Source organism: Acipenser ruthenus, chromosome 9 (genome assembly GCF_902713425.1).
Source record: "Acipenser ruthenus chromosome 9, fAciRut3.2 maternal haplotype, whole genome shotgun sequence".
NCBI classification, from domain to species: Eukaryota; Metazoa; Chordata; class Actinopteri; order Acipenseriformes; family Acipenseridae; genus Acipenser; species Acipenser ruthenus.
In genome coordinates this window covers 42,231,148-42,512,480 of record NC_081197.1, presented here as the reverse complement: position 1 = coordinate 42,512,480, position 281,333 = coordinate 42,231,148, and the positions used below count along the sequence as shown (strand labels likewise).

At 37.9% G+C, this 281,333-nt stretch overlaps 5 protein-coding genes across 6 annotated transcripts; 1 reads left to right on the top strand and 4 right to left on the bottom strand.

Moving 5' to 3' along the window:
- Positions 1-50,426: 50,426 nt before the first annotated feature.
- Positions 50,427-61,118, bottom strand: LOC117405804 (acetylserotonin O-methyltransferase-like). Its single transcript, XM_059030396.1, is given in 8 exon segments — positions 50,427-50,755; positions 50,757-50,854; positions 52,916-53,038; positions 54,332-54,478; positions 57,860-57,973; positions 58,609-58,613; positions 59,989-60,089; positions 61,047-61,118. Coding segments are annotated over 8 exon segments (777 nt in total). The 3' UTR covers positions 50,427-50,638.
- A 2,894-nt stretch (positions 61,119-64,012) lies between these two features.
- LOC117405390 (A-kinase anchor protein 17A-like) lies at positions 64,013-73,195 on the bottom strand. 2 transcript variants are annotated; one of them, XM_034923433.2, is made up of 5 exons: positions 72,898-73,195; positions 71,099-71,882; positions 70,093-70,241; positions 67,262-67,502; positions 64,013-65,112 (listed from the first exon to the last, which is right to left on the bottom strand). In XM_034923433.2, exons 2-5 carry the CDS (start codon positions 71,855-71,857, stop codon positions 64,345-64,347), a joined length of 1,917 nt encoding a protein of 638 aa, XP_034779324.1. In that variant the 5' UTR covers positions 71,858-71,882; positions 72,898-73,195; the 3' UTR covers positions 64,013-64,344. The 2 variants fall into 2 exon arrangements, with proteins under 2 accessions (XP_034779324.1, XP_033864305.1); XM_034008414.3 differs by having other exon boundaries at positions 71,099-71,879.
- Positions 73,196-89,280: 16,085 nt separating this feature from the next.
- On the bottom strand, positions 89,281-95,999 carry LOC117405646 (ankyrin repeat domain-containing protein SOWAHC-like). The gene has a single exon (XM_034008857.3). It carries the CDS (start codon positions 95,765-95,767, stop codon positions 93,632-93,634), a length of 2,136 nt encoding a protein of 711 aa, XP_033864748.3. The 5' UTR covers positions 95,768-95,999; the 3' UTR covers positions 89,281-93,631.
- A 382-nt stretch (positions 96,000-96,381) lies between these two features.
- Positions 96,382-116,884, top strand: LOC117405647 (septin-10-like). Its single transcript, XM_034008858.3, has 10 exons — positions 96,382-96,531; positions 98,961-99,075; positions 99,816-100,011; positions 101,309-101,495; positions 107,556-107,717; positions 107,951-108,047; positions 108,190-108,358; positions 113,247-113,379; positions 113,753-113,937; positions 115,813-116,884. The coding sequence occupies exons 1-10, from the start codon at positions 96,502-96,504 to the stop codon at positions 115,826-115,828; spliced, it is 1,290 nt and encodes a 429-aa protein (XP_033864749.1). The 5' UTR covers positions 96,382-96,501; the 3' UTR covers positions 115,829-116,884.
- Positions 116,885-134,439: 17,555 nt separating this feature from the next.
- On the bottom strand, positions 134,440-264,587 carry LOC117405327 (E3 ubiquitin-protein ligase SH3RF3-like). Its single transcript, XM_034008291.3, has 11 exons — positions 264,457-264,587; positions 263,041-264,027; positions 180,892-181,167; positions 176,027-176,122; positions 161,328-161,669; positions 156,998-157,107; positions 156,045-156,215; positions 151,318-151,571; positions 148,586-148,926; positions 144,507-144,850; positions 134,440-137,725 (listed from the first exon to the last, which is right to left on the bottom strand). The coding sequence occupies exons 2-11, from the start codon at positions 263,401-263,403 to the stop codon at positions 137,557-137,559; spliced, it is 2,466 nt and encodes an 821-aa protein (XP_033864182.3). The 5' UTR covers positions 263,404-264,027; positions 264,457-264,587; the 3' UTR covers positions 134,440-137,556.
- Positions 264,588-281,333: the final 16,746 nt, after the last annotated feature.

Here is a 281,333-nt window from a genome sequence, read left to right as displayed (position 1 = left end):
AAAAGACAAATACATCTCAATATTTGAAGAATATATATGAAATATTTTTGATGACTCTTTATATAAACTGAAAAAGACAAACTGTACAAACAACAGTGAGATTCCAGGCGATTTGCTTCTTCCTGAGGGTAGGCTTGTTATAAAGCTTTGTTAATTCACTGTGGCCAAGTGTCATTGAAGACTACCAGAGCTGGAAATCCCAGGCCAATTGTTGTAGTAACAGGATTGTAGAATCTGTTACTATACCATTGCCTCATAAGCCCATATTTTTGCATGTTTTGGAGGAAATTATGGTAGCTTGATTTTCAGCACTGACATACATTGCTCCCAGCATACATTGCTTAACCAAAAGGCTTTTTTTTTTTTTTTTTTTTTTTTTTTGCACATGAATAATTTTTAGAATGCCAAATAGTGTGACTTAGGACTATAACTATCATTTTATATGAAGTCAATGGATTTAGATGGCCAATCAGGTTAGGTTAGAATGTACTGTAGGTACATGACAAGGCAGTAAAGTAGCAAGCTTTGGGCTAATTTTTTCTTCATTGCTCATATGAATTTAAATATAATACCATAACCCCTGCTAAATAATAGAGAGACATGTGTACTGCAGAAGGATACAGAGCTGCAAATTTCTACATGCTACAAATTGTGCTGTGACAAACCAGCAACCAGTTGTGCGGTATATAAAAACCACTTGAGAACCTGCTGCAAGGTTAATATAATGTTCAAATAGGAAACACCAAGAACATGAAAATGCAAAGATATTATATAATCATAGGCGGTGCGTGAGTCTTTCATTTGGGGAGGCTATCTTGTACTTTTGCCCTGTATTTACTAAACCGAACGACATACAGTAAGATTAAGCCCTCCAAAGTGTAAAAAAAATTTGGTTTTGGCCTCTACCAATGGATGAACTTCTTTATATTCTGATAGATGGCATCAGCATCTCCTCGCTCAGAGCAGTCAACAAATCCTAGAAATCGTTACTGTCATTTCTTCTTGTCTGAAACTACGTGCTTCGTCAACGAGAACAGTAAAAAGGCCATTATCTTGAACTTTCTGAATTATATTATTTCTGACAACATCAGCAGCAATTTGTAAGAGCTTGTTTTGAGTTGTGTGGCTTGTGAGACCACACAAGATCCCCTAATTTTCGTTGCGAATGCTTCATCATACTTCGAAAACAAATTGCATAATTCCAAAAAGTTTCCAAGGCTCGATGACTCTTCCCTCTCATTGTGGTTGCTTACCAAAAACAGCTTTCGGATACTCTGGTAATTGAGGCTGAGACGGCCCTGTTGCGGTAGTGCTAAGGTCAGAAAGAGAGGAATTAGAGGGTTGTTGGTGTCAATTGAAAGCACACTGTGAGCCTCATCTGACGAGCGTTCTTCCCACCGATCAGGGCCCAGCACACTGCAACCAAAGTCTCAGAATCCTGCTCACTCGTTTCCTTGACTGGAATGTCTTCCTTGCAATGCCCGCTGCAGACATGGTTTTTACAAGCAGCTTTTTCCGAACCAGACTTTTTAGAGCTTGGCCCACTTGGGCCAAAAAAATGGTGAATATCCATATTCTCGATTCTCAACTCTGCAAGTGACACGCACTGTACTACGTCAAGTCTGTTTGAATTGTTCGACGTACATGCACAGTTAAGTTGGCAGACAGCTACGGTATATCATATACTATATGCGCAGTCAGGTAGGCTTGTTGAAATTTACGAAAGGGAAACATTTTACTAATGAAATAGGCTACTTCATTAGACATTGTTTGTGATGGTTCGGGCAAATTATTTTGGGGAGGCTTAGCCTCCCCACGCCTCTTATATGCGCCTCTTATAAACTTTTTGTATAATTTACAATAAAGAATATAAATAAATATAAATATAAATATAGCAACAACAAGGAAAATAGACCTACTTAATAAAAACATGACCAAAAATGAATAAAGAAATAGCTGCTGAGCATTACATACAATAGTTAATTTAATTTCGCACAAACTATTCTGTGTTAAAACAAAACTCCCAATCTGGGATTGATTGAATTTGCCTTGATGATATATTAACTGGAGCAGAAATCACATTAATTTATTCTGGATCTAAGTTTTACTCCCTACAGGCGTTTTTTTAATATATATTTTTAATTAATTAATTAATTAATTAATTAATTAATGCCAGGATTCGCATGCTATAAATGGTATGTAAAGTTTGTTTTTATTTTTATAAGGTCAAGAACTCTCCAGTTGTTTTGTTTTTGACAAGCTTGAAAGCTGCTGTGAGGCAAATGTATTGGAGCATTGCCTGGTCTGTGTGTGTGTGTTGCACTGCTGTTATGGAACCAAAACCCTGGAGGAGGGATGAGGCTACAAGCCTGTCGCTTTTGTACAGGTGGTTGAAAACCTTGCTTGGGGAGTGTGTGGCTTCTGGTTCGTACCTGGAGCATCTCAGATCTAATATGGTAACAAAGTGAATACTGGATGGGATTCTCAAACTAGAGTGCAGTCTTCATAGAAGTCAATATTAATCAGAATAGACTAGACAGTGGATGAATAATGATTTGAAAGCAATATGAGCAAACTTTATAACAAACATACAATATGCCATTTTACACAAAACCTGAAACAAACATCGCTGTCTACAAAGGTTTTTACAAGGCTTTAAAATATTTTTCTCTGGTTTTTACATTGATGTTGTACATGACTACAGTATTGTAGTAGTAGAATATTTAAGAACTGCACATGTTCCAGACACAGAGCACGATGGCACAGCACCTATTTGACCTCCCTTATGATCTTTTAGAGATGCCTTCTTTGTGTCTTGTCCCTGCTAAGGTGCTTTGGCAGACAGCCATTCGGTGAGATGAACAAGAATTGTGGTACATTTTTAATCTCATGTCAAGGGTAACCATTGACTTTATCACCCAGTCTAAATCATCTTGGCTTTTTAAGACCACCTCCTCATAAAGACTGCCTTCCATAGAGTACTTTGCATAAAAGCAATATATAAAATATAAATCAAATTGAATCGCAGACATTTTGTCTATAAAAAAAAAATCTTTATTATCCCATTCTTCGTTTCATTAACTATCATTCTATTTCAGCTGCAAAATTATCGTCACACATAGTACTTCTTGCATTAATTAAATTATTCCATAAATCATACCTGTAATACAACACCTTTGTCTATTTGGGTCTCACATATTCTGCTTTGAAAAAAATATGAATATTTTAAACTGCTATGGAATGGTAGCCACTTATTTTAATGCCTAGGATCATTGGATATAAGGCATTTAGATTGGGAAGCGTCTCAGGGTCTTACCCACAAATCTACCTCCATACTAAGTAAACAGTTTATAAATATATATATATATATATATATATATATATATATATATATATATATATATATATATATATATAAATCATTGATTTTTTTTTTTTTAATAAATAAGTCATGAGGTTAAGGACTTCCTCAGTTGTGTCTAGCAAGGGTTCAAATCCCACCTCAGCCACTGACTCACTGTGTGACCCTGAGCAAGTCACTTAACCTCCCTGTGCTCCGTCTTTCGGGTGAGACGTAATTGTAAGTGACTCTGCAGCTGATGCATAGTTCACACACCCTAGTCTCTGTAAGTCGCCTTGGATAAAGGCGTCTGCTAAATAAACAAATAATAAATAAAACAAGCAGCCTTTTTGATTCTCCAACAAAGGGTGCACATTTAAAATAATCGCTTTATACTGTAAACATAGCCTTCAGTGGCTGGCTGTAAAGCATGTCACTGGCTGCCTCAGGATCCAGTACACAATAACCTCAGGAACTACATGGAATGCAGATGTACTTAAATGAGCTTTTGTCAACTTCAATCTGTGCATTATGTACAGTAAGGCTGTACATTATGTACATTATGGCTAAGCAATGTGTCATCCTACTTGTCAGAAGGGAGCTACCCCTTCCGGAAGTTTCTGTTCTGAGTGTTCTGTTGATTTTTATCGATAGTAATGTGTTTTTCATTGTAGATTTCTTAATGATTGTTGTTTAGAACAGACACTATAGCATGCCACACTAGCTAAATCTGCACTGTTTAAATCTAACACAATCCTATTTTGCATGGAGTCTTATCACTGTTCTGAAAAAAATCACAGTAGTCCTGGGCAAATTTTACATAATAAAATATCTACTTTGATATTCATATTTCTTATAGAAAAAACGGAGGCCCATTTTAATTAAATTTGATCTGGGAAAGGCATTTTAGGAAAATATAAATTCATGGAGAATTCATGCAGAGTATGCGCCTTATGTTTATTTCATATATTTGTGTTTTACCAACAGTCTTGTCCCAGCTAAAAGATAAATGAATATGTTTGAGGGCATGTCTTGGACGATACAGTGTCTCTAAGAAGATATATTCTCTTTTTAAACGGTTGAAGCATACAGTATGAGGAGAGTGCCTGCTTCAGAACCCAGTTTCCCACCACCATGAAATGAGCACTTAAAATGCCTGACCTTGATCTAGCAACAGTAACCAACCCCCTGCAATACATAGCATGAGGAGAACAGAAACTGGTCACGTTGTCTACTAACAACGTGCCTTGGTTGGCTAATTTAAAAATGACAATTTGCAGGCTAGGAAGTCTGCACTGGCTCTTGTCATTCCTGATGAACTGAGAAATAAAAAAAGAAAATGAATGACCAACCAGCTGACAGGTAAAAAATGGCAGAAATGGGAAATCACAAGCAAAATAAGGATATAATATAAAGGGCTACCAGCGCAGCAGGTAAGGGTGCAAAGCTGCCTAAGATCAGACTCACATTACTTCCAAGCTGCTGCGTCTCAAAGATAAGACTTAATTCAGCTTTGACTTGACTTGCTAATCACAACATGATAGGCACATCCTGATCAAAATGGCTATGACATCCCTGAGGCTTTCAACGTTGCAGGATAAACATTTTGCTGTATAATATACTTACTGAAAGTATTTAGCAACTTCAGATTATACTAGCGTTTAGTGGTAAGTGGAAAATCCAAGTTTACTTTGGTTTAAAACGGTGTGATGCATTTCCAATAGAGGAAGCAAAGAGATTGCAGAATGGTACCGCAGATGGCTCAATACCAAACCAAACAATATCAGAATAAGAAAGTCCTCAAAATGCCCCTATCATAGATGCTTATCAGGATTTGAAAATAAATTTAGCATAGTGATATGGGTTCAAACTTTTTTCATCACTACATGCTTTGTGACCCCCCACTCACCTTATGTTACTGAGGACATAGAAGCTGGCTATTACAGCTCATTGCATGCAGCTCATTTTACAAACCTACTGACTCTGGTACTACAATGGGAATGCATAATCAGCAAGAGATGATGAGATCAAAAGTGCAATGATGTATGTACTGAGCCACTGATAAAATGGTACCACAGCGGTACTGTAATATTTGGGTATGTTTCCATTGATAATGGTATGAACCCATCAAGGATTCATTTCAGTACCATCGTGCTACCATATTTTCTTCCCCATCCATTGTGTTGCCATTGTTGGCAATGCTTTGGTCTGCTAATTGTTGTAAGAGTTTCTTCAGGATAACACACTGATTTTATAATTATAACCGAAAGCTTTCATTTTCACCGCAAATGTTTGAATTGAGCTGGAGTAACTACTGTTGTTATTTCAAATAATAAACTAGTTAATCAATTCTGACTTGGTACTACATATAATAAAAGCTTTCCCGTTGTCCATGTGGAAGACATATTATGGTCTATGCTGGAGAACTCCCTGTTCAAAAATTGGCAGAGACAGATCAAAATAACTATATTTTTCATATCAGGTTCAGACTCCCTCCTATGAAAGTCAGAACCTCTGTATAAACAGTCAGGCTTGTTTGGTACCGTAATTATTAGAATATAACATGTCCCCTTTTTTGGGCGAATTTCTGCATGTTATAACAAGTTGCACAGTATATGCAACTTGCACATTATACTCAGGTTATAGTATTCCATATACTATTGTGTTTTTCACAGTTTATCGGAAGTCATGAGAATACATCTATGTTTGTTGATTATCTACAACCATAAAGGAGATTCGTGGTAGTGTCAAATTCATTCTTAGATCCAGCTGGTGTAGCCAATTCCTCTATTACATGAAACAACAGATGCACTGACCGCACAAGCACTGACTTCCTACAGTGTGCTACCTGGAACAAAAACTGGGGTTCTCTAAAAACAGTGTTGATGCACAGAAGCATTTTCCCCTGTACATATTGTCAAGGTTTAAAGCAATAATGAAATCCTGCATGCTGATTTACTCCATTACTAATGGCTTTTCAAATGTGAAGACTTCCACTCTCCTCTCTTTCCATATGAAAATATACCAACAGTTCAATATAGTCAAGGCCAGTCTACTACATAATACTTAAATGTCAAATCTTTGCTTTTGAAGTCCTCATAACTCTCCCTTCTGTATCACCAGATACTGCAAGCGCCCAACTGTGTTTTTCTGCATTTTTTTTTTTTTTTTGCCACTAGCAAAAATGTTGCAGTCACCAGCAATTAGTTGAATGGGCTCTAGTTAATTTTAGAACCTTAAACAGACGGCTGCCAGGTCTGATAAATGTGCTTCTCCTGCCCATGCTGTCTGGTCCTTGACAGGGCCCGGCTACAAAGGGGTGGCATTAGCAGCCCATTAACGATCAATGCGAGTAGAACTGTGAGGCTGATGAATATCGACCACTGGTTCCACAGGGGAAGCCCGTTTATCAGATGATGCTGAGTGACTCTGACACTGGTTTGTTCTGTGGGCAACCTTTATCTCTGTTGTGATAGAGCTTGGCTTTTCTCAAGGTGACCAAAGGAAAAGGGAAACAAAAAAGAAGGTCTATCGCTCTTCATAGAACTCTTCGACAGACTGGCGCATTGCAGAGGGAGGTCTGTGTCTGGACAACTTGAATATTGCATTTCTAATTTATATGTATGTATAAAAAGTACTTAATAAACAGATTAACCTGTTTTGAGATTATTCAGAGAGGTCTGTTGTGAAATTACTAACAATGTACTTTCACAATCATGGGGAAGCCCTGATGTAGCTCTGCGCCCTTTTTAATACTGAGTTTCATTGGCCCTTGAGTTATTTGTTTATCAGCATTTGGAGTGTGATTATATTTTCTGTTTTTGTTTTGTGTTTTTATTTTATTTTTTTCTTGTATTGTTTGGTGTTGTTTTTATAGGCCTTTTTACTTATTTGACTGTTAAGTGCTTTGGGAGGGCTCGCCATGAAAAGCACATATAATACTAATTTGATTGATTGAGAGATTGATTTGTTCAGAAGTGCTTTAAACATTTCTTGACTTGTACTGGGATTACAGGAGATAAGGAAGTGTATTTCTATCTCAGTAAGATGACGATTCTTAAATGTGTCCCTTTATTTCTGATGTATTTTGATATATATATATATATATATATACACTATTCTTTCAGAAATGGGAGTTTTCACAGGGAACTCTACACGGTAATGGGTTAATTTCATGGAAATCATGAAATCCGTGAGAAAAATACAGCCTTACCTATAACTAGTTTACCTGTACTTGCAAATTCTCAGAAATAAGTAAGTAAAAATTCACTAAATGGTGGGCATTATCTATAACATGGCTGATAGCCTGGGCTGCAAAAGGAAGATCAGAAAATGTAATTATATTAGCAGTACACATTATTAATATGTGTCTAGTTGGAATCGATTACTAAAACTGCTATCAGGTTAACCCTACTGTTTCCATCATGAATGAGCATAGCTGCCTCCAATAATACAATGACATGTACAGTTGTGTTATAGTTCTGCCAAACTAGCTGATACATTCACAGAAGTCAAAATACACTTATTAAATCTATATTCAGTAGAATATGCAGAATTATATATCAATTGAATTTTCAGCTGACAAACGAGAAAAATATGCAAAGCTTTTCTTGTTCGCTTCACTCTGCTTTACATAATTTCCAAGTTCCAAGGAAACATATTTTCTTGTATTTTTTCTTGATAACTTGCTGGAGTATTTTTTTTTCCCAATGCCAAACTAAGTCATACAACTCATTTAAAACTGAACCCTATGGCAGGAAAGTTAGACAGTCCAGCAACAATAGGACTTTATCATACAGGAACCTTATAATGTCATGTGTGTGTGTGTTTCATCTTGATAAGTCACTGTTACGTAACTTGGAGGATCAAAAGATCTGACATCTACTGACTGGTCACCTGCTATCTTCTGATCAAACATCCCTCACAGGAATACTTATTGTGAAAGGTCATTTGTTTGATAGCATTCCTTTTGTAGCATTGCCACTATGGTTCCTGCAAACAAGAGTTAAAAACAACACTTACCTGTGATTAAATATAAAGAAAAATAGCTTGATCATGTTTATAAGTGTAGCGGATACAGTTGACAGCTCGGTATTGTAAACCCCCTTGTTTTGTTGTTTATGTTAGTAGCTTCAAACTCTCCAAGATCTACATATTCTATATAAAGAGCGTGTAGGTAGGGCTGGCAGAGTTAAAGGTCAAGTTAAAATAATAATTATAATAATTATCAACCAGTGAAATGTAACAGTCAAAAAAGCCAATTTTGTAGAAAACTGTTGGTATATATAAAAGAAAAAATGTAAAAGTCAGTAACTAAGTCTCAGGCACAAAGCGGGGATGTTGAACGGGGGTCCATGGTCGATGAACTTGCAGCTTCTCTAAACTTTTTAAAATAAGAATGCATTCATTTATCTTTATTTTGAAATGCTTGTGGAAAAGGAAATGTACTCTGAAAATGTTCACCAGTAAAACATTGCACTAAGCGGCAGGCTTTTTCAGTCTGGCAGGAGTGTGCATAATGTTAGTCTATGTAGGGGAGGAAGGAAGGGTGAATGGAGAAAATGGTTATTTTTATTTCCTAAAGTACCTCATCCATAGTGACTCAGATATATAGCTTACTAATATGACTATCTTGATGTATTATTACTATTTGTATACTGGATTGAATTATGATTGTAAATAGTTTTATGTATTTATACTGGTATATTCCAGGAGGGGGACTAGGAATTCTGCACTATAAAATTCCTGTCCTGAGCTCCAGTTGAGGCAGAATATCGTGAGACTTGAACACACGTTCTGTTTGTTTGATGTGGAACAGGAACAGGTTTTAACCTTTTCAGCTAAATCAGTTTGTTCGATTTTTCAGTTTTTAAAGACGAAATCTCCCGTTTCAAAATTTCCAGTGCTATATAGTACAGACCATCATAAAATCAATGCTGCGTTTATTGTATTTTGCCTGTATTGTAAGTACAGTTGGTGATTTTTATCTCATCTTAAATGATGGAATGAGCAGTACATGCCGCCATGTTTCACCATGTGGAACTGCTCACAGAGCAGACCGGGCTGTTTGACTGAACAAGCGGAACACGCTCCACGGCAGGAAGCTGGAACGGTTTTGCCAAATCAGATTGTCCAATTCTGTTCTCACGAAATTCCGCGTTGAGCCCAGAATTCCTATAGAGATAGAGAAAGAAAAGTGAGAGCTTGTGTTGTACTGGGGTGTCTGGACCTGTATAAAACCAGCTGTATTTATCTGTAGCAGTCCCCAGCTACTCTATTTAATACTGTTTCATTGTATGTTTTATTTGGCATAACACTGTAAATAGTTAATCCATTGTTCCTGCCTGCTCCTGTTTGTTTGTGAAAATAGACACCAGCCATTTTGTTTGCAATACTCCCGTGCCATTGCCTTCTCCTTGCGACGCAACATCCAGCTCATCAGTCACTTAAAAATCTCCTTCATAATCTTATGTCTGGGTTTTTGCTGCAAACCGTACCATGATTACTGGTTGAAAGTATTGCTTCTGACATTTTAATCAGTTTTCAAACTTCAAGTCATGATGTTTTCTGTACCAGTAATATATTTTTTTAATCTTCAGGAGGCTTAGTCACCTGGAAGCTAGGAGATTTAATCTGAGGCCTTTTACATACAGCAAGTTTGTTCATGCAGGTTAGGAAAACACTTCTTGTTCAATGTTCCCACTTGCTTAAATTATTTTTAGTTATTTTATTTATTTATTAAAACTCTTTGTTTCAGTCAGGGTAGTGTTGAAACCTTTGTCTTAAAACTTTATTTTAGTATTTCTAAGTTCAGCACTATTGAGTGTTTAATAGTCATGGATGACCAGGGTAGTTTTACCATTAATACCACAGTAAACTTCTATAAGGACAGAGGTGATCAGATACTTTTCCTGGTACATCGTGTCCTATTAAAAAAAAAGAACAAAGAGTTCCTGAAAGCTGATTGGTCAGCACCTGGCCTATTAAGAGCACACACACTAATTTGAAGAAGATTTTTTTGTTATACAGTGCTCCCCCTTTATAAGGCAGTCCTTTCTAACACAGAAACCGTTATAAGGGGACATACCTATGGATCCTGACTAGAGTGTTTAAGAGCACTGTTATGCTTACTTGCTTTCTGTGTCTGAACAGCTGTCATCCACAACAATGCCACCAATTTATATAGAAAAGGATGACTTGCATAATCATCCTTAACTACAAATGTCCTATGGAACCTGCACAGGTATGAGAATGTGACCCAAAACTCATTTGAGACTCGAGTGAGACTGATAGTTGAACTGAGATCGTCAGATTACAGTGAACAGGCTCACCACCAACATATCAATTGGCCTGATGAAAAACTGATTGTTGAAATGCCAGTTTTAGAAAATGAACTTGAACTTTGATAATGATGTGCCCCTAAAGGACTGAAATAAAAAGTAATACAAATATTTAGCATCAACCAAGAATTTTAAACAGACTCAGCTGCCCAAAAATAGCTTTAATATTACTCACCCATTTGCAAATAGCATTAATGCATAGCATGCTGAATTGATTGGCTTATACAAGGTAGATTTAGCCAGTAGATGAGTAGAAAAGGACAACATATGAATAGCTTATTAAGGTAGACCCTCTTTCACTTCCTCGCCTGGAGATGTTTGGGCAAGGAATCAATAGGAGGCTGTGTGGTTAAAGAACGGGGCTTGTAACCAGAAGGTCCCTGGTTTAAATCCCAGCTCAGCCACTGACTCATTGTGTGACCCTGAGCAAATCACTTAACCTCCTTGTGCTCCGTCTTTCGGGTGAGATGTAATTGTAAGTGACTCTGCAGCTGATGCATAGTTCACACACCCTAGTCTTTGTAAGTCGCCTTGGATAAAGGCGTCTGCTAAATAAACAAATAATAATAAGATGACCCTGCCTTGGCAATCTGCAGGAATTGGAAGGTGTTTTCCTGAACATCTGGCATAACTTGGACCAAGCTGTGATGCAGACCCTCATCAAATCCTTGCCCACGTATCTTTATGCACTAGTATAGTGACTATGGCACCATAAAGGTATAAACTAACATAAACTATTAACTATACAAGGAAACCTAATGATAATCACATTTGTGACCCATCCCTAGCACTCAACTAAATGGCCTTAGTCAGAAAAGTGAATTAAGAAAGCAGTACCAGTTATTTTTCAATGCCATTTTGTTATACAACACAGACCTATTATGTTCAATAGATGGCAAACCAAGTCTACCACTCCACAGTATCCCCCTCATTAGTATCTTCCTAATTGTGGTGATTATGAAGGGTTAAATAGTGTCTCATCACCATTGTCTACACTCGTGGAAATATAGTATTTAATTCAGAACCAAAAGCATGACATTTGATAGAACTTCATAACTCATGACTGAAATGAATACATTTTTAACATTTTAACAGAAATCGGTTTATTATCAGATGCACAAAAGCAACTGAACAATGTAGGTAAACTTTGAAAAATCTTTTTACAGAAGCGCAGCATCACAACAAGTTATAGAAAAAAAGTCACATTTATTTATTTTCTTCTGCTTTTTTTGGCCTTTCTGCACAGGGCACAGCTGTCCAAAGTTTTATTTTTATTGCACTTGCCAACCTGGCATTGGCGTTTCTTGCGGCTCTCAGCGGGGTTGCCAGCTTCAGCTGTGGGTACACGCTTGGCTGTTTCTCTCTGTTCCAAATGCTTCTTGCCAAGTTCTTGTGCTAACTGTAAAATATATTCTCTCCTTGGCAAATTCTTCTCCGTGCATTCTTTGTAAAGTACCCAGTAGTTGATGGCTGCTAGGTCCAATACATTTGTAAAACACCTGAAAAGGCCACCGTCGAGAGCCAGCTTTCACAGAATACTTCCATGCCATCTGATCCAAACATCAACTTATAATATTTTGTTGCGTTGTAAAACTCCACGGTCTCTGGTATTTTTTTTTCACTAAGCCTGATGGTAATTGACTGATCAAAAAAGAGCTCCTGGCAAGCAGGCACCAGCCTATGAAACAGCTGATTGAAAAACAATAGACTGTCAGTCATTCACTCAGGCAGAGAGTAGAGACTAATCTAATTACAGCTAAACACATTGACTGGTAAATAAAAATAATAAAGTTGAATACCGTTCTGTATAATCAAAATACAGTTGTTTTCTGTGTGGCTGTCAATGTGACTGCTCCCGGGGCTTTTAGGTATATCGTAATATAGCTCCTTTATTTCTGCACTCCCGCGTTTCATGCTTTGTGAGAATATTTAATACATACGAACAAAAAGGTGGGTGAACGCATAGCCCCATATGTGTTACACGACTGGAGAAAATTACATTTTAAAACCAAAAACCGCCAAAATAACTACCGCGGGGCTTCTGGTGTTAATAGAATAGGTGTGTTTCCTATTCCTATACAGATGCTCCCAATCTGCTGGAGGGTGTCATGTTCGTGCCTCATAATGGAAGCCACAGGATGGGCATTTATCCTGGTGGGTTAGTGGATTATATATTTGTGCTCTAGGCTTGAGTGAAATGAATTTAAGCAACCCAATAAACCTTTTAAGAGGAACAAAAAAAGAAAAAAGAAAAAACAGTCACAACACTATAATAGGATAACATCTCTTTCGGAGAGACCTTGTTTATTAAGACTACACACTCTCTTTGTTAAGAATACACACTCTCAATTTCTAGTTTAAAACATGATCCTATCTTTCAAGAGCAAAATCCTATTTTAAAAGCTTGTAATTGTAAGAGGAGAGCAATTTCCCTTGGAGAGACCATGTTTATCAAGAGTCCAAGTCCTCAATTTAAAAAAAAGTTTAAAACATAATCCTATCTTTCAGGAGAGCAATTCTATTAAAAGCTTAGTACTATGTTATTCGGACATACAAAACAATCTTATTCACCCATCTAAAACTAACAGTATTAGCATATTCTACTTATATAAGACATCTATTTTTCAGGCAGATAATTTTTGCTTGCCCTCTTCTTTTGAAAAGTTATTATTTCAGAGCAGGCCGGTGATGTCAAGTAGGTGAGAGTTTTCAGACTCTCTTATTCAGGATTCAGAACTGCAAAGGCTGGGTTCAGCAACACACAAGCTCAGGTTGAGATCTAAGATTAAGAACAATTTTGTGGCAATTGACTCTGATAAGTATTTCTGTCTGACAGCTGCCAACTTACTCTAATTGATGTCACTGAATTTGTTTATGCTCTGTGGTTACACTGTGCTAAAAAATACTTATAATGCATTTAGTTAAAATGCATTTAGTAAATGCGTTAAGTAAAAATGTATATAATGCATTAGCTTGGTTTATATGAATAATATGCCTTTTCAACATTTTAACAAGAATAATAATTTTAGCAAGCTAACATTTCACAACATCCATCTCTCCAACCCCAGCCACTCTGCTGGATTCCTCCCTCTCCTTCACTCCTTCGACTTCTGTCTCTCTCCGTCCCCTCCTACCCACAAAGCTGGCCGTCAACTGGACCTCACCTTCTCCAGGGCCTGCTGCCCCTCCAACCTCTCTGTCACCCCCCTGGACCTCTCTGATCACTATTTCATCTCTTTTTCTCTGTCTCTCCCCCCTCTCCCTGCTCCTCCTACCCCCACTGTCACCTCTCGCCGTAACCTCCGCTCTCTCTCCCCCTCTGTCCTTGCCTCCACTGCTCTCTCTCACCTCCCTCCTATCGACTCCTTTTCACAACTCTCCGTAGACTCTGCTACCTCCACCCTCTTCTCCTCACTCACCTCCTCCCTCGACTCCCTCTGTCCCCTCACCTCCCGACCTGCTCGCCCCTCCCCTCCCCATCCCTGGCTCTCCTCTGTGCTCCGCTCGGCAAGAATCACACTGCGATCTGCTGAAAAGAAATGGAAGAGAACCAAACTCCCTGCTGCCCTAGACCTTTACCGCACTCTCCTCTCCTCCTTCTCCTCTACTCTCTCCTCTGCTAAATGTGCTTATTTCCAATCTGTAATCCAAGCCTCCACTAACAACCCACGTAAACTATTCTCTACCTTCTCCTCCCTCCTAAACCCTCCCCCCCCTCCTCCTCCCTCCTCTATCTCCCCTGACGACTTTGCCTCCTTCTTCTCTTCTAAAATCTCAGATATCCGCAAACTCTTTAACACCTCTCCCTCCCCCGCACCCCCTCCTGCTCCAACCCCTACACCCACTACATCCCCTACTAACTCGCCCTCCCTCTCCACCTTCTTGCCCCTCTCAGACTCTGACCTCTACTCCCTGCTCCAGGGTCACAAACCCACCACGTGTGCCTTGGACCCCCTCCCCACTCACCTCTTTCAAGCTGCTGCTCCTGCTCTACTCCCCTTCATCTCCTCCCTCCTCAACACCTCTCTACTTTCTGGCATCTTCCCCTCTGCCTTCAAAAAAGCCTCTATCACTCCCCTCCTCAAAAAACCTACCCTCGACCCCACCTCCCTCCAGAGCTACCGTCCTGTCTCCCTCCTACCCTTCCTCTCCAAAACCCTCGAGCGGACTGTACACCGCCAGCTCTCTGCTTTCCTGTCCAACCACTCTCTGCTTGACCCTCTCCAATCTGGCTTCCGCTCTGCTCACTCCACTGAAACCGCCCTCCTGTCTGTCACCAACTCACTTAAGTGTGCCCGAGCTGCCTCTCTCTCCTCTGTCCTAATTCTCCTCGACCTCTCTGCTGCCTTTGACACTGTTGATCACTCTATTCTACTATCATCTCTTGCTGACCTGGGGATCTCTGGCACTGCTCTGGCCTGGTTCTCCTCCTACCTCTCCAACCGCACTTACCAGGTAACCTGGCGTGGAGCAACCTCCACACCTCACCCTCTCTTAACTGGAGTCCCCCAAGGGTCAGTCTTGGGTCCTCTCCTGTTCTCTCTCTACACCCGCTCCCTGGGCCCCCTCATCGCATCCTATGGTTTCTCATACCATTTCTATGCTGATGATGCTCAGATTTTCCTCTCCTTCCCCACCTCTGACTCCACCATCTCCTCCCGTATCTCTACCTGTCTGTCTGCTATTTCCTCCTGGATGCACTCGCATCACCTCAAACTCAACCTCTCTAAATCTGACCTCCTTTTCTTTCCCTCCTCCTCCCCCTCCTCTGATCTCTCTATCTCTGTTCCTCTGGAATCTACCACACTCTCTCCCTCTTCCTCAGCTAAGAACCTTGGAGTCACCCTGGACCCCTGCCTCTCTTATTCCCAGCACATCTCCACTCTGGCACGCACTTGCAGATTCTTCCTGAGCAACATCCGAAGAATCCGACCCTTCCTCACCAACTATGCTACCCAGCTCCTGGTCCAGGCCCTGGTACTCTCCCGCCTAGACTACTGCAACTCCCTCCTGGCTGGCCTCCCTGCGTCCGCCACCCGTCCGCTCCAGCTCATCCAGAACTCTGCTGCTCGCCTGGTGTTCTCTCTACCTCGCTTCGCCCACGCTACTCCACTACTCCGCTCGCTCCACTGGCTCCCGATCACCGCTCGCATCCAGTTCAAGACTCTTGTACTAGCCTACAGATGCCTTGATCAGACTGCACCCAGCTACCTCCAGACCCTCATCTCTCCCTACACCCCCACTCGACCTCTCCGCTCCGCCTGCACTAGAAGACTGGCTCCACCTCCGCTACGCTCCCCTGCCTCCCGAGCCCGCTCCTTCTCCACCCTTGCTCCGCAGTGGTGGAACGACCTTCCTACAGATGTCAGGACTGCCCAGTCCCTGACCACATTCCGGCGCCTCCTTAAGACTCACCTCTTCAAACAGCACCTGTAGAACTCCTCTGTTGTATCCTGGGACACTATCACCCTTCATTTAAATATGCTTTATTTTGCTCTTATCTGCCCCCTATTTTACTGCATTTAATCCTGTACCTCAGAATACTGTAATCTGCCAAGTGTTTAATCTGTAGTATTTTGTACTTAATCATATCCTGATGTAACTATCACTATTTAATCATATCCTGATGTAACTTTCACTATTATCTGCTGTATTATTGAATTGTGGTTTGTCACACTTGAGAATTATTGTATTTCTTGTTCTTATTGTATGACTTATATTGTAACACTTGAATGTATTTGTATTTGCTTGCGATTGTAAGTCGCCCTGGATAAGGGCGTCTGCTAAGAAATAAATAATAATAATAATAATAATAATAATAGTTAAACATCATGACCTGACCTTGCACTAGATCGTTCAGCAAACATCCACTTTGTGAACATCACCAGACCTCGTGATACTGCAGTTCCAAGCAACACCATGGTTTTCAGTTCACAAAAAGTTCAATGTGTGGTTAGTCTCATAAAAAGCTCTTACTTTGAAAGCATGCAGGCTCTTCTCTTCTGTCAAGATGGGCTCCATCTGCTTCTGTTTTCTTTGACTGAGAACTCCATCTTGTTTATTCAGTTGAGGTGAAAGTCTTCTGATCCCTTGTTTTCCAAGGCAGGCAGGAGGACTGGCTCGGGTCTCCAGTATTTAGCATTGCATGTATGCTGAATCAGTTCTGGCTGGCCCCTGTAATGTATTGAAATTTCCTCTGTATTCTCCCTACACTTTATACATTCTGGACTTTCAGCTACTGCCCATTCTACGTGATGTTTGCACTTAAGACAAGTTGCCCTAACTATTTCATTTCCGTCAGGAATATGGATCGGTTCTCCTGAGCTAATTCTGGTATAAGCATGGTACCGTCTAGGAAAACAATCTCCCTTCTCAACTGTGCCCTTTCTTTTCTGACATCTGTCACAATCACGATCTTAATCTTTTTATCTCTGAGAGGGCTGCATCTTTCTAGAATATATTATTCTGAATCTCCCGCAGGACAGATATGAAAAGTCCTGTACTTATCCAATCTGTTCACACAAGTATATCATTATAGGTACTTGTGACAAAGTGGCTGAGTGGATACAGGTGCAGGAGTGATCCAGTGCATCAATGAAGCAGACAGAGATAATTGTAATCCAGTTTGGAAAGGATTTTATTGATAGATTCCAGGTCTGGCGACCAAACAATAATCCCCTGGCAATACACAGCAATGTGTTCTGCACAGGATAAATAACAACGGGATTGCAGTCCCAAATAATAAACAATAATATCTGCCCCACAATAATACGTACACAGTCACCAGTCCTGGGTGCGTGCAGTAGTACTCGTGGTGGGTGATACAAGTTTATTTTGTGACAGTGGTGCAGTGTTGTTCCGGCTTTGTGCTGTCCCAAGGCGACAGCTCCGGAAACGTGTTTAGCCGTCTGCAATTTACAACAAGACAAATTACTAACAGACAAAAACAAACAAAACACTCACAAAACTGTTACATTCTTTGGGGTCTCTCACAGTCCTTCTAGGTTATAACACAAACCAAAGCGAAGGAACAGATTGCGATTTTCCATCCCCTTTTATGCTGTCACACAGGACCCCTTGGTAAACAAATGCAACTGCCTCTCCAATCTGCGGTTGCCACGTTGTTTCCCTTCTGGGTCAATGCGTTATTGCAATGGAGTCTCGCCCCCTTCCTGGCTGACTTCCCTTGAACCCTGGGAAAGAACTGTCAGGCCAGCCCGTCCAAGGAACTCTGTCTTGCTGCAATCACAGCTGCCATGGTTAGGGGATACTGCCTACTGCCTTTAAAGGTTTGCTAATTGCGATTGTTAAAACGTGCTTACAAAAGTTGTTAACAAATTGATGCAATTGTAAGTGTCGCAATTGCCAGCAGCTTTAGTACATCTCATAATACAATTGGAGAATCCTAATTTCCACCCCATTTTTGAAAATTAATGCAGTAACACCCATAATGACATATTCATGTAAGGCTGAACTGCAAAGAAAAACTACTACGCTTGTTTAGTACATTTCACCCTAGACTTCCGACTCGTCTGCAACTGGTTTCTGACTATTGCAACAGCCGCAGCTCTTTAGTATATCTACCCATGAGTATCAAAAAGCACTTACTGTATTGAATTACAAAGGGGACTTTTTCCAAAAGCAGACACAAAAGTGATTTAATGAGGCCTTGACTATCTCAATTAAAATGTAATTTAGTGGTTGAATGGTTTCCTAAAGCTGTGTTAAAATGTAAAAACGCACTTCTGTAGTGCAGAGTGACATGAATTGAATTGATATGTATTGAGATATTCAGACATTGATTTGTGCACTACGATCTGTCAGTGGCATCAAATACAGCTGTCAGCAGCATTAAAAAAAGGAAGCTTGGTTTTCTGTGCTTTAGGAAACTGCCCTCTGGTTGTGGAGACTGAATTGCAGCATCAACAGAGAGCAACATATTGATGGCAAGTTAGTATTGTGCAGTGTCCAGACACTTGGTTCTTAGTGCTGATTGTTTCAGTTCTAATACAGTGTACCACTCAAAATGAACCATATTCAATAAACATGATGGTTTTTTCATTCACTTATGAATTCCTGGTTTGTGCAGTTATGAGAGAATCACAAAATCACGTGGGACACATCGACTGGAAGGGAGTTTAGTCTCTGTGTCTCCTGTGAGTCACAAGATTACTGGCATTGCGTCTGCTTAGGACTCAAGAGTAAACATTCCAAACACTAATTGCACATGAACTCATTCACATCACACCTCAGCACACCTGTAACCTCCCAGGAGTAACCTTTTCCCATCTTGAGTGTATCCAGATTACAAAGACACTCAATTATTCCCCTGGAGAACGCTTGGAGGATTACATCTGCCTGTATTAGACTGAAGCTCAACTACTTGAACTATTCAAAGCCAGGGATGAACATAATAAAGACACTAACTGCAGTTGTACAGTGTTGCTGTGCTCGGATGCATTCTTATTGGGCATGGTGCATGTGAGCCTATAAAGAACAATAATCTTTTCCACTGACAGGAAGACGCAGACTCAAACTGAAACCTGTGTTGAGATTTGGAAATGACTGGTATGCGTGTTCAAATATATATTATTATTATTATTATTATTATTATTATTATTATTATTATTATTATTATTATTATTATTATATTGTTTTATTTACTGGCAGGTGCTACCCCTCCGCTCCCAATTAAGTTTCCACTAAACCCAAAAATATCCAGTCCACTATGGTTTATTAAACCTTGAAAGACAGCTTTATTTCCATTCGGTTTCTGGGCATTCAGATCTTGAGGCTCGTATTTCTCCACCACTTATAATTCTGATAAGGATGGTGATGCATTTTTTATCACAACTTTCATGTTTATAGCGTCTTTTTCAAAAATATCCCCATCTTCAGAAAACTGAGGAAAACGCATATTTTTCTTTATGATGTGAAAGGTGAGTATATCAGTCTGTCAGAGAGGTTGCTATGATCATTTGTACCATTGCCAGGGAAAAATTAGCTGCTGCACTCATTGAATTCCCTTTCAAAACTTGAAAATGCCTGAGCTTGTCGCAAGCCTGACCATAACAACACTATATTTTATCTCAATCATAAGAACATAAGAACATAAGAAAGTTTCCAAACGAGAGGAGGCCATTTGGCCCATCTTGCTCTTCTGGTTATTAGTAGCTTTTTGATCCCAGAATCTCATCAAGCAGCTTCTTGAAGGATCCCAGGGTGTCAGCTTCAACAACATTACTGGGGAGTTGGTTCCAGACCCTCACAATTCTCTGTGTAAAAAAGTGCCTCCTATTTTCTGTTCTGAATGCCCCTTTATCTAATCTCCATTTGTGACCCCTGGTCCTTGTTTCTTTTTTCAGGTCAAAAAAGTCCCTTGGGTCGACATTGTCAATACCTTTTAGAATTTTGAATGCTTGAATCAGATCACCGTGTAGTCCTCTTTGTTCAAGACTGAATAGATTCAATTCTTTAAGCCTGTCTGCATATGATATGCCTTTTAAACCCTGAATAATTCTGGTCGCACTTCTTTGCACTCTTTCTAGAGCAGCAATATCCTTTTTGTAGTGAGGTGACCAGAACTGAACACAATATTCTAGATGAGGTCTTACTAATGCAATGTAAAGTTTTAACATTACTTCCCTTGATTTAAATTCAACACTTTTCACTATATATCCGAGCATCTTGTTGGCCTTTTTTATAGCTTCCCCAAATTTTCTAGATGAAGACATTTCTGAGTCAACATAAACTGCTGTCTTTTTCATAGATTCCTTCTTCAATTTCAGTATCTCCCATATGATATTTGTAATGCACATTTTTATTGCCTGCGTGCAGTACCTTACTTCTCTATAAATGTAATTTGCCATGTGTCTGCCCAGTTCTGAATGCTGTCTAGATCATTTTGAATGACCTTTGCTGCTGCAACAGTGTTTGCCACTCCTCCTATTTTTGTGGCCTCTGCAAATTTAACAAGTTTGCTTACTATACCAGAATCTAAGTCATTAATGTAGATTAGGAATAGCAGAGGACCTAATACTGATCCCTGTGGTACTCCACTGATTACCTCGCTCCATTTTGAGGTTCCTCCTCTAATCAGTACTTTCTGTTTTCTACACGTTAACCACTCCCTAATCCATGTGCATGCATTTCCTTGAATCCCTACAATATAAATTGAGCTGACCTAGAGAATTGAAGAGTTATCCGGCATACTTCAGTCAGTAACGCTATGGATTGTGATAATTATCTCTATAGCCTGGTTGGACGGATATAAATCTATGATCGACTATCTATATTTTCTTGTTGTTTTGGGAATTAATAGAAATTAATAATATGGATTTAATTTTAAATATTCTTATCAGTACACTGAATCACAGCTTGTACTGTAGGATACAGTGCCTTGCGAAAGTATTCGGCCCCCTTGAACTTTGCGACCTTTTGCCACATTTCAGGCTTCAAACATAAAGATATGAAACTGTAATTTTTTGTGAAGAATCAACAACAAGTGGGACACAATCATGAAGTGGAACGAAATTTATTGGATATTTCAAACTTTTTTAACAAATAAAAAACTGAAAAATTGGGCGTGCAAAATTATTCAGCCCCTTTACTTTCAGTGCAGCAAACTCTCTCCAGAAGTTCAGTGAGGATCTCTGAATGATCCAATGTTGACCTAAATGACTAATGATGATAAATAGAATCCACCTGTGTTTAATCAAGTCTCCGTATAAATGCACCTGCACTGTGATAGTCTCAGAGGTCTGTTTAAAGCGCAGAGAGCATCATGAAGAACAAGGAACACACCAGGCAGGTCCGAGATACTGTTGTGGAGAAGTTTAAAGCCGGATTTGGATACAAAAAGATTTCCCAAGCTTTAAACATCCCAAGGAGCACTGTGCAAGCGATAATATTGAAATGGAAGGAGTATCAGACCACTGCAAATCTACCAAGACCTGGCCGTCCCTCTAAACTTTCAGCTCATACAAGGAGAAGACTGATCAGAGATGCAGCCAAGAGGCCCATGATCACTCTGGATGAACTGCAGAGATCTACAGCTGAGGTGGGAGACTCTGTCCATAGGACAACAATCAGTCGTATACTGCACAAATCTGGCCTTTATGGAAGAGTGGCAAGAAGAAAGCCATTTCTTAAAGATATCCATAAAAAGTGTCGTTTACAGTTTGCCACAAGCCACCTGGGAGACACACCAAACATGTGGAAGAAGGTGCTCTGGTCAGATGAAACCAAAATCGAACTTTTTGGCAACAATGCAAAACGTTATGTTTGGCGTAAAAGCAACACAGCTCATCACCCTGAACACACCATCCCCACTGTCAAACATGGTGGTGGCAGCATCATGGTTTGGGCCTGCTTTTCTTCAGCAGGGACAGGGAAGATGGTTAAAATTGATGGGAAGATGGATGGAGCCAAATACAGGACCATTCTGGAAGAAAACCTGATGGAGTCTGCAAAAGACCTGAGACTGGGACGGAGATTTGTCTTCCAACAAGACAATGATCCAAAACTTAAAGCAAAATCTACAATGGAATGGTTCACAAATAAACATATCCAGGTGTTAGAATGGCCAAGTCAAAGTCCAGACCTGAATCCAATCGAGAATCTGTGGAAAGAACTGAAAACTGCTGTTCACAAATGCTCTCCATCCAACCTCACTGAGCTCGAGCTGTTTTGCAAGGAGGAATGGGCAAAAATTTCAGTCTCTCGATGTGCAAAACTGATAGAGACATACCCCAAGCGACTTACAGCTGTAATCGCAGCAAAAGGTGGTGCTACAAAGTATTAACTTAAGGGGGCTGAATAATTTTGCACGCCCAATTTTTCAGTTTTTTATTTGTTAAAAAAGTTTGAAATATCCAATAAATTTCGTTCCACTTCATGATTGTGTCCCACTTGTTGTTGATTCTTCACAAAAAATTACAGTTTCATATCTTTATGTTTGAAGCCTGAAATGTGGCAAAAGGTCGCAAAGTTCAAGGGGGCCGAATACTTTCGCAAGGCACTGTATATAATATGTATGTAGGATGTAATATATAAGAACAGAATGTAGTTATTTAGATGTATATGCTCTTTGTCAGCCACTTAGTGCAGGTAATATTTAAAAATTCAATCTACAGCAATGAAAAAAAATGGTTTATCCAACGGATACTTATACAATAAAACAATGCATACATTATGTATCATGATAGTTAATCTTCCCTTTTCTGATACATTTGTCATCTTTCACTTGAGATTTAGCTGCCCTTTTTTTAACAGGATTGACCTTGATTAAACCAGGCTCCATAACAATAAAGGTTTAGCAATAAAAGCAATTTGTACATAAACAAGAAAATATCTTGGACATTCAGGCTTTGTATATTAAAACCAGTATATATTTGATAAACATCTTTATTATATATAAAACTGTACATCCTAGCAATGATATTGGTGGATTCCAACTTTTAAACAACATGCTGGGAATACGTGGGGCTGATACAGGTAATAAAACCTCAGGCAATTCTATTAAATCATAAATGACCTACCTTCTAGAGGTCAAATGTAGACATTTGTTTGAATGGACAGTAAAGGTTTGACATTAATAGTCTCTGTGCCTGGTAGCACAATAATTAATGTTTATTCATAATGTCTCTCTTCCAAAGCGCTCCAAGCTTAAGGTTTTGTAGGCATGTACTTTTTTTTTAAATGTTTTATTTTTTATCTGGTGCTAAATGATTCACAAAAAATATTGATCCTGCATCAACCAATATTTTGTGGAGTACTTCTAGAATACATTAGTACTTCCAAATGTATATCATATAAAGAACTGTATTAGAACTAAGACAACGCAGTTAATCATAACGAAAACATAGAGTGGATCAAAACTGCCAAAGAAAAGGAAGTTCAACAATAAGAAAAATGTAACATTACAGCAGAAATAATCAAGACAGGACTGAAGAGGACCAAGAACTGGAAAGCACCAGGGCCAGATGGCAGCCATGGTTTCTAGCTCAAATATTTTACATCTTTACACCCGAGACTACAACTACACATTCAGGCAGTTCTCTCAGGAGAACTCCCTGAATGGGTAACACATGGAAGAACAGTGCTAATAATGAAAAACAAAAATGTGGGTCATCAGGTTATTCCTAACTACCGGCCAATCACATGTCTCCCAACCATATGGAAACTGTTAATCTCCATAATAGCAGATTATATCTATGATCTAGATTGACATGGATAGCTCACATGGGAGCAAAAAGGATGCCAACAAAATGCAAGAGGCACCAAAGACCAGCTACTGATTGACAAGTTAATTATAAAGATTGCCAAGTCCAAGCAAATAAACCCTAGAGTAGTATGGATACACTGCAAGAAGGTCTATGATTCAGTTCTGCATTCATGGATAGAAAAGACACTGAAGAAGTATGGCATTGCAAATAACATCATCAATTTCTTAGAAGTAGCCATGAATAGGTGGAAGACAGACCTCATCACACAAGGTCATACCCTAGGCACTGTCTAGGGAATCTTCCAAGGTGATGCTTTGTCACCCATGCTCTTCCTCATTTGCCTCCTACCTCTGACTATCTGTGGCAGGGCGAAACCCCTAAAATGTAAATAGGCTGTAAAAAATGTAAGGTTGGCAGGGATGGTGCTGTGAGTTGTGAACTGTTTTGTTTAGGCTAGTGAAGGTGAATCCCCACGCTACTGATTACTCTTTTGTTAACCCTTTTATTTTGGCCCTTGTGCCCTGTTTATCTGGTTTCTGTCTGTGTAATAAATGTGCGCTTTAGTGCTTGAACTGCAGCTTCTGTCTCAGAGTCTCTAATTCCTGTCGGTAACATCTTGGGCCACAGAGCTATCCTGTCATACCACCCTTGTGAAGAAAAGTGGACTGGGCTTCATTATTCATAATGTTAGCGTCAGCCACCTCCCCTGCAGTCAGACAAAGACATTTTAGCCCGGACAAAAATTGTTAAAACCTTCTCAGATGACGTCTATATGCAGTTTGTACTGGACAAATGTGCCACTGTGACCATCAGCAGGGGCCGAGTGGTAAGAGGAGAAGACCTCATATTGCCACCTGATGAGGTCATGGGCCCATTGCCATTTGAAGAAAGCTACAAGTACCTTGGCATTCTACAACATGGCTCCATCAACAGCGTTGATGTAAAAAAGAAAGCTGTGTGGTCCAGTGGTTAAAGAAAAGAAAAGGGCTTGTAACCACGAGGTCCCCGGTTCAAATCCCATCTCAGCCACTGACTCATTGTGTGACCCTGAGCAAGCCACTTAACCTCCTTGTGCTCCGTCTTTCAGGTGAGACATAATTGTAAGTGACTCTGCAGCTGATGCATAGTTCACACACCCTAGTCTCTGTAAGTCGCCTTGGATAAAGGCGTCTGCTAAATAAACAAATAATAATAATAATAATAATAATAATATAAGAACAGTCTATGCCAACTCCTGAAATTCAAGCTCAGTGGTAGCAAGGTATTCCTGGAAATCAATCCCTATGCCATACCAGTCATGTCATACACTGCTGGTATAGTACACTGGACTCTGGATGAACTGAAACAGGATCACCAGAAAACAGCTCAGCATACATGGATCTCTCCACCCAAAAGCTAACATGGACAGACTCTATGCACCTAGAAAAGGAAAGATGGAGAGTGTTATCGAGTATTGAAGCACAACACCTGCTTTGAAATTAGTGAGCAAAGGAAAAATAGTGGAGAAAGCCATGAGGGAAAATTAAATAGATCATGAAGACCATCTCATGAAGTGGGGGGCAAAGGTCCTTCATTGAAAATGGACAAAGCTTTTCAAAATTGTTGATGAAGATTCTTCAGTGGCTAATAACATTTCACTTAAAACCTCCTACTGAAGCCGCCATCACAGCTGCTCCAGGCTCTACTTACCAACTGTCAGGGGTACCATTTCTTCCGTTTTCCACCTGCTGTGGCAAACATATCCGACATTTCCATTTGACGCATCATGATATCAATAATATTATATTATTATAGAAATAATAGTTGTCGATATAATCAATGGAAAACAATTAATGAATTCACAATGCCTTGAGTGTGAGCAATTACGTCACATAGCAACCATCACCGACTTCATTCTGGATCCGGGTTAGATTAGAAAAGAATGTTTGACAAACTTATTTTATTTGTTTGTGAAGAAAACTTTACATTATGTGTCTGGGGGGGTCAAAAAGTGGAAGTTAATGCCATATATAACTGCCCCCCTGACCCATAGAAAATGATGCCCTTGGGGTACTGCAATAAATGTGGCCAACACTGTAAGCAAGCAAACAAAGAAATAAATAAATGTATTTCATGCATATAAACATAATATACTGTGTGTTTCCTTACAATAATGTTGCATTATGAAGAGAAAATTATAGAATTCAATATAATAATGAACAGCAAATGAACAATAACAAAAAAAAAGTCTATAGAAAAAATGATTATATGGTTATCAGAAAGCAGTAATCATAAAAATAATGGGGTGGTGCAATAAATGTGGCCACCACTGTAAACAAATAAACAAAGAAACCAACAAATAAATAAATAATATGTGGTGTAGTGTGGTGTATGTACAGTCTTGTAGTACAAGACTCCTCTCAATCTAATTTTTTTACTTCAAAATATGCACTTCAAAAAATGGCATGCAGGGATGCACATTTTGTGCTCCTAGTGCCTAGCCTGATTCAATGACAAGGTTCAGAAAGACTGATTTGACTGCCTCACGGCTTACTATTGACGTGAGACATCCCGGAAGAGAGATTGTGTTGTTGGGTCTTAGGCACTGAAATTAGAGCGGTCCGGAACGGAGGGGTTAATGAAGCGGAAGCTGAACTTCTCTTCACCGGAGCGATTAAATCCTATTTTCGGCAAATATGTCACATGACAGAGAGGGGACTGAGCAATCACAGTTCTCCATCCAAGCACTGAGTTCTACCAGGAAATAATAGAAAGAAATGTATTACAAAAAATTCTCTGCGATATACTGGTAAAAAGCTTTAAAATTACTAGTATGTTTTTTTTTTTGTTTTTTTTTTTATCACAGATATTATTTTATTTTAGTTTTTACTGTGATTGACTATGAATAATCATTTAAAAAAAAGTCTGTTTGCAAACAAAACCAGAAAGTGACAACTGAAGACTGCTCATTTAAAGATCTCAATTTGAATGACAGGGAGCCAAGCATGGCTAACTACAGCAATGTGGTATGATTTCATAATTAATAATCATCACCAAGTCACACTACACTAAAAATCCACACAAATCCATATTTCGACATGCCTTTTTTCACTTTATATGTATGATGTGTTAGCATCTAACTGTTTTGTTTTTTTTTCCAGAAAAGGACATTAAAAACATGAAATGTTCAGTCTTTACAAATTACCTGACATTTAAAATCCACTGCAATCTATCTGGTCCTACATCTGTGGTCTGCAGACTTGTTTAATATTCAGTCTTAACCTTTTTTTTTTTTTAATAAGAAGGAGATACAGACAGGGTCTTAAGTATCATAGTCCTATCTATTATACAATAGCATTTACAGATTTAATTAGATTTTTTACAAGTATTATAACAGGTGCTCAGTGAGCACTATGTAAATAGTGCTTTAATAAAATCAATATCAAGATAATGCACCTTTTTTTTTTTCACTAAAGGACTGTGATTGGGACACTCTCACAAATGTATCTATATATATTAGTTAAGTAGAGGCTATAGCAGCCACAATAACACCGCCACACAGACTAATTTACACTCCAGTAATGGCTATGTTTTTGTGGAGGGCCTGGCCACCCTCATCACCCGAAGCAACCCCACATACAAGATGAGATTATGCAGAAGGGTTTCGCTGAGGTGTACCTCTCCTATCTGTCTGTTCACAGACTAGAGAGCCATGCCATGCACATACAGCAGGTGACCAACTTTCTAAAAAAATATTGCCCTTAGGTTTAGAGAAAGGGTGGTTATATTAAAAAAAAAATCAAATTAGAGGTCAAAGTTAAGAATTCAGCAGCTACTTTGAAAAGGTTTTCACTGACTAAAATCAAGGCCTTAGGTTAAGAGAAAGCGGATAGTGACAAGCTGAGGGAATATCTGACAAACTATTCCAATTTAGGGGTAGGGGTAAAATTAGGATACAGTGTTATCAGTATGTTTGTAATTGACAACTAAGTGAGTAACAGCTTTCTGACCTGATATAACAAGCTTGTAAAGTTACTCAGATTTATTTTAAATCCTTTTACGTCCAGACAAAACACGTGGCCGAGTTGGAATCACTTGTCTACAGCCAGCAGCATAAACATTGCCTTTCACACAGCCTGACTCAAGCTCCTGCCATCACGTCATTAACATAATAGAACCTCTTTAGTCCTGACATCACCTCCCTTACCTCAACAGTCCAAGCACCATGAACACATGTCACCCTTCACATAACCTCTGCTTTAATGGAAGTATATTGGGAAATGTGTCAAAGTCAAAAACCGTAAAGCGATCAAGGATTCATTTCATTAAGTTACTAATGAGATAGTATATGCTTAATTAAGCAATGGCCCAAATTGACAACCAACTTGTGGCTTCAAGAAATGCTATTACTGCTTTCTGTTTTAAAGCTGCAGTATGCAACAGTCATTATTCCATGTGCATATATATATATATATATATATATATATATATATATATATATATATATATATATATATATATATATATATACACACACACACAGTGGTTTGCAGAAGTATTCACCCCCCTGTAAAGTTTTCACATTTTGTTGGCACCTGAGCATACTCCACGACGCTTTAAAATTAGACTTTACATGTAGAATCTACACAAACTACTCCACATTGATAAAGTTAAAAAATGCATATAGAACATAAATAAGTAAGATTTACAGAGAAAAACAGATTAATCTCAGTTGCATAAGTATTCAACCTCTTTGCTACTGCAGGCCTAAATCAGCTCGGGTGCAAATGTTTTGTTTGAAAGGTCACAAAATTAGTGAAATGGTTTCAGCCTGTGTGTACTCAAAGTGTACTCAAAGACCTATCCAAAAAGACAGTAATTGCTGCAAAAGCTGCTTCTACCAAGTACTAACTTAAGGGGCTGAATACTTATGCAACAGTAAATTTCATTTTGTACATTTTCTTTGCAGGCTTTACTGACATTTAACCTTCTCCTCATATAACAGTGTTCAGTTTAACCACTACAGCTTTGAATAAAAAAAGTTTGTTTGAAAAACTGCAAAAATTATTTGTAATTCAACAAAATGTGACATTATTGGTAGCGGGTGAATACTTCTGCAAACCACTGTGTGTGTATATATATATGGCTCTGGACTCTTGACCGGAGGGTCATGGGTTCAATCCCAAGTGGAGGGCACTGCTGCTGTACCCTTGAGCAAGGTGCTTTATCTAGATTGCTCCAGTAAAAACCCAACTGTATAAATGGGTAACTGTATGTACAAATGTGTAAAAAATAATGTAATTGTATGTAAATATAATGTGATATCTTGTAACAATTGTAAGTCGCCCTGCTAAGAAATAAATAATAATAAAATAATAATAATAATAATATGTATTTAATTAAACTATATTGGAGAAGTTTTTTATATAATTCAATCCATTCTTCAAAAGAGCTAAACCAATAGAAACAGCAGTTGTAACTGCTTTGACTGAACGCTGTGTCTTGCCTATTTCTTCACACCAAACCCATATACAGCTGGCCGCTACAATATCTTCATTGTAAACATGTCAGTTTAAGGAGAAATGTTATGTTTTAAAATATATAGGTACTGGTTTTCAAGTAGGTGGCTTATTGAGGATATTAAAGAAAAAATAAATATTTGTTATGCCAAGACCACAAGATAAATTTTCAGGATCTCGACATTTCAAACTGCCATTATCACATGGCGTGTCTCAGATCAGGGCCAGTTAACTACCTTACTGGAGTCTATAAACTAGGATGACCGATATTGCCCATTGCCAGACACACATTATTTTTATTTCACTTTTATAAAATTAGAACAATTACCTTTTTTTACTGTAACAAATGACTGTAATATATAACTATTTCCATGTCAAACTGATTTCCAGGTGCACAAAGCGTATCAAGGTTTATGGCTGGCTAAGCAGCAATAGCTTGCTAAATAAGTGAAACTGAACGAGAGCTCATTTGCAGAGGATACTACTTTGTTAATTAGTGTTTCAGGTGACATGGCTAGGAATTAGGTAATGTGTCTCTCATTGTAATTCAAAGAACGGATATTGGAGTCTCCACTCAGGGCTGGCATCATAAATATCCTTTTCATTCTGAAAGATTATTTTGTATCGCGCATGAAAAAGCATTTACCCTCCTATAACTAAGACATAAGATAGATTGTCTTACAGCTTATTAATCTAATGTTTCCTCATGGGAAAAAGTTTTGCTGTCTGCTTGTGCAATTATTTACTCATCTCAGAGCTTTGTTGCTGTTGATGTCTGAAACTCAGAAGAAGCATTTGACCTTGAAAGTAAAGGCGCACTCCTGATGAAGAGAATTTATGTTTCTTCTTGGTCCTGAAACTTTGTTGTCATGTCATTTGAATGTCATTTAACAATGGATTCACAAAGTGACTGCTGATTTTTATCTATTACAAACCTCTTTCAAATGCAAATTAGCATGCATTTGTGATAAAGGAATTAACATATATTAGTGGATTGATGTGAAACTCACTAATGCTTTGTCTGAGATGTATGCTTAGACTAGTGGTAACAGAGGGAATTGGGTGTGTGTCGTGGTAATACTAAAATAAACTTATTCTAATTATTTGACAACTGTTTTGACTAGAAGTCTTTCTCAATGTTCCTTTCTCTTGTAGAGTCTATAGATTAGTGCCTGTATTTCTGGATATGGTAGTGTCTAATAAAGGTTGTTGTGTTAGGGTGTATTGTGAATACCCTCTTACTTTGACAAGGCTGTAAAAAAGGTCTCTCCTATATTTTGTCTAGACTGCAGGTTGAGAACAGAACACCTGATTATTGTCACTAGAGTAGCATGGGGGGTTGTAGGAACTTGTATTTTGGGCCTCTGGAGGCTAGGGGAAGTTTGGGAAGGACACGATTAGTGTATAACTTCAGGCCTGCTACCCACATTTGGGGAGGGGGTTGTTATTTTGATGCCTAATAACCAAGAATGTTTAGTGGTCCTTATGAGGTGGGGGAACGACTGAAAGTGACCTTTGTGAGACCTGGGAGTAGCGGTTGACTATTCTAGGAAGCACGAGATGTTGTGAGTAACCCAATTTGGATATATCTTTGTTAACTCTTTGTGGCAATGTGCCCCGCCCTTGTGTGCATATTATGTGTTGTATGTTGCGTGCGTGTGTTAATGTTGGTGTATAGAGATTGGTACACGGGATATAAACGGGTCTGTGTTTCACGTGTATTTAAAAATGTAGATTTGTATTTAGGCACGAGGAGGGCACAAATCACTTCACGTGCTGGTTAAAGGTAGTATGTGAGCACGGGGTTGCACAGAATTAATTCACGTGCTGGGATTCAAGTGAATAATTAATTAGTAATTGAATCCCAGCACAACAGTATATATAGATGCACGTTTCTTTCACTCGGGGTTGGGTGTTCGGTGAGTGGAGAACGGGATTGGAGACGGAGGTAATTGTGGAAAGTAATAATAGTTAAATCTGCTCACCGTGTTTTGTTCGTCTGTCTGTGCACTGTTTAGTTCGTTTTGTTTGTCTTTTTATTTTGGCGTATAGTGCCATGTCCTGTGTTTTGTTACAAACCTTTTATTTTCTGTGCTGTTTATTAAATGCTGAGCGAAACCATTCGCTCAGCTTCACCAAACCACACCTCTCTGTCGTTTGTGTTCTTGTTTCTGGTCTGACGCCACCCACTCCGGCCATCTTTGTGACACTCTTCTTTTTAGCTACAGCCACATCTGTCTGCCTGAGTAAATCCCTAAGGGAAGTGACTAGTGAAACGTACTGTTTGACTGTTTGTGAAGATTTAGTTTCTGCCCTTTGTCACTCAGTTTATTTTATTTGGGACCCCATAACTGCAGAACCACTCTTTCACCAACACTCAAGCAACTGTAGTAGCCCGCTGGTCTTTGGTAGGTATGACACAAGTGAATTCTGAAAACTCATTTGTCATCACAGCCCATTCTAGAACAGTGAAATCTATAGCTAAAACTTCAATGGCTTTTAAAGCAAGAAGTTTTCTTATCGGAGCTCTTTCCCCAGCTCACAGCGCTGGCACCTTCATTCCAGGCCAAATATATCTGGCTTGAATCAAGTGTAGTGGTGTATTCAACACCTCAATGACCCATCTAATCATGTACTTGACAAAGCACCTCTTCTTTCAGATTGGTGGGCAAAATCAGCTGCCTTTTCTGTTCCTCTTGATTATCTAGTATCATGCATTACAGAACACAGTTGATCTGCTGCATCCTTCTCCTCTGTTTGCACATTTGTTTTACTAACTTGGGCTCATCTTGTCGTGATTGAGCATTAAAACCTGACCCAAACTTTTACGATATATTGAATTTGTAATACAGCCAGATTGACCCTATTATAAGTATGCATAGCTTATCAAAATATTAGCTTATGTAGCACCTAGGTAAACATGTTGCTACATAAGCAAACATTTTGATAAGCGACATAATACTTTATACTTTAGTGTGGTAAACTTCTCTAGAAGGTCTTTATGATAAATTATACACTGATTCAAAGTGACCTCCTATTGTGGTGTAAACTGTTTTTCTTCTGGGTGCCCTACTTCTGCTTCCTTTGTGTAAAGTGATGGGCTGGCAAGCTGAAGGAGGCATGCTTCAAAGTCACAGCAATGAAAACTATCTATTAGCATCAGTCTCACAAATGTCTGTTTCTTTCCGCTCTTTCTAATGACAAATACATGAATTAGAAATCCACAATGACACGTCTGACAAGACTACAAACCAGCCTGTAATTAAAACTTGTGCTTGATCTAAAAAGCTGTTTCAAAAGACAGTTTCTAATGGTATTATTATGCTGTTGGGTCTTGGGAGAGATTTGGTTCAGGTTACAGCATTTTAGTTAACAGAAATTACCACAAAATACAATGGTTTGATGGGTCTGAAGATAAAGCAGATTCCCCAATAGCCAAAGGGAGGGTTCCAGCTTGGCTTAAAACTGAAACTGAAACTGAAACTGCCAAGACTGCATCTGCAGTTTTCTGCACAAACAGAAGCAAAGCAGATTGTTTAAACCAATTAATCATAATATTCATGAAATGTCATTTAAGTTCAAATGTTACTAGATCAGTCAAGGAAAGGTGGTTTATTACATGTTTCTTATTGAGTGTAATATGAGAATACTGCTATTGTTATGTATTAATTTATTTTTACTAAATGTTATGCATTGCTTCTGAAATTTAAATAAGGTTAAATACACTTATCACATTGTATAAACGTGCTTTCAAAGCCACACATTCATATGCATCAATTGCATATCCAAGTAAGTTCTGTTAAAGGGAAACAGACTTAGCATTAGGGGCTCCAGCTGTCAGAAGAGAATTCATTATCATTGCAGAATTGCCACCGCTCACAATGTCACACAAAGCATTCCACAGTTAATATTCTCTATAGTATTATTTTAATCTTAAATAAAAATATAATTCATACTAATTGTACAGTGTTCAAACAGTCACTTGTGATTCCCTCCAGAACCCTGAACAAGCGTGTCTCTGCATGGTTTATAATTTGAATCCCTCCGGGTCGATGCGGTGAGGTGTGTTGTAATTGAAAAAATGCAGATGAGCCTGGCAACAATTGGCAGGCCAAGCACTGTCATCTGCAGTACATGTTACCAAGGAACGAATGCAATGACATTAAAAACGGATTGAGCTCATAACACTCCTTGCAGACTCATCTGAGTAATCCCTTTTCTCAGTGCCTTGCAGTTTAATCACTTTTTGGCTATGTCAAGACATCCCTGGTGGTAATCCAGTAGACAACAGAATTCATGAAAAGGCCAAACTGCTATTTTGTTGACATCAGATGTGATAATTATCATCAGTTGATTTAGTATGTGGCCACCCTGCTGACGCTTATGGTGGAGGTTCACAAAGGACACTTTATTTCTTAGTCACCTACAGTATCACGTTGCATATCATCACTGCCTTGGGATTTAAAGGCCCTTGGATCAGTGTCAGACTCTGGGTGATACTGCAAAACCTTTGCTTAGTCAGACATGCAGTCTGTCATACAAATAGTGCAAGAGAACCTTGATTAGATGTAGAAACCAAACTCTTATAAACATATTTTGAGTCATGAAATATAAATAAAAAACCTGATATTAACGTACTTAATCTGTTTATGCTTTCTCAGAGATATTCTGAGTGTGAGATCTACACTCTCCGCAAAATTACAAGTATAGTTGCTGTTATTAGGTTTCAATGGGAATGTGATTTATGATATACAGCATATTATTGTAGATCCTACCAAAGTTTTCGTATTTTTGCATGTGCTCCATGCGCTACCATTGCTGGTAGTGTCACAAGAGCTGTTCAGTGTGTTGATATGTAAATAAATCCTGTTCGCCTGCGGGATGGATCAACTTCAACCTCCTTCTCGATCTGCCTGTCACTCACCAGCGAATGCACGCACCCACACGGCAGACGGCTACTCTGTCACAAGCATTAATACCCTGTATCTTTCTAAAAAAGGAGTTTAGGGGAGCTCCCTAACAAAAGCTGAATCTCAAAACAGTAATTATGTGAATATAGTAATTGCTACAGCTGTGTATAATGGTATTTAAAACAGGATTCATTTATCCGCCTGTCACACGGCTGGCTGAGTGGTGCCGTCAGATCCAGGAAATGAATAACACAGACAGATGAAATGAAATGATATGATGAAGGGCTTTGCTTGCGCCAGTTTATTGTAAAATAAAAAGGTTTTAACAAAACACAGGACATGGCACTTTAGCCAAAATAAACAGACAAACAAAACGAACAGACACTGACACACAGGGCCGAACACTAAACAAACACGTCCCGTGCTGCTCCTCCAGCTCCTCTCTCTCTCCCGTTCCTTCGCCCTGAACACGCCACCCCGAGTCAGTAAAACGTGCGTCTATATATACTATATATTACTAATTAATTATTCACTTGAATCCCAGCACGTGACTTAATTATGTGCAACCTCGTGCTCACATATTATATACTTTAAATGCACGTGAAGTGATGTGCCATCCTCGTGCCTAAATACAATTCTACATCTTAAATAACTCGTGCTGCACACACCCATTTATATCCCGTGCAGCCATCTCTATACACCAACATTAACACACCACACGCAACATACAACACAGAAATGCACACAGGGGCGGGGCACATTGCCACACCTTTTTACATATCTGCCCTTACTCTGGTCCCACCACAGTCGGATATGCTATTTAGAATGATACCTCAGCCTAGTGAGAGCCCTGGGTTGTGCTGTGACAATAGTGTCATCACTGGAGACTCCCCCCCTATTAGATTAGATGTCCGTAGTGTTTATAGACTCTGTTAGATGAAGAATAACCTGATTTCTTAAATGCTTATTTTAAAAATATTATTTTTAGAAAAATTTCAGTTTTAGAAATGCACTCAAACAATCCCAATACCTGTCTCCTGGATCTGTTCCAAGGGAAATTAGACTGTGTCAATGCACTGATTTCTTCAGGGAAAACATGTGCTACAATGATATTGTCGTGGACTGGTAGTGTAATTATTTTCTGGGGATATACACACACAGGAGGCTGTGTGGTCCAGTGGTTAAAGAAAAGGGCTTGTAACCAGGAGATCCCCGATTCAAATCCCACCTCAGCCACTGACTCATTGTGTGACTATAAGCAAGTCACTTAACCTCCTTGTGCTCCGTCTTTCGGGTGAGACGTAGTTGTAAGTGACTCTGCAGCTGATGCATAGTTGACACACCCTAGTCTCTATAAGTCGTCTTGGATAAAGGCATCTGCTAAATAAACAAATAATAAAAACTCTGTACTGTGTTTGCCTGAGAGTGATCTGTTTCTACCTGGTAAACCATCAATGCCATCTACAATGATTAAAGCAGAGTAGTTTCACACAACCTCCTCGCTTTCCTTACACCACAGCTTTTCTCTGCCAATCTGTGTTGATGGAATATGGGCTTCATGTCAGGTACCTGGAATGAATATATAAAAAATAAATCATTTAAAATGTCCATGATCATAACTTCTGGAGGTCTGGTTGTGCTGTAGCAATTTTACAGAATGGGCCTTTTCACAAAGCTTTCACTCATCAGTCTACAACACTCGTGAATAGCAAACTGTATTCAGTATTTTGATATTCATGGCATGCAGCATACATGCCAACAGTCCCTTACACATTTGTCGCGTGAATCTACTAATATAATTTCCAGTCGGACCTTGACGCATTTAAACTCCTTGGTTAGAGCAGAGACTGGTACCTGCAGTATTCCTTTACCATAAAGTCCCACTCTGCTGAGGCAGTGTGGAACTCCCAACCATTTCCTGACGTATGAACTGATTAAAACTTCCAGCTTCTCAACTGTTGTCAAAGAAACCTCGTACACAGTCAGTGGCCACAGCAGCCTTGGCAGTAGACCAAACTGAAAGCACCAGAGTTTCAGTTTGCCCAGTAAAGCGCTGCTGTCTATGCTCTTCAGCCCTTCCACTGCTTGTTGTCTAACCTCCCATACAAACTGTGTCCTTTAGATCCCTGTCATACTATTTCCCAAGACTTTTCACTGGCTTCTCAGACACTGTTGGTACTGCCTCACCATTAATGTTGAACCTTTTGTCTACTACTTTACCTTAAATTATAGATATGCTCCTTGATTTAGTGGGCTTGAATTCCATTCGTGCCCATTCGATGTTATTGGTTAATTTGCCCAATAACCGATTAGTGCAGGCTACTGTTGTAGTCATGGTTGTCATGTCATCCATGTATTCTCGAATTGGTGGTAGTCGCATTCCAGAAGCCAAGCGCTCTCCTCCCACTACCCATTTTGATGCCCTAATAATTACTTCCATTTCCATGGCAAAAGCCAGTGGAGTGGCCAAAACAAATAGACAAACAAACGGTGGACGAACCCCAAAACAAGTATCGTGCGAGTCCTCCCGCACAAGTAGCATTTGTTATTTTTTTTAAAGTTCACTCCCTACTTTCTCTCTCCCGTTCTCCACTCTCGAACACACAACCCGAGTGAGTGAAACGTGCACCTATATATACAATTGGGCCGGGATTCAATTACTAATTAATTATTCACTTGAATCCCAGGACGTGAACTAATCTGTGCACTCCCCGTGCTCACATACTAATACACATTTTATCTGCACGTAAAGTGTGCAATCCCTGTGCCTAAATACAACTATATAATTTAAAACACTTGTGCTACAAAACCCCACATTATATCCAGTGCACTTATACATACACCAGCAATAACACACTGCATACAACAGATAAACATAAAATACACAGGGGCTGTGCACACTGCCACACCTTCTCATACTGCTTCCACTCCCCATTGTAATGTCAAGCCACCAGCTTTTCCCAACTCCAATCCAAGGCTCTTGTATCTATTCTGTAGTCACACACTGCAATGCAACTACAGATAACCAAAGCTACTTTTCCATTGCCACATACCCCGTTCTGAACACCATTCTCGATGAACATGCTGAATCAATAACTTCCATCCCTTCCTTTACAGCAAGTTATTCTCATGGCAGGCTGAGTGGGCCCACTTTAAATTCTATGCCCAGGTTTCAGGTATAATGAAACACAGAAACGATGACTAGGCTCAAAAGCACAGTGCTCAGAAACAGCGCATCTCATCATGCACCTGATAATGGCAAAATTAAGCAGAGGAAACGTAGCACAACTAAACTGACACACTGGGACTTTATTGGTAGGGGTAGATTGATAGCTACTGTGGCAAAGATAATGAAACAAGTAAAATGAAACACGCTCAAAGATGAGAATCGGTGATGACATTAGCCTCCTAGTAAAATCAATCTTGATAAAGGTTAACTGCAAAGACATGTTAATCACAACATTTCAGTTAATGCAAATAACCTGAAAGCGGGTTTTTTCCCCAAAGGCCAGCTGCTATAGTGAGTATAATCTCACTGTAATTTCCCTTTAGCCTTTACAGTAATGATGATGAGTATCTCTTCTTGTAAATACTACAATAACATCTGATTAAAAATAAATACAAAAACTGCTGTTTATTTCAGCATCATAAAGGCAGTAATTTTGTTTGAGGTAAAGCAGAACCTGTCTACCTGGCGCCAGGACCAAAATACCGTTTTGGATTAGCCGGTTCACAACATTCTAGTGTATTGACCTTTTAAAATCTCTCTTACTTTATGATTGCATTTCTGGAAATGTGAACACAGGCTTCCCAGACATAATTACAAACATATATGACAGCAATACATTTCTTTCTGTATTTGTATGATCCTTGTGAGGTATTGCAACTCAAGGGGCTATCCATGCATGAACACCTTAAATAAAAAAAAAAAAGAGATCACTCAATTATCGATAAATTCTTTGTTTAATTTCATGTGTTCCAGCTGATTGGTTATTTATTTTTATACAACCCACATGGGCTTTAGAGCTTATTGCTTGTGCTACACTGATTAGGGCATCATTAAATGCATGCGGCAGGTTTGATTTACAGTTTCGCTTAAACCTCCATGCTTAGCAGAGCCCAGATTCGGAATATATATTCAAAGCATGTTTTTTTTTTTTTAATAATCAACTGTCAACTCCAAATGAAACTGTAATCTGAACCTGGGTTCTGGTGTCTATGAGAATAAGTTTACAGCAATGTAGCACAGCACACTTGATGCTAAATCTAATAAAAATGAATTCTAAATCGACAGCACAGACAGCACATGCAATGGATAATGATGGGAAAGTGGGTACAGTTGATGACGGGCAGTACTATGGTTTAATGGTACAGTGCTAAACAACCCAAAATGCTTGAATACTGGCAATCAGCTGTAATGGCAGCTTAAGAGTTTAAAAAAAAATCCTGCATTTGCCACCAGATGTTGGATCTAGCTGCTAGTATCTGGAGGTGAATTTCCTGGCTGAAATGAGGAGTACCAGTCAAACATCTGCTTACAATGTGTAGCCTGGCTAAATAAAGCCACTGCTCCAGATTCAGAGGCACCCAGCAGGATCTTCATTGGGGACCACAGGTGAAGACCAGATGTCAGACTATAACAGCAGAAATTAAATAGATACACATGCCAATACAATACTATTGTTGATTATGCAAGCAATTGTACATGCCCCTGTGGAAGGGTGGTGGGCAATTCACTGACACACAAGGGAAACAGAAGTTTTATTTGAAAACACCGCACTGGTGCCCAGTTTAATTATTTTGTATATTTTCTTTTAGCCCGCAGAGGGCGCTGTTGTCCGCGGCCTGAGTACTTGCAACGGTAAACAGGACCACAGAAATACCAATACTGGTAAACAGTTAAATGCTGGCACACTCACAGGTGCTCTGAAATAATAAATAACAAAAGGCGAAAGAAAAGGGAAAATAAAACACAGTAATAAAAATACAAAATAAAGGTGCTGCTTACGCAGTACCCCCACTGCCGCTAAGCCGGTCAGCTCAGGGCTCCGTCCTACACTGTTATGCACTGTACACTGGGGTGGCCAAGGTTCCCCTTCTACTCATACACGTTCCCTTGGATACGTAACAATTTATTTTCTATATTATTTTCTTTGTCTAGGCTGGCTGTCTTCCTCAGCCGTGCTTGCCTATTTTGGTCGCTCGCTCCAACCACTGGCATTCCTGCCTGGTCTATGTTTACACTGTCCTTCTCAGCCAGCGTCTCTGTGTATTCCCAATCACGGCCACCTGAATGCATAAACAAGCGCAGTACTTATGCGCCGAGCAATCCCCCAAGGCCTGCCTCTCAGCCACTCAGAGAGAGGGAAAGCCAACACACTCTCTCCCCACCTCTCCGTTTCATCACCATGACTGACAGGCGGATCTTACGAGGCTGCTGCCCCCTTCCTGCAGTACCACGCATGCGCCAGATAGTCAGCACAGATCTCTCTCCCCCTCCCTGTTACAGCCCCATATTCAAACTGGGTAACATACATAAATGTATACTTAATTGGCATACATTCTGTAAGTTTAGTAATAGGATCATCTTATGAGCACACAATGAATATGTCTGGCTTGATAATTGTGTGGTGAGAAAATCTGCTCAATAAACACATTAAAAAATCCCATTCTAGGAGGTCCACATACTTTAGTAGATGACAGTTGTCCAGGAGAAACACAATAACTTGACTGCATTAGAATAAATTTAAAAAAAGCAGGCTGCATTATGATGTATTATCATCATTTAGGGATTCAATTTAAAATATGTACTGTAATTTTGGAAGATGTGAGCAAAGGTATAGTTGTTATGTGCATCTCAATCCTTTCTATTAACAATAAGATAATATGACAATGATTTCATTCAATTGGCACTAATTTTGTTTATCAACTGCTCATAACTAGGTAATCAATATGTTATTATCAATTCAAGTGCAGGACCCAACTTGATGTTTTTATTAACTTTTTCAAACCACATACTTTTTCATAGTTTATAAAAGGTTGGTATATATTTGCTAACCATCAAGACAACATGTTAGTAAGCTAGTTGTTAACAGTGAATAAACAAAAAAATGGGTGTTAAGATGAAGATCGACATAGTACTTTCACCTAAGCCTTCTTTTGTGACAGCTGTACTCTCTGTATTCCTTAAAGCTAACATCATGCAGACTGTATTGTTTTTAGTACTACTACTGCTATTATTTTACTCTTGTGACATGAAATTACAGCACAGGAATGGTTTTGTAATTGAGGAGCCACAAACTGTTTGTTTTTCCTCAGATCAGGCATTTCATGCATTTTATGTTTTTCACACAAAACCAGCACTGACATCACATCAAATTAAACACAAACGTACACCACCACCATTAACATTGGTTTTATTTATTTTGGGGATTGCCATATCTGCATCTTCAGGAAGAAGATGGTTTGCTTATTTTATCAACTGTGGGGGCTGTGTATCTCTACAATGTGACAAACGTACAGACGTGCTCAAATTTGTTGGTACCCCTGTTGGTCTGCACCTGTTAACAGGTAGTTTGGCCCACTCTTCCTGAGCAAACTGCTCCAGCTGTCTCAGGTTTGATGGGTGCCTTCTCCAGACTGCAAGTTTCAGCTCTTTCCATAGATGTTCGATAGGATTCAGATCAGGACTCATAGAAGGCTACTTCAGAATAGTCCAATGTTTTGTTCTTATCCATTCTTGGGTGCTTTTAGCTGTGTGTTTTGGGTCATTATCCTGTTGGAGGACCCATGACCTGCGACTGAGACAGAGCTTTCTGACACTGGGCAGTACGTTTCGCTCCAGAATGCCTTGATAGTCTTGAGATTTCATTGTGCCCTGCACAGATTCAAGGCACCCTGTGCCAGGCGCAGCAAAGCAGCCCCAAAACATAACCGAGCCTCCTCCATGTTTCACTGTAGGTATGGTGTTCTTTTCTTTGAAAGCTTCATTTTTTCGTCTGTGAACATAGAGCTGATGTGACTTGCCAAAAAGCTCCAGTTTTGACTCATCTGACCAAAGAACATTCTCCCAGAAGGATTGTGGCTTGTCAATATGCATTTTAGCAAATTCCAGTCTGGCTTTTTTATGTTTTTCTTTCAAAAGTGGAGTCCTCCTGGGTCTTCATCCATGGAGCCCACTTTCGCTCAAAAAGCGACGGATAGTGCGATCAGAAACTGACGTACCTTCACCTTGGAGTTCAGCTTGTATCTCTTTGGCAGTTATCCTTGGTTCTTTTTCTACCATTCGCACTATCCTTCTGTTCAATCTGTCGATTTTCCTCTTGCGGCCGCGCCCAGGGAGGTTGGCTACAGTTCCATGGACCTTAAACTTCTTAATAATATTTGCAACTGTTGTCACAGGAACATCAAGCTGCTTGGAGATGGTCTTGTAGCCTTTACCTTTACCATGCTTGTCTATTATTTTCTTTCTGATCTCCTCAGACAACTCTCTCCTTTGCTTTCTCTGGTCCATGTTCAGTGTGGTACACACAATGATACCAAACAGCACAGTGACTACTTTTCTCCATTTAAATAGGCTGAATGACTGATTACAAGATTGGAGACATGTGTGATACTAATTAAAGAAACTAATTAGTTTGAAATATCACTATAATCCAATTATTTATTATCTTTTCTAAGGGGTACCAACAAATGTGTCCAGGCCATTTTAGAATATCTTTGTAGAATAAGCAATAATTCATCTCTTTTCACAGCTTCTTTGCTTTATTCTATGACATACCAAAGGCATGCAAGTATACATGATAAAATAGCTTTTAATTTCATCACTTTTCAGGAGGAATGAAGCATTATTTCAATGAGCTGTAAGGGTACCAACAAATTTGAGCACGTCTGTATATGAAGAATACATCTTAGAAACAGGCAGCATCAGTTTTTTATGAAAGTATTCATTTACATTTGTTACCATCATATTTTGAATGTAGGTCATAGTACACCCAGCTTGAACGCAAGCTTGTTAAATGAAGGCTATACTGTATCTTGGTACATTTTTCTATGAAGTTCATTTTGAGAAGAATACAGACAACTATGAAAACGGTATAATTTCTTTTCAAGTATGATAATTAAATGACATCCCAGAGGGATGAGAATCGAAAGTTTCACAGCAGTAAAACAGGCCAATTCAATCAGTTAGTTCTTGCAATGGTCTGTATACGATAGCCCAATTACTGTATCATTGACAGTGTGGCATTGTAAGTGACAGACGTGTAAGGATGAAGAAATGCTAATTAGCACAATAGAAATACTCTTTAAATACTCTCTCTGTCAGCTTTGTTTCTTTTATACTTTTAAATTTTGAAAGAGAAATGCAAATGTAATTTCATTCTAAAATGTAATTTATGATAAATACATTCAGTCTGAAGATCCTGCTTCTGGCTGCAAAATGGCTAAATCATGTGATTGGAGTACTTATTGAGGACTATTGAATACAGGATTTACAGTATATTGCTACATCTGAGAAATAGGCTGGGCAGCTGAGAATATTGGTAGCATCTCTAGTCAATGACAAAGGCAAGTTTCTGTAAAGTACAACAGTGGCACCTTGGGCCCTTTCACTCCAGGTCTTCACATGTACCTGCATGGACCTCTCATAACTACATTTCCCATCATCCTGCTGCTCACATATGTAACTGAGATGGATTTACCAGTGAGCAGGAGGATTATGGGAAATGTAATTCTGAGAGGTCCATGCAGTTACATGTGAAGCCATCTTGAGGCAAGGAAATAGGGAATGCAATTTAAAAGTTTTAAAAAAGTGGTCAAAATGTAAAAAAGATAAAAATAAAACAATACACACACCTTACGTAAACAGTTGTAGCAACACATGGGAACATGTAACACAATAAAATAAAAAGGTCCTTATGTACCCTTTAAGATGCCTTTGAATAGAGACCTGTACAGATCAAATAAAGTTGAACTGCATTCATTGAATGATGATGAAGCTACTTCTGTGAATAATTTAGCATTTGCGAAATAGCAAAAGCATTGTTGAGGTGTAGCGGTGCCAGATTGTATTTGCTGTCTGAATAATGTATAAAGTGGTTTGCTGCACACAGTAGCAGGGTCCTGCAGCACGAAATGCAAAGTCTTCTTTTTCAAATTGTTTTCCTTCTAACATGAGCTTTGATATTGTGTGAACATGCATTGAAATTAATCCTCGCCATTGAATGGTTTAATTTTTTTTTTTAATTTTTAATGCTTATGTGGTACTGATGCGGTGCAATGATAACTGCAACCAGGTTGAATCTGTTTAATATTTTAAATATAGAACCTATTTTAGAACTGGTATTATTGAACTAAACTCCTGCTAAACCCACTCCTGTTGAGTTCAATATCAGCCATTAATATACACAGGTATCCTCTTGGTCTTAAGGTAGCTTGCAAAATCATATTAAATCTGGGGCTTTGAGCCTAATTTGTTACCAGTATTTTAGGGTTCTAAATCAATCATTTATCTCTGTCTGAGTTTTTTTTATTTGCTTTCTTGAAGAAAATAATGTATGAGAAGGAGCTTCTGTGGTCAAAAAAAAAGATTGCACTGCTGAAAAATAAGAATTTGTTATCCTCTATAAATAAAATATAATTAATTCCATTCATTTTTGCCCTCAATACTCAGTGGTAGAGTGAGTAGCATTAACAACTGTCAGAACAGTTTCACGAGATATCAAAATGTATGTATTTATTCATTTTTGGTTGTTATATATATATCATGTGATAGACTTGTCCAGAGAATCACAGCAAATGTAAAATGTCCAGGTGCTCTAAGAACACATAAAAAAACCTCAACACTAAGAAGTCCCTTTTCTCATATCATACCAGCAGATACTACTCATCCTTGATGATTGATTCCTACAAACACATACAAAATAATACTGTGTTTATTATATTAGTCTTCAGTGGAAGACCTGAGTCAGAATATTATTCCCTAATGACAAAGATATCATGCAACATTACTGTTGTGAGCCAGACACCTTCATATATTGAATATATTGAAGTTTTAGTCTTTTTGGTATATGACCCCATAACCTATACCCAGGAAATTCACCTGGATTGAATTACCCACTTATTTTAGGTATCACGGGATAACCACAGGTAGGTGGTTGAGGAAATCCTGTATGATTCCTCACTTCTGTAAAATGTTCTAAAAAATGACTGTGGCTTATCACAATGGGGGTTAGGTTGCTCCAATTAAGTTGTCAAAGTTTAAGATACTGCCTTCATAAGTTTATCAGTTTTACCTTGGTTTTGGTTTAGGGCAGCAGTGTGGAGTAGTGGTTAGGGCTCTGGACTCTTGACCGGAGAGTCGTGGGTTCAGTCCCAGGTGGGGGACACTGCTGCTGTACCCTTGAGCAAAGTACTTTACCTACATTGCTCCAGTAAAAACCCAACTGTATAAATGGGTAATTGTGTGTAAAAAATAATGTAATTGTATGTAAAAATAATGTGATATCTTGTAACAATTGCAAGTCGCCCTGGATAAGAGTATCTGCTAAGAAATAAATAATAATAAATGACCTTCAACAGTGGAACAACCACAACAAATTCCCCATAAACAAAAGTTCAACTAGAAAGCAACACAAACACATCTATCACACCACTCAATGATCTTTCAAATGTGACATTTCCACAAGGCACATGGAAGCCTGCGTGCATGTATTGTTTTTGTCTCTTTCCTTGAGATCTCCTCCAATAAAGAATCTAGGGATGAGTCAATGAATTCCACCATGGGCGTTCTATAAAAATATATATATATATGCTTAAGGAATTTATTTTAAGTTTGTTGACAAAAATGAACTTGACAAGACAGCCAGACAAAACAGGCCTGCACTGATACATGCTTTTTGTGTCAGTTTGCTTCCATTGGGATTTGATTAGCAATGGAGCAATAGTCCCTGAAGGGAAATTAAGTAAAAAAGAACAGTATGGTCAAGCAATGCCCAACTGGATTAGCATCACTTTATCCAGTAAGCACCCCCCTCCCTTCATCACAGTATATAAAGAAACATTTCTATCTGAATTTGTACACTTGTTGTATAACTTGGCAGTAGTTAGGAGATAATGTATCTTCAAATGTCATTTTTTAATAGTGAGTCTTAACCCTTTCACTGCCACACAAACCTTCCATTAATGAATGATATTTGTGAATGTGAGATGACTGCTTTTGCAGTCTTTGAGGTTTGCAATTAAACAATTTATATTACTAACATTGGCCTTCACAAAATGTGAGTGTGCATGTGTGTCAGTTTGAATGTTGTCTCAGCACCGTAACTCCCCTACCGATCAGAAGGACTGAAGACCAGACGGCCTCTGTTCCTGCTGTCAAACCCCTAAAACCACAAATCTACTGAACACTCTGCTTGGATTGTCGAATGCCCAATAGGTCTCTGCTGTCGAATGCCCAATAGGTCTCTGCTGCGTGATGAGGTGAACCATCCTAATATTTCTCCCTAACCCTCAAAGTAGCGTGGACAGGATTCTATAATAGTGCTGCAAGATTTATACTGAATGCAGATTACAACGAGCACCACTGTACTCTCTATGAAACTTTAGGGTGGCTCAGTCAGGAGAATAAAAGGCTCTCTCATGGTTTGCGTTTTGTTTATAAGGTGTAAACTGGAAATGCTTGCATCTCTGTTGGAGACATGTAACTCTACCTAGACACTCAAATTAAATGCTATGCCTTGTTTCAAAATCCCTAAATTGAGATGTAATATGGGCCAACGCACCTTTGTATATCAGACATCTCATTTTTGGGATTCATTGCCTTCAGGCATAAAAACGGCCTCTTCACAATGCCTTTTTAATCACTCATAAATATTTATTTTAAATCTAACTAGGGTTTGCTCGTGGTCTAAATCCAAACTACTGGTCATTTTTACACATAGACACATACAGTATACTTCAACATTAAAACATGCATTACTGAAAAAAACGGGTTGGCATCACTATTAAATACAATGGTCATGGGCATGGCCACCTCCATTATAAATCCTAGTAGACACACCACGTTAATGCAGTTGGTGCTGTTTCAGACCATTGACGATGTGATTTTACACAGACAGAAGTGTGTGTGTGTGTGTGTGTGTGTGTGTGTGTGTGTGTGTGTGTGTGTGTGTGTGTGTGTGTGTGTGTGTGTGTAAGCAGGGGTTTATCACATTTAAATTAATCTTTTACTGGATAATTGGGTTTCTTTTTATTAATCATCCAATAATTGTAGTTTCTCATTTAAAAAGCATTGTTCATTCTTTTGTGCATTTGCATTTTTTTTCTTTCTTGTCTCACGGTTAGTTGTTGTAGTAAAATAAATAACAATAAATAAATGCAATAAAAAAACCTTTCTGGCTCTCCACATTATTCTAATTGATACATTAGTACAGTGTCTTAGGTGCCTGCTGTTCAGAATCTTTGTTAAATTACATTTCTTGCACAAGTCACCTTACAGTGGCAAATAAAATAATCAACAGCCTTTGTTTTTTTGTAGTAACCTGACAGACTTGCATTGCTGAAAGCATTACCTGTGGTGGTATAGATAATGCATGATTATTACAGTGCAGTTTCACATACAAGGGAGCTTCTGAAAAAAAAACTGGGTCAACTAAAAAAAAAAGGCTGAAAAGAGGGATTGGTTAAAAACAGCATTTCTGTTTTCCTAAATATCTGTAAAATGGAAGAGGAATAATTCATTTCTGGGACATGTTAACTTCCCTGAAATGTCAACAGCTGAAATGGAAATCAATTCACACTGTAAACCACAACCATTTTTGACATGTATGTCCAGAGCAAAGCAACAGCCAAGATTCATGACACTGAGGAATACACTGCACTTATCCCTAATACACTGTTTCCAGAAACATGGAAAAGCACGCAGACAGGCAAACAAATATGTTAGCTGTAAGTACTTTACATAAACAAGATATACATAATGAATCTATAATTAATCTATAAAACTGTATTAAAACGTAAGAAAATAAATCAGATTCTGAAACCCTCTTTAACTTATACTAAAGAATGTCCTTATTAAGGTTCATTTCTAATCGACCTCTAGATATATGTACAAATGTAAATCTAACTTACATACAGACACACTGTCTGTTGCCAGGAATAAGCATCTGGTAGACATACAAGTGTTTTAACTTATGCTGTCATGTGTGTTAAGCATCCATGTCACTTTCAGGAATTCAAAAATGTATGTAAAAACATTTAATAAAGCTTCAATGTCTCACCACCATGTTCAACATTATACTGTAATATGACACTATATATAATGTGACTTCACTAAATTTTCAGATCGATTACTCTATTACTATGCTGAAGTAGAAGGTTGCAAAGCTATGTTGTAAATCAGGAATCACTCAAGATTCAGGATGCAAAAAACAAATTACCAAGGGGGGCAACTTATTCATATTGTGGTAACACATTATATTAGGTCTCTAACTACACTGTAGTGTAATTGCATGTGTGGTGACATAGTAATTGTATCACAAAAGCTTGTGTAACTACAGTGTAATTACAAAATGCTAGCAACTGAAAACATTTTTCATTTTGTATTAAAGCATGTTGTTGCTTTGTAACTGCACATCCATGTGTGTAATTAATGTTATTGCAATGCAATTTAATACACTTAATATAAAGTGTTGCCAATATTTTAATTATAATGATAGCATTTTACAGGAAGCACCTGTACATATGTAAAGACTAGTTGTAAGCGGTATAGTACTGGGCACTACACCTTTCAATGGGTACAACCTTTTAAATTCCAACCCAGTATGGAATTTAGCAGTGTGCCACTTATAGAAAGACAACAGCTATCTAGGCAGCAACCCAATACGATGAAACTCAGTTTAAAATGATTTATGTGTAATCTAGCCTGCAGCTATGCTTTCATGATTTCCATTACACAAGAGTAGATGTTAAAACTTCATGCTGATTTGAACTCGGCTCTCGCCAAGACATGCACCAACTAAGATGTAGCTTTACAGAGAACTAATGTGATCCATATGTGTCTCCATCCATTTACGTTTCCTTCCATATGATGATGTAGATATCCTTCTGTCTGGTGTTAATGGCTGAAGTGTAATGCTGACTCCAGGGATCAGCTTATTTTGCCTCCCTGGCGCATCAGCACACACAAAAGAATAATCATGAATAATTCAGAATAATCATGATGATGCCCCCTTGTGCAGAGGTGGGTTATCATGTCCTTTGTGAATTTGAACCAACTGCATATGTGTCCACATTTCCCCATAGGATATTTCTTATGCATACCCACCAAACATAGCCAAGCATTGCACATGAGTACAGATGGTTTTCATAATCTCTCTCTATGAACTCTTTTGTCTTCTGAACATTCAATTTATTTTGACCATGTATTGCACATTACAGTACATACTTGTTTGTTTTTTTAACCCTGTAGCAGGGTAGAGTTGCAGTCAGGGCTGGTCAACGGCAGGAAAGCAAGTCAGAGTCAGAAGCTGCACTTTTAAAGTGCTGGTCGAGCACTTTTATTAAACAATAACAAAACACAATTTAAATAAAACACACTACACACTATTTACACAGGCAGAGTTTCTGTCCTGTCACAAACCTTTAGAACACAAGCTACTGTATCAAACCAAATAGCAACTAGACGCAGGAAAATAAAATCATTAAAAGACACTTTCTCACTTTTCAACCAGAAAGTGGTGAAAACATAAGCCTCTTCATTGCCAGTCTTTCAACAAAGATCACAAAATAAAAACATCTATCTGTAGTTATTGCAACCCCCCCCTCCAAAAAACCAAACAGGTTTGGTCGAACTGTATCATTTGCCTATGGATTTGAAGCCCTGCTGGAATGAATAAAAATCTGAATGAAAGTCCTTGAAAGCAAACTAAGAGATTAAAAGCTCAAGCATACTGGAGACAAGAAGAATTGTTTAATCTATGAAATGTTGATGAATGTCATCCTTGTTTACGTGAGTAATAACTCAAACGTTCCATTTCTAATTTGCAGTGGTGTGCGAGTCATTCGTAGCCTGTTGTTCCAATCATAACTATATGCCGTCCGATGATTGCAACAAAGGTATGAATCTTCCCACTGAGCAGAAACCACAAATGTGTCTCTAAAACGCTGTTATTTCAAACAGCGATAGCGATGAAATACTTTTATTTCACATAGCAATCAAAACTTGTCTTCCCGTATGAGCCATACAGAAGTGGTGTGTAGTATTTAATTTGCTGCAAAGAATTCCTAAAGTTGAACTTTCAGCCATTGCCTCGCCACTTTGTTAGGACCTGCAACCAATATTGGGATGGGCCACTGTTTATCCTGATCACAGCCATGACAAGACGTGCCATAAACTCCAGAAGGAAGGTGTTTTATAGGATGATATTTAATTCATTCATTTAATATTTCAGGCTTGTCAAGTAGCTTCTCTAACCATCTTTTCCATCTGTCCGTCGCCATCTGTTTGTGGCCACGGCTGTCTCTCTTTGTGATTACTGTCCCGTTAGTTTGCTATTGTTGATCTGATGACTGAAGTCTTGGAGCAGCCTACTAACATGACTGACCTTGATACTGAAGCAGCTGCTGATCTGGTCCTGTGTGTTATAATTGTGTGCATCCCCTTAAACTGTTTAGTGTGGTAACAGGGTTTGGAGGTAAATATAAATGAATGCAATACATGGACTGAATGCAGCAACATTTACTGTATTTCTGTTTCGATTAAGGTTAATATCACAGATTCATGAGGGTGATTTTTCCCCCTATAATGTAATTCATATTGCGATCTTGACATAACAATGAAACATCGAAATCCTGAGATCTTTTATCTTGTGATCTCAGCATAACAATTTTGATTGTTGAAATTCTGAGATCATTCCTTTTGTGATATCGAAATAGCAATTTGAAATGTCTAGAATAGATCCTGCGATAACATATCAATTTATTTTCCCCCATGTCATTATTTACAATTATGTGTTGTCAGCACAAATACATATTATCCCACATTCACTCGGGTCATTTCATGAGTTTACTGTACGCTCCAAAAAAAAGCCTTCCTAATCTTCTAAATCCTAAAACGAAAGTGAAAACGCTTTTTTCAAAGTAAATTAAAAATGGTCTTGATATATGGCAGTCCATAAAAAGGAGAGATTTTCAATGTCAAAAACTACACCTAATGGTGAGTAGATGATAATGGGAGATACAGTAATTTAATTTAGGCCCAAAACACATAAACAGAGAGTAAGTTAGTGAACCATGGCAGTCTAAAAGCAATTAAAAGGCCAGTTTACTTTCTTCCCAAAACAGCATCATACAGTTTTCCAGTCCACTTGACCTGAATGTCTGTAAATCCTGCTGCTTCCATGAGGTGGATGTACTCTGAGGGAGACCTTTCTCACCCCTAACTTAATATGCACCAGCATATTAAGTGAGTAGAGTTGGGTTGTTAGAGGACCGCTCTTGTCTTCACTCAATAAGGCTTCAATCAGCAGCAACCCACCTCCTAATTATTCCAAGAAAGCAAGAAAATGTTTTGAGCATTGAGGATTTGATTATAATCTACTACAATCAGCTTATTTTACCTCACAAGACCCTGAATGTCTATTAGCTGTATTATTCACACAGATAAGTGCATACCACAACAGTGCTTGTTCGTTCTCACATCATTTTCAGCACGACCTCCAATAATACCCCAAGGTCAGTCACGCTGGGCCTATGACAAGAGTCTCCTCTTCTGCTGTCTGGAGATGTGTCTCAGCTCAGCATAATAAACCTTTTACTGTTAGGCTTGGATTTAAAGAAAAAAGCATTTTTTTTTGCTATTGAGAATGACTTAAATCAGTGGTCCATTAATAGATCTTTGAACATAGGTAAAACTAAGAAAGTCTCAGTCTCTTTATGTCTCAATACCACTTTTCTTTACAAAACAGTATCCACTTATAAAAGGTAACGTGGTAAAAGCACAAAGAAGTGTAGTAATTCATAATAAAAAACATTTTAAAGCATGGTAAGACACTGGGAAATACAGTAAAAAAAAAAGGTAAAAAAAAAAAAAAAAGACCAAGAAAAAGAGCACCATATATATAGTTTAAGCATGGTCAAATATACAGCACAATGTTAAAATTTGAAAAGGCCCTTTTACAAGACAACGACAATACTGAGCCTTTTTGTTTAACCACAAAGCAAAGCTGGCTGCTCAAACTGTGCAAAATAATTGCTGTTATACTAAGAGACACCCTAAATAATGTATTAACTTATTGCACTGGAGTTTTGACAAATCCATTACAGGGATTGGTTGATTTCTCATTTGTGATTTACAATTACATTATCAAGGTGTTTCATTCATCCATAGTTTATGCTACTATAAATGATGTGTTTGAATGCTTACAAAATGTGTACAGATTCAACAAGCAAGGTCAAGTGCAATCAGTTTTTGCACCATCGTATCGGTTGTCTTACTATTTCCCCACACCCGTTGCTAAATCCTCATGTAGCCCATGTTTTACGTAAAGGGGAAGGAGAATACAAAATCATAGCCCTTACCGGCACGGTTCAAACAGCCCTGTAATTAGCCGCTGGATGTGGATGTGTTTATTGAAAGATTACTGGTTTTTCTATTCCTGTAATCGTGAATCAGTATCTGGGAGACTTATGTTCTCAACATTTGCGTGTTCAGGAGACAAGTTACCCTAAAGCATGTCTGGCACAACAGAACCAGGATATAACCCACAGCAACACTTTAAAGAATGTGTTAGTGGTGACAGCAAATGATATATTGCTGTTATTATACTGCTGTAGTGTTGTTTGGTGATATTTTCAGGACGTAATGCATGTGTACAAGGAGGCTGTGTGGTCCAGTGGTTAAAGAAAAGGGCTTGTAACCAGGAGATCCCCGGTTCAAATCCCATCTCAGCCAGACTCATTGTGTGACCCTGAGCAAGTCACTTAACCTCCTTGTGCTCCGTCTTTCGGGTGAGACGTAGTTGTAAGTGACTCTGCAGCTGATGCATAGTTCACACACCCTAGTCTCTGTAAGTCGCCTTGGATAAAGGCGTCTGCTAAATAAACAAATGATAATAATAATATAATTTTATTGGGACTTGATAAAAACAACCCACATGTACCTTTTTAATTTAGAATTTTAAAATAAAATGGTTTCTTTTTTTTCCCCATTCAACTTCATATCATCTACATAGCACATGTGTTAAAAAGGTTATATTCTCTCCTGCCTGGAACTTCACGGGTATAAGGCAACTACATCCACTGCTCCACTAAACTGGGCTGCATGGTTCACAGCTGGATTTGTTCCGATAGTGTGCAAATATACAGTGCAGGTTAATGCATGCAGTGGGAAAGCAGTTTGTAGTTGCCCTCTACCTGTGTAGCTTTTAACTAGTTTTAGAGATAGACTGTGTATGGATTTTTATACACAGTCTGAGATGGACTAATGTTAGCATTAAATGAATAAAGGAATATAGACAACACAAAGTAAACAGTTACAAAGTGGCATTGAGGAGGAAGGTTTGTCGTTTTCATAACTCACAAACAGATTGCAATGGAATACCTGGTTTACACGCCTTGTTCACTTTGATGAGCAGCTCCAGACATTTCTCGTCTGTCCAGTCGTGAAGAATCCGAGCCAGGATATAGAGGTCAGAGGCAGTAATGGGATCTCTAAAGAAGTCTCCTACAACATAAAAGTGTCTCTTCCCCTGTTAACCTGACTTACAGCACATGCTTTATATACTGTAGTATATAATAGAGTACAGTAAATCACTATTGGGTATTAATGTGTTACAGACCAAAATTACTGATCTGTACACCTGTTCCTTATTTGGTTTTTGGTATGTGTACTCTTGTACAGATCAGATGGAATCCAATGCACTTTCTAATACAGCAGTCGGTGAGTAAGCACATTCTATGTTACTGAGCTGATAGTTTTGGACATGTTCCCCTTTCATGAAGGAGAGATTGCATTTTCATTAGTCAATAAGTGCATACAGAATTACAACTTCAGGAGAAAAGGGGTATTGTGTGTGAAAACAGTACTCGATAAAAAAAAAAAATGGAAAACCTAAAAATCAACAGGACAAAGTCATTCATTCCTAGAAAAGATTGGCAATTGATGTGGTTCAATACCCCTGACTTAAAAGACCTCGCCCTACTCTTTGGGCTAAGGCCTCTCCTGAACAGAAAGAGATTGTGCTGGCTAAAGACAATGACTGAAGTCTGCCTTGTGCACCTCGAATCAATGATGAACAAACTGCTGTTGTGGATTTTGAGCTGTTGGTATGATGCAGTTAACAGCTGTATAGCAACACATATAGACAAGCCTTTCTCTTTGCATAGATGCTTGTTTATGGTGTGTGTGAGTGGTTGCGAGTTGATGCCTAGCCTCTGTTCTCTTGCAGCCTGACAATAAAGTACAGGGTGATTAGAAAGTAAGTTTACCACATCAATGATATGGCGCGTTGATGTGGTAAACTTGCTTTCTAATCACCCTATATAATGTTCAGATACAAAAGGGATGTCTATTTTACATATCAAATATGGGATGAGTACAATACAAATTAGGGGTGGCGGTTCTAAATAATTGAGTGTAATCCAATTCTTCAGCAACACCCGTTGATATTCACACCAATAATGACTAACAACAGTCTTACTTATGACTCTGTCTTTACACAGCTCAACAAAGCCAGCTATGCTAGAAAGATGAGATTCTGAATGTTTCTTTCTGTACAATCATATCATATCTGATAACTGCTATTTCTAAACACATTATGAAGGTTCACTTCTGTGGTACATCACTCTCATACAGAAAAAAAAAACACATTGAACAGGTAATGTTCCACTAAAACATTACAGTAAGTGATAACCCATGTTGATGAAACTAGCCGGAGATTTACACTCCACTAATTTCTCCTGCAATAAGGTATTGATCTCTTGGCATCTTTCGCAGCATGAATTCCTGTGAGAATACCTTCATGGAATGAAATTCTCCTCTCATCCAATGACACAAAGTGCTCCTTTGCCATTTGTACAACCTTAGGGAGATCGAAGATTGTCACCATGGATTCTGGGTATGCAAACACACACTGTTTGCACACCCAGGTTGCACCACTGCAACCTTCACTGCAACCTTCAAAAAGAACAGAAGAGGTCACAATGAATTGCATCACTTGACAATAATAAAAACGACTAATAACTGTAGTAGCTAATTTATATTGTAACGAACAGTGATGATAAGACTCCACAGACCGTAATACAGTTCACAAATTCTCAGTTTATTATAGCAAATTACAGTAGCGACAGATAGCTCTCACTTTTTCAACCCCCGCATTCCCACAGACACTAATATTTATACTCCCATACAAGTACAACAGCACAAACAATCATAAAGCATTGCCCTTTACGGTAAATACAAAGTATTACATTAAACATATCCCACCCAATCACAACCAGTTCCCTGCATTGCCGGGTGCACTCTGTTACATACTGCACATGAACTAAGGGAGCCTGGTGTGTGACTGTAGCGCCAACAGTCCAGCAGTACTCCTGGCCACAAATAATGATGCTGCCCACACTGAGTTACAAAATTATTTTATAGATATTAAGTCAACCTTTTCCCCAAAATACTAGTGAAGTACCCTTATATTGTGCTGATATAGGCACTGGATATGGCACTGCAACACTACCAGTATATATTGATTACTATCATCGTGAAACCATAATATTCATATCACTCTGTAGTATTTTACCAATGGTTTGCACTGTGCTACAATAAGCCCCTAGTAGAGGACCCTTGCATTGCTATTATAGTGACACAAAGTAGAATTGGAACATCATCAGTATTGAAATTGTTAACATAGTGATTTGTTTCCCAGCCTAAAAAAATAAATGCATATACAAAGAATGAACAGAAGCTGGCAAGCAAAGTAGAACACAGGAAGCTTTTGTAAGAGATTGTTCTGATGTAACAAGAGTATTGATTGAAAAAACATTTTGCACACATTGTTTATTCCTTTATTTCACAGTGGTACTGTATTGTAGATGTTTTCAGGATTGCAAATTTCACAAGCTGCCATTTTTTGGATTGTGATAGATGTTTCCATTAAAATAAAAGTCAGACTCCAATACTGTCATTACAAAGTACAATATACTAAGCATTAGACACACATGATAATTATAGTGTCAACTGAAAATGTCTTTGAGGGAAACGAGAAAAATATTTAAAAAATAAATAACTTCAAAATGAGACGGTAAGAAAAATAAATAATTTATGTTTTCATCAACCGTGTTTTATTGAAACCTCACATTTACATTAGCATTATAGGGATGGAAATAAGACATCTACTGCATAGTAGTTTCAACCATTCTAGGTTTCACTGTGAGATTGATTAGCAACAGCGTATCGGTAACAAGCTCAGGTGTGTTCTGTTAAACTCATAGTAAAACCAGGAATGGATCAAACTGCTATGAAATGGGAGTCTTATTTCCTTCCCTGAACTAGCAACCTACAGTAACCCCCTATAGTGAGTGTATTATCCCAATTCATACTCTCCTACACTTCTCTGGGTTTCTATTGAGTCCCCTTGACCATTTCTCTTGAATAAATCATGTTCACTATCTCTAATTTCTTCCAATTTATTATATTTGTTACAAATGCTTTTACAGTTTTCCAAGTCATACTTCTCTGTTCCTAAGTTTGGTTTTGGTACACTTTGTTATCCTGCGACCACGATACAGTACAGTACATTTAAATGTAAACACATATTTGCTGCCCTTGTGAACTACATTATAATTAAAAGCATTTATCTCTGCTGTTGGTGTTTTGCTGCTCCTTCTTGTATACCTTAATTGCTTCTGTTTCATCTCTGTCAGCAGCTTTTACATACCTTCCTCAATACATATTTTTTTCTAATCTCACTTTCATCATCTTACAAAATATTCCAGTCCCTTATCCAAGCCTGGTTTGTTTATAACTGGCTTGAAAGTGAGAAATGTCATTGGTTAAAACTTGAGAGAGAACTCATTAGGTTAAAAAAAAAACTTGTAATTACCCACCACCCCACCAGCAGAATAGCACAAAACCAAGTGTAACCCGCAACAAAAATAACACACATTATTATTATGATTTTACATCTAAAAACAGGGTTTCGTGTCCATGCTGGCAAGATGTTGGCACCTCTCTAAAATGCCAAGTGGCACCACTGCTTACAGTGCTCAAACAACCATGATGACATGTGATATGTTCTACTGGTTGCCAATGTAGATCACATCTCGTGTGATTAGGCACGTACACAGTGTGGATAGTGCAATGATGCAGGAAACACTGTGTTCTCTGTTAGTGAAAATTAGTTTCAATAAAGTGAATACACATTAATTGAATACATACTGAGTACAGCAGTGTTATTGTGTGATATGCATGTAGAGGGAGTGGGATTGCAGCGTGGTTGGGGGGTGGATTGCAGAGCTTTGCATCTCTGCTTAATGAAACACTGTGAGATTTGCATCACAACAGAAAATAAGTAAGCCATAGATGCTTAAATGCAGTGGTAGTCCTGACAGTAAAATACTGTACTGTAATGTCATTTTAATTCAATGGCCATTAATCTACTATTTCATGTATTATGTTACTATCACTGTACTTAATGTATTATGCATTTTTCACAGTATTGTTTTATGCATTTTTTTTTTTTTTTACTGTGTATCATATATTATGCATTTCTCTATTTAAAGTATTATGGATTTTCTTGTTGTTACTGCATCTTGTAAAGCGCTTTGTGATGGTGGTCCACTATGAAAGGTGCTATATAAAAAAATAAAGATTGATTACACGTAACACCGCACGGCAGTTAAACTAGGCACCCTCACGAGACGATCGCTTCTCAAGTATACTGTAGTAAAATAGGATTCTGCAGCTTTGAGTAAACATAATCGTGATCATATAACAAGCTGCTTACCCACGAGGACTTGTTTTGATGTATTGTCCTCAGTGTTTGAGCAGCATTGACTATATCTTGTATACTATATTTAAACTGCTGATGGCATGTTTTTGCTAATTGTAATGCGACAGAGTGTAGACGGCAGTACATCATAGAGACAAGGATGTCAGTGCAGGCAACTATGAATGTCTCTATGATGTACTGCCGTCTACAGTATAAAACTGTGTGTGTGTGTGTGGGGAGAGAGAGAGAGAGAGACAATGTATTTATGGTTTTATAGCAACACCTTGTGGACAAAAAATGACAACCACAGTATCAACTAAATAATAAACAGAAAATACTTATTTACTTATTAGATGCCTGCAATGGATACTATTTCTTTATGTGCAATCATATTTACTGTGGCTTATTTAGGGTGTACCAACTCAAACCTGTTTTACCTCCAATTTTGGGTTTCCTATTTGAAAGCACATACATAGAAAAGTCTGCTTATTATTACTGCAAGATATAAAGAATATTTTAACACAAACTGGTACAAAATGCTTGTAGCTACAAATACCTACCCCCAAGATCGTATATGCTTTTAAAAGGTGAGAGGTCAAAGGCTGTGACCACATCTTTACCACATATATTCCAAACCGAGTTCATGAGCTTCGTGAATGTAATCATTTCTTCATCTGTTCATACTTAATATGCAGCTTTGCGTGTTTAAGATGATTTTGCTGTTTGGTAGTTGGTTGCTTTTCTGAATGACGTGGCATGTCCACAATGACATCAGCAGTTGTTTAACATACAGTATAACAGAGGCTTGGAGTAAACCAGCACCACCTAGTGTGCAGACTGTGGTATCCCCCCTGTTTTGTAGCATGCAATGATCAGTGGTGTGAAATAAATTTAATATACAAACTTCTATGCAATGCAATACACTAAAACTTTTTCTACAATCTAACAGTGACCTTGGCTTTAATGGCCAAAAAGGTGCCCAGTGCAGGGTCTCTCACAACAAAAAACTAGCTCCCAAGCTGTAGAGCTGGCTGTCAAAGAATAAAATATAGAGTTCCTGTCATAGAAGGCTGTGTGGTCCAGTGGTTAAAGAAATGGGCTTGTAACCAGGAGGTCCCCTGTTCAAATCCCACCTCAGCCACTGACTCATTGTGTGGCCCTGAGCAAGTCACTTAAGCTCCTTGTGTTCCGTCTTTCTTGTGAGACGTAATTGTAAGTGACTCTGCAGCTGATGCATAGTTCACACACCCTAGTCTCTGTAAGTTGCCTTGGATAAAGGCGTCTGCTAAATAAACAAAGTGTGCTAAACCATTTCTCCATGGCACCTGATAGTATTTCAGTTATCTCTAATAATGCTTTACGTTTCAGTTTGACATATCCCCAAGGCTAACCCAGGAAATAAACCAATTAAAGCTGGCGTAGTGTCCCAATAGTTTTAATTAGAATGTGTCTAACACAACACAATTAGCAAATGAATTGTCCCAAGAGCATAACAGTCAGGAAATGGGCTTCACTAACTGTGCAAAGGAAGGACATGTAATGGTTCTTCAAATAAACTGTCGCTTTAAAGTACCTTAATCTCAAGCTTTCACTATTGGAAATATCCTGGGGGACATTTGAAGAAGCCTGGTGACCTCAAAGAGGCTGTCATAATATACATATGGTACAACCATAAACTTCTCCACTCTGCCCCTAGTGGATGTTAAAAACACAGCAGTAAGAAATACCACAAACCTTAGAACAAAGGCAGTGTACCAGATGTACCTAGTGGTGAGACATGATTCTGAGAGATCGATTAATGCCAAATAAAAAAAAGAAAAAATGTTCAAGGATGTGTTGACTGAAACAGAAAAATGATGCAAAGTGAAACTAAATAAGAAGAAAAATACATTAAGATAGTTGCACTTTTAAGTGTCCAAGGGATGAGGGAATCTACCCAGTATCATTATCATCAATCATCCACCAGCTAAATCCATTCTGAACTGATCATACTTCTTATATGGGTTACACCAGTCTGTTAGTGTTTATATATCTAACAGTGTGACATGTTAGGGTGTGTGAGTACCTCATGATAGCACACCCTATCATGAGTACATCATTCTATAGTGTGCAGCAGGAGATATAACCTGACATGTACCTTTTAATCATGAGCGCCGGAGAAAAACGAGATTACATTGCCAGAAAAGTCATTTTCACAGGCACTCTCGCTGTGTAACGAATCCTTAGGCAAGTATTTTAGGAACACAGCCAGTATGCTACTGGATGACATGCCCACTGTTCCATCTGCATGTGAAGTGTGACTACGCTAGACAAAGCTCACTGTGTAGGGAAAAATCCTTTCCTTAAATATACCTTGTATTTCTTACATAACAATGATTATCGAGCATGACAGGGTCAATTGATATATTACTTTATATACAATAAAGTAATGCTGTCCCAAGGTTCTTCACAAATGTCCAGTGCAGCTGTCCTTACCTAACTACTGCACACTTCTCATACAGATGGCAGAGTAACCCGTGGTTAAAATACTCTTAAGGCGCACAATGCCTGTGCTCATAAAGGTAGTATTGCCTAAGGATTCATTACAGTTGGAAACGATCTCAAGAGCATTACTCAACGCAAGCACCTGTTCATACACAGAGAAAACACATAAGAAATGCCCAATCAGAAAAAGGGAGGTTTCTTTTACCTGTACAAGACTTCGAAGAGGTCACCTGAACTGACACCAAACGCTTTTTCATATTGGTTCTTCCCTTCTCTGGAAAGAAATACAATGCTGTTAGCGTTGTGCTAAATGTATCAAAACAATCAGACTGTATCTGTTTTAAATACATGTGATACACATAATATATATAAAAAGTTAATTCAACCGGCTTCAAGTTGGTGCTCTTTGTATTCCCTTTGCATAAACCCTGGTTTCTAATACTTCTAGAATTTACTAAATTGTGTGACTTAGTTAAGAACTGAATACCATTAACTTCATCATAACATCACTGCAACAATGGAGCTCAAATGGCTTATGCAAGAAACACTATATTGTATATAGTTTGAGGCAAACTGTGTTTTGGCATGAAATCAATACCTTTACACAGGATTTGTGTGAAAGTATCACATTCTTTGTTTTAATAACTGGCAAACAGAAAATGAGGCAATGAATACAAAGGCTCTAATGGAAACCAAGGAAAGAAAATAACTCTTCAATTGCCTTCAGCCAAAACCAGTATTTTCGCTTTTTAAATTTGTTAAACAAACACTGAAAAATTAAATTAAACTGAAATACATTATGCAACAAAGGGAAGTTAAAGTTAAAAATAGACTTCACTGTAGATTGCCATCCCCATTCACCAAGGAATGATCATGTAAACCCTGGTATTATTTAAACACCTTGCAATCATTCAAAATACTATCCATTCCATATAAAAACAATAATATAAAGTTTCCTCATATAAACCCTCATCATTTAAAACTGATTGAACACATTAAAAGATGTACTTTAGTGGAGCAAACTTTCCATGATTTTAGTCTTGAAAAGCAGAATAGTTAGAAAATGAGGAATCACAGGTATTATGCACAAACTAACAGTATACTTTTCATTTGCAGCTAATATAATAATAGAATATATTTTCAGATATTCTAAATCCAACTAAAAAGGGTTGTTAAACAAAGCAAACAAAAGAAAAATCATAAAACCATAGTTGTTCTCGGTACACTATTAGGCTGATAAGCATCCTGTCCCTTTTATCTTACCTTGGACACCAAGAAGCACTCCATGTAGTTCAATATCTTCTTTGGGTACTCAATATCATTTGAATAATTCATCCTAGCCTTTTCAGTAGAAGGTTCTATACTTATCCAATGTGTGCCCCTTATTGCAAAACCTGAGCCCTCAATGAAATGATTTACTTGTAAAGACCACTAGTTCTTTAATTATGCCTCAGCATTTTCTATGGTGAGGCAACATTCAATAATCAGATAAAGAGCTTTTAGCTCCAGAGGGATTAGACAAGGGGTGTTCTTGCTTGGTGACAGTCATTGGTGTGTATAACTCAAATCAGCTTTTTTGTGCCGTTTTATTATTATTATTTACCTAAAATGACCCAGTAGGGGCCACAGACACAAATTATCCCAATCAGTGGAGAAGAAAACTTAATTAATGGTCATGAAAACAGGCGATGACAGATCATAGCACAGATCCCTGTTGAAAAGTTGAAGGCATGGTAACCTTTCTTTCAAGCTTCTTGGGAACCAAATGCCATCTGTACCACGAATAATAATTATGAATTTTAAAGATTTCTACACAACAGGCTCTAATAACCTTAATCCGATTTCACTCAACTTTTGGGGGGAAAAAAAGTAAAATCCATTTTCCCTACTATTAGTTGTCCTTCACTTTGCAGTGTCTCTGAATGTACATCACTCCAGATACTCGCAACACAATTTTAGTGAGCAATGACCTACTAAAGTACTGTACCCTAGCTTTTCTTTTCTGGACAAATAAAAAAATAAACAATATTTATAATAGCAGGGCATGTTCTTCAACTGGTGTAGAGAGAAAGAAAAAAAGCCTTTCTTTTAGATTGTTTTATTCTTCTTAGTAGTAATAATATTTATTTTTCTCGCCACTGTTGCGCTAGAGATTTTACTAATCCTTTTTTTATTTTTATTTTTTAACTAAGAACAAATTCTTCTGTCAAAGAACTCCCAGTGCTCTTCCACTTCAGCTATTACCAACCAACTCATCCAAGCTAGAACAAAGGTGACTTCTTTCTAAACCAAAAACTATTTTTTGGTATGATTTCAAATTACTGACGGCAATTTACTACTTTAGTCAGAGTGGGAACTTTGTCAGAAGCAATTTGTTTAGTTGGTCTAAAAGGCTTGTGTGATACAACAGATCTGATTAGATGCATGTTAAATCTTTATACAAGTGCTCCAACGTAACCTTTATCTCCTAAAATTGCATTATGTGATAATCAGGTTGAAACCTTGCTTTCAAATCAATCTAATCTTAAGTAATGGATTGAAATGTTCTAGAAAAACACTATCAAGTACATTCTTTAATAATATTAATCAATTCTGCAGAGGCCCTGTACCACATGCTCATTTTTTACAATTGCAATATATTCCAGTTTTATACTTGATTAGCTGGTAAAATACAAAATACAAAACAGGCTAAATAGCCAATATTAAACTGACACCCCTCCACTTACTGAAATGTCTTTCATTATGGTTTATACAAGTTATATTAAATAAAACTTTCAAATCAAAGCCATAATTTCATATTTTAGAGTAACATCAACAAATCATGTGTTTTTGTAAATGGATTTTGTAGTTCTGAAGGTAACTTTAGATTTAAAAGATTCATAAACAATGCAAGTGGAACACAATAGAAATAACAGCTAATTCATTGAAAGTAATATCAATTTGTGGGCATTATTTTGAAGTGTAACCAAAAATATGAATAAGAAAAAGAAAAGAAAAAGAGGGTCAGTCTTTTGAGGGCCATATATAAAACTGGGGCCTCCATTGGCCCCACTGCTTTGTATCTGATGCACCTGATGTGAGTCAGTGTCATCTATACTGTTTTCATGAATATTTAAAACTAAAACTTACCATTTAGGTTATCATTGAAAGAATGGCCAGGTAGGCCAAAGTCCACAAAAAAAGGTTTTATTGACACATCCTTTTGTCTTATAAAAAAAAACTAAATAGTGCAATTAAATATATGGAATTTATACGTGAACAAAGAGCCAAACAATTTTTTTTTTTTTTAAACAGATTACCACATTTTTTATTCCAACACGGAGTTCTAGTAGACTGATGCAACATGTACTGTATTACATGCAACAGACAAAATAAAACACTTCAGAACTGTGTTACATTTTTTTCAAGAGCTTTTTCAACAGTTGGTAGATTAGGGAGCACATTTTGAATGAACTCAGATATAAAAGAGATTATGGGTTAGTTAGGTTCTAGAAAACAGATGTATGCTTTCATCATAAAGATCCCTGAACTGCAAACTCAAAGCAAAGGTGTTTTTTAAAAAATAAATAAATAAATAAAAATAAAAAAGGTTTCAACCTCTTTATACTACTGAAATAAAAACTACAGTCATGGTCCAAGAGTAAATCTACTTTAGCAGCATCCTCCTGAAGATCCGATATGAGATTTCATGTCTCAAATCCATGAAACAGCATGTATACATTACAATAGTAAAGGTTTTTATTTTTTTTCTCCACTGAAGCGTCATCATTTCTAGCTTTCTGATACTTATATGTGTACCCACTGGCTGCATTAAGGATTTCCTTCTATTAAATGATGAATCATAATGCAATACAATATTTGTGCTTCAAGCAGAAAGGTTTGCCAGAGCAATGTGTGTGCCTACATGCCAATTACTGCCAATACAGTAGCAAATGGGAGTCAATTCTTGTGCTTGCATTGCATTTTACTGGTCTAGTTTATCAACAAATACAATTACAGTGCTGGAAAAGGTCACTGATCTCCAATGTTTACCACACTACTCCTCTGCAACTTTCCCCACACCAGACGTTTAATGTAGGTTAACATATTAAGCATCATTGTAGATATGTCCTTATGTAGTCACAAATACAGTTCCCACATGATATGTCTCTAAACTGTACCTCCAATATATTACAGGGTTTAAAATCACATACTTCAGTACTGCTATAGTCAATTTAGACAGATATATATATTAAAAAAAAAAAAAAAAAAAAAAAAAAAAAACAACATCCATTTATTTCCATCACTTGTATATGTTTTTTTTTTTATTTATATATTTTCTTACTTTCCCACATTATTAATTTCTATACTGTAGTGCAGATTTCAGACTGGATTCTTCCTCCGCCACCCATAATACCTCAAGTCAATACCCAATTTAGTTCAACTGCAAAAATTCCAAAAATTAAACAGGCTCATTATTTTACTTAAAAGTCATAGTTCTAACACTCTAACCTTTTAATGTCTCTTATACCAGCTTCCTCTTCCCTCCAGTAAAAGCTATACTCTTCGTTTATCTTGCTCATTAATCCCAGCTTCCACCTCTGTGGTGGCCGGGTCTTCCTTTATGTTGCTGATTTCTCTCACTGCTTAAGCTGTGTCTGCTGTGTCTGCTGTGTCTGCGATGCTGGCTGCGCTCCCGGCTTGAATCTTTGTAATGTCGTCTCCTGCCCCTCTGGTGCGGGCTGTCATCTTTGCCCGAGTCTCTCCTGTCCCTGCGATTCTGCCGGTTCTCATCACTGGATTTTCTGGGCCTCCAACTCCGGTCGTTACTAGAGTGCTGGTATCTACTACGCTCCCGGCTGGAATGTCTCCTGGAGCTGCTCTTACGGCAGCGTCCGTCATCGGAACCATGGGAGTGTGACCTGGTGGCAGAGTTTGACTTCAAAATATCCCCTCTGACAGTGTTCCTGACGTTTACTGCGCTCCCATTTACTGCGCTCCTATCTGATGTTCCATTTGCTTTGGTGTCATGAAGAGCTGGACTGTTGTGTTGACCTGGTGTAGACTGTTCTGAACCGGAGTGAATCCCGCTGATGTTTACTATTGATCTGAGCTGCTGGGCTGCTCTGGGCTCCTCCTTGTCCTCAGGTCTTCCCCCAGTGTTCTTCTTCAGAAGGTTGCCTAGCAGTTTCTCCCGGAGCTCTTTCTCTCTCCTCTGAAGCTCCAGAGCCCGAGATTTCTCCTCCTCAACACGCCGCAGCTCGGCCTCCTGCTGCCTCCGCTTCTCCTCCAGTAACTGGAGCCTTGCTTTTTCTGCTTTCTGCTTCTCCATCTCCTGCTGTTTCATAGCCTGGAACAAAAGCAGGGAAAAATCAATTAAACACTAGCAAAGAGGAGAAGGGCTTGGAATAAGGAATTACAAAGAAAGTCTAACAAAGCAAGGAGGTTAAGTGACTTGCTCAGGGTCACACAATGAGTCAGTGGCTGAGGTGGGATTTGAACCGGGGACCTCCTGGTTACAAGCCCTTTTCTTTAACCACTGGACCACACAGCCTCCTTCCCAGGATCTCTACAGTGGTAACCAATTTGTTTCCGACCGCAGTGATGCAAAATCTTCTGGCAGCATTTGCTGCCATTACGTGTTTTCCACAATAAATGGTTCTATGTTTCTAGGAAGTGGAAATTTGAGAATTATACCTGCAATACATCGGTTCCCCAGCATGTGTCACAAGCAGATTATGTTACTATGGAATGGAATATTTGATATACGACGGTACATTGCTTTATTAAGCTTCCAAGCCAAAGGCTGGGGAAGCCTATTGTTATTGCTGTGTTTATTATTATTATTATTATTATTATTATTATTATTATTATTATTATTATTCCCAAACAACATCGCAGAGTTATGAAAACGCATACGTAAATAGATGCCTATGGCTGGACAAACAGACTGACGTCCCCAAACAAAAAAAGTCACATGGTTCGACCGCCATATTGGATCTAGAACAGTCACATCACACTTTTCATGGAGTAAAGTTATGCAGTAAACCTGTAATATATATATACTAATGGCAAACTGTTGTAGACTTTTGTGCTTTGTCTGTGAAACATGTTCTAGAGTCTACTGAAATATTGAGATAAAAAAAAAATTAAAAAAAAAAACTCTGTGCAGAGAAATATATATTTTTTGTAACTTTACAACTGTCAGATGTGCAAAACACTGTTGAACAATATGCTTTAGTAAATGACATTTTATGTTATTGTAATGTGCCGATACAAGTTGAAGCATTTGGGAACTGCTGTTTTATTAAAATAATTAAAAAAAACTATTTCGTAACTATCTGATAGGTGTTACACACGCGGCGCATTTAAATCAACGTGGGTTTATTTTGCAGGGAGATTCAGGTCACTCACAGTAATTTTTTCCTCATAGCTCTCAGATCAGTGACACGTGTTGAAACGTTGTTAAAGAAAATAGTGGGTTATGGCAAAGATGCGGCTCTCCTTTCTTGTAAAAGTAAAGTAAACTGTTCTGTATTTTGACATTTCTTTTGTGGGGGGGGGGGTTAGCGGTAAATTGTGTGTTTCAAACTAAAATCTTATTCAGCGATATATTTCCATTCGTTAATAAAAATACTATGAACTAAAAGGCTCAAAACTATAGATTGTGCGCGTCCCTTGTTAGTAGCTGCCAGTCTGTTTTTCATTCAACAGTTTCCTTCAGTTTTCTTGACAATTTTTGTAGGATTCGGTATTCGGACGAATCTCTTGAGATGGATTTGGTATTTGGCTGAATCCCAAAAACTTGGATTCAGTGCATCCCTAATTTAAATATTTCAAAAATGCCAAGTGGGATCAAATAAAAAAAAATTAAATAAGCTCTTTACAGGAAACCATTAGTCATTAGGGTTAAACATTTAAAACGTTTAAAATGAGAAAGATCACTGGGTTACCAGAGAATTTTCACAGCCTTCAATTGGAAGGCTAAGATAGGACAGCTGATCTTGAACACACCCTGTATATCCTGTAAATAAAATTATTTTTTATATTTTTAATCATCTTTAGGGTATTTGTACAAAAGCTAAAGATCATTTCCGCTAAATGAAATCTTTGCACCCTTTAGGAAAATATTATCAATGATTTTTTAATACTTATTATTTACCACTTTGAAAAAAACAAATATTGATATTATCAATGTCTAATTACTCAGTAACAGTTAATCATAATTTAATGTAGAACAGATGAATAAGTGCAAGGGAAATGAACTGAAGTGTTACATTAAATATGCCCAAGCTTTTGCACTTACTACAAAATGGGGCTATTTTTAGGTGAACTGAACTCAGCAGTGCAGTATAGGCTATGCCTGTTAATGGTACATGTCATCAAAAAAGCTGAATATATTCACCCCAAAGCACTGGAAGCCAATGCATATAATGCATGTATTCAATTTTAGTTTTAAGCACTAGCTGGTGATCTCTTAATCAGAGTCCAAACATTACCTTTGCTCTGCTGAGTAACTCTGCGATCAGCCGGATAGACTCCAGGTTTCTCTTGGCCAGCAGAAGTTTCCTTTCTTCGAAGACAATCTTTTGGTGCAGTTTTTTCTGCTCCTCTGCTTGCATCTTTTTAAACTTCTTCAAGTTCTTCTTCTCCTCTCGCTCTCTCTGTTTCTGCTCCCTCTTGTGCAGCTTCTCCTCCCGCTTTCTCTCCTTTTCCTCCTCTTCCTGCTCCTTCCGCTTCCTTAAAAAAAGGAGAAACACCTTAGACAATGGCATCACATTTTTTTTCTTACAATCTGTTACCTTTCAATTCGAAGACCACCACCAACGATACTTTTGGGATATTGCCTGCCTTTGTAGGAATTCCTGAGCATATTATATTACAGCTGCCGATAGGCCCATTTGCGGAGTGACGTCCCTGATCCCACCTCCCGAGGGATCAAATAGTCACTGCGCAGAATGCTCATCCTATTTTTGCATCTCAAGAAGGTAAGGCAAGACCCTCTGTGTTGGTATCTGAGCATATTCTGAAAAAGAGCTTTTGAGTCAACTACAGTTCCCTTGCCTTTCAGGCTGAAAGCTGGCTTGCCGCTTTCACGGAATCAGTGACTCCTGATTCAGCCTTTTTCTTCTTTTTTCTTCAGCAAACTGCGCGCGCTCACATTGCAGGCTGCTGCTTTCCTGTCTGCGGTACGTGAGTCGACTGCCTGTGCAGTATTGATTTAAAGGATGTTGTTGTCTTTTTCCAGCCTGCACTCATGTGAGAGCATGTCCTCCACCGGGGCTAGGCTCTGCCATATCCCCACTGTCGAGCGACTCAGCTGCCAGTTGAAATATATATAAAAACAGCAGAACTTGACCTCCACGGGCTGTATATTTACTAGACCCGCTGCAAACTAGACCTCACCGGCTGCCTCGGTCCTCCCACTTCGGTGCATTGGGCCTTAAAAAAAATCAACAACAGCAGCAGTGTGCTCCCCAGTAATATTGTTTGTATTGTATTATTGTGTTGTACTCTATCCACAGATTCACCCGCCACGGCTTCCGCCGGTGTGTCCCCTGGTATATGCTACGCGCTGACCAGCTGTTTGACTACACGCGGTTAGGACAGGCACAGCTGCTTCAGCTACCCCCAGGTGCTTCGGTACCTCGTTGCACGCTCAGCCCTTGGTACTTCGGTGCCTCGGTGCGCACGGTGCTCGATGAACACGCGCCCGCCGCAGCTTCGGCCTGTGTGTCTCCCCTGGTGCATGCTACGCGCTGACCAGGTGGCTGACTACACGCTACACGTGGTCAGGGCAGGCACTGCTGCATTAGCTGCCCCTGGTGCTTTGGTGCACGCTCAGTCCTTGGTACTTCGGTGCCTCGGTGCACACACGGTGCTTAGTGCACTCGTTGCGCATGGTGCTTGGTGCCCTCGGTGCACATAGCACCCTGGTGCACGCAGTGCTCAGTGCACTCGTTGCACGCAGTGCTCGGTGCACACGGTGCCTCGATGCCCTATGCCTGTAGATGGTGCTCCACTCCGCTGTAGGCTACGCGCTGCCCTGGTCGTGTGACTGCACGTAGTCCAAGCTAGACACCCTAGCTTGGACAACCTTGAAGGGTGCTCAGTGGTTACGCCCTTCCAGGAGGGCCATTCTCCCCGAATGGAGCCTTGATGCTGTACTGGAGGCTCTCACGAAGGCCCCATTTGAGCCCGTACACTCCATAGAGTTGAAGCATTTGTCTATGAAGACAGCCTTCCTCTTGGCTATCACCTCCGCAAAGCGGGTCAGTGAGTTACAGGCGCTGTCTGTGCACAGCTCCTGTATAAGGATTTGGGTGGATGGCAGCAAGGTGTCGCTGCGTACAAGCCCTGCTTTCCTCCCCAAGGTGATCACAGCCTTCCACATGAATCAGTCTGTGGAACTGGAGTCTTTCCTTCCACCTCTGTTTGCTACGGAGGAGCATACGAGATTAAACTTCCTCTGCCCAGTGCGGGCGCTGAGATGTTACGTGGATAGAACAAGAGCTTGCGTCATTCTGACCAGCTCTTTGTTTGTCACAGTGAACGGACCCTAGGACAGCCCCTCTCAAAACAGCGACTGTCCCACTGGATTTACCCCCACCTGGGAGAGTAGCTGCGCACTCCATTAGAGGGTTGGCTACATCTTAGGCCTTCTTCAGAGGGGCCTCACCTTCCAATATATGTCCAGAGGCTAGCTGGGCTACGCCACATACATACTCCAGGTTCTACCGTGTTAAAGTGGTAGATCCCTCAGTGCCTTCATTGGGCACAAGGGTCCTTGAGGTGGCAAGCTCCCACCGCTGGCCTTATTGGTTATGTGTGGTTGAGATATCCCTCATTAGCTGTCCGCTCACACTCCCTTGCGACGGCTTTGGTATACTTTCCCAAAAGTATCATTGGTGGTCGTCTTCGAATTGAAAGGGAACGTTAGGTTATGATTGTAACCCTGGTTCCTTGAAAAAGAAAACGACCACCAACCAGCGAGGTCGCTTCCGCGGCCTTGAGGCAAAGAGAGGACGAGCATTCTATGCAGTGACTATTTGGACCAGGGGCATCACTCCGCAAACGGGCCTATCGGCAGCTTTGATATAAAAGGCTCAGAAATTCCAACCAAAGGCAGGCAATATCCCAAAAGTATCACTGGTGGTCGTCTTCTCTTTCTGTAATCTAACATTTTCTGTAGATGGCATATTTGCTGTTCTTTGACTAGGATGCTCAACTGCGGTCAATTCTCTAGTAGATGAAGCCTATATACTGCATATTATTATCATCATCACAACTATTACAGATGTTATCATTGCTTCAATCCCCATGCTGTTACCTTTCTTCTTCCTTCAGTCTCTCTGCTTCCTCTTTCTCCTTGCGTTTGTTTTCTTCTCGCTGACGTTCAAGCTCTTGAAGCTTCTGCCTCTCAAGCTGCCGTTTTCTGATTGCAGTTTCACTCAGATGCTTGGTGGTATCAAACAAGACCTAAAACAAATCATAACAAGTATTTAGTTAATTTATTGTAGGACTGTAATCCTAAATGTCCTAAACCGGAGGTCTGATTATCTTTTTTTTTTGTATACTCAAAAGACCACTGCTGTTTGTTTTTTGTTTGTGGTGATGAATGACAAAAAGTCAGTTTATTCACCAGCCTCATTAAAAGCTGGAGGCCTTTTTGTAAGTAAATAATCTGCTCTCTCATTAACTAAACAGCACAGACTCAAGCCAATTGTATTCTAGCTTCCATTTTCTTTCAAATAATCCATCACTAAATTAAAATTAAAACTCAAATTGTAATCCTCCTTATGAACAGTTTGCACCTTTGCTTTTCAATGAAATGTTATGTTACAGTAGTAAGAGGTGATATTAAAAGTGCTACCTCTGCATTATTGTTCCATTCCATTTAATCTTGCAAAATCAAAACTATATTGCAGTAATGTTCACCACCTGAATATTTTAGCTCACCAAGCACTCCAGTTGCCTTGTGAAATCCACCATATATAATTTCACCAACCAATAATGCCAGTGCAACACTAACATGCTTCCCCACAATCAGCAATACACTGCATGACACACAGTGCTTTCAATAGAAATAACAAGAGAAAATCATACAGTACAAACATAATATGATGAAACATGTAAGAAATGATATACAAGTAACATGTTGTACTCTCTCTCATTGTGTGAGTCAATGCAGCAATGAATTTAGTATGTTTGATTGAAAACAACTTGGGTTATCTAGTGCTTTATTATTTTTTTTTTCTGATTGAATTTTAGTTAATATTTTCAAACATCAAGTACCTTAAAGCTTTTTACTCTTTTCAATTATATAGCTTTCTTACCTTAATGTTACACGCTACTGCCTTTCCATCTTCTCCGATGAACATCAGCTTCATTCCCCTGAGCGCATCCATCGCCTTAACAAACCCTATGTACTCTTGATACTGCACATAACCCTCAAAGTTCAAGTGACCCCCAAAGCTGAAGGTGTGGAAATTCTTGTCCATCATATCCTCTCTGTATGGGTCGAGCATTGGAATGTCCACATTGCGGATCTTTCCAAATGTTTCAAACACCGTTTTCAGGATGGACTCGCAGGGCTTTTCAGAGTTAGAGTCTTTCGAGGCAAACCATTTACAAGGCAGTCCTTCCAAATGAATGGTGTCTGGCCTCTCGCCAGGGAGAGTCTCATTCATGTCTTTGGCATCACGAAAGAACGCATCCCAGTCATGTCGGGTAGGGAACTCCATTTTATACTCGGCTGCTCTGACTTTTAGTATGTCACTGAAACCACTGAGCTTTATCGTCTTTCCATCTAGCTTTGATAAAATCTTTTTTACAATGCCCTTGTTTTCAACTTCGCCGTCAAACCGAATGAACTCCATAGTGCTCTTTGAGATGCGAAGGACAGAGAACTGGTCAGGATGCACCATTGCTTTAAGTCTTTCCATCACTTCCCAGTTGGAAATGGACTTCCCTGGCTGTTTGAGCTGAGGGAGGGCTACACTCACTGTCATCTTCGCAATGGGTTTCAGGTACAAACCTTGAGATGCACACAGTTTAACAGCTTCAGAAGTATCATGAACTATTGTGGTAGTCATCCTGCCAACATGGAGCTGTGATCTACTTGAGAGAAAACAAAAATAAATAAATAAATAAAGATAAGAAAGAAGAAAGTACAATGTAAAGGTAAGGCAAGCTATATAATAACACATTCCATTCATTGTATTTATTTTTTTGCTTCTCTTCAGCAGGATATTATATCTATATTGCAATCCTTCTGCTTTCATAACTAATTTTGAGTGCACCAACGTCAAGATGGCTTCGAAATAACTGCAGGATTAATAATCTTGCTATAACGAAACTTATGAGGCATAGTCCTATTTTTTTATTTGTGAATTTTAATGTTCATAAAAAGCACCATTAAACCATTCCCCATCAGGTCTGCAAGTAGACCTTAGTCCTGACCTCAACACACCTTGCTGACTACTTTTATTGCTTTAATAAGGCGTGCACTCAACTTCACCACAGCTTGTTGGCTTTCCAGTTTGTAAACATTCTCTAAAGCATGTTTCTGCTGCAGGTACAAAATCATCCTGTCCACTACCTGCTCTAAACAGACCTGCACCTTTCCTGCTTCTTCTGCCACTACGATTATATCCCTCGGATGTAAAGTAGTCTAACACTACTGATCATCATAATATCACCTTCCATTAAAGTGTGTAAATTGCCCGATGGTATAGTATCCAGTATTTTGGTCATATCCTCTTTTACAATGGTACTGTTTGTGTTTGAAATGGGCATACAACGAAGGAACTACTGACCTAGTTCATATTACCGGTATATTATTACAGTCCTGGTTTCTTTATGTTTTTTGTTTTTGTTTTTTTTGGTCGTGTTTGTATCTAGTAAGCATAGCATACTACTTAAGTGAAACTGTACATAAATCATATTTAGAAAATATCCCAAAAAGATTGTTTCTTTTGTGCTGTACTCTACTCACAACAAAGACGATATTACGGAAACTTTAAAAGGTAATTGATATGTATTACAAACTGCTCGTTTTCGTTTTTATTCATATTTTTATTCATAATATATATTTTTTAAAAAGCCAATCAATGAAAAAGTAAATTCACCTTACCTCAACACTGTGAAAATAAAACCGTATCAGGGCTTAACAGGTACAAACGAAGTCGAGCTCTGCCAACGCACACGAACAACAAACAGCGCTTGGAAGACGTCGCCAATTGATATTTTTAACTTTACAATGTGCTTTTCATTTTCTGAGACACTACAATTTTATTATCAACTGTTTTCTTAATAAAGAAACTCGTTTGTTGTTGAATCAAAACGCAGAAGAAAATTTATCGAGTGATGCGCTTCCTGTCTGCTGGAGGAAAGGAGAGATCACATGGGCCAATCAGGGCTCACTTTTTTGGTGCTCTACAGTAAAGAGCTCGGTTAACAACGGTGACATTACTTTTCATTTATGTTCAATAAAACAAACACCAATAAGTAATTACTAATGTATAAATTATATATTACTAAAAAACAGCAGTCCTTAATTAAAACGGTATATGGTATTCAGGTAATATTAGCCTACATTTTTCTTGAAGCTAATCACACACATGACTATTGTTCCACTGTGCTGTAGACGGGAGTCTCTTGTTTTTTTTTTTCAATTTCATACCTCTTTGCATATTAAAGATTAGTTTATTAGTGTTTGTCTTTAGTTTTTGGTAGATTCAGATTAACTTTAAACCAATAATGCTAACGCATGGGGACATGTTTACTAAAGTGCTTAGTAACCTCGGAGTAAACGTCTTTCAGTTTGTTACTGTATTGTTTAAAACGAACTGGTAAATGTATCAGATATTTACCACTCAAAATGCACTAACGCAACACAAATTGAAAGCCCTTCTCCATTTTGCGGTAAAATTGATTGGCCCTCAAAAGTACCATACTAAGCGCCTTGCCTTCCGCTTCCAGCTGCTGAGGCTTGTGTCGCTGTCAAATTTCTGCTGCTGAAATCCACGTATGCTTTCTCCCACTATTTCTATTCATTGAGTGTTTCTTGAAATTTCCAAACGTGTTCATTTCTGCACAATACATTTAGAAAATTAAACTAAAATTCTACCAGAAGAGGGAAGCAGAGATTTTCATAGATAAAGATATTTATACAATTGCATTACTAATATGCAACAGCATGGTAAGTTTCGATGGTAACATTGATAGAAAAATAAAAATTAAAAAAAAAAACCCCATATGAAAGATCTGTAAGTAGATTTCTAATGCATTTGCACTTTTTCTTTGTTTTCAATAGTCCCACATAAAAGCACTTTGAAGGTGCAGATACGTTTAAAAACAATCTTTTGATGTTTACACAACATATGTATCACTTTTTTAAAATGTCTGTATGTTCCTCTATTCCTACAGTTTATCAAGCTAACTAAGGGTAATGTTAATACAGAAGTAAAGAATATATATATATATATATATATATATATATATATATATATATATATATATATATATATATATATATATATATATTACACACTGCATCTTGAACTTTAATGACCATTCTGAGGGTATGCAGTTTAAAAGATACGGTGACTGATTCTTGTTTCTTCATTCAGCCAACACGTGACAGCTTGATCCTTTAATTGTAGGAGGATGAATTCTTTCAGCTGTGATGTTCTTCTGCAAAGTTAACAGCAGGTGGCGTCAGAGTAAAAAAATAAGTACAGAAACAGGATGTGTTCTACAGTGGGTTGACACCATATTACGCATGTATTTGAAGTCTCATACAAAACAAAATGTGAATGCTCTATTACTGTAATGTCCATTTAAACACTTCAATTACAGACAGCAGCAACATTGTATCTAAGAATCACATGGATTTAAAAATGTCTCATGTTCAGTTTTATACTAAAATATTAGGTCCCTGGGGGCAGTCTTCAGAGTTTTTCTCACAGAATATAATACAGTAGTATAAATCAGGTCTGTCCAACGAATGGCTCTTGAGCATGTGTGCTGTAGTTTATCGAGTTCCACAATGGCTCTTTTGAAGGATCCCATTTAAGATTTTTTATGGGTTTGAAAAGACTGCAAGGACATGCAACATGTTTAATGAAGCAGCGTCACTGTAGTTGCTACTATTTAGTCAGAACTGAGTGTTAGTGAAAAGGGGTGTATAGGCCAAGTCAATGTTTTTGAACAGTTAGACCTGCCTGGTCCCTTTAAGCCTTGTATCCTTGTATGAGCAGGATATTAAAATCAATTCTGATCATGACTGCAAGCCGATGGAAAGATGCAAAGCTGATATAATATGCTGTCCAGATCTGGTACGTGTTATCTATCACATGAACTGCATTCTAGAATTTTTTTTTTTTTTGGAAGCCTTGCAAGCAGGGACTTATGGAATTCACAACAGCATACCTCTCTCCTTTATTATTTAGGGGAAAAAAATAGAGTCCCTCAATACTCTTCGTACTGGGTTTAGTGGCGCTTTCACAGGAAATGTTAACCCACAGCATTGCGTGAGGTTCTGGCTGAAAAGGGACTCCTGTCTAGCAAAGTAAGGATGGGGGACTCTAGGTACGAACCAATGGAAAGGGCCAGCTCTACAGTGCAATGACAAGGGTGCGGTGGATGGAAAATGGAAGGCTAAGAATAACGTGTGAGTAAATTATTTTATACTTGTATGGACTACACCTTTAATCCACAGATTACAGAAGTAAATGGAGACAAACCCTGACAGAAAATTTTATTGTTATTGTCAGTTTCTATCTACTCTGAAAAACAGTTTCCTCATACTAGCTTGAAAATAATGTGTCATTAAATGGAATGCACTTATTCATTCTTGTTGGTATGCAAATTAGTTCTGTTGGGTATGTCATCAACGTGATACACTCTTTGTAATGAACAGGTTCAACAGTAAGGGATCTACCTTCATTTCTGTATCTAAAGTTAGTTCTTATTATCGCACGTTCATTGAATGTAAATGCTTTGGGAGTTTGAGAGTCTCACCTTCGTGGTGTTGTACATGCATTATTTTCAATTATACGTAATTTTACCTTACCTTGCTATGTTTTGCCATTCTCTCATTTCCCATTTCGGAGAGACCCGCCTCTTCCTGGGTTGCCTAGGTGAATTCTTTTGTGTATTTTCACTTTAGGCCCTGGAAAAAATAAAGTAATTCAGCCATCAAAGTGCTACTTAAAAATAACACTACTTGCTTTCAAAAGACTGTAGGAATCAACATTTACCTGCTAACCGCAATGTTAGTAACCTGTCATTCAAATGCTGCCCCTTGTCCGTGGAGGAGAAGGACACTCGGGTTAGCTTTCTTCTAAAACGACCAGTAACGATATACGGTTTAGTGTCACAAAAACAGATCAGCACTAATCTTGGACTGCCATACCTAAATTAACATTAGGTAGTTCAAGACTGGAGCTAATCAAAGTCTCTGAAACCAGCCGATAAGTTCTTAGACTCATGTTTGTTATAAACATTTACAAATGATGTATTAAAAGACCTTACAAAAAAGTATTATAGTATGGTACCGTACAGTAGTACACCACAATAGTACTGCAGTGCCAATACTATAGTACTAAAGCAGTACTGTATATAGTACTGCAGTGCTAATACTATATTATAGTACAACTGTAGTACCACACTATAATATTTTATATTATATTTATTTCTTAGCAGACACCCTTATCCAGGGCATCTTACAATTGTTACAAGATATCGCATTATTTTTACATACAATTACCCAATATACAGTTGGGTTTTTACTGGAGCAATCTAGGTAAAGTACCTTGCTCAAGGGTACAGCAGCAGTGTCCCCCACCTGGGAATGAACCCACGACCCTCTGGTCAAGAGTCCAAAGCCCTAACCACAACTCCACACTGCTGCCCCTGCACTATAGTATTCTCTTTTTACTAGTACAGTACTATAGTGTTTTTAAAGTGATACTATAGTACTTTTTTGTAAGGGCCAGACCACAGTTGACAATAAAATATAGACAAAATAAAATATAAACGATAACATCTGGCCTACACATACGTTAGTGAAAGCGGCAGTTATTATAATGTTGTAGCCCTAATAATAATAACAATTCACATTTATATACATACAAAAGAAATGTGAAATGCGTTTCAGTTTTATTTATTACTACCAGAATATAAAAATATACTTTTAGGGACTTTTTTTCAGAGTGGGTTGCTATAATAACAATTCCAACGTGTGCTTTGTAAATTTATTTTTTATTTTTTATAGTATTACAGTAACATTACCGTGATATAAAAAATGAATGAATAAATAGGAAAAGTCTTGAATGACTAGGCTTCTGGTTTGGAACAGGGCATGAGATGACAACTCAACATTGGTTCTGTGACCTCAGCTCACAACCAGAAAAATCTTGGTGTTTTATTTACAGTATACAACGCAGCGTGTATTGTCATCATTTGTAGGTCTCAAATCCCCCCCCCCCCCCAAAAAAAGACAACATATTATGGTAAACATTTGTGAAAGAACTAATAAAGGAAATTACAATCACTCCCAGATATTTCAAAGCCACAGTTCCATTACTACTCTTCCAGATGTCACATGAAGGAATACAGGGAGCCAAAGGCTGAGCAACTTGGCTCCTCAGTATCCAGTTGCTGATTTTCCAATGACACATGTTTTGAAACATTTCCTTCTTGTGGCCTGTTGAAGTAGGGCTCATTTTTGTTGGAAATTGAGAGCAATTCATACTAGATACGATGTACTGGAATTATGTGTTGGCTCTGTACTTTAACTCTTTCATGCACGGCGTCCTCATATGGGGGTCTTTATATGAGGACAGAGCTAACACAATAATTCCAATACATCTTATCTAATATGAAATATAAAAAAAGAAAATCTCATTGAGCTATTTTAAGATTTTGTTGTTCACTGGTCAAAAACCAGCAGAGTTACAGAAGGGACTAAATCGTTTTTAAATCCTGTTATGCATCACTTTGTGTGAATTTAAAAAAAAGCATACAGTTCAAGTTTCCCACCTTTAGAACTCTGTCATTCACAATGAAGTTCAGCAGGATTTCATTAAAAGTGAAGTGTATCATTTTAAAGAATTTGTCAGTTAACTGTTTTAGCGGCTCTCTAGTAATTACAACTGCTGAAGTGAATCTTTTCATTAAAACTGGCTTGTGTCATGTTTCAGACTGGAGAGCCAGCTTTAAATGCATTTTCGTGCATCATAATGGACAACACAGAGCAAACTGCCAACTGAATACTCAAGCTTCCCCAGACTCGGACCTGTAAAGGTTAGCCAGAAACATTGTTTATAGTACACAACAGAATAATGATTCAGCTTAGCTATTGCTCTTCTTAACTTTGGAATATATTTTAAACATATTTTGTACGGCCACTTTCATATTTTAAATTTATTCTAAAGATTATATATATATATCAATTTCGGCACAAATATTTTATATATACAAGAGCCAATCAAGTTGTATGAAATTCGCCAAAGGGCTTTTACATTCAAAGCATTTTAAGCAAATTTTCAAAATAAAATGAGCAACAGAGCTGGAGAATTGTAGCAGTGAAGATGTTGGCCTAGATGTCAATGTCTCAGCTAGCAATTTATTTCACAAAATGAAACCGACAATGTCAGTTTCAACTAGGAAATTATGAGGCATATACAAATCTGATCTTGTGAACCTTATGCTAAACTATCACTGACAAAACTGACATACCAAAAGAAAATGTAAAAAAAAAAAAAATACTGTAATGTCCACAATACTAAAGCGTTAGCAAGGAGCATTGCTATATCTACAACTGTTTGTGTTAGTCATGATCACAAGATATGCTTCCAAATGACTTAACACCCCTCTTCTGTACTGTATGTGCAAAACAATCCACCCACCCAGTGAGTCACTCTTAATGTTACATTCTCGCCCTCAGCAGTTTGGCAGAGCCCCTGTCCTACTGTATCCAGGTCCATACAACAAGTATATACAGGTAAAGATGGGTGTTTCACAAACCTTGTACCTGTCTGGAGCCCATGTTTTGGGTGGAGAGATTGATTTGTATTGAGGATCATTACATTGCGTAAGTTGCAGATAATAAAGCAGAGTGGAAACCTTACATTGGGCAGATCACAGCATAAGATGAAGAACAGTGTTGGGAAGTAGGGCATTACTGCACTTCAGCAGTGCAAGCCAAACCTTACATGCTACATGAACATGCTTTTTATATCGTCTTTCTAGAATAGGGCATCAAAGGAGGAAATTAAAATTTGATAGCTGGATCTTCAAAGAATATGACAAGTTGCAGCCTGACCAAACTGAAAGAATTTTCCCTGTAAAATGTAAACTGTGCCTGAGAAGTAACTATTTGTAGCTATAACTAGTTACATTTTTTTCAAAGCAATATGTTCCTGTATCTAGTAACTTTTAACTGTAGCAAATTACTTTTTAAATGCAACTTCCCCAACATTGGCCCCAGAGATGTCCAATAACACCTCAATAACCTCCATCCTGCTGGGAACATGTTGATTAAGGGAGATTAACATTAAAGGGAATGGTTGGAGTTTGCATGTGATTCAGCTAGTGTAAAATGTTCACCCAAGCTCACATTAAATAAATTCATTGAATGCAATACTGTTAATGTTACAAAGTTAGTAGTAAACAACAATTTAAAGTATCTTGCCTTAACAGTTTTGCTTTTCCTCCACCCAAACATTATTATAAATATTTTGCTAAATCCATTTCACATTGGTATCACTTATAGTGGCAAAACCACATTTGTAGAAGAAAAGAGTAAACCGTTCTTCCACAATGTGGTCCAACAGGAGCCGTGCAGTACTCCATATGCACACAAAGTCTGAGATACATCAGATGTGTATAACCAGGGGGCATAGGTCCCTTGCAGGTCCTGGAATGCACATGAGTGTAGATTATTATTTTTAATCAACACTCTCTGCCCCTTGTGACTTTGATGATAATGTACAGCTGAAAGTGCATAAGCCATCACAACCGGTGATCAATGTGGGGTCAGCCAGTTGGTCATCATGCAAGCACTTCACTTTTTGACAGTACAAGTAATTATCTAAAAATGAACAGGATCATCATCTTAAATCATGTTTTTCCTCCCATTAATTGTGACATTCTCCCTTGTTAGTTGTTCTTTCTCTCTCTCTCTTGCACACACACACACACACACACACACACACACACACACACACACACACACACACACATACACACAAGTTTCCTTTGCTTTCTGCCTGCTTTCAAATAAAAGCATACCACTGCTCTCTCTCCCACAATAGATTGAACATTTAAGAAAATACTGCCTACTCAAAATTTCAGATATCTGTTGACAAAACAAAGCCAAGCCACATGGGACCAGATTTATCAGGCTTTTTACAACACATTGCAATTACCACATCAAACAAATAAAAACAACAAAGCAACTTGCTTTGGGGAGCATTAATTAAATTTCCAGGTTGCGAGCTATTGGCTTTGTAACATGAACAGTTTTATCTTACTTTTCACAAAAAATAGTGTAAAGATCTTAATAAATGTGGCATTTGGAGTCCTAATGGCATGTGGAGCACTGCATTCAGACTTGATTGTTCCCTCCAGCAATGCTGATCAGTCTCAATTAATCTGTGTCGCCTATTGCACATTATAAGAGAGGGAATCAATTTGACCTACAGTATGAAGCTCAAACACATCACTCAATGTAGCATAGGCAGCACTCCACAATCTGTTCATAACAAACCTCTCCCCTTGCCACCTCTTGTTGACAAACCTAGAGAAATACACAATATGAAAAGCATTTACACTTGAACATCCCACAAATGTTGTATCACAGTAGTCCAAATGTTCAGAGGAATTTGTAGTTTCTATACTGTACTTGAACACCAGATTGTCGCATACAATAAAATATTATTTTGCTTTTGAATAAAATTACCAGAGCATTTATTATTATTATTATTATTTATTTCTTAGCAGACGCCCTTATCCAGGGCAACTTACAATCGTAAGCAAATACATTTCAAGTGTTACAATACAAGTAATACAATAAGAGCAAGAAATACAATAATTCTCAAGTGTGACAAACCACAATTCAATAATACAGCAGATAATAGTGAAGGTTACATCAGAATATGATTAAATAGTGATAGTTACATCAGGATATGATTAAGTACAACATACTACAGATTAAACACTTGGCAGATTACAATATTCTGAGGTACAGGATTAAATGCAGTAAAATAGGGGGCAGATAAGAGCAAAATAAAGCATATTTAAATGAAGGGTGATAGTGTCCCAGGATACAACAGAGGAGTTCTACAGGTGCTGTTTGAAGAGGTGAGTCTTAAGGAGGCGCCGGAATGTGGTCAGGGACTGGGCAGTCCTGACATCTGTAGGAAGGTCATTCCACCACTGCGGAGCAAGGGTGGAGAAGGAGCGGGCTCGGGAGGCAGGGGAGCGTAGCGGAGGTAGAGCCAGTCTTCTAGTGCAGGCGGAGCGGAGAGGTCGAGTGGGGGTGTAGGGAGAGATGAGGGTCTGGAGGTAGCTGGGTGCAGTCTGATCAAGGCATCTGTAGGCTAGTACAAGAGTCTTGAACTGGATGCGAGCGGTGATCGGGAGCCAGTGGAGCGAGCGGAGTAGTGGAGTAGCGTGGGCGAAGCGAGGTAGAGAGAACACCAGGCGAGCAGCAGAGTTCTGGATGAGCTGGAGCGGACGGGTGGCGGACGCAGGGAGGCCAGCCAGGAGGGAGTTGCAGTAGTCTAGGCGGGAGAGTACCAGGGCCTGGACCAGGAGCTGGGTAGCATAGTTGGTGAGGAAGGGTCGGATTCTTCGGATGTTGCTCAGGAAGAATCTGCAAGTGCGTGCCAGAGTGGAGATGTCTCACTTACATTTCTGTAAGTGAGACAATAATAATAATAATGTTACAGTGTCTATTGACTCCCATATGTCCATTATCGATGCAATCTGCTAGCTGGAGTCCCTGTGGAGTTTATTTCTGCTGTTGGGTTCAAAACGATAAGACAAGGGATATCAATTATAGTCAATACACTGCAAAGCATCTTATGGGAACTTTGTGTACAATGGGTAACAAAGCCGGTCAAACCTCATATTAGCGATATTGAATGGTTTGTTCTGCAAACCATGAATAATGATTGCGTTATCTTTTTATTAGAGAACCCCAATGACAAAACATAAGTGCTTTACATTTGCATTTGGGGATCTGAATTTCAGTGTGACCATCTGCTTTGTAATCAATTACAGGTATAGCAACCTTGATGACAGCAGTTTTATTTTCCAGGCAGAGTTCCCACTGGAACATAGAAGCCCTCTTTGTCATCAGATATTACTAATGAGGATATGTGACCTGCCATTCAGAACACAGGCACCAGCCTTCACCTGCTCTGTGCTACAGCTGATACCGCTAGTGACAGTGATACCAATATCAGTGTAAGACCCGATGAAAAGACTCCATTTCAATTAAAGAGGTTTTTCCTAAGATGTTTTCTAAATTAAAAAATGATAGACTAGACTAACATTATTAAATGCAGAACCTGGAATACCTTCACTTTATAAAAATAACATCCATTTCTACAACACATTTACTGTGCTTTTATCCAGTCCATAGTGTTAAACAATAACGTAGGTGCACATATGCATGCTAATATTTCTAGTTTTGTAATAGTAACAGTTTTAAATTCATAATAGCAAAAAAACAGATATGCATAATAATTCTGTTCCTTTGTGTGTCCTGGTATTGATATTTACCTATAATTGAAATCCTGTTTATTGCAATATACAGTAATTCAATTACTATAATAGTAAATATAATGAAAACAAAAAATAACAATTAGAAGAAATTAAATATTTTTATTCCATTGCATAGCATTTATTTAACGGAGCAGCATGAAAAAACACACACACAAAAATCACAACAAATTAACTGTTTGCATGTCGATGCATATGATGTATTTATTGCCACTTAATAGATAAACTGATCTGTTTTTCTGAGAATAGTTGATTTCCATTACATGAGAATAGATGTTAAATCTTCATGCTGATTTGAACTCGGCTCTCGCCAAGATAAGCACCAACTAAGACGTAGCTTTACAATAAACTACATTGCTTTACAATAAACTCTGCTCACTCCACTGAAACCGCCCTCCTGTCTGTCACCAACTCACTTAAATGTGCCCGAGCTGCCTCTCTCTCCTCTGTCCTAATTCTCCTCGACCTCTCTGCTGCCTTTGACACTGTTGATCACTCTATTCTACTATCATCTCTTGCTGACCTGGGGATCTCTGGCACTGCTCTGGCCTGGTTCTCCTCCTACCTCTCCAACCGCACTTACCAGGTAACCTGGCGTGGAGCAACCTCCACACCTCACCCTCTCTTAACTGGAGTCCCCCAAGGGTCAGTCTTGGGTCCTCTCCTGTTCTCTCTCTACACCCGCTCCCTGGGCCCCCTCATCGCATCCTATGGTTTCTCATACCATTTCTATGCTGATGATGCTCAGATTTTCCTCTCCTTCCCCACCTCTGACTCCACCATCTCCTCCCGTATCTCTACCTGTCTGTCTGCTATTTCCTCCTGGATGCACTCGCATCACCTCAAACTCAACCTCTCTAAATCTGACCTCCTTTTCTTTCCCTCCTCCTCCCCCTCCTCTGATCTCTCTATCTCTGTTCCTCTGGAATCTACCACACTCTCTCCCTCTTCCTCCGCTAAGAACCTTGGAGTCACCCTGGACCCCTGCCTCTCTTATTCCCAGCACATCTCCACTCTGGCACGCACTTGCCGATTCTTCCTGAGCAACATCCGAAGAATCCGACCCTTCCTCACCAACTATGCTACCCAGCTCCTGGTCCAGGCCCTGGTACTCTCCCGCCTAGACTACTGCAACTCCCTCCTGGCTGGCCTCCCTGCGTCCGCCACCCGTCCACTCCAGCTCATCCAGAACTCTACTGCCCGCCTGGTGTTCTCTCTGCCTCGCTTCGCCCACGCTACTCCACTACTCCGCTCGCTCCACTGGCTCCCGATCACCGCTCGCATCCAGTTCAAGACTCTTGTACTAGCCTACAGATGCCTTGACCAGTCTGCACCCAGCTACCTCCAGACCCTCATCTCTCCCTACACCCCCACTCGACCTCTCCGCTCCGCCTGCACTAGAAGACTAGCTCTACCACCGCTACGCTCCCCTGCCTCCAAAGCCCGCTCCTTCTCCACTCTTGCTCCGCAGTGGTGGAATGACCTTCCTACAGATGTCAGGACTGCCCAGTCCCTGACCACATTCCGGTGCCTCCTTAAGACTCACCTCTTCAAAGAGCACCTGTAGAACTCCTCTGTTTGTATCCTGGGACACTATCACCCTTCATGTAAATGTGCTTTATTTTGCTCTTATCAGCCCCTATTTTACTGCATTTAATCCTGTACTTCAGAATACTGTAATCTGCCAAGTTTTTAACCTGTAGTACTTTGTATTTAATCACATCCTGATGTAACTATCACTATTTAATCATATCCTGATGTAACTATCACTATTACCTGCTGTATTATTGAATTGTGGTTTGTCAAACTTGTACTTTACTTGAACAAAAGTTATTGTATTTCTTGCTCTTATTGTATTACTTGTATTGTAACGCTTGAAATGTTTTTGCTTACGATTGTAAGTCGCCCTGGATAAGGGCGTCTGCTAAGAAATAAATAATAATAATAATAATAATAATAATAATAAACTAATGTGATACATCTGCGTCTCCATCCATTTGCGTTTCCTTTTATCTGATGATGTAGATATCCTTCTGCCTGGTGTTGATGGCTGAAGTGTCATGCTGGCTCCAGGGATCAGCTTATTTTGTGCATCAGCACACACAACAGCTGCGATGCTGGCTCTGGGGATCAACCACAGTGTGGTCTCCCCAGCGCATCAGCATGACAACCGTCTGGATTGAGCTAAGTAGGGTACATCTCTGGGGTCTTCAAGTGGGAACCTTCCATCCATGGTGTTTCATCGACTAGCCCACGACACCTAAAGAGTGCTCGACGGTGATTCTGGCATTATTATTATTATTATTATTTATTTCTTAGCAGACGCCCTTATCCAGGGCGACTTACAATTGTTACAAGATATCACATTATACATTATTTCACATTATACAGATATCACATTATTTTTACATACAATTACCCATTTATACAGTTGGGTTTTTACTGGAGCAATCTAGGTAAAGTACCTTGCTCACGGGTACAACAGCAGTGTCCCCCACTGGGGATTGAACCCATAACCCTCCGGTCAAGAGTCCAGAGCCCTAACCACTACTCCACACGGCATCCCAGCATCACCCACCCCGTCCCCCGTCCCCCATCCCCCACTCAACTCAACCCAGCTTACCTACCCATACGTACATCAGCGTTTCTTTCTTTCTATTGTGCTTGAGATCCCCAACCAGAATCTTTCCATCTCAACCACAGCCAGTTGCCGCTCCTCTCTGCTGCTTCAGATAAGTTCTCCACTGTGCGACGCAACTCTTGGCCACTGAATCTGACATCCCTCGAGAAACCGGGTTGTAGAGTGTGCCACAAATCCTCGAGAACCCACCTCCACTGGGTAAACCTGGACACTCCATCCTCGCTGTTCCGCTTCAGCGGCTAGTTGAGCATACTGAAGTTTCTTCCTCTCATATGCCTCATCTACAGCATCCTCTCATGGCACTGTTAACTCTACCAGGTGAACAAGGCGTGCTGATCCAGACCACAAGACACTATCTGGTCGAAAGTTAGTGGTGGGAATCTCAGGTGGAAAAATAAGCCGTTGATTAAAGCTTCCAAAGAAACCTCGTACATAGTCAGTGGCCACAGACCTAACCATTCAATGTCATTGGTTAATTTGCCCAATAACCGATTAGTGCAGGCTACTTTTGTAGTCATGGTTGTCATGTCATTCATGTATGCTCGAATTGGTGGTAGTCGCATTCCAGAAGCCAAGCGTTCTCCTCCCACTACTCATTTTGATGCCCTAATAATTACTTTCATTGCCATGGTAAAAGCCAGTGGAGAAATGGTGCATCCTGCCATTATTCCAACTTCTAGGCATTGACATGTAGTGATGAATTCTGAAGTTGAAAAACTAAATTGTAAATCTCCAAAGTAAGCTTTCACAAAATTTGTTATTGTCATTGGTACACTGAAAAAATCAAATGCTGACCAAAGAGGTTCATGTGGCACTGAACCACATGCATTAGCCAAATCTAGGAATGTCACATGGAGCTCCTTCCTCTCCTTTTTTGCTGATTGAATTTGTTGCCAGATCACATTGATGTTATAAGCATCCTGGGAAACCTGGAATGCCCGCTTTTTCTCCTGAAGTGTCAATGAAACAGTTCTTTAATAGGTAAGTTGACAATCTCTGAGCAATAATGCTGAAGAAAATCTTGCCTTCTATGTTTAATAGGGAAATATTATTATTTATTTCTTAGCAGACGCCCTTATCCAGGGCGACTTACAATTGTTACAAGATATCACATTATTTTTACATACAATTACCCATTTATACAGTTGGGTTTTTACTGGAGCAATCTAGGTAAAGTACTTTGCTCAAGGGCACAGCAGCAGTGTCCCCCCCGGGGATTGAACCCACGACCCTCCGGTCAAGAGTCCAGAGCCCTAACCACTACTCCACACTGCTGTAGAATCTTTTTCTTTTGGTATAAAGACTCCACCTGCTTGGCGCCATACTCTTGGTACAATCTGTTTTTCCCATGTCACTTTCAGCAATTTCCACAGGATTCGTAGAACTCCTGAAGCACTCTTGTACACTCTGTACGGAACTCCATTAGGCCCTGGAGATGATGACGCCCTTGCTTTTTTCACAGCTTGCTCTACTTCTTTCCACTTAGGTGCTCAGTCCTCCATTTGGTATTCTGGTGGATTGATAGGTGGGATGTCTGAAGGAATTGACACAGGCTCCTGCCTTTTTTAATCTGTATGTGTTTTCTCCAAATATCTCTCCAGCTACTTAGATGCTTTTAGTGTGCCATTTTTCTCACTGGTGAATATCGTCTTTACAAATTTGAATGGGTCTTTATAAAAGTTAGTTCTCACACGCTCCTTCTTTTTGTAGCGTTTCTGTAGGCGCTCAACTCGGCTTAATGTTGCAAGCTTATCTTTTATGACCCTTTGTAACAGATTGAGTCCCTTCTTCTGACTTTGTTCTGCTCTTCTCCATTGCTTCCTCAGCTGTCTCCTTTCTGTAACTAAGCGTTCAATCTCCTGCTGCCGTCTAGACTTTCCAGGAATAGTTTGTTTTTTTCAACTCCAAACCTCTCACTTCCATATGCGTAGATGATGTCCCCAAATTTATCCAGCTTCTTTTCAACTGTTCCACTTAACCTTTCCAACGCAAAACAGAGATCAGTGTTTACTGTGTCTCACAAGCTCTTGATCATTTAATTTCAGGCTTGTCTGACCGGGTTTGCAAAGATCATTAGGTCCATCACTAGTTGTATCCATGCAAGTCCTCCTCACGTCTATGACAGGGGTGCTGATATCCTGCGAACTGTGGTTTGCTTCCTGTCGCTGAATTTCATTCGACTGACTTGACTGACTTCGTAAGAAGTACTGATCAATGCAAGGCCCTTATCCCTTCTTCCTCAAGCATTTCATTCTCCCTTGATGAATCTTCAAACCCCTGACCGTTGTCGCCTTGCTCCAGCCACAGACACAAACCTGGAGTTCCATGTCTTTGCTAACTGCAGATCTTGAACTAGTCTTTTGTGAAGTACCCTCCATTCTCATATCCGTTTCCATTCCTAAGTCGTTAACCATGTTGTCCAACGTTGAGTCATCTTCCGCCCCCAATCTCGCAGACTCTAGGAGTAATTGTACTGCTGTTCCCAGGGATCCCTGTGATGCTGGCTCAGTATTTTCTGGTTTCTGGTTCAGTGCCTGGAACTTCAACAATAATATATTGCATCTTATTTGCTGGTACTCAGTGCTTCCACGTCATTAAAACAGTGTCCAAAGACCCTAGATTTGTGGCAAAGTACCAAATGCTTGAAATCCTGTATATAAATATTAATAGAAGACTTCCTGTTGTGCACATAGTGAGTGATTATTTACCTTCTAGTCTTAAACAGTCAGCCAGAATAATTTTTGATTCAGTGAACAGGCATTGGAAAGGCACATGTGGAAAAGTGGAGGCTTTACTGAAGCAGTGAACAGTGTTATACAACAGAGCAGAAAAGTACAGCATGTACCATTATAAAACCTGATTTTACTGCTTTCATAACACAATTAAATACTGCATACAATTGTTTAAATTGACAAAATGGTTACAACCACTGGTTAGAAAATATTGGGGGAAAAAAGCAATGCCAGATGAAAGTGTACCTTTCTTTAGATTACTGTGGAAATTTTTTTTATTTGATATTTAACAGAACAGTTTGAATTTTTGCCTAAGGACATAATACTTTGAACTTAGCACTGTTCCCACTACTTGCATTGGATACTAATTTAAACAATGTGTTGTGACTAACCTATTATTTTGCTTGATCAGCAAACTTGTGGTTTCTAGTTAACTCAACTTTGTTTGTGGCTGGAGTTAATTAAAATAGTTTTAAGTACGTATCTGTCACCATTTGTATTAAATTTGGCAGAACTATCAGATGAACTGTTAAGAAATGCTTTTTTTCTTTCAAATTTAGTTTTAAAAGAAATTTTCTACTTGCCGACCATTGCATTTATACTGACAGCTGACAAGTGTAATTTGTTCATGTTTTTTTATCATAAAGAGTGCACTTTGCTCCATCTTGTGGGATTATAATTTAGCAACATTTTGTTTATCTAATCTATGAGAGTTTCGACCAAATGTTAACAAAAAAAAAGAATGCATGATTTCCACTGCATGAGAGTAAGTTCACTTTGAAAAGTAGATCCATTCAAGTCTACATATCACTGTACAACAGCTGGTTTCACATCATCAGCACTGATCTCGGACAACCTTAACTAGGATTATTTTAGGCAGTAGTGTAAGAGGTACACTGCCAGTTATTGGGACACAGGGAGGGTTGTATATTTTAAATGAAGTGTCTCAAAGCTCTCGTTCTTTTATCTAGGGTTGATTTATTGACCCCCCCCCCCCCCCCCCCCTATTAACACCATTAAATACAATTTAAAAGGTCTGTGGCAGGTCAGGCATACATTTATTAAGGCAGCAGTAATACTATTCTCTGCTAATTAGATTATTTCCAAACACTTGTTGTGTATAAGTAAGTAAATAAATAAATAATAATAATAAAAGCACTGGATAAATTAATCTAGCTGCTTAAACATGCTCTGAACTTCACATTTCTCAAAGTAACGTATTAATTATAAAATAATTATATAAGAAGTTAAAACTGAGAAAGGAGCAAGAACACACCTTTATGAGCAATGCTATTGGAATTATTTTTAACAAATACAAAGTCAGACAAAATGGACAATATTTTGTTGGAAGGTTTATTCTTTTATTTTATTGTTTTTTAACAGTTGAGTAAATCAGCATTGTATGAACATCAAGCCATAAACCCAAAGACAAAAAATAAAGGTTAATATCTATTAAATCCACAGAAAAAAACAAAACAAAAAGGCAGCCAGGCCTTTCACCCATTCTGATTACAGTGCACAAGACATATTGTAAAGCACAAGCCATATAAAACAGTACCTCATTACAAATTTACAATTTTTATTTATTTATGTATTTTTTAAAAACACTGAAAGCCACTTTGCACATTATAAGAGAATCAATCAATTTGACCTACTGTATGAAGCTCAAACACATCACTCAATGTAGCAGAGGCAGCACTCCACAATCTGTTCATAATTGTAAATGTACATCAGGGAAAAGGCAGGTGGCTCTTAAAATGTCCTCAAGTATCAAATTAACAAAACATACCCGCAATGAATCATTTAGTAGTGTAAAAATAGGGGCTAAACTAATATTTTTTAAAGGTGGCATCTTATTTGAGTGTAATCATAATAACGACTTTCCCATATTTGCATGAACAAATTATAATAATAAAATAGCACAAATGTTTACTAAGATGTAACTCCAGACAAAGTTTATTCCAATGAAAATATATAAACTAAGAATGTTAATTAAATTGTGGTACAAAACACACCCACCTTGTAATTTCAGTTCTAAAACTATTTTTAATTTACATCGGAGAAAAAGGAACAAACTTAAAAAAAAAGAACAAACTTAAAACTGGTAAATCTGTCCCAAAAAATCCTAATAAAACATAACCTCAGGTAGTTGTAAATAAGTACTTCATGTGGGTCCCAGCCCAGATACAGTTTCAGTGTATTTTTTTCAGATGTAAAAAAACAAGTTCTTCACAAAAAAATAAACCGCCCCTTCAAAAACGTACCGGTACAAATAAGACAGTTCCAGTTTCTGTGTACTTAACAACATTCAATTTGTCCCACCCACAATCAATTTTAAACAGTAAACATTCAGTACATGTCCTGTATTGTGATATATTCAGTACATCATATACCCTGTTTTAGTGTTATACAATTCATACACTGAATACTGATGCAATTTACACTTTAACATGCATCTATAAGGTTGCCAAAGAGAAACTACAGTATATAATATGTAGCAGTGGTTTGGTGTAGGCTAAACTACTGCACCTGGTAGACCCAGTAGAGTACTAACCAGGTAAATCTGAGATCAGGCGAGATCATGTTGATCTCGCCTGATCTCAGATTTACAACTAAAATACACCAGTGAACTATGCATTAACAACTGCTGCTGCAGAGTCACTTACAATAGGACCTCTGTTTTATGTCTCATCTAAAGGACGGCTATCCACCAAATACTGTAGGAATTACAATATATTTCAGCTGTAAAAAATATTGTATATGCTATCCAAATTATGTAGCCAAAAACTACTGAAATTAGAGAACATATGATTATAAGTAACAATTGTTAATATTGTAAACTGACTACACAGAAGCCTATTCAATCCTGTGCCCATAGAGTTGAACTTTGGCTTGGACACAATTCAGTAAAATGCTGCACAGCTATTCAAAACAACACTTGGCAGCACTCACAAGGGCACAGCATTCCATTTTCAATGTGGATTGCATAACAAGTGGACTCAATCTCATAACTATATCAGTCACTCATTCTTCAATAACTGCTCAAAAAAAACTTGAAGAATTTGTTCCACAGTTACACATTACAAGATAGTTCCTAAAGACATTAATCCAGGTCAGAAGATACCAACAGAAACAAATACACAAATACGTGCTGGACAAATAAGTTCTAACATTGCACTTTTTATCAATGAGTTAAAGTATAGATCTACCAAATATATAGTCCAGGCTCTCTTTGAGGCTGATGGGATGATAGTATTTGGAACAAAAATAGTTTTTTTTTTTGACATATTGGTCTCTGATATTGGACTGATTGGGAAAATACAGAAATACATTATTAAAGAGCTTGTTATTCCATCAGAAGATGTAAGTCTGATTTCAGGACACCATAGCTTTTGGATAAAGACACTTTAAAAAGGGTGCCAGTGGATTGAAGTCAGAGCGAAAGCAGCACATAACAGACTTTTTCATTAAAACTTTTTGTTTTAGTAGTCTATACATTCAATCTGTATTTGGCATATGATGCTAAAATATTGGAACATTATTTTTGGAAATGTTATACTATTAATAACAACTGCACATATGTACAGTAGTTACAGTTACCTTTTGTGTGGTCAGTTTAGCAATTGAAGAAGCACAGCAGCTGGAATTTGAGAGCTGATAACTACAGGGGTTTTTTTGTAACTTGTAATGCAAATTTCAACCATTTGACATAGGTAGTAGTGTTTTAATATAGTTATTAATACAATTATCGTCAACGTAAAAGAGCTTTATAAAAGATAGAGGACCAGCCTTAGTATCAAAGAGAAAATGTGTTCAATGATTTTTACATTAACTAGCAGCTAATGCCTATAAACTGCATATAACATGCTCAGAACTGTCTGATTTACAAGCATCCCAATTCCCAGTGCAGTTTATCTGTTAGCTTATTCACATCTAAGTAGTGCACAAATCAACACATGTTGAAAAAAGTATTGAAGCTAGTGTAAAATATTGCCTGTTTAGAGTTATAGTCAACTGATTAGATTATTATAGTAAAATGTACTTAATGATCCCCACATATAACATATCTGTAAGCACATAATAGTTCTAAATTCAGTACTGCACTTAAAGGTCAGTTTACTAAAAATCACTGAGAAATGACCAGGTTAGAATTCACCTACAATGTAGCAAATGTACATTATTGTGTATTTGTGTATGCTAAAAATAATCATATGTAAATATTTTACAAGTGTTAAATAAAAAGATTATCAAAACAAACAACATCTATGTAAAATATATAGATTGTTTTTGTTTCCCTAAGTGATTGTGAAACTATTCCGTTTTTATTTTAATACAGGCTCAATTTACCTTGCTGGTATTGCATTTTGTTTTCATACATAATGGTTTATCTTTAAATATGTTAACTTTTTTTTATATAACATACATCACATGTTTACAATCAATAATGATAAGCTATTTTTGAGGACTACAAATGCACCCTGAACAGGGCATAACAAAGATACTACTTACAATTAAACGTTGTTCAAACAGGTAATAGATCTGAGTGAATGTACTGGGCAGCAGACTGTCCAAAACAATGGCTAGCACAGTATAAAAGAAGAACAGATTCAAAATTTTGTTAATAATTTTTTTAAATCATGTGAATCATTGGCATCGCTAACAAATATGACTACATCATCATGTGCTAGACATTAAATATAACAATTGGGTTTTGGATTAAAATCCAAATCGTCTTGTGCGTTTTTTGGGGGAAATAAATAATAAACTGCTAGCTGTTTGAAAACAAGTATTTCAATGACATACATCCCACATCCCCCATCCATCCATCCATTCCTACATACATACATACATACATACTCCACACACCCCAACATTCTAATACTCTTGGTAACCTATACTCAAAAATGTCTTTAGCAAGTTTCATCACAATTGAATTAGTGGTTCTCTAGGTACTGTATCTGTCTCTATCCCCGATGTCAGGCACAAAGTGTCAAACTGTAGTCTCTTTATAACAGGAAACTTACAAGCAGTCACCTTCTCTTAATTGAAAGCAAATTACAAAGGCATCTTGGTGACCAGTTAATTGCCAAAGGTACTTTGGTGAGCAGTACCTTTGGTGACCAGTTAATTCAGGATAAATTAGATACCTGCTGCTGTTGCTAAAAGTGCACTCATAAACTGCAAGTAAAGCTAGCGGTTAGCCATGAACAGTAGAACTTTAAAAATGCAGGCAGCAGAGATTGATCTGGGCAACTAGCAACATTACCTTTCAGCAGAATGTAAACACTGCAGTTGATTTGTAACCCTATCATTTAGGTAAAGAAAGTGTTGCATGCTTTGCAGAAAATAAAAATCTGATTGTTAAGTAGGAATAAAACTCACACATTACATATAAACATTTTATAGGGGTGTAATCCCATTACCATTTTGTTAAATTGACCAAGTGGTTGATGCAATCCAGGTGGATTCCCTGGAACTGTAAAATGCTCTAAACAAATCCAAGTGTGATTTATGAAAGTGGGGTACAGATAGATCAAATCACCCCCTAAGTGCTACAAGAAAGTCATGAAAAGCTCTGCTGTACACTTTACATAGGCATACTTTTCATAAATATATGACCATCACCTTTTGATTGTAGTCACATTTTAAATCGTACCTTTTACTGGTAAATAATACATATTGTATTGTTATCTGTCTCATCCAAAAAGATTAGACTTGGGTCTTGATTTAGAAGGGCTTTTCAGGGGTCTTTCACCATCTTCTGTTTCTTTAAAGAAGGAGCTATGGATTACTTGGGTTTTAAATCTAATTTGTTTTAGTTTGGGCCTTATTCTGCTCATAGATGTTTTCCTGTAGACAGACTTGGGCTTTACTGCTGCCCCATCACCACATGAATCATCTTCTGGAAGGTTCAACAGTTTGTGTGGCAACAAGTTTGAAGGAAGAACTTTTGACAGCCTCCACCGCCCAGCCCCATTACCTAGACTGTCAGCATCAGAATGCTCAGCAGCACCAACAATGTCTCGGATATCTCCATCAACATTTTCACGCAGATACTGCCAAGCCTTTTTGCCGCTGTAGTCCCTTATGTTCACATCTGCATCATAGGCACCAACTAGTAATTTTACTACTTGCTCGTGGTTGTGCATGGCAGCTAGATGTAAAGGTGTATAGCCTGCACTGGACCTAGTATTAATGTTCAGTGGTACAGCGTGCTGTTTGGCAAAGTTAACAAGCAATGCTATAAGTTCTTGTCTGCCATGTTTTGCTGCCCAGTGCAGACAGGTGAACCCAGTTACAAAGTCCTTTTTGATGACCAAGTTGGGGTCACATGCCAGTAAGCGATTGAGGCTTTCCCACTGGCCATCAGAAGCACACATCATCCATTCATGTTCCATTGGATCTAGGGCCAGTGATCTGCTGTCTTCATCTGTAGAGGACACCAGGGAGACTGAGTCACTTTCACTTTTCATGGAGTCCCTCCGTCTTGGTAACAAGGAACCTGGGTTTTTAAGAGCCATGCTTCTCCTCAGTTGGGGTGAACTGTTCATCATCATATCTCTAAATATTTTTCTACTACCTTTAGGGGTGATGCCACCACTTTCATTCCCAGAAGCACAGGAGGAATCAGGTGCTGTCCTATCTTCAGCCAGCTTACCAGACTGCTGTTCTCTGCTAGCCAGCAAGTTACGCTGAAAAACATTTCTTGAGCTTTGTCTCCTGTTTGGAATCTCTGCCAAGAGCGCACCTTTAGAGTCTTGATGTAAATCATCTTTACTATCCCTCAAATCAGGGCTGCTTTTGACAGGTTTAACATCTCGGTCAGTGCAGGACTCCCCATCTGCACCCTTGGAATCTGCAGTGTGCTGGCTCACAGGTTCTTCATTTCCAGCACCGCAGCAAAGTGAAGCAGTATCCAATGCCAAGTTAACAGACGTGCTGGATTCTTCAACAGGCTGAGAAAAACACCTCTCTTTAATCCTTTCTGCATTTTTATTTTCAGGAATTGCAAATGTGTTACCTTTCACTTCTGTCGTCAATGCAGAAGCCTCTGTCACTGCTATACTCGGCAGAATAAATACGACATCTCTTTGGCGATTACAACTATCAGAATTACTGTTAGTAGATGAGCTGGTATTTGTGTTCCCCATTTCTAACACACCCGTGTTATCCAAATCACTACAAAGCTCAGAATTTCGGTCGATAGGTGAGGCAGCTGCGACGGCTGGCTCGACTTCTGACAATGTGAACGATTTACCTTCAGAAATATTTGGAGAAACGTCTGGCGGTGTTCTATGTGCACTTTTGCTAGTTCCGTAATCCCACACAGGTACAAATATTTCGTGTTTTGCAACATCGTTTGCGGTATTGTTTAAACTAGCTTCACCACCAACAGGCTTTGACAGGAGAGCATATGCAGTGTCAAAATCGGCTCCGCCAATTCTATCTGTTTCTGCCGGCCACCCATTACCGAATCCACGACTACAGTCTGCACTCTTAGGGCACTGGCTCGTGTTAAGTCCCAGAATTTGAGTACCAGGGCCCCCTTTTATTCCACTGCCAGCATTGTCTCCATCTGTCTTTTTCCCAACGCGCTGTTTCAAAGTATCCCTGTACTTTTTTTTCAGACAAACGTACTTCACGTCGTTTTCAACCTTCACAAACCCCACGGTGTCCACGAACTCCTTGAACCTTTCCTTTGCCAAAGCTTTCTTGGCAGGGTCGTTCAAAATGAAGGGTTTGAATTGATCTATCAGATCCACGTTTCTCACTTTGCCCCCTCTCTCAGTCAGAAACCGTAAAACCGCGTCCTGGGTGCATTCAGTCGCCATTGAGTGAATTTTTAAAGATAAATAACAAAACACCCTTTTTATTCCAGTGATAATAAATTAAATCTGGATATTAACAGGTAATCCTTCATCAATTTAAAACAGTTGCTGCAATGCGTTACCTTGTACCACTCTGACAAGACTAAGGGCAGATACACAGGACCAATGTACCAATCCCCGCCTCTAGCAACCAAGGTTTATAGACATAAGCCGTTTAAGAAACTGTAGCACTATGTTCGCCATGTTGGCTCCATTGGTCTTTAGTTAAGGATGCGATGGTGTCTCCTGGGTGGATCAGAATGGCGTCAGTTGCCCATCTCAACTGTAAACCTTGCCAGCAACCACATATTTCCAGAATGGCTCAGACTTCAAACATTACTTTAGCAGAAACCACTTCATCTCAGGGGGTGTATCAAATCTGCGCGCGCCTTTTGATTTAAACATACATCTTGATATTCTTAATTTACAAGATTCAAAAATACATATAATATAATTTTTCTAGCATGTATTTATTTCCACTGACACAAAAACGTTTTTAAATGACGCATGTTTATACTGATGTTAACCCTCACCCCCCACCCCCACTCGGTGTCTGGTGATCGTAGGAATTGTAATAATGTTCACATTCCTGCCGGCATTGACTCAGCCGGATTTCTGTAGCGAGAAATTATTGGGAGAGACCGGGGTAGTTTATGTATTCAACTCTTTTTATTATCTTTTATTTGTAACTTCGAGCGATGGCCTCGACCGATGTAACCCGACAGCTGGTATGTGTGTGTATTTACTTTTAAAACGCAGTATGCAGATTTTAAAAATAAATGTACTGAATTTTCTCTCAAGATGGTCTACAGTTTTCTGGGAGTGTCACTTCGCGGGTCGCCAGACTTTTTTCTTATGGAAAATTCTAAGTTTTAAAAAAAATATATAAACACAATAAGTAAAACTGTTGCAAACAAACGTTTTAACACAACTTGATTTTTTTGTTTTTTAAATGTATATTTCCCTATTAATGGTATTTATGTGGTATGTACAGTATGTCTATCATTGGCGTTTTAAAGTGATGTTTTCTTTTGTCGTTGCTCTCATCATTAGTTATACATATAGGTTACGTCTGGAAAGATACATTTGCTACATTTTTTTTTATTGTACAGGCCTTTTTTCACAAAGTTTTCCTTGTTTCGTTTTAATTGCGGTTTGAGTTATTGTTTTCTTAAAAGAGTGTTATTTTGGGAGATAAGGGACTATATAAATAAAAATAAAAAGTGTTCTTGTATACAAAATACTAGTGCTGCAATGAGACCAACTGGGATATTTCCAGCTAGCACTCGAGCACATGATAATTCCTCCCATCCAATAAATGGACACTCACTGAGCGGTAAGGGTGGGGCATGAATTGTTTATTCGTCTTCTACAATACTATCAGTATGCAATTGGTGATTCACTGAAATGATGTAACACAATCTTAACAAAGTCACGTATTGATGTGCAGGCAGTACTATGCCAGTTTATTCGTGTGAAGAAAGTGGGATTGAATCTACATTTTCGGTATTAAAAAGTTTAAAATAATGCACGAATTCATTAATAAGAAATCTAAAACGGGGGATATTTTGTGACAGTGTGGCAAATCGCCTCTCGGATTTGTTCATCTTTTTGGTTTTGTGAGTCTTAAAAAGTAAGGGAAGTAAATGTATAAGGTGTAGTATATAGTTTTCAAATCAATCTTCCTACCCTTCATTTTGTGTAACCACTTCCCTGCCCTCCTGATTTCCCCATCATTGTTTTTGTTCTCTTACTCTATTATGTTTGCTTAACTTAGAAACATCCCTAAACATACACCCCTTTAGCAGCCCTCTCATTCATTTTGGTCACAGTGGTTGGTGGCGCCTATTGCGCTTCTGTACTGGACAGTGTCCCTTTTAGAGTACATGTTGAACTCTGTCAGTTACCTGTCACCGTTTTAGTAAAGGAGGATGGCACAAATAATGTGTTAAGTCAAGTTCTAACTGGAAAAGAACTCCCTGTTTAGCAAATAAATTATGTGGGAACGCCAGTAATCGATGCATTAAGAATACTTTTCTATTCAAAACAAACCAAAACAAATATGTACATGCCTCACAAAAGCCTTCCAATAAAACTGAAAATATGGATATGCATATTAATATAATACAGTATATGCATTGAAAAAACTTCATTATTAAAAAGAAAAAAACACGAAGCAAAGAGAAATGTTGGTGCTTCACAAAAGCCTGTAGTTATATAAAATAACATCGTGATTGATAAGTGCATCCAGCAGTGAAGTCTTAATTGATGCTGGCAATATAAAACACATGGTGATCAACAATCAATTAATTGTTGTATGTCTAGTTAATGTGGATGAACAGGAATGAGAGGGCAGATTATGGTGTTAGCCTTAACAAAGTCAAGAATTTTTATGAGATACTTGGTAAAAAAAAAAACATTTTAAAAAGTTGATAAGCAAGGCCAGTGATAAATAATGTCAGCAATGCTTACACAGATGTGATTTACGATGTTGTTAAAGTCTTTGCAGTCAGTCTAATATAGCCTAGGCTATTTATTGTATTTTGTTTTTAGCTTTATCAGACTCAAGGAAGAAGAAACAGTAGGGCTCAGGATTTTCAGAAATCGGTAGGCTTTCCTTATATGATGGCATAAATAAATAATCCTTCACTTACTAGATGTTAGTAAATGTCTAAGAACACTGTATTGTGTGCTTAAATGTTTGCCATCCCCAGTATTAGCCTGTACTAAGTTACAAAGTACTGTACAGTATATTATTGTTCCAAATAGTTCATTGCAGATATAAAGAGTGCAATAGAAAGTACACTATCAATTTGATTAGAGGTAGCCACCAAACACTTAAAAACAAATTATAAGTCATTCAACCTAAATAATAATAATAAAAAAAACAGAAAAAAACCCCATATCAAGTATGTTAATCCATATTATATCCCTGAAGGGGACTATCCTAATATGACGCATGCCATGGGCTAGATTCTTAAAGCTATTTATGACAAATTGGAAAAACAAAACTAAGAAAAAGTTGCGCTATTGACTAGTAAATAGCTTTGAGCATCTAGTACCCTGTAGTATGCAGGTGTTTCGTGTACAGTAGTACAGTGGATTTCAACAAAACACCTGTACAAACACGGTCAATAATGCTTATATTTTTAAACAGGATACAAATGTTCGTCCACTTTCCATGTCGGGACATGTTGGCTTCGACAGCTTGCCAGATCAGCTGGTCAGCAGATCAACTGGTCAAGGATTCTGTTTCAACATTCTCTGCATTGGTGAGTGCACTTTTATTTCATTCCTTGATGAATACATATTAACAACCCTTAACCCTCTACCATCTAAATGGTGGAAAAATTGTTTAGTTTCCCTTTTTGAGACTTCCTGCAAATAAACCCAATTGCTTTAAATTTCATGGGAACCCTCTAACTCAATTTACATATAGCCCAAGACAGATTAGAACCCAGACACCCAGCAATGAAAAGCTAGTCAGTTAACCCACAGTTCTACATAGTCCTTTGCTTGGAACTTGTGAATATTTTGGGGGAATGTAAAGAAAAAGATTGTAGGATACTAAAACAGTAAATAATTGTACTCATTTAGCATGTTAGGTAATACAGCACTTGCATTGCAGACTTTACAGTAAATGGAGTTCTGAAATTTTGGTTTACACAAACAATTATGGTGTTGATGTCAATATGTAAATCCTCAGTACAGTTTGTAAGCACATGATGTACACATTGCAAAATCAATTTAAATGTCTAAATGTTCAAGAATATAACAAGGCAACTAATCGCAATAGATCAGGTTTATTTGAAACTGTGGTATTTATTGATCTGAACTCTCCACAACATTTCTCAATGGGAAATATACTGTTCCGTATAGACTAGCATATTAATAAAGAAAAAATACATAACAAGGATTGACATTAAAGTAAATGTTTAATTATGGTATAAATTACATACATGTATATTAGTTTAATTACAGGTTTTTCTATTTTTTTTTTTTACATTTACAGGAGAGACTGGAATTGGCAAGTCCACCTTAATGGATACTTTGTTCAACACAAACTTTGAGAACTCTGAGTCAACACATTTCGAACCCAAAGTTAAATTGAGAGCACAGACCTATCAGCTTCAGGAGAGCAATGTCCAATTAAAACTAACTGTTGTCAATACTGTAGGATTTGGGGACCAGATGAATAAAGAAGACAGGCAAGTGATTTATGTCTTGCATGAAAATACAGTAGTCCCTCTCAAATACAGACACTATTATGCCCTACATTTGGATATGTCCCCCAGTAATATTCAATTAAGTGTGACGCTAGGTCACTGTGAATTTTGTGATCCAAAGAGACACATTGAAAATAAAAATGGCTGAAAATAAATGGAACAACAGATACAAGTAGCTTACTAAATTTCTATAATTAAGTACATCATTAAAAGAGGGCATATAAACTCATACTCTACAGAGTATAAACTAACTGCGATCAATTACTTGGAAAAGGCAGAGAAGCTTTCAGAAATACTGATGCTCCAGTGGTTTGAATTGCAAGATGTGGACTACAGTAATTAAAATGATGAATTTGAGGTCTTGAATTGCTTTTGCAAAGAAAGTCTGACTCATACCAATACAAAATAAAAGTAGCAGGTAACCTATGTGTTTCACTTGCAGCCAAATTTAAAAATGGTTCATTTCTGTAAAGATGATCTATTTTGCATTAATTGTGTAATATGTATTGTTTTCGCATTGTACGGTAATGTGTACAGTGAAACAGCATGATTTGTTTTTTGTTACCGGTAGCCTATAGGCTAAAGTAAAAAAAAGTGTGCTTGGTATTCATTTGATTTTAAAATGCATTATTGCATCATTTTAAAATTAAGAATTAAACCGGTTATTTCGGAAAACCTGTCTGTCTCCCTTCATGTCCGGTTTAGAGAGGGACTACTGTATCAACGAACATGTGATCCTGTGAATCTCACTGAGTAGGAGTTAACAGTTTATAACAACAACAAATCATTTTACCTTTTTATTCAATTGCCATTAACAGAATTGCACTGCGAGTTTTACTAATTTGACCTGTGGGCCATTCCATGAAAATGGTACTTTTGTTACACTGATAAGTAGAGTCAGTTTGAGTAACAAGTACAAACGAGTGTCCATAACTATTATGGTATAGTAAATTCCTAAGTACAAAGAGCGTGATCATACTCATACTCATTCTTGCAGCATATCCGGGTTTGCCCTGCCCAGTTTCTGACTTAAAACATAAGGAATTCATAACTGAATAAAGTTTAAGCACTATTAGGTCAAGTACAAATACCTGAGGGTATGAGTAATAGCTAATTTGCTCACCCCTACTGAAGTCATTAATATCAGGCTAATACTATGCCCAGTATTTCTTTGGTAATACAAGAAGTTAAATCATCAAAATGTCTTGTGCTTACAGTATTCATGCACCTCCATAGGCATTGCTTTGTATGTTCATTGTATTGTTTTTCTGTTGCCCAGCTATCAGCATGTGGTTAACTACATCGATGCACAGTTTGAATCGTATCTGCAGGAGGAGCTGAAGATTAAACGCTCTCTGCACAATTACCACGACACTCGTATTCATGCTTGTCTGTATTTCATCGCACCTACTGGTCATTCTTTAAAGTCTTTGGATTTAGTGACCATGAAGAAACTTGACTCCAAGGTAAGAGTGATACAATTATATAAAAAAAAAAAGAAAAAAAAGAATATTGTTATATTGTTATTAGGGCATCTGATTTTCGGGTGAATTTTTTTTTCCAAATTCGAGCGAATCCTTTTTTAAAAATCAAATTATTTAATGAAAAAAATCGGGTGAAATCGGGTGGATTCTTTTATATATAATCAAGAAAGAATAAATATTCAGGTAGAAATCGGGTTTTATTTAGAAATAAATAAACAAATGCTTAATCACAAAGTGTTGACAACAAAGTTGTCGTCAACAGTTTAAATCCCCAACGTATGTATATTTCCACACATTGGGGTATGCAAACCTTTGAGGACATCTGTCTCTCTCTCTCTTAATTTCCAAATCTACTTCTGTAAAACAGCAAAAAGAACTTCATACTTGTGCCAAAAGCTGATAAGGAAATAACTTACTAGCATTTCTATGATACTGGCCTACATTGTTCTGTGTAATTGTACACCCCCATGTTACCTGATAATAACACTTGCATGTGATGAAAAGGTTTGCTTATTTTGTTAAATTTCACCTGTTTGCAGTGGTGAATTAGTAAATGAAAATCCTTAAGGTGATAAAATATTGAAAATATTTGTACTGTGTCTTTGCATCACATTTTCTTTTAAAGCCTGACCCTGCTTGTGCATATTCAAAAGTTATGTTTATACATTTATTATTTAAATAATAATTTCAGATATTTGTTGACAAACATGCACAGAATTAGTCATTTGCATTATAAACTGCCCGTTTTGTGGGCAAAAGCATGTCACACTGTGGGCAGTGAACTGAAAGTCAGTTCAGTGTGAAAAGCTTTATTTGTTGGATATTTTCATATTTATCTGTTGTAGTACTTGAGTTCATAATTGTATGTATAAGGTTACTTGGCATTTCAATGGTCCTTCAGATGTGTATGGTAACATTTCATGTCATAAATGAAGGGAAGACTTTATAACCCATTAGGATTACTGGTTGTTTTGATATCTTCCACAGCACACTTACGTGGTTACTTCTCCAGCTCTTGGTGAACTCAAGCATGATGGATTGTATCTCGTGTACATCAGTTTATTTACTAATTGCCACAGTGGAAAAAACTAAAATTGAAACATTCAAAGTTTTTGCTGTTGGCTGCATGACCATCATCCATTTGCAGTATGCATTTACTGTTGTAAAAACCTTGTGCTGTAGGAAAGGACGTGGAAGTTGACATGTGCCAGTGGAATCCAAAAACAGATGCGACACGAGCACAGCATGCAACTGTTTGTGCTCCACAATGCTCTAGTCCGTTGAAATGCTAGTGTCTGTACAATAGGGAAATGTGATAGTTAGACACCCTGACACATTTTACCCCGACACATTTTAAAATGTCTAGTTCCCATGATCTCTATATACTGCACTGTACTCGGTGGTAATTGTTTTTCTCTACCATTATATAGATTATTTTTTTCTGAAATGGGTTTATCACAGACTTGTGTGAGATTACGTGGAATGACCCTTATAATTAAAATACAATAATAGCTTCATTGCACATGGACAATATGAGGTGCTGCTGCAGTGGGTGTTATTATATTTGACTAATCCTGGTATTCATACTGTACTTACCAAACACACACAGAGTATCTGTTAAATTCGCCAATGCATAACTATGTCAGAACTGCACAAAGATTTTAGGCTGACGATCAGATACTATAATTCTCTTGGCTACATATGTGTCATTCACTGTTCATTCTGTTTGCGACTGCAAACTCACTTGTCAGCATGTCTCTGCCAATCCCTGTCATGGAAATGCAATCGTATGAAAGCAACTGTTTGGCCAGCATTCAAACACTGCATTTGTGTGTGTTTTGGACATGCTATAAATGCAGTATTGTCAGTGTAAAAAAGGTACGACAGTGTACTGGACATACTGCTGTATATTAAATGAATCTAAGCTGTTTAAACAATAAATAAATCAAACATACAACTGTGCATGTTAGCATGAAAAACCACAGGAAGGTTAGAATTCTCATAATTTATTTGACAGCAGTATTTTAGTCCTGATATATTTTTTTATATTTTGTTATCTTTTTAGTTCTCCACAAACATTTTTTCTCTTACATTTTTGCCACTCCAGATTTGTATGCACAGCATAAAATGTTGAAAAGATACTTCACAATAACAGACATACTGTTTATTACCTTTGCAAAAGCGACATGGTTCTGTAAAATGTGATTATTTTTTCCATACTAGGATAATAGTGTATTTATTCATACAGTGTTAAGAACTGGAAATTAAAACAAAAATGCCTTTATTAGACTTACACCTTTTGCATCAGAATACTAGTTAAAACTTGCACACATTCTAGGTAAATTGGAATGTCCTCAATGTTGATAAGGAATGCTATTTATAAACTTGTTACAACAGGTATTTCAAGCAGCTGTCCCACAAAAAAAAAAATACATGATGGATGAGAAAATTGAAGGATGACTGATGTATACAATCCTTCCATTTCCTTAAGGAACTCTAGTAGAAAAGTGAATGTTTTATTGAACAAAAACTGACTTGGGGGGAGACATTCTTTAAATAGCTGAGTTAAAGCTTTGTCTCAGCATTTTCTGCCTGTTAATAAGATTCAATGTTTTGTTTATAACAATGCTTCCACCTTGTTGTGACGTACCTCACAACTGCATTCATTAATCCTTTTCTTGGAGTGAGATTGTTTGAAACCCAATAAAATGTGACATGAAACTGAGGTCGTGTCTGCTCTGTGGATGTTCACGATTGAAGAAGGCACTATCTGAATGTGTGTCTACTTGGCTTAGTGTTTACATCCAAATGCAGTTCAATAGATCTCTGTCCTGGGTACATTGTGTGCTGGTTGCTACATCTACAAAATGACCAGACGTGAATTCAAACAGTAATGTTTTACATTAAAATAGTTATTTACTGTATAAGAATATTAGTTTTGAATCTCAGTTTTTATTCCATTTGGGTAAAAACTTAGCAAATGCCCACACTATATCTATAGTTTTGTTTTTTTTCTTTGGTCATTGGTAACATTAAAAACTATCCTCTGTTTAGCATGAGCATTCAGATATGATCCCATTTGGTATTTGAGGGTTAAACTGTTTTGGCCTCCAACACCCCTTCTCATCCTTTAAGCATTAAATACACAGTATGGGACTCTTTGAGGAGAAAAAACAACTTGTATATTTGACGTAGAAGCTACTGGTCAGCATTTTAGGGCTATATTTACACTAGTTTTTCATAGCTTTGCAAAGTAGATTATGTAAGTGTTATCCTGTTTAGCCTCAATAATAATATACAATTATAATGGTTTTTTTAAAGTGTTTTTAAATCACCTGAGCCATGTTTTATATGCATGCAACTAATAATATTTTCATGAAAAATGTATAAATTACCAAATAAAAAGATCCACTTGTGCACACAAGAATCCTTGGATTTACATACAGGTTGGGTGTAAACTTTGCACACACACAGACACACACACAAAGCTTGGTAAATGAGCCTCACATAGTTTTTAAGAGGGTGGAGAGCAGAGACAAGAATTTGAAGTTGAGTAACTTCAATGCCGTAATACCAGGAACCACCATGCTGTGTTATATTTGTAGTAATCACCACTGAAGCACCTGCATCGTTCATACGTATGTCTTCGCTGAGGTCATCTGTTCCTGAATATCTTACATTGCTTGCACCAGGGTGTACCAGGCACCAGTCAAACTTTAATTTAAGTTGCACTCAAAAGATTCATTTTTTATTTTTTGTATTGGTGCTTTACAAAGGGACTCACATGTGTGGTATACATTGTTTCAAACCACATATGTATTTTTTGTTGTTCTTTTGTATATATTATTATCCCTTATTAAGTTCTGCATATATCTCTATAGAACTGCTTCTCCAGGATGTAACGTGATCTTAGATGTTTGAAATTCTTGAATCTGGGCATATACGGAGGAGTCACTTACATTTTTACATGCACATACATTGGATGTAGGCCACGGTGTTTTATTTTCCTATGGAACTCGTGACTTTTATAATCACTGTAAATATTAATAAACTATTTTGTATTTATTTATTCACATAGTCCCTCAAATTATTGACATTCTGATTTGTTAATTCCTATATTTTTTCCCCATAGATTTAGGCTATATTACTTTGGAACTGTTTCATAAAGCTTCTGACCCCAAATATTTGTAATGCATTCTGTCATATAATGTAGTGTAAGGATTTTCAGCAGACTGTTGATTGTAAAAGCACACACAATACCAGCCAACTTTTAGGCTGCTTTTTCTGGCAACTGTTTAAGCAACTGCTTAAGTTTTCTCCTATTCTAAAATGCCTAACCTAAAATATAAACCGAAAGTGACATTTTAAAAGATGAATATCAGTTTAAAAATTGCACTATAAATTAAAAATACATATGATTACAGAACACAATGATGTTTTAATTAAATAACGCATTTAGTTTCAGCTCATAGATTAACTGATTTCTGGACTAACAATATTTTATCTTAATATTGAGTAGTTACTGAATATATTTGAATTAGAAACGTAATACTCAAGATGCAACACTTGAAGTGTACAGCAGCGTGCATGCAGATGTGTCCATGGACATGTTAGGAAACCTGCGTACCCCAAATACGCTGAGATGTTTTGTTTTTTCTTCTTGTAATTCTGGAATCTCCTCTCTGATGTTAAGAGTTGTTAACAGAACCAGAGTCCCTTAGTTTGAGTCCCAGCTCTGTCCCAGGCACTGTTCAATCTTGGGCTAGTCACTTGATCTTCACAATCATAGGGCTGGCTAAATCAGTACTGAGAATAAGGCACTGCACAACCTTTGCACCATTTTGAATACATCTTTTGTAAATAAAATGAAAAAGCTCAATACTACTCATGGGCTAATTTTATGTTTTCTGTCCTATGCATTCTATCCCAATGCAGAAGGCTTGACCTTGAATTGATGGATAAAGCTTTGTGTATTTTCATCCTGTTTTGCTACTACATATCAGCAGCAATTTGCTTCTAGGTCTTATTGAATGAGAAAGTACTTCTCAATAGCCCCTAAGATTATTGTTAATCCCATTGATGGAATACCCTTAAGTATGTGTGTAGCAGGATAGCATCAGAAAGGAGACAGAGGCTTGGAAAGCTACAGTGAAGCGTTGTTTGTGCACGTTTATTGATGTAACACAAATAAAACTGGAACAAATAAACAGGACAGAGGGCCAAAAATAAAAGGTTTAAACAAACAAACAAAAAAAAATACAGTGAAACTCACCTAACTCCTATCCAACACCCACCTTTAACAAAGCATTTTCTCCCCTTATATACCATGTGTGCTATGTTAATACTCATTGTTGAAGGGTTGGCAGGGAGGGGGTTAAAATCCTCCCTGGCAGAATACATGTGAGAATGTGGCTGGAGCCATAATTGAAAGATTGATAGTTAATTAGGCTCCAGCCACATTCTCACATGTATTCTGGCAGGGAAGTTTTTAATCCCCTCCCTGCCAACCCTTCAACAATGAGTATTAAAATAGCACACTCTTTATTAAGCAGGGAGTGAATCTGTGCCCTTTGCCACACACTCTGATAAGCAGTAGTCAATTAGGGCTTACTATTTCAATTGCTGCAGAAAGTTACTGAAATCACATTTTTTTTCAGCAAAGAGACAATTTCAAGACAGTGGAAGCCAGAACACATATAAGAACAACAAAATAGAAAAATATTACATTTTTGATGAACTGTAATTTATCTAAAACTCTCTATTAGCACAGGTCTTAAAGATCTGCTTTTGGATATGTTCTGGCCTCTCGTTGATTCTACTAATGAAGAATGGTCTATACAAGTTTTTATCTAAAAGTTATTCCAGATGTTGTGAATGTAGGTCACTGTGACCTACTATCAGTACAGACACCTGCGATGTGTTATTTATGTCTTTGACAGGGGGGTTTCATGTTTCTAACATACCATGTGTATACTGTATATATTTACCAGTACGTGTACGACCTTTTCAGATGACTAGGAAACATGTATTATGTGTTTTCAGGTCAACATCATTCCTGTCATTGCCAAGGCAGATACAATCTCCAAGAGCGAGCTTCATAAATTCAAGATAAAGATCATGAGTGAACTTGTCAGTAATGGAGTCCAGATTTATCAGTTTCCCATAGATGATGAGAACGTGGCAAAGATCAATACTACCATGAACGTGAGTGCTTTTATATTAAATCATTTGTCCTTCAAATTTGTCTATTGTTTTGTAAATCCCATGAAACAATGTCTTTTGAAAAAGTCTTTACGGACCCACCAGATTACAAAAGGAAAAAACTTACACAGCATTTATGTGCTTATAGTTTACAGTTTTGTGTGTGTGTTAAGATATATTTTAATTGTATTGCAGTACTGTTTAATTGAACAATTGGGTACAATTCTTTGTCTTAGAGCCATCTTCCATTCGCTGTGGTTGGGAGCACAGAGGAAGTGAAGATTGGAAATAAAATGGTGAAAGCTCGACAGTACCCATGGGGTGTTGTGCAAGGTTTGCTTTGCTTTTATCAGAAAGTTAGTTCTAGAATTTGAGTGCTATCACTGAAACTTCTGTTTCGAGAGATTTTTTGTTTATCCCAGTCATCTTAATGTTAGGAAACTTCTAGCCTGTTTATTTTTGTTTGTTGTTTTAGTGGAAAATGAGAGCCACTGTGATTTTGTCAAACTTCGAGAAATGCTAATTTGTGTGAACATGGAAGACCTGAGGGAGCAGACCCACACACGGCACTATGAGCTTTATCGGCGCTGCAAACTGGAGGAAATGGGCTTTACAGACACAGATGCTGAAAACAAGCCAGTCAGGTACAGGGTCACATTACTGTTTATTGTTTAAGTTATCAGGGGAAGTAATTTCCTTTTTTTGAAAGGGAAAGGTTGGGCAGAGTTATTAACCAAAACACACCCTGCCTCTCTTTTTCCCTTTATCATCAAGTATTGTAGTATGGGCAGTCACATACAGGTGCTAAATGGCAGACATGAAGAGCTTTTTATTTTGTGTTTTATCCAATTTGTGTAGGTGTTCCAAAGCAAATTATTTTTCACAAATTGATGACCAGCTAACTCTAAAGAGCAAAGGGAATTAAAACATTTAAGCGTGTTAGTTAGTATCTTCTCTGTAACAGATGATGCTTATGAGGGAAAAGAAAAAAAGTATTAATTTGCAAGCTGGATAAACAGAAAACATAATGGTTCTGTGCTGGGTAATGCAAAATAATCAATATTATATGATGGGAATACATCAGTGGAAGATTGGGGCAGGTTTATTGTTGTTTTATTTTTACATGAAACCACAGTGACATTACAGTTTTTCTCAATGGCTAAAGCAAAATTCCAGAAACTATTTGCACATTTCTCAGAACAGTTAACATAACACAAACACCAAAACCATCCACTCAATTAGAAAAAGCTCACACAGTGGCAAAACTAAGTGTCCATGCTACATTTTATTATATATCTTGCATAACCAAATGCCTGCACCAAATCAAGAAATAATTACAGCTTTTGTGTTTAAGTATTCAAGCAAAAGAAAATACCTCTATTTAATCCAAATATTTCACCCAATTACAAAACTCACAAAATCAAACATTAAAGAAATGTAAACTAAATTTAGAATGCATTGGTCATATTTGATTGGCACAAAATAATACAGTACTATTTACAAAATTAAACTTACAGTAACAGTATATACATTATATACACAGATAATATACATGTATGTTTATTGAACATCGAGTCGTTCATTCCTATCCGGTCACATATTTTCATCCACATCACAGCGAATGTTCTCTCTGGTTAAGCACCTTGGAAAGAATTGTCTGGTGTGACGGATCCAGGCTTGGCAATCTTCTGCTGTAATGTCATTACAAGCCTCATCCATTGCCTGGAGAAGTGTGGCTTGTTCATGGTGATTGTGATCATACACCAGAAAAGGGGAATACAGTGGAAGGTACATCACAGAGAAACAGGGATGTGCATCAAACCACTCACTCCTGCACCAGCACAGCATGATGGAAACACACATTGCCCCAAATGATGACAAATGTTGTGGCCTCTCTTCCTGCCAACATTGCTACATTGGGTGGGACAAGGTGATTGTGCAATTCCTCAAGGAAAACTAGCAGCCGCTCTGTATTGTATGCGCCAAGCAATTGACTGCGGCAAACAATTCCATGCTGGCAGATGGCAGCACACATAGTGATGTTACCTCCATGCTGCCCAGGCACATCCACAGTGGCACCTCCACCTCCACCAGCACCACCACCACCATGACCACGACCACGACCACCTGCCTCTGCTTGCTCTATGCTTTCACACACTGCGATGTGTTTCCATTGGAAATCACAGTCCTTTATGCACAGCGTTACCGTTTGATATATGATTGATCAATTAAGCCATGTATTATTTTCACATGGGGAATGTTATTTAAATTAAAGAGCATTGATTGTTAGCAATGAGATTGATGTAATTTGCAAAGAAAACATTCACATGTGAAACATGTATTAAAATATAACAGTTGCATTTAGCAATTGAATATATGGTTTAGAATTGTACATTTTGAATGTAAACCGGTGAAATGTATGAATAGTTTAGAAAATTAGAACTCAGTTTTGGTGTTTGTGTTAACTGTTTTGAGAATTGTGCTAATAGTTTCTGGAATTTTGCTTTAGCCATTGAGAAAAGCTGTAACTTGGAGGTGATATGACAAAACAAGAGTCGATGTGGTCTAATGGTAGAGATAAGGATATCCTGTGGTTGAATCTCACCTTGGCCATTAACTCGCAGTATGACTTTTCAGTAAAAACCAGCTCCACTGCAAAAGAGATGGCACAGTACATCTTAGTCAGACTTTCATGGGTAATTATCAATTATATACATGTTTGTTTTTTTCTGGGTACCATTATGTTTTGCTTTAGTTATCCCATGGGAACAATTTCCCTTTAATTAGAGCTCTTTGGTTTAATCTTGGGTTTGTAATCCTTTTTCATTGTGAGGCACTGGCAAAAACACATGTGGATAAAAGGCCATTCAGTTGGGAAATGAGAGCTTTTAATTCTTTACAAAAACGAAAGGCAGTTTTCAGTTAAACACTGTTGGCTGAAAGTAAGTTTCAAGGTTCATTTTTGAAAGCACAAGTAAGACATTAGAGAACGTTATACAAACACAAAATAATGTTGCAATACAGTAGCTAGTTTTCGACTTTTAATTGTTAACCTTATGGTTTTGTACCAGTTGTAAACCTCTTCATTTTCTTGGGAGAGGAGGGAGGGTCTGATATTTCTTCATACTTTTTACTTCTAGTTTCAGTAAAAAATGCTTAAGATGTTAACACGGCTGCTTTTACATTGCTAGGTCTTGTGATTGACCCTTGGATGGGTCATTCAGGCTCATTCAGAAAGAATGTTCTCCGTATTTGGCGGTGTGTGTTTAGTTTGCTAGGTACTGCTAGCAATATAATCACATTTGGACTGGCAATTCATTGCACCATAATGTTTTACTCCACTTTACAAGTACAGAAAAAATGTATTTTAACTACATTACAGTATTTTAATATGGTTTAGGTTTTGGTAAGGCTCCGATGCATAATTGCTGTTAAATGTTCTTTTATATTTTAGTTTTTTTGGATCAATGTTGACTATTAGATGAACATACTAGTAGAATTGTAGAATGATTAGGTACTGGGACCATATTCACAAAGTATTTCCCCCAGTGTTAAATGCTATGTTTGCATCTTCACCATGAAACCAGTCTGTATCTGTTAAACTCAATCTCATCTCATTCCAATTACTAACTGGGTCCATCTGCAATCTACAATACAATATGTAAGCGGGCATTACACAAAGGTCGCAGACTGCCTTGATGTGTCATGTTTTTGTAATATCATCATTTATCCAGCCTCTTATTTCCCTGGTAATTTAATGTATTCACACTCCTCCATCTTGCCTGCATGTTTTATTGTGTTCTGTAGACCAAGATTTAAAACAAGTCCTTCACTTTGGACACTTATTAATTTAACTTCCTTTATCATGGCAATTCCTTTATCATTCGTAACAGCTGCGAGAGTCCCAATTGAAATGGGTTTGATCTCAGTCTGCCTCTGATGGAAATGAACAGAACTAAGGCAAGCCATAGTAAATGCAAACTGCTAATGTTTAAAGAAACAAGTAACCTGCACGTATGAGCTGACATTGACCTTTTTTTTTTATTTGAAGCTTTGTAACATCAATGTTTTGTTTTTGGTAAATATGTTGTGAATATGGCCCTAGATGTACAGTACATTCAAACATGCTTGTATTCAAATATTCAACTAGGCATGTTGTGTGTTCAAAGTTTCTCTTCATTTAGGGTGAAACAAGTATACTTAAAATAGCAACTTGTACAAAATAGAAAAGTGTGTTTCCAGCTTGAATCTTTTTGAAGGAGGTTTTTGCTGTAGCCTCCTTGAAAGCTAGGCACAAAACTCTGGGAAATGTTTACTTAACCCCATGTAGTGGTGCATTCCAGAGATTCTTTGAGGCTTTTAAAACATTTTCACAAACAACCAGATTGCAAGCATTAGACTTTCCATAGAAAAAAAGGATGTAGATTTAGAACTGTGTTTTCTTTTTTTTTTTGCATTACTAGTGATTTCTTTGCATTTTCAAGTTATTGAACATATAATATGTTTGAATTTTGTAAATACTATATCATGCCCCTCTAGTACAACAGAGTAGTTTATGTACATCATTGTAATGTTTATGAGTCTATTCACAGCCAAATCCCGAGATGGGAGAAACGTTTTTTGGCATGTGTCTTTTTAGATGGCTCTGATAAAATGATTATTCCAAACAAAACCATCATGTTTCATATAACAACAGTGTCTTGGACTTGTATTGTGTATTCATGGAACAGTAGCAAGGGCTGTGTGGAGTGAGAACAATGGGAATTTAAATAAGAGATAAGTGCTTGTGACTTTAAAAAAAGGACAGTTTCCCCTTGGCTCGTGGAGAGCCGCCCTTGTGGAGGTGAGACAGAACAAATCGGCCTCCAAGGCTGGGAAGGAACCAATAATTCCCCCAAGAGGAGATGAAGAGTAGGATAGTGGATGACGAAGAGAAGCCTAGAAGTCTTCCCAGCTTAGAAGGGTTGCCTGCGCTGAGGGAGGTCGACACGACCAGACTTCTGAGGCGCTTCACTTCCCTTGTGTGGAGACAGGAACGTTGAACATAGAAGGAAATAAACATGCAAAGAGGGAGTCTGGCACAGATGAAAGCAGATATTTAGGAAAGAGTACAGGGTTTTCCCTCTGGCTCGGGAAGTGAGCTTCACTTGCCCCCAGAGGGAGACCGTTGCAGAGGTGGCGCAGAGTAGTGGAGGTGAGGGGAGGATGGAGGAAATTGAAAAAAGCAAGACAGAGAATAAGGGTGCAACCCAGGGTTTAAATAGGGAGACTGGTTGATATTTTTGGCAGGAGATTAAAGGGAGGAGTCCTAGCTCCTGCCCCCGGAACCACAGTGAGGTTATAATTCATGTGTAGTTGCACAAACATGACAGCTAATCCCGCACCAAACAGTGAGATTTATGTTGTCCAACAACAACAACAAAAAACATTGACAAACTCTGTAGTCATCAAGTGACTTATTTCAACACTTTCTTTTGAATAGCAGCCTGTGTCTTTCTTTGAATAATGTCATTTATATTTTGTGCTCTGCAGCCTGCAAGAGACATATGAAACAAAGCGCCAAGAATTCCTTTTTGAACTGCAGAAGAGGGAGGAGGAGATGAGACAGATGTTTGTGCAGCGAGTGAAGGAGAAGGAGACTGAGCTCAAGGATGCTGAGAGAGAGGTAAAGAACATCATCTTAATGTAATTTAAAATACATATGTAACGCAGAACTCTCTAAAGACCACGCTATGTATGAAAAGTTGCTGCTGTTTCCTAGTACCTAATCACTTAATATAGTCAAAACGAAATCCAGTTGTATAGCTGCAATCAGACAATGTGAACCACTGTACAGTAAAGAGACCAGGATGCAACTGTTTATCCACGGCTTAGTATTTGTTTTGCATCTTGAATTGTTGTAAAAAAGTGAGAAACTAAAATATTTTCACTATCACACCTTTTAAAATAATCTCTGAGCTTTATATGCAAGTACTTGCTGCCACCTTGTGGCGAGTTTTGGCTGTGCATTTAAAAAAAGTTTATTTTGTTGTTTACAGCTTCAAGGGAAGTTTGAACACCTGAAAAGATTGCATCAAGAGGAAAGGATGAAACTAGATGAGAAAAAAACAATGCTGGAGGATGAAATATCTGGTTTTAGTAAAAGAAAAATTGCAGCTGAACTCCTTCAGGCGCAGGCATTCACAGGCAGTATGAATATTAAAAAGGACAAAGATCGTAAAAAGTAAGTTTCTTATTAAACGTTTAGGTCATGTTGTTATTGCAAGGTTATTGCAAGATGTCCCCTTTGAGATGCAACGTCTTGTTAACAGGAGCTGGCCTTCGTTATAAGGAGGATAATACAAATACAAGCAGTTGGGATAGGAGCAAAGCACCCCTAAATCAAATAATTAGAAAGACATTCTACAAATAATATGCAAGGCTTATTGGTGCAGTGAGTTTTGAAAAATTGTTCATCTATTAAAAGCTTGAAAGGACACCTGCTTCATTGTTTGAGGTGGAAGTGAACTATACAATTGTGATGTTAAAAATGCAACACTATTTGTTATATGCCCAGAGATATGGGTACCCGTTTGTGACAGGCTGGCTAAGTGGTGACGTCAGACAGAAGCAGGGAAAAAAAATACTGACACCAGGGAAGTATTGCAGTTTAAGGTGGCATTTGCCGTTTTTATTTAAATACAAAAAAATAAATCAAAAGTTTAAACAAAAAGAAACTGTGCTCACAGAGCAAAATAAATAGTTAAACAGAACAAAATCACAAACACAAGTAATAAACAAAACCCAGGTCAGGCTGAGCAAATGCCTTCACTGTTCCTGGAGTTTAATTTTAGTTTCGTTTTAATCCTCTCGCTCACTCTCTCCTTCCAACACCCAACCCCGAGTGCCGAGAGCTGCAGGCTTTTATAACAGGTGACCATCTCCCGATTAGCAACAAATTAAATCACCTAATTAATTTGGGAGATGGCCACCTTCTGCACAAGTTTTTTAAAATACCATGTGGATGGGGCTTCCCATCCACGTTACTAAATAATAACAAACGGCTACGCCGTCATCTATACATTATTATTTATTTATTATTATTTATTTCTTAGCAGACGCCCTTATCCAGGGCGACTTACAATTGTTACAAGATATCACATTATACATTATACAGATATCACATTATTTTTACATACCATTACCCATTTATACAGTTGGGTTTTTACTGGAGCAATCTAGGTAAAGTACCTTGCTCAAGGGTACAACAGCAGTGTCCCCCACTGGGGATTGAACCCACAACTCTCCGGTCAAGAGTCCAGAGCCCTAACCACTACTCCACACTGCTGCCCTATACATAATAATAATATATAAAAACAATAACAAAACCTGCGGCGCTCGCCGTCATAAAAATAATAAATCATAATAAACAAACACAAAACAATAAATCTGCACAGGGGCGGAGGGGAACCCCGTTCTAAAATAAAATAAACAAATAAATACGTACAGGGCTCTCTACCGCCCTGCTACATCGTTATATGGGTTTTTATATTTATAACTACATGGCAGTATCAAACCTCTTAATGGTTTAAATGCTGTCCTCTGTATGAGTTGTAGTATGATAATTTAATGTGAACTTAGCAATTCTACCTATTGAGGTACTGTACAATAGAATTAGAAGACAGCAGGTACTGAGGTATGTGTTTAACCTGCTTAAACAGCACACAAAGGATGAGAGTCAGCAGGGGCCACAGGTCTTATGGGACAAACAAGATAAGACTTCAAGATATCCTCTATGAATATTTGTTTTAAAATAAAATAATAAAACAAATCACAATGGAAGATGTCTTCAAATCTCATACAGTCTCCTTTTCTCCATCGAAAAGTTTCCTAGGGCAATCTTTAGCAGAAGTATTTCCGATCTTTGATGCAGCTGGTGTCATTTTATAGAAATCGTGCAGCTCTATGCAGTATGTTCTATAATTTACCGGAATCAAACTAAAATGACTGCCAGGTTCCTAAATGCAGTGTGACAGGTAGTGAATCTTTTTTTTTTTTTTTTAAGTGATTCATTCAATTTGAGGCATTATAAAGCTAATTTATTGTTTTCTTTTTTCAGTTCTGGATTCATGTGAAGAACCCCCTGAAAAGACCTAGCAACCAGCTGTTATATGTAGACTGTACTAAATCTATTATCTCTATCTCTGTTGCTCTTGCCATCTTTAGTAGTCACATGACTTGTACCTTAATACTTAGTCACATGACTTGTATCTTAACACTTAGTCACTTGTGCAGGTACTCTGTTTGACACAATGTGTATCTATTCAGTTATTTGTTGAAACCACAACTGAGTTGTTTAATACTGATAACCACTGTGCCTTATAAAACATTGCCTTGATATCTGGGGAGGGGAGTTTTAGATCAATGGTGCCAAAGTCACGGGGGTCAGGTATTAATCACTGCTAGCTCTAATCTTGTTCCTGAGGGTTGATGGTAAGTTTTCTGATTTTGGTTTGAAACTGCCCCGGGGATCTCAGTTTGCCCCCCAACCCTGTTCTGGATGATTTTATATTACACCTGATCACATAATATGGAAGAGATTTGCCCATAGAAAAAGTACAATAAAAAAACTATGCAAAACAAGCTTCGAGTCACCAAAAATAGCATTCATCAGAAATTGCCTTACAACTAATAATGTGCCTTGTATTTATTTCCTATAAAATTAGGAAACATACCAGTATTTAAAATATATATAAAGCTAAAAGGGAGAAACGTCTTGCAAGAGGACTCTGTTTACATTCAACTTGTTACATTCTGATTCAGTATTTGTGCTGCTTGGTTAAATAATTGACCAAGATCAGTAGCCACTAGCTTTTCTTTTTTCTTTTCTGGAGGACCAATTTCATAACTAATTCATGAAGTTAATTGTTTATTGTATGTACAACAAACACTTTTCTAAGATATTAAATATAAAAATATAGTCATATTAACCGAGGGACACAATAGGCATTGATACCTTTAACACAAATACTTTTTTTTGTTTTTTGTTTGTTCGTTCGTTTTTTGTCAATAATTCACCATTTATTTGTCATTTTACTTTGCATATGTGTTTGTGAACTGTAAATATATGTCTGTGATCTAAATGTCAGGTTTCTGCCCGTTTGTGTCTAAATAAAAGCTCCTCAGCTGTTTTTTTGTTGTTTTTTCTTTTTATTTCTGTTCCCATGATAGTAACTGAGGGGATGAGGGATTTTAACAAAAGCAATCACAACTAGAAGTTGCAAGCAACTTTATGGCTTCCAAGGAGTTATTGTGAAGTTTAAGCAGTTTGATTGGTTGCCATTCACTCAGTTGTAGACACTACTCTGTGAAGTTTCAAGAGTTTTTATTCAACGGTGTTCATTTTATGCGCAATATAATCAACTAGAGCAATGCTGAAATTTAATTGGCCCACGGCAGCCATGTTTTTTTACTGTGGCAACTTCATTTGGGCAAACTTTAAAGAAAACCATACTTGGATCATGTATGCCAAGTTTTGCTTCGATCAGATTAGCGGTTTTGGAGAAGACATTTGTGTGTTAATTAGGTTATCCAACATGGCCGCCATACCACTGAGCCAATCAGCTTCATTTCGAGCACCGTGCATCTTGGACAATCCCTAACCATGTATGCCAAGTTTCAGAACTCTGCGATAAGTGGTTTCCGACAAGATGTTTGTAAATTGTCCAGAATTTGTCATAAAATCTAATATGGCTGTCAAACCATGTAACCAATCATGTTCATTCAGCTGTGGACATTAGTTCCCATTGGCATCTACAACTCTGAAATTTCAAGAATTTTCATGCAACGGTTTTCATTTCATGCAACTTTTATGGTTTTGTTGGCGGAAAGAAAAATAATAATCATCTTAACACAGCAATAGGCTTTCCAGCCATGGGCTTGGAAGCCTAATAAATGATATGTTTAGACTTGGACCACAGCAGATTCAAGTATACAAGCCAGTGTGGGTAATGAGGTTATGAAATTAATTCCTGGTGGAATTGCAATATGATAAACAAAAATCATTAATGTACAGTTGGAGATAATAGACAGCTGTATAAGTTTGTATGCAATAAATAGAACACTTCAATCTCCTAGCAGGACCAGATGCTTTAGCACCAGGGCACACATTTAAATGAGCAAATACTGTTTATTATGTTGACTTCAGAAATATTAGTATACTGTATATATCAAAAATATCGGTGAGTACTGAAGTAACAGAAAGATAGGGCTTTTTGGGTCATATACCACCTGAATGTGGTTTAATAATGAGATTGATAACAAATTCAGTCTGCACAAAATAACTCATCCAAAAAGCTATATATTGTGATTTTACATTATCTCCCAGTGCAACAGGCATTAGGACTGTCCGGAAACTAAACAATCTACAGAAATTGTAATTAGTCTGTACCAGTGCCATTTTTTAAGACTTGAAAAATAATGTATTCAGTTGTTGAGAACAAACCCCTCCATTTTTTGAAATGGAATGAACCAGGCTAACGAGCCGAGGCAGTAGACCCAGAAAACAGATTTGACCAAGGGGTGGAGATAAGGAGGCGGAGGGATGCAAATAAATGAAATGCCATGGAGGGAAGTTACTTGTGTATTTAACTATTTCTGATTGATTCAAATTAGATGACAATGTTTGTAAGGGGAAGTCTTTCCTCACAACTTATTTTGGTTGACATAGGTAACAATAAGAAAAGTAAATAAAGCAGCGAGTATGATAGCTGTTTTAAGGGTGTAACCTCTTGAGACCCCATTGTATATTACTGTATATTACAAAAGCAATGGCTTGGGGCCAGAGAGCTAAAGAGAATATTCAAGCGCTTCTCCACGCTCTGGTTTCTCCATGTGAATCTGTCTTTATGTCAACCATGTGGTGCAGCACTGAACCTCTTAAGGATTTGTGCTACCTGATATCTCCACACGGTGCTGTGTAATTTCAGCAACCTCAGGGCTGCAGCAATGATGTGTGAAGCTAGGCTTCATTTTCCCACACAAGCTGTTAGTGATCCAACCTCTGTTGTGCACTTGCTGGTCTGTGCACGTCACTTTCTCTTTTTAAATGAAATGTTCTGTTGTGCACATATTGGCCAGCAATAGAAAATTGTGACTTGCCTCATGTATTCTGTATGTGTATTTACTTATTTTTATAAGATATTGGTTGTGTTGATTAGTTATTTTTATTCTGTACAGCAGATGGCGCCAGTTTGTCATTTTAATGTACTAAACAACTCCTTCTGCACATTGTGAAGATAAATAAAAGAAAACCTAATTATTGCATTTTACACAGGAGCCTTTTTGTTTCCAAAATCGTGTTCATTTTAGCTAAAACTAACCAAAAGGTTTAATTAATACTAGCTCTAATAACCATTAGCTGCTCTGTTTAGTAAATGATAACTGTTACACAATCTCAATAATTGATTTAGTAATTTGTAATCCAGTTTGTCAGCATGAGTCTGCAGGACAAAGCAGTATTCAGTTCTGCATTGCAATTTAATGGCTAAATCATTGCAACATGCAGTGGAGGTAGTTGGATGTCAATAAAATAAAAACAGGCAGAGGGCCAGCCTTTGCTATGCTGCAAACTTTACATTTGTTGTTGTTTAAAAAGAAAATATTTTTGTAAAATGTAATGTAACAACACTAGCAAGACAAATGCAGATATGTGTAAACCCTGTACAGGTAATAATTACAATATGTTCAAGTATAGTAGAATATAATTCCCAGGCTCGTGATTTAAATCAATGGGCAAGGAAATAAATGAACCTGAAATCTGTCAATGATTGCTCATAAAAAAAAATGTTAAAAAAAAATTAATATTCTCTATTAAGTATACAGAAGATGCTTAAACATATATGCAAAACAAATTGGAGTCATTTCAACTTAGCCTCTCTGAAGGATTGTTTTGGCTGGTTTAAAAGATATTGCTGTATACAGTACAAAAAGTGTCAACAGATCCCAATGACACTGTCATATGCAGCTCTGGGCTACTGGGACTGTGGATTTGACTGATGAGTGCTAGTATAAAAATTGAATATGACATATGTTTCAAGGCTTCATCACACTCATAAGGTCATGTATGAGCTACATACAGGAATAACAATGCTTGCTACATACCAAATTGAACTTCTTGTAGGTTTTTGTCCCCCCCTTCAGTTTAGCAAATTGTATGTGGGCAAAACAGTATGTTATAAAGAGGCAACTTATAATGAATATAGTTTTGAAGAACCCTTATACCTATAAGTAGATTAATTTTACTGCGGTACACCATAGTAAAAGTATAGCAAAGTGTAGTGAATGCATGGAACATATGATCAAGAAGTGCAATTACCATGCAAGTTCACTGGTAAACTTGTACAGCACAACAGTTTACCAGGAAGAAAATGAAGGATTCTCTGCTGTTTTTTTGTCACTATGGCACCATTTATGAAAACCTGCAGATCCTGCACACAGATACTTTAGCCACGATGTGACTGTTACCATAGTGATTTTACTGTAACTGCCTATGTGAAGATGTTAGAATGGCTGGTGAGAGCTGCTCATCTATAATGTCCTGAAAAAGCATGTTATTCATCCTATCCACAGCACTAAATACAAAATGAGAGAGTAACATGACAGGCAGACAGCCACAATACAGGATACCCCCAAATATCGATACACTTATGTGCTAAAAAAAGAATCCCTCAGATTTTAACAAATAAAAAAAAGTATGATTTTCAGTCATGTTAATACCAAGATTCATCACAACTGGATGAGTGGTTTCCAGGTATAGAACAATGTAAAGTGTGACATGCAGAAGTACAGAGGACCAGCCCCACGATATCCCTGTTATCATGGATTTCATCCCTTGTGAGGGATAATTGCAGGCTAATGGAGGGTGTATTAGTCTTGTTAATTAGTTTTCAGGGTAACTGACAAAATAACATGACCAAAAAACTACACTCAGCAGACGGGAATGGTGCTGACAAAACACTGTCGATTTCATTTAGCAATCCTTTTATAGTGCATGGAAGGACAATTGAGATAACTATTTTTTTGTTGGAGGAAATGGAAGAATTGAGACAGTAAATAAAAAATATATTTTTCCACATGTGGTATCCCATTTTCAAAGAAAAAAATATCAATTTATTGACATGCTTTTCAAATTAAAAATGCATTATTAATGCAAGAGAAGTTTTTATTTTTTATTTATTGAATCAATTAAAGGGATATTAGGAAAATTACAATACCATCCTATTGCATCTGTGCAATCTTTTGATCACACATCCACAGTTCTATAATTGATCAGTCCTTAATTTCATAAGATTAATCTCATTATCATGAGAATTGAAAAAAGGACATTTCATTTTCAAACCCATTGTCTCTTATTAGCGATTTATTTCCTTGACGCTTTTAGTTTATCAAGAATAATGATAACTGACTCAGAATCATTGATACTGCCTTCTGGCACACAATCTGTAATAGCCTAGTATCTATTACCAGTACATACCTGGAACAGTAGCATGTTAAAAATAGATGTGCATGCTGATCTGTTTTCATAAATGTCAGTAATTTAAATGTAATTGCAGTATGTATCAATTAGCACACGACTTTCAAAGGAGGAAAATGTCTATACAGACCACATTCCACATTCATATTACACTAACCTCAATTCTCTATAAGCAGGCTGTTATTTAAAATGCAACCATGTACTTAATAAAAAGATGATAACATTAAGTGTAAAATCTAAGCTTTTATTCCAAAATTGAAATTAGCATGATGTTCTTCTGAAACAAAAAACAAACATTGACGGCAATTCTAAAACTGTTAAGAAACAATTTGAGATTTATTGAAAGCCCCTAGATTATATGTCTGAGTTTATTTCTGCTTTGTTTTTTTACCTGTTGAAAAAAGAAAAAGTGCTAGCTCTATACATGTGTCATAATAGATAACATAAGCACAATTTTACAATTACTTCCCAAAAGTATTGGCACCCACCCTTATTATACCTAGTAATTTATTATTCTAGTAATTTAGCATATAATCTTTATTAAAAAAAACAAAAAAAAAACAAAAACTTATTTCATTTAAAGTATAACAGCTTCACACATTTATGATAATTATTAACCAGTGTGCTACATCTATTTGGTGAAATTTGGGCCCATTCTGTCTTGCATATTTCCTTCAATTCAGACAGATTGGATACACAATGCTTGGCTACGAAGGCCATTCCAGAACTTTTATCTTTGTTTTTTTCCTCTCAATAGTACTCAAAGAAATTAAAGAAGTTATTTAAAAACCGCTAACCAAGATCATGCAACAGGGGATGTATCGACAGACTGGAGAATTGCAAACGTAATACCAATGTCGACCCAGGGGACTTTTTCAACCTGAAAAAAGAAACAAGTACCAGGGGTTACAAATAGAGATTAGATAAAGGGGCATTCAGAACAGAAAATAGGAGGCACTTTTTTACACAGGGAATTGTGAGGGTCTGGAACCAACTCCCCAGTAATGTTGTTGAAGCTGACACCCTGGGATCCTTCAAGAAGCTGCTTGATGAGATTCTGGGATCAATAAGCTACTAACAACCAAACGAGCAAGATGGGCCGAATGGCCTCATCTCGTTTGTAAACTTTCTTATGTTCTTAAGAAGTCCAGCGTTGACTTAGCCGTAAGCATTGGGTCGTTGTCATGTTGGAAGATAAACTGTCTGCTAATCAGTCTACCAGCACATGGTATCATTGTACTTTAAAGAATGTTTTGATACATGGCTGCATTCATTCGATCTTCAATCATATGAATGTCTCCACTTCCTGAACTACTAAAACACCCCCATTTAATGATCAAACCACCTCCATGTTTGCAATCATGCCATGCAAAAAATACTCCAAATAATAAACCAGTGCTTCGGGTTTCCAGTTGAGCAGGTGTTTCTGTGCTTCAGAAAAACATTATAAAGAGTACATTTGCATGTTTTATTTTGCATAAAAGGTTAAAAAGCACACACACAAGCTATCACACAGGCCACTTATATAGCCCGACCATTCAATGTTGCAACATTCATGCAGATTAGGCAATGGTCCTGTTCAGATCTAGTCTAGTTCAGATCTAGTCCACTAGAAAGGCTCGGGCTGTCCCGGCTGGCCAATCAGGGTGCTTCCTCAACCATCCCCCCCCCCCCCCCCCCCCCCCCCCCCCCTCCCACGTCACGCCCCCCGTTTCCCATCAGCCAAACCCGGTGGCCCCTAGTAGTCCCATGAGGCTGCAAGGTCAGCACAAATACAGGGTGGAGAAGCACATATAACTGTCTTATAAAAAGTTTACAGTGGTAGGTTTGCATGGTAATTATGGGTAATTATGAAGTTTCACATGCTTTTCCATGCTTATACCCTGCATTTACTGTATTTTATCATGGTCAGCATTATCCTATATACAGTATTGCCATAGTGTGCTTTACCACTCTTGCACTATGCTTTTCCTTTGCTTTACTACACCTTGCTAGACTTTTTAGTAACCTTTTATATGGGTGCCAGAACAACACATGTTACAGATAGACTATACACAATAGCCCAAGCCATACACATTATCAACATTGTACTATAAATGAAGTATTTATCTTAACCAATTCCTAGATAGCGTATCACAAGAAGGCCTCTCATTTCCCAATACAGATGTCAGTTTGTCATTGTTAATTTGCAACACAAGTCAACTTAATGCATTCCGCAGAAGCACTGGTGTCCAAGTACTTTAAGACACAGACATGTGTAGATAATTAGATGCATTCAGATGTTAATTTACAAGTTGCCACTACCAAATTGTACAGGAAGGACCCTACAATACAGTAAAGTTGGACTTTTTCAGAAATATAAATAGGTCAGTTTTGTACCAAATCTATTTGTTTCTTTCCCGGGACAGCCCTCCATTACATGTCATCAAAACAAGACTGGTGAGGTCTCAAGGTGGATTATGGCCTTTGTTAGGTAGAATGTGTTGGTGTATTCCGGGTATTAAGTACCATTCCCTTTAGCAGCCATATTGCAGTTGCTATGCAAATAAAAGCACATCATTATTCTTTGAAGTGGTCATTACTGCATGATAATTGTGTTGGATACTTATCTATCTTGGTATATTTGGCCCTTTCCCATATATTTCACAGTCATATATATTTGGCAGTCCTTTTCAATTACTTATTCCAATAAAGAAAAATCCCAACATCTCAAACAAGTATTTCATATGGCTTTGATTTTTCAGTGAACTCTATTTTGAACCCAATTGTCTGACTCATCCTCCTGGGACTGGGTGTCCATTGAACTGAGATCAGTCTCTCAGTCAAATTACAATACCTCACGCTTCTTACAAATCAGATGCCTCGCCCAGATAAATATGGTTTGGGATTTCCTCTTTCTAAAACCTGCCTCCAATTGGGTTCCCACACATATAATCTAAGCCAGGGGTGGGTCAAGAACGATCCATTTGCTTTGACAAACCATGTTTTTGGCTTCAATGTTAATGAATATTCTTGTGAAGACTTGTGAACTTGTAAATATCAGTCATTGAACCCCCGAAGTATATGCATAACATATACGCAACAGTGTATATCTATAATTCAATTCTCTGCAGGAAATCACGGTTTCCATGGCAACTTATAACTTGCAAAGACGGGAGTAGAGAGAAGCCAGTTCCAGGGGCTGAGAGAGAGGGACAGGACTACTGCTATCGGAGGCAACAATGTAGATGATGTTGGTCCTGAAGAACAAGAAAAGAAAAATGTAATTTGACCTCAGTTTTAAACAGACCACTCACAAAATGAAAGCTTATTAAAAAAGACACAAAGGTCTTCACAAAATATGTTTTTTTGTTTTTATCACGGGGCTCCACCCAGGCTTTCAACAAGAATGTCACTCTGAAGCCATGGTAAATATTTGTTTGAATTGCAGTTTGGTCAGTTTGATTCTTTACTATAAATTGATCTTCAACTGAGGTAGTTTCTCTTTCATAGGAGTACTTGAAAATGTATCTCTTTGGAGATCCTATCACAGAACTTAGAATTAGAAACATAGATTGCACACTTTGCCTGTGACGAATTATATTTTGGGTCCTTGGTGAACTAGTGTATCTCTCCCTCAAGAAAATCACTAATCCACTCCACCATGTTTCAACAGAACAGCAGGCAGGAGCAATAAGATATCAAAAACATTGTAGTCATTAAACAGTCAATAAACCAAACATAAAGATCTAACAAACATCTCAGATAGATTTAAAAGGTATGTGTAAGAATTTAGCATTAATGTCACACTCTGCAGTCATGATCTGCCCACTCTACTCAGAACCTGAATAGGTGAGATGATCCATAAGATTTATAATATCTATTATGTAGCCCATGTCCTGTGCTCTGGCTAGCCCATCTTCCTCTCAAATGATATATGGTCAACTAGGTTGGGTGATGGAGTACCACCAGTGCCCTGGAAGGGTAAATGCCTCACCCCTATAATTATGATAAGCCCCCAATAATGAATTGAATCAAATAAAAAAAGACTACACATATTCCTGCAGTAAGCTGTTACAATTGAGACATTGAAGCTGATTGCATTTGTTAGGACACATCTCTATCTTCTTCCAGAATTATTGATAACTTGATTTTCTTTGAAGTCTCTTATAAAAGATCATATTTTCATGAAAGGCAAAAGGCAAAGAAAAATCAGGATTTTAAATTGGACCATTTTAGCCTCTGGGTATATTTTAAGATACTAAAGAGGACACAGAATAAGAGAGAAAATATAAATGATGAATAAAAGCATTACATTTTGGAAGATTTGATACTATGAGATGGTGACTGGAAATACTGTCATAGCACATTGAATATAAGTGACAACACCCGACCCTGATCTCTTTTTCCTACAAGGTTATAAGTATCTTTTACTGATTAACTTCCAATTGTTCCAGAATCAACATTTCCAAATATTAAAGAGGTTGTGAAAGTAGGGAAACTTGATTCAGGGGGTGTGGTGGTGGTGGTGGTGGGGGGGGGGGGGGGGTCTTTGTGGCAGGTTTTGGTTCCAGATGTTCTACCCCAGACTACATTTAATGAGAATCATACTGTGTCTGATTTCTGCAAGAATTACAATGTGTTTGCTGTTATAGATCTCCATGGCGAATTTAAACCGAGCTGTTCTTTTGTGCAACCTCTCTCTAAGGACACTCCTCAGCCTGAACGTCGCTCCCTCATCAGATTAAAAAGATCCCTTATTAATAGAGGCCATCTCCATTATCCCTTTGAAAAATGAGTTCATGATGTGGTGGAAATGTATTTTTTAAATCTCATTAATTAAAAAAAAATCCATTAACTCAGTGTAATAGCAAAACCGAAACAATAACTATTTTAAGGTGATTTTTTTTATATAGTATGGTATTGGGGAATACATACACAATTTATATTGCTGCTGCTGCTGCTGCTGCTGCTGCTGCTGCTGTTGTTGTTGTTGTTGTTGTTGTTGTTGTTGTTGTTGTTGTTGTTGTTGTTGTTGTTGTTGTTGTTGTTGTTGTTGTTGTTGTTGTTGTTGTTGTTGTTGTTGTTGTACTATGGGGGGGCAGCAGTGTGGAGTAGTGGTTAGGGCTCTGGACTCTTGACCAGAGGGTCGTGGGTTCAATCCCCGGTGGGGACACTGCTGCTGTGCCCTTGAGCAAGGTACTTTACCTAGATTGCTCCAGTAAAAACCCAACTGTATAAATGGGTAATTGTATGTAAAAATAATGTGATACCTTGTAACAATTGTAAGTCGCCCTGGATAAGGGCGTCAGCTAAGAAATAAATAATAATAATAATAATAATACTATAACAAAAAAAGAACAATACAATTATTTAAATACATCTAGCAATAATACCATAATTCAACTGCCTCGACCTGCATATTGTTTCTATTTGCATACTGTTCAAGTTCTTTTATTTACCTTTAACTGAACTTGCTTCAAACTAGAGCTCGTAATGTAGCACGCGCTGTAAAGCGCTGGGGGAGCGAGCGCTTGAACCGCACCTACTGTTACATATGTTCTTGTTTGGATGTTTGTTTCTATGAAAGTGTGTGGCTAATGTTAACCACTTGTTGTAATGAGCTGAAAATGTGTATGTCTTCATGGTGTGGGAACGAAACACGCCCAATTACAGGATCGTTATGACTTAAGTGTTCCCCCACACCTATTAATTGAACATTATCATCTGACAGTGCACATTGGTGTGATTTTCAGCGTTAGGCAAACAATGTCTTGTTCTTGGGTTTTTCATAAGTACTGTTCTTCCTTCTCAGATAGTGTAAAAGTTTTTTATTTTATTTTTGCAGACAGACCTTTATTGGTGAAATAGTAATCTACACCTACACCCACGTATAGCTATTCAGAAAATGCTCATATACTAATTTTATGATAAAGGGTTTTGGATTTGGGTCTTGTGATGTGCAGGGTGTGCAGGGTGAGTCATACAGCGCAGGTTTGCGTCCTGGCTGTGCGAAGTCGCCGGTCTTCGCTGGGGATTCCGAAGGGAGAGTCACATTGGCTCTGGCATTCCCATAGGTTATGGAGGCAAAACTGGCAGGGACTGTTTCTCCTCATCGCGCTACAGCGAACCCTGCTGGCCAGGTGCTCAGCGAGCTCAAAAACGGACACCTGCAGGGCCGGCCTTTGTCCTCCAGAGGCCGGTCGCTGACATCCGCTCTCAAGTTCATGTGTATAAAAATAGGAAGCTGGCTGGGTCGTGGGATCGGAGCACACCCACTCAACACACAAAACCTTCAGTTCTCCTGAGCTGTGTGTTGCGGTGAGGGGGGGAGGGGGAAATTATTGGACATTCCAAATTGGGGAGAAAATGGGGGGTAAAATAACTGGGCACAAAAAAAGGTGTTTTGGATTCTGTTGGGGTTTCTAGTTAGTGCATGATGACACAGCTATATAAGTTCTAAACAGGATAAGAACAGGGTCTTTGAAGACTGAAAAAGGAGAGGAATTCCCAAGGGATGCATAAAAACCAGGGCACGTAAGTAAACTGAATCTGAATTGCAAACAGACAATCTGTAGAGCTATTATTAAACAATGTACATACTGCTTGTATAGTGAATTACATATGAGAACATGAATATGCTCCAAAGCACACATTTTGTATGTCTCTTGTACAAATGAGTGAATATTATCTGTTGAGAATGGATTAACTTTATTCAACCAGTAGTTGTATCTTGCTTTTTCCTTTTTGCTTTTTTGTTTCATGATTTTTGTGTCTAGGAGATTTCACACCTCAGTTCTAAACCCAAAGCCTTTAATTACTTTTTACATCATAGTGCCTTATAAATGTGTGTGTGTGAGAGAGAGAGAGAGAGAGAGAGAGAGAGAGAGAGAGAGAGAGAGAGAGAGAGAGAGAGAGAGAGAGAGAATGAATATATTTCTCATGTTCTGTTCTTCCAAACTTGTCATATCACCTATTTGATCCAAATATCGCCCTGGTCAACAACTGCTTAAATATCTTCCTAATTTCTGGGATCACAATTGATGTAGAGGTCCACTGGTGTATCAGAACTGTGTGTTGAAAAGTTCTGTGATGCAATAACAATGTGCTGAATAAATGTAGAGGTGGCAGCCCCTACCTGGGGTTGGTTTGTAATTGAAAAATACTCCCTGGATGCTGTGGACATATGTTGTACTCAAGGGAATTTATAAAAATATCATGGCTTAAATATTTAAAGTTTTTCACACTAGAATCGATCCTTTAGGTACTAGAATAGATCTTTTAGGTTTAAGTACTTTATTTTCAAGAATTCCCTGTGGGAAGAACACGTTACAAGTTACATCCTATAAAATGATTTACAAGGCTGAACCAAATACAATACAATTTGTTGTTTGAATTCACACCATTTCTGTGCTGTTTTAAAACCCCTTGGGTATCTTAATGCAGGAATTTTGAAGATCTAAATGTATCTAAATATTTTCCTTTTTTTCTTTTCAGGTTGAATACATTTTCTTCAATTTGAAAAGTCTCTGGAGGTACAGCTGCCTTCTCCTTTGTGTTGGTTCGCACCTATTGGAATTCCTTTTCAGATAGGACTCCATTTAAAACAAGTATTACCATCCTGCTTTACTGTAACTGCAGGGCAGGGAGGTAAATGCGACTCACCACCACCAGTCTATATCTATGGGAGTCTCCGTCTACAGTGTAGGGTTTCAAGGTTGTCAAATTAAAGTGGATCTGTTGTTTTCCTTAACAAATTCTAAAGGAACCTAAAGCACAACCTGACATATATCTTGTCAGTGTCCCACATTTTAATATTGCACATGAATGGAATGTCAAGTCTCTCACCCGCATTCATGAACAAATAACCTCATTGGTTGTCAAGCCTACAGGAATAATCACCTCAATTTGCATTTAGATTGTCCGTTGCTGACAGACTTCCTAGCCCTGTGCGAAAAAAAAAAAAAAAAAAGTTTGTCATTCATGTGCGTGTCAGTTTATTTAAAATTTCCAATTACACCGAACCAGATTAAATTGAATTTGGTTGCTTATCAAAGAAACACATGCAACTCAAATGATGTTTTATCAAAGTGTCTATCAAAGTGAACAGTAAAACATTTCTATCCATCAACTGCTTTCGTCTTCTACCTCTGAGTTTTCAAATGAAACTGGTTCATCCCATATTGTAGTCACATCTATTTTTTTATAACACTCCTCTTAACAATTTTGGCTGAGCAGTCCATATTCTATGATCTACTGTAACAGGACCGTGGCTCAACGCAATCCGATGATCATGCTTTCCAAAAGCAAGCATTTTGACGTTTCCTCCATTAGTAAATGTTTGGAGAGCATCAACACTTGGTATAGAATCTGTTGTACAGAGAATATTTCTCCTTCGTCCCACCAAGGGACTGAATAGCAATTTGGTAATCTTATAGTGACTTCAATGTATGACTAACTTGAAGGCTTGTAAAATTGTGATTTAAGGTTGTGATTAGGTTTATGTTTAGATGCTCCTGAAAATGTGACTGTTCCTGGAGCGCTTGTCTCCAGACCAAATGAAAACATGCATCTTAACAACTGCACAAAAGAGCCAGTCTAGATTGCAGCTATGAGCTTTTAACTCCAGTTCATGAATGTTCATTTTCAACAATCCCCATCAGTTTTCATTTTTAAGTTTAACCAGTTAATGTTGACAGTAACATAGACATTGGTGAAAGCGGAATACGAATCCTGGTCGTATTTTATTTGTACTTGTATCATTTGCAACCAGGCCTGGATGTAGGTATCATGGGCCCCAGGACAATGAACCAGAACAGCCCCCCTGCCCCCTCCCCATGCCAAAACCGGAAAAATTGACTTAGGTTGAAGCAGACACATTTTTCAGTACATATACTTGTGGTGCAGAATTCAGGGAAAGGGAAAGATATTTAAGACTCATTGTACATACCCTAGCTCACTGTACAATCTTCTCGATTACGTCTGTGTAAAGTCTCTAATAATGTCAGAAAAATCCAGTTTTCTGAGTATATCACATTCCGTGGACATGATGGCAAGTCTGTTTAGGCGATCCTGGTTCATGGTGGCTCTCAGTTAATCTTTAATCCCAGGCACGAGAATGATCATTCACCAGAAACAGTTAGTGCACATTAAGGATAGGTAATTAATTTTTTAATTATTTATTTCTTAGCAGACGCCCTTATCCAGGGCGACTTACAATTGTTACAACAAATCACATTATTTCACATTTTTTTACAGATATCACATTATTTTTACATACAATTACCCATTTATACAGTTGGGTTATTACTGGAGCAATCCAGGTAAAGTACCTTGCTCAAGGGTACAACAGCAGTGTCCCCTACTGGGGATTGAACCCACAACCCTCCGGTCAAGAGTCCAGAGCCCTAACCACTACTCCACACTGCTGCCCCGCAGGGCAGTGGAGACATTCGGAAACGTGGAAATCACCTGAGAATTCAGGATAAGTTGAAGGTGGTCAGACTCATCCTTGCCAGAAACAAATTTGGTAATCTGGAGCATTTCTGATGGGGAAATATTCATCCAGATCTGCAAGATAGGTTTGCACGAATGCAGCAGCTTTGTTGTCATATTCTGACATGTTCTGACAGTTGGTAAGGAAGCCAAACAGGTTATGCACAGTAATGTAGCTTTTGATCTGTGCAAGAAATCTGATTAAAGAGTATCCAGAATATTTAGGAAAGTCTGTCTCTGCCCTGAAGTAAAACCTCAGTAAAACTTGGGCAATCGTGATCCTGAGTATTAGGTGGTTGTCTCTGCTGTCGTTCTGCATCACGATATTTCTTCAGCACAGCAGTTTCTATTGCACGGTTTTCAAAATCATCAAAATGATCACGATTCTCATCCAGAAATGATTTCAGAGATTCAAGTAATTCAACCACCACTGACAGTTCAATGTTTTCTGCTTGGTTGGATTTACTAGTTTTGTCAAATCACTCCAAAATGTTATCTAACAAGTCTGCTAGAATCACTGTTTCTATGTAATCCATTTGACTACCGTAGTGTTTCGCCACATGTCTGGTTTCTGGTGCCTGATGACCTCTGTCTTCTGCGATTGTATCAAGAGCCTTGTTTATGTGTGCATAACTATTCTTAAATGCCTTAACAGCATCGGATCTCACTGACACCTTGTGTCTGACAGTCGCTTGATAACAACGTTATCTTTCCCCAGGTTTCTCTGAAGTATGTCCCAGCGATAAGCAGAAGCAGAAAACAAATTGTAAATTCCTGACAGAACTCCAAAGAAAGATATGGCATCCTCGCAACTTGCAGCAGCCTTGTTTAGTGAATGGAATATAAATTGCTGTGGGGTTTACTTCGTTGAGGCTTGTATACCTTTGTATTTTCCAGACATATTAGTGTCTCATCCTCTCCACGAAATGCCAGACCATGTTCAGCAAGTAATGTAATAACCTGAACGACACGTTTCAATACATTTTTCCAGTACTCCTGCTCCTTTTTTTATCTTGATTTCCAATGAGGTGTCAATTAACCCAGCTTCCCGTCTTCTCAAACACCACACACGCATAGACTAATTATGCTCTGGGCATTGTTCATGCTCTGCCAGTCTGACTGCAAACCCAGAATCAGACAGTGCACTTTTCTTCGAGGAAAACAACTTGCACACAAAACCACAGCCTTTTGAAGGGGAGTACAGCAACCACTCATGATCAGCTTCTTCCCCGTTGTGAAGTCTGTGTTAAAAAATGGTTTTAGGCAGATTGATGGCTGTGACTTTTTTCGTTTTTTCTCTCTGACGCAACATACTTGTCACTCCAATTCTTTCAGTGACTTGGTCCTCGTTCTGTCCAGTACTGTATATGAAGCAGTTCGTCCACATGCCATTCAGCTGGATCCTTACTATAAGCTAAAGCAAAAGGCAAATTAGAGTTGCATTGATTGTTAATTGGTGGTGTGGGTAGACTGGCTTCAACTCCTTGTTCATTCATTACTTGACAATTCTAACATCATTAGGACCAGTAGCACCGCTAAAACTCTTGTCAACCAGTTCTTCAGATTTATTGGTTGTCATTACTTCATCTTTAAGGATTTAAAACTGAAATGTGATAGTCTCGGGATTTTTTCTAGCAGGCATCTTTCACTAGCTTGCTTTTCCTTTTCGTACCGCTTAGTTTCTCCATCTGTTTTCTGTTCGTCTCTCTCTCACGTGTGTGACCAGTTAGAGACGCCAGTGTTTAGCCAGCGTGATAACGGGGCAGGTGAATTGAATTTCAAACTGTAATATAGGGCCCGGGACAAACGTCACAGTTGTCACCCCCCCCCCCCCCCCCCCCCCCTAAATCCGGCCCTGTTTGCAACAATCAATAAATCAGTAAATATTGACAGTGTAGTAAAAATATTAGCTCTAACCGGAGTGTTCACAAAATGTGGTTATTTTAAGTAATAATCAATAAACAGTAACAAATACCTTAAAAATGTTTTCAGAAGTAAACTTTAAAGGCAACAGATTTGACAACATGTAGCTACAATGCTATACAGTAGGAGAAGGGCCAATGACAGCTGGAACCTAGTACCAAGGTGTCATTTAAAATAATAGCACCTGTACAAAAGTTTTCTGTGTTGTGACTTTACAGACACCTAAAGAATGCAGTGCAAGGTGTTTCTGCCCCATATGGGCAGATCTGTGAGTCTCGGAAAGTATTTCTCCAGCTCTCTGTTTAAGCTGATCGAAACCAGATCTGTGGAGCTGTTTATAGCTTAGAGCAGTAGGAGCTCTGTCATAGATATGCTACATCATCGGAAAGATTGCTTTAGCAGAAACGCAGTGTTTGGCTTGGCTCAGCCTCCGCTGGTCATGTGTGTGCCAGCTTCACTGCTTCTTTACAGCCAGCTGCTGTCTGACAACCCTACAGTTCATACCACACAGTCAGAGCAAAACAAACTTCCAGGTGGAGGCTTGAAAGAAAACAACGGGAAACAAGGGTTTCATTTAAATCATCGCAATTTTAATAGACGTAATTAAAATAAATTGAGGACCCATAACTCTAAAGCGATTTAATTAGGAAAAAACTTTTCTTTTTATCCAAACTCTCAGAAACATTAGATTTTAATGATTTAATAGTGATTTTTTTTTTTATGCGTTTTGTTCTTCAAGAACAACAAATTTGTTATCTGTTTTTGCTGATGTTGACAGTTTACACTATTAACAGGAATACATAATAAACAGTTGTATCACCATTTTGATAAAGAAAAAAGCTCATGTAAACCACACCTTTCAGGTCAAAACAATTATGAAACAAGTTGAGTTTTTTTTTTGTCACTTACAAATGTATATGTTGAAAGTGGACATTAGACTAACCTGTTGCTGACTCTTTCAGCGTTATCCTTGACCTTATTAGACAATATCTGGAAGAGACCTAGAAATACCTTGTTTTTTATTTTTATTTCAACAGTTATGGATTTAAATACCATAGCTATTTGCTCTATATCAATCAGAGTGTTTTCCACCAGGGGTGATTTATTAATATCACTACAAACAAAAACAATCCAGCGAAATGAGGTCTGTGAAAAATCTGTTTTTTAATTTTAAGTTGGCGGTAAGAACTGGATTTGATTGTTAAAATACATAATGGATCAAATATCAGACATTTACAATTGTAAACTCGTATACAACACGTATAAACATTTTTTTTCAGGGTTTCAAAGAGGTAAAAGGTGAAGTGTTTTTTTTTTTATATATATATATATTTTTTTTTTTTCAAATCAGTGTGAAATATGATAAAACATTTTTTTGAAATGGAACAGCCATGGTCTCCAACACAGAGCTCCAAATTGGGCATTACTTCTACTGTTCATGAACTGTTTACCAGCCTGCTGGGAGGTTTTGTTCTGTTCCTCAATGTCCACACTGTAGTTTTCCCAATTATACCTCATACAACATGTAGCAATCTCAAGTTGGCTGTGTTTTCCGTGGATCAGAGAGAGCCTTTAACTCTATAGATTATTTTGAAGGCACTCCCGTGCTGGAGTACGATAACCAGTGAAACACTAATAATATGTGCAAAATGACCAGTCAAAACATTCTGAAACAAAGGCATCTCTTGTTAAAATGCATTTTAACAATAACAAGATTGTTGCCAAATGTTGACTAAATTTGTATATAAAAATAACAAAGTAGGATATAAGATAAATGGTCTCTTTCAAAAAGGGGGAATAAAAGTCTTCACAAAATTTGTTTTAAAGAAGTATTTTTATTATTATTCTGCACACTCTCTTTTCAGTTTTCAGTTATTACAAGTGTGGAACATTATGAATTCCAGCCAGTCTGTTTTGAGAGCTCTGAAATAATACCACGGTTCTCTCAGCTGCAGTGCTCTACTTTAATGCCCTACTGTGTTCATCCCATACTGCAACACGATTATCATTTACAACATACAATCCCAAAGGCGAAATTGCTTTATTTTCAAATGAAAAATTTCAGTCTGCCTCATACCACAATTCGTTTCATTAAGACACCTCCCTTTTATCAGCACAAAGCAGTGTAATATTTGGCAATTCTTATGAAGAAAAATAAAAGCTTTCAACAAAAGTCACATAACACTGCAAGCCCATTTAGCTTTATGTGTATTAAGATATGTATGTCTATATCTTATATATTCGTATAACAGACTATAAATCTATCCTCATATTTCAATATTTGTCCTCTACTGAGGCAGTGTGTAGGCTTGACGGTTGATAGCACTTACTAGGAATTGGTAGGGGAGTTGGTAAATGCATCTCCAAGTGTTGCTATATTTTCATTGGGATCCTACATTCTTTTGGCTGCTGTTCTTATATGTTATTATTCTTGCAAAGGAGAGAAACACTTGAAACTGACAAGAAAAGTTATAATGTCGGCGGATATGCTTTTCCTAGTGATGTTTTAGTTGCTTTTCAGTTCTTTCCAATTCTGAAAATGACCAACCAAAACAGTCTTGCAGATAAAGATGCTGTTTAGAAACAATGTGCGAACGCATAAATACTTATGCATTAAAATAATCTTCAAATTGGTGCATATACTGTAAAAAAAAATAGTCATGATAAGAAAAAAAACGTCTTGTTTTAAATAAAAGAAACATCTTGTTTTAAATAAAATAAACTGTAAAAATACAAGATAATAATCTTGGCTCATTGACAGATAATGAGTTATGTGTTTATATATATATATATATATATATATATATATATATATAATGTCATATATTTTGATAATATACTGATAATTAACACCTGAAATACAGTACTTACTGAACATCCACCTACAATAATATTAATGAAGCTGGGGGGTTTAAAATAAATGTGCTTTTTTATTAAAGTATGTGCTTTTCTTGGAATGTTTTGGTTTGTTTGTTTTTTTCAGGCCTGGCTAGCAGAAGAAACATTCTGCCCAACTATTGCTAATTCTCAGTCTGACCTCTTGGTCTTAGTTATTGGCCTGTATAACAGACCATATGCTTTTACATTTAAGATTCAAGTAAGTTTCCATTCCCTATACTATGATTAGACATTTGAGAATTAAGTCTTGGACCCATATCAACAACTTTCAACACAACTAACTGCAGTGTCACAAGAAGACAGATTCTGCTATGCAACTTAACATGACCATTACTCTGAAAGGTAGACAAGCCTCTTAAAAAAAAAAAAAGATAGCTAAACTGTACTCTACAGTAAACTGCAGAGAAATGCATGGATCAGCTTAATATACCCAAAAGTAAGCTCACAGTCATAGCATCTAAGCAGCAGACCACATTTTTGCTTCAATAAATCTCTACACTATATTTGAAGTCAAACTCCCTTGTAAATGACTGAATCAGTCAAAGTAAACACTCAACCCGACGCCCAAACTTGGGCATTACCTAGAGATTCACCATGCAGTCCTGCTTGAAAAGGTGGGAGATTCACCTATAAACAACTCTTTTTCACTGCTCTTGTGAAACAACTCTTTTTCACTGCTCTTGTGAAACAACTCTTTTCACTGCTCTTGTGAAACAACTTTTCACTGCTCTTGTGAAACAACTCTTTTTCACTGCTCGTAAAACAACTCTTTTCACTGCTCTTGTGAAACAACTCTTTATCACTGCTCTTGTGAAACAACTCTTTTCACTGCTCTTGTGAAACAACTCTTTTCACTGCTCTTGTGAAACAACTCTTTTCACTGCTCTTGTGAAACAACTCTTTTTCACTGCTCTTGTGAAACAACTCTTTTCACTGATTTTGCTCTGGGATCATGCTTTTTTTTATGTCCTCCAAACAATCTTTATTTACAGCATAGGAGTTACAAAAGAGCAGTGAAAAGGTAAACAAGAGGGACCCACCTACGTTTTTATTTTTATATTTTAACAATATATTAGGAAACTATTGAAAAGCTGTGATTTGTTTTATTTGAAGGTAGTTAACATGAATTAATAATTTCAAGCAAGACATGATATAAATCAGTCAATGTTTCCAGTGATGCAATATTGGCTGACAATGAGCAGTAATAAGAATTTGACCCTTTCAGTAATGCTATTTTTCAGGAACAAATACCAAACATTTAATACAGTATTTCTGCATGCTTATAAGACTGAGATCTTGGGTGATGTGCTGTCGTGCACTAAATCTGATTTATAACAAACTGAAAAAATTCAATGGAATAAGCTGGTTGGTTTTACTCAAACCCTCCCTATTTCGTTGGCCATCTTTGTTATTGCTGCCTATTAATACTTTTCTCTATTTAGTCTACGGTACAACAACACATCAAATGCATGGGCATTCCTAACAGTTAACCCACGCAGGGCACTTAAAAGGGATCACTGCAGCTGCTCCAAAATAAGTTACAGTAATATAGCAAAACATTAATAAAAAAAAAAGACACTTAATCTATGTAGCTTGTTTGAGTAAAAATGTGAATGATTTGCTCCTGCTCGGTCGGTCTGTCTTGTTGGTTGGTGGCTCCATGAGGGAAGGCACTACTTCAACATACTATTGTAGGTACACTTTGATAAACGTGCAGTCACTCCAAGACTTTTTCCTCATAGGATGGTTCTCTATGTCCTCTGTGTGCCTATGGCTGTGTGTGCTTGTACATGGGCTCATATTCTTTCAAATTTCTTTGGAAGTAGTAATGGCAGTGAATGTCAATGGGTTTCTCGTTTCCCTTGTGTCATATAGTTGCTTTGTGCTGGGTAGCATATCCGCCTGAAGAGAGGAGGACCCCTTCTGGCAGCTGGAATCTTCATGAAAGATTACAAAACAACAAGTAATACAAAAAAAAGTATGTGCTACATTGCGGCCTGGCGGCGGCTGCAGCTGACGAGAGAGCCGAGCTTCTTAGAAGCTTTCTACAAAGCTGCCTGGGAAGAGACCTGTCCTCCCGCTGCGCTGCAAGGTGCCCTTGTACCAGCCGTCCTCGCGCTTCTTGTGCACAAACACAACGTCTCCTTCCTTCAGCTCGATCTCCGCCTCGCTCTGAGGCGGGTAGGGTACAATCACGCGGTACCTGTGAAACAAAAGGGGAAAAACTGGTTAGAACTCTTCCAGTACTTTAATACTGCAATAAAAAAGAGACAATTAAAAGGAGGTTAAGCTGTTTTATTAAAATGAAACATCATTGAAGATGTATTCTGTATGAAGCTAAATATATTATAAAGTAAGGGAAGCCAATTAAGAGATTCAGGATTGCCAGGTAACAATGGAGGAGAGAACTAATGGTCTTTGTAAGTGAGGCTTCAAGTTCAAGTATGTTCAGAAGTTCAGAAGAGAGAACAGAATGGAGAATTTAAGAGGAATCTGCACATGGCGAGGCACCACCCTTATAAATGTTTTTGCATGGTACAGTTTTTTTTTTTACCATGGTTACACTATACATTTACCATAGTTTACTCTGGTTTGCCATGTTTTACCATACCTCACTATTCTTTACAATGCTTACCTATGCTTTAACTATGCTTTATTAAACTGTGTTATGCTGTCACTGTGGGAAACTTTTATAAGGATACCATAATAACACAAATCTCTGAGTAGCCTTCTGTTACATCCTGTATTATAAATCACGTCTGAAATCAACCAATCACAGTCAGTGGTGTAGTCTTAAATCTGAAAGTACTAGAACGTCAATTAAAATAAACATTTTCTTAAACAAAAATTGTACGAATTCAAGTTTTATTTGTATGTTGAACTTGAGGTAACATTTATAGGTTATACATGTGTCTCGCGTGTCTATGACTTTTATAGGCTATTCCCTCTGATCATTGCTGCCAAATTGGCGGTTTTCCAGCCAAATTTGGCTTGTTTTGAAAGCATCTAGCGGGCAAATAGTTTCTTTGGTGGTTTGTTTATTTTGTGGCTATTTTTATCATGCATGTCATCACCAGTGCAGAACTTCAATCACCACGATGCCCTGTATAGTGTATCACGTCCTCCAATTACATTTTACATGATATTCAGAATACATTTTTTTCTGGACCTACCGCATTTGATCTCATCAGACAAAAAAAAAAAAAAGTTTCTGGTACTGAAAAAAAGCAGATTATAATAAATAAATAATTTATAGCATTTTTTAATAAATGTGTAGCACTTATTTATGCTTTTGAAATATATACAGTATTAAATCCTAAATGCAAGAATGTTTTTTTGGCTGGTTTAAAACCACAATGTGATTAATTTTTGGCTGACTACTTCCAAAATCTGGTGGGGTGTTGCAAAAAAAAACCCCACCAGCACTGCCTTGATTAACTTCCCCCTGCTAAGTCAAAGACACATGGTAAAAACATGGCTACACATTCCTCCCCCACAAAATCATAGTTTAACATAAACTTTTTTCCCTGCCAATTTCTGCCTGGTCACCTTGTTACAAATTGAATATTGCTGCTCTAGAAAGAGTGCAAAGAAGAGCGACCAGAATTATCTAGGGTTTAAAAGGCATGTCGTATGCAGACAGGATGCACTTTTGCTGTCTTCTTCATCAGCATTTTTACTAAAAACAATTGTTAGCCTTCCTAAACCTTAGTAGTGTAGTTTATAATAGAAGTTCCTAATGTTCTCTTCATTACATCACAAGGACACCATTTATCATAGACTGATTCGGAGTGTACCATCAAAAGTGGCACATAGGGAATTGGACACCGATTTTATTGTTCCTTGTGCCTATTCAATGCCAATGTGCGGAAAGACTAATTTGATTTCCCCACAAAAAAGAGATTGCTTCAACGGTGCCCAGGCACAGAAATTAGAGCTGTCGGGCGCCATGTAAGCATTTTTATAACCAATCTGTAAAGATTCTTAAATTAATTCTTAAGTCATGGTTCTGTGCCTATAGAAAAAAGTACTGGAACAGCGTTCTGCCACATTCCGGCTCGACTACCCCAGTGATCACAGTAAACTATTTTCCAGAAATCCAGTACATTTTACTCTGTGTACAGATGCCATCCTGTGTATAAAACATTTGTGTGATTTATAATAATTTAATGCGTCATGTGTAGGGTGCCTTGTATTGTATAAGAGATGTAGTTTCGCACAGTTTTTAAAGGAAAATTGATAAAAGTATAGCAAACTGATGTGACCACGTGCTTGTGACAAATATACTCTTCTCGTGGGAACAATGTCAGTGGGGCCAGTGTGTACCAGGCATGTACAATGACAAATTGACATTAATGTCTCCGACCTGAGCAGAGAATTGGCTAGGCCAAAAGGCATGGGCCTCTTTTTTGTTGTCTGAACAGAAGAACAATATTCCAGTAAGGTACCAGGTAGCTGGTACTTCTAACTTTATAATACCGCTGCAAACATCAGCTGGAGGTAACAGGTGTAAGACTGGCAAAAGTCCAGAAGACATCTGACACGTACAACTAAATATTAGGATTTTATGAGACCAGACTTATCACAAACACTTTTGACATTTTTCACAAAGTTCACAAATCCAAGATCTCAAAATCATTTAAGAAAATAAGGAAACAATGGTAATGAATTATAAAAACGAAGGAGACACATAAATGTCTGTTACTCCCTCAATAATAAATGCCTACAAGTAGTGTAACAAGTCTTTTGGACATTGATTTTTTTTCAGAGTAACATGTCTTTTGTTGAAATAATAACTGATGAATGCAAAACCTTCCAAGTCTGGGGCACCATTACTATGATGTCATTTCTCTACCCACAATGCACCTCACTGTTATTAATCTCAGTTCCAAACCTCCAAAAATCAATTGATCATTTTCGGCCTGACAAAGAATCAGTGCATCCATGGTTCTGAATGATCAGAAGAGAGGGGGATCTATAATACAGTCAGGCTGGGGAAGGACATCGCAAATACTACCAGTATGACAGCTTTGTTCCTGGATTGAAAATTGCCTTTAATAATTGTATTCATCACTTAAATAAGTGCTATATGCAGAAGGCATTCCTTTTTCTTCATACTGTATGTGTTTTGACTGGCTTCTAGAGATTCACTATCTTTTAATGTTTTTTTAATAGATTTTTCTGCTGAGATATACAAGCCATCAAGCTTGCAGCAGAGAGACTCCCACCTCTTATTTTATGAATCCCTACAGATGCCCAGTAACAGTAACTCTGAATCAAGATTAGGGATCGAGAGAGCTTCACAGCATTACAAATGGAATCCCACAAAAAACTATTAGGAATTAGCGAATGGATGTTGGTTGCCTTGCCAAGGGCCAATCTGTACATCTGTACACATTCAGTATGTGCCTGTACCTATTTAGTAAGCTGACAGGAGCTGCCTCACATAATTATTCTTTATTAATTCCACAGGCATCGCCAGTCAAGTTATTTCTGAGTAGTGCACATTTTCATCACCGATGGGAATAAAGGGCAGAGATCCAGAGTTCCCTTATCTATTCATCAGCACAGACTCTTCAATTCTCTGTCAGCAGTTCTCCTTTCCAGAACCTGAACAGAGCAGACTTTCTCAGAATAAGGTCTAGCTCTTAGACAAATCAAAATGTGTTTATAATTACGGTCTGTTTCTTTTTATCTGCTGCTTGCCAACAGCACACACCTGAAAAAATGGAGTTGCATCGTAATCCTGTCTGCATATTTAAGTCTCACAACTTTCATACTTCTTCTCTGATCAAATGGGCAACTCCAAGTCCATTGCTGGGTTATAAATTATGGACCTGAAAATAAGTAAAGTGAGTTTCCTTTTGAACTATGTAATATGAGACATTCAAGCAAAGTTGGACAGAGGCATAACACTTAATACATCTTACCCAGAGGGTGCCACAGTGACATGGTTTGGAAATTCATGAATGTTTATTTTTGGCAAGGAGGCATAGCATCTCTTATAGTGAAACTGTGGAGGAGCTGGTGGATGACGAAATTTCCAGTAAGTACAGTGTCAGTGAATGATTATTGCTGTCAAACGTCTATTACAAACTTCTATTGTTTACAATATATACATGATTTATAATCTGGTCTGTTGGGCCTGGAGATTTTTTTTCTGTATCTGTGTATTACTATAAAACACTCAATGGTAGAACATATAGTAACCTTCTTTAAAACTAAATGAAAATTATTTGACAATTGTTTAGACAATGAGAAATAATGTTTCTGTTACGATTACTGTATGCATATCTGTTTAATAAAACAGCCAGCTGCAAAGAAACCCAGACTGACAGCCTCTGACGTTCTCTGTGTAGAAATCTCATTTATTCTCATTTGTAACAGTGATAGTGTTCTTCAGCCACCATCAGCATACAGTCAATCATTCACTGAATAACTTTGTTTCAAGCCAAGGAAGGCATTCACAATTAGATTGAAAGTGGGTGAATTTAGAGGCTGTGGCGACCCAGACACAGAACTGCAGTCTAAGTGCTTTTTGCACACTTTTAATAATCAAATAACAAATCAACAAAACACTGGAACAAAATAAAGGTTTAAACAAACACTACAGAACTCAAATAAACAAACCCAAAACACCCAAGCTCTGCTATCCCAGTGCTCTCTTTCTCTACGTCCTTCACTTTTTCTCCCCTTCTCCCCTTCTCCCCTTCTCCCTCTCACTTGTCTCTTCTTCACATCCTCCACAAACAAACCTCTTTGTTCTACTTTTATACCATGTGGCCAGGGAATGATTGACAATTAACCATTTAATCAACCACCACCTGGCCACATTCTGCATTCAACCATTCACTCTCAGTTGAACAACAAATCATTCAATCCAACAATCAAACAATCAACAACCATGTGGCTGTGCAAACGATGGCTATCTTGGTTACAGGATGTCCCTTCACCAAGATGTCCGCCAATCATTCATCCAATAAATATCAAGATTGTTGCAAAGTATACCATCATTCATACAGACATCACTAGCCTTTGAGGCTATTTTGACCTACTTTCAATTCACATACTTATTTAAAATGCAAAAGGAACCAAGTCCATAAATAATTATTTAATTTGACAAAATTGTATCCAAATCGGATAACCGGTTCAACACCTATCATAAGAAAACTGAAAACAGAGAATCGTCTTGGTGTCAAAGGTTTCCCTGAATGTGCCTTAGTCTGTCAGTGTGACAATGACCTTCATAACCTACAGCAGTTTGTGAGTTATGGAGTGTGAAAGTCGGACAGAAAAAACAATTTCAGTTTAACTAATAATAATAAATAATAAGAATGTCCTTTTGGTCTCTCCCTGCAGCAAGTCTTGAGACAGGTAAGGAAAGCTGTGCTTTCACTTTTATTTCTGCATGCATAAAGGCATTAATCATAATTATCAATGAATTACTGTGAATTACTACGCTGATAAATCTTTGTTAAAAAGCCATACAGTATGTTTTAGTTCTCACACCCTGTCACTATATGAATACATTTCATACCAGGGCTGAGTAAAACAAAATGAAAATGTATAGTGTGAGACAAGCTGAGGGCACTTTTAAATGAAATACTCTATTATACATAATGAAAACACTCCTTAGTTAACAATGTCCTGGAACAGAACATTACATTCAATTTATTTCTAATATTTCTGCCCTCGAGCAGCAACAGGGAGAACAGTCAATTTAAATGGCGGCCCATTCCACTCAAAGATTTGCAATTTGTTTGCTAAATTAGATTGGAAACAACAGTTGACACACCAGCATCACAAATCTTGTAATGAAAGCCTGCATTAATCTAAATAAATATAGCCATTAATTATTTACAGTGGAAAATTCAGCTGAGATGACCTTCTATTTCACCCAGGGATACCCGCTAACCGTAACCAAGTAAATTAAGTTATTAAGTTTTTAGCCATATATATATATATATATATATATATATATATATATATATATATATTGTATCAATTAATTATTTGAATGCTAAGTCTGCAAGATATGAGATTTTATAAGTAGTATCATTTGCAAACTAATTCATGCTCCCCTCCTTGGGTGCTTGACAAAGTGAATTGAAATATGCCAGCAACAACAACAACAACAACAAAAACTTTAATTATAAGTAAAATGAGAGCTCAGCTTTAAATTATCCTCTTGTTAACATCACGCAAGCAGACTGAAAATAATGGGGCCAAATCATATATTCACAAAGTGCATACAAATGAGCATGTAGATAAATAAATATGTATGTGTGATAATGTATATCATCAAATCATTTTAAAAAAATCTAGAAGCTCATTGGTTGAAACACCATGCACAAGTCTCTTCTAATGAATATTTAATTATTTAAATTCAGTACTGAAGTTAAATTATTTAACAAGGCAGAAACCAGTTAAATGAATATTTAAAAAGGGATGCTAGCATCATATTATTTTATAAGGAACCCACTTCTAAATTGTTCAGAACATCCTGGAACTACTGAAAGTGGATCTTTCTAGCTCACTTCCTAATCATTCCTACTTCTTCATTGATAACTCCGATCTGAAAAATACTGGCTGGACAATCAGGTCCTGATTCACAGAAATATCTTACTACTGCCAAAAAAACAGATCCCATGTCTCATTTAAGACAAGTATAACCTCTTTGCCACTGACTTTCATTTGGAAAGACCAAAGCCCTTGTCAAATACCTAGAGGACACATCTAGTGCACTTGGAGACAACAGTCTCTCTCTCATTAGTGTAACAAACCTACTATTTTCTCCTAATACACTTGATGCACCTTGTAGTTATCTCTTAAGCATATTACTTAGCTTTTTGGAACTTAATGTTTTGATGTTAACAGGTGTTCTTCTTTTGATAAACAGGTGTGAAAAATAGACCAGAGTTAATCCTTTAAAGACCTCACTCAAAAGGATATTGAATTACACAGATCAGATAGTAGTATCCTACCTTTCTCTCGAGAGGGGCTTGGGTTCTGGACGGAGGGCCACCATTGAAGAGCATGGCTGTCTGGCAGGAGGCGAGACTGAGAAATTCAAATCCAAAGAGCCAGACTTCTTGTGCAGGGGCTCTATTCCCATGGCTCCCTGCATCTCGCTCTCGATGGGACAGGAGCCTGCTCTCCCATGATTCAACACTGACGACACCTCAGGACCCATGGCCCCCTGTATAGGTGCCTTTGCTGCTGCCTGTGTTTGGGGTTCGTGGGTGGGAGAGACAGAAGGCGAGGAGCGGGACTTCTTTTTTGCAGATGCTCCTGACAAGAGCTTCAGTAGTCCTCCTTTCTTCTCCTTCTGCGCATAAATATAAAATACAGCAATATTAAAAACTTGAAACACACTTATCTTTTTCTGAAGGTTCTATGTGAGCTGCTATCATTTCTAAAGGGGAGGGGGGGGGGTGTTGCAGCAGTTTTAGATAAGATAAAAATAATCTGATACTGGAAATCTTTAGGATCAAGGAACTAAATTAGAAAGCTTTCAATCCAAAACAGTGTGCATGGAGACTGAATTGTTTAAAACCTACAAGATATATAATTGCATTTAAATAAGCCAATTGAATCATAAAGTTATACCCTAAGTGTTTGTTATCAATTAAGCATCAATATTAATATCTAACACAGTGACCTGCTGGATAAGGGCTGAAGGAAAGGGAGTAATGTCAAGCACTTTTTCTTATACTTTTTTACACATTACAGTGCTACAAACAAAGGCACCACAGCCATTACAGCTAGTTTCAAGAAATGAAAGCCCCGTTAGCTTTAGAAGGCCTCTTCCGAACAATAATTCATGTTCAACTCAGAGGCTGAATAGCTGAGACAATCCATTAGATTTACAGTTAAGAATTTTATATGTACAAGTTCCCCATGAGATGATGTTTACTACACACATGAACAGAAGAACATAATAAATGCTGAGAAGGAGAAGAGGCCCTTCGGCCATTGAGGCTCATACCTTGTCAGCACACCAGTTGGCACATCAGATGTAAATTTAATTTTATAGGGCAGAATCTAATTAAGAAATCGTATGTCAGTTCATACATAATTACATTTTAATGACCAACCTGATTTATAAAAGGTTACCCTTTATACTTTATATATTTACAGTGGAAAGAAACAATACTCTAAGTGTATAGAGAGATGTAAACAATGTTTATTATAGCCCTTTTTACAATCCTGTGAAGGGACTAAGAATGCTATGATTGTATGTCCAACGTGGCAAAAGAGGAGACAAGTTCACTCTCAATCCATTCAGCTTTTCACTGACTCAACAATAGGAAACTGCTGTAGCTTAAACTAGCATGGACAAGTCTGCTTGAAAATAATTTATCCCTGTATTGTAGTTTAACACGTATACTGAAGCCTTAGAGGAAAACAGCCTTTTAGATTCATTTGTGTTAGCAGGCTCAATAATGCTACATAGTAATGGTTATATCAGTTTAAAATATTGTCCCATGCATTATTTTAAGCATGCCAGATGTGCTAACTGGATCTTTTAAATAACCGCTTTATAGCCAACATAACATTCTTTTTTCCTACAGCTTGCAATCTCCAGTAATAACCCATGACCTCCACATTTGAGAAAACCAGTCCACAATTACTGTGCATTGGGCTGTGAAAATCCAATAGCTCAATGTCTTTATAAATGACAAGCCTCTAAATGCAACAGAAAAAAAAATCATAGTATTGTGGCCAAGGGGCTCTATCTGTTAACATTTGCAAAGTGGATTTTTGGTAAAAAGCCAAGGGAAACAGGAATGTATTTGACCTACAGCTTTTGGTGATGACTCACAAAAGCAGAAATAATTGGGCTGTTCCTATATGTAAAAGGCAAGGTTGATTTTTAAGTCTATTATACTGCCTGCTGACAGCTTCTATAAAAAAAAAAGAATTGCCTACTTAGAACCTGCTACAGTTTGTAACTAATCGTTTGTCAGCAAAAAATCGGGGTCATTGTGACAAGTCCTAGCAAAAACAAACTGCAAGTCTCCTGTCTTTACAACCATGTTAGCTATAGAGTCGCAAAGAAAAACCCCACAGTGTACAGCATGATGATTCATACAGCAAGCATTTCCTTTGCTAAGTTATTGTTGAAAATGTCGCTGTTTTTTTTTTTTTTTGGCAAAGTGGTTTGCAGTGCACAGGTGTAGTGGTGATGTGATTATGAAACAGAAAACAGACGACAAAGTTCACGATCCAAGCGGGTTTTATTTTTGTATTTCTGGTCTGGTGACCACAAAAAATAATCCTAGGCAATACACAGCAATGTGTATTGCACTGTTCCAAAACAAAAGGTTGCAGTCCCGAAATAATAAGACACAGTTCATAAATAACACAGTATAACACACACAAAGACACAAAGTCCAGAGTGAGTGCTATAGTGCTTGTGGTGTAATACAATTTATCTGTGTACAATGGTGCAGGGTCCGGGTTTAATGCTGGCCTTAAGCGACAGCTCCGGATTGTGTTAGCCGTCTAATAATAAGAAACAAGTAGATTTTTAGACACGACAAAACAAACAAAACACTTGTGGTAATTCACAGCATTCCTTCCGGTTCATCTTAACCATAAACAAAGGAACAGATCACCTCGCTATGTCGCCTTATATACCATCAGTCCCACCCCCTTGGTTATTCTGGGACTACATTTGGACACAAGGGAGCACATTTATGCTTTCTACAGTCACTAATTAACTCCTGTTATTATTATTATTATTATTATTATTATTATTATTATTATTATTATTATTATTATTATTATTATTATTATTATTTATTTATTTATTTATTTATTTTTAATTGGAAAGAAACACATTGAAAGTGCTTAAACATATTATATTTTTTAGTTGCTAGGTTCAATTTTTGTAAGATGAAAAGATGTTAAATAAAGACTGGAGTAAACATTTTGAAAACATGCCAGTACTTGTGGAAGGGTAGTGCTGTCAAATATACACATTTTAACTGCAAGGGCGTTACACTTTCAACATTTCAGGCTAACTAGCAAAGTCTCAGGAAGAGAATTCTACGAAAAACTTATTTTTTATTCATTTTTCAGTACAATACAGAAAATATTATAATTCTGGCAAAAAGGGATTTGAGTTGCGTGTTAAGAAATGATATTTCTCTATGATTATATTGTGTTAAAAGAGTTGAAGTTTATTCAAGTGTAACTGCTGCAAACTCACAACACTACTGTAGCAGGGATGATGAGAATGTGTAGACTTCAAGTTTATGGGGGCACATTGTTTGTGAAGTGTCTGAAAACCTGAAGATGGTCTCAGCAGTACTATGCAATAATTTACCACTAAAAAAAGTAAACTGAGAAGTGAGGCCCCTATAGAGTAAGAATATAGGGGATATTCAAACAGGAGGTGCAGATTCTTACCTCGAAATGTGCAGGTGTTACACAGTCTATTTGGAGTGGAATCTTTAGTAGTCTCAATAATTCATACTAGTCTGGAGATAACCTTAAAATCATTTGTTGTAAAATGACACACTTAAAAGAACTGCCTTTTGGATGAAGTGTTGATTTATAGCACATGTGGAATGTGTCGTTAGCTGATGTTTATCAATAACTTCATAAAACAAAAGGCAACAGCATCTACAGTAGGTACTGTAGCAAATGTTCCTACACTCACTGTTTTATATTTATGTGTGAGAAACGTGTGTTCTAAGCCCTAATTGTGAGGTGTTAAGCACTGAGGGCAAAATAAGGTTGTTACGCTAAAAGTAGTTATAATATTTCTAATTGGTTAACTTACTCCAGATTTAGTATTCTCAGTAGGTTGTTATAGGTATTCATAAGGTAAAAACATACTCCATTTCTCACTAAAGCAATTTTTGGTATTTTATCGAAATTGTGAAATACCTGACAAGCAGACCAAATGCATCTAATTAGTGCTCAGAAATCCAATGTGATAATTTACTGTACAACTGAATAACATGAAAAAAGGCATCTTTTAAATAGCGACTGCCAGCATAAAGGTACAGCATATCCCAAGATTGTTATGGGTGGATTCTTGAAAGGTTACCTTCTCTGGTTTCTTTTCTTCTGCTTTAGGCAGGCTTGGCGCAGTGCTGGTGGGGTGGGAGGGCAAGGAGGGATGGGGTGCTCCACTGCCTGCCTCTCCGTTCAGGTTGGCAGCGTTCACGTTGGGAGGGGTAATGGCAGCAGCGGCTGAGGTGAGAGGAAAGGTGGGCCGGACACACGGAGACCCTGGGGTACCTGGGACAGGTGGCTGGTGGATGTGTTGAGGGGACACCATGGAGTGGGGCCGAATCACAGTCGCCGGGGAGCGTGAGGGCGAGCTCTGAGTTCTGAGAGGAGGCACAGTAGCTGTAGGCCTCTCCTGTGTCTCAGCCGCAGCATGCACTGTTGTGGAAAAAGAAAACAGACGGTGTTAGATGCAGTGCAAATCTACACTTGCCTACAAACCAGGTGCCAGGAATCAGTCAGTTGAATCCTGTTTAATACCACAGAAGAAAATAAAGTGACAGAAAAGGAATTCATCTTTTCATTATTTTGACTTGTTCTGTCCTGAAACGCTGTTTTGTGTAAAGGGTAGATGTGTGTAACAGTTACTGTCAGTTGATTTTAGACTAAGGTACTGTAAGCAGATAATGTACAATAATAATTCCATGCGACTTGTTTCATTCTGTATCCATGTGCAAATAAATAATTTATACAAAGTTAGGTTTTCCAGCAAACTCCATTATTTTACCTTAAACAAGCCCCACAATGTGCCAAAATTCCCCAGGAATCCATAGAAACAGTAGTCCTATGAAATATTATTTGCTGCTCCTGTGATCAAAAAGTGTCACTAATTTGCCATTTCCGACCACTTTCTAACCACCCCTACGCCTTTTTTCTGAACCCTGTGTCCACTTAATTAAGGGAATAAAGTCACAGCAGTCTCAAGTGTTGGATCATAAGAATATTTAGGGTTTATTACAATAAGGTGTTCTGCAAAATAAGTGGAAGAGTGACTATATATTGTAAGGAAGACTCAGGAAAAGTCTGTTTCTAAGCTCCCCAGTGGTACAGTAAGGTTTGAAACTACGGAGGCTGCTTTGTCAAACTGAAAAACAGACAGCTTTTAGTTTTATTGGATGCTGGGGTTTAACTCGGTTTGTTTTAGTAGTCAATAAAATGGGAGAGAATACAGGGCTTGGTGACAATGAATGTCACTTTAAAGAAATGGCAAAAACATTTTAGAGACAGGGCTGACACAAAACATTCCTAACCCGTTTTCAAAAGTGAAAGTTTGAAAAAAACCTTGCACATTAGAATGGTGCAATTCACAGGCGAGACCCTTGCGGCTAGCCTGGTAGAGCCGTCTTCAGCCTCGGGGTCTCAGGTCTCCCCACCTCCGCCAAACCTCAAGCCCAGCGCACAGTATACCTTGCGCGCAGGCTACAGCCGATTCCTCCCGCAACCACTCTAGATCCCCCTCGAGGGGTCGCTCCGGATGAGCAGGACGTGGTGATGAGCAGGACATGGTGATGAGTGAGGAGGAACAGGACGCTCTTTCTATAGCGGCTTCCTGGAACGAGGAGTCCTTCCTACGGGGAGAGACTCAAGACCCAGACCTGACCCAGGTAATGGCCCCCAACTCTGAGCTTGCCTCATAGCCTGAGGTTCCAGCGCCCTCGAGCTTGGTTCAGCTGCTTGTGGAGCGAGCCTCCAACTTCCTCCAGATTTCCTGGAAGGCAGTCTCCGAACAGCGCAAGTCTGTATTCAGACCAGCGCATACTTAATCGTAAATATTTGACAGAAAATGGTGATGCTTTAGTTGGTAAACTTACATGGAATGCATTGATGGAAATGTCCAGTGTGATTTTTGACGCATTTTCCGATGGCTTGCACCAGCCAGTTCTGTCAATTTTATTTTATTTTGATGATTTCAAAGCGAATAAACCTGACTTGTTTTGTGCTGATGTCATGTACATACCTTCTGTAGATACTATTTCCGTCAGCACAGCGACTGCCCAAACGTTCGCAAAGTACCAGTTAACTTGGGAAAATGTGGCTTCGACTTGCACAGATTGTGCTTCATCAGACATGCCAGGGACATTAAACCTAATCAGAAACCAGAACTGCTACACATCATATTCCACATGTAAAGTGTATATACTGAGATTTCCCCGATTTTTACAGATGTTTCAATTAAAAACTATTTTTTACCGATTTTATCCCTATTTTAATATATGTAAAGAGAAAAACCGAAAACGCTGAACACTAATTATACTATAGCAGGCTGCCTACAGTAGTGCTGTGCACCAACACAAAAGAAAACATTGCTTTTAACAGCAACACTAAAAAAAAAAGGATGAATGCGCACAAGATGCAAAGTTCAAAATAGTCTGAGACAAATAACGGCAGTTCAAGGGTGTTCGCTTACTTCATCAAACTGAAGTTGCAGCCCTAAAAACAATACCTGGATGGAATAATGTTACTACACAAGGCACACAAAATGTTAAATTATGGCCATGTGGTCACCGCTTAAAACTAGATGCTGGCCCACCGCTGAGAAAACGACTCGGCATGTCTATTGGCTTTCCCCATGACATTAAAGATGACACCAAAACCTAAAAACAAAGCATTGCAGAAAAATATAAATTCAAAGGCAGAAAAAAAATTGGTTTACATTCACATTGGCATCAGTAAGATGAAGTGAGGCAGAATCATTCAGAAAATAAATAATACAAAGTTACAATGGCCCTGGGTCATTGGGAAGGTGCTGCCACAGCTGTCAGGACTCACCCAGTTGCATTGCACTGCGGGCCTGGTTGACTGTCTGCTGGCCTGAGATCCGCAGGCAGTTCTTGAACTGCATGGAGGCGGGCTGCAGCTGTGGGGAGGTGGAGGGGGCAGCCAGGGGGGCAACAGGCCTGGCCACAGCGTTCAGGAGGACAGGGCTGGAAGAGCTTCCAGGCTGGGGGGAGGTCGGGACCCCCTTGACCGGTTGAGAAGAAATGGGAAGACCAGTTCGGGACTGTCCCACAGCAAATGGTGCCCTGTAGGGGAAAGAAAAAACAAACAAACAATCAGAGTGGAAGTGTATTCCAATAATGGCCCACTTTTCACAGATTTTGCGCCTGAGCACTGTTTCTATCATAGGAATTACAAAACTACAGAAAACAAATTAATAAGCTATTTAATGTAATGACTAGTTGTAAGTGTGTAAGTGCTGCCTTTTTACAAAGAGGTGCACACTTTCAACTGGGGAAAAAAAAAAAAACATTTTTAAAACTGTTATTATACAAACAGAGCTTTGTGATTGGTTCAAGGAAACAATACAGTTTTATTATAAATAAAAAACAAAACAGGTAAGAAAAAAATTGTATGATTGAAGAACAGAATTACTTAAAATAATACTTTTCGAGGTTATCAAAACTCACTGGCCAGCTTCTCCAAATCATAATTATCAATATATATATATATATATATATATATATATATATATATATATATATATATATATATATATATATATATATATGAATGGAAAAATCACCAGTTGCAATTCTAAATAAAACTAATGACTACCTACAAACCCCTAAATTACATTTCTGGCTTGGTATCTTTATTGTGTGGTTTTCAATGTGAAGTAAAAAGAAGATGTGGGCTGTGATCATTAAGACAAGTACTTGCTTGATGTTTCCATTATTTCCTGAATCTGTCAAGATGAACTTAGAACGTAATGAACACGGTTTCTCACAACCTGGTAAAATGCAAATATCCCCTCTTTTTTTTTAAAAAGGAAAATTGCGACACACACTATTTCTGCCTGACCTATAAAAAATTCTAATTGGAAAGCATGTTCGCTTCTTGAACATAAATAGCTTCTGGCTGATAGACAATTTGGCAATTCATTTTCCACCGCCTGCGTTGATAGATTTTGATATTCTTGTTTTATAATGTCATCAATATATCCAAGTCAATAAACTGTCCTCAAGAATGCCTCCAAGGATTCCTTGGCAAAGCTGTTCATGATGAATTGATATAAGGAATAAAACTAACAATTAATAAGGTCTATCCCATGATAGAGCAGTTTCCTGGATTGGATCCTATAGCAGTTCTTACCTCAGTGCCATGGAAAAGTATCTTATCATCTCATCTCTCTTTTATATGCTGTGCCCCAGGGACTAGACTAGCCCATGCATTATTAATGATTACCCATATGTATAAACATCACATGCCATTTCCTTTTGTTTGTAATACTTGCAACAGCTTTCTCTATATTTCAGATGATTGGATTAAAAAAAATAAAACAATGTACATCTTGTATTAGGACCTATTTCATGTAAACACTTCCAAACAGGGATTCAAAGGCTTTTTGATTAATCTCGTAAGTTGGCTAAAAAAAAGACAGGTTTAGATATGAAAACTGTTACACGCTTGGCTAAGTATTACCCCTTTAAAAAGGCAAGGAGACATGCAACAGTATACTGCACTACAGCTTACATCTTAGAAGGAATGTCATCTTGAGTACAGTAGACTGGGTGAAGATAAGCAGTTCTGGCTGTTCAAGCTGTACACAATGACATCTCCTATGCAATATCCTAGACACAGCATGTTATATTATTATACAATTAGAAAAACACACACTAAGGAATTGTTATTAAGCTTAAAATGTGTGTTTTATGTTCTGCACACATGACAAACTCAGTGAATTCTTATGTAATGTACAATGTTGGGACTACGTACAGCTTTCCATAATCCCTTTTAATAACAATTTGTTGTAAATGGATGACTTTATTACCACATTTTGACAGCACTAATAATCTTCATCTGCTCACATTTTCTTTTCTAGGTAACAGACTTCATTTACTCTTTAAATAGCTGCATTTGCATGATGGAGTTGTGACCTTTCCAGGGCTTTTAATTTGTTATAATTGGACTGTGGACAGAATCACCTGGTTCCTATTTTATTTACAAATGCATTTCTAATAAAAGTACTACTTATGTTAACCCTTTGAAGCTCTCAGCAACAGTCACTGCAGTAAATTTGTTTTCCACATTGCATCAAAGTTGAGGAATTCTTTCCAGGCACAGCTACCCTTCAATCAATTTTTCAATCTGTTAGTGGTAACTTAAAAACTTTAAAGTGAAAGCTTGTATGTTAGGATACACCATTCCAGATTTGGGGGTTTAGATCTTGTTTAAGGGTTTGGCTGAACTTTTGTGTTTGTCCCCCGTCACTGTTAGAAACACAAAATTTTGACTCCTCAAGTTACAAAATGCAGTTTGCGTTTGAGAACAGGGGCTGAATTTGTCTGAGTCTGTTAGGAGCTGGGAAAATGTTGGACCCTGTTTTCTGTTTTATTGTGTTTTGATGGTTCATGTAGCAATATTAAAAGAAACTCATTAAACTACATGACAAATGCATCGACTATAGCACACATGCCAACAGTCCCTATATGGTCGGGACAGTCCCGATTTCCTGGCAAATGTCCCGCGTCCCGATGCATAGGAAGTCCTGATATTTACACATAGAAAAAAATGTATTTATTCTGCACAGCAGAATCAGTGAAAACCACAAGCTGTGCTCTTCGTGCGGCTGACACATCTGCTGATTACTAAATTACCGGTATGCAAAGGTAAGAACGCTTCATTGTGTCTATGTTTACTGTCATGCTGGTTGTATGGTGTTGAGTTGAGGGAATACGTCTATTATTATATGAGTGTTTTTTGCGTATGACCCCTCCCATGTGTATGATCCGTATACCGCCCCCCCCCCCCCCCCACCAGGGGACGAGCGTCCCGCTGAACAGTTTCCAAATGTTGGCAAGTATGCTATAGGTCTTTCTCAGTGTCTTCAAAACCTCTGTCATTTAATTTTATGAGCTTGTTTTAGTATTACTGCATAAACCTTTGAGGAAAGTGCCTGTTTTATCTTTAACTGAATATGTCTTAAAAATAACTCACTAGGAGAAAAAAAAAGAAAATACAATACAAACATGAAATCTGATCCAGTGTGTTTTATAACCTTCTATGTAAAATGTCATAAGGAAAAGCTTAATGAAGTGGCCAGTTACTGTGTCTTTATGGTAGACACACCACCAGCACAGTACGGTATGCTGTACATTCATAGTCCTTAGACATAATTCAATGACTGGCAGAGAATATCACAGCCTTCATTCACTTTAAGAAACCAATTTATGTCCAATTCCCACTGGTTGCAGCACCTTTTTTTTTTTTTAATAGCACTAACCAGCATTATGTTAATGAGTCAAAGTGGGGCTATTAAAGCTGGTCCATACATTTTAATCACTTTGTGACAGCACAATTTGAGCTACTCAGTTGCTATCATGAAAAGTGGCCTTAAGGTGATTAAAATATCACCTGCTGATTTATGACAGCAGGTTTTAATTTGTGCATATTGTTCGTTGGTCCGTGTCATTTCTAAAAGGCTGACCATCTTCAGCTTTGGAGGAATGGAAATTAAGTGGAATTACATTTTCTGGGAACAGCAGCACACTTCAATGTGAGCCATGTCTGCCAACTAGCAGCTTGTTCTTTTGGACTGGACAGGCCAGGCTACCAGGAAGACTATAAAAAAAAAAAACATGTTGATGTATCTGAGTGAAACATCAGCCTATTTCCAACTACTGTAAGCTCTTTCTGCAACTAGACTAAGAAGTGTCTTTAGTTTTACTCCGATAAATATTACGACTGGGTCAAAATCTTTCCCAATACAGCAAAATTAAAATGCGGTCATATTGTATATATAATAAATAGCAGACCCTGAACTTGATGCGATACAGCCATCTGAAATACAAAAAAAAAAACTTACAGTGTGCAGCTTTAATTTTAGCACACTCTAATTTTGTATATAGATTTTCAGTTTACTAACTTACACATAACACAGTTGCAAAGGAGGCTGAAATAGTGGAATAGTAAGAATGGCAAATTATGATCTATGATCAATATGTCACAAAATCCCATTATAAATTGATAATTAACAGGTAAGGAAATACATATTATTAACATGTAGAAAGTCCCTGCAGTTGACTGGACGCTAAGAAAAACTTGTGCCAAAATGATGTTTACTTAACTTTTTAAAAAGGTTTTTCTTATAGTCTCTTAAAGGTAGTAGGAACCGGACGAGTTTTAGATGGGCTGAATAGTCTCCTCTGGTTTCTACATTTTCTTATGTTGTTATGTTCTTATAGCAAATTAGTCCCTGGAAAATGCCCCCATTTATCTTCCAGCACTCTTTCCCACATTTATAATTCCCTGTGTTAAAAAAGGCTTCCTCATTTCTATTTTTATATATTTCCATCTGTTCCCAGAGGTCCTGTTCCAGCGACTTCAATCAAATGCCTCCCAAACACACCACCTAACTTTTATTTTTCTTTAGATTCAGGTTTACCAACCTTCCCTTTAACCCAGCAGAGATGACAAAATGCAAACATACATAGATAGAAAGAGACAGGAAGATAAATGCACAAGTACTGCCTATCCTTGGAATCTTGGAAACACACCTGGACACTGGAGTCACGTAGTTGCCAGGAAACACTCCTGACATGCCGGTCCGCAGAGAGGTGCCCTTGAACCAGCCGTCCTGACACTTCTCAGTGACGCGGTACATCTCACCCTTGCGCAGTTCCAGCTCATCTGTCTTCTGAGGCTTGTAGGCATATAGGGCCAGGTATCTGTGTGGCAAACCAACAGGCTACATGAGGACGCTCACACTGAGATACCATCATCTATATGAAAAGATTGATACATCGAATACTGTACTGAGATAATTGATTAGACCAGTGGCTGCATTGCAGTGCTATGAGGCTCTGGTATCTAGATCCCACACAATCTGAACCCTGATACGATGTAAAACAATGATGCAGTGTATTGAATCCCAGTTTTTTGTGAAACGAGTTTCCATCACATGCTGTTACAGCATTGAGGATTCTCAGACACAGCGTTGCTGTGTACAATCAGTGTGGGCCAGCTTTAAAATATTATACCATGTTTGAAATTTCTGTTGACAGCTGAGGCCTTGGGTTTGGGTTTGTATTAGTGTAACGAGTGTGGTGATCTCAACTTAAAAACACAACAAATATGTGGTAAAATCTGACAGAGAAAGCTCTGCTTGAGAACATAAGAGAGGGGTTCGGGCACTAACACAGAGGAATCTTACTGCTGAGCTACAGTCCCGTCAGCTCCTAAAACATCGGCATTTATCATAAGAAGTTGATTTTACCTACATTTCTACCACAGGACCTTTATTAAAGCAGCAAGAAAGACAGCAAAGATACAGACTTTTTTTTCAATGATTCCTTGTTCACTAGTTTTTATGCAAATTAACAATAAAAGTGAATAAAAAAAAGCTACATTTGTTATTTTTTTAATATATATAGAATGCCAGAATATTTAGTTTACATACTCATACACTGTCTGGGAAGATTACAAGTCTGAGGGTCAACTGAAAACTTACATGTTGAGGGGCAGCTGGACCTTGACTGCAGTACCTTGCTCACCAGATGCTGCAGCAATCCTGGGGGGAACACCTGCAATAGTAGATGTCCCAGCAAAGGAAGAGGAATCCTAAAGATGAAGAAAAGAATACGAAATGTGGATAAAGTCTTACAGTAAAGAATGGTTATTAAAGCACATATTCATGTTGTAATACCTGAATTCAGAACTTTGTTGCAGTATAGCGTTTATATACACATCACATTTCCATAGAAAATTGTAGCTATAAATATATATGTGACAATGAAAATACACACGTTAATGTCTTGCCAATTAGAAGTGGGACTAGTCCCATTACAGGCAATTAGAGCAGACACGTGCAGGGTTTTATCATCTGCTTTTAAAACAGCAATTATTGTCAACAAAGGATTTGGAACTAATTATTCTTACTTTCGACGGATGCAGCATTCGCAAGGGGCTTTAAAACATGTTATCCATGCTTATTAAAATTACAAAGCTATACAGGGAATCTTAACCACTTCATTGTTTATGTGACACAAGTAATGGGCAGTGTTGTGTGATGCAATGCTGTTACAGATTTTGTCCCGTCGGTGAGATCAGATGAGGTTAAAAGCTCTATAAACATGAATGCAGACGGGCCTGGCTCTTTTGCATAGTGGTTAAAATGCTTGCTGGTTCGTACTCAATCTCCACCCTGTTAAACACACTTCTGGATAAACTCCAACATTTCTAAATAGTCAAAACAACTGCATTCAAACGTCAGCCTGACTGAACTTGCAGGTGAACAAAAATGGTGCACCTAAAAGCTGTAATTGATGATATGTGTCCAGCCATCACCTATCAGTGTGCATATGGAATCAATTGAAAAGCTTTTACTATCAATCTATTCACTTTCAGTGTCAAATATGACCTTTCAGAAAGGTTTGAAAAATATCACTGGGATCCCATTATATCACCCTAAGGAAACATTTTGCAGGACCATTAGCAGATCACAGCATTACCAACAATTGCACCACAAGGGATTTGGAATAGATGTTGTGCAGTGGTCCCGATACCAAGCACACAGGGACTGCAATTGATTACCCGAGTGTATTGGTTTATATCATTGCAATATTAGAGGTTGTCATACGTTTATAAGAAGGGGTGTGTGTGTGTTGACTTACACTGACAGGATTTTAAATACTGTAGTACTGTTTTCAAACTCAATTGTACCAATGAGTTTTTTAAGCAGGTATTCAGTTCTGCAAAGTGAATGTGGCTTAACTGCTTGTGAATAGCTTCACACTGTTCTAATGTAGTATGTCAGCACTCTCCAGCCCAACTGAATTGACCTTCAACATAATTACCGCATATTGCACTAAAACCACTTCAGACTGCAGAAGATTATACAACTGCAATTGATACATCCATGTAAACTGAGTACAGTCTCACTCACAGCCTACTCTCAGACCAGTGGGAAGAGAAACAGCAGCAACTAAGCCTGATTTAAGCCAATTACCAAAATGGTCCAAGACTTGTACTGTATATAGGTGCTGAATAAGCCTGTGTATTGCCTAGGTAACAAGCTCAGGTGTGCTAAACTAAGCTCAATCAAACTTGAATGTCTCAAACTGCTGAAAGTGTGTACTGAGAAATCTTCCATTCTATTCCTCTAGATGCCAAAAGTGATTAAAGTGACAAAAAACAATGAAGATATAAAGGCCGTAGGGTTACTTTCCTATGGATTCCATTGATGTCTTTTCAGTACCAGACTCCCCGTGGCTCTAGCAGAGCTACCAGCGCAGCTTCACTCACACACTTTCAACATGTTTTAACAAGACATGTGAGAATACATGTAAACGCAATCAAATATTTAAGCTGACATTATATTCATTTCACTTATAATATTCAGTATGATGTACAGATACTGTATAGGCTGCCAAATGTGGACATTTACACAGGTTTATATTTATGTTATAAAAATAAATCAGTTTCTGAAAACTGAAAATGGTTAAACTGAAAAGAATCACACTAGACTAAGCAGAACAAAGAACACAGTTCAAATTTGTACAGATTAGCTGCACTTTTCTACTCTCAGTAGCATATTGTGTTTACAAGGCATCCTTAAAAGCTTGCATTTTCATGTCTGTAAAAATAATATTGTCTGAATAAATTCTGGTACAATGGTTTAGGTTACATTTGGTCAAATATGAAAAAAAAAACAAATAAGTGTGATGGTATCTTTATATGTTTTGTTTGCAACACCTGTGCATGCTCTGGGGCCACACTAAAGTGCATGCTGGCTGTACAACGAGTGGAAATGAACCAAGCTTCCTAAAGACATCACTCAGACCACATCAGGTAAGCACATGAAATGCAGAGAACAGAAGTGAAACTATGTTGTAAAACTGAGGCTGCGATGAAACTTACTTCAAATCAACACAGTCCAGTGGCAATATCTAAAGAAAGCGGTGCTTGGAAATGGGAACACAACAACCAAAATGGTCTTAACGGAGAGCTGGTTCTAAAACTCAGAGGTATTTACATTGCTTCCATATTAAAAAGTGGTGTTCTTGTCTATGAAGCTTGTGACTAAACACTGGTTATAACGCACCTAGATGTACGAACATATGGTTTCCTACTGAATTCATATTGAATCACACACTTATTTATATCAAGTCCTAACAATATTTTATCATGAAAAGGAACTTTTCATGATAAAACTCCTATTACATATACACTTTTATGACTCGCCATTGAAAACACTGAAGTCCATTTGATTATCAGTAATCCAGTTTCAGTAGCTGGGTGCTGCTGTTGATTGCTGTCTTCTAATTTACTCTCAAATGTAGGTCAAGCTTTAATAAAGGAATACAATATGTGCTGTAGATCTATAGGTGTTTTCAACACCAGGTCTGTGAATCAGTGTGCAGACTTTCCAAAGGGAAGCAATCCATCCTGATTAGAGTTACTGGCAGGGCCTCCAAACACAAGGCGGATGCCAAATTGCTTGCAGGTTCCTCATCCATAATTCATGGGATGCATTTTCTCCCTAGTCCTGGGAATTTATAACAACGCTGACCTGCGACCTTTCCCACAGATTAGGTCCGAATAATTCATAAAGTGATAAATGAAGCAAGGTGAAGCAGATGAGCCTTTGTCACCGGGGCTCTCTAAGAAACACTAATTTATCGTTTACCCGAGCAGCTCTACTCCCAGGCCAGTCCCACTGCCGGGCTTCATTTCAAATGCAAAAACCAATCCAGGCAAGATTACAGCTTTCTGTAGAACAAGCGCTCACAACTCCTGAGGGGAGAGTCCAGTATTAATGTGCTGCTTGCTGAAGCTGAGCTTTCTAAAAGAAAAGCTTTACAAAGTACAGAGGTTTACAATATTCAGATCACAGATCCTCATGATAGCTTCCCACCAGTTAGTGGTGGGAAATAGTGCCATTTTTTTTGGTTATGAAAAAAATAATAAATATAGAAACCAATAAGGAACAAAAGCTCATAAAAGATACTGTGAAACACGGGTTATATCTTTTTATACAATTCTTTCTCACAGAAACCATAATAGTTAATTAGCACATCCCTTCCGTAGAGGAAAGAAATTGTAAGATGTTCCACTCAGGGGAAACCTACGGGTTAGAAATACTAAAATAACATCTGAATTGAAAATGATTTTTCCCAAATAGGACCCAACAGAGTGAGCTGTAGTTCTTTTTATTTTTTTTTAATGAAAATGTTGAAAACTTGATACACCGGCTGAGAGATGACAGACGTCATGGTAATTGCTGGTTCTCCTTCACATGGTTCATTCTAGTAAAACTGACTCAGATAATGGGAGCAATTTCTCAATGCATATTGATAATAGCACAGGGGACAAACAACCTACAATAAATATTACAGCAACTGAAAATGCTGATATGCTTGCTACACACAATCACAAAGTACGCAGCTGAGTCACCTAAGACACACACACGTACGCACGCACACACACACACACACAGAAACACTGACATCTTTGAATATTGCATCTACAATGCCAATTCTAATAGTAAATAGTTTCAAATGGCATTTTTATAGATTCCTTTACATTATCACATGATTAGAGTGGGACAAGGAAGTCCATATAATGAGCAGCAGTTAGGATTCCTCATGCAAGCTGAAAGATACGTTAAGACTGATATTGAGAAACATGATAATGCAAACACATTCCAGATGCACTCTAGAGAAACAGAGAGTCAAGAAGCACTCTTTAATATATTGACTTGACATATAGCGTTTCTCTATGTATTATTAGTGTGGGCTCATTTAGGTTGTCTTGAAGCTTCCTCTATGACCTGCCCTTACCTGAGAGGGTGCGCTGGAGGACAGGTGTGTGGAGTCTCCAATCCTGGCCGCTGCTCGTGGGTCGCTGGAGCTGATAAGGACAGGAGCGCTGATCTCCATGGAGTGCCGATTGTTCATGGCCTGGGCGGCCCTGTGCGTTATGCTGAGTGCTGTGAACGAGTGCCGCTTTTTGGTGTTCTTCTTGCCATCGATGCGTCGGTGGATGGCGCTCATGGCACTAGTGCCATTCAGGGTGGCACTGGTGGCCGAGCATGGGCCAACAGGGGCTGAGGGGTCAGTGCCGGGTCCGGAGGGAGGACATGGCTTGTCCATCTCAATCAGCTGCTTTGCGGCCTCGTTTAGCTGTGAAAAGAGGAGGTATATAGTTAATTATGGAAGTAATTTTTTTTTTGCAAAGGGTTTTTAAATATATTCAAGGAAAGAACCCAGTACATATAATGTTTTTTTGACATTGTTATTTATAACTATAGAAGTCAAGAGAAGATTTGTTATTTAATATTAATTTGCTTTAATTTATTGATTTTTTAAACAATCAATCATTACATATATAACAGTACTATTATATACAGCCTAATCCATTGGTCTAATTCACGTCCCTGATATAAATTACCTCTGAGAGAGACAGAGAGCTTTCAGTTAAGTCAGAGAGTCCTAATCAGCTGTACATAGTGATAGCAAGGGAAGAGCAGCAGTAAAATCCCCCAGACGTTCAATTAACAGGGCATTTTCACTGGCTGCAATCGTCAGTGTGGGATCATTAGTCAGTAAATAATCTGAAACCACTCTGGATTCTGAAGACTTGCACTGTCCTTATATAATCTTCCAAATCAGAGAGACACTGCAAGTTTATACCTCACCTACAGAGAAACAGCGAGACCTGCCCAGCCACTGACAATTCATTTGCACACATTTGCACAGTAGCTATTGAATTGAGAACATTAACAGTAGTTACTCCTGCCAAGTTACAATAAAGAGATATAAAAATGGAGTAACTACCATGACTCTCTATACAGGACCAAACTAGGGTACCAAACAATCAAAACCAAATAATTGAGCCCTTTATATCTTTATATAGCTGATCCCTTTATTATAACTTGGCTGTTTTTGTACACACAGTAATAAATGTTTTTGGTCAGATAATATATATATATATATATATATATATATATATATATATATATATATATATATATATATATATATATATATAGATATATTAGTACAATATATGGGTCAGAATATATTACCACACAATAATATATCTCAATCGGTTTTGAGCCGTAAGGGTTTGTGAACCAGCCAAATAAGCAATGTTGTCTTCCTGGGCATTCGTCTGGGATTCCAAATGATGTCAACCATCTCTCTGTGAGTTTTCCATTCATGACACATTTTAACTACAGTAGATTAAAATGTGTCATGATTGCATTATCTGTATATATTGATTTTTGCTTACTGCTTAGATGTTACGAATATAGCTCTCTGCTACATAAGCCCCAACTAAATCCAAGACTGGTCTGAGCAGGTGAAATATATAATTGATAGTCTGTCTGTCTGACTGAATCTATTCAGGAATTCAGGAACTATTAGGGAAAAAAAGTAGGCAGATTGGTCCAGATTTATCAAGGTCTTTATGCTAAAATGCAATTTGCGCCATTTTTTGCGATAGCAAAACACAACTGCTAATGTAACATTAGTCCTGCCTGAAATTCTTCATCTGGATTCAGGGACTAGCTGTTTGGGTGGGCAAGATTACTATGTTGATGTGGAGTCTGTTATGACATTCATTATTCACAAAACATGAACATGTATAATTATTTGTTACTTAAGACACCAGTCTTTTCTGTCTACGAGTGCGAAATCATGCATTTACAATGGCAGAATATTGCTAGGCAACCAAAAAAAGGCTCCCAGTCTATAATATATTTATATTAAACCTAGAACTTGCCAGCAATTGTTATTATTATTACTATTATTATTAGTTAAATAAATCAACTGCACACTTGTGTGTGACATTCTCCTTTAAATAAACAATCTGTAATATGATTATTGCGTAAAACATCTGGAAGCTTTAGAACATTCTGTACGAAAATGTTTGTGATAAACTGTGACACTGTTTTGGAAAGTGTTGAGATAATATAAACTTGTCAGGAATTAAGAATATAATGAAAGCGTCAGAGGAAATCTTTGTTAAGGTAAAATAAATATCTTAATTGTCATTTTAATAACATTTTTTTAATAACATGCAAATTAGATGTCAATTAACACTGATTAATCCACTGTGAATGGATAATTGCACCAAAAGCAACACATTGAAAGAGCAATATCTAACTTGGCAAAATACTGTGCATTCTCTATTTTTCTGTGATGCAAATGAACACAGTATTGACTAGTATAACTACAAAAAAAATAGTAGCTAAGCAACTGTGCTGTAACCTCTGAGTACTATTTAAAAATGTTTAGAATTTTATTTGACAAAATGACATATCTGTTCTGGTATTTTTTCAGACAATCAATTCCCTATAATATTCAAGGTGTGCAGTTTGATTACTAAACTAATTACTAAACATCTATTGTTCTGTTACTATAATCAAATTACAGTCATTATACAGTAAGAAGTTATTTGCGTCACCACCATCCTTGATGCTCTTTTCTTTTCTTCTCGTTTTCTATTGTGACGCACCTTCTCCAAATATTCCACCTTATCTCTAACAAAATTGAAAAAAGGCTCAATGTGTCCCTTATCTTACAAATACTGAATCTGTTGCATCGTTTAGTATTAAACAGGATTATACTGTGTAACATTTCCTAGCGCTCCATACCCAATTATGGAACCATCCATCCAGTTTGACAGCTTAACTATGATAACCCAAGACCTTCTCCTCCGAAGCAGCTGTGATGAGAGAACAGCTCAACACAATAAAGATCTGAAGAGCCAATGCAATGCTCCCTTTGGAATCCCCAGTGAAGACCGGCTGTGCGTTTAACAGGTGAGCCACTCGGGGACCCCATTTCCTCATAAAAACACATGCTAGTACACTTTCTTTTGACACATACACACCCAAGGATAAGTGTTTTTTTCCCCTGGTTTAAGCTACCATTTAAAGTCTATTATGTGTAGCGTTAGTGTTATAGAGATAGGGACATACTTTGAAGAATGCACATGTCAGTCTGTACCAGGGTATTAATGCTTTCTGAAAATGTGTGAGTAGATTTTCTTCTTTGTTTCATGGCAGTACTGTTGTACAATGTTTTCTTCCTCCAGCTTTGAATACACTACACGTGAAGCTGCTGTATGAATAAGAAACTACTTCAAAGAAAGTATGACTCCGGAGAGAAAGAGAAATTTAAAGTTACAGTCGGTTAGATACAGATATGCTGCTGGGATATGACAAAAAGAAAAAAAAAAGAAAACAACTGGAGTAACAGATATCTGGAAGACCCCAGTCAGGGAAGAGGAGAGGCTGTGAGTAAAGACATATCGTGCATTTCCAGCTAATGAAAGCCAGCTTGGAGCTGCATGGGGTTTTTGTTTGCTATTGTGTAATGATATCGATAAGTGATTCTGCCCCGCTCAGATTCTCACTCACGCTCACCTATAGTTCACAGTAATTACTTGTCAAACTGAAAGTGTATATAAAAAAGACGGGGGTTGGACAGAGCAATAGACTAATTCACTAGTCTGTCATGCATTTTGAATCTTCCTCAGGTCACATTAGTGAAATATATTTTGAGGCCCCCAATACATAAATAAAAACATTATGTTCTTCACTCAGAATTAAGACGGTGCTGTATAGATTTGTATTATGTAAACTGCATTCCAAACAATATACATATTTTTCATGGTTTGATATGGAACAGACAACATTCCACAGGCTGGTAACAGGCTTAGATTTGTGACCATTAAAAAAAAGTATTGGAACATTCTAAAGATTAAATTGTTTTTTGAATGCCTATGTTACAATGATTGTGTTCATTTGACAAAAGTGTAGCCCAACTACTAAGAAATGGCTAGAAGCGTTATTTCTGTCCTAGTAGCACAACAGGCAGCGAAATCCGATTTTCTGAAGGCAGGCTAATTAGTTTCTTTGACATCCTTCTTTATTGTTAGCTTCTTTTGTCCATTCTGGTATTGCCATTTGGGATGTTTTGTGCTTTTTAAAAATTGAGTTTCTGAGCAAGGATCACATACGGTAATTCCACATGCCAATAACAAAAGTTTCCTCTAATAATCAAAGGAATGCTTTTTAAATGTACTGACAAGAGTTAAAGATTAACCTAGTTTGTTTCCGGCCTCTATTGGTAACACAGCCTGTCAAAGCCATGGCAGTAACAGAATATATTTCTAAAACAATGAAGAAAATGACTGCAGACTACTGTACATACTGATATGCAGCTACAGTCCACACTCCTGTACACACTATAGTTCCAGTACTATTCTTGCCCTTATGCAAACAGTACTGTGGTTTTAAAAAATAAGCCTATGGTAGTATTTTAATTGAAGGACATGTCAAGCATTAAAAAGTGTGAAAACAGGGTAATATGTGTGAATTCTGAACACTTTCAAAAGGGAATTGCTGACACTGACATGGGTACCATAGTTACACATGCTATTGATTAATGGATGGTTAAACTGTTTAAAGACTAGGATTTTTCTGGTCTGTCATTAGCAAGGTTTCTTAAAAAAAAAAAAAAAAAACTGTAATAAATCCATCTCTCACTAAAGATTGACAGCCTGTCAAGTGTGGGCAATAAGTATGAGGTCTCACTCAGTTTTGTCCAGTGTGTTTTTTGGACTCATGCCACAGGCAAAGTCTGTCTTTACTCTTCTATGTTTTTCATCGTATCATGAACTACTGACCTGACCAATCCTGATTTACAAGATCATGCTTGGTATATGGCATAGCAAACAAATATGCCTAATGCATTCAAAACGTCAAATCACGGTTGTATAACACAACCATCATTATCATACCATGAGTGGACATCTCTTATAAATTATCTAACGGTAATGACCTGATGATGAGGATATTAACATTGCTAAAAACCATTTTTTTAATGAAGACATTTTTAAAATGTGTTTCTAGGTTATATTTTGGACTGAGTCTCTTTAGACTGCTTGAAATTTGTTTGCAGTAATTCTAAAGTGCCGTCAGCTTGAGAAATCTACTGGTGGGAAAATGACCGCTCTAATTAAAACATGATTTGCTGAGATTATCCATGAGCAGGGTTTCAAATAAAAGATAAAAAAAAACAGTTCTCATATGCAGACATCATAATTATTTTGGTCCGCACTGAACCACTCGGGTTGTCCTCTGACACGGTAGCTCTGGGTTGACTGCATGGCAGGCCTGCAGAGTGAAAAGAAGCGATAGGCTGACGGCATATATTTCTGAGGACAGCGTGTGTTAATCTTCGCCAGTTATTTGAAGCCCTGTCCATGAGGTTCATAATTAATTGCATTAGGAATTCATACCCCTTTTCCACTGTTTAATTGTTATTTTAAGTGAATCATAGTGCTGTTGGTTTGCATCATAAAGAAATTTGAAATTCCTGACAGTTTGAAATAATGTAATGGAATTAAATTAAGATAAACAGGGCAGCAGTGTGGAGTAGTGGTTAGGGCTCTGGACTCTTGACCGGAGGGTCGTGGGTTCAATCCCCGGTGGGGACACTGCTGCTGTGCCCTTGAGCAAGGTACTTTACATACTTTGCTCCAGTAAAAACCCAACTGTATAAATGGGTAATTGTATGTAAAAAATAATGTGATATCTTGTAACAATTGTAAGTTGCCCTGGATAAGGGTGTCAGCTAAGAAATAAATAATAATAATAAACTTAAAAAATAATAGTCAAATACCTGTGGGGCACTTGCATGCTTGCTCTGGGTGTGTTTTTTCTGCTATGTGCTGGGTCTTTAGTAAGCCATGTAGATTTCACTCTGGACCTAATTAGGGAGATTCTGAACTTTTCAACAAGACCTCTGATGGTATTAACTTTGTTAAAGGAAATGTGTTTTCCCTAGCAAGTAGAAGAAAAGCTTGTACAATAATAAGCATGTTAACCCACTGGGACCAGGCTCCTGGGGAAATAACATGTGCCCATTTCTCATTTACTGCTCATGCGCCCTAACTGGAGTTACTGTCACAACAGGCCAATTCATCAGTTAATGAGAGTAAAAGAGAATTCCTGATCTTCATTAAACCAGACTAAGGGCCCATTCACAGTGAATGCTAAGAAGCTACAGTAGGCTGTGCTGAGCGCTGCACTGGGCTCACATTGAAAGCGGCATTAAACTTTGTGGTAGAAGAAAAAAGAAATGAACTGCATCTTCCACCTGCTGTAATAATACTTATTAAGTGTCGGAAGTTCAGTTTAGTGTAATACTTCATTCTGTTTCAGGGATTCTGTCAAGCCAGGCACTTATCCAAACAAAGTTGTAGTGAATTGCTCAAAAGGCTTGTTTTTACAGAATAGCTGTTATGTATACCCAGCAGTGCACCAGATAAGATTTTGGATCATTGAGTAATTTACTCGCCAATGTAGACATTATGCGAGTAAAATGTATTTTGGGTGAGTAAAATGCAACATTACCTTGAAGTCATGAGTACTTTCAATAAATACTGCACATACTTTAATGCTAACTTATGGGGTTTACACTAATGCATTAACTACAACTTTACATTTTATCTGTAATTTTATTTTGAACTACTGTATAAAAACCTGGTCTTACAATAAAAACAAAAACAAGCATCATTGTTATTTGCTTTATTGACCATGAACAATATGGCTGTTAAGCAAATAAACTCCGAAACATATTTTTTATTCCAAAGCTGCAGGTGGAATATGCTTAACAAAAGGCCTGCATGCACATGGGTGGGTAAACTGGCAGCATATGTTGAGGGGGACTAAGAAGTACAAAACTGTATCACTCTGCACGACAAGTTAATGTGTTTGCGCCATTCAAAAATAAAATAAACAATCTTATGGATTATTTGTTTAACCATTCGGATTGTGTATATACCACATGTTTTTAAATGGTAATAGCTGCTATTTTTTAAATCTGGCTTTTTGTACATTTAACATGTTTTGACTAGATGACAATATAAAAATAAAATTAGTTATCATCTGGAATAAATTCACCCGATGTTTAATTTTTAAACTATTAGTGTTATTTTATATAGTGTTATTTTTGGCTTCAGAGTTGCTATGGCATCAGTAAATTAAAGAAAAAAAAAAAACCTCCCCGTTTTTCACTGTGGAAATCTGGTAATCCTAAACTACATGGACAGTGTGAGAAACTGAAGTTCTGGTAGAAATTTTGGGCAGACACCAAAATCTTGGCGAACTCGACATAAAAACTCACAAAATAGTAAAATAAAATCTTTTCTCAAATTACTTTGTTTAATGCCAACATTAGAGAACCCTGTAGAATTGCGTAAACTGCATTCTCCTACTGTAGGCATTCAAGAAATGTATCCATTAAATTAGCAAAGTGTTCCCCCAGTGCTTTCTTCCACAGAAATATGTAAGAATCTAAACTATATTAAAAACCAGAGCAATACAGCAACAGCTGCCGTCTTTCAATATGCCTTGCAGGATAAACATCCGGTTCACACACCATATAAACGAGCCGAGTGCACTTGCAAACTGCACTGTGAACACAAACAGACTCGGTCCTGAAAAAAAACGAAAGGGGAAAAAAATAAATAAAAAACTTTAGCTTGCATGCATATTCTTTCGTGGTGGTTTTTCATTTCTGTATGTTTAGTAATGTGTACGGTAACCAAAGAGAGCCCACGTCTCAAATAAATAAAGTGGCTAAGCGAAGCCTTTCAATATATGCTGTTGTATTAGTTCAGCCATTTAACATGCACACATTTGTGTGCTTGTCAGAAAATGAAAATACTGTATTCAAGATTTGAATGTATGTGTACAAATGATACTTGTTTTTTTTTACAAGCAAATCAGCAACCGAGCTGTTACCATGGTAACAGCAACGCTAAAAGGTTAACGGATTTACACTAAGCCTAATAATAAATACTATTCAAACAATAATCATAATAAAAATAATCGTTCTCAGATCGTTATCTCTTGTAGCCTCTCCCAAGTCAGCACCAATCTTACTGCTGATACGAACGAGTCCTATAAAGATTGTGAATGGCATTTCTGACCTGAACACCTTCTACCCCAAATCAAAACGTTAGACAACTCGATCCCGCTGTCCAGCTTCCATGTGGCGTATCTAGGTATTCATTAGGTATGTTTTTAAAAATGGGTTTGTAAATTCAGTTTTCAGCTTTTTAGCAAACTGACCCATTATAGACATTACAGTTAAAAAATGTTACCGGCCCAGTTGGGCCTATGGTGCTTCATAACTACCGGCCAAACTGTGATTTCTACCAGCGGCGGGCCATGGTTAATGTCGAACCCTGCCTTGGTGTGAATAAAATATTTTTTTGAAGTTGCTGAATAAGAGAACGATCACATAGATTGTATGGGCCATTTGCCATTTGGATTAAACAGAGAACTACAAATATAAAGGTGTGTCCTCCTGCTCCACCAGCAGAGCTGGCTCTTGTAGAACAGTGGTAACGTGTCCACTCTGGAGTTGCACTTTTATTCATCCCTTAAAACAGTCAACGATTTGGAGCAAACAGTCCCTTTGCGCACCGAGTACAAACATATTAGTTATCCAGTTGGCCAAGTACAAACACGGTATCTCATACCCTGGGAGTAAAATAAACAGTACATTTAAATGTAGAGAAAATATTTTTGGCAGTGTGTAAACTATATAATGTAAACAGCCAACAGGGTTTAGACAAAACATGTTTCTGTGGGAGTTCCTGAACCAGACAAACAAACCAGGAGGCGATCTCCCAGCTCTCCGGAGGGACTGTGCTGTGGGTGGTGTTTTATCTATAATGATAGGGTTGTGGAACTCTTCCTGCATAAACACATTCTATTTGTAATAGTAAAGAACCTTATATGCCCACATTAAACATATCATCTCCATGTGTGACTACTGTAAAATGATATCATTACAACAGAAATGCCATCTGGTCCCTTGTTTTTACTTTTATTTGCTGCAGCAGAGCTTGCACATTCATAACATCTTACTGCTGTAGGAGATAGCAGTAGACTGTTTAGTTTTTTGTGACACTGACAAAATACTTTCCCCGTCAATCTGAAGAAGAAAAAAAAATCTTCAAATAAAAATCAGCGACTGCTCAAAAATATGTAAAGATATCCAAAGCACTTTAAAGGATGCATGTAATAAGACAGCTGTTCTCTATTATATCTTTCTCATTACATCGTTCTCAGTTATATCCTGCAGAGAGAGTGTAAACTGATGAAGCTGAAAAGTTACAAAGCTGCACAGAATTTTAATAAGGTTGGACAAGGCAAACACTCGGTTTTAGGCATTGAGTGGACCACCACTCAATCGTTCCATTTAACCACCTGTCTAATTGCTCAAAATTGCAATTGAATCAAACCAATGCCTGCAGGGCTAGTGACTCTTCAGTAATTATGTCTTCCATGTCGTCTAACGTGATCAAACTACAGATAAGTCAGAAATAGCAACTTTAAAACGGCCCTGGCCCCATATTTAAAGATAACCATGTCATTAGAACACCGAAGAGGGATGGTTTGTAAGTGTGCTTCTGGGGTGCGTAGTGTGACGAGAATAAACAATGAGAACTGAGATTTCCAGAGTGTTCCAGTCCTTCATTTGAGCAGTTCACAGTCTGCCTTAACTGGCCTAACCTCCCCCAGAATAATGCATTTGGGCAATACCAATCAGAACCAGTCACCCTTCATATTGAATACAAAATAAAAATGTTTTTTATTCTTCAAATAATAAACACACACACAAAGAAACCCAGAAACTGTTTAATGTTTTATTTTTTTAAGAATGTATATTTTTCAGTAGACTTTCCGGTGCCGTTTTTAATCTGTGCATGTGATCAGATAATCAGTCATTTGTTTGAAAATAAGATATAAGGGGGATAGAAAGGCGATAACAGAAGGTTTTGTCTATGAATCAGGATCAAAGCACTTTAGCACTAATAAACCCTGTTCTGCTAATTGAATAATGCACAGGGATGATATCTTGTAATGACACACAGAATGATATAACAAGAGCAGTCATTTGAAACATGTTCATCCACAACAGAATTTAAAGTTACAATGCACTTAAAATATATGTAGGGGTGTGGCAAAGTGGTTTGCAGTGCTCAGGTGTAGCGGTGATGCAATGCGTAACAAATGACAGACAACAAAGTTCACGGTCCAAACAATTCTTTATTTGTTTTAATTGTAATCCAGGTCATAATAATCCCAGGCAATACACAGCAATGTGCACTGCACAGTTTAAACCGCGGGTTACAGTCCCAAAATAATAAACACAGTATAAACACACACACACACACACACACACAACACAAACACGATCACAAGTTCAGAGTGAGTGCTAACGTGTAAGTGGTGAAATACAATGTATTAGTGAATAGTAGTGCAGTGCTGTCAGGGCATAGGTAGGATTAGATTTTTACTGAGGCAAAAGTCTAATTTTTGTATAACAAAAAACCCCTGCATATCCTGTTCATGAAGCCTGGAGACTATTAATGCAAACTGCGAAGCAATATAAGTCGCTAACTCTTTTTACCCAGTGGCCCACCTTGGGTGATGTTTGAAATTTCATGACACATTTTTTTAAACAAATCTCCTAGCAAAAACACCAACCTAAAATTACTCTATTCATACTGTTAGAAATGTGATATTAAAAGGTCAAGAAGAACAGAACTTATAAATATGAATAAGTAGATGGGTTTATACCTTCACTGAGACATGCGTTTAGTTCACTGCTACTGAATTTAATGCTGAGACTGGTGATACTGATGCTACAACTGGAACGGGTAAGACTGGTGCTGCCACTGCTGGGACTGGTAAAATTGCTGATACTAGTGGTAAGACTGATCGGACTGCTGAGACTGTATGATGCCATGATTAAAAACACTGATTTAGAAGGATTTACTTTAAATAGAGTTTGCCAATCCTCCTATGGCCTGATCTATCGAAACTATGTAACACTTCATCCTGGGACATGTCTCTGTGGTCATATAGCAGGGCAAGGCCATGCAGTCTATTTTCATCCATACTGCTGCGAGACCAATCAAACATATCAAAAGGATGCACTCAGTTAAACTCTTTCTTGTCATGAATAGGGACCCTAGGAATCCGTTTGCTGCGGAATACATGGATTGTCCATATGCTGTCGGAGAATTTTTAGTTTTATACTTGGGGCGGGGCAAAAAACATACAAGGCTTTTTTTCTGTTTGTTTGATAACCAAACCAATACACCTATCATATATAATCATCAACACAGACAATGTTGCTTTAAATTTATGTAAATATACTTTAAACTGCTTATGACGTACAGAGGTCAAGGATGAACGAGGCGTGCTGTCACATTCATGCTGGAACGTACTGCAGTTTACTTTAGTATCCAGTGCGTTGTACCACTGAACAAGCTTTTTAAAGCTGCCGACAACAATTTAAAAAAAATCACTGGTATTAAAACAGTACTTCCTTGGAATTTATTTTAACTGCTGTTGCCAAACAGTGAATTTATAAATTGAATTACCTCCAATTCTTCTAGCCCACGACATCAAATACAATACATGAAAAGTACTACAGCTACAAATCGTTACATTGGGGGAGGGGGAAGGCATTGCCATTGCACAAGAAAAACACAGATTTATAAAAACGTATCACAGCTAAATATCACATTGCACAGGACTATCAGCAGAAAAACAATAATAATATAATAAATACAATCACTAAACATTCTTACCCAGAGCTGACTTCTGAAAGAAATGTGTTACAGATTAATTTATTCGTTTAATCTTTGAGTATGTACTGTACCGAACCATCCACTAAATAATATACGGGACTACCCGCTGCTCCAGGGGCTGGCTGCACTAACGAGAACAAAAAATGGGATCGGATACGAATTCACTAGAGTCATAAACAGATGTTGGATCCAATTCTGGAGCTACACGTGGCATAACTAGGGAAACTGACCAATGAGAACGAGAAGCGAACACATCTGTTTGGCTCGAAGTTTCAATACCCCGGCTGTCAAATTTATATACAGCCCAAGATCACAACAATGTTACGAAGAAAAGGCAAATAAAAAATAATAATAATATGAAAACATGTTGATTTATATGCCACTCTTAAAAATGTAAGTGGGCACATTATTTAAAAAAATAATATCTTTAGATATATTTTTGTACTATTTTTTATTTTTTTTTAAATGTACCTAGCTGATTTTTACCAAGGCGGCTGCCTCGACTGTCTCAATGGACGCTACACTTCTGGCTGTCCGGGTTGGTGCTGGTGACAGCTCCCGGTACGTTTTAGTCATCTAACAAGAACAAACGAGTACAATTAGAAACAACAAAACAAAGAAACACTAAACACTCACTGTTCTTTTATTAATCTCCTTCAGCGGTTCTCTCGCAACCATAAAAAGAGGAACAGTTCGCTCGGCCACGTCCCCTTTTGTACCGTCAGCCACACCCCCTTGGTTACTGAGTGCAATCGCTTTTTCTCCAATCCACGATTGCCACATCGCTTCCCATCTGGGACGATGACTTGGTGTACTTGGTGCCTCCCTGGTTAACTGCGGCAGTAGGTAGCTCGCCCATCGATCCTAGGGCCACTGATTGGCCTTTGCCAAGGCCTAAAATAGTCCGAGGTATGCCTCCGGGCGGTCCTCAGCCGTCATTTTAGTTGGCTGCTGCTCAGTTGGCAGGTGCTTCTGTGACAGTTCAGTGGCACTCTACCAGCAATATACAGTCTATATATTATTTGTTTATTTAGCAGGCACCTTTATCCAAGGCGACTTACAGAGACTAGGGTGTGTGACCTATGCATCAGCTGCAGAGTCACTTACAATTACGTCTCACCCAAAAGACGGAGCACAAGGAGGTTAAGTGACTTGCTCAGGGTCACGCAATGTGTCAGTGGTTGAGGTGGGATTTGAACCAGGGATCTTCTGGTTACAAGCCCTTTTCTTTAACCACTGGACCACACAGCCTCCTGTGATAAAAATCACTACATAACATTTTCAGCAAGTTAGGAAATGTTTAAGCAAGGCATTTCAGAATTATGTGCTTGCCTTTTTTTCTGTCCCATTAGGTTCTGGCTCGCTCTAAACCAGCACAATACATTTTTGTCCTAGATAACTTTCCATAGAGATCACTATGTGTGCGCGCGTATAATCTAGTTAGTTTACTTTTTGCTGTCTAAAACTTTTATATAGAGGCTCAAGAGCAGTTGTGTTGATCTTGTGTTTTTTTTTTTTATATATATATGTATTAATCTCACATATCACACTGAGCTCTTTTTCATTATCCATTTTTTGAAGCTGTTGTGCAAATTCTGGTGCGACTGTAAATAAGTGCATGGTATTTTTGTCATTTCTAGCGAATACGAAAATCTGATTTTTGTATCCAAATACATGTCAAAAAATATTTGATCGACTATTGGGATATTGGTTCCAGCAATAATATTTAATGAGATATTATGCAGTAGTCATAAAAGCATTAACAAAACATACACGTTTTATACAGTATAAAGTCATCTAAAATGTAAAAATGACCACAGGAGATATACTTTGGCTTTGATTGTTTTTATTTAAAATGTGTTGAGAAATTTATTGTTCATGTAATGTACTGTAACTTCCCCACACAGACCAAAGACAAACGTTGGCCATTCAGAGCTCACATTTATTCCAGGTTAAAGATAGTACACGTTTTTAGCCAATCTGCTCATATGTCTGGAGCCCATTTAGTTTTAAAAATGATTAATAACATTTCTTAAAAGACCTACTGTAAACTTCTGTCGCTGCCAATTTACTGGTCCACATTCTTTCCATTATCGCTCCAAGCCATAATCTGACCTCTCAGGTCGGACTGCCACCTTCATCACTGTTGCAGGTATTAATCAATAAATAATACAGACCTTTATTACAAGACTATTGAACTGACATGTGGCTCATAAACCCAGGCACATGCAATTCCTTTCCTCTAGAATAACGTACTTGTATGTCGATAACATTGAAATCACCTCACACACTGAAGTCTTTATGGCAATGTAATGACTCATTTATTTCATTCTTAAACTCCTTTTGCCCTCTGTCGTTCTTTCATCAGCCAGACTAGTATAGGTTAGCTATAGAAACCTTTTTTTTCTGCAGTTTTCTATCACTGCATTACATCATCTACCTGGCTATACAACTATATATCTGGCCTATGCTTTCAATGACATTTTAAATGTATCTGTGACTGTAATTTCTGCCCCCTCTGGCAACTGTGAGTCAGTAAATGGAAAATCTCTATACAAAACTTTATTTGGCATTGCAGGGAGAAACCACAATCACTGTGTTTACAGATTGAAATGAAGATGAATTGTAAATACCAGAGCGAGACTAACAAGTTCAGTAGTTATTGGTTAAAATGTGAACATTTCCAGAAGGCTACAGATAAAACTCATGTCCTAAATCAGTTAAGGTTAGAACTAGTTACATGGTTTGTTACAATGAAAAACATATGTAATGGTTTCCTGATAAGCACACAGCAATAAAATGTATTGTCCTCATGAAAATATGTTGATACAGAATGAGTCCTTACCTCTACGTATAGAATAGGGAAGATTCCAATTTTATCTCCCAGCATTCCCTCTGCCCAGTTGTCATCCACTCTTCTTATCACAATAAGAATTTCATCCTTGATGGTAAAAAAAAAAAAAAAAAAAACAATTTGAGTAAAATAAAGACATTGTCCACTCCTTAAACATAGCCCACTCTTTAAGTCCAGAAGACAGTGAGTTGGTCTCTGAACCTGAAGACCGTGGATCATTCTTAGTCACTACCTTGATATTGTGTTGGGGATGGTCACAGGCCTTCCCAGCGAAGGTACAGTATGTTACAGTGTGTGCAATGTATTAGAACTAGAGCTTTATCAGTCAGGAACCATTGCTTGAAAACACCAACAGTGGATCATTCCAGATATTTTTCCAGATATGTGGTACTTTTATTGATGGAAAAAATGTAATGTGATACAGCCATCTAAAATGTCTTTGTATCAGATAGTTTATCAGGTGGCTTGTATCAGGTAGAATTTACATCAAATGCAAATCAACTATACTGTTTAATTTAATGTTATATTACAAAAATATATAGTATAGTGTGCTGGGTATGATGCGTGCTGATTTTTACCCACTCTGACCACTCTTGGAGCATATAGCATCCTATTCAGTTTTCCATTTATATACACATTCTCATTAGGCGCAATTCACAATATTTTACTCAACCAAAAGTAATCTTCATAAACTCTCTAAAGAAATAACGGTGTTATGAATACTAAACCTTTTTTTAATTTATTATTATTATTATTATTTATTTCTTAGCAGACGCCCTTATCCAGGGCGACTTACAATCGCAAGCAAATACAAATACATTCAAGTGTTACAATACAAGTAATACAATAAGAACAAGAAATACAATAATTCTCAAGTGTGACAAATCACAATTCAATAATACAGCAGATAAAAGTGAAAGTTACATCAGGATATGATTAAATAGTGATAGTTACATCAGGATATGATTAAGTACAAAATACTACAGATTAAACACTTGGCAGATTACAATATTCTGAGGTACAGGATTAAATGCAGTAAAATAGGGGGCAGATAAGAGCAAAATAAAGCATATTTAAATGAAGGGTGATAGTGTCCCAGGATACAACAGAGGAGTTCTACAGGTGCTGTTTGAAGAGGTGAGTCTTAAGGAGGCGCCGGAATGTGGTCAGGGACTGGGCAGTCCTGACATCTGTAGGAAGGTCGTTCCACCACTGCGGAGCAAGGGTGGAGAAGGAGCGGGCTCGGCAGGCAGGGGAGCGTAGCGGAGGTAGAGCCAGTCTTCTAGTGCAGGCGGAGCGGAGAGGTCGAGTGGGGGTGTAGGGAGAGATGAGGGTCTGGAGGTAGCTGGGTGCAGTCTGATCAAGGCATCTGTAGGCTAGTACAAGAGTCTTGAACTGGATGCGAGCGGTGATCGGGAGCCAGTGGAGCGAGCGGAGTAGTGGAGTAGCGTGGGCGAAGCGAGGTAGAGAGAACACCAGGCGAGCAGCAGAGTTCTGGATGAGCTGGAGCGGACGGGTGGCGGACGCAGGGAGGCCAGCCAGGAGGGAGTTGCAGTAGTCTAGGCGGGAGAGTACCAGGGCCTGGACCAGGAGCTGGGTAGCATAGTTGGTGAGGAAGGGTCGGATTCTTCGGAATTTCCCCAAAAAGTCTGTGATTAAAGAAAGGGCATGCTTCTGTGCTATTCCAAAAGAAGGACACGGACCAGGCGTCAATTGGTAACCTATTTTCCTTTCAAGAGAAGCAAAGTAGAATAACCTTTTTTTTGTCAGTTTCCACTCTAACAAAGTGCCCCACCTTCTCCCCGGATTGCCACGGTTCAATCACAGCAACCCCTAAAGAACTCTCGTCCCTCCTGCTCCACCCACCCACTCACATACTTTTAAAAACTAAAACTGCAAAGATCACAAATTATATTATGGCTTCTTCACAGGACATTGGGACATTTGGTGTTGATTGTCCTTGAATTTAAAAGCAGCCTGCACTATTTCTTGCCATCTGTCACTAACTTTCCTTTGTCCCACATGCCTAATCTTAAAGGCTTCTAACTGCTGGGACTCCCAAATTAGTGCTTAAGGATAACTATTATTGTACACTCTCACAGTGCAGGAAATGAGCTTCAATGTGAAACGGAAAAGGCTTGCACACAGTCAAGAAGGCACAGGTGTAGTATGAGCTTACTTCTCTTGTTGGTTCATAGGAAATCCCTTTCAGTTTCTTGAGGCCTTTAAATACAAATAATGTGCTGGAGATTCCCCCTGGAAATGTTTTGTTTTGGATTAAATTCTGGATCACTGTAAGAGAAATAAAGCCTCTGGCCTGCATCTTTTCTCAGATCTTTCTGATGTTGATGTTTACTGAGCTTTTACTATGGTTTACTGCCCTTTACTATGGTATTCTGCTGTAAACATTATTAAGCTACTGCTAATACAGACATTATTTCAATAATACACTGTGCAATATTTGTTTTATCATATTTAAAACGTGTTACATCAGATTCAACCATAAACTACTGTATTATAACATGGTCAGCCCTGGTTTATCATTGCTATCCATTGCCAGACTATATTCCAGGTTCTATCTTACCTTCTCCCAGGGGTGGCTGTCCACCATCACAATCATCACAACACAGATTTAGAAACATCATTATTCCAAGAATCTCCAGCAATCAGCACATTTTACCTGCTAACCTTTGACCTTTGATTATCTAATGCATTTATGTAAAAGTTGTTTAAAATGCTGCAGTGACTGATTCATCACCATCACCATACTTCATTATGGGAGATGGAATAACACTGGTAATTTTAAAACCATGTCAATACAATATAAATCATACACATAAGCACAATTTATCTTTTTTACCCTGCTATTGGAAAAAAAAAAAAAATCAGCCAAACAGGATTGATTTTTATCATCGAAGAAACAGCTGAAAGTTTTATTGACACTCCTATTCTTCTGCACTCGATGTAATTATTCCGAAGCTGAGCAAACGCATTTTCTGAGCGAAGCTTGTGTGCTTTAATGGCACTTCTAATTTTAAGATTTGCTCTGCCACTTGTAAGAGGCATGCATTCTAAATGGCCAACAAGAGCAAGCTTGCAAACTCATCTATGAATAAGACACATTTACGGGTTTGCAATGTACAACAGCTGTCATATTGGATTTCAGTCAAAAGTTGCCTAAAGGCAGATTTAGGAATACAAACCTTTACTTATTTGGAACATTTAGCTGCTTTACTTAAGCGTGATGCCAATGCTGGCAAGCGATTTGTGAAGGCCTCCAAATTCTGAAAAAAGGTGACACTTATACAAAAACCACACTTGTTGGTTGTAATGGCGCTCAGGGGCCCTTACCAGTCTACATTGTTGTATTAAACTGAACCCTATGAAAATAATGTTATTTTAAAATGTATTTTGTAGCTTGCCATGTGACTACATGAGAGGCTATGCATAAGGCCTTTATAAGTACATTACTGTTAATCTTACTTTGACTTGTGTCAACTAAGGCAGACACCTGACAGTCTTCATCAAGACTAAATTGGCTTTTTTTGTTAAGTAATATATTATTTTCACATGTTGGGGTCTTCCAAATCTATCGCTATATGTTTTGTTACATTTTTGGTATCTCTGCTGCTATTAGCTCCCAAACCGTAGAATGTACAGTATACTGTAAACCTGAATCAAAAGCATAAAGCTTGTTTTTACATCAGCTCTAGAGTAGTGTGCGAAATAGCTATCTTGTGGATTATTCTGTATTCCAAAAATGAATGCTAAGCATAGCTTTTTTAAGAACCTAATTATCACAGTATCAGTTTGACAAGCAGTTTCATGCAAGTGACTGCGTTTAATTAAACTTGCTACACTTTTAATTAAGCTGTAATGACAAACACGTCTCAAGGTGAAAACAGCAATTTCTCCAGCGGTATACCAGGCAAGGGTTTGAAATATAAGCACCTGTTCAGCAGTCTGATCAATCAGCAAGGCCAGTAGATTTTATTCTGTGGTAATCCAGTTCTCTAGGTCTAAAATATATCAACATTTTTGTTTTTGAGAGTACCTTCCAACTTTTGAAAAAAATCTGAAAATATAGTGGTTATCTCAAGTAGGGATATTATTCTTGTTCAAAGTGATATGAATGCTGCAACTCAAATTAATCAAACAGAACCACTAACAGACCAAATTTATCACAGTAGTCCTGATACGGTAGCACACTGTTACCAATATGGAACTACAATAGATTGGTTTATACCATTTTGATACCATTGTCAAAATATGATAGTAGGACCTATTCACAAAACGTTAAGGACTGTTTTAAGGATTTTTTTGTGTGGATAAACTTCCTCTTAAGATTAAAAACTGTTTTGACAAATTTGAATAAAAAATAAACCCTCTGAACAGCTAAAAAAAAGGTTTAATGCACTGCAAGATTTAATTAATACCAACGGGCTTTAAAAACAAATTCATTAACAAAATATTTCCTAAAACGGCCTGCAAAGTTTGGTGAATTAGGCCCAATGTTACAACATTTGCTATTTCAAAACAATTCTGAATTCATGCTGTAATCAGGCTACTGCATCCCTGACCATAGTTAAAGTGTGGTAATACAGATATGCAGGATACTGTTATTTACTATGTTAATAGATTGTAGTTATAATAATTAATACCAATGTATTCTACAGCAGTATTCCTCATAGCTGCAGAGGGCAAAACAATAGTAGAGTATTCTGCAGTGTAGACAAGAGGATGAACAAAAAACAGAAACAGCAAGATTTGCATGTTATTGTGTTTTTGCCATTACTACTGTATTTTATTAAGGGTTCCCTCACCAAGATATAAAGACTTGGAGGCACTGGTTTTACCTTGGTGAATGTCAAGCAGTCCTTGTCTTGGTCTTTGTCCTTGACTTCAAAGTCGTAAAGTGCTTTGCCCTGAGGTGGGGTTTGCGAGAGGGGTTTGATGCAATGGATGTAGCTGGCTGGCAGAAAGCCGTGGCTGCCGTTGAGCTCGCCATGGTACCAGTTCTCGTCCACCTTCCTGCGCAGAATGATGACATCTCCTTTGTTGAATTTCAGGTCCCCGGGTTCCTTCCCCTCATAGTTGTAGAGGGCTTTGCCGCAGGGGAGCTGTGGAACATTCTGAAACACACAAGCATGAGCAACACCACTGAGATCAGTATCAACCACAAACTGATCCTAGTTAGCTGTAAGATACACAGCAGCAGTGGTGTACCGATACCTGAGTCTGACTATACTTGGCACTCACAACTACAAAATGGAATGTTGCTTTGCCAGTATTACATATTTTGTACGGAGAGTTGCTGCATTTTTTCGGTATCTGTTCCCAGTGATATATTGTAATCAACTACAAATCAAGCGCTGAAATTAAAACAAGTCAATACATTTAAACCAGTATTCTGAATGACAATATCATCTAGGCCTAACAAACTATTTCCATGACTGGCAGTAGCGTTCGATAACTTAGTCATCCATTCCATTTGGCTTTTACAGTCCCTTGCGTTTTCTCAAACCACAGCTGTATCCTAGAGATAACAAAATATCCTTGTCTAATGATACAGTCACTAATCGATTAGACATATTGATTTTCTCCTTCTGTTGCCTATGTCAACTGCTAAAACCCATACCTGCTAAAGTTCAGGCCTTTTTCCCTGCAGTCCAGACAGATCTCAAATGATTCCAAAGAATGGGTTACGGACCCATTAACAGGGTTCTTGTGCATCGCTGAAAGCTTGGTATTACATTTCTGTTTGGCTTTTCCTGTATACAGCAAGACAAGTACTTGCTTATAGCATTCAATTCACTTGCATGCTATATACTTTGATGAGTCATTTGCAACCTGATAAAGTTTCCAGATTCAAATTTAAAACTGAAAAGAGAAGGTATTTTCCATTTGAAAATGGCCTCTGAGTTTAAACTAACCAGATTAACATCAGAGTACTCATGGGTCTACAAAAATAACCTTGTGCACATTTCCCAGTATTATGACATATTGAATATACTCCAGTAATGTAGCCAAGTCCCATGCTAAGGCCATGTTGGGGGCATTGGATGAGTTCTGACCCAGATTGAGTCACTCTTCTTTCAAGGTAACCCAAACTTTTTTTCCCCCCCAGAACAAATTCTACATTTATAAAACCCAATACAAATGTTATGACCAATAAATATAGACTATACAGATAAACTCTGACAGTAAAACGTTAATCCAAAGACAAAAACAGATCTCCTCTGTGACCCACTTAACTGCCACTTCTCAAAGCTGACAGCAGTTGGTACACTGAGCCCCAAGAGGAATACATTGCTGGGATGTCCAGCTCATTTCCAGCTGGCGCTATGGGACCAAAATGCTAATTCCAGGTCCCTGTGGCAATTTCTTTCCTACCATTGAAGTATTTGCCTGCCCTAATACACTCTCATTTTAGACGAAAACATCAAGCCAGGAGTCAACCCATCAACTTTCCAGTTACAAGGCCCCTATACTAGCTCCTTAGCCATTTTCTTAGCACTGTCTTCAATCTCTTTCTAATCCTTTCAATCAGTTATCGGCTAACTGTATTCCTAACAAGCCCATCTACAGTGCTGGTTGTGAATACTGCATACCTAACATTTTGCAGTCATTTTAAAATGTGTGTTTCAATAAAATATCAACCTTGGGGTAAATCCAATTTGAAAATACAGAACCAGTGTTATTTTAATGTTCTATAGTACTGAATTTAGAAATAGAGTCTGCCCCACTTAAGTGTATATCGTTTAAGTGTATATACCGCTTCAGTGTATTAAACATTAAAATCCCAAACTATTAGCATTGATACATTATGAAATTTGCCCTGTTTAAGTGTAATATTATAAGTGTATATTCCCGTTTTACTGCATAGCAGTGATACTTATATACAGTTAACTGAGCTTTTGTGATTTTGAAACATTAGTGCAAGTTGATGATAATGAGCAAGCGACTGTCAGAGAACTAGAAATGCCAAGATGCCACAAGAGGAAGAGGAGGATGCCCTACCTGAACCAAAACTTTGCGATGCACTGACTGTTCTACAAACCATTCGCCATAGTTTGGAAATCACTGGAGTACGTGAAAAAAATCTACAAGCATGTTTATGAGATAGAGGACACTATTGAAAGGGCATGGTGCAAAGATGCCAACAGTAGAAAATTAGCGATATATTCAAGCAAGGAAATTACAATTATTATTATTATTATTATTATTATTATTATTATTATTATTATTTTATATAACCGCTTTGGAGACACTTTTTCTGTATCGTATCATATTTTTTATGGCGATTTAAAATTAGCATCTATTTCTTAATTTTTTGCAACGTTTGTTTTACCAGGTGTCAGCAACTGGAATATATAGCTTTTTTTTGTTCCTCTAAAATCAGCCACATTGAGTGACAGTTAAATGGTTAACAAACTGCTGTGAAGGACTACGATGTGTTAAACTAAACCAAGCCTTTATCCGTAATAATTTCTGTTCAAATTGGCATGTAGTTTCCATTTAAATAAAATATGTTATAAACTGATCGTTTTGTTTTCATATTTGATTATAGTGAAATACTGTAATTAATTGTCAGCCTGACTTATTGTGATTAACGTAAACCCATAGAATGTCAACGGGTCCTTGTGTTTGCATCGCTTCACAAATCCAGCCCGTAGGACTGTAGCATAATGTTTCCTTTATCGGTACATTACTGTACTGTATATGATTTGGGAATCACCATCCCACTTAAGTGTATACTCCGTTTAAGTGTATAAATATTGATGAAAAATAGGCTATACACTTAAGCGGGTTACTCTGTACTAAAATGAACTTTTGTCTTTGAATTTAAGTTTTTTTTTTAGTATCAACACTAGTTCTAGATTCAGCATTATTGAGTGTTTTAAGTTATGGATGATCATGTTCTATATTTGGTGCGTTATTTAATAAATAAGGTTGGATAGAATTTTTAGACAAGTTACCTTAGTAAAGCAATGGTGTGTGAACCATTTGTATGTCTGAGTGTTTCCTCTTGTACAGCCAGGAATTCGAACGTGGATGCCAGCGAATTACTGGATTACCGGTGTCCACCTGAGCTTACCAGGCACCAGGCCAGTAGGGTCTGCTGTAGTGCAACACTCCCTGCCGCTTTTGCCTCCCTGACGCAAGAGAATGCCAGAGCCAATGCGACATTCCCTGCAGAATCTCCAACGAAGACCAGCGATTTTGCACAGCCAGGACGCAAACCTGGGCTCCCTGCACACCACGCAGCCGCACTATATTTTGAAGGAATACTAATTTCTGAGTTTAAACTGAAGAAAATGTACAGCCGGCATGGCAGATTAGCAGAGAAAAGACCTCTACATAGTCATCATGTGCCCCATTAAACACACACACATCATGATGCACTAATACAGAGCCATTCGTTTCAGATTACTTTAAGATCATTACAGGAAGGGAGCCGTCAGTTAAGAGGACAGATAGATAGCATTGGGAAACATGTATCAGTGGGGAGAGTTTTTATCAATGTTTGTGGAGCTGGAATGAGCCCCAGTAACATAATGCCTTAGACGCAGAATCTAACGGAGATTAACTTCATAAGCCATCAGCTCCATTACTGGCTCTGTTGAACATAACTGTTATGTAAAGCCCTACCCTGGTCTTTCCAGGCACACACACACAGGGCATGCACTGTAAGATGAGCTTGCTTCAATTTCCTCGACAGAAGAGACATGGAATCTAGCTTCCATAAGCCAGCTAAATTAGTCGTCCTGACCAAACAGTCTGGGGTGCTCTCACTTTAGCCTCACGTGAGCATGATCCCTGGTGCTTTTGGGCCACCAACAAGAATTTTAGGCATCCAAGAAAAGGTTTCATTGCCCAAGTCTGCTCTTGTAATATAAGCAATTTATATGTTTAAGATTAAAAAATAACTATAATAGTAGGATTCTGACTACAGAACCAGACAGTGAGTTACTGCTGTGTGCTGGATCTGCCATTGCACCCCTGTAAGAGAATACCAGTGAGAGTTAAAAGACAGCAGAATTTAGTTTCACCATATCTATCTCACTTGTACCCTCAAGCGTTTAACAGCTGAAGTAATCAGTCAGAGACCTGAATTAAATCAGTATAATATCACCACTGTCATTATATTTTGGTGTCATAAATCCATGTTATTCAATACCACCCTAGCACAACTGTAATATAAAAAAAACTGCAAATATGCCTTAGAGCAGTGGTTCTCAAACTCTGTCATAGTGAGCCTCCCTGAGCTATGAAAAAAATAACTGCGCCTCCCCAGTTTACTAAAACAATATAACAAACTGAAAATCCTCTATGTTGCAAAAAAATGAATACAAAAGTAGAAGGGATTTGATCAATATAGAGCAGTATTCAGAAGTAATTCAAAAACAGTACAAATGGAAGCAGCTCAAATCTTTTTTTTGTCCTGTTAACTTTCTTATCTTAGTGTAACTTTAAAGCTGCTGCTTTTGTATTATGTGTATACTGGTGATTAAACCTGTTATTTAAATGGTCTGATTGTGGCAGTTGTATGTGTGACATGCTATACACATGTATTGTGGTTTGTTCTTTTTTTCTGCTATGTACTGTACAGTACTTTGCGATACTTTTGTATAAAAAGCGCTATATAAATGCAATAAATAAATAAAGAAATAAACTCATTGCGCTTCCTGTGAAAAAAGTTTGGGTTTAGATACCAACGTAGGGTTGCCAGCATAGCTTGCAGAGCCGCATGCTGTGGTTTGCCAGTATTTCGCCGCACATTTGAGGCCTCGGTGCACCGCTGGACCCGCTCCTGTAAAGCCCAGTTTTAAATATGCTTCCTCATATTTTCAGCTTCTGCGTTTTGCTGGAACCTCCGCTGCTGCCCTCACTTCGGTTTGTGTTATACGTTTTTCTCCCTTTGTCACAAAACAATCCATTTCTCATTAAAGCTGTTTCTCACTGTAAGCTCGCTGCTGATACTGTTTTTAAGTTTACTTGGGGGGGTGGGGAGGGGGGTACCACGCAACGTACGTGTGACATATCATAGTTGCTAAGGAAGCTTTTTGCGTTATTTTATTATAGTTATTTTTAAATATAATACATTTAAAATATATAATAATTTGTAATTTTTTTCAAATCATCAAACCTCTCCCCAAAAAAAAAAAAAAAGGTCACACAGCTTGCGTCTCCCTTGACACCTTGACACGCCTTCATTGGGAGGCGCGCCCCATAGTTTGAGAACCGCTGCCTTAGAGCATTCAGCCAAGTTAAACCCTTATAAAAGTTTACCTTGGTACATGTGTATTTTACCTTGCTTATTCAGTCAATTACCATAGTGTACTATGTGATTCACCATGCTTACCTGTTACTTTCACTACACTTGCTCTCACTTTATACTGCAGTTAACTTTAAAGGCTGAAGCCATTTTGGCTTTATGTTGCTAGAAGACTCTAAAAGGGTTTAACAGTTGAAGCCTTTGTATATTTACTCACAAAGTAAGACCATGGCATCACCATTATTGGTTTCTGGGATAATATTTTCCCTTGAAAACAACCATGGTATTCCAGTGAACAGGGTGTTGTTTTGTTTTACTAATGTCTGGCACAATCTGGTGTCCATTGCTCTCAGAACAAACAGGAATGTGCCAGGACACTTCCTCATGTTTTCTACATGAAACAGGAAATTAGGTCTCAATGGAATCTTTGACTGAAGCTTGAAATACAGTACGGTACCCTCTGTGAACAAACAGGCCTGTTTGATAAAATAAATCAGGAAATTGAACTCATAATTTGTTTGGAGAAGCCCTTACAATATGCAGCGATTCTATTAATCATTGTTCATGTTAGATGTAAAGTTTCTGTTGCTTCTTGGTACCTATTGTAATCCCATCATGTGATGTAGTTCAAACTCACTCCAGTGATCCAGCTGCAATCTGATCACGTAACCTACTGTACAGAAAAGGTACCAACATGTCATGGTTTTTCAATGAATGTGGAAAACCAAAAAGATTTTTATCTCAATAAAAGCAGTGGCTCTAACAATGCTAATAATAGGTAATAATGGATTTTAACAGCTAGTAGCTAGAACAAGATGCACAATATGCATTTATTTAATTAATTCATTAAAAAATGTACAACAGGACAGTCGAAATAAGGAAGGTAAACCTCCTGCTTTTCAAAAGGGCCCTATGTCTTTATTGTCATTCTCTCCACCGCCTGCTTTGTACAGGGTATCCCGGAAGCCTTTACACAGGACTGACGTCAAATTCACAATTATTGCTCTGTTACTGCTGTCCCTAAGCAATCACAATGGTGTCTATAAGCAATACATTTTTCTTTGCTTGTTGGTTCTTTAATTATCATTAAATATTTATACAGTTGAAGTACCAGGATACATATTGTCTCAATTACAAGGAGGCCCGTCTGGCAGAAACTACTACCCTAACAATTCTCAGCAATATACTGTACGTTTCTCATACATAGTCACTGAAATAAACAATACCTAAGTCGTTTAAAGAAACGTGAAATAATTATATTGAAGCACAGAGGGAATGAATCATGGTTTTGAGTCAGTATCATATTTATTTCCAAAACCTTTCCTTTAATATATTTTCAGGGGTTGAGATATATTGCATTCAAATGAAGTGAATTATGTATTCTATGATTTACATGGTTCGTTATTTTAATTTATTATTAGCAATTCGACCAAATTCTACCCAATTTGAAACCTTACCAAAGCACCAGATGTTTTCAAGCTACTGATCCCCGGAGGCAGACCATCTGTAGATTTACCTATGGATATTTCCCTCCAACTCAACAATATTTCAATCAGTCTCCAGTAGAGCCTGACACCCTTCTATAAAACTAACTGGTCCCCAGGGCAGTCAACCGAGTAGATTTGACCTGTTTTGCATACAGCTGACAAACCTGCTACAAGGTAATACATTTAAACTTATAACTACAGTCCCATCTGCTGGGTGAACCCGTGACCTTCTAGTGCAATGGTGCTTATGCAATACCACTGAATAAAAAATAAAAAAAATATATATCTGCATACTTATCAGCTAGGTTAAAAAGAAGGTAAGTCAAGTAGGGAAATGTTTTAGTGCTCTTTGGAAGACTACTGTAATACCGTGGTAAGAATTCCTTTGTCTTGGATATATGTGGACACAGCTGATTGTATGTCCAGCTATAAGGTGCCCCACCATCATGCATAACAATGTACAGTACTGGATTCAGCTCCCTGTCACCGACTCTCTTCACCAGGCCGAGGATAAAAGACACTTTAATGTCTAAATTGCGTTTGACAGCCGTAAATGCTGCAGTGCCCCTTCACGCGTTTTCCTGAGCCTGCTGTCTAGAGGCCTGTAATCAGGCCTAGCTTTGATAAGGAATCAGGAGTGAGGAAGAAAGACCCTGGAACACTCAAATTACAGCACTCTGTGTGAAATACAGAAGAGGCAGGTTAAGTTCAGTCACCAATCTACCTAAGCTTAATGATATATAATACTCCAACCTATATAGCTCTGGTTTAAAATTCTTATGGTTTCCAACTGACCCATTTTTTGAACTTGGGGTCTTTCTGGAATACATGGGAATTTAGTAGCAGAGATGATTTTATAAGCCCTTTAGAGACAGGTTAATATTAGACCATAGATTGTAAAAACAAGAAAAAACAAACAAATATTAAATTAGAATTTTATTATATTTTAAAAAAATGTTATCTATCTATCTATAATGCATTTATATAGCACCCTTCATGTGTTCACATCGCAGAGTTATGGACTCTAGTGTTTGGAAGATCTAAGACAAGAAAATCTAAACCTGCAGCACCTGGCTGGAAAAGAGTTAAAAAGTCAGCAGGTTCTAAATAATTCAATTAATCTCAGCGGGTGCTAAACCATGCAGAGGTGTTGCTTATGGATGTGGAAGCACAAATAACAATAGTGTGAGCCTTCGTTAATGAGGTGTTGGTGGCAGCTGTCTGTGTCACACAAGAGACTGATGGAATAGACCCCCTGATTACACACTGTACAAGCTTTAGCGCGCACTTTAATCACTTATCAATGTCTCCAAAAACATTTCTTTAAAAATAAAAAAGTACAATATATATATATATATATATATATATATATATATATATATATATATATATATATATATATTTTTTTTTTAATTATGCTAATACAGAGTTAAATGGTGACTGAGCGTTTCCTAAATTATCCTAACTGGGGATCAAGCCCAAGCACTGCTTGTGTGGTTGGTATTATTGGTTGAATAATATTGTCAGCAGGGTGAAGGACCATCATGGGCAGCAAGAACAGCACTCGTTCAACGTGACTGAAAGTCTGTAAAATGTGCTTACCATCTTGACTGAAATTGACAGGTCAGAATATGTGGCCTTGACGCCATAATGTTTATGCCACGGCCGTGAATACAAAATTAGAGTTAGATCACCATGATCTATATCCACTGTAATTACATGTAAAACTGTGTGACACACGCACATACCTTTTTAAGATTTTAACCCAAGCAGTTTAGTTTTAGGCTGCAGTGTTTAAAACCAGCCCTGTAATTCTGTGCATTGCACAAAGCACTTCTTGTCTGATTCTCCATAAAAGATGCAGGGTTCTGCTACATCTTCTGCAATCGGAATCCGCAAAGCAACTAATTTTCCATTAACCCTGCTGGTGGATTCATTAATTTCTGTGACTACATTCCACTGCACTGCCATTAATATCCATTATATACATGCAGATTCATTAAGTAGGCACAATTGAGCTGGGTGATAACAGCATTGGGACCACAATGCCAGGCTAGCGATCATGTTGGTCTAAGCATTCATGTCCCTAGTCTTTACATCAATGGGACAAATGGTATGCATTTTACAGCTTCAAAACTAAGTTTACGTGGACACAAAATTAGAGGGAAGTTGAATATACTTCAGCTCCTCTTGCTATAAACGTCTGCAGATTATTTTAACGTTGTAGAAAGTCTAGGTGCTACTGATAATTTTTATTTTAATATACTCTACTGTAATATAGTCCTGCCTGTTCATTCAAAATTCATAATGTAAAAAAAAAATATTCCAAATAAATCTTGCTCCACAGTCACTTTGTTAATTGCATTAACTTTTAAAGATATATTATACTTTTACGCTCTATTTTTATTACCTATATAAGCATTACATTTTAATCTCACACCATTATGAAAATCTTTTGACCTGAACCCTTTCTCAAGGTAATATATATATATATATATATATATATATATATATATATATATATATATATATATATATGATCAAATGACAAACTCTAGGGACATTTAAGGTGATGATCAAAACCAGGTAATTAGATTTGTATTCCTCTGAACTGTGGAGGCATTTTTTAATCAAACAATGGCTTGCTGTTGAACGAAAGTTGAAAAAGACACAGGAGAAGATCTTTTTTTTCTTCATTAGTAAGAGCAATAAAAGAATGCCTAATTAATTTAAATAAAGCTTGTTAATTGATGGGAAACCATCAAAGAAAAACCTAAGTTTAATTCCATCAACAGTTATTAAATATATATTTTTTTCAAATGAGCATTTTAGCATTCCTGAAGTGCAGAGACATATTTATTACAACATGCCAAATTAAATTATTTAAGGCAGTTGATAACAAGTTTCTTTGGACTTTTGTTTGAACTAAAATATATGTAAAGCTCTATCAGTTTTACAACTCCATACCAGTTGATTTTCTCTTTTTGCATACAGGTGTGTGTTTTTTTAAAGCATGGGTAATACAAATTCTAGTTTGGTTGCACAGCTTTTACAGTCTGCTCATGTTCTTCAATTGTTGGCCCTTTGGCGCAGTAACCTTGGAACATGAAGGGAATTCTTTAAGAATGAAACTGAGCTCTGGGCCTAGTAGTTTATAGCTGTTCCCTAACATTTCTATTATCTTTGTTCCCGTCTTTAAATCAAGCCAGACAGTCCCTCAGTCTTGCGAATCGAGCGCTGTTTAAATTTTCAAACAAGCCAAATATTTCAGTGAGTGAGCCGGGCCTGTGCTCACTTCATCCTTATCTGTCATAAATCTCAAGGTGCCATAAACCAGAGCAAAAAACTCACAGGAGACAAGGAGCCAGGCTGTCTGTAGCCTGTTAGAAGCTAGCAGCTATGCGCACACACCAGACAGTGCGTGTGTATGTGTGTGTAATTGCCTTTCTGTGTAAACGAGCATTCTTTCCTTGACTTTGGAGCATATCTTCAAAAGCTTTTAATCCAGGTTTATATCAGTTTTTAGATATCAAGAAATCTATTCCTATTCCAGTTATTATTATTATTTTTAATAGTACGTAATTGAAGACTGGAGTATGGCCTTTGTTCCTTATTATTGAGATTTAACAACATGTGACAGGTGCAGACGAATGTTGGTTGTGTGTGCGTGTCTATATGCATGCATCTGGCTGTGTAGAATGATAACAGAAAAGCTTCCATAAAGTCAATGAACTTTATTAAAAGGTGTTTCAATGCAGACACCTTAGATACTTTTTTGGTCTTGGCAGCTTCATCAAAGGCAATGAAAAAAAAATTGTAACTGCTAGTGTTTTTCTACCCCTTGCTTTCTTTTTATGCTGCAACATACAGTACAGCAAATACTGTTCTAACCGAGAGGCCCCTGTCAAAGACTACAGCAAGGGCTTCTTCCCAACCTCCTTAGTCTGCTCTCTCTCATTACAGCATTCACTTTTTATCTGTGAAGTTTACTTGGTGTTCAGAGTGTGTGTCCGCTGCTTTTGAAATAAATAGTTCAGTTGCTTCAATTACAGATCACTGTTCTTAAGATTGGGTATACATGAAAAGAAAATGAACCTTGTGGTGTCTTTGTGGATCGTGAATTGAATGGCTTTATCTTCCCCTTGTTGGGTGGGTTGTGAACTAATGTACAGTAAATGTTTTATGGTGGTATATTTCAACCTGCAGTATATGTAAAGCTGGAAATAATCAATGTTGAGGGAAGCTACTTCTTATAGATAGTTCCTCTCTGCCCAAATCCCTCCTCGACACCACCACCAGCTACTTAATGTGAGAGCGTTTTCTCATTGTTTCAGGCATTTCACTTCCAGAATTTTTTTACACATTGGATCAGTAAAATGGTCAATATGAGAAAGGAATTTCACAGGGATATGCATATGAACATACATTTAAAATAAGAACTGTAAAGGGCAGTTCCAAATCAAGCTAATGGCTGCTGCAGAGGACATTAAAGCTACTGCATTATAAACCAAACTATTTTTATGTATGAGGACATTTACTGGTTATATTTTTGACTGGATTGCTAAGGTTGTTTCAAGGGTCCTGTTAGCTTCAGGTGGTATATACCACAATATAATGATAATGTCAATAAAGTTTATAATTTGTGTTACTGTAGTTTATCAACACTGTAACTACAGTGTGGTGACTGCAGTGTAGTGAATGAACCTGTATTTTCATAAATTTGGCATTTGTTCATAGTATCAGTATCAGCGGTTTTTGACAACCCCATTACTCCTATGAAAGAAGGGGGTAGATATGCCTGTTTGCCATGGCAATGCAAGGTCAGTCCTTACAGAACCACCAGGAATCCACTTTCATCTGCTTTGATCCTGGTTGTCTTGCTGTGCTCACTCAGCTTATATATTTCTGCCGTCCAAAAGTTCACTGAATGATATGTCACTACAAAAGGAGGAAAAACAATTTACAGCAATAAACAGCAAGATTATCTTCAAAGTACTATAAAGCAGCCACGACCCACATTGAAAGATGCGGGATCTGATGCCCTGGGTCAAACTGTATACAGAGACCTTTCAGATTATTTCTGTAAAAAAAATAAACATGTGCTTCAACAAATGTAATTAAATTAGATGTGCAGAAACAGGATCAAGCCATATTGATGAAAGTGTGAAACTGCAACAAGAGAAAATGTTATACAAGCACGGCTGCAAACTTGGCAGTGATATCAATGTTATCAGCACTGCACAGATTTTGTAAATGAAATACTTAGAACTGTTTTGGCACGATAAAATGGTTTCTTTCTAAAGAGGAAAAAGAGAGCATTTCTTACATGACAGATTTATTTTACATTTAGGGGTATCTTTTGAGCACATAATATCAAGAGATGATAAATGTTTAACATTCCCTGCCTTTAACCTAAGGTGACCATATGGCTCCGTGTCCATCGGGACAGTTTGGGACAGTTCAGGCTTTTCAACTCAAAACCCAATGCATTCTGGTAAGCGTAGTCCTGCTTCCCTTAAAGGAAAGAATGGTGCGTGAAACAGGTCCCAACTGTCACAAACTGTCCCGCTGAAAACCTTACTTTAACCCTTTCAACACTATTATATTTAAGGCAGCTCCACTATAACTAAATAAGTAGTCACAGTGTCTTTTAATGAAAAGGAAATACAAATGGGCATATATATCAGTGATAGACTACTGTGTAGGCCTGCTGTGATCACTGGAGTTACCTTGCAGAGTTCAGTGGAATTATCTCTATAGAGGTCTGCAGTATGAAGAGCTAATGTAGGAAATACAATGCCCACGCCCTCAATGTGAGAAAGAAAGCGGTTGATTTTTCACCCAGGTATCTTACAAAACTGAGCAGAAACATGAAGACTTATGTAAGGTACCAGCTATAGTGAAATGAGGCACAGAGCTGGAATTGTGCCAGTGAAAGCACAAAGCAGTGACAACACTATAGCGACAGGTGAGGAATATCCTTCCTGCCCTTGTAACTTCGAGGTCCTGAAGGCCCCTAGAGATCATTGGCACAATTAGTATCACATTTTATTAGAAACAACAGGGTTGGGTTTCCCCATGAATCACTGTGCTGATCCAGAACTGACAACCAGCTGTGAAATAATCTACAAAAAGTCATAGGGTGACATAACCCAGCCAAGATTCTAACCAGACCCAGAAAAAAACTGTATTTACTCAAATTTAAATCAAACTTTTTTGATCAAAATAAAAGTTCAAATTGGGGGGGGGGGGGTGGTAGTCAGGACAGGATTTTTCAGTTAGGGGATAAATTAACATTGGTGCATGTCAATTATTCTGGAACGGTTAGAGAGCTACTGTACAGAGTAATGTCCACTACAGTAATTACTCTTGATACAGTACTGGTATATTATTATTATTATTATTATTATTTATTTCTTAGCAGACGCCCTTATCCAGGGCGACTTACAATCGCAAGCAAATACAAATACATTCAAGTGTTACAATATAAGTCATACAATAAGAACAAGAAATACAATAATTCTCAAGTGTGACAAACCACAATTCAATAATACAGCAGATAATAGTGATAGTTACATCAGGATATGATTAAGTACAAAATACTACAGATTAAACACTTGGGAGATTACAATATTCTGAGGTACAGGATTAAATGCAGTAAAATAGGGGGCAGATAAGAGCAAAATAAAGCATATTTAAATGAAGGGTGATAGTGTCCCAGGATACAACAGAGGAGTTCTACAGGTGCTGTTTGAAGAGGTGAGTCTTAAGGAGGCGCCGGAATGTGGTCAGGGACTGGGCAGTCCTGACATCTGTAGGAAGGTCGTTCCACCACTGCGGAGCAAGGGTGGAGAAGGAGCGGGCTCGGGAGGCAGGGGAGCGTAGCGGAGGTAGAGCCAGTCTTCTAGTGCAGGCGGAGCGGAGAGGTCGAGTGGGGGTGTAGGGAGAGATGAGGGTCTGGAGGTAGCTGGGTGCAGTCTGATCAAGGCATCTGTAGGCTAGTACAAGAGTCTTGAACTGGATGCGAGCGGTGATCGGGAGCCAGTGGAGCGAGCGGAGTAGTGGAGTAGCGTGGGCGAAGCGAGGTAGAGAGAACACCAGGCGAGCAGCAGAGTTCTGGATGAGCTGGAGCGGACGGGTGGCAGACGCAGGGAGGCCAGCCAGGAGGGAGTTGCAGTAGTCTAGGCGGGAGAGTACCAGGGCCTGGACCAGGAGCTGGGTAGCATAGTTGGTGAGGAAGGGTCGGATTCTTCGGATGTTGCTCAGGAAGAATCTGCAAGTGCGTGCCAGAGTGGAGATGTGCTGGGAATAAGAGAGGCAGGGGTCCAGGGTGACTCCAAGGTTTTTAGCTGAGGAAGAGGGAGAGAGTGTGGTAGATTCCAGAGGAACAGAGATAGAGAGATCAGAGGAGGGGGAGGAGGAGGGAAAGAAAAGGAGGTCAGATTTAGAGAGGTTGAGTTTGAGGTGATGCGAGTGCATCCAGGAGGAAATAGCAGATAAGATGTGAACATGAATTTGGGGTATCTAAAATGTGTGACAGAAGATGGAGATGCAATCGAAAGGCTACTTTTGCTTGCGAACATGACAGAAAATCATATTGGAGAATTAAACAAAGGAGCACAACAAAACTCACTGAAATAAAGTTAAAGCTAATTTACCTGCAAGTACCATACCATACATATTTCATTTTCCTTTTTTACATATTTCATATTTCATTTTTTTTTTTTTACAAAGGTATTAGAAATAAAAAATATCAGGTGTCTCAGTGGTTTCTACATCCATTATTTAATAAAACATATAATCAAGGACAGAGCAATATGTTCATTAGTTCAAAATACAGGCTAACAGTTCCCAAGATATATTCTTTATTACCATACCCAATTGCAAACTGGTAACCATGTACGTTGCTGGTTATAAGTAATAATATTGACCTAAAGGAAATGAGAGGTACACTTCTATTTTCCAGATTAATATTTTGTCAAGAATTATGCTGTGAGAAATGAAATGTACTGTAGCTAGTTGTTGGAATGCAGAACCACTAACGCATCTTTTCAGAATCTCCCTTCCATAAAATGCTGGTCTCAGGGCTTTATTAAATAACGACACTGTGGATTGCAATTGGTCACAGCAGTATGGTAATTGTTGTTTTACATTAATCTGTTGGGCCCAATGTCTACCCTAAGGGCAATCAAACCCCCATAAATCCCCCACAAGAGAGGAAAGAAATCACTGCGTAACATCTGCAGTCGTGGTTCCGATTTCAAAGCGTTTCATGTGACAGCTTTACTCCCAGCATCTCTTTAAGGGGATTCACATCCCTACCTCGTTCTGCATCAGAGAGGATTTTCTAAGGTTATTTTCCGGTTGCTGTTTTGATGATTCGCTTCTTATTATGATCCTGACAGGAAACTGTAAAGTGAAAACAATAGCAGCTACAACCTTATTAAGCTATGTTTACCCAAAGGGTATTCTGAAAGAAAGCCAACTTTCTATTTTTGCCTACGTCCTCCTCACTTTATTTGGAACTACCAAATGCAGTGGCCACACTGTCAAAGGGGCTTATACAGAAGAATCATAACATTTGGAAATAAAACCCATGTGAAGCTGGCGAAACTATTAAAACAAAGGTTCAGTCCAAGGCTGAGGAAATCTATATCAAGTGGTATGTTTCAACACATTTGCTGGGAACCCACTTCTGGAGATCCAGCTGGTAGCACCACATGTGCTGTTAATGCTAGTGCCATGGGAATTACTTTTCTACGGCTGTAGAAAACTATTTTAAAACTCTAGTGTAGGCCTACGTTGCCCATAATGATATATTTGCTGTCTGCAACTTAACGGCCCATTATAGGAGTCAGAATATCTTGGGGGCTGGATAATGAAGTCACAAAAATAAAATTACCAAATTAGCATCTTTATAGTGGAATAGATGTGGCAGCATTAAAATAATTATACTACATAAAACTGTTTATTTTTTATTTATTTTTATTTCCAATCCATAATTGCACTGTAGTGATTTTGGGGCTGCAATATAACAGTCTTTACTTGCTGAAATAGGTTTTTCTGAGGGCTGGGGGAATCTGCAGATGCTATTCAATGTTTGCATGGAGCCTGTGCTCTTGAAAATACTTGCATAGCAATAACAAATCTAACTCTACAACAAACCACAGCAATTACTTTGTTTAAACCCCAGGGAATTCTAAACATATGCCATAAATTATTATTCAGTACCTTATATCACACACACCGCTATAGGTCATGCGGTGGACATTCTTTTAAAGTGCTTGTTCTCAGGGTTTTTAAAGGTTAAATACAAGTAAACTCCCACTTTAGAAAAAAAATAACAAAAAGTATTTCATGAAAACATGTTTGTTTCTTCAAAATAATGTTTTGTGAGGTCCCTTTTTTGAAAATATTTTTTTTTTTGGGCTACATTCTCAAAATGATTTACTCCAAATCATCATACTTTCTTTTAAAAACAATTATCAAACTACACAACATTTAAATAAGGGTCTAGTAAGTAGTCCTAAGTTGTTTCCTATTAGTTTTCTAATTCAAATGTTCTTCTCAGGACAAAAGTTGTGCTAATATGATTTGTATAAAAAACGAATCTTTCAGAACTTTCCCCTTCAGCATTTGAATATTATCATAAGCTATTCTTAAGGAATGCCCTACTAGAAAACCTCATTAATTACAGATATTTCAACAAGATCTCTTGTGGTCATCCTGAGCACAGTCATCTTGAGTGAATCAGACATGCAATCTGTGGTTTGACATTGAGCCTCACTGAGAAGTTGTGACCTATAACCTGAGACATGTAAAACTGAAATGAGGATGAATGCCAAAAGGGATGATTTTCAAAGCATTATACACCATCTATTTTTAAAAGGTCCTTCCACTCCAGGGTTTTGTTATAATTGAGCCTGTTTCTGTTTAATATTTATAACAGACAAGTAAAATGTCAGAGACTGTAAGTGCTGGCTTTTGAGCCCTGGAAAATAACACAGTTTAAAATGTCAGGTTCGAATCATTAAGAATGAAACAAGAACAACTCTGAGGAGTGTAGGAACACACAGTAACGATGCCCACTAGTAATTACTCACAAATTATTAACTTTGTGTTGCCCACGCAAAACCATCATGTTCTACTCGAAAAACCTATGCATATAATTTTAAAACACATCCCCAATGGTTTTGCTGAAAATATAAGCTACAGTAACATGCTGTAATATTATTCTTTAATTTGGTCACTGAAACACAGCTCAAAACTGGCCAAATGATTTTAATAATTATGCTTATTTTTGCACATAAAATATATAAAAATGTTATTTCTAATGATAATCAATTTCATGGCGTGGCCATTTTATGGTGTTACCCTTAGTTCACTATAGACATATTGAATAACCCTGATTTCACCATTCAATTGAGCTGAATTGAAACGTCAATATATTTGGTCTAAATGAAATATATATTGTTGCATAGGGGTCTATTATATCTTGATTTCAAAGTGTGCAGCACACAGTCCTGCAAATCGCCAGTCTGGACTGTTTGTTTTATCCAAGGTAACATCTGTATATCTGGGAATGTGGGAATACGTGAACTGCATACCAAGCGTCAGCCCTCATTGTCTTTTATAAAGGCAGTAAGACTTTAAGAGACCCTGCTGTGCTGAGCCATAGCACTGTGCTTGTGTGAGAGGAGAGAGAGAGAGAGAGAGAGAGAGAGAGAGAGAGAGAGAGAGAGAGAGAGAGAGAGAACAGCACGTCTCCTGCTGAGCCTCATAGATATTTACAGTCTATAACTCACCTGCCAGTGACAGCAAAGGGCAGGATAAAGCTAATTTAGGATCTACTAGATGTGCTTAGTCCACACTGGAATGAAATATCTCTAAAAGATCATGAAAAGTGTTTTTTAATATTGAGCGATATTTGTCAAAGGCTATCAGAATATTACCAAAGCACAATGGCAGGAATTTGTGACAAATGAGTACTGGAATATCTCCCTAATGAATACTAACCAAGTGAGCAGTACAAGGTCAGATAATCACACCAGATACAGCAAAGTTATTTTTTATATACTTCCTGGGTAGCTTACAGCATGTTTTGATTAAATTCTATTTTTTTTTTTTTTTCTGGCTGCAAAATATTCCCACAGACTCACCCACACACGGTTTTGTTTCGCTTGTTTGCTAAATTACCAGCAATGTGAAGAAGTACAGTAGAGCTGTATCGTACAGTGCCGACGGCCCCCGCTAATGCAACTATCTGAATTTGTTCCTGCTTTTTTTCTTCCGTACAATTTGTGTGAATTAAATGGTTAAATAACAACCATATGCCACATTTATACTGTGTAATACATCCTACAAAAAAAGTAGTCTGTCAGTTTTCCAATACTGAGAAGAAAATCCCAGTTCTGTAGCTTGTCATAATATAAGTTACAGTCGGGGCTTTATTTGATTAATAGATGTATTGAATAAACTGATCAGGTAGTTTTAAATGAATACAAATGTTACTCTACTAATGCGTTTTAATTAATGTAACTAAATTAAAAAGACACTGCTCTTGCAGTAAACACAAATTAATTAACTTGAAATTGATTAGGGTGTTTTTCAGACACATCTGCTGTGGTATTCCAGTTCTTATTTTACTGAACGCTTTACGGTAGAATGTGTTACTACACTTCATTATAACACTTTTAACATATTTGATCAATGTATCAAGCATGTGTATTGGATTGTACCAATTTACAAGCAGAAGCCCCCACTAAAGTATACAGGACTCTCAGAAAATACTAGGATGGATGCTGATGAAAAAGGAACCATAATGCACCTGAATCTTCACAACAAGCCACTGCAACTTCAGCAACACTGGTTCTTTCAACTGGACTGGACCCAAAACCGCGAAAGCCTTGTTTCTGTGGAAAGCTATCTGAAATCAGTCCTTTTCGTTTCCATCTGCAGCAGAGTAATTACAGTGAGAGTTAGGGTCAGGGTTAGGGTCAGGGTTAGGGTCAGGGTTAGGGTCAGGGTTAGGGTTAGGGTTATGAATTTGGAAGCTCTGATGAAGCTCTAAGGAGGCCTGATAAATTTGAAACTAAACTATGTAAAAAATACAACAAAATACAGTACATTACATTTTCAAATTACGGTACAAATGTATTATAGGCTGGTGATGGTATAGTCTGCGCCACCTAAAACGGGATACTGATAATAGTGATTGTTGCTTAAATAGGATACAACTCTGGAGACAGTTCTTCCCAATCTCAACTGCTATCTCAACTGCCTCTCGTTTAATTAGGACAGCCACTTATTCAGGTTTTTCTTACCTTCTCCTGAGGCGTCCCGATAAAGCGTCTCCGCCTGTATATTAATGACTAATTATATGAAACTAAGTCAAGTAGACAAATGTTTTGGCTTGTGCCTTCAACACACTCTTGAAGACACTTGCTAATAAGTTTTACTTTAATGACCAGTAAGAGCATTATACTATGATCAGGGTACCTTTAAATGGATTGACATCAGAACATGGAGCAGCTACTTTAAAGCTTTTTAGATTTTTTATTACGGTTATAGCCAGTTTCTTCTCCTGGCTTTTAGGGGTCAGCACCATCCACAATAGACATGTGCCACCTAATACTGCATGACCTGTTCATCTTTGTGGTCTTGGGCTGGATATGTGTGGATATGAATGGTAATGATTCCTGTAACACCGTTAGGAGCTCACTGTAATATGCCAAAAAAATTGTTTTTCTACTGATAATAGTAAAATACTGATCTGCTATTAATGTCGTCCCAGCTGTTAACAGCCCACAAGTTATTTTAAACCTGGCAATATCCAGAATGGGCATCCCTTTCTACTGATTAGTTCCATTAACTGTGAAACATGAGCCCCTTCACTGTAACTCCACTCCGCATCTCATTGCTCCCTACCCTTCCTCAGGAACCTGTGGAATCTGATCACTTTATTACATTCGACAAAGAAAAAAGTAATTGCACTACAAAAACAATAACAGTCTATTGGATTTAGATTACTGTTATAACTTCAGCAACAGAAAACCAGAGATGCTGTGAAGGGAAAAGACATACACAGGAATTCCATTATTATTATTATTATTATTATTATTATTATTATTATTATTATTTTATTTTTATTGAAGGTTTGTACAAGTGCAGCTTAGGCTGTAAAATGTATACACATTTTGAACCACAAACCTAGTTTAACGGTTGTGTGATGTTCTGGGGTTACTGATTCTGAACCCTGAAGGTGAGATGAGGTTAAAACCTCTATAACTGGCTTCTTGGTGTGACCCTCAGACCCCTTCTCTCCTGTATAAGGTATTAGTTCCTTTTGAATGAAAGGATTATGCTGCTAAAGTATATGGTCCTTCGATAGAACCAACCTCATTTCTCGGGGGGTTCCCCACATGATGGAGATGATAATGAGGTTTGGGAACCCTGGTATGATAAATAATGAATTCTGGCCAACTCAGATATTTTGGAACAAAATTGCCCTTTGTGCTCAAATTGAAATGTATGAACAAAATAGTTATCAGTCCACAACCATTAGTCCCCGTGGGAAACTCTCTCTGAAAAGGGGGATAGACAGGCATGTGTCTAGACTAATATGTGGTTGTCAAAGATGTAGAACTGGGCTGCCACAAGCAGAACCAAACCGTGTCCTGCATGTACCCATATGGTAAAGCATTGTAGAATAATGTTTGAATGTAATGATCCAGAAGGATTATCATTTTCTCATTTGAATGTTAAATCAGACAATGGAAGGATAATTGAATGTATGGGAAGTGATTTAGCTTACCAAGTAAAGTGGGCTCATCTGGGAAAACTAGAATGCAAAGATGGGAGACTTGCTACCAGAATTCAGGCCTCCTGCAGATATCAAGTACTGTCACACTCTTATGATGCTCAGCGATTTTAAAGAAACCTTTAAAAACAGACCCGGACAAAGCCTTCCAATAAGGAGGCTGTGTGGTCCAGTGGTTAAAGGAAAGGGCTTGTAACCAGAAGGTCCCCGCTTCAAATCCCACCTCAGCCACTGACTCATTGTGTGACCCTGAGCAAGTCACTTAACCTCCTTGTGCTCCATCTTTCGGGTGAGATGTAATTGTAAGTGACTCTGCAGCTGATGCATAGTTCACACACCCTAGTCTCTGTAAGTCGCCTTGGATAAAGGCGTCTGCTAAATAAACTAATAATAATAATAATAATCCTGCTGGGAGCTCTGCTATCCTGGATGCAAACTGAGTACTGTGTTCAAATGGACCTGATTAAGGGTAAGAATATTGTTGTAAAAACTCTGTATTAATTTAGATTATGCTGAGACAGCGATAAGCAAACATATTATTGCACAACAATGCACCTTCACTCACTGCACCACCTCATAAGTTCATGTTGTAGAGTGTAAACACTGGTTTTGGTAATAGGACCACAAAGTGAAGCTGAGCGGTTCTGGTGGCTCAAACTATGCAAAACGATCTCTGTCATGAGAGACAACCTACAGACAACATTTTAATTAATCACAAAAAAGAAAAAAAAAACTTGCCGTACTTTCTATGCAACTGATGACATCACATATACACATGATGACTGATGAGGTGTATTAAGATTATGACAAATCCTTAACACTAATTGGTTGATTTCGCATACATGTTAATTATAAGTATGTTAAGACCACCAGCCAAGCGTGTCCACGAAGGCAAAGTAATGTTTTATTTGCAGTGATTGATGGGCAGACCACCATGCAGTACATCATTGAATGTTTGTACTATTGTCACAGTATTGCTCTTGTTTTTTTTCTGACAATAAAGGAATGAAGAGGGCAGCAGGACGTGCTAACACTAGTCCAGACCTAAATTTGGCTCCACAAGCTGAGGCCTCATGTAAACAGTGTACAGTGTGTCCTCACAATTCTGAGGAACACAATTTCCTTATTTTTCATTATCTCTGGGAATGCTAGTCAGCAGTCCAAGGCGCATTTTGAGACTTTTTGGTTATGAGTCTTTTACTGAAAATCTTATATTAATGCTTTTTCCCCAAACATTCACAACAGATGTTTTTCATTAGGCTGGCCCCTATGTTATCATAATGTCAGATGTTATCATAATACAAGGTGCTTCCAGGTGCATACTGTGCTGTACAGCTATGGGAAAAAGTTTTGCATCACCTAGAATTTTAGGATTGAGACATAATAAAAAATTTAAAAAAAAAAACTATATGAACATAATATAGCTATTTTATTTGAAATCATATAATCAAATAAAGTACAAAATGATATTGCAAAAGTCTACGCGAAGCCATAATTTTTGTCAGTTTTTTGTTAAGTATATGGAAAACTACAAAGCGGTATGTAATTCAATATGTTAACGTAACATTATTCAGCAGGTTTCATTCAACCTTTGAAAGCAAAATGTGTTAATTCTATAGGATGATGAAAAACTTTTGGCTGTAGCTGTACATTAGGCAGCTTAACACAGGACTGTTCAGCAATAAATATGACGGGTACACTGTAGCTGTACATATTTAAACTTGACAGTTTAACCCTTAATGTACAGTACATTGTCTAAAAAATGTATTTAAACCCCTGGGTAATTCAGGTTTATTACACTGCGAGTGGTATTACAGTTGTTTGAAACATTTTCATTACAGTCAAGGCTTCCAGTAAAATGTTCCTACCACGTTTTGAAAAGCCAAAATGCTTTTTTCTCTGCATTCTAATTCATTTCCTTTACAGTAAGGAAATACTTTTGATATGTTAAGCCCCAAACTAATAACTTGAAACCACCTCCAGAGGTAGGATTAATAATAAGCTTAAAGTACTTTCCATTTTCTCTGCAAAATTGAACTTGTGGCTGGTGAAGGATAAGAGCAATAGCGCTTGCTGTAATGGACTCATCTGGCTTATCAAAGATAGCTGAGAACACCACACATTTAAGAGATGAAGGGAAATAGAAAAACCTCAACCAAAACCAACATTTTGGAAATGTTTGTTTTAGTTAATAGAGAGGACTTAATCCCTTATGGGAAAAACCCTCCCAGAGACCCTTAAGGCATACTGTGATGCAAGATGGCATATCTGCTGAACATGTTTAACTCCAAGCTAGTGGTTAAGTATCTAACACACTGAGTGAGTGCAATCCATCTTGGGTCACAATGGTGCACCAGGTGTTTAAATCACTGAAAATGATGAATGCTACTTAAATCTTACATTATACAGTATATGAGCTGTAAATAATGGTTCAACATGAACCAGATTGCCTTAATCTAGCACTTAAGGAAGTGCTATATTTGAGAGAAAGGGTTTAGATGGAGGACCTTAAGTGTTATTCTTTGAAAGACTTTTAAAAGTGAAGATAATAAAACATGAATAGAAAGTTATGGAATCTAATAAGATTTGTATAGCAACATTGGGGATACATTCATATAAATCAATAAAAATGTGCCTGTCTAATGTAAATTAAATTGAGGGCCAGGGTCCGTCTGTGCTAGGTTACAAATAAATCGTCAACAGCAACCCTGTCACGCAGACTTTGAGAGAGCCAATGGTCACTGCCAGTAGTGTAATCCCATAGAGACTTACTCTGCAATTCAGCCCAGAGGCCCCCTTCCAGTGACGGCTGTACAAACACAGTACCAATGAAAGCATGATTAATGTTGTTGATAACCTCAGCCTTTATAAACACACGCACGAGAACTGATTATGACTTGACAATACAAAAAGGAGAACCTCTGTAGCTACTTAATATGTTCCTGGGGTATTATTTACTCTTCTTTCAAATAACATCACTCCCCGTTCCCTACAAGAATTAAAACCTCAGCATGTACTGGGTAACTTTTAATTTGCTACTTTGAGCTTGTATATAATGGATAACTATGAACTTATATTTTCTTTACTGTGAATTGTTTTGAAAGTACAGCACTACAGAGCAGACCTGTTCTTCATGCTGATTAAAAACATATCTGCTCCCTCTCCAATGGTTTCATCTCAGCACAGCACTTTCTACAAAATAATGTCAAACTGGGGGCAGTGAAAATAGTGCACAAGCTAATTAAGGGTTGAGAAACATAAAACAGGATCATACTGGTTGACAAATTGTATACAGTGGCAGTACTGTACACCAGTACAAATCAGGTTAAATCTGCTTTATAATACTGAAAAGCAGAAAGCCTGTGCCACAAGAGACTATAGACAGACAATCTAACTATTACTGTATGTACTGAAGGTTATTTATTGATTTACTGTTCATGTATTATTCACCTGGTCCAATTAAGAAGGTGAATACACTGCAATGTGGGACTGAGGAATAAAATGATTAGGTCAAAGACAAGGACAGTGGTTAAGATGGGATTCAAGCCCAGGATCGCCATTCAGGGGACTAAATCAAAACTGGGTTAATGTGCTTGACCTATCATATCTCCAGCCCTGGATTTAAATCTGGATCGGTAATGCAATGTGGCCAGATTCACTAGGTATTTACTCCAGTGAAACGATTGCACAATTTTTTTTTTTTAATGAAATAAATAATTCACTGCATTACGCCAAGAGCCCATACCAGGTCTACAATAAATTACGTTTACACTTTTAGCGAACACGAACAAGGTCATCACTGGTTATTGCCAATACACTACTATTTTGAATATTCAGATTTGTCCCAGAATTAGTCACAAATGAAACGAGTTAGAGCTCATTGAACAGTGATCCGCAAAAGCACCATGGAATTCCAAACAGTTTTTCACAATTAGACCAAGGACTGTACTGTATATTAGGAGTGGTTATAGATTATTAAGGAGCAAAGGAGACGCATACCGAGGAGCATTGGCATACTCGTATAGCTCACTTCGAAAATTAAGCTTGGCATGAAATTCAATTCTCCCCACGTTCTTTTCTCAAATGTGTGTTGCCACACTGCCTCCCCAGTCACCTGCATGAACCCCATACAAAAGGAACAGCCAGTTGGAAACAAGCCAGTGCAGACGAGAAGGGAAGCTTTCCCACCCTTTCCTTGTTAGCTTGAAGTGCCGACTCAATAAATACAAATGGGACTCTAAACCGGTGGAGGGAAAGCTGGCCATGTTTGTCAATCGAGCCCTCCTGTCCCCAGGAGCCACTGTCAGGCCTTATTACTAGCTACTCTTGTTACTGCGTACTGCTTTTCTGGTGACTTCATCTCCCACACACACTGTGCTTTCAAAAGCTTAAGTACCAACTATTAATCCGTCTTGTGGCTGTCTTCACTTCTCTGCGATTCTGTCTTTCCTGAAACATTCCCTTCCTCCCAGCAAATGCAATACAGTTGGTCCACAAAGTCCCATTGAGCACTGAAACTTTCAGAAAACTTTTACTAGTGATGTGACGGTATCAGTATAAGGGAAGGGGTACAATACTGCATTTTGTGAACATGGGATCTCTGGAATTGAACTCAACTTTCTGGCAGAAGCTGATAGAAGATCAATATATTAGCCTGGTCATTACATTTTCCTCCCTTTGTCACCTGACAGTTTGGGGATCTTGATTGCTCTATATTGGTCAATAAACTGTAGAGAGGGCATTTTCCCCAGGGAGACATATGTTGGATCTTATAAATGTTTACTGCAGTGCATCATGGTAAAATCATAGTGAATGAAAGCTAGGATATACTGTATGGCAAACTATGGTCAAATGCATTGTACATTGCCCTTTGCAGTACTGTATGTGGAAAAAGTTTAACGGTAACATTTCTGTGCAAACTGACCATAGTAAACCTTTCTGGTTTAGTAGTGACTATGCTGCATTATAGCATTATCTGTAAAAACAAACTTTGATCTGGCAAACAGTCTCAACAGAAAGTAATGCCTGCCACAGCATTCCATGTTTTAATGATTTCACCTGCTGGAGTTTGAATTGCTACAAAATTGCTAAGTCCTAAACAAAAGCTCAAACTTCCACAAAGCAATCAAATACAAGGACAGTTTTTAAAGTAATCAGAGAAAACAAGAGATATTATAAAAAATGTGCTTTGCACATGAATACTTTTCACAAAGACAAAAAGGGCAGTGAAGAACCTGAATGATTCAGAAGACACTATTTAAAACCACTTCCCTTTCAAATTAAGATCTCATTAAGCTATCATGGTAGCAGTTTCTGAATTGCCCGAGTTAATGATATAGTAACTGTTGGAATCAGTTCTTCAGGCAATGCTTCACTGTGTACAGTTTTTCTATAACTTCCCCACATGACATTGAATCCTGACAGTTACTAGAATTAATCTTTCTGTCTCTTATTTCATTACAACACATCCATATAAAACACTTGTGCTGGAGCATTTCAGATTCAGGAAATCTCATCTCATTCTAGAAAGTAATCCCATTGGTTGTATTCCATAGGTGTTCCATCATCTCTCAAACAAAACACATTTAAGAAAGCAATACACAATGCAACACAAATAAAACACGAAACAAAGTAGGGCTGCCTTTGTTTTATGGTTAAGTTGATGCGTAACCCCCCTCGAAGCAGTGCTGCTTCATAATTAAAAACAAACAGGGCCTTTATTTACTGGTTGGATCTGAATAATGCATCTGCCAGAGTTTCTCTGCATAGACTCAGGCACAGTGATAAGCTGAGAATGAGAACAGACCACTCACTTTCACATTCTGCACCACTCATGAGTCAGAAAGTAGAGTGACAGCTTCTCTCTCTCTCTCTCTCTCTCTCTCTCTCTCTCTCTCTCTCTCTCTCTCTCTCTCTCTCTCTCTCTCTCTCTCTCTCTCTCTCTCTCTCTCTCTCTCTCTCTCTCTCTCTCTCTCTCTCTCTCTCTCTCTCTCTCTCTCTCTCTCTCTCTCTCCAGCCAAAGTCAGTGTTGTACAGGCCTCTATCATTAACTTTAACTTAATCCTGTTTTAGAAGCTAGTGTTACTTACTTGTCTAGCTTAAATCAATAGAATGTGGCACAATATCAATATGAAACAGGTTAGTAGAATAATAGTGGGGTCTGACAGGGCAGGGCCCTGCCTGTAAATAATATTGTTTTGTGGTGTTTTGGTAGTGGTTGGCAGTGATGGGGTTAATTTCCTATTCCTGCCAAAATACATGTGAGAATGTGGCTACTCCTAATTTAACAGTTGGTGCTAATTGAGGCAGTCCCATCCTATAAATAGAGAGCACAGGGCTCCATTAAAGAAGGCGTTTTGGGTGAGTGAACCTGTGTTAATACTGTGTCTGCATTTTGTATTTGGAAAAGTTCAGTGAAGGTTCTGCCCAGCCTGAACAGTTTTGTTTAAAACTTTATTTTGCTCTGTGAGTTTTGGTTTACTTTTGTGTATTAAAATGTGCATCAGGGCTTTGAACTGCAGCTTTCCTTGTCTCTGAGTCTCTGTCCCTGCTGATACCATCTGGGCCCGCAACGCTACCCTGTCACATGGGGTTATCAACTTTTATCAAGTTCTTTTCTGGGTATTTTTTACACCATGAGGCTCAGCCTCTGTGTCCTACACGAGAAAATTAGATTATTTTCAGGATTTATTTTTGAAATATAAAATGATCTACACTGGTTTGGACCCCCAGCATTCAAATGCTTTTTGTGACTTAAATATCTTTGGAAGCAATGTAGAGTATTGATGACTTGTCATGATTATGATTCCATTTCCCAATTATTAGAATGTGTTAGCTATATATGTTTTTGATCCTGAATCACTGGGATCCTTTAAGACCCGACTTGACAAACTTTTGAGCTCAATCGGCAAGTTTATGGACGGTTAAGAACCAGGCGAGTTTATGGATGGTTAAGAACCAGGCGAGTTTATGGATGGTTAAGAACCAGGCGAGTTTATGGATGGTTTATACATGTTATCCACTTGTTTTCATGTTCTTATGCTGAGATGTTACAATAGCAGTTCAATGGTGGTTTTGTTCTTAGCTTTATTCTGTTGTAAATTAACAAAGTAATAGATCTAACATGCGATTTATTCCAGTGATCTTATATTTAACAAACAATTAAAACCCTTCAATATAATGGGGCTCGATTCTCAAATCGCCATTAGCACTTTTTTTGTTCTATGGAAAAAACATCAAAACGAATAAGAAACAATCTGAGACAAGCTCTTTAAATGTAATGATTGGGTTGTTTATTTCTGGTTTGGTTTTCTGATTTGGAGTAACGACCTTTGGGAATATACCTTAATGTATTACCAGTCTTTGACATTAGAATCAGATTTCATACTAAACAATCAAAGCCATCGAGCTGGCTGAAGTCACAGAGAAAGAGACACAGCTTATCCTACTGCCATTCTTTCAAAGAGACACCTCAAAAGTATTCAGCCTGAATGAAAATTGAATTACAATAACATGTAACAGTGCTCTTTCTTTCAGATCTCATTATGTTATGTGTTTTTTTTTATTTTTTCCTGTACAGGGAAATGGTGACAGTAAAACAGTAAAGCCTACTGGTTGGGTTATACACGTCGCTTTTTAAAACCTGTCTGCAGTGTCATGCTTTTTCCATTTATGTATTAAACTTTTACCACAGTATCTTCGTTCTTTACCATGCTTCCAGTATGGTTTACAATACTGCTCTATGCTTTATAATGGTTTAACTAAATACAAGAGTCAACTTGGCATGGGTCACATACCTTTTTTAGGCAAACAAGGGCCTGATATCTAAAGGTCTTTCTACTATAGCATCTTTCTGTAAGTAACTGTTTATCTAAAAAAACAAGCAAAAAATCAGTTGAAGTTTAATTTACGCACTCAAAAGTGTGACTATGTATTTTGTTAATAGTTATATGTGGTAGCATTGTTTGGCTTTCCTTTAACAGACCCCAGTGATAGACTGTTCTCATAGAACACTTCCCTGTTCCAACCTATCTGGGTTGCATATGAAAAGATGAATAAGGAGGAGAAAGACTTGCTGGTGGTATTTATCCCCTATGTGAACCAGCCATGTTGAAGCCACTGCACGTTTCGCTCTCTCTGTGATTTGTGTCTGGGACTTACTATAGTGTCTGACCGTGAGAAATCAAGAAAATGTTAATTACAAGCCGTGTGTGAAGCACTGGCAGTTAACATAAGCTTTCAATGAAGAGGCTACTATGCAACATACTTAGCTGAGAAATATGCTGCAGAAAATAATAAATCAGACTATTTTGAATTCGGTGAGGAAATATTTGCAATATTTCATTGATTTACAAGATGACCTAGTGCATATGTTTTATGAAAGCCATTATGTATTCTACAGATTGTACGCTCAATAAAAAAAGGCTTGATTACTATATACATTGCTACCCCATTATAATGCAGTTTTCAGGGGCCATAATTAGGAGACAGCGTTATTTGTGTTTCACTTTATAACGAATATTGGCCTTTTTGGTCCCAAAATGATTTACAATGCTCACAAGCCAAATTAATATTGTAGCGTACGATGGAACATGCAGGAAGGAGACACACACAATTTGCAGGTACTCGAATCCACGGTTTATTGAGACGATTATTCCTGGCCCCTGTTAGCCTGGACCACATCAAAAACATCAAAAAGTCTTGCACTCTCACAGCAGCACATTCATACAGCAGCTTGTCTCACTCGTTAGCACAGCACATTTTTTTCTTAGAGCAGCCCTCTTTGGAGTCAATTGTATTAAAAAAAAAACCTCTTAGTTTGTCTTTGTCTTTTAGCCATCTACGCAATGTAGATTCTGCAACATGTATATCTTTTGAAACTGCTGCTTGACCTTTCCTTACTCTGTCCACCTCATCGATTTTCATTTTTTGCGCTCTGCCATGCTTCGTACTACATATCTGGAACGTTCCCCCAGCGTTTTCAAGTCAAATTGCATTATGGGGGAAATTGGAGCCACCATGTTATAACCGATTCTGCACTATAACAGGTCATGTTATAACAGGGTAGCACTGTACTCAGAACCTGTACATAAATCTACTAGAGTATGTTCATTTCTAATACATAAATATGTGGTTTATTTCACTTTTCAAATAATTAACATATTAAAATTAATGCAGTAAAGCAAATGAAAAAAAATACATTGTTGCTTCTTAAAAAGTTGTCACCATAGGACAGCCTTTTTTAGTTTTCCAACCAGACCCTAATTCCGCTGCCTCTGTCAGGGTTTTGTCTAATGGAATTTAGTATTGGCACTTCACTACAGCTCATGTTTGTCTTTCAAGTCTCTTCTTCAGTCAAAAGCAGACATTACCAGCACTGAAGCCAGTCAAGCGTTTGAAATTCATGCTTTTCTTTTTCTTCTTAATTTGTATAAACTGCAAAAGGCTTTGGGAATCAACTCGATGTTTAAAGTAATGGCCTTTCTCTCTCTTGCAACGTGGTGTTTTGCCAAAGCCTGGCATTTACTCAGGGGCTGAATAAGCTCTGAAAGGCTGGGGCTCCCACAACAAAGAGCATATCAAAGGTTGAGTCAGCTCATTTAACCCAGTCATAAAGGCCTCATCGTGGGATCCTACTTGACTGACTCTTAATGTATAAATCAGAAGGTCCTCAATGAGACTATGAATAAAGTCTATGACTTACCCTGAGGACTATCTTTAACCAGACCATTCAAGCTGAGAGTTAGGAGGCAAAGCCCTGACCGGGCCTCACCCCACTATCATGATCATGCAACACTTGGCCAAGTCATGCAGAAATACCAGAGGCATCACTGTGTGAAAATAAGCATCACTAGGACCAGTGAAAGTCCAGCTGGTTCCAATATTTTATTTATTTATTTTATTTATTGCATTTATATAGCGCTTTTTATACAAAAGTATCGCAAAGCACTGTACAGTACATGGCAGAAAAAAAGAACAAACCACAATACATTTGTACAGCATGTCACACATACAACTGCCACAATCATACCACTTAAATAACAGATTTAAATAACAGTATACACATAATAATACAAAAGCAGCAATTTTAAAGTTACATTAAAACCCACGAAGCTAAGAAAGCCATTTTTATAAAAGTGCATTTTTAGTTTTGACTTGAAAACTGTAACAGTATCAGCTTCCCTGACAAAGGAAGGCAGAGCAATTTCGGAGCTCTACAAGAAAAAGCCCTACCTCCCATGTCGCTTTTGTTGACCCTAGGAATAACCAGCAGCCCTGCATCTTGTGATCTCAGAGTGCGGTTTGGAAGATACAGGGTTAGTAACTCCTGCAAATAACTAGGTGCTAATCCATTCAGGGCCTTGTAAGTTAACAGCAACATCTTAAAATCAATTCTATACTGCACAGGGAGCCAGTGTAAAGAGGCCAAAACAGAGGTAATATATGAACTTTTCCTGGTTTTAGTCAGAATTCTACCAGCGGTATTCTGAACAAGCTGCAAGCGGGATACCACACGTTTTGGGAAACCAGAAAAAAAGTGCATTATAATAATCAATTCTAGATGAAACAAAGGCATGCAATAGTCTCTCGGCATCAGATACGGTCTAAGTTTGGCTATATTTCTCAAATGGTAAAAATATACTTTAGTTACTTCACTAATATGAGTCTCAAATGATAGATCACGATCAAAGATGACCCCCAAACTCTTAATTTCTAGTTGAGTGTCACAGGGAATGTATTTGAAAGAGGTTCCTCTTAACTGGCACTAATTATATACTTGTCTCAACTAAGCATTTAAATATCTTGATATACTATATGTCCTTCAAAACGGTTTACCAAAATCAAGCTACAGGGTTCTTTAGGTACATAACAGTCACAAACGATCAATAAAAAACACCCAGAAATAACAGAATATGATTTATGATTATCTAAGCAAATATGACAGCAATCTAAATAACAAAAATAATACATTAAGTATGATAACTGTGTGTATTCAAACCATGTTGCCCTTAAACGATTTCAAAATGTGAAAAATAGAATCTTTACATTTAATGTAATATTAAATATTTTAAAGAGATACTTGCATCATGTTTTTAGGCTATCCCCAGGATAGTAGTGTTTAGCTGATTTGAAGGTTTTTGTAAGAGGACCATTTCTGCTAGCTGAGGTCATAACACTCCTCAGCCAAAACACACAGACGTTTGTACTTATGATACAGGCAAAGTCATTAGGGAATGCATTCAGCTTTCCATCCCCCCAAAAAACATGGCATTTATAATATGCTATTTTTTTATTTATTTTTTTTACAAGAAAAAAATGCATCATAGAATTTCCATGTATTAAGATACTGACAGACAGCGCTAAGCAGCCAATCACATGAGATTTTATTTTTGTAAAGCTGTGACACTTTGGCTCGCTATGAGACAGGGCGATTACAGGCTGCCACAAACTATTAAAGAGCATCACCTTGGACTGCCTGAATTTCATTACAGTGTCTAAACATTTCCTGCGCAGCATATTGAAAATAATAATGTTTCATATGTAAAGGGATAGAGTCCAGGATAAATGAAGATTTCAGCACCATATTTGTAGTGGTACTATTTTTGGTATTTAATACATTAGTACAGGGTACCTCAGAGCTATAATGCTTAGTATGTTGTGCCTACATCTGCTAGGGGCTCTATTTTAATGATCTTGGCATTTGGATCCAAATACTGCTACACTTAACATCTAAATGAATTATTAATAACTTCACTAAAATCCAGAAACTAAGGATTTTACAGCACACAGGATTCCACCTGCATTGCATCAACCACCTTTTCTAGCAGTGCTCCCGGGATAACCACGGATAGATGGTTGATGATATCCAGAAAGATTCCCCAGCGCTGTAAAAAGTGGTAATAAAATCCAGCTGTGGCTTATCCCACCTTGGTGTAAGTTAATCAAATCTACCTCTATGTCAAGTCAAACATACCTATTTCTTTCTTTGGGTCTTTCTTCCTTTAGTACTACACTCTTCTCTTCTGCAAAGCTGCACAATGCATGTGAGACACTGAATAACAGTAGACCAGGCTAATGCAGCATGGACTTCTTTAATAGGCACCGATTAAGAGATAAGTACCCTATGAGTTTCAGGCATTTCAACCTCTTTTTACCAAACAAACATTTTTGTGTATCTATCCTAATAATATTACCACTGTATGAGTGAAAAGACAGAATGACAGCTTATAGGAATCTGTCATTAAACATAACATTGTCAACCATGCTTGACTACAACCCCTTTTAATTAATGTTCCGGGAAAAAAAAAGTCAAATGTCATGCAGGATTCAAAAGCATTGCTCATTTTGGCATCACACAGTGAGAATTCTCATGAGAGAAACAACCCAAAACTTAACTCTGAAAGCCTAGATAAATGAGTTATTTCCTGAGAGCCCTGTTTTGACGCTTGCAATCTGGTTGTGCTTTTGGCAGCCCCTTGCTCAGCTCAGCAATGGGACCAAGAGTTTGAAACCTGCCTCTCAACAGCCAGAAAATTATTTTTTGGCAACAGCAGGGCAGACATAAAAACGAAGCAACAGCTTGAAAACATCAGGACACAGGACTTTTGGAGATCCCTCAATCTCTATTGGAGGTATTTTTGTCCACATGTGTTTTGGGGGGGGGGGGGGGGCGGGGGGGAACATTACCAGATATACTGTATGACTGAACTGGCCCCAAAAATGGACAAGGGAAAGAGAGATGTTAAATGTCCATGCATAACTTTATTTTTGTTCAGATAGTCTTACTCGTGCAAAAGGAATGTAAATAGATATGAAGTGGTTACTTCTACCCGAAGTATGCATGAATATAAATGTCTTGTCTGACAAACCATAGGGGAGATCCCTAGGAAATTCTCATATTAAGTAGAGTGTCGGTTTCTATCATAATTGGCAGCCTTTTTCCTTGCTCAAATAACAGTCACATGCTGTACATTTCCATATTAGACAGTTTATTCAAAGAGACAAAAGTGCAGAAGATTTCATACAAGTTTTTGGGTGGCTCTCATAAACCTTTTTGGGACCAGTTTGGGTACCAGTATTACACAATAGACATACATTTAACTAAACTCCTAAAAGGGTGATGGCAATATAGGGTGGTTGTAGACTTTTGGATTACAAACTTTTAGTTCACCACACCATGTTAAGCTTATATCTGCGTGATACATGTATTGTAGTAATACCCACAATAGGTGTGCTTAATGGAAATGCTGAAATATTTAGGAATGCATTTAGTTAAAGGGATACCTTTAACTAAATGTTAGGGTCACCTACATTTTCTTAAACTATAATTTCTTACCTAATTTCCTATTGGTTTAATATCCTATTGTGTGGTCTTTATGAATTTTTTTGTCTTCATTTTTGTTGCCAGGCTTCGATGGACAAACACAACACCACCATGATTCCCTCCTCACTTCCCCTTCAGGAGTCTTTTCAGAAGCGATTCTTGCTGGAATTGTAAACATGGCACGTAATGAGCAGAAAGAACAGAGAATCACACACATAATAAAATAGTTGTTATTCAATCAGGAAAAAGTAGATGACATGATGTAAAGTACACCTTTAAGTACATTACTGTAAACAAATGAAAACCCTTTTTTATAAAATTTTACACACACCAGAAAACCTCATTAAGTTGGCCCAGTCAGCATGTTTTTCAAGAGGTTCCTTTTATATTTAATATAAGCACTCAGTTATATAGACATGCTGACAAATGTGTGTACATTCTCTGATTATCAGGAGTTTTACATCATTTTAAATGTAAAGCCATTTTGAAATTATCATCAATTACCAACACCTCGTTACAATAACAACCCTCCACCTGTAATACAGGGTAAGGGTAAGCGTCACGTTCTTTGTTTCTTAGTTATCATTGTGAGACTCTGATGCCTGTAAAGTTGTTCGCAATGAGCCTGACACATAAACGGAACAGCTTTATTATAGACTGTCTCGATCTCAGTCTTCCCTGGGATTTAACTGCAGCCTCATTCTTATTTTATCGTCTGCTATGCAGTGTGCTGCATTTAATTACAACTAAATTCCTTTCCCTTAAGGTCACGCAAATTCATAGCAAACACAGGGATTATTTATGGCATGGCATTTTTATTGCAATGTACTCAATGTAACAGGGTACCTAGCAGGATTTATGGTGATACAAAAGAAAGTATGCACTGCGGCTAATCAACGTAATATTATGAAGTATGTCAGCTATCAGCGCCAGCCCAGTCTAGTAACCACACTCATGTCAAGCAGAGGGCAAGGCAACGCAGCACAGTGCTGAAACAATGAAATATTGGCAGAACTCTTTTGGAGATGGATGACCCTGAAATAGTGTGTTGACAGCAAGAGGAAAACAACCTGTTGGGGGAATCTTAAATTATGGAAACAGGTATGAAAGTCAACATAAATAACTCCTCAACTGCTACAGGATACTTTATCAAACCATGAATACAGTGTGTATTAAAACAAGATAGTAATACACAGGACAATTCAGGCTGCAAATGGCTTCATTTTTCATGTCAGTGTTTCCGCCTGCAGGATACAGGTTTCCCCCCAACCTTCCCAGAGCTTTCCTGACTGTGCAGTTTAAATGCTGTTTCCATTTCTAAGGAGCAGATGCTGATATAATCCCCTGTGTGAAGGGCATCTGCCAAAAATAAATAAATAAATAAATAAAAGATTTAAAAGGGGTGTTTGACTGAGTTTCAATTATTTTAATGTCATTTTGACGTGTTTTAAATTCTACAGCACGTTCAACACAATGAGATATTGTTAATGATATGTAGCCCTCTGGTACAATATATTTCATGGGAGTGTTTGCAAGTTGTGTGTTACTTAATACACCTCTGTCTCTACAAAGGTAATGGTAACACTTAAAAAAGGGTTCAAATATCATTGATTAGAGTATTTAGAGTTCTTCTGCTTTAAGAGTTGATAAACAAACCAACCTATAATAAAGTTAATCCTGAAAATAATTGCATCATAAGTTTGCACTGTTAGCATGTTTTTTTTCACTACAATGGTTGGGCTTTACTACATATTGGTAGGCTTTAACCATGACGTAGTGCTGTGTGCTTTTATCAGGGAAGAGTAAATACAACTCATGTAACTTTACATTTATTTTACCAGATTTTCAAAAATATATTTTTTATTTATGTATTGGTATTCTGGCAGTTACTGCTCTTAAACTCGCCAGTCTTGAATTTAACACTCAGTACAGTATTCCAGATATCATTTTACTCTGTCTGCACCTGTTGTAGGCCTTGTCCAGAGATTTCATCTTATTTGTAGAGATCTCTTTCCTTGACCTCATCTGTTCTGACTGATGTCATGTCAGTAGGCACTGCCTCGGTTTTCATCAACACACCCTTCTGTGCGCAGTATCACATTGCCAACAACCCTCCTCACAGGGTCAAGTCTTTCCAGCTTGATCTCCACTTAACACACGCTGTGCATTCCTGCTTTACTGAAACACAGAATCAGGACTTGGACTTCAAATACTACATTTGAATGTGTCTCTGCTTCCATAGGCTACTCTATTATATTGTCAATAGTGGTAAAGACACACTTGAAATGGTAATACTGTAGATTCAGTCTGTACATTACACCAGACCTTCAGGGCTTAACAGTCTATATAATAGCGCACATTTTTTTTTTTTGGTGTGGATGTTATTCTGCTTTGTTAGTCTGTCTTCCAAACATAGCACCACAAAATAAGATGTGTGCGGTCCCCAGTCCTTCTCAAGGGGGGCATGTCTCTGCTCTCCTCATTCACTGTGCTGCTCACAGCATGCAGACCAGTTCATTTGAGGTTCCCTGACAATTACTGGAAACATGTTGTGGAACAACACAGAACCTGATAAAAAAATTCAATACTAACCACAGAGTGAATATACAGTACCAGTGAATGGCTGCATGTCAAATGATGCAACTTAAATAATACAGTAGTCGCCTCGTATAGGAACACCTCCTAAGAGAACACTTCGACTTAGGGAACACCCTTGTGGTGTAACAGAATTTTCCTATTGTAAATGCTCCACCTATAGGAACAGGAACTTCGCTTAAAAGAACACCTTTTTGTCACCTATAGCGATTCGTTGTTAACCGATTAAAAATTAGTACAGTACTGTTTTGTAACCTGATAATTCATCATCATCACACTCAAATTCAAAAGGTTTATTCAATTTTCCAAACTGACTTGTCATCGTGAGAGTAAGCTAGAGCTGCTGTTGCATCTTTTAACGTGTGTAGGGTGGTCCTGTGTTAATAACCATTAGCTAAGCTGTTCAAATTCATTCTCATAGTGATAATTACTGTTGGAGCCGCTCTCACAGTAATAAACCCCAGTTTATTATTATAATGTATTAACATACGCTTGCCTTTTGCTTTTCGCTTACTTATTTTGTTAATTTCATATGTTGATGCACGTGCGTCATGATATAAGTAATAAATACATTTGTATACATTTATTGATTCATATCATGATTGGCCCGGTCCTCATCAACCACATGAACGCTTCATTATGTCTATTTTTACTGTCATGATGGTCATGTTGTGTTGAGTTGGGGGGGGATACGTCTATTATATGATAATGAGTGTTTTTTGTGTATGACTCCTCCCAGGTGTATGACCCCCTGACCCTACCCCCCGGAGACGAGCATCCTGCTGAACAGTTTCCAAATGTTGGCAAGTATGCGCAAAGCAACCCAAAACACAAAGAATAATAATGTTTTTTACAACCATATTTCAAAAGATTTGTCCCTTGAAATTATACTATAAAAAGGAAATGGGTAAATGCCCTAGTCCAAAAGCCATCTGATTCTACTTTTACTCAGTTCTTTGAATCTTGTGGCATGTGTCAAAACCAAGATGATTCAGGCAATGTAGTTTGTTTTACATTTACAAAGTAAGCATTATTTAATTCTTGTAAAGTGTTTCTTTCATCACATCAGATTGCCCTTTTTAGACAGGCCTTTCTTTGTGGCCTCTGCCAAGACTTCTGGAGCAGTGTTTATCTGTGATTTACTGCTAGCCTGGACTGGTGACAAGCTAAATTGGGTCCCTTTGGGTAACAGCCAGCTGATATATCCTGATTTAAAAAAAAAATTCTCTATAGTTTCAGTTAAACATTACTGTTCCCAACAAAGTGGCTCTGCTAGGCTGTGCAAGGTAACTCTGATCTGAATCTGACAATCCAAACTCCAGGAGTAAATTAGTTGTGCAAATTCAATAATTTATATATTTAAAAAAAAAACAGAAAGGATCATCTTTAGTATCTTTATATTTACACATTATTTGTCTCTAAGCTAAGATTACAAAAGCTCTAGGATTGCTTATACTTCCAACACTGTTTAAAACAGCAACCCAGCAGTTCTGAAGACACTGATGGACTTAATATAAATCTTGTGTTGTTTTTAATGAAATTGCGTTTAACCGCACTACCTCATTTCTAAGCGGCAATGCTCCCTGTAGACATCCACACACACTAATGCAAATTCATTACAGCAGCACATCCCACAGTTAATAAGGTGCACTTTCCTCACATTCAGCATTCAGCTGTTTGTGTTGTCACCGAGGAAACCCTCATAGATAATTCATGACAGCAATATTTCTACTGGCAGGTTTTAGGAAAGGCCTTATTGGATGAAATGCTGTACTACTCCTTTTTGTGGCTCAAACACAATTTACATTGAAGTAACTGAATTGTTTTACTGAAGTCTTTTCCAGTTTCCATGCTCCAAATACCATAACACATTAGAGAGCCCTCCCTTGTCTTGTACAATATTCTCACCACTTCACTGTCGCTGTCTCCTGTGTAACGCATGCGGTTTCACATTTCTATTTAAACTATAACACTATTTTTTTATCCACAAGTCCTGTGTCAATCACCAGGGATATTGTAATGCCCACTGATCAAACCATCTCCAGGTACCAATGTGAACAGCATATTGTTGTGTGCTTCTACACAAAACAGGTTGCTCAGATAGCTTCAGAGCTCGGTTCAGGAAGTAGTACTTTTATCAGCACATATAGACAATAGTATGTCTTCTGCCAGTGTTGGCACAGCTAACAATACAAGCTGTTCCTGAAGCCTACTACTGGGCTTTCTGCAGCCTTTCTTCACTGCTCTAGCTGGCGGATTCATTAAATTGATAAGCCAACCAATTAAGGTCCCAGTTTCCCCCATTCCAGCCACATTCTCACATGGCTAGAATGGAGGAAGCCTGTGACCAACTGCAATTCAGGGACAGAGAACTTTACCCATACCACAATTTATATGATACTCAATAATAATGCAACACCTCACTCTGTCACAGCAAGATATTACATTTCATTGAAAACAGCCTTTACAACAGCTCTTTGTTATGTCCACGATTCCAGCAAAATACAATAGATATTTCAGAAGCATAACAGTTCCATATCTTCTTTTGTTTTCTGTTATTAATGTAACAGTGTTTCCTCTGCACCGGTTCATTAGCTTTCTCATGCAACTCTCTGCTTAGAAACTACTTGAAACTGGAAGACTAAAGAAACAGAAGTGTAAATCCTTTGCTGGTGAATAGAGTGAGGCAGTCCATTGTGAAGCAGTGGGTGAAGTTAACTTTTCAAAGAAAAACGTCCTGATCAGAGAGACCTTCTGAAGCCTGTCCATTAATTTGCTCAAGAAAACAGCTTCCAGTCTTGTGTGTTCTCATCATACCTGGGAGCTGAGCTGTGGTTTGAGCGCTTAACAGTTTGCCTAGTGTTGGCTTACAAGCTGTGACAATAACCTGCTGACAGGAATTACATAGTAACTGAATGATGGCCTTCAGTTTCAACCATGTTAACAGCATCACCTTGCATTTCTTTTATCAAAATAGTATACACTTTTGGTTGATTATGCCAGCAACTTGTGTAAAAGAGCAAAACAGGCCCTGAATTACAATGGTGTAGAGTCACTGTAACAGATTGTCACCAATTTAGAGAGTGTGCTAATATTTTGCGAAGGATCACGCCTGCATGTAGACCAATTAATGGAAGTAATGGTACCAGTCAACTTTCAATAGCAACATTGCTGCCACTATTACCAGCACTTTCGATTACATTCAGCAGGGTGGTATCCTTGTTGCTGTTGCCATGGACATTTGCATCTGCTGTAAAACTGTAAAGTAGTACTAGGGAATAGAATCCATTTCTAAAATAAAAAGGTACAGGGAACAAATGGTTGTTTATGCCAGCCAGCCTGTCTTTTTAAAATTTTTCTTCAAATATTGATTGTGTATGTGTACAGTCCTAAATACGGCTTTTTAACCTCAGAAAAGTCGACCAGAGAGTGCTGCAGACTTTGAATGATTTATAAATTAAAATAACGGCTGGAATAATTGACAGCAGCATTGTTCTGTAGTCTCAGTATTTTACACTAGGCAACAATGAGGCGATTCATGTACCGGCAATTACTACTAGCAATGATTGCTAGCAATTATTGTCTAGTGTAAATAACTAAGGGCTCTCAAATAGAGTAGACACTTTAGAAATGTACAGTCAACGTGAAAGGTTGCAGTTTCTTCATTTTAACTGAAGCGTTTTTAGCATAGCTAATGTGTGACAGCATTCATTTTCAAACTTACCCACCAAATTACCAATTCACACATTTTCTACTCCGTATATCAGTAATGTATGTCATACTGACAGAAGCTCAATTTACAAAATGCTTTATCTGTACCAAGTAGTGCTACCCACAGTCAGAAGCTCCAGTGACTGTTGGAAAGCCTGTTTTGTTTCATGTAATGACAGGCTCTTCTAACTGTGTTTACCAAGTTATTATTACAGAACGTGGTATTTTCCATTACATTATGACTATTACACTATAGCTTTGATGGATTCTTTTTTTTTTACACAGCCTTTTTTTAAGTAGGCTCCCGATATACCAGCAAAATAACAGCAAAATAAATGTTGTGTTAACACTTAAAGAAAACAAGGAAGTTGTCTTTAAAACAGTGCCCATTCAAGAAGTAAATATGTTCACTCCAGATATCAATGTGCCTTGATTTCAGCATCTGATCACCTCTCCATGATCCATCATTTTACAACAAGCCTCAGAAATTGTATACGGGATTGACAGTCGTTCTCAACTCTTTCAGGTGCCTGTTCTGAGTACTGAATTTGTAATGTTCACGCGCCAAAACCAGAAAGCATTTTGGGATACTGGAGGACACACAAAAAAGGTAGTTTGGTATTACAGTGTCCACACTTCTGACAAACGGCACTACCTGATGCGATCTAATTTAGAACCGGACTCGAGACTACACCTTGAGGTGGTCTCGAGTCTGGTTCTCAAGTCTGGTATTAAACGCTGCGTAGTGTGGACTCTAACTGTATTTAGCACTTTTAAGCAGGTTTAAAGGCAACTAATACTGTTTAAAGGCATAGTGTGGACAGGGCCTTTGTTAAGCAAGTTGATAAGAAATAAATCCAAAGTTTTATGAATCCAGCCCTTAAACAGACATTTTACCAAAAACTAAAATTGGTATTTGCGTGAAGAACATGTATTAAAAGCTTGGGTTAAGAAAATCCAAAATTACCATGACAACCTGAAGTGTCTTTTCACAGTGGCATGTACCAAGTTCCAGCTACATTAAAAAAAAAGGTCTGCCTTAGATTAAGTGTTTACCTAATGGGGATTGCCAGTAGGCTATCAAATGAACAGACTTGCTAATTCCTTGAAGAAATTGAAAATTTATCATAGGCTGTATCTCACCTGACAGCCCAGGAGAAATGTCAAATTAAAGCCAACGGCAAATAATAAACAATGTGATTCCCTTCCTTTTAAAAAGGAATGGACATTCATAATATATTGCAGTGGAAATATGTATTAACAGGTCATGTGCTGTCTAGACAAAGTTAGTCTAAATCTAGTTTGTCAAGAGTCTTGAGTTTCTTCCACCCGAAGAATCTGAGCCAAGGCTGTAGCTGGCAACCCCATCATTTCCTTTCATAAGGCAACCTCAAAAATTCAGGGAAATAGAAAGTATGGTAAAGAAAGGCTGTGTATGTGAAACACTAGCACTAATTCTAGTTGTACTCTGACTGAGAAAGGAATTGAGGACACATTCACTAGTCTGGGGTCAATCTTAGATAATAATCACTTGTCCTGATTTCTAACAAACAGAGTAGTCCAAAAATATCTATTTGCTCACCACTAACCACTCTGGATTCAAAGTAAGTATATCAACTAAGCTATTTAGCTATTAACTCAACTAAAGAGTTAATCAAATGTTTTAGTAATCCGGTCACATTTAATGAAGACTGAACTTATTTTTTTCCCTCAAATATTCACAAAGCCCAAGGTTAAATTAACAGTCAGCTCCATCTCCTTTGTATACATTTAATTCCTTCCTCTTTTCATACAAATATATTGAACAAAATCTTTTGAAGTCAAGACTATCTGCTAGAATTACATTGTACAGGCTTTGGGGAAGCTCTTTATGACAGCTACTCCTGCACTTTAGATAACAGACCCACAAGGCCTTCGAAGTAATAAAGGTTACTCGGTTTGCTCTAGAATAGTATTATGTTAGTCAAAAGAAAGACTCTTGTGACAAACAAGTTATAATCCCTATGCATATTAAACATGCACACTGCCCGATAGGGCAGCAGTGTGGAGTAGTGGTTAGGGCTCTGGACTCTTGACCGGAGGGTTGTGGGTTCAATCCCCAGTGGGGGACACTGCTGTTGTACCCTTGAGCAAGGTACTTTACCTAGATTGCTCCAGTAAAAACCCAACTGTATAAATGGGTAATTGTATGTAAAAATACTGTGATATCTGTATAATGTGAAATCTTGTAACAATTGTAAGTCGCCCTGGATAAGGGCGTCTGCTAAGAAATAAATAATAATAATAATAATATGTGATTATATCTATGTTTATATCGACATTAAATAAAACATACAGATATACAGATGGTGTAGCAATTATTCGTATACTGACAATGTGTAAAACAGTCTGTGAGCAGGTCAGAAAACCTTAGGAAGACTAGAGTGGTGACACAAACAGATAATCTCTCAAAGAAGCCATCTTAATTGGTCTATGATCTTCATTTTCAGAACGCATTGACTAAACACTGCACTAATGCATTTGTGACATGTAAATACAGTAAATAACAGCACTGGAAAATCCCTTTCTAAATCACCTCTACAGCAGAAACACTGCATTCCACCACAGCTGCTTTGACACAGTATCGCCCTCAGCACAGAGGATGCTGGTGGGTTTGACAGGAAATTGACTCCCCTGAAAACATCCTCACACAGTACAGGTAAACACATGCAACAGACATGGGCTGGGATATGCAGGCTGGAGTCTTGTTTCATTCATAACAACGCTCAAGTTTTCAGTCTTGTAGGTCCATCCAGCGGGCTCTGCAACTACAGGGTTAACGTACCGTAGGAGTTGGCCTGCTAGGAGGATGGTGGAGGGGAACAAGGTACACCTGGTTCTCAGCTCAGGTGATCAGGTAAGGGCAGAGCCAAGGTGTACAAAAGGGGCATCCTCTCCACCGGTCAGGACAGTGTTCCTGGGACCGGGGAAGTGACACCAACACATGTTGGCCGTGCAATGACATACTCTCCTGCTTTATCGCCTACAGAGTAACAAGGCAACTCAGCTACTGCAGGGATACTTTGTGCTGAAATCAAACATCGAGACTGTTTACCCACATGCTTTTCTACACATGTTGGAAATTTAAAGAAACAGTACCATTTATTTTTGCAATCAGTTTTGTTGGATGTATTGTAAATAAACTTAATTAAATTTTTATTTGAATCACTGAACTCTGTGTGTCATTCCGAGGCATTCCATGGTTACCTTTAAGGAAAATACACAAGCATACTATAGTATATTACAGTAGTTTAACTCAGAAAATATAGATAGGTGATTTCTACCTAGTCACAGGCGAATAACAGTGAAATGGTGAAATACGAATTATACATAATAAAAAATACACTAAATAATTGTATGATAAAAGAATGTTTGTAATTTTTTAAAATTAAAAAAAGATCTCTCTACTGCCAACAACTATATTATTTACTTGTTAAATGTTTTTTGTGTTTTTTTTTGTCTTTTGTTAATGGCCAGTTAACATATACAATACCAATTTATAAACTATTAAAAAGTAATATTTAAACTCATTTCAGAGTTAAAAGTCATGTGGGGGGGGGGCGGTCTCTTGCTCCTCGGCACACTGACACTTTAAAAAAGTCACTACATATTAAATATTCTCAGTAAGAAACAATTAATCACATGTGATGATATTGCAGTGAGCTAGTTATTCTTCTCTTTATAAAATATATATTTTAGCGGTACATTTGTATTTGGAATTCAATGTACAGTTCTATTTACTCATTGCATTATGTGTTATTACAGTCTTCACTGTGTGTTCGACATGATGGAGTGGTGCTAGTGGCTCAGTAGGGGCACGCTCAACTTGCGCTCAGAGCGATCAAACAGTAACGGTCAATACTGCTTGCTGTACTGTCTTGAGTACAAACGCCTCGAGTCTGGCACTCACTGTCATGCTGCTTTCAAACAAATAAATCTTAGCTTCTATCGATTTTAGGTCAACGAACAGATATAGATATGTGAGGAAGTATAATAATAAGCAGCTAAATGTACACCCAGGACTGACAGTTTGGATTTCTGAAAGCTGCTGGGAGATGGGCAGCAATGATGGCTGTTATGTAAAACAGATGTTATTTCTACAGGGATCCTCTCTTTACAACAGACAGTATCAAAAGAGGGAACTAATTATCTTTACCTTACAAAATGAACTTCTTTAGAAAATAATTTTTGTGTTTGTTTCAAGGGTACCCTCACTATTTTCCTGCTTTTTACCAGAGCACACATAAGAGTATTCTCAAGTAGGAGGAGGCTGTGTGGTCCATTGGTTAAAGAAAAGGGCTTGTAACCAGGAGGTCCCCGGTTCAAATCCCACCTCAGCCACTGACTCATTGTGTGACCCTGAGCAAGTCACTTAACCTCCTTGTGCTCCATCTTTCAGGTGAGATGTAATTGTAAGTGACTCTGCAGCTGATGCATAGTTCACACACCCTAGTCTCTGTAAGTCGCCTTGGATAAAGGCGTCTGCTAAATAAACAAATAATAATAAACAAATAATAAAGTATCCAGGAGCTCAGCTCTTTTATTTAACAAGGTTTCTCCCCCTCACCACTCGCAATTTAGCAACCGCTGAGGATGTTACCAACAGAAGCCCCAAGTACAGGTCGATGCAGCACTGCAGTTGAAAACATATTAACAAGAGGCATTAAGTGGAATCAACAGACCAAAAGGGGCCTACTTCATTTCAATTATCAATACCAAAGTACCAAATGTGACTTCAATGAAGTACAAATAAATGTAAAATAAATGGAGCTATTGAGTTCAAATTCTCATTACTGGGCTTATTTGTAATCCTTACCTTCTCAGATAACTGGTTTCTGTTCTGAGAGTTCTGAAGCAGACTTAAAACTGTGAAACATTACACAGGACGGTAACAGAAACAACATAAGAATCAATTTCTTTAAGCTGCATTCAATATAAAAAAGTAAAAAGGGCCATAAAAAGCTGCTTGTCTGTTTTTAATAGAATAACAAAATATACTCTACCCTGGTCAAGTTGCGCAGTTGCCTATGCTTACAGTATTATGATGCCTCTTCATCCTTTACTATACTTGACCACGCTTTAGTATAACTGTGTGCTTCACCATGCCTGCCTGTGCTTTACCATACTCTGCTATGCCTTAATCATGCTATACTGCCGTAAACCTTTCAAAGGGACTTTAATATTGTTTGTTTTGTTTTATTCTAAAAACAGAAAAAAACTGTTTATGGCAGTACACAGAACACCAAATAGGCATGCAACCAAGCAACTATCTCCCTGGTACTGCAAGGGGTTTAGCCAGGGCTAACTGTAGCCTTGGGGTAAACTAGAACCCCAGGGTGTGCTCTCTTGCCTGCCACTAATATACTGTAGTTTAATCCTCCTTTCTGTGCAGTCTGTTGATGCATGTAAGTGATGCCTGTTGTGGAAGGCGCTGTAAGTACTACAGGCCTGAACTATATGAAGATAGTTACACCAAAGTGCATTTGTCTGGTTAAGTTAAATTAAACTGTTAACTAACAAACAAGAAACAAATCACTAAAAATCTTAATTTAAGGACTCAAATACGTGTCTACATTGTCTTCAAGTTATAACAAGCATCTTGAAAAATCTGGACCTATGATTTTACTGTGCCTTTAACATAGTATTTTTTGGTTTACCATTAGTTACTTCTGTTTTACTACAATTTGCTAGGCTATTACCATGAGGTACCACATACATTTTTAAATGGGGATTTAGGTTTCAATAGACCAGCAGAGTTATACAGCTATTGTCTATATTTCGGAGGCTGCTCTTTCTCCTCAGAAAGCTTGATAAAAAAAAAAAAAAACAGTACTCTAAAAGTGTCTGCTGAAGTGTGAAATTACATAACGGGAAAAATGTGCCACCACGCAGGGCTTCACCACAGGACGCAAAACGCACAAACTGCTGGCTGTGGAGAATTGTGATGGAAAAAGCAACCAGGCGCTTGTTGATGTCAACGTGTCAGGGAGGTCTGTCCTGGTGTGTTTATGATTAACCATCCAGAGAAACAGAGAAAGTAGTAAGACGGCGCTTTTGCTGATAATTGCATTGTTCATAATTATTCATTTTTTTTATTTGTTGTAAACTGGCTGCCAATATATGTGTTCATAAAATTTATGAAGCAAAGCCTAGCTGTCTGGCACGCTAGCATTGTGTGCGGTGGGTGAAGTAACACCCCACGCTGACCCGATTAGATTTGGCATGAGTTGCTGAGCCTTTTATAGACATGTGTTCAGCTCAGTCAGGTATGAGAAGTATTTTAACAGCTTGGATGGTGTTTTTTAAACCAAAAACAGAACCACGGAAACAACAGCGACAAAGAAAATTCAGTTTATAGCTGCAAGATGTATGATTCATTGATTGTACCTGTACTTGAACCCATAACACAATGTTGCCTGTCTCGGATTGTGTTACATGCTTTTTTTAGTCTAATTTCTGCATATCATCCATTCAATAACAATTAGAATCTGTCGAAGGGAAATCTATTTTCAAAACCCTAACACCACACAATGGCTAATGTTTATATTGTAATGGGAAAATACCAGAGTTGACTGATTTGATTGGATTAATTAATAAAAGTAATAATATATAATGCATTACTTTCATTTTATGGCTTCACAATACATATATTACTATTAAATTTTAAATACAGGAAACTTTTTATTTATTTATAATTTTGCTAGTCATATTATTATTATTATTATTATTATTATTATTATTATTATTATTATTATTATTATTATTATTATTATTACCATCAATTTTATTTCAGCTTTTAACTTAAGTTTCTGGTGAAAATATCATGTTGGTATTTTCTGTGAAACCATGTAGAGAAACTGAGCCTTTACTGTTACTCTGAAGCACGCATGTTTGGTTCACAAAGTAAGGTTTTAAGAGAATGAGGAAGCTTGGGTTCCTCTTGCTTAAATTGCATTTGAGGAATGTAAACACATTTGACACCCAACACTGCTTGCCTTCCTGAAGTGCACTAAACTCTGTAGGAAGCAGACGCCAACCAAATCTATAACCTGATCATTACTGTAGGACACTGCAGCCTTAAAGAGCAAGGTTTAATAGTTTATGAAAATCTTGGGATTCTGTGATCGGTTCACAGTTTTTCCAGCAGTCTGTCTGCTTCACTAATGAATTCTGGCTAGGAAGTGCATGGAGGCAGTCCTAGACATTCCTGTGCTCACCGAGCATGACAACAACCAACGTCAGCCCTTCAGACTGGCTCTGACAGACCATCAGCATGTGTTTTTAAAAGCCCCAGAGCAAACCAAACCAGCACAAGCCTATCCTGCCATGATGTAGAAGCAAGCCAGCGTCATATACTTCAGTGGTGGTAGCGCAAAGCAAGATGCACAGACTGTTGCATGATACTGGCATGCCTGTGTTTTGCAATCTTAAGCTCTACATGCACTCAATCCACAAACCAGTGAACACACTCTTATTTGTTAGGGTTTCATGATCTGGAGGGGTGTGATATACATCTTCAAGCAACAGTAATTTAAGGGAATGTTGATCATTTTAGCCAGATTCTCAGGCAGTAATTCCCAATAGATGCCCACTTAGTTTAAAATCTTGAATTATTACAGTCTGCTGTGTTAAATATGTGGAGTGTCAATGTAATACAGTACTATGTTATTTCGTTTTTGTTTTGTCAGTAAACATGCAGATGGGTGTATGTACCAGGCATTGAGGATTGGTTTCCAGCCAATTTGAGCACAGGAAATCCAAATAAAGTATTATAAGGTGTCAGACTTGGGTGTGGGGAGAGGGTGAAAGGGGTACACCCTCCCTCCAATTTGGAGATAGTTTATGGATGTCTGTTATAGAAATATGTCTGTTAGCAGAGCTTTGTGGTACTTAATTGTCTTAAAGTCACGGCTGATGAATCAGACCTGTGCTGGGTTTTGGATGTTGGCATGGGCTAGGATTATGTTGAAGACCAGTCAAGAGACTTCTGCTACTGTAGCTTAGACAAGCAGAAAAGCATGTGCTGCACAGGACAGGGACTCTAGGCTGCTGGTCCCACTGTAAGTAAATGCTGCTCCTCCTGCAGGAGCTGGTTCTTGGAACTCTGTCTCCAGTGTCTGTGGTAGCCCCTCCCACCATTAGGCTTCTTTTGTGTGTGTGTGTGTGTGTGTGTGTGTGTGTGTGTGTGTGTGTGTGTGTGTGTGTGTGTGTGTATATAGATAGATAGATAGATAGATAGATAGATAGATAGATAGATAGATAGATAGATAGATAGATAGATAATTTTTTTTTTTAAATCATACTACCATACCCCATTACAATATCTTTGTTTTTCAACCTGAATGGGGGCATTGAGATCCCCGTAGCTCTTTTCATTCTTAATCCAACCCTGCTATCATTAAACTCTAAATTATTCCAATGTGATCCAGAACATACAAAAAAAGTGTTAATAAAGCAGTGTCTACAGATGGCTTACAACCTGATTTTGTTAAATCCTCTGCTCAGAGAGCATCACTATCACTGCAGTCAAATGCCTCTTAATGCCAGCGTAAGGTTTTAGCATTATGCTTAGTGATCCATCTGCACCAAATCATTTCACAAATCATTTCACTCATACCTGTGCTGAAAGCTAACTCTGTGATGCGTACCTTGCTTTATAAAAACACACTGTGTCTCCCCCTTAAAATCAATATTATTTTAATCAGATTCACTTGGGGGCTTCAGATGAAGGGTTACAGAACTTGATCTGTTCAGAGAAAACGAGGAAGTAAAAATAAACAAGCTAAACCAAATCGATAGAACAAAGTTGTACTGTAATCCAAAATAAATGAATATTCAAACAAAAACACACAAAAAAGTCAGGATAATCATCTTGTCCACATCAAACAGGGAATGCAGAGATCCTAAAATGAGAAGGAAATCTGACATTTTACATTGTGTGCCTTTTGTCATGAAATATTGGTAGTTGACAGAACACAAAGGACCTGATTAGTTAACTTTTAAGCAGAAGGAGAGTTAATCCCAGGAGCAAACATAAACATATATATATATATATATATTTTTTTTTAACCCATATGGTGTTATTGTCTCCAATAAAATCTGTCACATTTACAAAGCAAATCCCTCTTCTCAGATCCTCACACTATGTAACTGAGGCAAATGCCAGCTATTGTATTCTGTTCTTTGCTCAGCTCCCATGAGGGAATGTGGCTCTACTGTAGTAGGGAAGCTGCAGAGTTGATTGTTCGAGTCCTCGTCACAGCCACCGACTAAATAGGAGGTATTGTAAAATACTGGTGCAGCTTTCGCCACAATCTAAACTGACAACCAAAATAACTCACAAACAACACTGCTATTTCCTGTTAACACTTGAAAACACCAGTGACAAAACCTTTTCAATAATCAAACTGGCTTTACCAAAGTTAGTCCACTTGATGCATCTAACTAGCGGATTAAGCAGGTTTAGTCCACTTGCTTACACTAAAGTTAGTACGCTTGTTAATCCCGGTTGCAGCGTACCAGAAGATAATCACCACAGGTAGATCATCCACTAAATCAGACTAAACAAGATCCTGATTGCAGCGTACCAAATCAGATTCGTGATGATCATGTTCAGGAGGACTAACTTAGTACTATGAAGTATAAGACTAACTTAGTATGCTTGCTCGTCCTACGTTTGTACAGCATATTTTAACACGAAGACAGCACCATTATTCTCTGAAATGACGTCTAAAAACTAGTGAAGTGAAAAGTGGAGCCTTTTAAACCTCAGTCTGAACCCTTTGAAGCATTTGGTTCAGTAAGGTTCGCTCGCCGAGTCACAGAAAGATCCTTAATAAAATTGACAATTGCACTATGTAATGATATAATGTACCTTAATATATTGTTGCTACACTATATTAAGCAATTATTCATTTTCTTAGGTAGACAGTGAATGTAAACGGTAGTTTAAATAAACTACTATGGCAATGTGGCACCCTTTTCCTTTTTGTCTAATTTATTATGGTTGAGGAACAAAGTGTCCTTAAGAGATTTCATTAAAATATTGTACAAACTTTAATAAAGTGCTGCACAATAAGATACTGTGTATTTAAATAATAAAAAGCATGCATGTTTGATGTATTCTGTTTAAACTGAATATCAGTGTAATGTGTATTAAATCTGAACAACACATTTAGAACTTAACGTTCAGTGTCAAGCAGCAATAGGCTACCGGCAAGTTAAAATGCAAGTATGATCCGTGTGCATAAAAAGACATGTAGTAGGCTACAATTATATTATGAATATAGGTGTACTTTTACTTAAATGTGTTTGCCCGAATCACACCTAATGTAATCAAAATGCTTTTACCATTTTATCATTAATATATTAATTATTTTCTTTTTTCATACCTTTTCATATTTCTGACTTTTTTGCCAGTTCAATATCTTATGTATTTTTTTTTTTTTTAATCAAATGCTAGTAATGTGTTAGTCCTCATTATCGGTCTAACTTGTTCCACTTGTTCAGGTCAGCTAAACCAATTTTCAGAATTAGCTGTTTGGTACTGCAATCAGGACTAATTTAGTACAGAGATGCAGGATTTGCTAGACCGCATTTTAGTCCACTTGATGCAGACTAAGTCACTGGTACACTGCAATCAACCCTGTGTGTTTTAAAATGAGAAAACACATGGATCTTCCCTGAACTCTAACAGCCTTATTATCACCTGAATTTCATTTTGATGGCTCATTTTGATGTTGTTTGCACAGGCTTTTGTCAACACTGGGCACAATCAAATTCATTAGGTAGTGGTGCTGAGCAATGTTGACATTTTATTCCTAAATCCATGTTCACAATCACCATTAATTGTTTAAAAACAAAATTGTATTGACACATTTTTTTCATTTGCATTGGCTAGTGTGTACACATTATTGCAATGTGTATTTGTATGTTATTCCAAAATACAGACTCATTTCAGCTCCTTCATTTAACTCAGGGACACGTTGAGGCCATATTTTCCATGAAGGTGTACAAGCTGCCTATAAACATACAGATGCCTATAAACCCCCCACATTGTGATACTCTTAATAACCTGTGTTAAAGAATATACTTTGCCAGTTTCTTCATACATTGAAAAGTGGTTCTCTAGATATATGTAGATACAGACAGACTTAATTTACTCCATTTATGTTATTAGCAAGTTTTATGGCAGTTGGATAAACAGTTCTCCATATACGGCCTACAGTATATGTAAAACTCTATTGTGTGACAAACTTATTATCCACAGCCGGGCATAATACATGTGGTCATTAATTTAACAAGAAGGCTTGTCAAAAGTGACAGGATCGTTCACATATGTAGGGGAGAAATTATGTGCCATTGAGCAATAAAACTGACAACATTAGACCCTGTGATGGGAGGTGCCAATCATACCATCCACTTTTCCACTGTACTACCTGCCTATATTCATTGCTGTTTCACCCAGGCTCATCTGTGAACTTGAGTAAATAACTCAACTCAAACTTTTGATGAAATGTTTCGATCCAATCTAATTGCAGTCCATCACTAGGCGTCAAGTTGTCAAGGATCATTACCAGCAGTTAAATAATGAAGGCTTTTAAGAAAAAAATAGGAATCACCTTAATCTCCCTTTTAACCAAAATGAATATACCCGTAAACACACAAATAGATAAGATCCTTTATACACATTTTATTTGGTACTCAATCTTTTGAGCACCAAGTAAATACATTTAAATAACTCTCAACCCTTCCCAGATCTGCTTCCCAGATCTTTTCCATCAATTATTTTGTTTTTCACTAATCTTCCTGCTCTATTTACTGTGGTCCCTAAATAATACGATATTGTACTTTCAAAACATTAGATTTTCCACCAAAAAGCATCACAGCTGTAGATATCAGTTTAAGGTATCAGTCTGTGACATGAACATTTTATTCAAAAAACTTTACTGCTTGTAAGAAGCTTGCTTTAAAATATATCTGTCCTTAAGTTGGATGCAGGAAGTCCTCACTAGCACACACCCTACAGTTTAATAAAGTTATTTTACGATTAATACTTCTGAGCAAAGATGCGATTTGTAGTGCTAAAGTAACTCCAATCCACTTGCAATGATTGTTTGTAATGTTAAAGATGTTACTGATTCTAATCTGCCCTAAGAATATCAGGAAACATTTAAAGGCAACAGTAATGTAATACAACCAATTTTGCCACTGATATCAATCCATAACTAGAGGCCAGTGTTTATACAGTTGCAAAAACTTGTAGATCAAATAACACTGCACATTCATTTTCTACTGCAACAATAGTGGTCTGCACTTTGACAAGCTCAGGGTGTACTTTGAGAGAACCTTAGCTTCTTAGAAGATGATATGGGAAAGTCATCCAGAGAGACCTATCTGAAGGAGGGCACAGGCTTCTTGTACAGATGGGAAGTCAAGAGCTCTTCAGCTGTTGTAACCAGTACAAGTGTGTTACAACAAATTACATATTTTTTTATGTTTTTTGATGGAACTGTTATATGCAAAAACCTTTTATTCTCTCTCCCTTTTGCATTAAAAAATATTATTACAATATGTTCAACTTGACTCTGTTGAAGCTCTTTTTTCCCTGCAACAACACCAAACTTTTCAGAATTAGCACTCTGCACAACAACAAGAAAACAAAAACTATTAAAACATCCTGAAACTACTTGCTTTTTAAGAGTTACTAATTGGGAGGAGAGTATCTCATTAGCTAAAAGTGGTAAAACATTAATAATAACAATAATTAAATAATATTTAATAAAAAAGGACATAAAAGCTTCCATGTCAGAGATGATAATTAGTTAGAAGTGTTAAGGCCACTAATGCACAGCGCGTCACAGCTGAATCAAGCACCCAAGAGTGGTTAAGTGATGAAGGTTATTATAAGTAGACTGCATGTTAAGTCAATTTGGCTCCCCAGTATCTTGACCTTCTAAATCCTTAATGGCTAATTGCAATAAAATACTACATTTTGTTGAGTGGCTGAATACTTGACTTCATATGTGTTCCTACTTGTATGTGACCTATTACACAATGTTCCATAGAAGGTAGGGCTCATAAAGCATTGGCTACTGATAAGTGCACTGCTGTACCTAACAATAATCCTAAAGTCACGAGTACCACTGCAGACCCCTGCCTGTGATATCCAAATAAAAACAGTTTTATTTAAAATGAGAACTACGAGAAAACAATGCACAATGAAGCAAACGTCCATACAGTACTTTTAGTTTCCAATACGCATTGGCAGTCCTATTGCTGTTCAGACTATAGTTAAAACAGTTGTAAATGTTTGAGTCTCTGTCATCTTTAAACAACAAATATTCTGTTACCATGCATTACAATACATACAATATACAAAAACGGTATTCTTGTACCATGGTTTTAGAACCCTCTGATGGAATTACAAGATTATTATGGCTGGGTGTAGACCCTACATAATAAAATAATTATTTCCACAAGTCAAAACTGCTCCTATTAGAGGGACTGTCAAAGCTGGTCCCAGTTGTTTAAAATACCCAGAGTAAACAGATGCAGTCTGCTTTGAAACACCCAGTAGACTAACAACACTGCAGAGTAGCTGACATTACTGTCTGCACTTGCATTTGAGACATTACCACATTTTAACACCTGCTCAAGAATTTGCACGAACGCAGGCAGGTTTCTGTCCCCAGCAGTGCAATAAGTGTGCAAGATGTGTGACAAATACATTTCACTGCTAGTATGAACATAGCAAGTTCTGTCTGGTTGATCACTGCCTGCTTTTCAACACTATGCTAGTTATTAGCGGCTTGAAATACTTTGCTGCAGCAAATCGGGCAGCACATTATTATTCGTAATGAATTATTCATGTATGCTAATAAGATCAGATTGTATTCCCAGAACTGCTAGTACACACACGCTTCCAGTCTTCCTGAGCTAGACAGAACAACACTTCTTTGGCTTTGGGGTTCTTCAGTCCTACACCATTGTGTAACCGATAATAATTGTTTTTTTATTTTTTTATTTTATTGTAAACATATTCTATATAAAGCAAAAATGTTATGTTAGCTTACAGTGAGCAGCCAGCCTAGAGTTTCCAAAGAGATTTTGTTGAGCATTCTGACTTACGAATGGTTATAGTTTGGTGCAGAGATATAAATACTGTGATTGCATTATACAAATATGAAAGAAAAACACCATATTGTCATTTAGTATCTAAAAACCCAGTAACCCCCCCCCCCCCCCCCCCCACACACACTACTTACCTACAAAAGGTATGATTATAGCGGAACAACTGCACAGGTCAGTGAACTGGTCACTCTTTATTTTATTGATCTGCTATTAAAGGATATGTTTTGATAAATTGAAAACAGCAGGCACAAAATGATAGTGACAGTAAAAAAGATTCTAGAGCAAATCTCTCCATATATCCTGTGTAATGTGCAGGTATCACAATTGCTTAATTAGATACTTACTAGCTTATGCCATTGTACAATGCCTTGGGGTGGCAGATGACAGATTTTAATACTTATTCGACAACACAAGATGACCTACAATGAGATTTCTCTCAAACCAACCATTGTATTTTAAATGGCTAAAAATACAATTACAATGGAATTTAATTGTAATCTTGTTTTTCCATAACATTACCTAATATAATATTGTGCCCATCATTACATATTTACTGTATGAACCCCAACTTGTCCTTTTGTATTTTGTATTATTATGCTACCTTCCGTGGAACCTCAGAACGAAACTGGATTGAAAAAAATAAATAAAGCGGTTTGTTAAAAAGTGTGCCAAGCTAACGGCTTGCGAAAAAAAGCAAGTAACACAAAGACGCACAAGTTGCAAAATGAGGGGAGTTTTCCGACACAATACATTCTAAAATCCAATGCATACTTAAGAGTGGGGGCAGTCAAGGATGCAAGCCATTTCCTGGGTCTTTCTGACATTTATAAACCACTCAAGCTTCCATCTCACTCCTCATTGACATTAGCAGAAGCCCAGGGGATCATTTATTTAACTTTCTGGTACAGTGGCTCACCTGCAGGTATGGATTATTCTGTTTTAACAATGGTGCATCTGCCTTTGGAACGTTGCACTCCTGATAAAACACTTTAGCAAGTGTTGAAACTAGGGTTAAAATAATGAATAAATAGCTCTCAATGTTACTCAATCAATTCCCACTGCAAGCTTAATGAGTAAGTAGCGGGGTTCCGAAAAATATAGCGTTACACGTCCCCACGTGTTGCTACAACTGCTTAAATAACGTACCTGTCGTTTTTATTTTCATTGTTAACATCCTGTTTTACACTTCTAACTTTAAAACCTGTTTCATAGCTCTAGTGCATTGATAGTGTAAGGATTAATGCCCATATTGTCAAACCGGTAACACATCAATAACGATCGATGATGTGGTATGGAAGAGAAAAGCCAGAGCACTTGTTATGTTTTTTTTTTTTTTTTTATTCGCTCTTCCTGCAGTGATTTAGAGCACAAACCATTTTGAACAGGGCTTAACAGACCTTAAAGTTAGAAGTGTAAAAGGTTGTCATGATGTTTACAATGAAAATAAAATTGACAGGTACATTATTTAAACAGTTGCAGCAACACGTGGAGATGTATAACACTATATTTTTCGGAACCCCGCTACTTACTCTTTAAAGTAATTTAAAACAAATATGCCTGTATAGTAATAACCTTCTCGTGCTGAGAGAACAAGGCGATATAAGCATATAAAAACCCATTATGTGTAGTTTTGTGCAGCATGTATGAATCTGAAGTCTCAATGGAAATTTCAATGATGCTTGACTGCAGTGAATCACAATGGAATTCCATCCTACCTGTCTGACTGCAGAACGCACAGTATGTTAAACACTTTTACTGTAACATCAGAACTCATGGTGATGCAACTACACTTAAGCCAGAACTATCTGCTGATCATAATGGAGCCTGAGCAGGTTGCGATGCTGAAGTCTTTCTATAATCTAGGGGGAAATGGCCAACAATCCACTTGAGGGTTGATTCTAGGGTTAAACAGACAATGTCTGATTTATTCCTGGAATAGAATTTTTAAAATTTGGGTTAAACCTGATTTCACTGGAAACCGTTGTCAAAAAAGTTAATCTCATCATCACAAATTGTATAACTTAAAAATCTGAAGTTTTACAGCTACTTCTTGTTTTTAATATGTGTATTAAATGGAAGTATTTGGTCATGTAAAGCAAAAATTGTATTTGTTAAGAGAAAGATACAATAAAGGACTTGATTTTACCTGGTTTCGCCTCACTGTGAGTATGCCAAAGCTTTACTATGTTTTCAATATGCTTTAGTACATTTTGCTTGGGTAGGAACTTTTATAAATAGGGCTTGAAGTTTTCGGTTTTAACTGATAACCAAAAAAACATCCACGAAGACCTAATTAGAAGATTCCATTTTTATTTTTTTTAAAACAGATAAAGTGGGATTTTGCAACATACTTTAAATAATGTCAGTAATGCACCACTCTCTTTCTACATAAAGAAAACAACTTTCAGAAGACGGGCAGTGTGCAAAGACATTGCAACTGACCAATCATCAATTTTGTGCACTACGAAATCCCCAGAATGCTTAGCAACGGGCTTAATGTCCACGAACCCAAACAAACCAGCAACATAGCGTCGCCAGTTATTTTCTATGGTTTTATTCAGTAATGAACCAAAAAGTTATTGTAAATATAAAACTGCTGTACAGTCATGCTTCTACTAATGCATATTAAAGTTATTTTCTTGTGTACAACTGCCTAATTATTATCATTATGATTAACATTCTTATTATTATAGCTACATAAATATAAAACCTTAATCAGTACCATGATGAATGTAAATAACTTATTGTATGCTGAAATGAATTACTACAGTATGCTGTAGAAAAAAAAGAACTGCAGTGATAGATAAGGGGGTTGTAATGGGTGGAAAATGAAATCTGTTACTTATCACAATCCTCTGACTCAAAATGCATGCAGAGTTCTGCATTGCCGGAATGCTAATTTGGACATCCTCACTTCAACACAGTAAGTTAACGTTTGTATATGTATTAGTGAAACGTACATTCAATGTATTATAGAAAGTGAAAGTAGATGTGTTTGAGTGGTATTTATTTGTAATAACGGGAAATAACCGATTTTTGCCAAATAATAATAAAAACTGATAACCCCCCCGAACTGAACAAAAAATACAAACTCAAGCCCTTTTTATAAATGTCTGTTACATTCATAAAAAAGAGCAAATCATAAAACTTCATGTCAAAAGTGGAGGATGCAGACTGAGCACACACAGGGTTAACGCTGAAAACTTGAGAACCAATACGAAGTCCCAGGTGGCACACTAATTTCTCTTTATCTGTCGAATGTCCTATTATAAAATGCTCAGGCACGATTTCATTAATAAATCACTTTTAGATGCAACAATCAAAGATATATATATATATATATATATATATATATATATATATATATATATATATATATATATATATATATATATATATATCTAAGATAGATAAATGCGGTCTGCCAAGAACCGCAGCGGCTTGGCCAGCTCCCAACAAAACCACGTCCGGAAAACAAAACACGGCTCTCCTTTCCAAGCTGGTTCAAAAAGCACAGGAGAGAATTACCTGTTAATTGCTTTACATGAAATGAATACCTCCTGTACACCCTTGTGGTTTAACACCTTGATAGGAGCCTCTTTTTTGCACACTAACAAACAACTTCTGACATGGCCTCACAGCAGCCCACAAAGATGACAGCTTTGGGTGGTCCAATGATGTTTCTTCTTCTTCTTCCAAAGCTTTTGTAATGTGACAAGTTAATGGTTATGACCCCCACTGATATCCTCTTGATACCATGGACCTACTATAGATTCTGTGCTAAATTAAGCACACGTTTAAACTTGCATTACTACGTTGGCTCTATCTGTATCCAAACCCAAATTAAGTCCACTGCACGTGTTAAAAAAACAGCACAATATGCCTAAAACTGCCATTTCTCCATGGGTCTTGGAAATGTTCCTTTATTACAGTTTCATACAGTATGTAACAACACCCTGTCTACAGAGGTCCAGTCTATTCAGAAAGCATGCCGTTTCACTGAACAGCTCAGTGATCACAGATAAGTGGAGCAATGCCATGACCCAGGAATCTGCTAAAGGAGAATCAGAATGTTACGGACCATTAAATAAAGACTCGGCTGCTCAAGCTTCTGACACATAATCTGAATCATTCTGAATCAATTGCTTTCAACAATGTGTGTATTTTTCAGAACACAGGGATTACACAATATGAATGCAATATAAATGCAATATTAGGAATATTAGGAAGATTGTTGCTGTCCTGGCCTTCCAGGTTTTTCAAGTCAAGTCAATTTTTTTCTTATTAAAGCAGCTCAAGAACATGCTCATTTTACAACACTACACTGGAATGGGAATAAAGGAAATCTGTATATGTATTGTATACAGTATCAGAACAGTGGGAGGCACACACAAACATAGGTCACTGTTACATTTACCGGGTCATTTTAGCTGAGCACTGTCTTTGAGGTCAAAGCATGTCAGCCATTATGGGAAGCAGCTAAGTGGTTAACGGCAAGATTGAAGGCATTTAAGGAATGGTACGATTAAAGAAGGTAAAGTTTTGAAAATACCACATGAAAAACACATAGGGCATGGTCATTTCTTTTTTACATCAGATACAGTGATGTTATTTGTACTCAAAAATGAAAAGCTGAAAGTTAAAAAGTTTTCCTACTCCGAGTAGCACAAAACAAAAAACAAATAAATAAATAAATATTGTAATTCAAGGACAAACGCCATGTGGAAACAAAGATGTTTTTATGAATCTGAACCCTCTGTTTTTATGAATCTGAACCCTGGGATTACATCATACAAATGGCAATGGTCCCATGCACTTTGAAAAGTCAAGGACACAGTATCCTATTTTTAAACATGAAAACATTTTTATAAGGATTTCTTTGTTAAACCCACAAACACATTTTGTATTTGTTGGAAAAGCTACAGAAAGAAAGCATTATAAAGCATAACCATATATATCATAACACAGGACCATCCTAGCCCGTTCTTGTCTGTTTTTCTCCAGGCACAGCGGTAGCAACGGCAATGGTGGTAAGGCATAAAGCAGAGCCTTGGGCCACTCGTGGACCTGGGCATCTATACCAAGTGGATGCCTGCCCTCCAGCAGGAAGAACCACAGGGGTCAGTAAGTGGATTCCTGGGTCGCAAAGAGGTTTACTCTCATCAAGGTTTACTCTCATCAAGCAGCTTCTTGAAGGATCCCAGTGTGTCAGCTTCAACAACATCACTGGGGAGTTGGTTCCAGACCCTCACAATACTGTGTAAAAAAGTGCCTCCTATTTTCTGTTCTGAATGCCCTTTTATCTAATCACCATTTGTGACCCCTGGTCCTTGTTTCTTTTTTCCGGTCGAAAAAGTCCCTTGGGTTGACATTGTCAATACCTTTTAGAAATTTGAATGCTTGAATCAGATCGCCGCGTAGTCTTCTTTGTTCAAGACTGAATAGATTCAATTCTTTAAGCCTGGAATAATTCTAGTCGCTCTTCTTTGCACTGTAGCGAGGTGACCAGATCTGAACACAATATTCTAGATGAGGTATTACTAATGCATTGTAAAGTTTTAACATTACTTCCCTTGATTTAAATTCAACACTTCTCACAATATATCCGAGCATCTTGTTGGCCTTTTTTATAGCTTCCTCACATTGTCTAGATGAAGACACGTCTAAGTCAACATAAACTCCTAGGTCTTTTTCAAAGATTCCTTCTTCAATTTCAGTATCTCCCATATGATATTTATAATTTGTATTGCCTACATGCAGTACCTTACACTTTTCTCTATTAAATGTCATTTGCCATGTGTCTGCCCAGTTCTGAATGCTGTCTAGATCATTTTGAATGACCTTTGCTGCTGCAACGGTGTTTGCCACTCCTTCTATTTTTGTGTCGTCTGCAAATTTAACAAGTTTGCTTACTATACCAGAATCTAAGTCATTAATGTAGATTAGGAATAGTAGAGGACCTAATACTGATCCCTGTGGTACTCCACTGGTTACCTCGCTCCATTTTGAGGTTTCTACTCTAATCAGTACTTTCTGATTTCTACATATTAACCACTCCCTAATCCATGTGCATGCATTTCCTTCAATCCTTACTGCGTTCAGTTTGTGAATTAATCTTTTATGCGGGACTTTGTCAAAAGCTTTCTGGAAATCTAAATAAACCATGTCATATGCTTTGCAGTTATCCATTGTCGATGTTGCATCCTCAAAAAAACCAAGCAGGTTAGTTAGACCATGCTGACTGTCTCCCAGGATACTGTTACCATATCGGTAATTTTCCATTTTGGATCTTATTATAGTTTCTATTATATTACATATAATAGAAGTCAGGCTTATTGGTCTGTAGTTACCTGGTTCGGTTTTGTCTCCCTTTTTGTAGATCGGTATTACGTTTGCAATTCACCACCTTGTCGGAACAACCCCTGTGTCAAGAGACTGTTGCATGATCTTGGTTAGCGGTTTGTAAATAACTTCTTTCATTTCTTTGAGTACTATTGGGAGGATCTCATCTGGCCCAGGGGATTTGTTTATTTTAAGAGCTCCTGCCTCTGTTATGCTAAAGTTATTTAAAACTGGATAGGTTGACATGTGGAGCATGTTGCCTGTGTCCTCCTTTGTAAAAACTTGTGAAAAGTAATAATTTAATATATTTGCTATTTTTTTTCTTCGTCTATGATTTTGCCATTTGTAGCTATTAGACATTTCAGTTTTGTCCATTATTCTGAACCATATTGATTCTGTGTTGCTTTTTTCTTCCAGATTTAACACCTGGGCATCAAGACTATTTTTGATGTATAGCGCTATCCCTCTGCCTCTTTTGTCCTGCCTGTCTTTCCTATACAGTGTATACCCACTAATATTATATTCATCACTCTCGGATAACCAAGTTTCTGTAACACCTATCACATCGTAGTTACTTGTTAGTGCAGTAGCTTCAAGTTGTAACATTTTGTTTCTGAGACTTTAGATAAGTACATTTAATGGCTGTCTTACCTGAGTTGTTGCCCTTGTTTTGATATAGTCTCCCTTCTGTTATTTTGTTGATTTCTGAATCTCCTCGAGGATCCTTTCTCTGAGTAGATTGGTTCCCTTTATATTTAAGTGCAGTCCGTCCCATGTCTCCTTTGTAGGCACCTGGAAAAATTCTGCAGGGCCAGCCGCGAAGCCTTTCTTAAGCAGCACTTCAGTGATTTGACATTGCTTGTTAGGGCAATAAATGTCCTTAGAAAGCAACGGCAGGTTGGGGATCTGGACCAGCGAGGCAATGGAAGCCTCAACAGGCGGGAAGAGGGCAAGATACAGCTTCTCTGCATCGTGCACCCCATAAAGGTTGTCAATCACTCGGGTGACAGCAGGGGTGGCTGCCGGGTGGCCCCAGGAGGACTGCACCTCCTGCAAAAAGTCTGCCAGTACTGGGGGGAGCGACCGCTGTCGCTAGGCAGTCATGACCCTATCAAAGACGGAACGTCTGCATTCCATTTCCGGTGGCCAGGGCACCTGCAGAGCTGCAGTTGCCCTCTTAACCAGAGCGTTGAGCTCCTTTGATATGGAGGGGGCCATCGCAAGAGTCATAGCATCAGATTCCACGTCCTCAAATGGGGCAGGTCAAGCACTGGGCTTCTAAGTTCTCAGAGGCTGCAAGGGACAAGATGTCCTCAAGCTCAAACCCATATGCGGCTACCTGCGCCGATGCAGCAGTAGGGCCCTGCAGGACCTCTGACAAGAGGGTCTGCTGGTGAGACATGACCATACAGAGCTTATTCATTTGGCTAAGAACTTGTTGTCTGCTCCTCTTCAGGAGGGGAGGAAGAAACTCTTTGTTTGGCTCTGCCCCAAGATCATCGCTTCCGCCCTCTTGAAGAGGATCTAGGGGATATAGACGCCGCCACCCACTTTGCAGGAGGCGATGGGGATGGATGAGGCTGCTGGCCAGTGCAAGAGCACTCCTTAGATAGGTGGGCAAGCCTGCTTTCAAGCATCCCCCTGGTCCCTTAAAGCCTCTTTGCGTGTTCCGTACCGAAGCTGGAGACACACTTATCACGTTTACCCTCCGCTGGAATGTTGCTCTTGCATAAAACATATGGATGAAACCCAGGCAGGGTGCAGACAGCCATATTCAGTGGACCAACATTATGTCAATGTGTCTGGCAAATTGTTGATTCATTGGAATAAGCCATTATTAAAACAGACATTTAGAGTACGAATCATGAAGCATGTATTCAGGTTGTGACTTAATTAGTCAGGAACAGAGTAATCCTAAAATCACTCTTACTGTCTGAGCAACAAGTGTTGACAAATCTATCGCACAAAAGCAACTGATGTACTACTCAGACAACACAACTCATTCATTAATCTTTGTCTTATCTGAAGAGAATCAGTAGCATACATATTAACAACAAGCTCCATGGCCTTTATTTCACCTTCTCTGCAACAGCTTTCCTTTCAGATCTGCGTTTATAACAAAAAAAATAAACAATACAGTCCAATCATTAAAACTGGATAGCCACAGTTCATGTTGCTTAGCTCCACGTAGTTACAGTTATTTATTACCCACGGTAAACAGGGATATACTGGTCTTCATATACCAGTCGTGTCGTGCCTTATAACACCTTAAGTGTGAATGTTACTCATAGTGGTCAACTAAATAATTATTTCAGGCTTATTAGTTCAGCAAATGAAGACTGTATCTTAGTAACTGTTTGCCTTGACATCAAAGATACAAGAAGCCTTCAATATTGAAAATTGATACTAAAATAATAGTTCTGTTTTGTTTTTAAACACATAAAAGCTAGTTGTGATTTCAACATTTTATTTTGTATCTCAACAAAGCTCTAAAAGTGCAAAAGTGTATTATTGTTAACACTGCAAATTAAATGTGTGGAAAAAAAAAACTGTGCTCAAGCTTCAATTAAATATAATGAACTGCTGCCCCCAACCTATTGGTTGTTTATAATTAAAATGCAGACCCGGGGGGGGGGGGGGTTAATAACTTGTCCTTTTAGTTGTTTCAAGCACCTAATTTTCCATTATGAAAGCCACTTTAAAATTGCTTGAGGCTTGACAGAGTGCCACTTCAACTGTAAAGACTGTTGTTTTACATTGAGACAGTTTTAAAAAGCGATGTCTTCCACCTATTTCTATAAAATTGCTTTTTGATCTCATGACAAGGACGTTAAATTCACTGGAACATTGATGCACAGCATTTCTTGACAGAGGTTTCAACACTTGAATGCACTTAGCAGCTACAGTTCATTACAGAACACTAATAGTGTTGGTACTGGGTGCCGTGCCATTAAATAGCGTGCAAACTGCACACCACAAATGCTAGTAAAGCCTTCAAGCTACCCACATTCATAAATTACAAAGTAAATTGCAGGGTAACAGAAAAGACGGGCACCGAACCAGGATATTTTTTCAGACTGTCGTCCACCTGCTATACAATGTTTAGCCAAATCCTTTTTTATATTTCCCCATTTCAGAAGTGTCTAAAAGAGTAGTTCATTTCTTTAGAGTAATTGGATCCCTATATTTCAAATGTTTTCTACATACAGTAAGCACCTACTTACGTAAAGGGCAACTGTGGAGTCCAATGAGTATGCTATTCAATGATTTAACTCCCAAGCAATCACTGAGGCAAATGTTGATTATCTCCTCAGTAGAGTAGTGCTGGAGGGGGTTAAGCAGGGTGTGATACACAGGGTGTGACACACATTGCGCAGTGTACCCTGCTTCAGCTGTCAGTCCTGCTTATTCCAGAAAGTATAGTAAATTATAAAAGGTTTCAGCTGAAGTTGTGTATTTATAGGCATAGAAGCCCAGTACCTTTTAACAAAGATCACAATTTGATCCCAAGTTTATCCCTGAGTTTCACTGTACTGCTTGGTAACTTAATCGGTCTGGTCCAAAGACCACCTAATTACTTTGATTGTCAATGTAATTACTTTAATCTACAATCTATTATCTGAAGTTTACTGGACGCGTGGTAATGCTGCACTTCAGGTAAATGCATGATAAAGCTCATTAACCCAATCAATTGTCCCTCTTAGGGGCTTTAGTTATAGTGCTGGCTGCATTTATCAGAATTTGCTGGAGCCATGCATTGACACAGAGTAAACTAAGTCAATTCCTAAAGAAGGCAAGAGGAGAAAGATTTATAAATTTAGAGTCTGTGAAAATAATATTAATGTAACCAGCAGCAGATGTGAAGAAAACCTAAAGCCTGTACTTCCATCATGGTTGAATTCCGTTGAGTGAAATATAAGTGACATCGCAAGTAGCACCTTATTGCAAGTAAGCAGATGGCACACTCCAATTCTGTACACTTTACAATACCTAACTATCCAGGCGTTGTGTGATTGCAACAGAGATGTTAACAGTGCAGTGTTAAATTACACCAGAGGAATACTTGTTTAATTACAGCAACTATGGATTTGTGCCAACCCCTTTAACCCACACCTGCTGATCCAGTACCACACAACAATCTGAACATGTATATTCAGCTTCATAATGGTGGGGAAGTGAAACATGCACAATTGAAGACTGCTTGATCACACTGGTGTGCTTTTCTGTGGTAGCTAGTTTAGTTTGTATTGTGAGAGCCAGCCCCGACTTTGTGCTGCTTCTTCTTGGTCTTTGTGTCTAACAGTAAACAGTCCAGTTTAGTTTACTGCAGATGTTCTGCGTAAGCCTTTGTTAAAACTAAAGTAACACAAACAAACAAATGACGAGTGCATGGTCCAGAAAATACATCAGCGCTAAAAAGAAAGTGCCACTGAGGACCGTCAGTTAAACTTCACTCAGACAGACATACAAGGATCATAGCCAGTGTGTGTTTTGATAGCAAAATATGAGCTCCTAGCAGCAAACTCAAAGCACTTGGACACACTACATCAAAAGAACAGAAACAGATGGAATGTTTGATACAATTTTCTGATCCAAAACGACCTGGAGCTGTTCACAGAAAAACATTCGATAAAGTTAATAGCTTCTTCCTTGGCTGCCACTGGGACGATTCTCCAGCTGTTCTTTCTCCCATCAGAGGGGCTGAAAACAAGCAGTTTCAACCCGCTGGAGATGCATCATCTTCACAAAACGTAACTAGAATTGAAGTTTCTGGAGAAACTTTGTCTGTGTTGTAAAACGTCAAAAGTGAAGGTCAAGGTCATTTTTGGATATGGCATACTTGGTTTTCTATACAGGTTCTTTAGTAAATATCACTCTATCTGCAGTGTGTAAGGAGCTATATACTGTCAAAACCATGAATTGTCCAGTTTCACCATGAACGACAGGTCAAAGGTCAAAGTCCAAGACATTTTTGGAAAGGTCTTAGTTGCTTTCCTATACATGTTCAATAGTAAACATGAGTCTATCTGCAGTCTGTAAGGAGATATAAGCTGTCAAACAATTTGTGACCCCCAAAAAAGAAGTCAAAGTTCAAAATAAAGGTTTTACATCAAGTATACACAATATTCATTATATAGAGTCAGTTGACAGCTACCAGCATGCACAAACAGAACACTTCTACGTGAAATGGATCCCATTACAGTTTTGGGGGGTCACAGCCTAACGCTCTCGTAGTTTATGACGTCACATAAACCCGAGATGGAATTATTTTCCAGTAACTCACTAAAGCCCATCTATTATTCTATATTTATTACACATGGGTGGCTGAGCTAAGCAATGCAAACAAACCAAACAGGAAAGTAAAACATAAAATAATGAAGTAACCCCCCCCCCACCAATTGAATCATATTTTAGAATTAAAAATTGAGCATCATTGTGAGATGACGAATCTTCATGCAAATGCACAAATGTGCTATTTTTAGCAAGATTATCACGCTCATATTATCAAAATAATAGTCTCAAAAGGATCAGGGGTGTCTTTTAAAAAAAATTACTTCCCTGACCTTGCTCTGTCTGAAAACAACAGATTTCTCATTACAGTGACAGGTTTTTGCTATCAGATTGGTGAAGCAGATACATAATAGGGACTGTGGAATAGGTTTTGCAGTGGCACTTGTGTGTTTCTTATCCTCACTTCCCACTCAAGTGCCAATAATGAGAAAACTTGCAGAGATTGCACAGTTTGGGCTTCCAATTTCAAACTCTTTGAAACCAATTCAATTGTTACTGGTGCTTTGATAGAAAACAGCCCCCATCGGCTTACAAACCAACAGCTGCCATTTTTTTTTTAAATTGATCTGGCAAGAGCCAGTCTGTCTCAGGAAAATTTGTATCATATGACTAAAAAGTAAAGAACATAAAATAAATATTTGCATTATGCAAAATCATGTTATGTTCTTAATAAATGCTTTAAACAACCATTGCTCCAAAGGAAATTAAATCAATAAAAAAAGATGAGTAGAAGAGTTAATTGCAAATCTGCCATGCACTGGTACTTTGTGTGTTCATTTTTCCATAGTGTTAATCCCCATCCCCAGCCAAGATCTGCACTCCTGACTGCGTGACTCACCCCCTGATCACTACGTGGCAGGACCTTTACCAAGTGAGTTACTGTACTCTGGGACTGATTACTGTACTTCTGAGAATAATAAAACGCATTTTTAAAAGGGAGCTGTTTTTTGCTCCTTTTTCTATATGGATATCTTTCATAGAATGTTCTATAAAAATATGCTACTATTCTATATTAGCAATCCATATCCCCCAGACATAAATCCCTATAGAAATCGCTATCCAAATACCATACAGTATAATTTTACTGTATACCGTGCTCCCTTGCTATATCGCGGGTCTCAGGGGGCACACAATATGAGCGTTATAAATGGTGGAGGTATGGTGGGAGCCACCGCGGGACACCTAACACACATCTGACTAAAATACAAAATAAAAAAACTCCCTGAAACAAAAATTGAACTTTCCATGAATTAACCATGCATCCAAGCACCATGTAATCAACGCTATATTTGTTACCAAAAAGATAAATAAAAGGTAACATTCCCACTCATGGATCATTTTAATTAGCAGTTTTTAAACTATAAATAGCCTGGCTAAACGGCGGTCGGAAGTTCAGTTCGAAGCGACAGACAAGCAAACCAAGTGCGAGAAGGAGAGCGGGTCGGAAGAGGGGAAGAGGGAATGGGCTCGCCCCAGGTTCGGCTGCTCCTCTCGCAGCAAAAAGGTAAATACATTAGGAAAGATAACCACGTAATAGTCCTAATATTTATTTAGTTATAAAACGAATGCTGAATAAGATGTTTGTGTTATTTCTTTTCTTTTTTTTTGCAACTCCCGCTCCGACTTGGGAAACGGCGGCAGACACATGTGTCCTCTGAAACGTGTCCTGACAAGCCATCTTTTTTCGCGATGCAGGTCTACTGTGAAGCCACCAGACATAGTGCTGGAGGACAACACAGATCTGAGTGGCTTCGAAAGCAGAGCCGCAGGAGTCGCTGGTGCGCGGTGAAACCAGGATTACCCTGCCAACCTGAACCCTCCCCAACCTGAACGATTGGCTATGGCATAACCTGGACTCCATCCAGTGATCTCCAGGCTATAGGGTGCATCCTGCACTCCACGCAGAGCGCATTTACTGGATGCGCCACTCGGGATCCCCAAGATGTCTGTGTTATAAAGTGCAGCTTTTCTTCAGTTCAGATACTGTATCAAAAGGGAGAGACAGAAGTTAGACCGAGAAGTTGTTTACAGTTTGAACGACACCAGTACTGTATTTACTGTAGAACTATTGCATGAATCACTAGTATAGGGAATTGGGGGCCATGCTGTAGGATCGTTGTATCCGAGGCACATTATAACCAACAGCCTTATAGCGAAGGCGCATTGTATACAGCATAACTACATCATGACATGGATTTCCATACATGTCTAAAGAGATACATCTTGGCAGACCTCCATCAGTGAGACAAGGGGATTGTATTGATTGACTCTGATACCACTTTAACAACCCATCAAAACTTACAAGTGTGGGAATATGTTTACATGGCATGTGGCAAATCACTGGCAATCTGATTGTAAAGAGAACAAACATGTCAAATGCAACACCAGTGGTTCCTCTAAAGAATGCAGAAACAATAGGCCCCTCAAAGCAGGGACAGGAGGAGGACTAAACATGGCTGTTTAAACAGGCAAAAGTGCTAATGACTAACTGTATCCTATCTCTTTTTATGCTCTCATTTGTATTACAGTAAGTACATTTTTGGCTCCATAAGAGCCAACTATCCAACGTTTCGGTATGTTTAACATACCTTTGTCAAGGGAAAGTGTGTTTGAAAACAAACATGGAGGTATTTATAGGCTTTTGTTGCCATGGTAACCACGCATTTATTTCTCATTAAATTTGTCTTTGTGATCTAGTCTATTTATCCATTTAATTTATTTTATATTTATATTGTGTATGCTTTCAACAATAAAAACATCTAATACTCCAATGCGCTCACACAAAACATAAGGTCAAAACTATAAGAAACCAAGCCATGCATACAAATGTTTGGCTAGTTCCTTCATCAATGTACTGTACTGTTTCTTATGATTATGTTATGAATTACTGCAACAAACAGACACTCAGGCCTCAATCACAACGATTTAATTTGTGTTTATAATAAGTCTGATGCTATATATAAAGTCTGATTTTCATTAAACATCTGTTAAGGCTGTTAAGAAGCCCAACAGTAGCTTAGAATGGTTTTATGAATATCAAACATTAATTAATTAATCAAAACTGACTTTCAATAGCTTTGGGAGATAATGGCATACCGAAGCTGCATGACACAACAAACTGCTTATAAATGTTGGCTCATTTCTAGATTGGCATTAACTGTCACTGCGGGTTTGTCATGGAGCTGGCAATGTCAAAAGCTGTCGCTACAGGGCTAGGCAGTATGAAACATAACCGTGGCTGATGCTCACAATCATTTGCCAATCTGTTAACGATACTGCAGGAGTCTGAGATCTCTTTTTCCTAAAAGGAAAATCAATGTGGAGGATTTATTGTCCCAGTCTGATACACTGCATTATGACTAGACTGTAAACAGAGCCCTGCTCGACCAATCTCAGTCCCTGCTCTCTGTGTAAATCCATCACACTGTGCTATTCTATGCCCACACTGTGAGTCATCTTTCTGGGAGGCCTGGTGCCTCAATAACGCTTACCCCAGGCTGTGTAGGGAATCCCCTGGAGGAGTTCAGTGTCCACTTCAGAGCTCTTCATAATCTCAGCAGTGCTAAAAGTAATCATTGAAACCTAATGACACAACTGTGGAAGCAGCCTGTACTATGAATAGCAGAAGGGATAAAGATTGAATTTTAATAACAATCAGCATAACAAGAGACACAAAAGAAGCCAGGCGCATTAATAATAATAGCAATTACAAGTTTACAGGAATGGAACTCATAACTATCCTTTTATTAATTTATCCGAATAATGGTCCTTTTCAACCTTAAAATGCTGGGTTACAGATATTAAAAGTGTAAATTAGCTATAATAAGACTGATAAAGGTCGAAATGCTTGACTCAAATTGTTTGATGGGGTGTTTAAAGTTACGGACAACTCATGAAATCTTTTGATAATGATACTGAACTACACACAAATAAACTGTGGAAATCTAGCACAAAAAAGGCTGACATCATTGTAGTTAAAAAAAAAATCCAAATAAATTGGTCTGGACTCTTGCCAACTTGTCTATAGAATGCTGTGAAAACTCGATAAACTGCTTGCAATAAGCTGACTATGTAGCATCACATTGACTATAATATGAAAAAGACAAAAACAATGCTGTTCAACGCTAATTGCATGCCAAATGAATAATTGATAACAAACCCACTGTAAGTGACAAGCACTAACAAATACTCTCTGGAAATATAGTACCCGCAGTCGTAAAGGCTTCAAACAGCAGAAGCTGTGAGAAGTTCAAGGGTCAGCTTTAAGAGGAAAGATAATCCCTCTGGAAAAAGCCTACAGTCCCGCTCAAGGCAGTGCATTAGCACTCATTAGTAAATAAACCCCTGGACCTTTTCATCCATTCACCTTACTACTAATTTAAACACTGTTATCTAGAGGCAGATGGTGTGGGGGTCTCTTAGAGCTTGATGATTCTTCTTTTATATTCAAACAGCCATTACTACAACTGTTTTCAAATACAGCATTATGACAATCTGCTGCAGCCTTCAACAGAAAGACAGAAATTTTGCATAGATAGGGCTATATTTACTCCAAATCGTCATTAGCACATTTTCTTTAGAAAGTAAAAACCCACCAGATAATGTTATAAAACCACAATTAAACAACTCAGACATTCAATTCATGGGCTTGTAGTTATAATACGCTATACTGCTGATTTGGAGTAAATAGATTTGAGAATATAGCCCACAGTATTTAATAATAAGTGTGGAAATAGCTTATACAGCATATACAGTAACTTCTATGCAGTAAAACAATTCTAATTCAAACAAGATGTACTTTAAGGCACCTCTCCACAACATTACAAATTCAAGATCTGGATTTGGGCCAAGAAACCATCACTCATAGCAGTCAGAATGAAATTATATCTGAAAATAAATAGCAATATAAAAAGGTAGGCTACCACTGAAAAGAATAAAGTACCGATCCAGAATTCTAGGGACTATGTAAATCAAAGAAGTGTTGTTTCATTTAATTATTCGCCCATTTGGGGTGTAATTGGCTAACTTTCATTCTTATGGGAATGTTACCTCCTTGCCAGTTATAAAAAGAAAAAAAAACTAAAGCAGAACAAAGGATCATATAAATTGTAGTTTTAGATTAAATAAGGTAACATCTGGGGTATATCTGGCCTGACCTGTTATTATTTTATTGTTATTACAAAATACAATTTGCTGACAACTTCATGATTCGGTTCGAAAATACTGAGCTGAGTGCCATCCGTTTAATAGAAAAGCATTACAACTCTGCACCTTTCCGGTTTAACTCAATTCAAAGAATAACTTTCTAGATCAAAGGGGCACTTGTGGTACTTTACTCTGATCAATATAACAGTCATAGGCCATACACAGCATCCACAGTCCAGCTCAAAGGCTGGAGAGAAATCACATAGACATGACTGTATTAAACTTGGCTAGACAGACTAAACAGTCTAGTGGTACCTTGGTTTCAACCAGTAAAAGGAAATGATTCAGATTCACTGTGAAGGTATTGCCAAAAGGAAGAAAATTATACAGAAATATTTTACTGTACAGTGCTTTTATTTTAAAACAAACACCAATGAAAGGCCCAAATGACAAATTGTTTTTCTTTCAAATGTTTTTCTTTCTATTATTTTTTTTTGGTTGTAAAATGAAATGACATGAAATCATAATCTGAAACATGCAGGATTTTCTTGTTTATGTAGAAACCGGCTTATTTGAACACTGTAGTAATAAAAAAAAAACATAGAAAACACCTAGAAACAACACAATCCTACTGTTAACTTCAATAAAGGATATCCGAGCAATTTAATGTGTAAGATTTCTTTATTACTAATATTAACAATAAATTATGTATAAATTTAGGCCTACATTTTTGTCAATGAGACAGAAAACACAAATATCTTCTTGTAAATTGTCTACATGAAACCGCTCTATACAACCTGTATGTTAGAAAACAGGAATTTCATATGATATACTCCCATATACTGTTTGCTATTTCACGTTCTTTTTTTTTCCTTTTTTTTTTAATGACTTCAAAAATGTAAGGAGTTGTTTCCCAAGCTCCTTAATTCCTAGCTAGGTCCCACTGAAACGTTGCCATATCCAACTAGGGATGAAGAAAGGAAACAGAGTTCTGAAGACAAGTATTTCCGCCTGCAGTTTCTCAGGACAGATTGTTGGAGAGATACTGTAGGGCCTCTCGCTGTCAGCATCTCTGTATTCTGCTGGGTTACTGGAAACTGGCTTTCCATAAAGCTGTCCACGGTATTGCTGCTAAAGCTATGCTTTTGTTCACTTTCATATTAATTAAACATGATTGCGTCAATAAATGAAGTCAAATGCCTTTGTGATACTGACTACTAATTCAGCTTTCATTCCCTTACTGCTCTACAGTATCACTGCCTAACTTTGTACCATCCTACTGGTAGATGGGACTGGAGATTTATACAACTTTATCTGGGCTGGGATACTGGGTCCCTGAATCTCCATTTTATTAGCATTCCTTCTTGCTGTAAAAAAAAAACAAATTGTGCTTAATCGTTTAAACGTTGTAAAAAAAAATGTGCAGGTCCTGTCTGGGCATAAAGCGATAAAAAGGGAGACAATAAAAGTAAAATATAGACTGTGCTTGCAGAGCATAGTTACAGCGGCAGTACGGGAAAAATGTAAAAAACATACAAAAATAAAAGATCCTGTAAATCCGATGTCTGCTTCTACTACTGGTGCTGGATCAAGCGCGGAGGATTTTGCTAGGAAATGCGATAAAACTCTGAAAACATAACACGGTTGATTATTGAGATCACCGCAACTGACATGCAACCAATTTCACTTGTGGAGGAGACAGGACTGAACAAGTTAATGTATCGAGTTGAGCCAGATTACAGAATGCCGTGTTGATGTTTTTTTTTTTTTTTTTTTTTTAGTTTGCACCCTATAGTACAGAGGGAGATGCTGGTTTAGTTTGCAACTGCTATTCTGGGACTGAGACTCGAACGATGTTTAATATATTTTTTTTTTAAAAGAGAGAAGATTGCTTACATCTTATGTATATTTTTGGTCTTGTTTTTCAGACTGGTGCTAGTCAGACAAGTACAAACTATTGCTTTTCGTACTTTTTTTTATCTCTACAGTAAGTAGGATGGATAGATTAGCGATTTAGATTTTAGCACTGTCTGAATTTTGACGTATACATTAATGTTCGCCCTGTAATCAAAGCAGCCCATTATCGTATCCCAGATGCTATTATATTTTAATATCACTTCACTGTTTTGATACATTTGTTTATATATAAGGCTTAATTTAGTAATTTATTTGATTTCTGTTTTCTTTTTCTATTTAATAACTTAATGGGCTTTTAAATAAGCCGAGCCTTCATGTTTCATTTACAAGCAGAACGTACAAACGAGATCGCAACATGTTGATAAGCGACTAATCTTTATTAAAGCTATAATGAAAAATAATTAAGTATTTTGCTGGACACAGTATTACAATCGTTATGAGTAACTGTATTTACATTAATAAAAAAATGAATCACTTCTGTATTTAAATGAAACAGTAAGACTTATGATTTAAAAGCCCATTTAGTTGTTTCACAGAAAAAAAAAAACTGTAAATTAAATCAATTTTACTATTAACGCGTTCTCAGATGTGATTGAGATACACGAATGGCTTAACAGGCATCAACTGCATGTTGTAAGGAGAGTAGAAAAGCCGGGGGAAAACGCCAAAAATTAGAAGACCTATTTATAGACAATGTGCGGTAATTTATAGAAAGCTATTTATTTCAGAACTAAAATGTTTTTCTTTAAAAGTTTAAGAATTTTAACTATATATTGTTTAAAGTTTAAACGTTTAATAAATTAAACAGAATCTAGCGTCCCTAACTCAAATCACGTATTCCGATGAAGACACTTAAATAATAAGACGGCTCTTCAACAGATCAATGGCAGGAGGGGGTCAGGGTGATTTACATGGTTTCTGACAGACAGGGTCATTAAGCAGTGGGGATGGTTCACATATGAGGTCTTTTCAAATACATTTTTCTTTGTGCTATTCCATTGTGCCGCACTGCTAGGTAGGTGGCTGCTTTTGATGTTCTCATGTGCAATGTTTCTGCCAAGGAAAATAATGGGTTTCCTGTTCATTATTTGGACTACTAGCTGCCACAGTTTTAGACAGTAGATTTTATTTAAAATCCAACAGCTTAAAGTGTCAAACTGCCACCTGGAGTCAAACTATAAATCTTCAATGCAGGTGACTATTACACTCTGTTGATACAGTGCCTCCTGTGCTAGGTGCCACTGCATGAAACTGTTTGGACTCTACCTGTGTGCAATGGGTTATATCATGCTGAGGCTTCCACCAGCTGTCCAAAAAATACAATGCAGATCTAAGTTTAGTAAATAAGACTGATAAGATCATTTTCCATCCGTTATTTCTGGTTACATGTAATCATGGATTAGAAAACCCACTGAAGCCTGGTATCGATATGTTTCCAAATCACAAAACAATCAGGATCAGGTTTATTAATAGAGTCCTACTGGTTGATGTTAAGTTTGTCATCAAGGCAGACTGCTGTTGTTTGTACACAATCTGGTGGTGCAGAAAATAATTTTCAACCCTTTCTTTTGGAGAGACACAAAAATACAATCACCCTTTAACCCTACAAATATAAGCCTCTGTTACAGGTCATTGACATGGATTACCATCTCTTTGGACTTTCTCTCCTATTAAAACATGTCTCTTATTTGAGTTCCGTATTTACCACAGCATTTATCTGCCCTGGCGTAATCCCCTTCTGCTGCTATCATTTATCAGAGGCAGAAGGGTCAGCAAACACAAAGATCTTTGAAAAGAAGATATCGTCTACACAACTTCCTTCTTCCTCTGTTTTGTGCTTTTTTAAAATTTATTTCTCATTTGTTTTTCATTGTGAAGGCCTGGGCCCCTAATATGCATGTGGGTAGGTTAACAGGTATGTTGTCATCTAACACAGGCACAAATGATAATGATAATGTTAGTAATAAAAATAATACACACACACACACACTGTAAATACATGCATAATATATGGCTCGAGTTGGACAGTAATGCAGGAGTGGAAAACCAACAAGATTTTTTTTTTCCCCCATGTTATTTAATATATTCTTAAAACAGTGTATCACATGTTTCTGTTCTGTTTCTGGGCAGATTGAATTAAAAAATACTGAGGTGACTCTTTAGCTAATGCTGTGAAGGCAGCACAGAATTATTGGTGCATGGATAGTATAACATAACAAAATAGTTTCGGAAGACAAGAGCTTGGCAAATAATAGTTATAAAGTAATGACATGTTTGGTGCTAACCTCACATGGTTACAGCTTTCGATAACAAGGAATCTTTAATAATTGTTCATCTGTAATAATTTATTGGAGAATAAATGAAGCTGACTGACATTTTTAGCGAGAATTTAATTGATTTAGATTATTTGCAGACACATGAAAACAACAACCTGTGTGTTTAATGACAGAATACATATCCCACTACTGTGTAACACTTCACAATATCAAAAGCATTACAAGCAGCAGGAGACAATGCATCCTCTTTGAATAGGATAGCCCGTCCATTCATTAAGCTGAAATAAGGCACACTTTGGTTACGGCAACTGCAAACTTTATAATTAGGCCCCCCTTTTTTTAATTAATCACAAGGTTTTCTTGCTGAATGTTGTTTAAAGGGGTTTGTAACTTCAAATGCAATTTTAATGGCCTTTTTTTCCTTCCTGTCCCCTTTCAACGATTACTGTGTTACATTCTTTTTTTCTGGATTCAGGAATTACAGCCCAATGACCAAAACAAACAAGACCAAGCAAGTGAAAAATGATTAAATCAGAATATTCCAGAACCGTAACATCTAACCAAAAAGAACATGGTAGAAAAAACATTTAAAAAGTGTGTGTTGATTACTGCTGTATTTACTGAATTCAACAACCAGTGAATACATACTGTAATGTTTATATAAAATCTGTGGTGTTGTTGTGTTTGTATATTCTGTCTGTGTTCAGTGAAGGCGAATGCACAGCCTGACACCACCTTTATTTTGGCCCTTGAGCCCCTTTGTTTGTGTTACTTCGCTATTAAACTGCAGCTTCCTTGCCTCTGTCTCTTTCCTGCTGCTATCCTGTCACAGTCATTCAAAAAGCAGTGAGAAGTTTCACATAAGGATAATTAGCATATATAGCATGATCAGTGTGTGTTGATTACTACTGTACTTACTGAATTCAACAGCCATGATCTACACCAACGGTTCTGTATGCTTATACAGACAGATGGATAGACACCACAGTAGCTTGAGAATGTCCTTGTTTTATTACAATTGGATAATTGGCTCTCTAGATATATGTAAAACAGTCGCCTCCACTATATCCCTTTCCCCATGTATATGCATCCCTAGAAGGGGATAACGACAAAATGAAATGGTGATATCTGCATTCCTCAGTATGAAATTCACTCTATTAAATTACGCCATTAAGAAGCTGAGGCTGTGATAATCTCACTGAACTTTACTTCAAAACCAATAACGCACTAAATTACAAATAAAAGACTAATCCTCTATAATTAAAGATACCAGTGCATATTTTATCCACCATGGCAAGAGTGCACTTAAAACGCTTCTACTGAGAGGAAATTAATTAGTGTTGCAGAGTTGAATAAGATGAATAAAGACGAATAAACCCTTTACCCTTCCTATTGTTTTTTACTTTCACGTGTATTAGTGGGGGTGAATGTCCACGGGAGAAATGGTTTGGGTCACAAAAGCACAGCTGCTGTGCTTATATAACACTCCTTAGCAAAGACTCACAGTTACCAGGCAAAAAAAAACTATTTATAAATGAAAGTGTTAGAGAACAGTTTCCTTTTTACAAAATATAAAATACAGCTGTTGTCCAGTGTGCTCTGTGGACAATGCAGAAATTTCATTTTAAACCGAATTGCGGTGGTACTGGGGGAATTGTTCCCAAGCTTTTCATACAAAGAGTAGGTAGGATTTAACCTCCTGACTGTCACCCGTTATACTTTTTCCTTTAAGGTCTAAAAGTTAATTGATTTCTTTTACACCAACATTTATTTTTGATTAACACTTAAAGTGGTACCTGGTACATTCCGTGACAGTCAAGTGGTTAATTGGCTTTGCCACAAACTGTAACAGTGTAAGAAACTCAAGACACTTTGGCAAATGCATTCCATCCTAGGATGCTGTGGTTCTCAATTTCAAGTTTTAGTACACTCAAGGACAAACAGCCTTCATAACTCCAAGGAAGACAACACGCATGCCAAAAAAGGGGCATTTTCCTCATTGCCCACACCTCTGCCCTCAGCAGCTCAGCTCTGCTGCCAAGTCATGTGGTTCATTATCCCGTCCCAGAAGCTTAATTCTGCAATCTGGCTCTTGAATGTCAGCACACTGCTATGCTAGGATCGGTTGTCAGTCTTACCAGCAGCACTGACAAACTATGAACTCACAGTCCCTCTCACTCTCTTGATGATAAAAGTACCCATGAATGTTTAACCAGTGCTATCATCTACAAGCCTGTTCACAGGAATGGGCTGAAACAAATACAAGTTCCGAATATAATGCCCACCCTAATGGTGGGATGCTTGGATAAACACCTCAGGCTTCGCCCTCTGGGTTAATGTAGCATCCCACCCCTTAGGTGGGCATTAAATTGGTGAAAACAGGTCACATGGGGGTGTTGATATTACAGCACACCACCATCGGTTGGCACTTCTTTTCAAAAAAGGGGCAAATAATTGGAAGATATCCATAAGCCTTTAAAAAAAATAAAAAAAATAAAAAAAAACGCAGCCATATTGGAATTTATCGCAATAAACATGACTGACGAGATTTATGTAAATGATGACCTTTTGGGATACCGAAATGTACATGAGATATTGAATATGAATTTGACAACAATGATAAAAGCAAAAGTATTCAAATCAATTCAAAAGTCGCATTCTGATCGCTCTGCTCCTTCTCCCTGAACTCTGTCAGAACTACAGCGTTTCCTTATCCCATTCTGAAAATAAATAGTTTACACTTTTACATTTTTTTTTTTTAAGATTTGGGTCGCTCTTAAAAGAGACTTTGGTGGTTAAATAGATATGTTGTTGCCACTGCCCCCAGTCTATGTCCGTTCTTCTCCTCTGGTCGGTTGCATCTCCTGCCTGCCTGCTGCCATTGGTCCCATACCCTGCGCAGCGGTGTGATCTGATGCAGAATGTTCATAAATGCATCTCGACTATTCCTGTCATACCTTTCTCTCCAAATCTTCTGCTGTGCCCTGCATTGTTTTAAATGGTTTCTTAACACAGGCCCAGTAGTTGTCTTGGAGTGGGGCTAATGATCATAGTTAACCAAATAGTGTACAGTGCTTTACTATACTTATCTATGATTTGCCATGCTTATCTGCGCTTTACTAAACTTTGCTATGATCACTGACTTCCTTACTATAAGGGGTTAATAGCATTAAGTTGGACTCCATTGTGTCTATGGCTGCCACCTGCTCTGTATGTCAAAAACAGCTCTGGTTGAAATGTAATCAACTCGTAATTATGCACTGTGCAGGGATACTGTGCCGTTAATTCATAAATTAAATGAAAACAGATACAAAAGGCTGGCTGCCATGTGATAACGCAAACATTTTCTTACTGATCTCCACCAATCATGTCAAAATGCAGTCAAGCATGGGCTGTAATCCAAACCAGCCCTGCGGTGCTGTAGTAAAAGTTATAGAAATAATTATGTTCATGTGGCATCTGGAGGCCTGTCCCTTCAGCATGTTTCATTTCTCCTAGATCATACAATTTCAAGGAAAAACAGACGTATCTGCATGCACGGAATGACAATCCCTTTCAAAAAAATCTATTTATTTTCTAGAACAAAAAAAAGTTTGCAGATGTTTAAATCACTTCCAATTAATTTTTAAAAATATTTTTTGTTAGTTTAAATTGTCCAGATTATTTCAATACAAGCCTTTCATGCTCCGAAGGATTCATTAAAGCCTTACCCTTACAATAAGCCACTTCTAAAAAATCTTTGACACTAACGAAACCCTGTTTTGCAATTCAAAATGCATAAGCCCATAGGACACTGCTTGCCAAAGTACAAAAAAAAATACAAAGCGCTGACATCTTTATTACACACTCGTCTTTGCAGGTTTAAAAAGGAGGTGCAATTTAAAAGGGTTTGGTTTTTAACAAAAAAGGAAGCCCTTGGGCAATATTCTTTGGTCTTACAGTATCAATTACCAAGGTCAAAACACAATGCATATAACAAAAGCAGCATTCATCTTTTAAATGTTTTTTGTTTGTTTGTTTTGTTTTTAAATAATGACACCAGCAGTATCACTCCCTTTTTCAATAAGTCTTGGCAATTAGTACAGCGTGTGACCTATTTTGATGTAATTGGCATTTTGTCATTGGCCATTGGCCTTAACCTGCTGGCCATATCCTCTTCTCCTCTATAGGTACTGTCCTAGGCCTTTGTTTTGATCTTGCCATAATAACTTGTTTCAAGACCGTATTGCACATGTTAATGTTTTACCAAGACGTATGGCCTAACTGATACTGTACAATACCTATCCTTGTCTGGGTACATGATCCTTGTCGGGGCAACATTCACTAAGATCTGACTTGTGAGGCATTAGAAGAAAGTTTTTTGAAAGTTTGATATTGATTAAACTATTCTATTATTATTATTATTTGTTTATTTAGCAGACGCCTTTATCCAAGGCGACTTACAGAGACTCGGGTGTGTGAACTATGCATCAGCTGCAGAGTCACTTACAACTACGTCTCCCCCGAAAGACGGAGCACAAGGAGGTTAAGTGACTTGCTCAGGGTCACACAATGAGTCAGTGGCTGAGCCGGGATTTGAACCGGGGACCTTCTGGTTACAAGCCCTTTTCTTTAACCACTGGACCACTCAGCCTCCTCATATTCTACACTGACAGCCTAGAACAGTTTTGGTACCCAAACTTAAATCAGAAAATAGACATTTCAAAAACACTAACAATAAAACAAAAAAACCTACTCAAATGTCCATTATATGATTAAATAACAGCTTTACATATACTTAATCCGAATGTTATAAAGCGTTATTCACAGCTGACACACCTCAAAAAGCTGTGCAATAATGATAAGCAAGTTTTGAATAGTTAGGACAATCAAAGGGGATACATGTGTACAGTTGTCCGTCACAGAACACTAATGCATTTCATTTTGACAAGAGGGTGTGCTTGAAGTTACAGTCCAACAGACCTCATCATTGTTTGATGCAGATGAGGGAGCACTGTTTTTCAAGGCCAATTAGCAATCAACTGAGTCAGCAGTCCTCAGCTGGATTACAACCTGCCTCCCTAACACCCTCCACCCCCCGCTTTACAGAAGCAGATTAGTTGACACTTTCTTTCGCTGTCATGAAGCTAGGAATGATCATTCTGAGAGTTAAAATATACAGTCATACAAAAGGCTAAAACAAACAAATTCAGGACTCCTAAATAGAACCACACAGTCACACAGCCTGTGAGCATGCTTGCAACAGTACAGTTATGGCCAAAAGTTTTGCATCACCTTATAGAATTAATTAAATTGGCTTCATGAAATCGAATGAAACCTACTGAATGTTACGTTAATATATTGAATTGCATACCGCCTTGTAGCTTTCCATTGACTTAATGAAAAACTGACACATTGAAAAATGTTACATTTAAAAATCTTACATGAAATACTGTACTACTCCTATGGCTTCCGTTAGACTTTTGCGATATCATTTTGTAGTTCATATAGCTTAAAAAAAAAAGATGTCTCAAACCAATCCTAAAATTCTATGTGAAGCAAAATGTTTGGCCATAACTGTATGTTGAGGGTGTAAAGCATGATAGGTGATGGGTTTTCATGCTATCTGTATTGGTCCAGTGATAAACAAAATCGAAGCACATCGATACCTTTTACTGGACTACATTTAAAATATACAAGCTTTCAAAACAACATATTGTACAGGTAAAATGTGGTAAGAGTATTTGAGAACAAATGATTACATTTAAAAAAAGGAATTAGTGGTGAATGACAAACAGTTAGCTGCAGTACATTGTGTGATTAGCTGTCCTACTCAGGTTGACCAAGTGGGGTTACTCCACCTTGTACGTCAGTGATTTAGGTCAATTATTTTGATGGAAAGCCCTTGAAACTTGAAGTCCTTAAAATGAGAGCTATTTATCTAGGCCATCCCCCACACAGAGACACATGAGGTACAATATGTGGTTTGGTATCATCATCACAAATGAAAGAAACACTTCCCCACAATTTGGGTATGTTTTTATATGATGTATTTAATAAAATCAAGTACTAGTAACTAAATGATGCATGGTGAAAATACCAGATTTTTTATTGGGTGTTTTCTGTACAACGTTTAAAACTATTGAACTGAATAAACATGCTTGAGATATCCCATACAATCAAAAACAAGAAACGCCTTGTTTCTGTTCGATGAGACTTATACAAAAGTGCGTTTTCTTATGGACCCTTCTGAAAACAACCATTCATGTTTTTTTTAAACCACTAATGCCATTTCAACCAATGAGTTTACATTCCGTATACAGTACTCACATAATTAGCGCTCTTTTCAGGCAATTGAGCAGCACTACGTGTCTGGGAGGAATGATGCCATAGCACCCTAATAAAGGCTGTTCATAGCAATTTTGCTACAAAACTGTAGGACTAAGGAGACACAATTAGCAAGGTGGTACAAACAAACCCTGCTGGCCAATTTATCAATAGCACTCCAGCATACGCTCAGTATCATTCCATTCTGGACAAAACAGAAAAAACATCCCTAAAGATATAAAGAGAACAACCAGAGTCGATTTAGAATTGCAGAGTACAACGCCTAGAGCTTGAGAGCTTAGTCGCCAAAACAGTTTCCTGAAATAAAAAGTTCACAAACCTTGACCGGGGAACTGCGTATCGCTGTCGGTAGGTCACGGATGGCTGTCCCGGGAGGGGAGGCTGAGATACCGGCTGCGCATCCCAGGGAAGCCCCTGTAAGTGACAGTCTCCCTCCGTTCCTGGGTCTCTGTTTAATACCGTCCAGCAGTCTCACCAGTAGGATGTTAGCAGGCAGCTCGTCCACGCCACAGTCCACCAGTATTCGGCACTCTGGGCATCGCAACTCGTTGCGGGAACTCAAGATGTTTTCCAGGCAGCGGCGGCAGAAGGTGTGCTGACAAGGCAGCACCTTGGCGGTGGTGTCCAGCCGTTCCAGGCATACCGAGCACTCGAGCAAATCCAAGAGGGACGACTCGTCCATTTTAGTGAATAATAATAATAATAATAATGGCAACGGCTTTTTTTAGTTCCACGTATGATACATTGAAACCAATATGCACCATACTGGCGAGAACTCCAGTATGTGCTTCAACTGTGCAATGAGAGAGGTCAAAGACCCTCACAGCAACGTCTACACGCACGGCAATCTATATGAAACTGTGCATCAGAATAAACGAAGTGAGCATGTAGGATTATCTGAAGAAGTGCTCACTGTTCTCCTTTGAAATCCATTCCACTGCTTAAAACTACTGAGCAACATTCCAATGCGTGCTCCTTTTCCAGGTGTTTGTCATACCTTAATAAAGCGTACACATCACCACTATAACCAGACAATGTTTATGCTAGCTGATCATCTGCTGCTTTTGCTGCTGATTTTAACGATTGTGCAAAGCAGTCCAGTGGCTCTCTAGCACACTCTCTCGCTCTAGTCTTACGCGTAATCAGATCCTGAACGTGAAATAATGGTGTTCTGCTCCTTCAGAACAGTGTAAACTGAACGGATCTGCCTCAGTCTCAGCTTTCACTCTCACTTTTCATACTACAATACTGGAAGTCAATTCACACACACATCCACTGGTTAGGAACCAGGAAAATTCAGGGACATCTGGAGGGAAAAAAGAGACACGCATATTTTTGAGGAAAGCGTATTTAAATGCTGGTCAATAAAAATCTTAAAAAACATTCATATTTCACACATTATCTGACCTGGCTATACTTTTCCATTTCTTACGCCACGACTGTTGGGAAACATATTACAGTTTTTATTTATTATTTTATTGTTTGTTTTTTGTTTTGTTCTTTGCTTGCCTCAACACCTGCGTTTCATCATTTATAATGTTTTGTGATGCACTCATTTCCCATAGCTTGCATTAAATAAGAAATGTATTATTTTCACTAGCCCCAAAACACTGCAAGATGCGAATCAGATGAAGCTACCTAACTTCCTATCTCCTAAGAACAATACAGTACATGATCTTTTTGGTACGCTACTGACATAGCTGAGGCTCATGCAATTGCATATTGACAACGTTACCTGATACAAAATGCATCTCCAAACGATAGCTTGCTTTCTTTACCACATATTTCATTGAAATTGAGTGGGTTTCCAATTACAGAACCTCCGGGCAGTATCGGAGCAACGGAAATACGTACCAGAAGACCTCTGCAGCTTAGTTGTTTGGTTGCCATGTGAGGGGAAAATCCATGGAAATGTACTTAACATTTCTAACAATGTTATGCCATCTAGTGGACATGTGGTAAAATGCATTCACTGAAACAAGAGATCCCAAAATAACATTTAAAAAGGATGCTCCATCTGCGTAACAGTAATAACTGTTACATTGTTAAAGAACGACCAACTTCTCCCGCTTATTATAATGTATATATGCCTTTTAATAATTGTCTAAACAAAGATAACATTAATCGGAAAAGTTTTGTTTATTCATTTTAATTTATTTTTCAAAAATTAATATTATCAAGAATATTTTCTTTTGGTCTGTAGGAATTGTATTTTCTTCCCTGATGGTTGGACAAAAAACGGAAACTTCTATGATATGTAGGTCGTATTTCTGGTGTAAATGGGCTGCCCCTGCCTGGGTGATTAATTTGTTCTGCAAATAGCACCATTTCATTAGATACAACAGGTGCATTTCCCTATGACGTACAAGACATCAGTTGTGCCGGACTTCATTATCCAAGACTGCACAGATCAGTAAAATGGGAAACAGACTGAAAGCGGAGTTGAAGTGCTGATTAATAATCTCCAACAATTACCTGACTTAGGGTTCTTCTGGTGAGTCAGTCAAGTTTGAATTCTCTAACGACTGATTTTAAAGAGCAACAGAAATAACTTCAAAATAATCAAGTCACTTATAATTCCCATGTGAAACCCCTACAGTTTAGAGATATACCTTTAAGTAACTAGAATGCCAAGATGAAGAGGTTATATTAAGCATATCGTCATTAAGTAACCATATAATATGCACATATAATAACCATATAATATGCAAAAACTTCAATTAAAAAAAAAGATTGCATCATTGGGTTCTTCATGGCGTGTTCTTCCAGTACTAAAATTCAGCACATTGGTAAAATAAGCCACAGCACTGATTTGTGTTGGAAATGTGACTTCATGCACAACGCATCTCACAGATCAGATCAAACTCAAGAGCAGTGAGTTTACCAGGAAAAAATCAACGGAGTAACATACATCCTCTTTCCAACACAAGTCAATGTTATACAATCTGTTTAAGTTTCATTTCATACTACAATACTGGAAGTAGTTTCCCTCTTTCCCAAAGGAGGAAAATCAATTGGCCCCTGGCTGGCTTGAAAAGTTAAATGTCTGTAAAACTGAATTGTTCTACTAGTTGATCAATGACAATGTGCTCTTCATAGAACAATAACCAGTTGATCTTGTCTAGAGTTTTTGTTTTGGAAGCGTTTTTATATTTATTTATTTATTTATTTATTTATTTATTTATTTATTATTTGTTCACATTTTTATTTGGCTTCCAAATTAATTCTATGGGGTAAAAGAGGATCTAAGTTGGAGCTGAGAATTGAAGATGTTCTCCACAGAAGATTTTTTGTCAGCTGGTCCTGTTCTACATTAACTGTTCCGAGTGCAGGAAAGAGATACTGACACTCCTTTGTGCAGGAGTGTGGGCCAATCACATACAGTATAGTCTCTTTAATAAAGGCATATTGTATACAAATTTGGGAACCACATGATTAGTGGAGCGATATATTGATATTAAATACCGGTACATGCAAACCAATGGTTTGTGGGAATATGTATCATATTTGGGTGCGTTAAAACCCTTTTTTCAAATGAATATACGCATTTCATCTTTTGGCTATAATCTAGTTGGATAGGAATGTTATGTCAGCAGTGAGTGTATGTTTGTGCCCAACCTTTACATTTGCCTAAACCAGAGACTGCTTAGCATTCATGGAAGAAACCTGCTATTGTTAAATGGTATCAGCATGCATGAACAAGCACCTTTTTATTCACTTACTTACTGTATTCATCAGAATTATAGACTGTGATTTTTCAACAAAAGTGCAGCCACCAATTAAATAATTAAGGGAAATATGCACTTATTTCTATAGCTGTATTAGAAACTATAAAGTAAGCTTCCTTGATAACAAAATATATGGCTTCATTACCACCCAAGTGCTCCTCTAGGCAACCTGCCATACCAAGGGAACCAGAGGGATTTAACTGCATCTTTTCGTTTGCTTTCTCTACATACTGAGCATACACACATTCTCTGGCCTGTCAAACAGACTCGCCTTGGTGCAATGTAAGAGCACAGAAAGCTCCAGTATGTTTGGAGAGAGATGTTCTACACAGGACTTAGTGCACTGTGGGATTGAGCTAGTGGTAAGAGCAGCTGGTCCATTCTGTCCTGTACCTCTCTTTAGCAGAGCCTGACTGCTGCATCCCCAAACATTACCGCCGTGCCATAGTTTGAACAGGAGCTATAAAACCAAGTTTTAGGGGTAAAACGGCATCACATATCCTCTGCTAATTGATTGGATTTGTGGATCGTCAAAGATGGGAATTGCTTGTACACTAATCTTTATCGTAAACCTACTGATCGTAACACACTGTTAAGGGCATACAGTTGTCATTCCTTACCTTTTACAGAATAGTTGACCATACAGTTAATTTCGTAGGCTCAAACACAATTCCAAACTGGAGTCTGACTTTGAAAAAGACATGTCTGATATGAGGGCCAGATTTGAAAATAGAGGATATAAAACCAAGTGCCTCAATGCTGCTGTGTCTAAAAATGTCTTTAAAATCCTGAGATGATATTCTCGAATCCAGTTATGTTGATCACTAAATATTCCAAATGTGGAGAAAAAATAAAAGGTGTAATCAATAGATTGGCCCCATATCAGATGGTAATTACAAAAGTGGCTCTTTGTGCTCAATGTAATAGCACATTTAAGTCACACTTCTTTAAACATCCACTTCCTGGTAAAGCCATTCTTATAAAAGGAGTAATATCATGTAAAACGACTTGTGTAATCTATATGATATCTTGTCCATGCAGTAAACCATACATTGGCAAAACTACGCGTTCTCTTAAATCTAGAATTGCTGAAAATCTTGGTACTATCAGATGTAAAAATACAGTTTATCCTGGAGCTGCTCATTTTATTGAGGCGCAACATCCCATCTCCTGTCTTCTTTATTTAGGAATTGAAAAGGTTCATTTGCCCAGAAGGGGAAGTGATTGGGATAATTTGCTTTTACAAAGAGAATTGTTTTGGATAGAGTTTTGGAAAACATTAGCACCCCCCCCCCCCCCCTGTGAAAACTGTATAAACATCTGTTACTCAATTTAAAATTGTTTTCTTTATACTCTGATAGAACAATTGAACTATGTAACTTAATCTCAAACCCAATTGTATAAATGGATAATTGTATGTAAAAATAATGTGATATCTGTATGATGTGAAATAATGTATAATGTGATATCTTGTAACAATTGTAAGTCGCCCTGGATAAGGGCATCTGCTAAGAAATTATTAATAATAATAATAATAATAATAATAATAATAATAATCATGAGACCTTAATTGACAATTGACTATTAATTAATCTAAAAAAATGTTTTATATGATTATACAGATTTGCATCTTTTTGTCAGAATAATGTGCCCAATTTTGTTTATTTCTTTTTCTAATATTTCCATATTAATTGTCCATACTTTTGTACAGCAACTATATCGTAATCCGACCCTTCCTCACCAACTATGCTACCCAGCTCCTGGTCCAGGCCCTGGTACTCTCCCGCCTAGACTACTGCAACTCCCTCCTGGCTGGCCTCCCTGCGTCCGCCACCCGTCCGCTCCAGCTCATCCAGAACTCTGCTGCCCGCCTGGTGTTCTCTCTGCCTCGCTTCGCCCACGCTACTCCACTATTCTGCTCGCTCCACTGGCTCCCGATCACCGCTCGCATCCAGTTCAAGACTCTTGTACTAGCCTACAGATGCCTTGACCAGACTGCACCCAGCTACCTCCAGACCCTCATCTCTCCCTACACCCCCACTCGACCTCTCCGCTCCGCCTGCACTAGAAGACTAGCTCTACCTCTGCTACGCTCCCTTGCCTCCAGAGCCCGCTCCTTCTCCACCCTTGCTCCGCAGTGGTGGAATGACCTTCCTACAGATGTCAGGACTGCCCAGTCCCTGATCACATTCCGGCGCCTCCTTAAGACTCACCTCTTCAAACAGCACCTGTAGAACTCCTCTGTTTGTATCCTGGGACACTATCACCCTTCATGTAAATGTGCTTTATTTTGCTCTTATCTGCCCCCTATTTTACTGCATTTAATCCTGTACTTCAGAATACTGTAATCTGCCAAGTGTTTAACCTGTAGTACTTTATATTTAATCACATCCTGATGTAACTATCACTATTTAATCATATCCTGATGTAACTATCACTATTATCTGCTGTATTATTGAATTTTGGTTTGTCACACTTGTACTTTGCTTGAACAAAAGTTATTGTATTTCTTGCTCTTATTGTATTACTTGTATTGTAACACTTGAAATGCATTTGCTTACGATTGTAAGTCGCCCTGGATAAGGGTGTCTGCTAAGAAATAAATAATAATAATAATAATAATAATAATAATAATAATAATAATAATAATAATAATAATAATAATTGATAAGTGCTTCTTGTGAACATTGTATAAATTAGTTTATTTCTCAATTTAAAAATGGTTTTGTCAAACTGTTAGAACAATTTAACTATGAACTCTAAATTGGTAATTGACTTTGTTAATCTTCCTTGACTGCTCTTATACTAGTTATTGAATTTTCACATGAATGCAATGACTTCTCTTCACCTGTGATTGATTATTTGAAACCTTTAAATATGTCTGTTTTGTACATGCTTTTACCCTGATGAAGACACTCCGGTGTCGAAACGTCGGCTTTTCTTTTAAGAAATTATTTTTGGATTGCAATTGAGTGTGCGGTTATCATCTTTTCTTTTTGAAATTCAATATCTTTCCAAACATTACCGTCGTGTCATAGTCTGAACAGGAGTTATAAAACCAAATGTTTGGGACAGAACGGCATCACATATCCTCTTCTAATTGATTGTTTATGCTTTGTAGCATAAATACTGCGTTCCCCATCTGGTTGTGTTCTTGGAACTTATATTTTCGTTTATACAGCAAGTCAATGGAAAATTGAGAACAAAAAAATCAAAAATGCTGTCCACTTAGATGCTTTCCAAAATGTTCTTTGTTGTAAGGAACAGGGTGTAGGTTTTATTTCAGATGGAGGTTTAACGTTTACTAACATATTGTCTAATAACCCCACATATCTACGTAAAGAATATGGTTTTGATGAGCTGGAAGGATCAAACCAAAGATTGCTGTACAACCCCTAACAAAACACAGTGCATGTAATCAAGAATTCTATAAAATTCTGGAATGAACATCAAACCACTAGGCCCTTTAATTCCAACAAAATTAAAAAACAAAACATCAAAATAATAATTAATGTTTCATAATGTTGCATGAAAGCATTTAGATAACTCAGGGAGGTGGGTTAAGATGTGTTAGACACATTTAGTCACCCTATTAGAATGTGAATCCTTGTTTAGAAAACAAACGTACTGGCATTTTTTTTTCTTTAACAGACAGCTGAGCACACAGTAATAATTGTTGTAAGTTGTACTTCTATGTTTTTTTTTTGCATGCAAGGCAAAGGAAGTAAATGCAGCTATCAGGACAAAAACTGATTAATGAAGAGAAACGGTTCCCTGAAAGAGAAGGTGATCAACAAATTGAATACTTTTGGGACATGCCTGCTTGTCAGGTATTCGCTGAGCATTCTATATCAAAGCTGCCGATAGGCCCCTCCACGGAGTGATGTCATCGGTCCCGCCTCACCGAGGTAATAAATAGTCATTGGGTGGAGATCTCAGCCTGTTTTGCATTGAACCCACGAATGAAAGTGATGCAACCTCACAAGGTTGGCGGTCATCTTCTTCTTTCAGGGAACTGGGGTTACATCCTTAACCTATCGTTCCCTTTCAATTCGAAGATGACTACCAAATTGATTACTTTTGGGAAAGTATACCAGAGCCGTCGTGCTGGAGAAAGAGCGGACAGCAACTGAGGGACATCTCACTACCGCCATCTAGTGTTGGTGGTGTGAGCGTGCAACCTCAGAGGGATCTACGACATTAAGTCGGTAGAACCTGGTAAATGTATGCGGGTTAGTCCAGCTAGCCGCAGTACATATATCAGTCAATGAGGCACCTCTGAAGAGGGCCCATGACGTAGCCACATCTCTGGTTGAGTGCGCGGCCACCCTCCCCGGTGGGGGTAGGCCAGCATTAGTATAACGCAGTCGAAACCATGTCCACAATCCAATGGGACAGTCGCTGCTTAGAGAGTGCTTGACCTCGGGTCCGTTCACCATGACAGACTAAAAGCTGGTCAGACTGACGCAGCACTCTCGTTCTATTCACATAGCATCTCAATGCCCGAACTGGGCAGAGGGAATTTAATCTCCTATCCGACTCAAAGGGAGGGGGATGGAAAGCCTCTAGTTCCACTGATTGATTCAAATGAAACACTTTACTCACCTTAGGGAGGAAAGCAGGGTTTGTGCGCAACGATACTCTGTTTCCATCGTCCCAAACATGTATACAAGAACTGTGCACGGACAGTGCCTGTAGTTCACGGACCCGCTTAGCGGAGGTGATAGCTAACAGAAAGGCTGTCTTCATAGAGATATTTCAGTTCTATGGTACCTATGGGCTCAAACGGGGCCTTCGTGAGAGCCTCCAGTACCACGTCTAGACTCCATTCGGGGGGGACATCCGTTATAGGAGGTCGAAACCACCGAGCACCCTTTAGAAAACGGGTCGCAGGATATGAGCACTCGATGAGAACGTGGCAAGCAGATAGGGCTGCTAGGTACACTTTCAATGTAGAGGGGGATTTACCCGCCTCTAGATCTTGCAGAAACTGTAAAATAACTGCTATAGGGCAATACACGGGATCATGGCCTCCGGCCATGCACCAGTTTTGAAAATATTTCACTTATAGGCATACAATGCTCTTGTGGAAGAAGCCCTAGCATTCTGCAGTGTACTCACTACTGTGTTTGAGAGCCCTAGGGCGGTCAGACGGTCCTGTTCAGGGGCCAGACCAACAGCTAGAGTCTGCCCGGTTCTGGGTGCCAGAGGATGCCTTTTGTCTGGCTGAGGAGATCCATGCCCAGCAGGAGAACTTTGTTTTTGAAGTAGTGTTTCTAGTAGTTTGCGGTGCAATTGCGCAAGTAGTGCAGATGGTGTTATGTAAATGGGTGGGTCTGAGGCTGCAAGCCTTCAGGGCCCCTGCTGGGGCTGCTGAGGCTGGGGCGGAGGCTGCCTGGGGCGGTTCCGGTGGAACTGTCTCCCTGAGCAAAAAAGCACAGTATGCTACACTGAAAACTTTAAACATATTTTTTATTCGTGGCAGAAAGGGGACGTTAGAATAAGATAACTTTACTAAAATTAGGTACTTTTGCAGTGTTACATTTCTGCCTAACCAAGAGCACATTATAAACAAAATGATATACGTACTATAAGACTTCAATCATATTAGAGAGAAAAAACAAACAAACAGTAGTACTTCAATTGTAAGACTTTGCAGAGGAACAGAAAAGGCAGATGCAGGAGCTCATGGAAATGCAGAAGTTTGCAAAACAAAGAAACTAACTGCTAAAGTCATTCGCAGATGTATTCAAAGAATCGTTGACGAAATACTTTCTTTGGGACCTGTGTGGATCCAGTCTGGGTATAACCTGTGCTCCAAATTAGAGTTAGACTTGTTTTGTCTGTTTTATTTTATTTGGATTTGTAAATAAAAGTGCACAGGAAAGCGCTGAACTACAGCTTCTGTGTCTGGGTCAACTATTTAAACAGCACAAACTAGCTTTGGCTGGGGGCTTTACCACAATATTAATATTTAATACCTTTGTGCAATTAATAAATAAAATGTTTAAAAATCTAGAAAAAATCAGCACTCAACTCAAGAAAAAGAAATGAGTCAATATGCCAAATCTTGTAAATGGGATTTGTTTATCTCAGTGGGCTTTACCTACACCAGAGAGCTGTGAGCTTCTAATGTCCTGGCATCTTCCTTCAGTAGTCAAGACAGCCAATTTCTCTTGGCCACCACCCCAATTCCAAGTGACATGTAGCCTACTAATTTATTCAGAATGGCATCAGCAATCTTATGAAGCAGCATTTTGCCTACAGTAAGTGCGGTGAATCTCTAGAACATTTATTAGCTTTCATGATTTTGTTTGATCAGATGCCACGCCATGGCAGAGCAACTGATTGAAACAAGGAGGCTATAAGGTACGTTCTGCATTATAAAGGCAGCCCTTTGTAAAGCAGAGCCAGTAGGAAGGCAGCATGGTCATGGTTTCCATTTGCTCCATTCCATTAGCAGTTGCTTTCTTGTTATAATGTAAAACATAAATGCTTCAGTCTTTTTAACTAAGGCACTGTACTCAAAGAGAAAAACAAAATGTGATTGCTTATTTGATATTCTTAGCCAGTTGTTAAATAATAGGCTGATGTTTACTTTGGAATGCACAACTACGGAATAATAAATGTGCCTATAAAAAAAATACTACACACTCTGAATGTTAATGCCGTCAGCATTTGAGTAGTGCTCTAATATTCATACCATTTATCTGATTTATCTGCAGGAGGCTCCTTTAAAGAAGAGTGAATAGCAGGAAACTTCTTTTATTATTATTTTAGATACATATCAGTACATTACCGACAAAGGTCTCAGTGAATTGTTAAAAATTCCATTAACAACTGATTAATGTTCCACCTGAACATAGCCTACTTAAGTCTGGTTGAAAGTTTCTCTTTAATCTTTGTTCATGTACAGACTTTTTATTTCATTTTTTTTTAAATGTACAGTACCTCTTACATACAAACACAATCTTGAGATAGACTTTATATTCATGGTGTTTATTGGAATTATAGTATATAACCCTGAATTGTATGATAAGTGGAATTTCTCTACCGTTGACGTTCACTGGGGCAAATATTGAACTGTAGTCCAGGTACGGTAGCACTCAGATACTGACGTAGTGCTCCAGTGTGTATTGGTTTATTGTGATAAATTGGTATGTCAAATAAAAAATGTCAAAAGAAAATCTGAGACCAATAAAATTATAACAATATATCTTACGTTATATTTACTGGAATTATTTTATTAGCACCATGTACTTTAAGTCAAGCAAGCACCACTCAAGGGATGTTTCTTAATATGGCTGTTAATGTGAACCTGTTGCCGTGGTAACCCAACCACAGTGGTAATATTCATTTAATGAAGCATATCTGCCCTTCGGCTGTTATCTGCTATCATTTGGTTATAGTTTCTATGTTGTGTCAACTGAAATCCATGATTTATTTGAACACTCAACTGACTGTTTTTGTATTATAGAAACGAAAACTTAATTCAACAGAATACAACTTAGGCCTACTCTACTATAGGTAGGTGTAACAGAGGTATTCTGTTACTGAGTGGGTATCCGCTATTTACAGTTCACAAACAAATCATGTGACACTACCAGCAATGGTAGCGCATGGAGGACATATTTTCAGGCATACAAAAAAGGCTAAAATAAAACACTTTTCAAAAACTAGAAAATAAAAAGGTTGACCACACAGCGATCAAGCTTCCTGACCCTTCCTCTCTAGACTTGGGTGGGATTAAAATCCCCTAAACTAATCCAATCGCTTATGTGTACTTTTCTTTAACATGTCTAATAATTCTGAAATTCTCAGTTATAAATGTTGGATTTCGTATGAATAATTTTGACCACAGCCTCCAGCTGTTCACCATCTATGCAGGTCGTTCAGCAGTAATGGGTTACAGGTTGTGTTGTCATTTCCATATGTGTTGAACATGGAACTGCTCTGATGTGGTTCTGTCCACAGACCTGCATTAGATTCCATGGGCGATGCTCAGCACAAACCATTGACCCAGACCACCAAATACTTCCTTTACCCAGCAGGGGTCAGTCTCATACTCTCAACCATGTTTTCCACTTGACCTTTTCCACCAGCATGCTATAATATTGAGCCCTAACCACAAGAATTCAGCATGAATTAAAGTGTATGCAGAGTATGCATCATTATGGGTTCTAGAGTGGCTCACATGGTAAACCGCTTGGCGTGCAGGGTGAGTCATTATTATTATTATTTGTTTATTTAGCAGACACCTTTATCCAAGGCGACTTACAGAGACAAGGGTATGTGAACTATGCATCAGCTGCAGAGTCACTTACAACTACGTCTCACCCGAAAGACAGAGCACAAGGAGGTTAAGTGACTTGCTCAGGGTCACACAATGAGTCAGTGGTTGAGGTGAGATTTGAACCGGGGACCTCCTGGTTACAAGCCCTTTTCTTTAACCACTGGGCCACACAGCCTCCCTAGTCATGCTGTCAGGGAAGTGCAAGTGCGTGTCCTAGCAATGCAAAGTCAACACACACTGCTGAGGATTCTGTAAGGAGCGTTGCGCTACAGTGGCTGCCAACTGGTCAAGTGCCTTGCCTGGTCAGCTCAAGTGGCTGGGCTTTTGTTGTGGGGTGTTTCTGCAGTGAGGCAATATAATTGGACATTCTGAATTTGGGAAAAAAAAACTAAGAATGTGGAAAAGTAGACAAGTAGAAAATCTGGGGATAATTTTTAGGCTTGGTTTGTTAAATGGGTCACATAAAAATACACTTACTATTCACCTCGAGATATGTTTTTAATTGTACTGCTATCACTGTAAAGTATATCTACTATTAAAAATGTAGAGGCCTAAACAAGACAATTCTGGCCCAATCAACGGGTAAGATTAGGTTTGGGTTGGAGATAGGCTGCAGCTAAGGTTAGGGTTGGGCTTAGGGTTAGGGTTAGGATAGGCTTGGAGGGTTAGGGTTAGGGCTGGAGTTATTAATCAGTCTCCGAGGCAGATCTGACTTCAATGCAGTTTTTCTTCTGGTGCAGATTTTTAAAAAGTGCACACCAATGACATTACACTTGACACTTGTTTAAAAAATGCATCTTCCTCCGAGGAAGATCTCCCACTATAATAAATATGATTCTATTTATGATGAAAACACTCTTCTTACACAGTAATGTGAACTTATTTGTAAACCCAAAGCTTGGGTTTGAATCCTACACATCTCACTAAAAAGAAAAACATTCTGAAAAGAAAACAATGAGGTTGGAAATCCTTGCCTTATTTTCTTGTTTTTTTTTGCCAATATGCAACAAAACTCACAGACATGGGCTTGTCAGATACGTCTTAAATCTATTTAACCCTTTTGCCCACGTTTTCACATGTGTCACGTAAATGAGCTAGTGGTGCTGTATTGAAAATCACAAACCATGTACCTGAGGCTAGACACAGTTGTCACTGAATTATTTACTAAGGATTGCCAAAATGAGGCACATTTTTTTCAGCAAGAGGGAAATATATTTGGAAATTGTACATTTATACAAACAACCTAGTGAATGTGAAGCAATGTTAGTTTGAAATCAATTGATATTCTACAAGTCAATGATCCAAATAAATATTTCTTCATGTCTTGTTATATCTGACCATAAACACTTCACATGTTCAAAGTCTTAAGAAGGAACTAGCTACTTTTTTTTTAACAATCTCTGGTTACAATGGGTATTATAAGACAAGCAGAATATCTCTCCTATTCCTTTCATTGGGATACCAAATGCTCACACGAAAGCAATAACACACAACAGCGTGTTCAAATATGGTCCAATATCCTCACTTGATAGCCAATGAGATTGCTTATTCTATTCTTGCCATTTTATAACCTGCAATAAAATACACATTTCAGTTTGGGTATACAAATGTCACTGAGCTGAATGACTGAGTGATTCAGTTAGCCTTTTTTAAAATTGAAACCCAGGACCCTAAAAAGGGTGTATTGAATGTACTTTGTCTCCCTCACTAATTTAAAAATCAATTCGGAAGACTGTTATCTCCTCACAAATTCTATGTGCCTTGTAGTTATCAATTAATGATATGCAAGATAAGAACATAAGAACATAAGAATGTTTACAAACGAGAGGAGGCCATTCGACCCATCTTGCTCGTTTGGTTGTTAGTAGCTTATTGATCCCAGAATCTCATCAAACAGCTTCTTGAAGGATCCCAGGGTGTCAGCTTCAACAACATTACTGGGGAGTTGGTTCCAGACCCTCACAATTCTCTGTGTAAAAAAGTGCCTCCTATTTTCTGTTCTGAATGCCCCTTTATCTAATCTCCATTTGTGACCCCTGGTCCTTGTTTCTTTTTTCAGGTCAAAAAAGTCCCTTGGGTCGACATTGTCTATACCTTTTAGGATTTTGAATGTTTGAATCAGATCGCCGCGTAGTCTTCTTTGTTCAAGACTGAACAGATTCAATTCTTTTAGCCTGTCTGCATACGACATGCCTTTTAAACCCGGGATAATTCTGGTTGCTCTTCTTTGCACTCTTTCTAGAGCAACAATATCCTTTTTGTAACGAGGTGACCAGAACTGAACACAATATTCTAGGTGAGGTCTTACTAATGCATTATAAAGTTTTAACATTACTTCCCTTGATTTAAATTCAACACTTCTCACAATATATCCGAGCATCTCGTTGGCCTTTTTTATAGCTTCCCCACATTATCTAGATGAAGACATTTCTGAGTCAACATAAACTCCTAGGTCTTTTTCATAGTTCCCTTCTTCAATTTCAGTATCTCCCATATATTTATAATGCACATTTTTATTTCCTGCATGCAATACTTTATACAACTACATTTGTAGTTCTGACTAACTACACCTCTAACAGTATCCAGGATGTAAGGAAACTAACTCAATGAGGACTATTGTATGTCAATGACTCGAAAACTTGAATGCTAAGTTGCTACAAAATCTTTCTGTAATCGTTTACGACATGTAAAAGCTTGAAGTAATATCCCCATGTACCACAAAGAGAACAAAAGAATAAAATTGCTTATATTAAAAAACTACACTCCACCTTTGTCTGAGTAAAAAAACTCAATGTGCACTTACTGGAAAACATATAACAATTTAAATAACATTTTTAAAAGCTTTAGAGCTAATTATAATGTGATTTTAAGAGTCCTGACTATTCAAGTAAATTATGTCAAATTGTACTACTGAAGAACAAAATGCAGACACCTCCAATACACTATGGCGAATATTTTTCAAAGCATTTCATTCTTAGTTATCTGTTAATTTTATAAAACAGTAACCAAATAGCTCAGTAATATAATGTAAGGTTCTTGAGTTTTCTAACCTTTCTCCTTTAAAACATAGGAGTTATTAAAGAACTGAGTAAATGTTTTGAAAATAACATATTCATCTAATAATTAGGACACTCCCTTATGAAAATAATTCAATAGTATTACTATAGGAATCCTATAGTAAAATTCCTATAGTAAATTGGGACATACTATAGAAAAAGAATATATAAACCATATAGGAATGTTGTAGTATTCTTATAGGATTCTTATAGTATAGTTGAGAGTGTTCAAAATTGGGGGCCGCTGTGGGCAACACTTTCATTTAATTTCAAATATAATAATGGCACGCAGAAGTCACTATGCAAAGGTACTCAGTTTGTTCCACAGCAAATCTGTCAAATCTTTCTTCTTTGGAGAAATATACCTCAGCGTCTCAGTGCTGCCAGGTATCAACCAGATTCTGAATTTGGAAAATTGTTAACTAGACTCACTGACAGGAGACTGACAAGAGAAAACAATAGAGATGGACTTTTAGCCCTAGGCAAATCGATATATATCTGTTCAATTTTCCTTAGAAGAACTAAAAGGATTGAGAATAAGAATGCTGAGTCTTTTGATACAACATTGTATATTACACTAATAACTATACAAGAGCAGAAAAAATATACAATTCTAGTGTGCAATTAATTAGTGGAGAATTTTGTGAAATAGATTTGCTTTTGCTGTGCAAAACAAATTGTTTGTGTGATCATGATTGTGAATGCCAGCTAATTCCTGTTGTTATAGTAAAGCCCTACAGAGTACTCTCTGACACTAACAGGAGGCTAGGATTGACATCAAAACGATTCAAAGGTTGAAAGAACAGGTAGAACATCAGTATACTTCTTGTCTGAAATAAAAATGAAATGTGTACATGCAGATGGTTGTTTACAGTCACTTCCAAATTCATATGAACAGGATTCATTTGTGTCATTGGTGTGTGTAATTTTGGGTGCGGGGGGTGGGGGTGGGGGTGGGGGTGGTGTAATGCTCTTCAATTATGTTTTGTTTCGTTATTTTACTCCTAGTTCCCCTTCCCTTGATTTTATTTATGTTATTATTTGTAAATTAAACTTGTCTTGAGTTAATTATTACACCTGCTTCAGCCTTCATCATTGAACTCTGAAAATGTTACAATATATTTTCAATAATAGCATTATATTGATTTTAATACAACACATCTTTAATTTAGCACTACTAAAAGTTATGAACATAACTCTCCACTAAAGGCAATTATAGACTACGACTGTAAGTTTCTATAGAAATGTTACTATGAAAGTAAAACATAATTACCAAAGGTACCAATAGTACTATAAGATTACTATAGAAGTGCTACAGGCTACTCTAAAGTACTATAGGATTCTTAAGTGTTATTATAAACAACTATAGAATTCTATAGTAAACTTTATACAATACTACAAAACTCAAAACTACTACATATACTATAGGGCACAATAGAAATCCTACAGGATCTTAAAGGTATACTATAGATTTTTTTTGTAAGGGCTGAGCCAGTGACATAGTTAGGGGGTGGTTTTAGGGGTTTGAACACCCCTCGAAATTAATATTCATCTACGTGGGACAATAAAAGACCTCGATCCATCACCAGCACCCCCCCCCCTTCATATTCTCATATTCATTTATATCTGAAAATGATTTACAGATATCTCTAAATATTTCAAGATATCTTAAAATGCAATATCTCTAAATGATAATTTGGCTTGCCATAGTATGGGAATAAAAATCAAGTAAAATTTTTACCCCTAAAGTGCAAATTAAAAAGAAATCATTTTGAGTAGCCTACAGTCAGATAGATACTGTACTTCTCTATTGCTTATGTAGGTTAGCCGACTCTTTGGTTTCTATGGCAACTGCCTCTGAAGATGGAATCCTGCTGCTTATTCATCTCAAAAGAGGCACAGTTAAGGCTCACGGTACTACATTTAGAAACATGTATGTAAAAAAATACGTATGTACTCTCATATACCAGTAGCCTGCAATGCAAAATCTGAACACTTTCTTAATCCCAAAAAACAGAGCAGTTGTTAGTGTCTGAACTTGGAAGTAACAACTTGGATGAACAGCTTCAATCCTGCTATGATCAGTTCCATATGGGTTTTTATTTTTTTGGTGTTTTTTTTTTTTTTAACATGCAGATCATTCAATAGCCTTGATCTGTAAATAGTAACACAAGGCTGAATGTCTGGTTATAGTGAGTTTTACAGACACTGTCAACCACCCATGAAGTCTGCATTCAAGATACCTCCGCAAAACCACAAAAGGCATTTGTCAAAATGCATGACTAACCATGGGATTACATTTTAATTATGCTGCAACTATCCTTGTACAGTTTTGTTTTTTAAATATATAATTCTAGTATATAACACATTGGGGCAGTTATTAATCCTAACACTGCTTAATCCACCCGTTTTCTTGTGTGGTTATTAGGTTACATTTAAAATGTGATATTAGGATAATGGCAAGACAATTTTGTGTTCAGGTAAAATTGGTTTATTGACTGCCAATTTAACCTGGACTCATGTAAAAAAAAAACAAAAAAAAAACCACTTGGCTCAAACAGCAGTTCAGTTTTAAAATGATTCAATATACATTTTGTTTTGTCTAACTTAGTGGCTTTCTATTTTCTATTTTGGAAATCCCCAATACAAATATCACCATACCACTGCAACCCACTTACCTTATCAGGAGAACTAAAGATCAATGACCGTCCTCCATTCCTGTCGAACCCAGAGTAACTGAAGCTAATAAACCCTGGAGACAAGACCCTGACTAGAAAGCATCCACCTGGACTCCCCTGGCACCTGGACAGTAAGGGTCGGAATGTAATACGGACTCTCAATGATAATAAAGACTCACAATCTCTAATTGATTTCCCTCTCAAGCCACTCAGGAGCCCAAAGGCCAATGCAGAGCTCAATGTGGACCAGCGAGCTCTTGCTCACCCAGCATATGAGGCAGCAGTGCTTTCACTAGGTGAGCCGCGGGGGACCTGGGTGTGTACTCTATGCTGATATTATAGCAGGATGAAATTCTTAATAATTGTTTATGTTAACCCCTTCTCATTATAAACTCTAACATCAGGAACTTTTTACAGTTATTTGACAGCAAAAAGGCAGTGATCGTACAGCAAACCTGCCAGTGACAGTAATTGCAGGTTTAGAATATTTCAGTCCTTATTATTATAGGATTCTTCCTGGGGATGTAGTGTAGAATTTATCAAGTGGGAAGGGGAAGACATTTTTCATTACATCCCCTATTAAATGTGAAGACTACTTTATAAAACCTTTAGAAATGAAAATCCCCAAATCAAGATACCTTCAAAAAGACACATCATAAAAACACTTTGGCACTTGTTAAATGGGCTTCTTTTGAATGAACATGAGACAGAACCTCTTCCCTATGAGCAATGATCACAGACAGAATGTGGGAGCTCCCTTTACCACTGTCAGTACTGTACCTGCCTGCTCTGTGAATATACTGATACTGCTGAAGATTTCAAGTGGCACAGTGGGCTAATTCACAAGCTCTTTTTTT

What these genes read in the sequence shown, in the direction of transcription:
- LOC117405646 (XM_034008857.3), bottom strand. Translation starts at nt 95,767, where the DNA reads ATGGCGACTGAATGCACCCAGGACGCGGTTTTACGGTTTCTGACTGAG.
- LOC117405647 (XM_034008858.3), top strand. Translation starts at nt 96,502, where the DNA reads ATGGCCTCGACCGATGTAACCCGACAGCTG. An exon ending in CCGATGTAACCCGACAGCTG is followed by an intron (nt 96,532 to 98,960) that starts GTATGTGTGTGT and finishes ATTTTTAAACAG; the next exon opens with GATACAAATGTTCGTCCACT. An exon ending in CAGATGAATAAAGAAGACAG is followed by an intron (nt 100,012 to 101,308) that starts GCAAGTGATTTA and finishes TCTGTTGCCCAG; the next exon opens with CTATCAGCATGTGGTTAACT.
- LOC117405327 (XM_034008291.3), bottom strand. Translation starts at nt 263,403, where the DNA reads ATGGACGAGTCGTCCCTCTTGGATTTGCTCGAGTGCTCGGTATGCCTG. An exon ending in ACTGCTTGACATTCACCAAG is followed by an intron (nt 176,123 to 180,891) that starts GTAAAACCAGTG and finishes TTTACCATCAAG; the next exon opens with GATGAAATTCTTATTGTGAT. An exon ending in CCGCAGTGCAATGCAACTGG is followed by an intron (nt 148,927 to 151,317) that starts GTGAGTCCTGAC and finishes TTTCCACAACAG; the next exon opens with TGCATGCTGCGGCTGAGACA.
- LOC117405390 (XM_034923433.2), bottom strand. Translation starts at nt 71,857, where the DNA reads ATGACTACCACAATAGTTCATGATACTTCTGAAGCTGTTAAACTGTGT. An exon ending in AGACTGAAGGAAGAAGAAAG is followed by an intron (nt 67,503 to 70,092) that starts GTAACAGCATGG and finishes CCTTTTTTTAAG; the next exon opens with GAAGCGGAAGGAGCAGGAAG. An exon ending in AGTTACTCAGCAGAGCAAAG is followed by an intron (nt 65,113 to 67,261) that starts GTAATGTTTGGA and finishes CTTTTGTTCCAG; the next exon opens with GCTATGAAACAGCAGGAGAT.